General features: G+C 38.2%; 6 protein-coding genes and 2 long non-coding RNA genes across 20 annotated transcripts; 3 read left to right on the forward strand and 5 right to left on the reverse strand.

Annotated features, from left to right (window-relative positions):
- Positions 1-7,135: 7,135 nt before the first annotated feature.
- hnf1ba (HNF1 homeobox Ba) lies at positions 7,136-22,141 on the forward strand. Of its 2 annotated transcripts, XM_065281469.2 has the most exons (10): positions 7,136-7,610; positions 9,576-9,775; positions 10,462-10,732; positions 11,560-11,795; positions 15,342-15,502; positions 16,223-16,349; positions 16,427-16,606; positions 16,703-16,818; positions 17,097-17,141; positions 20,352-22,140. In XM_065281469.2, the coding sequence occupies exons 1-10, from the start codon at positions 7,240-7,242 to the stop codon at positions 20,370-20,372; spliced, it is 1,728 nt and encodes a 575-aa protein (XP_065137541.1). In that variant the 5' UTR covers positions 7,136-7,239; the 3' UTR covers positions 20,373-22,140. The 2 variants fall into 2 exon arrangements, with proteins under 2 accessions (XP_065137541.1, XP_065137542.1); XM_065281470.2 differs by lacking the exon at positions 17,097-17,141 and having other exon boundaries at positions 20,352-22,141.
- A 7,885-nt stretch (positions 22,142-30,026) lies between these two features.
- synrg (synergin, gamma) lies at positions 30,027-81,461 on the forward strand. Of its 10 annotated transcripts, none has more exons than XM_065281471.2 (25): positions 30,027-30,095; positions 36,249-36,289; positions 36,485-36,615; positions 37,064-37,191; positions 37,269-37,374; positions 39,749-39,860; positions 40,369-40,665; positions 43,287-43,562; positions 44,788-44,862; positions 44,943-45,139; positions 46,805-47,044; positions 47,147-47,289; positions 50,994-51,112; positions 52,036-52,098; positions 52,364-52,393; positions 52,812-53,771; positions 64,543-65,079; positions 65,917-66,080; positions 66,248-66,301; positions 68,469-68,565; positions 70,883-71,031; positions 71,375-71,485; positions 76,369-76,407; positions 77,572-77,604; positions 80,970-81,461. In XM_065281471.2, the coding sequence occupies exons 1-25, from the start codon at positions 30,061-30,063 to the stop codon at positions 81,099-81,101; spliced, it is 4,269 nt and encodes a 1,422-aa protein (XP_065137543.1). In that variant the 5' UTR covers positions 30,027-30,060; the 3' UTR covers positions 81,102-81,461. The 10 variants fall into 10 exon arrangements, with proteins under 10 accessions (XP_065137543.1, XP_065137544.1, XP_065137546.1 ...); XM_065281472.2 differs by having other exon boundaries at positions 77,572-77,598; XM_065281474.2 differs by lacking the exon at positions 52,364-52,393.
- Positions 81,462-84,071: 2,610 nt separating this feature from the next.
- dusp14 (dual specificity phosphatase 14) lies at positions 84,072-112,474 on the reverse strand. 3 transcript variants are annotated; one of them, XM_065281486.2, is made up of 3 exons: positions 112,241-112,474; positions 106,834-107,002; positions 84,072-86,467 (listed from the first exon to the last, which is right to left on the reverse strand). In XM_065281486.2, the coding sequence occupies exon 3, from the start codon at positions 86,350-86,352 to the stop codon at positions 85,708-85,710; it is 645 nt and encodes a 214-aa protein (XP_065137558.1). In that variant the 5' UTR covers positions 86,353-86,467; positions 106,834-107,002; positions 112,241-112,474; the 3' UTR covers positions 84,072-85,707. The 3 variants fall into 3 exon arrangements, with proteins under 3 accessions (XP_065137558.1, XP_065137560.1, XP_065137559.1); XM_065281488.2 differs by lacking the exon at positions 106,834-107,002; XM_065281487.2 differs by lacking the exons at positions 106,834-107,002; positions 112,241-112,474 and adding an exon at positions 102,746-102,992.
- Positions 93,988-97,623, reverse strand: LOC135771285 (uncharacterized). Its single transcript, XM_065281485.2, has 2 exons — positions 94,219-97,623; positions 93,988-94,107 (listed from the first exon to the last, which is right to left on the reverse strand). The coding sequence occupies exon 1, from the start codon at positions 97,598-97,600 to the stop codon at positions 94,757-94,759; it is 2,844 nt and encodes a 947-aa protein (XP_065137557.1). The 5' UTR covers positions 97,601-97,623; the 3' UTR covers positions 93,988-94,107; positions 94,219-94,756.
- On the reverse strand, positions 97,671-102,178 carry LOC135771284 (uncharacterized). Its single transcript, XM_065281483.2, has 2 exons — positions 101,824-102,178; positions 97,671-101,712 (listed from the first exon to the last, which is right to left on the reverse strand). Exon 2 carries the CDS (start codon positions 101,040-101,042, stop codon positions 97,671-97,673), a length of 3,372 nt encoding a protein of 1,123 aa, XP_065137555.1. The 5' UTR covers positions 101,043-101,712; positions 101,824-102,178.
- Positions 112,475-114,843: 2,369 nt separating the features above from the next.
- tada2a (transcriptional adaptor 2A) lies at positions 114,844-130,695 on the reverse strand. The gene is made up of 15 exons (XM_065281489.1): positions 130,439-130,695; positions 129,836-129,942; positions 129,676-129,735; positions 129,427-129,518; positions 128,640-128,797; positions 126,946-127,034; positions 126,779-126,851; positions 126,310-126,373; positions 124,497-124,540; positions 119,035-119,145; positions 118,720-118,791; positions 118,420-118,552; positions 117,595-117,638; positions 115,951-116,024; positions 114,844-115,844 (listed from the first exon to the last, which is right to left on the reverse strand). Exons 1-15 carry the CDS (start codon positions 130,461-130,463, stop codon positions 115,659-115,661), a joined length of 1,332 nt encoding a protein of 443 aa, XP_065137561.1. The 5' UTR covers positions 130,464-130,695; the 3' UTR covers positions 114,844-115,658.
- A 307-nt stretch (positions 130,696-131,002) lies between these two features.
- LOC135771288 (uncharacterized) lies at positions 131,003-145,345 on the reverse strand. The gene is made up of 5 exons (XR_010542879.2): positions 145,154-145,345; positions 141,536-141,568; positions 141,299-141,414; positions 134,109-134,181; positions 131,003-131,372 (listed from the first exon to the last, which is right to left on the reverse strand). It is a non-coding gene; the product is annotated as an uncharacterized lncRNA (long non-coding RNA).
- Positions 145,346-193,163: 47,818 nt separating this feature from the next.
- On the forward strand, positions 193,164-194,859 carry LOC135770475 (uncharacterized). Its single transcript, XR_010542639.1, has 2 exons — positions 193,164-194,140; positions 194,643-194,859. It is a non-coding gene; the product is annotated as an uncharacterized lncRNA (long non-coding RNA).
- Positions 194,860-268,482: the final 73,623 nt, after the last annotated feature.

Genomic DNA, 268,482 nt, shown 5'->3' on the forward strand with positions numbered 1-268,482 from the left:
TTGTTTCCCAGAATGTTTAGCTTGATGCTGTTTGTTTAGTTTTACTCTGTAAAGACAAAGACTTGTAAATGTTAAATGTTCATTCAACTTTGAACAAAATTTTGCAAGTAAATAACATAAATTTAAATCTACGGTAAATTACCGGCAACCCAGCTGCAATTTCTACAGATTTTTTTTACAGTGTAGATTAGTCCATTTGTAGTGGATTATTTCTCATTAAATTGGTACATTTATGGGATGTTAGTAGAAAACGGGTCAGGTTAGGACCGGATAACGTTAGCAAACCACAAACAGCCTTTTAATGGTCAATTTTGTTTTCTTAATGCAGATTCATTCATTAGAGATACAGGCTATTAAACGCAATGGCGGCACAAATTGCATATTTATGCATAAAACGTATGGGTGGAGTGTTTTGGCACTGTAATTCTGATGGTTTATTCAATTAAATATAATAAATTAATATATTAATTACTTGTATTAATAAAAAGCATATATTAATACGTTCAGGGATTAATAATAATTGAAAGTGATGGAGGTGGCATCTCCCATCAGATGTTCACATTAACAACAAAAAGAAAATGACACTGAGCAAAATTAACAATGAATCAAACAGGCACAAGATATTTATATTTATATTTATATTTATATTTATATTTATATTTATATTTATATTTATATTTATATTTATATTTATATTTATATTTATATTTATATTTATATTTATATTTATATTTATATTTATATTAGGGCTGTCAAAAGATTAATCGCGATTAATCGCTTACAAAATAAAAGTTAGTTTTCGCATAATATATGCGTGTGCACTGTGTGTAATTATTTTGTATATATAAATACACACACACATGCATGTATTTAAAAAAAAAGTATGTATTTATATATTTTTGTTTAGATCTTGATTTATTTTATTAAATAAAAATTTACATAAATGTATATATGTATGTGTGTATTTATATGGACATAATAATTAGACATAATACACAAACAAATATATTATGCAAAAACAAACTTTTATTTTGTATGCGATAAATCGTGATTAATCTTTTGACAGCCCTAATAAATAAATAAATAAATATATATACATACATATATATACATTTACATACATGCATACATACACAGCAGACAGTCAACTGTACATTATACCATTGTGCGGTAAGCTTTTAACACATTATGTGTAATTTTAACACATTATGTGTCATTTTGTGTTGATTTTGTGTTAAATATAACACATGTTGTGTTAAAGGTAACATAAAATCTAACTCTAACTCAATGTATTTCCATGGCTCACTTTGACCTTCCATGTGACTGAAGTCTCCATGAATCACATGACGGAAAGCTTATTAGACTTCTGTTGTCAGAACTCTCTTGCTAAATGGCTCTGGTTGAAGACCCCTGCTGTATACATTATAGTCCATTTATGAACATGTTTAAAACTTAAGAGCCAAACTTTTGATTGATAAAAATGGCTATATACTGTCAAATAATGACCTTATTTTGGGGCAGTACCCTTTGAAAAGGTCCTAATATACCATTTAGTTACAGATTTGTATACACTTGGTACAAATATGTACCTCTGAGGTTCTAACTCCTTGTGTGCATAGGTGTACGCCCCAGTGACAGCTAGGGATTATTTTGTGACCATTTTATATTTTTAGGTAATTTTTATGAGATTAAGATTCATGTGCATTATGCATTAGATCAGAGGTCTTCAACCTTTTTTAGGCCAATGACCCCTTAATGGATCGAGAAAAGGAGCAGGGACCCCCAGTACATGTATTAAATTAGCAATGGATTACTTACTGTGTTATGGTTACATTACCAAGATATTAAAATTATCCTTTTTTGGTATATACTGTATAATCACATGCTGTTAACATAACATTAACATTTTACTGAATAGATTTTAAACTAAGAACTGCTCTTCATTTTAATCAAGTTTTTATTTTAAATATTAGCTTTGTAATGCATTTTTGTTTGATGCTTGATAATCCCCCCCCCCAAAATAATATATATTTTGAATTCAAACAATATTTCGAGGACCCCCGGTAGACCCCCAAGGGGCCCCCGGACCCCTGTTGAAGACCCATGCATTAGATGGTTAGCCAAATAAGACCTCTTTCATATGTATTAGTAAAATCTGCTTTCACCCCGGTGTTGTCGGAGTTAGACATGGGGTTTCATTCAAGCTTTTTTAGATAAGTGTAAATTTTTGTACAAAATCATTCAGAATCGCCACCATGTAAAATAGGTACGTTTTCCTGTGAGATCAGATCTGTAAACAGGCATGTGCCTCTAAGATACGTGTACCTTAGAGATATGTACATTTTAGCTACAAAAGTGTACTTTTTTAAAAGGTACCGCCCCAGTGACAACTTTTGTACCCTCATGAACTTTTTTCCGAGTGTGTTTAGACTGCGCTTTTTTAAATGCACTACATTACATGCTGGTTTGAGTAAGTAAGGCCTTGTGAATTGTGCTCATACACTGATGTAATGATTCAGATTTGCAGCACAACAGTACTTTTCAGACAAAAAGGAAGGGGAGGTGTATGTATGGGGTCATGGAGCCCTGATGAGGAGCTAAAGACTCTGAGGACACCTTGACCCTGAGCAGAGAGAAGGTTCCGCTGCAGAACCCTCCCGTACCTTTTATATTCATTTATCTTGAGAGTATCCTCTCCTTATTGTCTTCGAGATAGGTAAGCTTTCATCCGTTTGAAAGGATTTAACTGAAACCTAACAGCTGTTGTAGTTGCTGTAGGCAGCAAGTAAGAAATCAACTTAATCAGAAACTGGCAAGCACAGATTTTTGGATGAGTTTGGATGGAATTATTAAAGGAGGAAGATAGGAAATGGGTAGCATGCGTTGTGCCATAATTCACCGAGCTGATGAAGAAAATTGAATCACAGGTCCTTGTACACACAAGAATCATGTCTTGGATGTTTTTTTAAGTAATGTGTACACACAGCCACACTTACTCCCTTGTGTTTGTTGACTGAGCCAACAAGGTCTAACATACAAAAATTATCGCAGGTTCTGTAGGGATGGCAACCTGGATTCAGGAAACTGAATTATATTCTATTGGGCTTCCTTCTTAAATTATTTTTAGGGGAAAACACAGACTGTCATTCTCTTCCTGTAACAACCATTCTCACTTTGATTTAATGTCAAGCGTTACAAATGAGATCTCTTAAATAGACTCAACCTCTTATTGGTTAATTTAGACACCAACGCTGTCTGAAAGAAATGGTCAATAAATGGTCCCAAAAGCTGGGGCGGTATCCCTTAAAAAGATTTATGTATACATTTTGTACCAATATGTAGTTTGTGGTACTAATATGAACCCTTTAGGTGCAAAAGTGTACTTTTTGAAAGCGTACCACCCAAGTGACAGCTAGGGATGATTTTTTTGACCATATTTTCTGACAGTGAATAAGAAAAAAACATCCTGATCTCAATGGAAATCTGTACTTATTTTACAAGTTCGTAATTCGTATTAATTCATACAAAGTGAATCAAAAGTGTACGATTGTTAAAAACTAGACAATAATGATACCCTAACCCTGCCCCTATAGGTCAACGTCAACTCAACATCAATGGGCGAAAGCAAATTGTACAAAATATTACACATGTATTGGTGCGAATTCCTACAAATTAGCCACTTTTTAAAATATGTACAAATTGCCATGAGATTGTGTTGGAATAAATGGATAGGTTTGTCAAAATGTCTTATACTTCAGCTGTTTCATAGAGCGAAAAAGTAAAAAATTTGCCTGACATTTGCTGAAATAAAGGCCACGATTTCAATATGAGGACCAAATGAGCTACTCAGCAAATCTCTAAACTCATATCAACACAACTCATTTTAATTTTTAAAGGGGCGGTTTCTCGGACAAGCTTATAGTCCCAGACTCCCAGACTAAAATGCATGTTTGAGCTGGCTCAATTTAAAAACATCTTGGACTGACATGTTTTGTCCCAATCAGTTACATCAGTAAGTTTTTTCTAAGGTATGTTTGTAAAAACTAAAATAACTTAGGCCCTTTCTGAGAAACTGCCCTGTAGAGTATATTTATTTCTCCTATAAATACATTTTAAGATTGTAACAATGAAGCATAAATGAGAACTTTTAAGCCATAAAACCTTTAAAACGGCAATAAAATGTTTTCTATTGAGCAGATCAAAGCTTCATTTGCTTTCAGTGGAAAGTGATCCAATCAGATCATCTAGGTTTTTAATCAGTGTTACTCACAGTAAGAGGATCTCCATCAACAATTCTTCCTAGGTATCAAATCATCTGATGATTTTTATGTTTGCCACACCCACATACACTTTAGGATTATCATAAATAAACATCACTCTGTCCCTTTAAAAGTATTATGATGTATACATTATATCATAAAAATAACATTTTTTTGTAGTCAAACATCTGACAAAACTGTAAAGCCAGAAAACAAATAGAGTGAATTCAGATATATTGCACCACATTTTGACATTATGATGATGAACAAAAAATGAATTCATTTACCTAACCCCCCCCCCCAAAGTTTCTAAAAATAGCTCTATTTACCACTGTAACTTACAACAGCACCTATTAGACAACACAAGGCGGTAGATGTTTTAAAGAAAAAAACAAGTTGTTAAGCAGGGGTGTGGAACGGTCAGAGGGTGCATGCTGGGGGTAAGGTCCGGATTACTGTGTGGAACAAGACATGATCAGCGACCGCTGAATCTCACACACACACCATAACTTCTCTGCCCTTTTCGCCCAAAAAGTTTCCAAGCGTTCCGCTCTGTGCCCCAGTCAGTGATGGAGGGAGGTTGAGGGTGGGAAGGAGGGGTGGAAGGAGGTCAGAGATCCAAATGGCTGCCAAGCACAGTTTGGGTCAACTAGCTATGCTCGTAGTTAACCTAAAACCTATTGCTTCACTACATTCACACTGAAACCAGCAGAAACTGACTTCAGCTGGAATGCACTTGATTTTAATATTAGCAATGTCTTAGAAATGTAAATTCAAAAATTGCGTCCACTTTCTTTATTGACATATTTTGACCAAAGGGACTTACAATAGTGATGTATAACTGAGAGTGCCAAACCTGTGACAATGGTTGGACTAAAAGCCAAATCTACACTTTTAGAAAAAGACTCTGTCACTGGGACAGAGTACATTTTTAAAAAGGGTCCCAATACCATCTTGATACAGATATGGACCTTTGAGGTACCAGTATGCACTGTGTAGATAAAAAAAGTGTATTTTTTGAAATGGTACCATCCCAGTGACCACTTTTGTACCTTCTTGCACCATATGCACCAAGTCAGAGAACCGTAAAGACAGTAAGCATCACGTCATTTTACATGTTAGCCAAACAAAAAACTTTTAAGTTCCAGTGATGTCACAGAAAATTTTTTAAGGCTTTTATTCCATTTATATTGGTGCTTAAGCCTTTCCTTCTGTTAACATCTGAATCTATGAAGACCAACCTAAAACTAACAAACAAAAATGTATCATAAATGTAATGTTGACTTATTGTGAAGCTCCACAATGCACTTTTGGTCATAATGTGTGCTGATACAGTCAGAAACCAGAACTTAATGTTGGAGACAACAACCTGCATGATGCAACCTATCCATCATTGTGCATTCGCAACATGCTTTTCATACAAAAATGATAAATCTATAATTAAAGATTATTTTTTAAGGAATTTAACCGAAATTTGTATTAAAAGTTTGCTTTTTGACCAATGGCCCCTGTTGTTTTTTTCATCTGAACCAAATGTATGATTATTCTATTATTAAATTACTTCAGATTAGTATGTTTCTGTCGGATATCGAGTTAGGCTACTGTTTTTTCGTAAATCTCATTTTTACATTGAGGCAAATAGTTTACAAATGCATAATGTTTCTGTCATAATCTTTCTTTATTCGTTTTGCGTAATTTTTTTGAGTCTGTGACGCACCTGTGAAAAAGTCTTATGGACTCGTGTGATAGTGTGGCGCATCTCTTTGGTGAGACTTGCTTTTCGATTCGCTCTACTACACAAACTGCTTTCACAACAGTGCTGAGAAACAGCGTACTGGAAAAATAGTTTTTGCTGTTTGTTATTTTTGTTGTTAATGGTTAAAAAAGCCATTTACAGGGTCCAATAATGTGTATTTCAGCTTATGAATTTGGCGATATACGATTTTACAACTGCAAATATGTGTATTTTGCAAGTATTGTATTGTACATTTTTATTATAATAATTTATATAAGAAAAACATTATGCCGCCTGCATGAAAAAAGACAAAGAAAATTGTGTAATTGTATAGACGAGGTTCGTTGTAAATCTAAACCTTAAATTGACTCTTAAAATCAACATTTTCTTTAAATTCACCACTGATCAAAAAGAAATCCCTGGATCAACTTCTTTTTTTTTTGATTTGCTGTCAATAGAATTGTTATTACTTTTTATCTTATCACATTCCTCTAAACATTTTATATGTCTTTTGATAAGTATTGGACGTGTGGTGTATATTCATATATTTAATTCAATCTCTATATTTGGTTTGCATACATTTTCTTAATGAAAAAATGTACCAAGTTTTAATGGTAGCTTGAAGGATCGTGTTACAGCATTATATTTTTGTGATAGGCCTACCAGTGACATCTATGACTTAAATGTTTCTACAGCTGAATTAATCATATTTACACTTGTTTGATTAAAATCGTTTTAAAAAATCAACAGAAAAAAATCACCGTGTCTAATGCGTCTTGTTCAAATAATTAGTTTTTAGTTTTTCACTAATAATAATAATAATAATAGGCTACATCGTTGTTGTTATTATTTATTTAGCCTATTTATTTATTTATTACAACCCACTTCGACTACAAAAGCCGAAAAGTCCCCAGAGTCCAAAGTTCTTGAAAGTTGTGCTGATAACAGTCAAATAAAAACAGCGCAGCTCCAGTGTGTAAACACGCTGTACCTGCGCGTCAGTCAGTTTGGCCCAGGACTGACTGCTGATTTGCATAAAGGCATTCAGCAGCCGCCCACTCATTAACATATTTTTTATTGCCTGCCCTCTGGAAGCATCATGGCAAGTTATATCATTCTGTCGGTCAGGGAAGTGGCCTAACTTCTCGAAGCAGGTGGCTTTAGAAGAGCTCTTTGGATGCTTGAGGAGGGGGGATTTGACATACTGAATTTTCCTCGTTTCCTCATTGCGTGCAAAACTTTTAGATGTTTGAAAAAATGGTTTCCAAGTTAACATCTTTGCAACAAGAGCTTTTGAGCGCTTTATTAGACTCAGGAGTTACCAAAAATGTGCTTCTTCAAGCTTTGGATGACCTGGATCCAAGCACGAGCGGTTTTGGAATTAAGCTGGATAGTCTTCAGATGTCACCCTCCAGTTCCAAAATGAATGGGAGTGATACGGATACAAAGCCGATTTTTCACACGCTGACAAATGGACACAGCAAAGGGAAGTTATCAGGGGACGAGGGCTCGGAAGACGGTGATGATTACGATACACCGGCAATATTGAAAGAGCTGCAGTCTCAAAACACAGAAGAGGCCGCAGAACAGAGGGCAGAAATTGAGCGAATGTTGGCGTAAGTTTTTTGGTTTCTACAAATACCATCTGGTTTGTATAAAAATTAAATGTCATAGGAAACGAAACTATACGAAAGAAAAAGAGGAACAGCTGAACTGATATTACACTGCTGTGAAATAAGGGCCTGCATGCACCTGAAAAACGAATACAGCATTTTAAGACAAATAACAGTAATAAATTAATTGCATGAAAATCTACATAAACGTGTAAAAATGTACTAATGCAAATGCCATTTAATAAATCACTAACACCAATGTATTTATTTATTCAACTTAAACCGTTATACCCGAAATAGTGGAAAGGAAATGTAGTCATAATTTCTTTCAAAACAGATAAATACCAATGTTTACAAATTTAAAACCACGCGCCAATGTTTCCTCTTTTCACATTCTAGTTACTAATTATCTACGTGGGTTATTTCTTTAACTTAGAGATATATCAACTAAAGAAGATCTATTTATTATTAACCACCTCTGCCCTCCCGAATGAAACTAAAACGCGCAAAGTTTTCTGGCGTCAATATTCTTTGACGTAGTCCGTAAAATAAATTATAGTCTATTTTAAATCGACAAAAAATAAAGTATGTAATAATAACATAGCTTCATTATTATTATTATTATTATTATATTATCATTATTATTATTATTACAAAGACATCAACATAAATGCAGCCTAAAAATTTAGCAGTTTAATTTATTTTTATAATTCTCCCAGAAAAATCTGCGTCACAAAATAAAGTTCAAAATCAAAACTAAACCACGTGGAGTTGAGTTATTAATTTTATCCTATAAATCATCAACTGAAAGATACACAGTGACGAATGATTAGCGTGAATGGAGATCTAGTTATTCATTGTCGAACGTTATAAACTAAGTTCGCGCACAGCCATATGTGTTGTCAGTCTCTAAATCAAACAGTCTGGACAGATTTCAGCAATTAGTTTGTAAGACTGTGAGTTTGATCTGAAATGACCACGGTAAGAAACTTTTAAATGCATTTGAAAACACGCAAACTCTGGCAGCTGGCAACTAGAATCTGCGTTTCTATAATTTTCTGGCGATATTATTTTTCTACTTCTATTTTAACATTGTTATAATTTTAAACAAAATTTTATTGAATTAAATATTGTTTTATTTTACATGCTATGTACGTCGTTGGATTTACAACAAACGTTTTACTTTACGCTCCAGTCCAATTAAACATAGCTATTACTATACTATTCTGTTATTTCTCTCATTTTTATGTTTACGTAAATCTACTCAAACAAGAATTTGTTTTCGCAATGTGCAAATAAAGATTTTATTTTATTTCAAAAACATAAAATATATGTAAGTTTATGTCGAACGGTGGTCGGCGGATCTTTAGGTTTACTAAAGCTTAACCTGTTGATTCTAATGTAGGCCAATAACTACAGACTGTAACGTAAAGAAAAAAAATATTATTATTATTTTGAAATAAAAATTAAATATTCTGTCTTATAGGTCTATATGCATTGTAGCCTAGACTCGTATTATTTTTATCCCATATTTTCCTTCAAACCTGAACAATGTTTAAATACACTGAAACCTTTAAAGTGTGTTTAGTGGAACTATTTTTAAGTTGCATTTACTTTTACAATGTCCTGAACAACATTCAGTTGTCATGATCGACTCTCAGTTGTCCTTAACTTGTCCTTTTGTAATTAAATCACAGTAATTGAACTGCTCACGCAATGAAGTCTTTAACCTTTGGAAGTATTTACAACCCATTGAATACGCTGATTAACGATTGTTTATTAGCGTTGCAAACAATTGAACACCACTTGAAACTTTGAAAAACACTACAGGTGCAGGAAAGGGGAAAACTTGTTATAAGACACTAATACACATTTATAAGAGGAGAATGTTTTATGTACTTTGACGGTTATGTATAAAGTTGAGTGAGTGAGTTGTTTAGTTATGTTTCATGTTTGCTTGTTGTACAGCGAGGACCCTTGGCGCGCGGCCCGTATGATTAAAGGTTACATGCAGCAGCACAATATTCCGCAGCGCGAGGTGGTGGACGTCACGGGACTCAACCAGTCGCACCTGTCGCAACACCTCAATAAAGGCACACCTATGAAAACGCAGAAGCGCGCGGCACTCTACACCTGGTACGTCAGGAAACAGCGCGAGATTTTGCGACGTAAGTTAATATTTGTGTTTCCTCCTGCATGATTTATTTAACTTATTAAGTAGGAGACATGCTTCTGTTTCACCCACATGAAATTAATATTGTAGTATTTGGTAAACAAGTTGAATGGCTAGATAGCCTACTATAGTGTTTATTAAACATAACATAGTGCATATTAAAGTTTAGTAAAATATTCACAAAAGTGTATAATTCAGTATAATTTAGTATACATTAACAAATTGCTATGATATACTACAGTATACTATAATTTACTACTGTTTACTGTAGTGAGTACCAAAGTAGGCCTATACTACATAATTGTTGTATATGTGTTGGATAATAGCAATGTTTTGGTTGTTTCCTTGCATCATTGTTTTTCACAGTTTTCTGGATAGCTGGAAAAAATAACAATATTATTTATTTATAAAAAGTAGTTTTAATGTTATAGCAATCGATTCATTTATTATTATAATCGATTTCCTATCCATTTGAATGTATGTGTTCATAAATCAAATAAGCAATGGCAAATTTATGGGTCAATAATTCTGACAGAATGGGTCAAGGATAATCGCCAGTGGTAGTTTGGAGTGACATTACACCCTGAATTAGTTAAAAATGAATTTAAACCACACTGTTGTTTAACATATTTATTGTAACAAGTAAAATGAAAATTCTGTAATCTTTTTCTTATGTTTCAGAATTCAACCAGACCTCGCAAGGATCTGGCAACAACATGTCAGACAAAAGCAATCAGGATCAAGTGCTACTCTTCTTCTCTGAGTTTGGTCAGTCTGGGCAGGGTATGGGCCAACCAGCAGAAGATGCTGCCATTGAACCCGCTTGCAAAAAGCTCAGACGCAATCGCTTCAAATGGGGGCCTGCATCCCAACAGATCCTCTACCAGGCTTACGAAAGGCAGAAGAACCCCAGCAAAGAGGAGAGAGAGGCACTGGTGGAAGAATGCAACCGGTAAGGAGAATACAGAAAAATGCTTGATTGTATTGCGTTTGTGTTTCTGTAAGAACTCATATAAAATGTATTATACATTTAAAGGGGATAGTTCACCCAAAAATTACAAATTTTCTCATCCTCATGTTGTTGTAAACCTGTGTGAATTTCTATTTCTGATGAACACAAATGAAGATATTTTAATAAATGATGGTAAGCAAACAGCTGATTGTAACTATTGACTTCCATAGTAGGAAAACAAATATTATGGAAGTATTGTGATAAATGATGAAGAATATTCATAAATAATAGTAAGCACACAGTTGATGGCACCCATTGAATTTCATCGTATTTGTTTTCCTACTATGGAAGTCAATAATTACAATCAGCTGTGTGCTAACAATCATTTATCAAAATATCTTCTTTTGTGTTCATCAGAAAAAAGAAATTCATACAGGTTTAGAACAACAAGAGGATGAGGAAATTATTCATTTTTGGGTGAACAATCCCTTTAAGTATGCAAATGTATCTGTTAGATGTATTGCATATAAACATTACGTAAGGAGTAAATGACGACAGGCCATTGAATTATAAGAAAATAATGCACACCCAAGGTGGTTATCGCGTCTTGCCATTACACCGCGTGTGTGCATTAGGACCGGAGTCAATTATTCCGCTTATACCACAGTTACAACAAACATTGCTCTGATGCCTATTTTTAAGACAATTGAAAAGTTAGGTGTGCGGTTATCGAAAAATAATGCATACTCATGGAATTTTTCTCAACCAATCAGAATACAGCATTCAACAGACCAAATACAACTTAAAAATTTCTTGACCACATTCAGGGCTGAGTGCATCCAGAGAGGAGTATCACCATCCAAAGCTCATGGTCTTGGCTCCAATCTGGTCACAGAGGTGCGAGTTTACAACTGGTTTGCCAACAGGAGAAAAGAAGAAGCATTTAGACAGAAGTTGGCTATGGACGCCTACACAGGGCCAACACACAGCCTCAACTCCCTCCTCTCTCACAGTTCTCCTCATCACCCACAGGCCAGCAGCTCCCCACCAAGCAAGATGCAAGGTACTTACATTTATTATAAACTACGGCATGTTATCTTACATTGTTTTAGCTTTTAAACATGGTCTAGGATCAGAACGCACAATCAACTTATCTCCAACTGGCGTGTTACATCTTCAGAAGTATGGCCTGGAAATGACAATTAGCCCAAACTTTATCATCACAAAAAGAAATAGATGAAATAGTTGATGAGATCAGGGAGAGAGTCGAGAGCGAAGGGTAGTGATCAATGAGAGTGACAGAGTGAGCTGAGCAAATGGCATTGTTATTCCCAGCTTTTGAGAACAATCTGCATTGTACCTGCAATCTCAGCTTCACTGAAGTCAGCAGGCAAGACTGAGGCACAAAGACCAGCCACCCTCGGACAGGACTTAGGGTCAGTCCCGGGTCAGGCGAGCACAAGGCCAACTCGCTCTTGAGACCTACTTGTACCTGTAGGGTCACGGCAGTTTACTGCAGGCCCACTCCTCTGTTATCTCATGAATTGTATTTCCAGGAGGATTTTATTGACTTAGTTTGATATGGCAAGACTTGGGCACTAAAAGCGACGCACTCTTTGACTCCACCTTATTACCTATTGTTGCTCTTTCATGTTTTAGCACCAGAGTGCTTTTGCCGTGGGCGTGTTACAAATACGGCAATTAGTGCCTTGTGTGTTTGCGTGTGGTGGTTCCTTCTGCACACCTGACCAGTCAATGACCTAAGGTTGTGTGTGTGGAGGTTTGATAGGATGGGAAGAGAGAGGACGGGGGTCTCTTCCACGCTTCAAGTCAAGAGGCTTACAAGGTGTCCTGCCAGTGCCCCGCCAGCAGCATCAGCTGTTTTTGGTGTCAGAAGCTGGCCTGACAAGAAAAGCACAGCAGGCCCCCTCATGGCGTTGCCAGGGCACAGCCTGTATTATGCATGCTTAATTGACAATTAAAATCCTTGGCTACTACATCTCCCAAGCCTTTGATAAGGGACTCCCCTCTTCCCTGCTCTCTTTACCCTCCCTCGGCAGGGAACCCTTTTGTCTCTGGCATATTAGAAGACTGTAGTGACTGTAACCGAGGTTCATTTATCTCTGCTGGTCCAGGGGGATGGGCACAGCAAAGCCCTTCTCACCTTTATGGGTTGGGGTAAAGAGGCTAAGGCCGAGCTCTGAGCAAAACAGCAGGAGCTGTCCGCCGGGGCATTGGCTCTTTTCGGGCCAGACAGGACTGATGAGCTTTTTCTGCTCAAAGTATGGAGGGTCCAACCCCACCTCTCGGAAGCAACGTGGATGTCAGGTTTTGCTAAAGGGGTCGTTACCAGGTCAGATCGTAGAAGGACCCGAGTTTTTATTGATTCTGGTTTGGGCCGTTGATAACACGCAGGCCTGCCACTGCTGGAAGGTCAGCTGATATGTGCTTTTGGGGGCTGTCTGTGATCTTTTTTTCTGTTTGTATTGTGGTGTCATTGGGAAAGCAAAGCCCTTTCAAAATGTTCTTTGATCCCGTTTATGCTAAGACAATAGCTGTTAGATAATATTGCATACATCTTCCCAGTAAATAATGCACACTTTAACAACTATACCTTAATGCATAATAGCTACTTTGTAAAAACATCCCCCTTCCCAACATTAATAGTAGAGGACATAAGAATTCAACTGCTCTTGCTTGGTCTTTTGGAGATCACAGAAGGTTTGAAAGGCCGTGTACGTCCTGCTAAGACCCAGGAGGCCTCTCATATGCGGCAATGCTATAATGGGCACTGCCTGGGGATGAGAAGAGGGGCTTTGATATTACATGTGTCCCAGGGAGAGCTGAACCCTTTAAACCTGCTGAAATCTACTGCTGCCACTCCCCTTAAAAACTTCCCACCACTTTCTGCCTCTTGAGCTAAGACGTTTTGTAGGCAACTTTTTACTTTTTCAGACATTAATACATTATAATGTACATTAATGCAGTTTCAAGATACTATCAGACCATTACACTCAAATTACTATCAAACAAGCCCATGTGTCAACATTTATCATAAACATGTAAAAGTAGCTGTCTGTTGGATCGCATATTGATGTAATATATTTTCCGAATGCATGGTAACTTCATTTAAAGCGTATTCAAGCTTTGACAAATGCATGTAATGTAATTGTTCATTCCAGGCTTTGTTAATTCAAGCATTAATGTGAAATAATTTTCCTGCATAGTTCACTTATCCGTTTATTCGATAGTAAGAAACGCTTCCCTACCATTTCCCATGGCTTTTATACCACATTCTCGAAGGTTGTATTTCGGTTCCGGTTCCCTGAGAAACGCTGCCCTCCTGCTGGTCAGCATGGCCCAGACAGCGCAGACCTGAATGATTGAACGTGAGAGGAGATCCCTGCAGCCGGAGTAAATGCACGACTCGGTCAGACAATGGCCCGTTCTCTCACTGACACTTTTAGTGGGTGCACGGCTGTAAAGACTGTTTATGGTCGCTGGCCCATTGTGCGGTGAGCAGGTCGTAGGCTGGATGCAGTGCTTTATTGTGCTTTCCTGGCGTTTACAAGACGCCTCGGAGAGTTGGCAATGCTGCGGTGTGTAGAGGGGGGCAAAGATATGTCTGCAGAGTTCTCCTGTGCAATGAAACATGGCAGAGAGATTGCAGTAATAATATTACTAAAGCAGGACTACCAATGTGGTGTCAACACACTGTCAAAAAAATTTCTATAAATGGTCTCTAGATGTCACTGGGGCGGTAACCTTTTTAAAAGTACACCTTTGTACCCAAACAGTTTATATTAGTACCTTAGAGGTACTTGCTGGTACAAAATGGTACCCTTTTAAAGGGTGCTGCCCCAGTGACCATTTTGTTTGACCGTGTACGGTGTGTCACCATGATTTTGTTGATCTTTTTGTCTGGTGTTGCATTTGGTTCATTGCAGCGAAGCTCTCGATGGTTAAACTTGAAGATGGGGCAATTATAATAGGGTGTATTTCATTTAACAGTGTCGTCATCTTGTTCGGCACAAAAAGAATGCTCTGTATCTGACTGGAGGAGTGAACCATTTTGGAAACCGTGCCTGACATTAACGTTAATTGAGTAATGTTTACCTTGTTCATATCAGAGAAGGTTAGAATTGGCAAACATCCATTGGATAGTAGACGTGTTGGATTCATGCAGCTGTGATGTGTTAAAAGTACAGACAAACAACCCATAAGAAAGCAAAATTACAGATTATTTATAGGCTAAATATTTATAGGCTATATCAATTATTTCTCCTCATTGATGTAAAGATTAAACAGAGACCAAAGTGTCTTGTGACTCCTAGAAATCTTACAAATGTCTCCATTAGAGTTTCAGAAATTCAGAGCGTCTTTTATGCCGTGTAGTTTTTAGAGCTGTGAGCCGACTTCATGTACACATTAAGATGGCCTTGACTGTGCTGGGGTCAGTATCACAGGTGCACAGATCCCTGTTTATTTGTTTTACCTTAACCTTCCTGCGGCCAGCAGATACAGACTGGACCTGGTTTGAATGCCAGTCAAACTCGACAGTATCAAACATTATTGAACAATATTCTCTCTCTCTCTCTCCCACCGACAGGTGTCAGGTACAGCCAGCAGGGTCCCGGTGAAGTCAGTTCTTCCACGACCATCAATCACCACGCCAGCAACGCCATGGCAACCAGCCAGTCAGTGTTACAGCAAGTCTCTCCGGGGGCCATGGACCCCAGCCACAGCCTCCTGTCACCTGACGCCAAGATGGTGAGCACACATTGGCACTCCTGGGTCTAGATAAGATAACACAGTGACACAGAAACACAAAGCGAAGCCTATAGATACTACCTTTACCCAGCAAGTGGGCTGACAAACAGTGCATTGTACTTTTCGGCATTAAAACCAGAGGCAGACGGCAGGCCTTGGCCCGAGGCGCACCGTGGGGCCGATGTTAGCAAATGTTAGCTGCTGGTAGTGAGAATAGGGGCACGGCCACGGCTATGCCAACAAACCTGACAAAGAAACATTATGTTTGTATTGATTAAATGCCTCATTGAGGAAGGAGGACGGGTGGAGTTGTGCTTGTTTAATGTCAGTTGAGTAACAACGGCGTTCGATGAAGTTAAATGGGTTTTTTCGCTTCCCCCTGCCCTGTCTAAATATGGATGTTTGAGTTGGGCAAGATCTTCATGTACCTTTTTGTTTCATGACAATTTTCTTTCAATCGACATAGGAAGTTTGCGCTTTAAGTTGAATTTATCACAGGTTTAGATTGGAAGTCGGCACAAGAGGAAGGCTTATCTGAGCCGTCAGACGGTTGTCTGAGCAAGGACTCCCTCGACTCAACTTATTCAAATAAACCCTCTTTGCGTGTCTGTCAGGGCTCCGATGCCTTTTAAGATAAGAGTACAGTTAAAACAATTGAGACGGAGGAATTCTAGACATTTTATTGGTCACAAAGACTCATGACGCACATTCTCCTCACAGATATCGGTATCGGGTGGAGGTCTTCCTCCAGTCAGCACCCTGACCAACATCCATGCATCCCACCATGCACACCAACAGACCCCCAACCTTATAATGCCTCTCTCTGGAGTCATGGCCATCGCACAGAGTAAGTGACAGCATCCCCAACTTTTGTTTATTCTTTAAGTGCTGTATCTCCATTTGACACCTCATCATCTTCGCCAGGTTTAAACACATCGCAGGCGCAGACGGTTCCCGTCATCAACAGCGTCGCAGGCAGTCTGGCAGCGCTGCAGCCCGTGCAGTTCTCGCAGCAGCTAAACAGCCCACATCAACAGCTCATGCAACAGTCGCCAAGCCACATGAGCCAGCAACCCTTCATGGCATCCGTCTCGCACTCGCACAGTCAGTACAACTACTTTTTACTTTCATGAGAACCTGTTGCACACAGCTCAAATGCAAATAACAGATGTGTGATCTGTTTGTGTGTTATCTTTACAGTGTACTCGCACAAGCAGGAGCCACCCCAGTATTCTCACCCGTCTCGATTTCCCCCAATGGTGGTGACGGACGCCAACAGCCTCAGTACGCTGAGCTCAATGTCCTCCAGCAAACAGGTCGGTCACCCACCACACCAAAAAATAAATGTACCTTGACGAAAAGACCGGAGTGGACATTTTCTGTGTGTGCATGTTCTGCATTCTTCAATATGAGAAACTGACACGCATTAAACTAAATTAAGCCATGGAGGCAAGTGGAGGCACACTCTTGGCAGCCATCTACTGCAGTAATTTATTTGCCCAAATAAATGCTTACACATTACACTGACTAACCAGAACGTATAGGGCAACTAGTTGTTACTGTGTTTTGATTTGTTTAATTCCTGTCACATTAGGATGCTCCTGTAAACAGGATGGTGCAACTGGGGGGTCTCTCTTGGGTAAATACTGTTTATAGACACTTTATATCTACACTGGCTATGTATAGCAACAGACCCATGCTACAAACTGTTTTATATAGGGTGATTTTATGCAGAAAGATTTTATGTAGTAAATCACAAAAAAATTACTTTTCACAGGCTGGGTCACATTTTTAGTCTTTTATTTTGTACAGACTTTTATTGTGCATTTGTATATTTGATACACTTAGTCTCAATCTTAAACATATTTTAAAAAATGTAATTAATTTAGAATTGATCACTAGTTTTCATTTAGATGTTTGTATAGCAAAGAATCCGTGTGCAAACCGGCTTCAGTGTCTTTTGTGTAGCTGAGCTTGTTGAACATCAGAATCAGTGAAGCAAGCCAACATGTGGATACTCCTCAGAATTCCTATTTCCTTTGAAGAGCCTGACCAATCAGTCACCCGTGATCCCAGCTTGATTGATGAAACATTTTCTTTCTTTCTTTCTTTCTTTCTTTCTTTCTTTCTTTCTTTCTTTCTTTCTTTCTTTCTTTCTTTCTTTCTTTCCTTCCTTCCTTCCTTCTTTCTTTCCTTCTTTCTGATATTTTCTTTTTCCTAAAATTCCTCAGTAAAATCCTCCAAGAACAAAAATCAGTTTCCCACATACATTTTCTTTCTTTCTTTCTTTCTTTCTTTCTTTCTTTCTTTTTTTCGTTATTTTTTTTTCTAAAATTCCTCAGTAAAATCCTCCAAGAAAAATCCTCTGCACATACATTTTTTTTTCATTCTTTCGTTCTGATTTTTTGGGGGGAAGAATTTTCCTTGGAATTTTAGAAAAAAGGAAAATCAAAATTTATTTTGTGATTTTCCTTTTTTCTACAATTCTCAGGAAAATTCTCCCAACAAAAAATCAGTTCTGCACATAAACTTTCTTTCTTTCTTTCTTTTTTTCTTTCTTTTTTTCTTTGTGATATTTTCTTTTTTCTAAAATTCCTTAGTAAAATCCTCCAAGAAAAAAATCTGTTCCGCACATACATTTTCTTTCTTTCTTTCTTTCTTTCTTTCTTTCTTTCTTTCTTTCTTTCTTTCTTTCTTTCTTTCTTTCTTTCGTGATATTTCCTTTTTTCTAAAATTCCCCAACACAACTCTCCAAGAAAAAAATGAGTTCCGCACATATTTTTTTTTCTTTCATTCTTTTTTCTTTCTTTCTTTCTTTCAGATTTTTTGGGGGAAGAATTTTCCTGAGAATTTTAGAACAAAGGAAAATCTAAATTTCTTTTGTGATCTTCCTTTTTTTTATTCTCCCCCCCCCAAACAATCAGTTACCCACATAATTTTTTTTCTTTCTACCTTTCTTTCTTTCTTTCCTTCTTTCGTGATATTTCCTTTTTTCTAAAATTCCTTAGTTAAATCCTCCAAGAAAAAAATCTGTTCCGCACATTTTCTTTCTTTCTTTCTTTCTTTCTTTCTTTCTTTCTTTCTTTCTTTCTTTCTTTCTTTCTTTTGTAATATTTTCTTTTTTCTTAAGTTCCTCAGAAAAAACCTCCAAGAAAAATAAATCAGTTCTGCACATACATTTTTTTCTTAGTTTCTTTCTTTCTTTCTTTCTTTCTTTCTTTCTTTCTTTCTTTCTTTCTTTCTTTCTTTTGTGAAATTTCCTTTCTTCTAAAAATTTCTCAGGAAAATCCTGTTCTGCAAATACATTTTTCGTTCTTTCATTTTTTTCATTCTTTCATTCTTTCTTTTGTTCTTACGTTCTTTCTTTGTTTCAATCCTTTCTTCTAAAATTTCTCAGAAAAATCCTCCAAGAAAAATTAATCAGTTCTGCACATTCATAAGAATTAGCAAGCAGACTACACTGCAAAAAATGACTTTCTTACTTAGTATTTTTGTCTTGTTTTCAATAGAAATATCTAAAAATTCTTAAATTAAGATGTTTTTTCTTGATGAGTAAAACGACCTAAGTAAATAAGTCTAGTTTTAAGACAAATAATATACAATTTAAGCAAAATTATCTGCCAATGGGGTGAGAAAAAAAATTGTGAAATAAGATTTCTTTTTTCTTAAACACTTAATTCAAGTAAAATTTTCTCACCCCATTGGCAAATATTTTTGCTTGTTTTAAGCATAAATTCACTTAAATTGTATATTTTTTTGTCTAAAAACTAGTATTATTTTCTTAGGTCATTTTGCTCATCAAGAAAATACATCTTGATTTAAGAATTTTTAGATATTTCTACTGAAAACAAGACAAAAATACTAAGTAAGAAAGTCATTTTGTGCAGTGTAAGTATAAGTCTCCAATTGCTCTCCATTTATTCTCATTCCTGTCTAAGAGAAACAACGAGATCTCATTTGTGATCTCATTTGAGAGTAACTCAAGTCAGGAAATGATCGTCACTGTTAATCAAAGCTTTCATGGCCTTTCGGCTACCCCGTTGGGGACGGGAGTGTGTCCAGTAATTACACCTCTTCCTCTTTCCCCTGCGCCCTGTGACCACTCTAGCCTGAAATGCAGTGTGCAGTCACCGCTTTCACACGCCCAATTTCCCACGCTGCCACATCACTGAGAGCAGCAGACCTAATGGTGCAAACTTCCTCTCGGTGTGTGATCCTTCATTTGACTATTTTGAATAAACTTGCTATCCAGAATTCAAGAAGATTTAACAGTTTTTAACCCAACTATTTAAGTTTAGTTGAATGCATTTAGATATCTCAGGTATGTGCTTCCTCAACCCCCTGTCCTAAAAGCGCAATTTTAAGCTCTTATCAGCGCACTGTATTTGGACTGGGCGGTGCAGTCGCGGGCGACGGGCGCTCTGGTGGACATTACAAACTACGCTGTGGCTTTATAGCCCTGCTGTTTGCCGAGCTATCCAACCCACCCCGACAACAAAAAGTCACCTCCACTCAGAGACCCACATCTAATGAGTGTAGTCTGAACAGCTGCTCGGCACCTTTATCAGGTGAGGCTGTTTGTCGGCCAGCGGGTCACGACGGGGTCACCTGCCTCTTTCTCTCCAAAAAAAAAAAGGGAAAAGGTTTAAACAATACGCTTTGTATAGAAAGTAAAGCACAGGGATTATGGGAAGGAATTATATTTGGTCAGGTGTGGCAAAGGTCTAGAGCTGATAATTCCTTTTTTCACATATTGTTCATGTTTTTTCTTTTTGCTGGGACAGAATGTGCAAACATGTCGTTTGGTGTCGTGCTTATTTTGATCATTTCCGTTTCTTTATTTTTGCAGTGTCCACTGCAGGCTTGGTAAGCATGCGCACCTGATATCTTCTACGCCTGGCAACAGGAGCACGTCCTACCCATTCCCCCTCATCACGCCTGTATCAGTGGCAACTGTAATGGCGCAATGGACGATGAGTTAGTCAATAAACAGAGGACTGAAGTGCGACTGATCTATGCATGTGAAAACACCACAGACAATGTCAGGTCCCTTTGTTCCATCATAAAGTGTGAAGAAGACTTCGGTCCTATGAACTATACAAGGGTGAAACCATTTTAAGCGCAAACATCAGTGGCACAGACAAATCATATCAGTTAACGTCTCTGAAGAACAAATGGATGGAAATGAGATGGTCTAATAAAGCTACAGATGCAAAGGCGCGCCGGAAACTCAATGGACAACCACCTGGATGGATGGCACGATTTCTTTTCTTTGACATTTACTGGAAAATGAGCACAAGTACACGTCCATGTATTTCTGAACGTGCTCGATGAAGACCTCGATACAATGACAATCAAAAGATGTTAACCTACGGTATAAGCAACTGTGAGGTTTTATGTAATGATACAAAGAAGTCTTCCAATGCATAGACAATGTGTACAGCTGTATGTAAATAGAAGCAATTATTATATCATTATTATTTCATCGGTCTGAAGGATGTAAATATTTAATAGTCCACATGGTTTGTTGTTTTATGTGATTCAGTGACAATCTTTATAAGTGTAGGACTATGCAATGTGTCAGAGATCGCAGTTTTATTTCACGATTGTGAAGTGACATTTCAAGTAATGCAGATCTATTTTTGACTTGGTAACTGAGATACTAAACAGGATAAAACACTGGATCTATTGGTCCCTCCCTATCTTTTTAAAATAGATACTGAGTATTGGCATAAGTGTCGTCAGATAGATAAGAATGGCTTTTCAGTGCCAACATTTAGGTGGTAAAATTCCAAATCCTTATCCGTAGAATACTGGATTAACTAGGAGAGATGGGTCGATGGGAGAAACAGATAACCCGTCCGCAAAACCTTTGATAACAGCAGTGAATAATGATGTGCCTTTCTAATCTAAATATTAACCTACAGTCAAGCCTTCATTGTCAGTAGGATATGAAAAAAAAACTCCTGTTGAAATGATGTCATGTGATGTAATCAGGAAGATGTCAGGCTTGTTAGCCGCAAGAACCGACAGCCGGCTGATGTCAAAGTTCTGCGAGAACGATTTAAAAGCAGACTTGCTCTCGCGGTACATTGACGTCATCCGGCTGTCGAATCTTGCGGCGCCGCATGAAGTCGAACAAGCCTATTGTCTCAATCCTATGCCATTTGAAACAGTATTACCTGCTTACAAAACTCTGAGATACCAGGAAACATTGTGAATGTTGGCCTTGTGCTTTTTTGACACTTGAAACCATTTTTTTAAACTTTGTGACTACTGAATTTTGAAATGTCATTTTGATTAACTGAAGATGCACATCTCTTGTCCCATTTGAGAGTTGAATAGTTTTCAAAAGGTCACATCTGTGTTTTATTGTTGTAATGTTGACTATGAACCCACTGCCAGTCAACATTTAGTTACAGTGCTGTTTTGTCCTGGATTTTCTCCGCATTGTATTATTTTTGTATAAAATGAAATCAATCTTTTAAAATCATTATTTATGCCTTACAGAAAAAGTTAATGTTGAAGTAAAGTTTTTTTTCTCAAGATTGAAAATAATGGTGTGTTTGTTTTCTCTGATTTATCCCATGAGTGCTTTCACATCTAAAATTGCTAACCTGGGTCACTTACATTCTCACCCTCAAACCATCCTAGTTTACTTTCTACCAAACACAGTAAGAGATATATTTAATAACATCCTGGTTCTTCTCAACCTTATAATTAGGGCTGGGCCGATACCACTTTTTCTTGTCTGATACCGATATCGATACCACAACCTTTATATCTGTTGATACCGACCCCGATCCAATACCATCTCTATAGCCCTTTTAATCAATTATGCTTCAAATAACACATTTGTTAGCCATAAATGTGTGAAGTAAATCATAACTTAAGTATGATAAACATAATAAAGTACCTCTGGACAGGTCTCATCTATTGCTTATGCTTAGCTACATTTTCTCCCGCGATTTATGTCACGCTTTTATGGTATGTTGCTTAGTAAGTCGCATTTACGACAAGTTGCCATGACAGTTAAGGTCCCTGTTGGTTTCGGATCGGATTGGTCTCCCAGACTTCTACAATATTCCATCCGGCCATTTTCGCCAATATCGGACTAATACCGATACAGAATATCGGATCGGCCCACCCCTACTTATAATGGCATTGGATAGTGCCCCATTTTTTAAATTCCAAATACTGCATACATCTTTCAAACACTTATCCATACAATTCGTAAATATCTTCTGAGGTGAAGTTATGGGTTTTTGTATGCATTTCAACTTTGGATCAACATTAAATGTTATATTGTTTTGAGATTAAAGTGACATTTTAAGTTGAAAAAATTGCAACTTTTCACTTTTTACAGTGGATTTATGAGGGGGCTAAATCGTATAACTTTGTGCAACCACAGTCGTACTTTTTGTATGATTTGCTTTTTCCCCTGTGACTTTGGGGTTGTGGTGGTTTCGACTGCCCTCAACTGATTCACGATTTTTTTCATTTCCTTTAGTGTGTAAGTGTGTATTAGTTCATGTAAACAATATGCAAAAGGTACAAACCCCAAAGATGACGCGAGTTATTGTCTCCAATGTAAATCTCTTTTCTTGGAATACAACAAACACACGGATTGTAGACAACAGTTTACTTCCTGGGATTGGTGATGTAGACAAGATTGACATTATCATAATTCCTCCCGCTTTGACCCACATCCTGTAAGTTAACTCCTGTTAGCTTTGCATAAGACCAAATCTTTCAAACATGGTAAGGATGTTTCCAGCTGACATCAGAGGTATTCAGACCAATCACCACGTACAGATTAGCTGACCAATCAGAGACACTGAGCTTTTCAAATCCATGAGCTTTGTACAAAATCAGAGCGTTTGAGGAGGGCAGGATATCTGGAGCTACAAAAATGTGCAGTATGTGGAAAATAATGTGTTTTTAACCATAAACTACAAGAATGTATTGTATTATACCAGAATAACGTTGTTTTTAAGCAATGAAATAGGTGCGCTTTAAAATAAAAATGTATAGGATTAAGTGTGTGAAAGGTGGTGCATGTGTTGCAGATATGAGTATGAATTCAAGATGGATTTAGATCATATATAGATCATATATTTTTTAGCAGTTTTTAGCAGCTAATTTTATATGTATTAGGTTTCTCTATGTTAATTATTATGTAGAGTTTCCCAGTTCCCAAAGTTTAGCAATGTTACTGTAATTTAACTCTTTTTTTATGACAAGGATTTAAGGAATGTGTTTCATTGCTTTACCAACCTCTCCTTCATCTGACACACACTATTTGTATAAGTTATCTGATTGACTGAAACCTCTTGCAGGAAGTACATTGTGTTTCATTTTGTGTGTGTGAGTTTGTGTTTGGTAATGAGTTTTTGACATTGTTTGACATTAATCATCTAAACATTTGGAACATATGAGCTTCTGTAGTCATCAGACTTTGTCGAAACTTTTTAAAGAATTTAAAGTAGCTTTTTAATTTGATAGGCTACTTTAACTTCAGAGATTTCGATTACTGGAATTTTAAATGGCGGTAGCCCTTTAAATGAAAATTTTATGTGTTGGCTTATTCGTATTCGTACGACTACATGCATTTTTGTATGATTTGCTTTTGCCACTGTGAAGTTGGGGTTAGGGGCAGGGTAAGGGAAAGTGATCACAATGATATCGTTCCTTTATATCTTTATTTGACCAAGCATTAGGTCAAAAAGGGACGAACCCAACCCATTAGGTTTTTTCATATTAACATTTTCTGGGTTACTTTAAATCAATGGCTGGGTTTACTTTTTCGACCCATTGCTTGGTCACAAAAAATGTATACAGCTTTCGAAAAACATTTTTACCTGAACTGTACCTTTTATGTCTGGATTTGCTTCCAGCATAGAATTTTTGTACTCTCCAAAAATGCTGGATAATTAAAATATGTTACAGCGGTGTGAGAGATGATGGGGGTGCATGTCTGGATGAAAACCTCCCTGTAGCTTTTTGTTTTCCTCCTACAGGCCTGAAACAACAATTTTCAAAATTCTCCTTAGAAGCTGAGGATGCGCAACATGTTTTTGATAGACACAAAACTATGTGGTCAATGCCATGTCAGAATAACCACATTGTTTAGGTAGGGTCGAAAAGTGCAACGAAAACACTGCTCCCTGAAGATGAATGTAATTATATGATGACCTCCAATTGTCCTCAATAGATATTATAAGCTATATAAGCCTATTCATTCCACATGGACCTCTTTGAATAATATCAACATTGTTATTGAAAGTTACATATATATACATAAATGTATTAATTTATACATATTGTATGTCTTTATGAACAGGAGTAAGTTTATTTCCCTTTCATTTGTTTTCAAAGACACATGGATATCATGCAGTTAGCCGAAGCTGAGGACAGATGACATCTCTATTGGATATAATTGCTTGAATTATTATCAATTGGTTGATATTTAATAATAATCAATGTTTATTATATGAATTTATATTAGGGTATAAGAGCAGGCATAATATCATATTTTAAGATCTGTCAGCGAATCGGATCAGTTATTGCATGATAACCAGTGACTTACACATCACAGCTGTGGCCATGTTACACTTATTGTGATGTGACTTTAACACTTTGTTCTGGGTTTTTTGTCTTCATTTGAATGTGCCTTAAAGACACTCATACAGTTATGAAAGAAAGCGCCCTGCTGGGTATACACTTGTAACCCAATGATGTCGCCCTGTTTGGTTATCAATGAGGCCTTTGATTTTGCTCCCAGGGTGCCACTAAAGATCTTACTGCATGGTCTCTTTTACTGCGCTCCACTGAAAAGAGAGAGAGGGAGGGAAAGAGAGAGAGAAAAGGAGAGATGGAAGAGAGAGAGAGAGAGAGAGAGAGAGAGAGAGAGAGAGAGAGAGAGAGAGAGAGAGAGAGCAATGCTAATTAGCATTCTTTGGAGGTGCTGTGTTAACAATGTAGCCAACAACAATGATTACGACCATTGTTGTAGTTCAATTCAAAGAAAACTCAGACAGGGCTGTAAATGTTGGCCTGTAATTCTTGTTTTTTAACAAACCTAATTGTAAACACACAATAAGGTGTTAATATTGGGTAAATGACTTGAGAATAAGGATGTTTAGGTCATTTATTTTGTGGCAGGGAAACAAACGCTGATGGTTCGTATTTCATCAGATTTTGATGTAAGTGTGCATTTTTTAAAACAAAAATAGAAACAAAAATAGTTCATGAATTTCTGCTTTCCTAAAGAGTACACTCAATAAAATGCTTGGTTATTTTCAACCCACCAAGGGACCAACCTAAACGTAGGGTTATAATTTAACCTATGCAGGGTTGTGTTTCAATTCAATTCAGTTCAATTGAAATTGATTTGTATGGTGCCTTTACATTTCAAAGCTGCTTTACAAAAATTTATATTATGTGATGGGTGGTAATCAAGTGTGTTAGTTATATATGCAATATTTGATATATGCAATATTTGATATTCTATGAAAATCCAGTGCAACCCAAAATGCTGGGCCAAATTTATTTTATCCAAGGGTTGGGTTTGTCCAAGCTCATCGGTGCAGGATTGAAAAGAAACCGGCATTTATTTAAACTGGAAAACTATTGCAAAACTTATGAATACTTAAGTGATCCTGGACCACAAATAGGGGTCATAGGGTCAATTTAAGATTTATATTTCAAAGGAAATCTAAACAAATAAACTTTACATTGATGTATGGTTTGTTAGGAAAATATTTGGCAGAGATGTTACAAATAGTGCAAAAAATCTAAAAAGTTGCCTTTAAAGTTGTCCAAATGAAGTCCTTAGCAACACATATTATAATGATAAATACATTTTTTATATATTTACGGTATTTACTAAATATTAACTTAATATTCTAATGATTTTTGGAATTAAATAATCTTTAACTTTACCCCATACAATGTATTTTTGGTTATTAAATATACCTGTGCAACTTAGACTTATAAATGTAGACCAGTTTACTATAAAAAAATCAAACAAAAACAAAGTATTTTATGAAATAGATGGTCTGTGAAGTTCATGCTAAAGTCCCAAATTATGGAATTTTTATAATTTCGATGACTAATTTCATTAACTGATTTCAATTTTTGACATGACCTTACTCAGTCAATATTAAAGATATCAAGTTTATATTTGTACAGAATGTTCTTTACATTGTGTGTAAGATTATACTATGTGCTGTTGAATGCTTTATTCTAATTGGCTGAGAAATGTTCCACAGGTGTTGATTATTTTTTCTGTAAAACACACACCTGACCTGTCAAATGTCTTAAAATAACCAAATGACTCCGGTCCTCTGAATTATTTGAAAATAATGCACAATCCGCTTTGGGCCGTGCCGCATTACCACCTTGGGTGTGCATCATTTTGGAATAATTCAACGGCCCGTTGTCAATTATTCCTTATAATAATTTTATGTGTAAATCACAAAATGACTTTTGTTTTTACAGGCAGAGTCACATTTCTGTATGTAAGCTTTATTTGCTACTGACATTATTTGATAGTTTGTTGTAAGATATTTGTAAGATGCAACAGACGCGTTAAGGAATGACTGGACCTTTACTTCCATACACGAGGCAGAGGTCAACACGAGAGCAAGGTGGACACACAGAGAACAGAGAGAAGAGACAAAGAGACAGAAAATGGAAGTTACAAACTGAATGTAGCCGTGTGTTTAGTGGTCAGAAGAGAATGGGCACTACATCAACTCCAGCTGGGTCCCAAAGGGTTTTAATAGGCAAAAGATCCCAGCGGGGGTCAGAGGTCAGGAGGCCAAACTCTACCAGGCCTAATTGGTAACAATGTTTCAAACAGAGATCAAAATTAGCCTTTGAAGTTTAACAGTTTATTTTATTTTGATGTTAACATTTAAAGAAATTGATTTTCTTTGTTTAAATCTAAACATTTCCAGGGGTAATTTAACCCAACAGCTGGGTTTGTCCCGTTTTGACCCATCACTGGGTTGAAAATAACTCGATCAACACCTTGAGTTACCAATGACTTAGTAAAAGTGAATTCACGTAGTCCATAAATTTTGGAGACAATATCCAAACCACACCATTAGCCGAACAAGCCATAAACAGCTTAATTGCTTGACAGACTGACAGCAGCTGGTTGGCTGGAAATCAGGGGGCAGCAAGGAGGAATAAAAATGTCATTATTAATCAATCATTGTTCCTCATCTATCAGCACATGTTCTGCAGGTACTCCGATCATTATCACAAATGAGAAATGCTGTACTGTACACAAACAGACATTTTCATGACCCCGTGATCTCTGTAAAGGAATTTATCAATTCTGCTTTCGTGATCCTTCAGTAGTTCATTGATCTACACGGACCCACAGAGTGGAGGGCAGAATGTGAATAGATCCATTCGGGCTTTGTGGCTTTTTTTCACTAATCGTACTGTAAAAGGGAATCCTGACAGATAGCAGTCTCGGGGATGACGCTGTCGTGGAGGCTGGTGAGCTGTGTGGTGATTTATGGTGATTGGTGAGATGCTCAGAGTCAGATGTGGGTTAATGTTCAGCCGACTCTCAGAGCCACTGCTGAAACCGGTCTGTATTCACATCAGTTGGCCTCAAGCTAAACCCATCGCTCTCAGTGGGGAAACAGCGTCCCTCATGGCTCCTGAATGGATCCTAATGGTTATGTAAGGTGGCCATTCAGAGATCTGAATAGGCTTGGGTAGGAAAGAAATATCAATCTTGTCCAGTATAATAACACCCAAACTCATGACGCCACCCCTTTTCATGGAAATCTTTTTAAATATTCTCAATAAAACTCCAGTCTTTAATTATTTTATTATTTTAGTTGTGGCTTCTAGATTGTGTAATGATCTTTACCTCTCTGTGTGTTTTTTGACTACAGGTCAGTTGTTTCTTTAGTTTAATAAGTTGTGCATTGTGTTAGCAGCACAAAAGGTAAAGGGAATTGTCATACTGATAAAATGTATATCTTTAATGCATTATAAAATCCTTTTGGTCAAAAGTGCCTAATGCATAAATGTTAATGAACATGAATGTAATTTAAATAACATCTTAAGGCCTACGTGTACTCACAGGGATGTGGTATGTAATTTAGCATGCATTTATACATTTATTAATTTTATGTTCTTTTTAATTATATAAATTATATGTCTTCTATTTTGTATTGCTTATGAATTTAATTAATTGTGTTTATATCTTTGTACAACATTTTTGCATGCTTTAACCTAGGGGTCTCCAAACTTTTTGTGAGCAAGGGCTACCTCAATGGATAAACAATTTAGAGGGCTGCTTTTTTGATGTGGTCTACTCAAAACTTTTATTGTTTTACTTATTGATTTTACTTATTGATATGTTTTATTATTGTTTAAAATGTTAACATACATAAAAGAAGCCAAGCTAATATAAAAAACCTAATATAAAAAATATGTGCTTTGGTGGGCAACACAGGGACTCCTTGCAGGCAACCTGGTGCCCGCGGGTACCATGTTGGATACCACTGTTTTAACAGTTTTTAAAGTGTTCTATAAATGAATTATTGGTTGCTTGATTTGATTTTATATTGCACTTATGAACGTCATTGCTTTAAAACATTTTAATGGCCAGTTGTATTTCCTCCCAAAAAACTGTGGTTCTCAAACTAGGGATGGTTCCAGGAGGAATCATAAATTCTGTGTAATCAAACTTAAGAAAAATATGACTACCAGACAGCAGAATTAGATTGTATAATTTATAATGTCTTTGTTTAAGTTATTATTCTAAGTTTGAGATTGTTTTACCTCAAGAAGTTTTTTTTTTGAGGACCACTAGAGATGGACCCTATACAAGGGGGGTCCATGTTAAAAAGTTTAAGAACCACTGGACTACACTGTAGTTTCAACCCAATGTAGTTTGCAACTTAATGCAATTTAATAAAAAGTGAACAGTCAATGGCAGGTTTTTAAAAACTTGTACGTTTTTAAAAGTTTGCATTTTTAGGAGCCCAAAACAAACAGCCTGAAGGTTCTTGAATAAGGGGATGGTGCAAACACCTGTCGTTTAACAGTTGATGTGAACAGATTTATGTTTTTATTTAGTAGTTAATTTAACAAGAAATAAACCCCAAAATCCTATTCAAATGTGCAAGACTGTGGTGAGCAGCAGCTTCCAGAACTTTATGCCCAGAAAGGTTAACTCCCCCAGAAAATCATTACAATGGCGCCATCTCCTGTTGAGTTTGCGGAAGCTTTAATGAGTGCAGACAGTGGTAAACACAAAATCAACAAAAACTGTATTTTAATAGAAAACCTTTAAAAAAAAATGAAATATATAACGTCATCATTGATAAATAAGGGGAAAATGTTAATTTTTTCATATAACTAGTGTAATGTGCGGTCGTTTGTCCCTTTCTTGTTTTGTTTTTAGTTTAAATTGTGACACACAATGACGTCATCGTCGACGTAACGCATCTGACGCGCGTGACCCGGAAGTGGCGCGTATCTGTTCTTTATGATGACGTCACGAGACTGAGCTGTTTAAGATGGCGCTGCAGCCCGGATCGGGGGGAGGTGGCAGGTACAGAATATTTCAATTAAACGCTTTGTCATCTGTTTTCATTCGCGTGTGTTCGGCCGCTGAAGCGAATATACGTTCATTCACGAGCCCGTTGGAAAATGTTGCCGTTTATCGCGCACAATTGAACTTTATCACGCAGTGTCAATGGCTGATGCTGGTCAGCTGGTGATGGTGATGTGACGTTCGTAACACTGATCTCACCTACGGAGATGATGTTAGACTTTACATCGATAATCGGACACCTTCATTTTAGCTTCTGCCTTTTTGAGCGTCTGTCTTCTTACGTGTGGATATATTACGACATGGATGCTGACAATATTACCAAGATTAGCCGTTCGACTTGACACATAGAGATTTATTTCATTTTCTTGTTGACTATTTCAATTGACAACATTTTAGGTGTCATATCTATGTTCAGATGTCTAATCAATTCAATTGAATTTCCTAAAAATCAGTTAAAACGTCTATTTGATGCCCTAAATTGCTGTCAGTGTTGGCATGAACAGCCATTGTCTGTGAATCATCTAACTTGACCCAGCATTTTTCAGTTTATTTACATTCATATATTGTGTGTCCAGATCTTAAGCAATATCAAAGAGTTGATTATTGTTTTCTAGCTAAGTAAATATTTCGGATCCTGTTTTTCGGCTTATTTCAAGGTTGCAGGGTCCAGAGTCACCTTAAGATCACCCTAATGGGTGTTTGTATTTAAGCAACGGATGAGGGTCAAGTGGGCTGAAAATAGTTGTATACTATTTTATAATTGGTGTACATCATTTACAGTCATACAAGGTTTTGGTGATGCACATATTATGCATTATTCTGATCCAAGAAAATACTGTATGTATCCTGCTTTGTATTTTCTGCCTTCATGTTAACTGGATCAGCACAGTATCACAATCATAGATGTCACAAAGATTAAATATCTTAATATTGGGACAGAAAGGCATTTTGAGCAAGCTATAGTTTTCGTAAAGTAGGCTTCATATTCTTCAGAAAGGATTAAAAGTCTATTTTCATGTTTTATTTATCTGAAAGTCTCTGCTTAACCGCTTAAATTATACATGGCTGGTTTCAAACAGCACATCACCAGGCAGGTAAAGCTGATACCTGCCGTGAAACCAAATAACCACATGGTTCTTACATAGAGTCACTCAATTTGGTAATTTAACAATGGGTTTATTAACCCTTACTGAGTATTAAAGCAACATGTACATATGTGTAAATATCCTTGTTGTGGTTTTGTGCACTTCTTTAGATTATGATGAATTAGGCATTGCTATAAGAAGCAAAAAAGCAAAAACCAAACAAGTAAATTATGTTTAGAATAAAATTAAAATGTAAAATTTATTTAGATCTGATAGGACTTAGCACTTATAGCAGAAACGGCTACAAAAATGGGCATCTTCATATGGTTGAGGGTCTGTTGTTTACACAACATTTTTAACCAAAACCGAGAATGTTTTTTTATGTTGTTTGGCTGTTTGTTTTGGGATCCTAAAAATGCAAACTTTAAAGACGTCCAACTTTTTAAAAACGACGCTTTATTGTCTCAGTGTAAATTATGAAAACGCAAGTCTGTGATAATGGTGATGTCATGCGCATCTGTTCGTACACTGTATTTTTATAAAGTTTTTCCCTCCTTTGTTAGAAAATATCTGTGTCAACACGAACTGACAAACACACAAAAACCCAGTATGAAGCGCGGTCAATAGCATGCCAAACCAACAAATAGCGATATATCCCTAACCGTAAAAGCCATGTTGGCCAATCAGAAGCCATGCAGAGTTCCCCTTAACACATCACAGGTAAAAAAAAACTTCAGCTTCACTGCAAACGTAGTCTAAAAAACTTTCAATTTTGTAAATGAAGTAATGTAAATGAAAACAGACTTTATTTCAGCCTAAAAGTGCTTGGAAACTTTTTAGATTACATCGCCCTGTAAACTGGCAACAAACATACTGTTATGAGCCTTAGGGGCTGTTTACACTTGGTTTTAAGATGTGTTTTCATCGATCGGATCACAAGTGGACGAGAGAGACACATTACGTTTACACCTGGTATTTAAATCCGTCTCTTTTGTCCACTTTCGACCGCTTCAGTCCTGAATACTGTGAGGGGGTGGTCTGTGAGACGGTGGGCGAGTCTCTCTGCTGTCATTCAAACGCGAGCGGGAGTAATTATGAGTTTATATGGACGCAAACGTATATTATGTCGGAGTCCGCTGCTTGTTTAATAAGTATACATGCTGCACAGTGTTTTGTACGTTTATATGTTGGAGTTTTCTCTGAATTTTCAGCGCAATTGATGAAATAGGATTGCGCAACTTTCACACTTTCAAAACGAAACTACGGAGAACACCCGCAGTAGTTTTATCAATGAAAGGCTAAAAATAGCGCTGTTCACCGTATGTTCACGCCAGAAGTCAAAAAAGACGTAAAATTTGTGTTTAATACCTCATATTAGATAAATGGGCGGAGAGAAGGCGGTCGCGTGTGGCTGTTCGAACACATTCAACCACGTTTGCGTTCCACAACTCCAAAGCGATCCGATCGAAAGTGGTTTCGACTACCTCTGCATGTGGTTGAGAGTGGTCGCAAAGTGGACGCGTTCAAAACGTTTTGAACACCGTTTACACCTGGCATTAACATCGTCCACTTGTGATCCGATCGACGAAAACGCATGTTAATGCCAAGTGTAAACAGTCTCTAAGTAATTACTCCCGCTCGCGTTTGAATGACAGCAGAGAGACTCGCCCACCGTCTCACAGACCACCCCCTCACAGTATTCAGGACAGATGCGGTCGAAAGTGGACAAAAGAGACGGATTTAAATACCAGGTGTAAACGTAATGTGTCTCTCTCGTCCACTTGTGATCCGATCGATGAAAACACATCTTAAAACCAAGTGTAAACAGCCCCTTAGAGACAAGCATGGTCAAATTAATAACTAGTTGAGACGTCTTTACTGTCATTTACAATGTTTATATTTGATATCTGATTATATTTATATTTTATTTTGCCTTAGCTCATTTGAAACTCATAAAACATTTAGCAAATACATAAGGAAAGTCTGTGATAATGGTGATGTCAAAGTACTTTGCATTTGGACAGATGTGAGAGCGCATGCATGTTCAAGGAATGCTGCAGATACTGCGTTCATTAACACATCTCCAACAAAGTTTACTAAATTTGGCTCTTTAAAGTCCAGGGTAGTAATAGACCTTCCTCATTGTACATCTAAACAAAACTATTAGATGCATAACATCACCATCTACTGGCCTAGCATGCATAATACTATGAGAAGTTTTCGCGAATTTATTAAAATTTGATTTCTTTTTGACAGCGTTGTGGTTTGTACTTGAAATTTTTCAGAATTTCAAAGAAAAACGTATCCATTTTTGTTTTACTTTGTTATCATAAACATAGCCTGAATCTATGAAATGTAATGAAGGGCAAAGGGAGTTTATTGGAACAGGTGTAACTGCTGCATCAGTTGAAAAAAAACAGTAGACGCAGTGACATTTTAGAAAAGCAATCTGTTATTCTGTTTGACGCTTGCTAAATAAATCAAACTGCCCACCCTCATAGACCTAACACAAAGGTGTTTAAAGGGGACAGAGAATGAAAAATCATTTTTACCTTGTCTTTGTTGAATAATGGTAGTCTATACCCGCATTCACGAACATACAAAAAGTGCTAGACATGCTAAACATCTCAGTCTCTTAGAAATTCCTCTTTTAGAAATGTCAGCCAGAAAACGGCCCAATCTGAAAAACTGATGCTTATGACATCACAGGCATCTCACTGCCCCTCCACTTTAAAATAATTGGCTACATTTTTTTGAGTTGCAGCAAAGTCAGCCAATCAGTAATGAGATTGCAAGTTAAGCCAGTAGGGGGAGCCAAATAGATGCAAAACCACTTGTTTAAAATCCCCCACCCTAATAGAGCTATCTGAGAGAGGTTTTTAGGAAGCTTCTAAGGCATTACAGACCCCCCCAAAAAAATTTGTCTACATGTCACATGACAGAACAAGGATAAATATCTCGTTCAATCATTCTATGTCACCTTTAAAGCATTTTACCAGTCACAAATACTTTTGTATTTTGCTCTTTTAGCTTGTTTCTATTTCAAAAAGTGGGGTTTGGTCAAAAAAAGGTATTGAAACTATTGAGTTAAAATATATAATACTTTACTGTTTTCTGATCAATCACTTCATTTCTTAATTTGAAAAATGTAAAAGTTTGCAATTCAAACAACTGTATAAGTTAAGTATTCCAGTATACACTCTTAGAACGAATGTGTTAAAAACAACAAACTAAATGCGTTTCCCAGAATCCACCCATCTCTGTTATTATTATTTAAACAACACATTTTGTGTTACTTTAAACACAACTTTTTATATTATTTTAACACAAAATGACACATCCTTTTTAAGAGTGTCACTAAAGGTCATAAGGCCTGGCTGCACAACCATTTTAGCCATAACTACGTTCATAATATAACATGGTTTTGAGGGCCTTACTGCCATCCATCCATTCTCCAAACACAGCATCCTGGGCCACATGCAGGTAACACCCTGCATAGATGGTTCCTTGAAATGTATTTAGATTTTCATTTTCTAAAAAAAATTAAACACCATTATAATACTGTAGATAGATAGACAGTGATTTGCTCTGTCTTATAATATTTCCTATAATAATGTACCTGAACAAATGGCACGTCGGGGTCACATGTCATCGTGTTTAGTTTTTGAGCAGGCAAAATTAGAGATCAAATCTTCATTATGATCAACGCTGTGCTAATATGAGTTTTAATTGTTATGATGAGATTGAATATTTTGGTGAAAGTCTAGTAGCACCTCTTCAAATTGGTTGGGTGCTGGCAGACTAATGTACAAGCAATCATGTCTAATAAATTGATAAATATTTCATAATAGTTAAAATACTTTACAGCACATAAAGTATGATTTTTATTTGGTCTCATTAAGACATTAAATGTGTTGTTTCATACTAACAGTTGGGCGGCCTTTAAAATGTTAGTTGTGGTGGATATAACTGTGTGGAAATGGATTCATGTTGACAGTAACAGTTTAAGATGGTGGATATATGCGATCTCTCTGCCCTGATGGCACAACAGATTTCTCTTTGAATGTTAATCTGATTAAATCCAGTGTTTTTCCCCTTTGTTGGATCACAGCTCCTGTAAGAGCTCAGTGAAGCTGTAGGCCTGCGGGTGAACAGATGCGTCACAGACAAATAGATTTGCTCTTTGCCAGAGACCGATTCCCAAATAAAACTAGACTAACTCTAAATAAAACCATCTTATGTGTCTCTATATTTAAAACATTATGTACCTTGTTATATATTGTTTACAGTGGGAAATATAAAAATATGTATAGCTTAAAGGAAAAAGAAAATTCTGTCATCATTTACTCACCTAGGGACGAGCACGTACGATGGCCTTACGTAAACACATCATCAGAGTGATTGACAACTGGGATGACCAATAGGCTTGATGATCCACCCAGAAAAAGAAAATCTTCCGCTATACCTTTAATATAGTAATCACAGCTAGATTTTATGTTTAATAAATGCGAGTTGTACTTGCCGTTGCAGTAATATGGTATTGTAAGTGCTTACTAGGGCATTCCTATACGGTCACAGGGCTGTTTTAGTGGTCTGTGTGGTTGCATTGGTAAACTGACAAAAGGCAGAACACCTAAAAACGTAGTGATGTTCTGGTTCCTAAATGTGACATAGGCCCCCTTCTGTAGCACAAATGCATAACATACAGGGCCATCCACACTCTGCATGTGGCTGTTATGTGCTATTATATTATGCCTTTATTTCCTACATTTTTTTTTTTTCCTTTTCATTTATTTTTTGTTTATGTTTTCTAGTGGTAACTCGTCTTGGAATGATTTTTGGTTTGTGCCATGACAAAATAACCCAAAAATAACTTGAGGCGTAAAATGTCAATAGATTTTTCTGTAAGATTGATTGCTTGTGGTTAAATGTACAGTTTTTGTCCATGAATGTAGAAACAACAGTGCAGACGCAGTATTATGTTGACATAAACATGAGCTTTAGGGGTTTGGTTTGTCCGCTCGCTAAGTAACTACAATGAATATTCTTGTTTGTTCTTTTTCAGTTTTATGTACCCTGTTGGAGGGGGCATTGGACCACCACAAGGTACGAGGCTGACATTTAGTATGCATTTTGCCACTTTCTCATTATACATTCACTGTTTCTTTAATTGTTTTTCCAATATAACATCCTAGTGTAATTTCTGAGAATAAACTCCGCTACGGTTTATGATGATGATGATGATGATGATGATAATGTTACAGCAATTGTTAGTTGTTTCATCTTGTTCTTGAATTGCAGGAATGATGCCCATGCAACAGCAACAACAGCAGCAGCAGGGATTCCCTCTTGTTCAGGTCATGCAGCCCAACATGCAAGGCATGATGGGAATGAACTTCGGAGCACAGATGCCTGGTGCCATGCCTATACAGGTCATCTTCTTTTATTATTGTGAAATGCTAAACATTTAATATTAAAAATGAGTAGGTATCCAATCCTCTGATTGTTTTATTAATTTTAATTTTTATTGTTTTGTTTTTTTGTTTTTTTGACGACAATTATACATTTTCTTTTGCATAATGCAGTGCAGTATTACCATATTAGATTTAGAGGACAACATCAACATTTAATGGCTACCACTTTTTGCAATTATTCCTAAACAATTGCCAATCGATCTCTGCAGTCTTGCAATAGCTTTTTAAATGGACATTTTTATCATTGGATGTTTTATTATTACACTTCCTTATAAGAACAAAAAGGTTTCTTTGAATTTAATCAAATTAGTTTGCTGGAAAAACTAGATTTGCCCTAAATGTCTGTTTTTTTATCAGTGGAAATGGATCACTAAAGGCTCTAATGTTTTATTGAATGTGTTTCTAGGGTGGGATGGCTATGGGCATGCAGACCCCTGGGATGCAGTTCATGGGTCAACCTCAGTTCATGGGTATGAGAGCTCCAGGACCTCAGTTCCAAGCAGATCTGCAAAAACAAATGGCAGAGGAACATCAGTAAGGCTTTGCGTATTCACAATGTGTAAAAATAGCAAGTGCAGACGAGCTGGCATCTGATCAGTGTGTTTCTGTAGAAAACGTCTGGAGCAGCAGCAGAAGATGCTGGAGGAGGACAGGAAGAGGAGACAGTTCGAGGAGCAGAAACAGAAATTACGTCTGCTGAGCAGCGTCAAACCAAAAGTGAGTGAGCCTGCAGTTCACGTGAAATTAAAACGATCCCTTTGTAGGTTTTTTTATGCATTTTTTTCATTTGTCAGTGTATGTTAATTTATTTTAAGTAAAATGTTTGTCTTTGTGAAGATTTGTCAAGATGTAAAACTTGCTGCGTGTCTTACACAACAAATTTCAGATGGTTGCTGATGTAACTTAAAGGTGCATTGTGCTTCTTTAAGAGGATCTATTGATAGAAATGCAATATAATATACATAACTATGTTTTTGGTGGTGTATAAAGATGTTAGATGATGAACCGTTATGTTTTTATTACCTTAGAATGAGCTGTTTTTATCTACATACACCAAGGGTCTCCTTACATCATGAAAGTTGCCATTTGCACAACCCTAAACAGACAAACTGCTTCAAAAAGCGAGTTTCGTGTTCAAAATAGCTTCCTATAATCTTAAATAATGCACTATTTGAGGGGACAGCCATTTTGAAGTGGTGTCCAAAACTATAGTGGACATTATCGAGTGCGCTTATTCAGGGTGTACTCGCACTATCCAAACCAAACCCCGCTCGGGCACGTTTGACACCCAAAGCCTGGTTCGTTTGACTAGTGTGATTGCTCTGTACCGCGCAGAGTTAATCGCGCCCGGGCGTGGATTGGTTAAACTAGCCCCGGCTGGGTTGCAGAGGTGGGCTGTAGCCCGGTTCACTTAGGCTCAGGCGCGGAAGGCTATGGTGTGAGCACAATCGAGCCTGAACGTGATTCAAGAGGTAAAGACGTCAATTGCGCAACCACTCACCTTCATCTGCCTATGTAAAAACCTTTTGATACGCGCAGCAGGGTTACGTGAATGTCCGAGCTTCAACTAAGCAATATGATGTCATGTGAGAAGGCTCTCTGTAATCGCGCACTTAGATTACAGACATCATTTCAATGGGTTCCAGTGTTAAGAGAGCGCTTAACTTCCTGCTTATATCAAAACAATCCCATCTTAATGACGAAACCGCCCCCGGGCTCGGATCGGTAAAAGTACAGTGTGAGTGCGTGCATCTGTGGGAGTAGGGAGGGGTGACAATCCTGCTGGGTCATGGTTTGGATAATGTTAGTGTGCCCTCAATCCCATATTCACTAGGGCTGGGGATTAATTGTTTTTTTTACGTGGTCGATTCAGAATCGATTCTCAAAGAACAGAATCTATTTTTTTCCCATATTTTTTCTGCAAACATTGAACGTAAGATTAACGTTAATCAAATTACTAGTCTTCTTCACTAGATGTCACACTCTTTTTTTGCCTTGCGCGATGTTACCAAGGAACCTGTCATTCTTTCATTCAGTTCTTAAAATGGTGGTTTTAGGTGCTTCATCGACGTTGATGCCACCTTCACATAAAAAGTAAGCGGTATGGAAGCATTTTAGATTTTGCAAATAAGACGATAACGATAGTGTTGTGGCTTTTAATATCTTTTAATTAATTTCCCACTTGTAAACTTCTGTTCACTGTTCTTTTTATTAATATAGTATTTGTATTAAATCTATTTTCATTGAGTTGAATCGAGAATCGAGTATAAAATCCGACCCGAGAACCCGAATCGAAAATTGAATCGAGAATCGAATCGATTTGATAGCTTGTGAATCGAAATTGAATCGATCTGGAACATCTGAATCGATACCCAGCCCTAATATTCACCACAATTACAATGGTGTGTCACAGTGGATTCGAACCCGGGTCTCTCACACCAAAGGGGAGTGTCTTATCCCCTGCGCCATCACTACCTGAATTCACTTTTTTATTTTTATTAACTCATTCAAGTGGAGTATATAAGTGAACTAATGTGGGGAATAGTGAATGAGTGAGTAGGGGGCTATTTCGTACTTCACCTCTTACTTCACTACTCGTACCTTGTACTAACTAGCATGCAAAGAAGCTAGCTAAAGTCAGCGAATAAAACACAATGAACAAGTAACAATAATGTTGTTTTACTGAATAAGTAAGTAATTATAATTTCTTAGATGATGTTTGTAAAGAAACCTCAGTGCTTGACTGACTCCGCAGTCACAGACGACGGCATCTTTGTCCTGTGTCGGCCACCGTAGCTTCTCTGTGCGCTTTGAAAAAAAAGGGCTAAGCCATTGGTTGTAGTTCGCAACCTGACAGCTAGATGCCACTAAAATATCCACATAATTAAAAATGCCATTTTCATGATCAAATAAATTGCAGGTGGATAAAATTCAGTCCCACTTTATATTTATGGCAGCCCAAAATTAAAATGACCCTGTTTAATGTCCTTGGTCTTATTTTGGATGAATGAACAGTGTACTTTATTTTAAATACGCATAAAAAATGTTAAAGCATACTTAACTGTGCAAAAACTCTACTATTTTTGGACAGACCGGGGAGAAAAGTCGTGATGATGCCCTAGAGGCCATCAAAGGAAACCTGGATGGCTTTAGCAGAGACGCCAAGATGCATCCAACACCATCATCACAGTCTAAGAAACCAGGTACATTCAGTGACACGTGAAACTTTCCAATTGCATTCTTACTGTATGCTTTCCAGCATCAAGACATGCTCATGACATCATGGATCTCATCAGTGGTCCAGTTAGCTTTTTGACAAGGCCAATGTGATTGAGCTCCGTATGCACGACGTCACACACAGAGCAGCTGTTTTTTCTCATTCGGCCACCAGGAGGCTCTCCAGATGTTTTTTAGGAGTGTTGCCATTTTCTCCTCATTATAATCCACCTTCACACCCATACAGTTTCACAGGTGTTAGCTTCACATTAATATCACCTACTGCATTTCTATATGACAGCTTTTCATTTGTCTTTAATTTCTGTTTTTCCTGAAAGGTTGCATTTATTTTTGTAAAAATCAACACGGAAGCAAATAAAGTTCGGTTCCCTTTTGTTGTCCTCTGTAAATAAGTTGTTTCTCATTTCCATCTGTGTGGTCATAACTCGTGATCCATGTTGTTGTGTGTTTCACTTTCTTCTTTGGTTTTTGCAGACTCATCGCCATCTCATTCCTCTCTCACCTCTCACTCCCATTCCCCCGCTTTTCCCGAGGACGACGATGAGTTTAGTGACTTTATGCAGGGCCCTGCCGATTCATCCTCTTCCTCCTCATTCCCCTCTTCCTCCCTCCCTCCATCTTCACCTTCACTGAGAGCCCAGCCGTTAGAGACGGGGTCCGTCCCACACCCCTCCTCTTCTCCCGTCCCCCCCTCACTCCCTCCATCTCTCCAAGTCCCTCATGCCATCCAACACTCTTCTGTCATCTCCAGCTCCCAAACTGCATTCCAAGGTAACTCCTCTATCGCTCACTTTTTCTATCATACCATCACTTGTTAGTAGCTGTAACCAGAGGTAGTCTTTTGGCTGGTTAGTTTTGAGTTAGTCCCTAATGATGGAAGCTGTAACAACGTCATAATGTGGACCAAAAAAGCCATTTATTTTTTTAGATTTACATTTTGGCAGACACTTTACTCCAAAGTGACTTATGGGTGATTCTCATGAAATCCAGATTTAGAAAGTGTACAGCATCAGAATTTTTAAAAAGCCCTTTAAGACACTTTTTTGCACATATAAGATTTATTCTTATGAACTTACTATAACCATTATTTTTAGAGGATTAAAAAATATTTCCTATAGAATTATTTAGATTTTTTAGATGTATCATTATCAAAAATTATCATTACTGCAACATGAAATTACATTAAATATATGCATGTACAAACTCATGTTTCGGTAATGAGAACTAAAAAGTTGTCTAGGTACTATGACAAACAAAATTTTTACTTTTATCTGGAGAGAAAAAAATAAGAACTGCTTACCTGGTAGCCATCTTGAGTGTCCCAGTCAATTATGTCCCTTCCAACATTTTTTTTGAACATGTTAGTTCCTTAAGGGCTTATACAATGATTGAAAATTGTTGCAGAGGATGAGAAAATTGGTCTTGGACACATTTATATTCCTTATTATTGTCTCTACATTTACAAATGATCACCAAACACCACATGTTTCTTTACTGTTAATGTTTAAAGTATAACATCCACTGAAGCTTTTCATTTTTTAGATTTTTTAATTATAAATATTTCCATGTCAAAGAACCCAAATCCAGTCATGGACACGTTGCGGTAATGAACATTTTCCCCTTAAATGTGGAAAAAACATAAAAATTGGTTTGATGTCATTTGAAATCATGTGCAAAATAGTACATGAAGAGATGTTTATAACTGTATGCTGCTTATTTTGATAGCATTTACTTTTATTATCAAAATGTTTCATGACGCCTCGCAAGTCTAATTTCGCGAGAATCACCCATGTATGTGAGTTCGAACCCATGACCTATGATAACACAGTGCTCTACCACTGAGCTACACAGGAACGCAGAAGCCACATCATGTAAAGCACATGCATGTTGTTGTATTATAATAGATTATACTGTAGATTAAATCCCACATTTACTTTTATAAACTCTTTGCGTACACACTACAGTCTCCAATTTATAACAGATGAATCATTGTCTAATTATTGGGATTTCGGTATTGAGATTAAGGTTATGATTGTGATGTTTTGCACCTCGGAAGTAGTTGTGTGTGACATCAGAGTTTCCCAGACAGGGCTTATCCTACTCTCAGACTAAAATGGATGTTTTAGCTGCCTTAATTTAAAAACATCTTGCACTGACATCATTATGTCCTGACTTTTACCTATCCACAAAAAGTGAAGTATACTCAGGCCTTAAAAGTTTATGACATGTGCTCATGAACCGAAGTTTGCAGCATCCAGGTCACATACCTCTGGGCCTGCATGCACCAGCCGAGCAACTGCCGTTGAGTAAAATGAAAATGCTAATGAATGGTTCTCTCCGGATCTATTATACCCCCCGACCCTTATCCAGAATCGAACGCTAACCCCCTAGCTTTCCATATTTTTGACGTAGAGTCTATAGAGAGTTCTGACTCAGCTATGATGGTCACCATCTGTGAAAATGCGATGCTGTGATTCTGACTCAGCCGTCACCCTCCACCTCCCTTCGGTTTTGTGAGGTTGCAGATGGCGTCCCATATGCTGTTATGAGTTATCCAGGAGTTAATGAATAAAGCCTGAAGAAACATCACGATTTAAACTAGTGCCCACAGGCTTTGCCAATTGTGTGATGGCCCGATAAAAAGCTCAGAGTTTGACAGGCATGGGCATGTGCGATGGCGCCTGTGTTCGAAGGAATGTTTTGAATTCGATACAGGTTACGGTCTATTGACAACATTTGTGGCATGATGTCAATTAGCACAAAAAACAGTTTCGACTCGTTTCATGCTCCAGAATGTTGCTTTAGGAATGAGAATAATAAACCAGCAGTCTCTATGTTGTCATAGTAAGTTGGTCCTCTTAGATGTTTCACCTTAAAGGGGACATATCATAAAAATCAGATTTTTTCATGTTGAAGTGCTATAATTGGATCCCCAGTGCTTCTATAACCTAGAAAATGTGAAAAAGATCAACCCAGTTACTTAGTTTTGGAAACCCATTCTCTGCAAGCATGTGGAAAAAAATAGGTCATTGAAATTTGGCTCCCCTTGTGATGTCAGAAGGGGATCTTAATATAATAATACCGCCCCTTAATCTGCACTATCCAACCACCGCACTGCCATTTAGTACAGAGATCAGCTCATTTGCATTTAAAAGGACACACCCAAACATGGCACATTTTTGCTCACATCTACAAAGTGGCAATTTTAACATGCTATAATAAATTATCTATATGGTATTTTGAGCTAAAACTTCACATACGTACTCTGGAGACACCAAAGATTTATTTATTAAGAACTATAATCCTCGTCATCGTATTTGATGCAAACGGGTACATTGAGGAAAACTACTGCAGGTATTTAAAGACATAACATTTGTCCCTGACTGATTCAGGCCCATCTCTGGAGGAAAAGATGTTCTCGTCATGTGACTTGATGGCTGATAAGAAGGCCCAGGTTAGTTTTAAGCCACGGCAAGTTCTCTCTGAGCTGAGTCCCAAAACTCACGCGACGGCCCAGTTTCACAGCAGCTCCAAAGCCAGAAATTGGGCTCAAATTCAGGATAACTTCAGTTCTGCCTTCATCGTAGAGACGACACCTGAGCCTCGACCTGCAGTTCAAACGCCCCCTGTGCCAGAAACGGGGTCTGTTCAACCCAATAGCTCTAGCGGTGAGAAGACAACGTCTGTAATTTTTGCCTCTCGCAGAACTAACACCTTGCAGCCTGAAACTTCCTACCCGTCCCTTGCTAATCTTGAGATGTCTTGACAAATGATCTTGTTTTTCCTAAAATCTTTGCCGGCTGAATGTGATGTGATTATACCCAACACTTCTAAATGATTAACCATAGATCTTTCAGCACCAAACTGTCTGAAGCGACACAAAGCATTTAACAGGAAAAGATGCATGGACATCTTTACATATGAAGACATGCTTGATGAGCGAAAAACAGATTGAAATGAAGAAAAATAAGTCACACATACTTCTGACTAGTACATTCTTTCCTGGCCAACCAACTGTGATCTTAACCTTGTGCATGTTTGAGTTGTAAGATGTATGTGCTGTGATTGATTTGTTAAAGGAAAACACCACCGTTTTTCAATATTTTACTATGTTCTTACATTAACTTAGACGAATTAATACATACCTATCTTTTTTCAATGTGTGCGCTTCATCTTTGTACAGCGCGTCGTGAATGTGTTAGCATTTAGCCTAGCCCCATTCATTCCTTAGGACCCAAACTGGGATGAAGCCACCAAACACTTCAATGTTTTCCCTATTTAAAGACTGTAACATGAGTTGTTACACAAGTAAGTATGGTGGCACAAAATAAAACTTCTGTTTGGAGCCATAGGAATGAATGGGGCTAGGCTAAATGCTTACACATTCAACAAGCGCTGTACAAAGATTAAAAGTGCACGCATTGAAAAAAGATAGGTATGTATTATTTCATCAAGTTGAGGTAAAAACATAATAAAATATTGAAAAACGGTGGTGTTTTTCTTTAACATGGGTGCTAATTAAAGTCTTTCATATCTGTTATTTACTCTCTGCACTGTTGCGTGTTTTTCCATTTTTCTATTTTTTTTTTCTTTTTGGTGGGGTTCATGGTGGAAATGTTGCATGATTCGGCCCTCTATTAAATCCGTAAAGGCTGTAGTCTCATTTAAACTGCTTTTTTCACTTGACAGTCAATGCTAATGCAAATGTTCCTCTCTGTGTGTGCTATCAGTCTGTTTGTCCTGCAATATTTGTGCGGGGTTTTGACGACTGCAGGTGTAAGGGATGTCCGATTGTGCAGTATGCACATGGGTGATATGATATGCTTGATCAAGCACTCGTATCTTAAAAGTCCATGAGCAGAATCTTACTGTCTTGATGTGTATCATAAACAGGTGTTGCTGTCTATCCCCAACAAGAGATGCAACCAATGGTGCCAGCCTGGTTGTACAACGACACCCTTGTCCCAGGTATGTGTCGATACAACAAATGGGCTCTCGAGAGAAAGTTTATATGCCATTATTTAATGTTAAATTGTTGCCTTCCCCAGAATTGTTCAAGAAGGTCCTTGAGTACACCATGACACCCACAGGCATCGACACGGCCAAACTCTACCCCATTCTGATCTCATCGGGTCTGCCGAGGGAAGCCCTCGGACAGTTCTGGGCCATGGCCAATCGTACGACACCTGGAAAGCTTACCAAGGAAGAGCTGTATACTGTACTGGCCCTGATTGGTGTCGCCCAGGTAATGACTCAGCAGATGTCCAAAATTTGCAAATAGCACTATTGCGTCGCTATTTACCTGAAACATTATCCAAAACTTCTCCAAGACATGCATTACATAGCTTAACCCCTCCAGACAATGTGTCCACTGAAATGGGCATCACATGTTTGTGAAAATGCGTATCAACCAATCATAATAAGGCACACGGATTAAACACCTGAAAAATCAAGTCTGAAGGGTTAAAGGTCCTTTTATATGGCTATTTGCTTACAAGAAAACAGCATTTTGGGGTCTTGAAAACGCAAACTTTTGAAGGCGGGTTTTAAAGTGCAACTTTTTAAAAATGATGTCTTGTCGGCCGTGTAAATGTGAATCTGTGATAACCTTGATGTCTTGCACATGATAATTCAGTCTATAGTCATGTGCAAGTATAACCAAAACAACAATGGCGAGCTTGCATGACTGCTCAAAATACCGAGTTTATTAACGCTTCTCCAAACAATTTTACAAAATGTTGCCACTTTATAGTTCTGGGTCACTTGTATTAATAAACCTACCTCATCGTCCATCTAAACAAAACTGCTTGATTTTTTTCCCCGTTTATGATTGTTGCTCTGTAAAAGTATGCTCGTAATTTTCTCGTATTTGTATTTATCGCTCTGTTTCTTTACAAAGTGACATCGCCATCTACTGGCCTGGCACACATAATGCAGCATTTTTAGTTGTGTTCATGGATGGTAAGCACAGATCTTTTTGACAGTGTTGTCGTGTACACGTTTCTAATACGCAAAGGAATTTCGATTTTACTACATTGTTGTCGTGCGAACGTAGTATTGGTGCCTTACCTCAGGACAATATGGGTAACGTTGGTGATAGTGAACTCATCACCTCTTGCAGAATTTGATCATTTGCCAACCCAAATAATATCAATCTATGCCAACCTTAAATGCTGTACAGCATTTAAAGTCATTCTAGCAAAATCAGGCCTGTTTTTAAACGCTGGGGTGAATGGCCAGGTGAGAAACTCTGGTGAAGAGGAATCTCATCTCCCCTTGCTTGACCTTGAAGCTGCATTCCCACATGGAGGTACATTTTACAGCAACTCATGGGACCTTTCCAGTATTAACACTTTTCTTATGCAAATTTAGGAGCTCGGTGAGCAGTCAGTCTTCCAGTGCTGCATTTTTGTTGAGCAATAAAGAAAGGAAAGGTTGCCAGCAACGGCATTGGAAATGGAAGTTGACTTTAATGAATATTTTAGGCAAACAAATCAGGCAAAGGGAGAATAGACAGCTGGATGAGGAAGGAGGTCTATTGTCTGACAGCTCTGTTTTTTCATTTTGGCTCCCCGATGAAAGACGGGTCGTAAATTCAAAGATCGAGGCGAGTGGAAGCGCTCTTGTCTAATAGCTTGCTAAATCACTTCTGTGTATAGAGAGCATATCTCCTTTAATTGAGTGTCTTATGTTTATCGGTATGCCTCATACCTCCAGCTTAATGAAAGAACAGAGCTACCTGTTATCATGACAGTGCTTAACATGGGTGACGTGGCTTAAAAGTTAAGCATTCTGGGCTGGTAACCAAAAATGTGTATATCTTCAGGCATTGGTTCCCATCGTACTTAACACCAAGCTTACTAAGTTTATTCTCTAGATCTGATTTATATATGATGGTTGTATTTTCTAGGGTGGTCTTACAGTTATGAGTTTGGACATCCTCAGTCAATTTCCCTCTCCGCCTGTACCCAATCTGCCTGCCATTGCTATGGCCATTCCTGCTGTCTTGCCTCAGCACCAGCAGTCCATCATGACCCAGCCACCAGTTTCCATGGCGATGCCTGCTGCCACGCCACCTGTCATGGGAATGACCCCGAACCCGCCGGCACAACAACCCCCCAGCTTCGTCACCAACTTCCCTCCAGTTCAGGTAAACTTTAGACACTTTATTATATAATAATCATACAATATGTTGCCTTTATTACTACTATCATAAGTGCATTGATGTATTTGTTTCGTGGGTTTATATCAGACTGCCAAGGCAGATGACGATGATTTCCAGGACTTCCAAGAAGCTCCAAAAGCAGGAACTGGAGATGACTCGTTTGCAGATTTCCAGGGAGAAACAGCGGGAGCATTCCCGAGCATGGCTTCATCATCATCCTCCCAGAGCGGGTACACATTTTAATCAAAATATATTGTCCCACATGCCTGGAAAAGCTACATTTGTGCGATGCCAAACTGTTTGGAGATGATGCGTCGTAAAATAATATCCTGTCATCTCTCATTAGTAGTTTATGATATTGTGTTTATGCTTTGTTAATTCCTCCTGACTCGGTTCGCTCATCTAAAGCAGAGAATAGTTTTCGGATTTGTAATGGGTTGTAATAACCCGCCCCGCGCAACAATTAAACTCCCGCCATCTTTTCTAATGAACCCATTTCAATGGACAGCTGATACGCTCGTCCCATTTTATTTCTATGCACATCTGCACTGAAAGATTTTATGCTCCTAGGGAAAAGACGATGAAAGGCAATTATGTAAAACAGGGGTTGAGATGGGGGACTATGTTTTTCGAACAGCCAATCAGCTTCTCTGAGCACAAAGGCTCTTTTATTTTAGAGGAATGCTTGGGTTTTTGATCGCTTGCCAATTAAAGCACAGAATATGAGATTAATACTGGAATGAGGATGCAAGAGGAGTTCAGAGGTGAACCAAACTCAATCAACAGCAGACTGAACACATATTTGTGTTGCATACTTCTACTTTTAAAATACTTTATTCACTTCAAAGGAGAAGAAAAAGAACTTTGTAGTACACACAGCACTTCATACTGTTACAGATCGCATCTAATCATCAGCATGTTGGTAAATTTATGACCTTCACACCGCACACGCTAGCATGTTTTTTTTCACCGCCTATGTTAACAAGTTAAAGCATGCTCATCGCACGTGTCAGTAGCGTGTATTCACCATAGACTGTACCCATAGGTTTGTGAAGAGCTTTTTTGAAGCCAATATTTAATTTTGTCACCGTTCATCACTCACGGATAATCGAAAATGGGTAAAGAGGCGGGGCGTGGGAGAAGCTGAGGTGGCTGGTTGCTGAAACCACGCCCGCCTAGCTCGATTGTAATGCAGCAGTGGCAGTTCACCCATCATTCAAGTGGCCACGCCCTTAATTATGCAGAACTTTAACCCCGGATTTCCACCGACTGCGGAGCGGCTGCAGCTCAGCTCCGCTGCGTTACGTCTCCGCACTCTGCCGTCCGTCAATACCCACCAGTTCCGCTTTTGTTGCAGAGCGGCTGCGTGCTGAAGTGACGAGGACCCATGAGGTCTCGCAAATTCACGTGATGATTGCGCGATACCTAGTTCTGTCTCTGCCCATTATGTCGTTGAATTATGACGTTTTTACAAACCAGCCCAGATCACAACACGAGATCTCGCGTAGACAGAGCAGTACATCAAATCCATCCAAAATTCAAAAAATAAGAACGCGCTGCTAAAACATTTACTTATGCTCTATCTTTAATGTATTTATTAGAAAATCCCCCTGGCTCTGTTCCTGTCTATTATTTGTTGTTTCAGTATTTATGACTTTATTTGTGTGTGTTTGTAATGTTTGTATTGCAAAGATTTAATAAAAAAAAAAACACGAGTTCTCGTGAATTCAGGTATGATCACGCGATAAAGTCATGGCTCCGCCCTGCGGAGCTGTCCGGCATCCGTCAAAAATAGAAGCTCTGCGTATTTGTGCCGGAGGGCTGCGGATGGCAGGAGCTGTGACGGATTCGGAGCGCAGTCAGTGGAAATACACACATTGACTTGAATGGAAACCGATTGACTCCGCCGCCGTTCCGCAACGGATCCGCAGCCGTTCCGCAGTCGGTGGAAATCCGGGGTGAGGCTTAATATAATTTAAACAGAAAAAAAATGTACCACCTCACAGTTGCCATGAAGGGCAAAATTAAATATAGACAAGAATCTCTTTTTGAAGCACGTTGTATTATTTTGTGCGTAAAGTTGGACATTTTAACAGGGGGGTCTAAGGGAATTGAGTCCGTTTTGAAGCCAGCCTCTAGTGGCCAATCAATGAATTGCAGTTTAAGCGGGCGTACACACCAAAGCTTTTACGCTGACGGCATATGTTTCCAATCGTTTCCAATGAAAGCACTGCGTTTTTCAATAAAGCCAGAAGCTTGTGTTGTTGTTTTTTTTTTGCACTGAAAGCTGCCGCTCTGTGCTTTTTCTGGCTCAGAGAGTTGAAAGATATTAAACTTTGGGTATAAAGCTCAGCTCATCAATGTCAGTTCTCACACGGCCATCCAATCACAGTGGAGGAGGGGCGGGACAAATATCAAAACATCCAACCGGCACATCGTACAACGACTGACAAACAAAGCAGAATAATCACAGCAACCAAATTTAGCGTTCACCTGGAGTTTTCAGCTACTTTTTAAAAGCTTTGGTGTGCATGCCTCCTAAGTCACTTCCGTATTGGTTTCATCAGAAAGATCGGAAGGTTGCCCCTCGGTATTCGCGTAGCAGGAGTGGCACTGATAGTTCATCCATGTAAAAAATCCATGCCGATAGTTGTTCAGAATTGTATCCTTTGCTTCATATCATTATAAAGTCATTAATTTGCTGACTATATGCTGCATTAGCAGAGAAACAACAGCAGAAACCTTTGTTTGTCATCAAGGGTGACAGGACGCTAATAACAGTAGTACCTCAAACATTTACACAAAAATGCGTACAGATAAATCCAACCCAAATGTCATGATTATTACCAACTATTTGCATTAGTTTATATCCATCTAGTTTATCCATGATTTAGTTGGCTAAGCTGCATATTTTAAGGAAATAATGAGAGAAAGTGAACTCTATGCACCTGTCGGCTACATTAACTCTTTCACCGCCAGCGTTTTTTTAAAAAGTTGCCAGCCAGCGCCAGCGTTTTTCATGATTTTCACCAAAGTTTAATGCCTTCCAGAAAATGTTCTTCTTTAAATATATAAACATATATAAACCGTTTCATCCTACCTTCAGTGATTCTTTTGTAATCAGCTTTTGAATATGGGTAGGTTTCTGCAAAAACACCACATTTTGATCAAAAAGCAGAGATAATTCCATTTTTGTGACGGACTTTACATAGAGATCCCATTCAGAGCGATCTTTAAAACAGACACGGACATGCAGCCGCTTGCCATAGGGCAATACTTCCGGGTTTAAAAAGTTGCACCTGGTGGATAATAGCGGTATTGCGGAAAGACGGAAAATCTCATCATTGGCAGGGAAGGGTTTTCTCTTAATTGACGAGATATCTCGTCAATGGCGGTGAAAGAGTTAACATATTCAACAAAGAAAAATCTGATTTCTGTTCACTGCAATACATCTTGTTATTTTGATTAGATAATCATTAGGTGTTAAAACAGAAGCACATAAAGTACAAGACTACACACATATTATACATTTATGTAATTTAATAGGTTACCAGTAGGAGTATTTCATAGAAGTATTTACTTCAATTCTTATTAATAAAATTTATACATTTTTATTTATTTCATTTAGCATAGGAGACAGTTTTGTACAGACTTTATGTTCCTGCCCAATAAATAATTTTTGGACTTCTGCCAACAAAGCAGTATTTCTGAACGGCCTGAGGTCAGGATTAAGCGGATGTGAAGCAATAGTATTTGATGAACGTATAAACATGGCAAAATAATTTGGTTAATAACATTATCTAGTTTTTGATGGAGGGGCTGTGTAGTGGGTTTTGCATCTGAGCTCTTCATATAGAAACATTACAACAAACAATGTATTTAGCACTTTGAGCTCCTTGGATTGAGATGGGTGTTTGTTGTGTCTGACCCACAGTCTTCCTGCCATGCTGACTCCTGTGTCTGGATCTTCATCCAACTCCTCCTCTGATAAATATGCAGCATTTAAGCAGCTGTCAGTGGAGCCGCCTGCAGAGCCCACACCGTCCGTCACAGGTACAACACACACACACACACACACACACACACACACACACACACATAAACCGTCTCCAACTCTCACCCTCATTAAGGTCATTTGAAGACGCCAGATTTCTCAAAAGACTTCCGTCATATCAGTTTAACATTAAAGACAGATTCTCTTGTCTCAATGCTTTTGAGATAAGACAAAGATTAATTGTGCGACTTACAGACATGTTTCACATAAATCCATACTCCTTTAAATCACCATCTGTCTTATGGTTGTTAGAGTACAGGTAATAGTTTCATAGTTCAAATAGGAAATTTTTCAACCTTCATGCCATCCCAGATGTGTATGACTTTCCTATTTCAGTTTATTACACGGCTCATTGGAATGCTTGATTCTGATTGGCCAGTCATTTGCAAGTTTGTTATTCCCAGATAACAACCGCTCAAAATGAATAACACATAGTAACCCAGATTCTGCCAAGCATTTTGACAGGTACAATAAGATATTACACAAAAATGAAATATAAATATTTCTTTTTATAACATATATGACATTATGTTTACAAATTATTAAACAAAATAATGTTGTCTTGTCTTAAATCCGAAAATAAACATGTTTCCTTCCTGTCAGTGTGATACAATACCCTCCACTTCGGTTCCTGATCACACTTGTCTGGGCTTATTGCTGCGATTATACATTATATCTTAATGAACACAAACAAATAATTAAATTTTTAATTGTCATCATGTTACCTTCATATATCTGGCTTAACATGGCGAAGATCCGTAAAGCACATCCATCCATCATTCAAGTTCTTAAAATGACTCCAATGTGTTACTGTATGTCCTCTGAAGCCAAATGATTCAACAATTACCAAATATACTTTGCTTCATCTACACACAAGTGTTGTAGGATTACTTTGTGAGCCCTGTTTGTTCTTTTGATCCAGATTCTGGGGACAAGTACAGTGTTTTCCGAGAGCTTGAGCAACCTTCAGATAGAAAAACAGTTGGTAAGCATATTAACATCTTACATTGCAAGACACGACCAAGCAAACGTGCCAGATCTGCAGTTTATATACACTGATTCTTCAAAATTACATTAATTGCAGTTTTACAAGCCTTTATTGTGTTGCACGTTTCGTACAAGTGATAGGCCAATGTAGCGCTAAGGCATTTTGAGATTATAGGTATTAAATAATGCTATCGGTTCCTGATTAACCAGTAGTTGATATACTGATGTAGGCATGTGTACATGTCCCTGTCTCACTAGAGCAGAATCCAGTGGGAACAGCTGTCATGACGCCAGTAAGTTAATGGTTGCAGTGATATTCTTTTTTTCAAACCTCCCACAGTTCAGCTGAAGAGAAACTCATTTCCTTTTTTATTTGATTAATATACACTGATAATAAAATGAGTGGTTTGCATCTGAGTGTGTGTGTGTTTATGATGTGTATATTGGTTCATTAAAGGGACATTCCACTTTTTTGAAAATATGCTCATTTTCCAGCTCCCCTCGAGTTAAACATTTGATTTTTTAGTGTGCTTTCTTGTTAAATTTTATTTTCGGCAATTGTTTGCAGCTTGTGTTAAGCGTTGCCAATTCGAGCTGAGGAACTCAAATGCCTTCTCTGTTTTCTGCCGTGTTGTTGCTGTGCCCCAAGTTGTTTCTGCGTGAAATGCTGTTTGTCACGTCCTAAATTATTCTGTTTTTGTTTTTCCACAGGCGAGGGATTTGCTGATTTCAAGTCTGTCAGTGCCGACGATGGCTTTTCAGACTTCAAAACGGCCGACACCGTCTCTCCACTAGACCCACCAGACCAGGCCAAGTTCCAGTCAACTTTTCCTCCTCCTTTCGTTTCCTCTCAATCTCTACCATTGTCTCATTCCCAGCCAACTTCTTTGGCTCAACCTAGAAATCCTCTCAATATGGCAGACCTGGACCTGTTCGCCACAATAGCTCCTCCTGCTCCCACCTCCACTGCTGACTCCAAACTCAGCTTGTTCCCATCGGCTCCCTCCTCTTTGGTTCTGCCCCCTGCGGTCCCTAAACCTCCCAGCGCTGGTGGAGACGACTTTGGTGATTTCGCTCTTTTCGGCTCCTCCGAAGTCACTTCCGCCACCTCTGTAGCAGGAGGAGGATCCGGGTCTGCGGTTCAAGATGACTTTGCTGACTTTATGGCTTTCGGGAGCTCGAAAGATCATAGAAACGAGGCAGTTTCCACAGATGCCAGTGGTGGCGACGGCCAGGGTGAGGCGGCTCAGAAGCTGCAGCAAATCGGTGCCGACAAGTACGATGTTTTCAAGCAACTTTCCCTGGAGGGTGGCCTGGGCTACGACGATAACAAAGAAAGCGGTGGAGGCTCTTTCTCGTCGCTCAAGAGCGACACGGACGACTTTGCGGACTTCCAGTCCTCCAAGTTCTGCACGGCGCTGGGGGCGTCCGACAAAAGCCTGGTGGACAAAGTGGTCGCCTTCAAGCAGGCCAAGGAAGACTCGGCCTCTGTGAAGTCCCTGGACCTCCCGTCAATCGGGGGCAGCAGCGTGGGAAAAGAGGACTCGGAAGACGCCCTCTCGGTTCAGCTAGACATGAAGTTGTCGGACATGGGGGGAGACCTGAAGCATGTGATGTCTGATAGCTCCCTAGATCTGCCTGGTTTGTCATCTCATCAACCCCCAGCCGCAGGTGAGGAATTAGTACGCTTGCTATGGTGAAGTCTGGCCCAAATGCCACTTTCTCTCTCTTTCACACGCGTTCAGTCAACTACTCAGGCCTATCAAAGGCTCGACAACTGCGCTATCAGATGCCCATATCGAACACTGTGTGTGTGTGTGTTCTGGATGGCCAAGTTATAGTTACATATCAAAAACGTCATATTATATTCCCTTCAGTCAAATTCTATATATTTTTAGTTTCATTTAAAGAGGTGTACGCTAATGTATTTATTGTTGTTTATAATTATTTATTTAATTTAGTTTATGTATTATTTATTTTTACCAGTCTAGATGTGCTTGTGAATTTAAATCTCATGAGTATTATCGCTAACAGCACAATAACTGGTATTATAAACTCTCAGTGTTATCAGGTGATTCGGTACGAAAGCACATTTAGATGCAGTATTTCATTCTCGTTTTTAACACGTGACTTGGTTTTTCTCGCCTGTACGTGTCCATACTGTCATGTTTCATTGTCGTTCATTTTAGTTTTCCCCGCTTCGATTGTACCATCAGTATAACCTTAACAAAATCCAAAGCATGTCATATTGGTACAGTAGGATGATCAGTGGCTTTGTTCAAACTGCAACCAAGTTTATTTGAGCTGAAGTTCAGGATTATGTTAAGCTATATTTGTGTGTTAAGTGAATAGCTGTTATATTTACTTTATTTATAAATATCAGCACAATAGCAAGATACTTAAATAGTAGCTGCTGAAAGCTTGAAATTTTGCCTGTTATCAAATAAGGCTCATGAGACACTATAACTTACAGATGCGTTAATACATTCGTGCTTAGGTCTGTCTAGTTGATAACGTATTATTTATTACTTTGTGTGAATAATTTGCTATATAGGGCATGGATCTTTAACAGGGGGTCCACCTTGGGGGTCTGTGGTGATATTACCCGGGGTCCTTCAAATATTATTTGAATGCAACATATTTTATTTAAAAAAAATAAATAAATTGGGAATCAAACAAAAATGCATTCATAGGTTAATAATAAAAAATAAAAATAAAATAAAAATATAGAGCATTCTGTTCCCAGGCTAAAATCTATTATATTACATTAGAATGTTACGTTGTATCACAAAAAAATTTATTTTATTATCTTTGTAACCACACATGACTAAGTATGTGTTATAAGTAAAGATTAATTGACGACCGACGCACAGTTGAATTATTCAAAAATAATGCACACCCATGTGGCAACACGTTACACTAGTTGAAACATTTTCAACCAATCAGATTAAAGCATTGAAAACAAATCTGTGGTATGAATAATAAGAATACAGTTCTAATTGGATACATGAACTGGGGTCCCTGCTCCTCATCTTTATCCATTAAGGGGGCCTTGGCTTAAGATTGAAGACCTCTCATATAGGGATTATACTTGAGTGAATTTGGACAAAGCTGAAGATACTACAGCGGTAACAGTGCATTACGCATAGCGTTATGCAGTGTTGGGGGTAACGCATTACAAGTAACATGCATTACGTAATAATATTACTTTTCTGAAGTAACTAGTAAAGTAACGCATTACTTTATAAATGTACACATTAATATTTCAGTTACTTTTTTAATAAAGTAATGCAAATTACTTTCTTAGTTTAATGAATTAGATTTAAAAAAAATAATGTACTGAATTAAACTAAATGTAGTCACATTATACTCTATGCGTACACGCCTGTGTTGGAACAGTTTGAGTCAGAAACTGAAATGGCTCGACATTTTTGTTATGAAATATGCAATTTCTGAATGCAAAACTTTTCAGTCATAAAAACACCTGCAAGGCCTAAAAAATGCAAAAGTAACTAAAAAGTAACGTAAGCATTACTTTCCATGAAAGTAACTAAGTAATGCAATTACGGTAGTTACTTTTTTTGGTATTAACTTAATATCGTAATACATTACTTATAAGTGTAACTTTCCCCAACACTGGCATTATGAGTCATTGCATCCTGTTTTATAAAAAGAAAGCTATTGACTTCTGTTTAGGTTAAGACAAAACAAAAGCTGTTTCAAAATTAAATACAAACCACATTCAAGTGTGGTCTTAATCAGATTTTACATTTTTTTTTTTGCTGGTCCAATAGCATCCCAGTTTTATACAGCAAAGATGTTACAGTGTTGCCCGAACAAAGCCCAAACTGACTTAAATCACCAACACATCTGTTTTTACATTTCGTTAGATTCATTTTATGTTAAAATTACAGATGGTATATGTAAACAGATCGTTTAACAAGATGCTGTAGTATAGTTTGTAATTTTCCTGATGTCTTAGCATTCAAATAGTTTGACAAATCTGCCTTTATAAAACCACATATCCATCTTAATTCATATCAGGTCCACTCTTGTTACAACGAGTGTTATAGTTAAAGTCCTGCTACAGTTTGCATGCGATCGTTCATCCGTCCATGTGATGGTTATCCATGTTTGCATGTGCATGGAGGGTCCTCAGTGGGGCATACAAAAGCAAAAGATGCACAGAACTATCTTACTTAACCCGTATTATGTCATTCATGAGTATATCATTCAGCATGAGCTCGACACCTGACACCTGTCAGTGCAAAGAAATCAGAGAGCACATGGGACGCCAAGTTGACTCTACCCTAAAGGTGTACTGTAGATACAGTAATTTGATTGACTGTAGCCTTTTAATACAGTAGATAGGCCTGCTCATATCAACTGTTCTGTCTTCTATCATCATCACTCATCATTTAGTTACGCTTGGCATTCTCTGCTTTCCGTGTTATCTGTTCTTACATGTAAGACATCATGTCAAATCATTAATTTTCTCATGTATCAGTGTAAGAACATCGTCACAGTATTTCATTCAGTGAGATTCGGCTCTCGTGTCCACAGGTTGGTGTTCGGGAAGCACAGTAGGAAGAGTTCCATACATTCATGTGGTCTCACCAGAGCTCAAATTATTATAAGTTCTGTTACTATTATCAGAATTATCGCCATTACATGTTTTCAAATAGTAGTTACAAGTTTGACAAAGGTTTTTAAAATTTGGTTGCAACGTCATGTTAAAATAATCAAACTATAAGTAAAGTTAGCTGACATACTTCATTTAAAGGGATAGTTCACCAAAAAATGAAATTCTGTCATCATTTAGTCACCCTCATGTTGTTACAAACCTGTTTTCCATTTTTTGTTTTGATGAACACAAAGGTAATTTTACGAAATATTTGTAACCAAAGCATTCGTGGACCCCATTTTCTTCCATAGTATTCTTTTTTACTACTATGGAAGTGAATGGGGTCCACGAATGGAACATTTCTCAAAATATATTCCTTTGTGTTCATCAGAACAAAGAAATTTATGTGGGTCTGTAACAACATGAGAGTGAGGAAATGATGACAGAATTTTCATTTTTGGGTGAACTATCCCTTTAAGGAACTCCGGCTACATTTATACAACAATGATGGAATACGTTCTTTGTTTCTTTGCATTTTTTTTATTTTATTTCACAAACAATCCACTTTACATGGATAAGCTAAATACCTGTACACTGCAAACAATGACTTCTAGTAGAAATATCTAAAAATTCTTAAATCAAGATCTATTTTCTTGGTGAGCAAATGACCTAAGAAAACAATTCTACTTTTTAGACATAAAACATATCACATTTAAGCGAATTTGTGCTTAAAACAAGCAAAAAAAAATCTGCCAATGGAATAAGACATTTTTTGCTGAATATTCTTGTATTACGTAATTTCAAGAAAAAAAATATTATCCCATTGGCAGATTTTTTTTGCTTGTTTAAGCACAAATTCGCTTAAATGTGATATGTTTTGGTCTAAAAACTAGAGTTGTTTTCTAAGGTCATTTGCTCATTTAAGAGATATATCTTGATTTAAGAATTTTTAGATATTTCTACTGAAAACAAAACAAAAATACTAAGGAAGAAAGTCATTTTTTTTGCAGTGTAGACTGAACACTTATTCCGCATGCACATGACATAACCGTTTTCACAGATTTGCATTTTGGTTGTTTACACTTAAACAATACTGCAGTCTTTTAAAAAACTTGAACTTTGAAACACGTTTTTTAAGACCCCAAAACGCCAAATAGAACAGCCAAAACACATTAAAGGGAGGTTTTATAGACTGGGTTTATCCTAAAATGTTTGAACTGCCTTTATTTAAAAACATCTTGCACTTGATGTATCTTAAAATATATCAGTACCATTGTTTTGTCGCAAGATGCACACAAGTATTATTTTTTGTAAAGTATTGTACCTATATCTCCTGATATAACTAACGCCTAGTCCTAGATTAATCTAAACCCTGTCTGGGAAACTGCCCCTTTAAAGTGTCCAGTTTTGTTTGAAACGTTGAGTGTAAATGACCCCTTAACGTCCCCATGAACAGAAAGTCACGATTGACTTTACTTCCATAACGTATTTGTTAAATATATAATAAATAATGTGTTAAATAAATATGTGACGTATTTCAGAGTAAAACAGAATATCACACAAGGAAATTAGTGGGCGTGGCTTGTGTTTTTGATTTTGAATTGATTGATTGGATATACAAAATAGGCAAAAATGGAACTCACAGACTGTGGCTGCGTCCGAAACCGCCTACTTCCATACTAAATAGTAGGCAAAAAGCAGTAGGAGAGGCAAGTAGTTTGTCCAAATTTATAGTATTCCAGACCTGCAGTAGGCGAACAGTACCCAGATAACCTACTACTTCCGGCAAGATCCCGAAGTGTTCATTCAATGGACACTTTGCTATCACGTGAGCCCATGGGGAAAGAAATTATCCAACGAAGAAGGTGACGGAGGGGCATTGTTTTATTCATAAACGCCCAAAAGCAATAACGCAGCTCTATTCAAATGCAGATTCATTAAACAGCCGTCCTATGTGGTGAAATTGCGCTAGTTTAACGTCATTCCACTTAACGACTAACTTGTTGTTATGACGATGTATGTCACGTGATGTTTCACCAGGTTGAAACATCCAAATTCATTCATACTATATAGTTTTAACGGTCGATGAGTAGGTACTTCATCTAATACATTATCTACTGTCACGGTATGCGATTTCGGAGAGACAACCTGTGACGGTTGGAGGGGTGGACAGATACTCCGCCCAAGTCATTAAACTGATGAATCGCCACAAGAGGGCGGATGTACATTTTCAGGTTTTTATTAAAGTTTATGAGGGCACAAGAAATTAAAATAATAATAATAATAACCCACTACATTAAACACTACAGTATTCCTTTAAAAAATAAGAATTCTAAGTTTTGATTTCATGGGGACTTTAAGATCCTAGAACTCGACTTCAATTTTCTAACCTATTTTTTTCAGATTTTTAATTTTCTCTGGAAAGTTTATAGATTTTCAGTGCTACACAGTTAAGTGTACACAAACATGAAATTAGTTTGGGCCGTGCTTTCTCCCTTTTCCTTTGTGTCAAATTAAATTGGCGCCCATCCCTGTTTACTTTTTCTATGTAAATTCTGACTTTTCCAAAAAAAAAAAGGAATCTTTCTGATAGAACATCAATTCAGTCACATGAAACATTGTTCATTATTGTTGCTTCTCATACAATTGCCACTAGTTTGGTTATTGGACACCTGTAGAGTCCATGTATAAATATATAGTAGCAGGTTAAAAGTGTTGGGTTTTCAAACGATTGCACTACGCCACTGGATGTGTAGCTAACCTCTCTAGAGTATCTCTTTTCCAGGTCATCCTCTTCTCACGATTATATACGTGTCTTACGAGTTTATTTTTAGGTGTGTTCGCTCTTATAGACCACACTGAAAGGTGGAACTCCTTCCAACTTTGCTTTTCTTTACTCCAATATGTGCCAACCTCAATTTGTGAAATTGACAAGAACTTGCACGCAGTTAATTTATCAGTAGGAGTCACATACTCGCAACAAAAATAGGTTGTTTTTACCAAGTATGGAAATGTATACATGCAAATTTAATAGTGTATTTTTATGACAGGAAAATAAACTCTTGTATTTATTTTGAATCTAGATAGACTCAATTATTCCTCCTGATTGTGTTGAAGTATTTATGCCAGACAGCGTATTATTTGTATTTAAGAATAGAAAACTGCTTTGCGTGATATATGACCTTTTTGATTTGTGGTATGAAAAAGCTCCTACTGAAATCTACAGGATGGCGAGAGAAAAGGGGTCTTGTCTCTTTTTGTCTGTTGTTTACCTGTCACTCTCAATTTAACTGATTTCTTTTAACCCTTTGAGCACCCAACAGAGTGACTGTTTGACATAAAACCTTAACTGACTTTGATTTACAAGATTGACCTTCAATTTGAAGTGTCAGTGAATTTGGATTGTTAAGTTATACAAAAAGTTTTTCTTTAAAAGCTCTCGGGTTCTCAAAGGGTTTGACTAAAATGCATAGAACCAATATATTAGCATCACCTTGATCTTTGCTTAAATGTTCTGTATCACCTTTTTTCCTGGTTGCTTTGTCCTTTAAAGTCCAACTACAATGTGTCTTTGACCAATGAAAAGTAATCGAATCTGTAAATGTGCCTTCTCAATACTGGGCTCTGCATCTGGTTTTGGGATAATCCTGTTTTTATTTTCTTCTCACTTCTGCTTTTTCTGACTTTGCATGCCCTTGTATTCTTATAATGCTACAAAAGGAAAAAAAAAAAACATTTTTAATTGTTAGTTTGGCAAGACTATTGTAACAACAGATCTTTCATGGAATTTTGTGACTTCTCTCTCTTTCTCTCTCTGCCAGTGTTGTCGTAATAAATATGAATAATGGTACAGCAGACATGCGTGCCGTCTTGATTTCTCTCTCCATCCTTCAATCTTGCCTATCAGATGTATCTGTCAGAATTAGCACACTGCACCAGCTCCTTGTCAATTTCACAAATTGCTGTATTATAAGAAACAAAGTTGTTTACATGCATATACGTTTGTCATTTTGTAGGGCTGTCAATCAATTAAATGCATTTAATTTATATGCAGATTAGCATATTTTAATATTTGTCAAAAAAAGTTGAAATTACGTAACATTATTGTAGCAGCCATTATGCGATATAGACTTGAAGGCCATTTACGTGGGTGTTTATGACTGCATAATTCCTTGTTGCACTTAAATTTTTAAGTTGAATTAACTTGAATTCACATTTCATTTCAACTTTCTTAACTAGTGAGGAGTTGCTACAAATTATAATTTAATTAAATTCGCTTTAGTTATTTCAACTTGATTTTTATACTTTAGATACTCCTCACTAGTCAAGAAAGTTGAAATGAATTGTAAATTCAAGTTTTATTAAACTTTAAAAAAAAAAGTGCAACAAGGAATTTTTACACTGTGTGAACATGTTGAAACTTGCAACTACAGAAAAATCTGCTTAAATTTCAGGCTTGCATTTAAAAACGTCATATTGTGAAATTTACGAATAATCCTACGGGCATGATTAAATTAAAAAGCATCTGCTACTGTTAATGCCAAAATGTGTTAATTTTTGGTCACATTTGTAAAATGATCACACTAAAGTACAGCCTTACATTGACAGCCCTAGTTTTTATATCATGAATAAGATCCTATTAGTTCACACATACCGTAATTAATCAACATTACTAATACAGTGGTATTTTATCAGTTTTTTGTAGACTCAGTGAAACATTGCTTGTAGCCAGCCTATAATTCTGTATTTGAAATAATAAGATCACGCCGAAGCTTTAAAGAGTCCAGCACAATACAGCGCCACAGCTTTCTTATCAGTCTGTCAGCATGAATGATTGTATGGAAGTGGGCAGAATTGCATGTCGAAACCCAGTTAAAGGCATAAAGGCAACCCTGGAAGGCAGAAAATTGCATCTCTTGGTCTGAGTCACACACCTGTTGTAATTTCCAGTTAAAACAGGCATTCATTTTAGGGAAAAAATTCTATTTATACAATTGCGTATGGATATTATTCTCTCTTTACCATAAAACACAAAGTTATACATCACTTATCTGCAGTACCAAATCTGCACACTCATTAGAGTTCAGCCCAGTCGAGTTAAAGGATTAGTCCATTTTCTTAAAAAAATCCAGATAATTTACTCACCACCATGTCATCCAAAATGTTGATGTCTTTCTTTGTTCAGTCAAGAAGAAATTATGTTTTTTGAGGAAAACATTCCAGGATTTTTCTCATTTGAATGGACTTTAATGGACCCCAACACTTAATACTTAACTCAACACTTAACAGTTTTTTTCAACAGAGTTTCAAAGGACTCTAAACGATCCCAAACGAGGCATAAGGGTCTTATCTAGCAAAACGATTGTCATTTTTGACAATAAAAATAACAAATATGCACTTTTAAACCACAACTTCTTGTCTAGGTCCGGTCCTGTGTTGCGCCAGCGCGACCTCACACAATACGTCATCACGTCAAGAGGTCACAGAGGCATACGCGGAACTCTGCCCCAGTGTTTACAAGTGTGGAGAAAGAGGACCGTTCCTACGTTGTGTGTCAATTTATTGTTTACAATGGTCCGCAAATGTGCGTTTAGACATTTAATAGACGAGTAGTTGTGGTTTAAAAGTGTATATTTTTTATTTTTCTTGTCAAAAATGACAATAGTTTCACTAGATAAGACCCTTATGCCTAGTTTGGGATCGTTTATAGTCCTTTAAAACTCTGTTGAAAAAAACTGTTAAGTGTTGAGTTAAGTGTTAAGTGTTGGGCTCTATTAAAGTCCAATAAAATGAGAAAAATCCTGGAATGTTTTCCTCAAAAAACATAATTTCTTCTCGACTGAACAAAGAAAAACATCAACATTTTGGATGACATGGTAATGAGTAAGTTATCTGGATTTTTTTTTATTAGAAATTGGACTAATCCTTTAAGACTAAAAATGTTTATGTCTGGACATCTCAAGATAGATAGGACGTCAAGAATCACACAAGTAGTTGTGTGTTTTATCAGAAATGATTCATCATTGATGCATTGCAATGTGCAAATCCTCCTTACGCTGCGCTTACGGAATAGGAAAGCTCATGAATCATTTAAAACTTTTATATATTCTAATTTTACAAAAAACAACAGATAATTAATGTATTAGGTTTCATATTGATGCTTTGTAAAACAAATAAGGTTGGATTCAAAATAGGTGACATTTGGGTGAACTTTGCTAACAATATGCATATTTTTAGTAACAATTAAATAATTAAAATAAATCTTAATGGGGCGGTTTCCCTCACAGGGCTTATCCTAGTCCCTGACTTAAATGCTTGTTTGAGCTGTATTAATTTAGGGTGTACTCGCACTATTGCAAAATGATGGCATGTGAGAGGGCTGTGTGTCATCTCGACTCAGAATAAAAAACACAGACTTAACATTACGATGGGTTCCAGTGTTAAGAGAACACTTTACGTCCTGCTTTTTTCAAAACAATCGCATCTTAATTACGAAAGCGTGCCTGGGCTCCGATCGATAAAAGTACAGTGTGAGACTGTGAGTGCGTGCATCAGGGGGAGTAGGGAGGGGGTACAATCGCGCTGGGGATTGGTTTGGTTTGGATAATATGAATGCGCCCTTAAAAACAACTTGAACTGACATATCTTAACATATATCAGTGCCTCTGTTTTGTTTCAAGATGCACAACAGTATTGTTTTTGTAAGGTATGTTTGTACTTAAATATCCTAATATAACTAAGGCATAGTCCTGAATTAAATTAAACCAGTGTTTCTCAACCAGGGGAGCCTCAACAGATTTCCCAGGGGGCCTTAAGTTATTTAAATTCAACTAAAATTATTCAAATATGATAAATCAACCAAAAAGTAATATATTTCTATAGGTTTTGTTATGAATATACATTTGTCTAGTCATGCCAAGCTCTAATACATTCTACTGGGTAGAAATGGAGTGAGTGGGGGGCCTTCAAAAATTGTTTTGGCCAGTGGAGGGCCTTAAAATGAAAAGGTTGAGAACCACTGATATAAACCCTATCCAGGAAACCACCCCAAAATGTGACTGACTTGAAACTAGTTTAGATCTAGATAAGTAATGGGTTGGGCTCCTTTGCTCAGTTTTCCTGTTAAGTCTTTGGGGATCAATACAAGGTAAGCATTGTATTTACAGTTTGGCAAATTTTCGGTTCTTTTCATCATGTAAAGTTTTTTGCATGATACCAGAAAAAGACTTCAAATAGGGTAAAATCCCACTACACATAACCAAAAGGGTTTGGAGGAATAGGGAAGGTTTACAGCTCAAATAACCTAAATTGTTGGGGGGGCTGACATTGCGACTTTGTTTTCTGTGATGTATACAGCGATATGAGAAATACTGGATGACTTTACCACATTACTTAACTGTTTGAGAGATATTAACTTCTGCCTTTCATTTTTTTGTAAAGCTCTAGAGAATATCTGTTTTGTTTTTGCCTTATAAAACCTTTCTCATAAGTACAGTAAAACTGGCAAATGCATCCAAAATAGTTTTCCTTTTGAAACAAAAAGACTTTTCCTTTCTGCAAGTCTGTCTATTGCAGATGCGCATATAAAAATTGGACATTATATATATTTTAAGTAAAAAAATATATTGCAATTTATCATTGATTTATCAAGAGCTCAGACCACTAAGTGTATCTGGCATGATGAAACTCTTACATCTGACACTCTAAATACAGATGTCCCTTAAATGCAGCGTTAGTCACTTTGGATAAAAGCGCCTGGAAAATGGCCTTGACCACCCTTAATATACAATTCTGAGTTATCCCATGTTGTCATTACAGAAGCTGATGATTTGAAATTTGACCCTTTTGGCACATCCGCTGTAAGCAGTCTGGGCAGCTACGACTGGTCAGACAAAGAAGATTTTTCATCTGGTCAGGGTAAAAAGCTCCACGGAGGATCTCTGGGCGGACTTCCATCGTCAGTGGTGGTCCACAAGAAGGAGACGTCTTTTGGGAGCTCCGAAAATATCACCCATACCACGGTTGCCAAGGTGACCACCTTCCCGATCGAAGATGGTGTCCCAGTTACAGAGAGCCGGTTCGAAGCGTTTGCCGACTTTGGCTCCGTTGAACAGGCTGGTCAAGATGACGATGACTTTGGTGACTTTGCCAGCACGGTTTCAGAGAAATCCGACTCCCCTCCCGGTACGGCTGAAACTGGCTCGGAGGGCACGTCCGACGAGTTTGGTGCCTTCCATGGAGACAAACCCAAATTTGGCAAATCGGATTTTTTGAAGGCCAGTGCACAGACCAAGGTGAAATCCAGTGAAGAGATGATCAAAAACGAGCTTGCCACGTTTGACTTGTCTGTGCAGGGTAAGTTTCATAGAAGTATTTTTGTAGGCAATTCTTTAAAAATAACTTACAGTTGTACTTAGCAACCCAAATGGTAAGGCATTGTATTAGCAATGCAAAGATCATGGGTTCAATCCCCAGGAAGGGCGCACACTGGCATTATGTATAGCTTGAATGCACTGTACAGTAAGTTGCTTCTGCCAAATTGCGTAAACGTAAATATACGCAGAATAAAAGCATTGTGCAGCTCACAGTTTAATTTTCTGTAAAAGTCAACAGATGGCAGTGTGAGACGTCAGTAAAAGTCACACTGCCATCCAAACTACTTTTCACAAGCAACTTTCTCCCCGTCACCACATGCATATTGTATTAGCACTTATTTAATAACATAAAATCTTATTTGTCTTCTATTGGACCCCACCCACATCTGCTGTACAAACAAAAAAGGTTTTTTCCTCCTATCAGGCAGTTAATCTAAAGACTGGAGTTTATATAGTAATATATTAGCACAGTTTGAACCCAGCGCCACGCAGACACTGATGTGTTTCCCAGCAGGAAATGCGATTCCCCATTGCTCCTGTCTGTGTCCCGGTGGAACGCCACCTCTGCTGCGCTTATGTGTGTGCGTGGCAAGAGTTTCGTGCCAGCTTGCTTGTTTGATGCGTGATGAATAATGCATGCCTATATTATCATGCTGCTGTTTTGCACATAATAATTATTTGTTGCAAATGAGGTAATATTGGTTGATGATGTGGCTCCGCCTGGATTAGCAACAACAGTTTGAGTTCTTCGGAAAGTTTGGCTGATTAAATATTCATCACTTCTACTGAATTAGATCTCATCTCCTGTCCTCTCCAGGCTCCCATAAACGTAGCCACAGTCTGGGCGAGAAAGAAATCGGGCGCTCTATACCGTCTCCTGCACCCGAGCAGCCCTTCAGAGACCGCTCCAACACCTTGAATGAAAAGCCGGCGCTACCCGTCATCCGCGACAAGTATAAGGATCTCACCGGAGAGGTGGAGGTCAGTCGGTTTTATTCCTCTGCTCTTTGCCATCCCTGTCTAGTACACTTGTTATTCTTGAGATACAAGAAGCGAGCACACACGTTCTCTTCCAAGGTTTTGAATGAACAAAGCTCTTATTCTGTTTTATTCTGTCCTACTGGCTCTTACCCAAACACTCTTGACAGGAAAGCGAGCGGTATGCGTATGAATGGCAGAGATGTTTGGAGAGCGCTCTACAGGTAACACATACCTCCAGACTCACATTCATAAAGCATTCATTTTATATACATTTTTAAAGAAATAGTTCACCTAATATGAACATTTCCTCATAATTTACTCTTGTAAAAAGTGGAGTGGGCTGTTCAAATTCACGAACCTTTCGGGTTGTTCGTGTACAAAAAGCCCACCAAATTAAACGGCTGTAAAAATTTATCAAATTAATATTTGTCCTAATTTTTTTCATAAACCTGTTAATCAATCTCAGTATTGATCAAAACGTACAAATATTAACAACATATCCATGATTTTAACTCTTTAATTGCCAAGTTCATAAGTAGTGTCACTGATTTGGGGGATAAAAACACAAATCGACAGATTTTTTATATAAAAAGTTATTGTGGACTGGATTTTTTTTACCTTTTTCACAGTCTTGGGCATGCCAACGATTGGTAAAATCATTAGCTTTGATGCATTTTAAGTTTTTGTGCAGGATCAGTTTTAATTTTTTTTGTCCCTCATTTATTGTTTTTGCCCCATTGACTTCCATTATAATGAAATGTTTTGATTGCAAAGCCATGACACCATATAATCATGCATTCTTAATTGTCGGCTGTTTTTCCTTTTGCTAAGAGTTAAAATTAGTCATTTATACTCTTGATCACCATGTGGCACAATTAACCCTTAAGTGGGCTGTGCAAAAAACAGCTTAATTTCAAGCTTGTACATTGAGTTATATGGAGTATAAAAGCAGATACTCCATTATTATAGCTATTATACAGATTTTATTCAGCACGTTTGTGCGACCCGGTGGCAACTTGTCCACGACCGGGTACTGGGTTGCGACCCGGTGTTTGGGGACTTCTGACTTAGAGGGTTTTACATCTGAGCTCCTCAAATCTCTTATGAAGAATAAACAATACATAAGTGAGAGAAAGTGATTAATATTTTGAAATTATTTAGCGATCGATACGTCACATATCCATGGAAACATGCAGATCAGTGCGTTAAAGGAATATTCCATTTTCTTAAAAGAAAAATCCAGATAATTTACTCACCACAATGTCATCCAAAATGTTGATGTCTTTCTTTGTTCAGTCGAGATGAAATTATGTTTTTTGAGGAAAACATTGCAGGATTTTTCTCATTTTAATGGACTTTAATGGACCCCAACACTTAACACTTAACTCAACACTTAACAGTTTTTTTCAACGGAGTTTCAAAGGACTCTAAACGATCCCAAACGAGGCATAAGGGTCTTATTTAGCGAAACGATTGTCATTTTTGACAAGAAAATAAAAAAGCACTTTTAAACCACAACTTCTCGTCTATCTCCGGTTCGAAAAGCGCCAGCGTAGTGACATAGAAAGACCACGTGTTACATATATGAAACATTTGTGGACCATTTTAAACAATAAACTGACACAAAGACATTAATTAGTATCAGTTGACATACAACAACATAGGAACGGTCCTCTTTCAACACACTTTTAAACACTGGGGCGGAGTTTCGCGTTCGTCCTCTGTGACCACTTGACGTGATGACGTATTGCGTCGGGTCACGCTAGCGCATGACGACCAGATCTAAACGAGAAGTTGTGTTTTTAAAGTGTATATTTGTTTATTTTTATTTTAATCTTTGCTAGATAAGACCCTTATCCCTCGTTTGGGATCGTTTAGAATCCTTTGAAACTCCGTTGAAAAAACTGTTAAGTGTTGAGTTGAGTGTTAAGTGGTGGTGTCCATTAAAGTCCATTAAAATGAGAAAAATCCTGCAATGTTTTCCTCAAAAAACATAATTTCTTCTCGACTGATCAAAGAAAGACATCAACATTTTGGATGACATGGTGGTGAGTAAATTATCTGGATTTTTCTTTTAAGAAAATGGAATATTCCTTTAAGTTCAATATGGCGACACGTCAGTAACATCGAATCTTGCATTTCTCGTGACTACTTGTCGTATGCTTGTTTCATCACGATACACGCGAGAACCAATGATATTCGATGTTAATGACATGCCACCATATTTGAATTTACAAGGCTGATCTATTTAAGAATGTTTATATTTGGGTGCACTATTCCTTTAACATGGTTATATTGCTTAAATCTAAGCCCTGGTAACATCATTGGTTGGTACACTGTTAGAAGTTAAAGATAGAAGGTAGACTTTGTCTTTCTTTGCCTCTTCAGGTTATCAGCACTGCCAATAATAGCCTTAATGGCATCAGCAGTTCAACAGTGTGCACAGAGGTCATCCAGTCAGCACAGGGCTTGGAGTACCTGCTGGGTAAGATTAAAATAACCTGCATATTAACTGATCCAAGAGCAGCTTTCCTATCTTTCTACTTAACATTCAAACAGTATCATTAAAACTGATCGACATTTAAGTGCAACCCGATTCTCCTTTATACACCTTCATGCCTGCTCCTCGTGTGCCCCAGCGGTCTTCTGTCAAACAGAGAGGCCAGGTGTTCTGCTTTATCTGTTCACATACACACACACAGAGAGACACACAAACACACACAGACACATTGTTGTAGGTCTGATGTAATGAGCAGTCTGTGCTTCTGCATGGAGAGTAACACGTAGCGCCGCTGTTAAAGCTTGTTAAACCTCTTTGACTCGGCTGTAGTGAAAAGGGTTGCCAGAAATATGCATCATGTTGAACATGTCTGTGTTTGACCTAGGCTTCATCATGCTGCTTTTTAGCTCAGATTACTGTAGCTCAGGCATTGTGATATGAAGCGTAACCAAAATGACAGCTGAAATGTGTTTTCGTTTTTACGTGCTTGTTTATTTGAAGTCTTTCAAACTTAAAGGTACATTATCACTAACTAAAAAATACATTTTAACACAGAGCTTGCACTTTTTAACACAAATACCATATTAACATGAAGCTAGCACATTTAGCAAAAGGTTAACATGTTTTACCACACTAGCATATTGGTAGCATGTTTTAGTATGGCGTTAATACTAACATGTCAAGGCAAACAAATATTTATTATAAAAATGATAATTGTTAATGTTATACATTTTTCGCTTGCACTAAAAAAATGCTGGGTTATTTTCAACTCAGCGTTGGGTCGAAAGGGTTGACCCCAGCCATTGGGTTAAAACAACACTAGCATTTTGTGTTGAAACAACCCAGCATATGTTATATTACAACCCAACATGCTGGGTTCGTCCCTTTTTGACCCTACACAGGGTTAAAAATAACCAAGCATTTTTATAGTGCAAGTAAAACATTTATAACATACATTTGTTTTTGGCTTGACATGTTAGCATTATGTTTTTAAAAAATGTAAATGTCATACTAAAACATGCTAACAATGTGCTAGTTGCATGGTAACACATGTTAGCTTCTTGCTAAATGTGCTAGCTTCATGTTAATATGGTATTTGTGTTAAAAAATGCAAGCCTTGTGTTAAAATGGGCTAGCATTATAATATCAAGTGTTATCTTTGTTTAAACACGTTACCGTCAGCATGTTGTTGTATGTTTAAACGTTATTTTGTTGTTAAAACATGCTAACATCATACTAGACCATGTTATAACATTTTAAAGGAAAACCCCACCGTTTTTCAATATTTTACTATGTGACATTTAGCCTAACCCCTTTCATCCCTGTTTGGGTCCTAAGGAATGAATGGGGCTAGGCTAAATGCTAACATATTCATGATGCACTGCACAAAGATTAAGTGTACGCATTCAAAAAAGATAGCTATGTATTAATTTGTCTAAGTAAAGGTAAGAACATAGTAAAATATTGAAAAACGGTGGTGTTTTCCTTTAACAACATGCTAAAATATTTTATAAAATAGCATTCAATACTATTTCAAACAGGCCAGGCTTTGTCAAGCCAACATAAAATCAGTCTTAACTATCTAGTTACTTTTATGTTATGTAGATTGGTTGGGCCTGTGTCTCTTCATTATACATTTTAAATGATGCAATGAATTTTTATGTTTTGGCACAATGGCAAAACATAAGCAAAATCAACTTTCACACATGTCATGACTTTTAGAGGTAGAAATTAATGGCAAGTTATTGGCTTTGAATTATTAAAGATGTTGACAGCTCTAGGTGTTATTTCAACAGTTGCCCGAAATTGTTTATTTATTGCCTGTGGCGTCATCTTTTAATCCATACTGAGCCACCAGTATCATGCCAAAGCCAAAATTTTGGTATCGATCCAACCCAAATGGAGCCTGAGCAGTGTATTGTGGGTATGACCAGCGGAGGCTTGTGTTTCAGAGTACAGTAATTATTCTGAGCCTCTAATACTTTCAAGTTAAAATGACATTCAGTACTGGGAATTCAAAGAACATCACCGCTATCTATTGTTTCCACACACACAACACCCTCCCTGTTCTTTTGTTTTCATGTGTAAAAAAGAAACATCTTTTCATTTTACCATTCTGAGGTGTATAGCTTGATGAATAGCCTTCGGTGATAATTTGTCATGCCGTGTTCAAAAGCATTGTTATCATTGTATATTTTTATTAACACTTGTGGTTTTGATTGACATGATGGTGTGTGTGTGTGTTCTCTGTGTCCGTAAAAAATTTATTCATGGCAGGTCTTAATTTTTCTGGCTGTAACAGGTGTGGTGGAAGTGTATCGTGTGACCAAGCGCGTGGAGCTGGGTATCAAAGCCACGGCCGTTTGCTCTGAGAAACTACAGGAGCTGCTTAAAGACATCAGCCGCATGTGGAACAACCTGATGGGCTTCATGTCACTAGCGAACCTCACTGTGAGTTCACCCTAAAATACCCAGAAACGTTTTTTGGCTTTAGTATGAATAAAATGGTTATGAACCGAGCCCATCCCCTGTCTGCCTTATTGGTGGGACATCCATCACCAGAGCAGCCATTTTGAGCATTGCATTGTTGCCGCATCTTGTTATTTCCAATATCTTTGTCAGAGAGTAGATGTTTTTTCTTGGCTTTGTGTTTGCTTTTGTAGCTGATGTATTGATCTTCAGGTGTCAATCAAAGGCTGTGAAGTTGAAATAGGTTGAAGGACCCCTGTGATCTGACAGCTGTTGTGTTATTGAGAGATGTGTTTGTGATGCATGTGTCTGTGTTCTTTTTTAGCCTGATGAGAGCTCTCTGGACTTCTCCTCTTGTATACTGAGGCATGGTATTAAAAATGCAAAGGAGCTGGCGTGTGGAGTTTGTCTACTCAACGTGGACTCTCGCAGCAAGGTCTGTATCTGCATAACACTGGTATCAAGCGTAAGACAGGTGTCTTTATTAATGTTGTTATTCAATAGTGTGCAGTTAATATAGGATTGTGTATTAAAGAATTGAAATGTTGACCTCTACTCATTCTTATATTGTTCCAAATCTGTATGCTGTTGTTTTTTCTGTGAAGCACAAACAAATCTTTCAAGAATTGTGATGCAATCTTTGTAGTACATTAACAGTCCCAAAGTGACACATGTCATGCCCAAACATAGTGACCAAACTTTAAATTTACTTTGTTCTTTCATAAGAAAATGTTGTTTATGTCTTTCTTTTTTCCGTCGAAATATATATATATTTTTTTAAAGGGAAACCAATCCAGGATTTTTCTCCATATAGTGGACTTCGATAGAACCCAATGTTTTCTAATTGTAGTTCCAATGCAGCTTCAAATGCTCTAAACGATCCAGACGGATGCATACCGGTCTTATCTAGCGAAATGAAAAGCCTCTTATATTGGACTAGCCCTGAGATGCTCGTGCACGATTTTACGTATTACGTAATCCCGTTGAAATATCACGCATGACTTATTCAAAACTACCGATGTGTTTAAGTGTGGAGAAGGAGGACCGTTGAGATGTTGTTGTATGTCAATGACAGTAGTTAATGTCTTTTTGTAAGTTTATTGCTTAAAGTGCACCTATTTCATTGCTAAAAAAAAAAACGTTTTTTGTGTATTACAATGTGTTGGCATGGTTTATGGGTCAAAAAACACATTATTTTTCACATACTGTAAATTTTTGTAGCAGATATTCTGCTCTGATTTTGTACAAAGCTCACCAAACTGAAATGTTCTGTGTCCCTGATTGGCCAGCTAATCTGCACGTTGTGATTGGCCTGTATACCTCTGACATCAGTCGGAAATGTGACGCTCTTTACCTTGTTTGAAAGATTCGCTAACAATGCAGTGCTATCAGGAGTTAACTTAAGGCGGGCGTACACGGTGTGATTTTTGTTGTCGTAGGAGCTCGCATGCGATTTTTTTTCTCGGGAGCAAATCGTTCATGCTCGTATGGTCGCGGCTCGCACCGTGTGAGAGGAATTACGAGCGGAGCCGAGCAGGTTACGAGCACCTTACGACCTCCCGATAATTTTTAAACATGTCAAAAAAGTTCGGGAGCTGTCGGTATAAATTCGTAGTGTTGGTGCGGGTGAACGAGATGATCTGGCAAAGCACTTGAAGTTGACCAATCAGAATGTACAAAACACACAAGAAGAAAGACAAATGTGGCACTGCTACCTCAAATCTGGACGACAAATCTATAGCTGGATATGTTTCGCGCACACACACACTCCGGTGACCGGACATCATGACAAATAGGTCCTTTCAGTGACGACCTCTTGATCAGCTTCTTTGCCTGAAAAACCTGTCATACGTGTTTTTGTGATGTCCGGTCACAGCTTTGGATGTGTGCGGAAACAGGAGAGAATGTAGATTAGGCTATAAGGGCTACCGCAATGCATAAAACGAGGGCTACTCTTAAAACATTTTTATTTTACTTTGTAATACTGTTGATTTTTCTTTACTTGTTAATATGTTTTATCATTATTTACAATCTAAACATAAAATAAGCAAACTAAAATATGTAATAAATAAATATAAAAATTATTAGACTCCGTGCAGAGACCACTGGTTTAAACAGTACAGGATGGACAAAGAATGTCGCAATTTTTGTGTAATCCAAGCTGTGCCAAGTCGCTGTAGTACAGTTTCATAAATGAATGGATATTAAAAGGGCTGTCGCGACAGAGAATAGAAAGCAACGGAATGTCCATGTTTAATAGGCTATAAGATATGCATTTATTGTTTTACACTTTATACACATATAATAAATGCAAAATAAATTGTCAACGAACAAGGGAGTACATTAAACATGATGATCATACGGGGAGACGACGTTTTCCACATTATTATGGAGCTTCTGCTTTAATAAGTGAGCAACATATTTTCGACCAAAGGAACACATAATATATAGCCCAATGTACGTTGTTATGGTAGCCTTAGCTTGTTCTGAAATGATGAGAATATTTAAATGACTAAAAATGTAGGCTATCTCTGAGACTTTATTTAAATAATGATTAATTTGTTTTCATACTATATTTGTATTGCTATGTATTAATTTACATAGGCCTACTGTGAAAATGCCCTATATTAACTAATTATATTGTTTTGTGCAGTTACAGGAGCACAAATGCTGCGTGCTCACTTTTACTTCAAGACATCGCATTGACAGAGGCTCCGTGTACATTTGCACTATACAATGCAAACAAGCCTAGACAATGTGCTTTATATTAAATTAAATGATTTTCGTTTTACAAATTAATATTTGCTGTAGATGTATTGTCTTAATAATTTAATCATAAAGTGAAAGATGTGTTACGTTAGTTTACCTTGCGTTTTTACCTCATTGCTCCTCATTCTGCATTTACAAATAAATAAATAGGCCCACTGAATTTGTTTTTTTTAAACGGTCATATTTATAAAAAAGCAACAATATATGTAACATTAATAATAGCAATATAGATATTTACTTGGCACTACAATCATGATATAGACGGTAAAACCGCATAGGCGCTAGCAAGAACAACCACTGCCAGAGAAATTCCTTCACCGCCACAGCACTAGACCTATATTGCAATTTCGGAATGCATAAACAGAAAAACAAAATAACAGAAATTCCTGGCTGTTTTCTGCACTCAAGCCAATATCTTTGCCGTATTCTTCTTGTTTTATTTTTTTGTACATTCTGCCACTCACAGGTGCGAAAATGCTTACGTCAGAATTCCTCAAGTCGTACAGTAAAATCTTGTCGTGTGTGACTGCGTACGAATTATTTCCACATAAACTCACTCGTGTCGTGTGCGAGACCTCACGACGTTCCGACAGTCAGAATTCGCACCGTGTACGCCCAGCTTTACAGGCTGTGAGTTCGAAGCGGGATGAATTATGATAATGTCGGTCTTTACTACGTAGCCAATCCCAGGAAGAAAACTGTTGCCTAAAATCCCTGTGTTTGTTGTAGTCCAAAAAAAAGAGATTTACGTTGGAGACAAGCGTGCCGCACAAGCCCTGAAAAGTGAAGCCAAAACATCTCGATCTCCCCCCAGTGACTGGTCCCAGTATAGGTCATAAACATAAACCCCGCCTCCCCCATGTTATTCAATGGGACTTGAGACCAACTAAACAATTTAATAACACTTCAATTATCTTTTTTCCGAAGCTTGTTTCTGTCGTTTACTGTAGTTTTTATCACGCTGATGTAAATTCAAGTGTTTGTTTTTAAAATATGTTTGTTTTTAGTTAGTTATTTAATGCTATAAAAACGGTGGTGTGACGTCATGATTGACAGCTGTGATATTTGCATTCTGCGAGGGAGGGGCCTTGATTTCTCGGGTTTACTTCCTGCTTACTACTGCGCATGACTGGTCCCAAAATCGCTACTGCGCAGACTCAAGACCAAGATGTCAGCACCGTATCGGGACACTGGCGGCTTCACTTTTCACCAATTGAAGAGAGCGAACGGGCCTCGTGCATCTTTTTTTAGTCTATGCTTGAATACGATAACTCTCGTCATCATCGTTTACTTTGGGTTTTGTACCTTTTGCATATCGTTAACATGAACTTATACACACTTACACACCAAAGGAAATTTAAAATCATGAATCGAACGATAGTTGCTCTTTAAAATGGTCCATACTTGTGCATTTCGCATACATCATGCACAACCTTTTGATGGGATGATGTAATACGTAAGGCCATTTTTGTTTCGCTAGATAAGACCAAGCGTGCCGCACAAGCCCTGAAAAGTGAAGCCAAAACGTCTCGATCGCCCCCCAGTGACTGGTCCCAGTATAGGTCATAAACCCCACCTCCCCATGTTATTCAATGGGACTTGAGACCAACTAAAAAAAATTATTACACTTCAATTATCTTTTTTCCGAAGCTGGTTTCTGTCATTTATTGTAGTTTTTATCACACTGATGTGCATTCAAATGTTTGTTTTTAAAGTAAGTTTGTTTTTAGTAAGTTATTTAATGATATAAAAACGGTGGTGTCACGTCATGATTGACAGCTGTGATATCGTGTGATATGCGCATTCTGCGAGAGCGAGGGCGGGGTCTTGATTTCGCAGCTTCACTTCCTGCTCACTACTGCGCATGACTGGTCCCGAAATTGCTACTGCGTAAACTCAAGACCCAAGTCTGTCAGCGCCATATCGGGACATTGGCAGCTTCACTTTTCACCAATGGAAGGGAGCGAACAGGCGTCGTCCATCTTTTTTTACAGTCTATGAATAAGACCCTTATGCCTCAGTTGGGATTGTAAAGCATTTTAAGCTGCATTTGGAACCTTCAAAACTTTGGGTTCCATTGAAGTCCACTATATGTAGAAAATCCTGAAAGGTTTTCCTAAAAAAAAAAATATTTCTTTTCGACTGAAGACAGAAAGACATAAACATCTTGGATGACATGGGGGTGAGTAAATTATTGGGAATTTTCTTATGAAAGTAGAGTAATCCTTTAAACCAAAGGAAATTGCTTTAAACTGCTTTCTTTGTTTTCATTGGTTTTGTTTTCAACCACCGTTCACAATGAACTGAGATGATAAACTGTAACAAAAGCTGAATAACAATTCAGAATGTCCCATTGAAAACAGAAAAATGAAAGATACATAAATTAATAGAAAAAATAACAGCATACCGGTTTTGAATGACACGACGGTGAAAACAGCAGAATGTTCAATTTTAAGTGAAAGCCTTTCAATGAGTAAATTCATCTCCCTTTTAACCTCCCCCATCCCAAAATCCCTCCTGACCATCTCTTTCATTTTCACCATTTTACAGAAGAAAGACGTGAACACATTTGGACGCCTCTTTAAAAGAGTAGGATTCTTTGAACTGCCTCAAAACTCAAATTTGCAGCTTGTTAAAAGGGTCAGCTGGGCAAACTCTCCCCTGATGTGTTGCCAAAATGATCAAAACTCACCTCTCGTTTCATTAAGTCTGCCAAAAACAGTCTGTCAGTAATGCTCACATGGCGCTGTGACTCGTACATCAAAATCCACTCTCTTTATATATATATATTTCAGTGATTATTTCCGCTCTTAGCTCGTGTTTTGTCATGTTATTTCATGTTGAGCTTGTCTTGCAGAGACAAGTACACTGTCTAGTTTACATTGCCGTGCTGTCAGGTACTCTTGTCCAAAATAGTGTGACGAATAGGTGAAGGTCTTTCATTTTGGCACCACTGTGGGGTGGCAGAGAACAAATCTACTGTAAAAATGGCATGGGACAAAAAAATCCAGATTAAAGGGATAGTTCACCCAAAAATGAAAATATTCCTTTCATCATTTACTCAAAATTCTTCCCTGAACATTTTGGTTCTGTACAGCACATAAATCAGTCCTTTTTTGGGTAAACTGTTGCTTTAACTCCACGGTTTAAATGCAGACATCTGATCACCATAACCTTAAGATTTTTCCTTTCACTTCCCCTCCTGAATCTCTCCCAGTATTAATGCGACGGTCAAGGTTTGCTGATGTAATAGTGGGGTAAACAGTGCTCATAGTGATTCAGATAGAATCAGGAAAGGAGGGGCTCTGAGGCACAAAAAAATCACGGGATGGATGTTTGAGGAGCAGATGTAGCTCAGCCATCAGTCATGGCAACAAAAAACACATGTGCTATCAGATCTGGCTTGCTGCAAATTAATAGTCGTCTCCATTTGCTCCTGACATTCGATTAATATCCTGCTTTTTAATTATGTTTTGGGGGACTGGGGAGAGCATCACTGTTGGGGGTTTTAAGGTGGAGTCTCTGAGATGAGATGGTTTTAAAGCTTGGGATGTTTGGGGCTGTCGGTGGCTGGGGTGTTTGCGTTGGGTTACAGGTAGAGATTTTCACTGGGATGCTATGGTCTGCCTCCTCTAAATGGACGACAGCACTTTTTCCACTGTTGGGGTTTCTGGTGCTGGTACTTCTTTGCTCACTTGAAAAAAACCCTCTTGCATCTTACACTAATGCTGACACTGTTTATGCTACTTACAGGCACTGACAAAAGACAATCGCTCCAAAGTAAGGGTAAATATTTTACTGTGTCTTTCTATAAAGTTAACTTAGTTTTCAGTGTCCCCCCACAGGCCTTTAAACACTGTCCCAACAAGTGTTGTCATTTTTGCAGGTAGGATGCACACTATGTTTGCAATCAGACAGTAATTAACCTTTCCATCAGCTAAACAAGGTCGGTTGAATTATTCTGACCTTTACAACGACCGTGAAGCATCTGTTCTGACTGAATGAAAAATTCAGAGCTGCTTCTACTGCAGCCTCCTGTGCATCATACAAACAAGCACACCACAGATCATCATACAGTATAATAATTACTGTATTTATTATAATGTACTTGAATTTTTTTATATGATATTGAAAATGTGCGTATGGATGTTTTCACAAACAAATCGTGATTTAACGAAACTTTCATATAGAAATGTACGCAAAAATTCAAGAAAACCTAAAACCACTCGAACGCAATAATCACGTACGCTATAATCAAATACAAGGCTATAATAATAATGTTGATATATACAATGTACATGATTATATTTTATATCATAATATTGTCTGTATTATATAGTATTATACATATTATATGATACATTATTATATCCTACTTATTTTTCAACACATATAAAGAAAATGCACGTACTGACAAATTTTCACGCTTTCCTTCCTCACTTTTTAAATCTCTATATGAAAGCGTCTGCTTAATGCCTAATGTAAACGTCATGGTAATGTATTGAGAAGTCCAAATGTCAATCACTTGTCTGTTTTATTTTAGATACAGAGTCTCTGTCATATTAATTAAGTTAACGCATCCAAAACTTCTTTAATGTTACTCCAGTGAACACAAAGCGCTGGAGGAAGCCAGTGACAGCAAAACCTCACAAATAAAAAATGCAAATCAAAACATAACTTTACTGATAATAAATATGGTCATGGATTTCTTTTCGAGCTCTTTGGCTTCTATGACAAATTTTTCTAACACAAATTTTCTGTGGATAAGCGCTGGGCTGCGGAAAGCTTTTATATGGAGCTGGTTTGGGCGTGTTTAATGTAAATTAGCAACTTTGTGCACACGGCCGCTCATGTAGAGCACTCCAAATTCACTAACGTAAGAACAAATTCATGTGCGTAAGGACGTGTTGTGAATTGGGCGAAAAGTTTTCGTGAGAAGTTCAAGTGTGCGTATAAATAAGAAAAACGTACGCAATTGTTAGTGAATGAGACCCATTGTCTCTTTGCCATATAGGTGTTTATGCGCTTCCTGTGTCGTGCTGTTGGTTGTTTATTTGATAGTGGCATTTAAATTATAATCCTGAAAATAGTTTGAAAGTGTAACAACTTTACTATAAATAATTGTAGAACTATACATTTAAGAACAATAATTTGTATGAAATATATAATTATAGACAACCTTAGCTTGCATTTATGGAACCTAAAATTATTAGCAAAATGATTAGCTTATTAAAATGATTTAGCTTAATGTTTTTCATTTCTAAGGGACATTTTATAGCAGTTGAGTTTCTGGTTGCACCACTTGACCTCTGCAATGAATTGACATTTAATAGACTTCTTCTTGGATGCAGTTATAAACTTTTGCCTGTGGTATCATCAAATCCATAAATATACTTTTGAAGTGCAATTAAAATGTGTTCGATAAAATAGCATTTTTTATTTCTAGTTTTACATTGGTTGTACCACCTGACCGAGAATGTATACCAAATTGTTGGACAAAAGTTTTTCAATTATTCTAACATCCCAATTATTCGTGAAATGTGTTTATAGGAAAGGTTTTGCACATGAAATAATGCCAAAGTATCTTATTTTGAATCTTTAATAATTTGTACACCATTTTAACACTTGTCTTAAACTGCCAATTTGTTCAGACGGTTGTCCATATTTAAACTAGTTAGAATAAAGTGACACATGTCCACATGTCATAAATGTATCAAGTTATTTTTATAGTAAATAATGCCCCGGTCACAAAAATATGCATGTTATTTTATTGACCCATATTTAATTATTAAAAAATTCTGATATACTGTAGCTACTTTCAATGGATAGTTTAATTTTAATATCTGGTTGGATTGGCCTAATATGCACATTTATTTGATCACTGATTCTATAATACTGCCACAGGCTGTTGCTTTTCAACCACAAACAGCCTCTACAGTAAAGTTATTAAGCTATTGCTGATTGGCAAAAAAAATTAACTGCAAGTATAACTTTTGTGGTTTGATAATAGCTTATCTAACACTTCTTATACACTGTAAAAAGTTAAAGTTGGATTAACTTAAAAAAAAAAATTACTTCAGCTGGTAACACCTAAAAACTGATTGTTTTAAGGTATTACCAATTTAAGTAATTTGTTTTATTTTTCACCTTTTTTTCAGTTAAAACCTAATTTGTTAGGTGTTACCAAATGAAAGTGATTTTTTTTTAAGTAGATCCAATTTTCACTTTATGGTGAAATATTGTGAAATAAATAATTGCAATGGATAACCATGTCAGCGCAGTCAAACCTTGAATGTTCATGTTTTGTTTGAACAGTCTTCAGGAGAGCTGAGATTGTTTGTCAAACGCCTATAAAATATTGTTGTGTCCATGCCCTTATGCATGAGTGTTCATACAGTAGTATCATGGTGGGAGTGTGTGATTCATCACATGACTCATTCTCCTTCCAGCATCAGCTCCCTATTTTTCAATAGGAAATGCTTCATTCCACTTAACATAGATATCATCTTTGCCTGATCACAGCTGTAAGACTACAGTGAAGTGAAGTTCACTGGGTTCTTGTTTAGCCTTTCTATCTATAGACTGTATGTGGGACGATAGCACACTTCTTTTTTTCTCTATTGATCCTAGAAATTATTTTAGTGCTGTATTGAGCTGATGTCTCATTTATTGATGGTGGTATGCCACCATGCAGTCGGATGTGACTAGTTAAGTTCCTCTCTAACTTGTTATAAGACTAAACTTGTTTTTATTCTTAACCTGAACAATTTGATCACTAATGTTACTTCATGCTTTGTTTGAGTTTAAAAATGAGCTGAACTCTTGTTGCGTTAGCTTTGGGAGTTTGTGAAACGTTTACACTAAATCACTTTCATCGAAAGTTTATAAGGCATTTAAAGGGTAAAACTGCATAGTATTTGTGTACATTTAAACTTAAAATTGTGTATACTGTATCTTTTGTGGCAGGTGATGCTGTTAATAAGCAGTACATTTCTGCAAAATGTTACTGCAATTAGTTATTCTTTTAGACACCCATTTTGGTGTCCTTATAGTTCTTAAAATCCATCGTGCCCCCCTCCTGCAGTACCACTGGTCAAGTTAGATTTCATCTTGCATGAATTGTTTATCCGTCTTGTATTATTCCTTGACAGGCCTTCAACTCAGAGACGGACAATTTCAAGCTCACGTATGGAGGTCACCAGTATCACGCCAGCTGTGCTAATTTCTGGATTAACTGTGTGGAACCCAAACCGCCGGGCTTAATTTTGCCTGACCTGCTGTAGAATGTAGCTGCTATTGGAGAGCAACAAAACCGGACCCAGTAGTGAACCTTGTGGCACAGTCTGAAAGATCATGGGAGTCATTCATAATTCTGTCACTTTAACTGTTTATCGCTGTTTAACTTCAAAGCGGTACAGCCCTTGCCACTTGAATTTGGGACATCTAAATCTGCCATTTTCTGTAGGAAGGTCAGATATACTGTATACTGCTGAATAATAATTTAAACACTGTACATGGAGTAAAATATGCCTTTTGTCTGTATCTTTTTGTCTTTTTGATCTGCAATTCTGTCATTTTTGAATGTGCCTGGTTGGATTTGATTCTGTGTTGTTGATCATTCTAGTAAATATTTCTGAATTGTGTACGTGTTGTTAATTTCAGACTTGTTTTCTATCTAACATAAACCCTAACCAAAAAACTTCAAATGAATGCATATCAAAAACTAGAAAAAATTACCTAAATGCAAAGTGAGAGAGTGATGTTTCGTCAATTATGGTAACCCAATATTTGAAACGTGACCTCTGCATTTAACCCATCACAGTGAGTAATGTACACAGAGCAGTGGGCAGATATCACTACAGCACCCGAGGAGCAATTGGGGTAAAGGTGCCTTGCTTAATGGCACCACAGTTGCAGTCTACCGGGCAGTGAGACTCGCCAGGCTCTCTAACCACTTGAAATAATACCATACTGTATTAGTCATTATCAGAAGCGCATGCCAGTATCCTCTGAGAAACATTTAGACCTTTGTATTATCTTTTATGCCTTACTAACGTTATTGTGCTGGAACAATAATAAACGTTTATTTTCCAAGCAGAATCTTTTATAAAACCTAGCAGCTAGAAGCAGTGTTATGTGGGAATGAAGTCTTAGTTCATCATTGCTTTTAAAGGAATCTTTTGTAATTCATGTAAACATACAGCAACGTGAAAGTATCCATAAATCTCTAGGTTATAAAGCCCTCAATACAAGTTAATTTCTTGTCAGCCTTTATAATAAGATATTAACTGTTTAATATGACAGATCGAATAGAAATGAAATGCTTTGCACGAAAGTCTTTGTGATTGCATTACTGATGTAAAGGATAAGTTCCCCCAAAAATTTTAATTCTGTTATTTAGACAAAGTCACCACTTGTGGAGCATCAGTTTTGAAGACCGTTCATGCTGCTCATTGAGAATAGACAGTGGATGGATTTACATATAGTGCAATGGATAGCATTGTGTGAGAAACAGACCAAAATTTTGAGTCATTGGACGTTGATGGATCATAAAGGATCATGAAGCTTGAGGGATTAATGCTTTCCTGGGTGTTAATGTATAATTTTCCATCACAATTATTTCCTATAATGATCTCAGTGATTACCCTGCACTATTGTAAAGCCAACCTGTGGTGGTGTTGTTTGGTCCGTATAATAGGACAGCACTCACCTCACACTGACTCAGCGCTAATAGCTGCTCATCATAGCAACATTACCTTGGAGATGGTTACCAAGGATACAGGAGTTTGAAAGTGTAAAATACAGCAGACGTCAAGCTTCAGTCTCTGTCTGTAATGAATTCTTTACAGTCAAATGTCAGGTATCCCTTTAAAGACATTCTTTTAGCCTGTAGATTTAACATTTCATGTGATTCATTTGTTTCAAGTATTTCTTTAAACAGCACAGTTGGTAGAGTATAAAATGACCGTCCTGGCCTTGTGTTAATACGGATGTGGCTAATAATCTTTAGCTTGTCATCAATCGATATTAGGGATTTGATTTATAGCATTTGTCTTACAAGTTTTACAAGAATAAGATGGCTTAATATACAATCCAATGTAAGGCACACAGCTTGCACAGTTTTTATTGAAACCCTTTTCACAATATGCTATCCATTAAAGATAATACACACTATTTTCATTCAAGTTCAACTTTATGGCTATTAAAATCTGGAAACATTTCATAAATGACCGTGGACTACAAAAACCCGTAAAAAGGGTATTTTTTATTGAGATTTATATATTATCTAAAAGCTGAACTAAAATAAGCTTTGCATTGATGTGTGGCTTATTAGGATAGGACAATATTTGGCCGAGAAACAACTATTTGAACATCTGGAATCTGAGGGTGCAAAAAAATCAAAATATTGAGAAAATCACCTAAAGTTGTCCAAATGAAGTCCTGCAACACACATTACTAATGATAAATATATTTTCTGTCATCATTTACTCACTCTCATATTGTTACAAACCTGAATAAATTGCGTTGTTTTGATGAACACCAAGGAAGATATTTTAAGAAATGTTTGTAACCAAATGGTTTGTGGAACCTATTTACTTCCATAGTATAATTTTTTCCTACTATGGAAGTGAATGGGGTCCACGAACAGTTTGGTTACAAACATTTCTCAAAATATCTTCCTTTGTGTTCAATAGAACAAAGAAATATATGCAGGTTTGTACCAACATGAGAGTGAGTAAAGGATGACAGAATTTTCATTTTTGGGTGAACTATCCCTTTAAAATAGGCTATTTTAAGTCATACAATGTATTATTGGCTATTGGTAATATACCCATGAGACTCACTTATGACTTGGCTTTGTGGTCCAGGTTCACAAAAGCATTTAAAAGCCTCAGTCAAACTTAAACATTAAAAAAAGCAAGGACTACAATATAAAATATGTCATTCTTTATTAATTTTTTGACACACTAATTAATCTGGACAGTTTATGTTAATTTATTTAACATGATTTAATAAAAGCCTAATAAGAGTCTTGTGTGCTTGTGACAGAGCTGTTCTCTGGTTATAAATGCTATGCTGCATAAAATATTTGAAAGATCTAATCTTAATCAAAATAATGCTTAAAAAAAACAAGTGAAAATATAAATCATTGAAAATATGATGACAGTGACTGCCATTTAAAAAAAGTTTTTAAAAGAAATATTCAATAACTTTCAGAATTCAGAAATGTCATTTTATGAAGCACTCAACACTGTTCTTTATACAGTCAGTTTCTCCTGTTATTCAATAAAATTCTTTTAATATACACAATTAGTTTACACATCTGATAAACTGGTTACACTTTATAATACGGATTAAGACCTAAATAAATGTTTACTCTATGTACTTAATGACTATTCATTAGTTATGACCCAGTAACTCTTTCCCCACCATTGAGGAGTTATCTCGTCAATTAAAAGAGAAAAAAACTTTTGCATAATTTTTTTATTAATTTATCCCATATGAAAAAACTGAAGCCAAAACGTTATTTTCTCATTTTAAACTCTGTGTATGTTTTGATAATCATTCTGAATCTAATCTCTAACAAAATCCTTCACAAAAATGCAATTATTTTAGCTTTGTGCTTAAAAAATATTTTAAAGAAATATACCCATATTTAAGAGTTTATAAGCAGAGAAAAAATATATAGATAGGATGAAACAGGTTTTTCCCATTTTGTTTGTTTGTTTGTTTATTGTTTGTTTGAAAGCAGAGGGTCTGTTTTTCATCTGATATATTTGTGTTTATATATTTTTAGAAGAACATTTTTCTGGAAGGCTTTTTGTAAAACTTTTGTGAAAATGGCTGGTGAGGAAAGAGTTAATACATAGCTTAACTCATCATTAGTTCCTATTTGAGTGAGAATTAATTTAGGTCTTAGTTCATTGTGTTTCACTGACCCTTATTATAAAGTTTTACTGTTAAAATCACAATGTTGCAGTGTTACAGTTTGTGTTACTCATTTTAAAACTATTATATAAGTGATGCACCAAGAATGAAAATTTTTGGCCGAAATTGACATTTCTTTTGCAGCTGGCCATAAATCAAAAATGAAATAGTTTTTGTATATTTGTATTATAATTAGACTTTTTCATTTCAATTATTTTATAAACCTGCATTGGATAAACTACAAAACAATAAAATAATCACACTTTTTCGAAAGTAATACACCAAAATTGGACGAAAATAAAGCAATACTAAATACTCTTCATTTAGTTATATGAAACAGAATCAAATTGAACAAATTTTTTATCTAAATAGTCTAAAGTTCAATTAGAAAACAGTAGTAAAATAATCCAGCAACTTAGCCGCCTTGTTAATACTACATTTATTTAAGATGATATATTTTCAATAGATATATTTTAGGCCCCTTTTCTTTTTGTTAAAACTTATAACACCATTTTTGGCCGATAATTTTCTGCGTCTAAAATTTTGGTGCATCCGTATATTAGTAAATTTGTCATTTCTGCACAGTTTAAATACACATTGCAATACAATAATGTATTTTGTTCAAATGCTACCAATAATCAGGAGCAGACTGTTGTCTCTCAACAAAGACGACAGCAAAACTGAAACAACATCAAACGTCCTCAGCACCATGTTTGGTTCCCAAAGTGCTCCTGAAGCCATTATCAACTCCAGGATAGATTTCCATAAATGACCTACAGTATGACCTTTAACTCTGGAGCTCATAAAAGTTTAGACGTCTTCCCGGACACAAACACTCACCATCACACTTGATTCTCTTGCTGAAGAGACATGCAATTGTATCAATAGAGGCCGGAAGACGAAGGGAGTCCTTCACTGGACCTGCTCAGACCTCTGATAAGCTTAAACCAAATCCATACTTCACAAGCCCCAATAAGGTGGCAGATTTCTGCGGTCTCTCTCATACACATCGGGAATGACCCCGTATGGTGTCTGGATCATTTTCACAGAGTTCCTGCCAAACAGTTTCCTCTCGTACTCGATGAGCTGTCGCCAGAATCCTCCATTAGGACGAATAACCGGCCGACGGGCTTTGACCCAGGCGTGAGCCTCAGCCAGAGAAACCCTGTGGTACTTCATGAGGTATGCCAAGCAGAGCGATGCGGAGCGGCTCACGCCAGCCGCGCAATGCACCAGAACGGCTCCGCGTTTGCGGCCCACGCTGTGAATCTTATCGGCCACGCTGTCGAAATAAAGCGAGATCGGAGAGTGAGGCATATCGGCCAACGGTACCTTCACGTACTCCATGTGTGGCCAGTTGAAGTTGGGCAGTTCGATGGTGGCGTTCACCACACAGGTTATTCCTTTGGACAGGAGGAGACTACGGTTTGATGCCACATTCCCACGGCCTAGGAACAAGGATGGGGTGATCTGGGCAATGCCGCCTAACAGGCTGCTGGTTTCTGCCACCAGTCGGGGAACAGCCGCGGGTAGCACTGAACTGCGATGATGGTGGTGATGATGGTGATTTGGGTGATGGAAAAACCCCTGACTTCTGGAACCCATAGAGGAGCGGAGGCAGGAGACAGAGAAATAGAAACCTTGAGGTGGAGCCAGGATGCCTTTCAATTCTCTTCGGTCATCTTAAAGTGATTAATACCACACAGACCATTGGATGTATCTGAAACAAATCAAGAGCAAAAAGTTGATTCAATAGACTGTACATTATACCAGCATCTTGGGGGTGTCTGTTCATATTTCTCCTGTTCCTTTAGGTACAGCATTGCATAAGGGAACACACATACTGATAAAACAAATGTATAGCTTGAATGCACTGTAAATCAAGTGTCTGCCAAATGTGTCAATGGAAATGTCCTTAAGGATCCAATGGTGATACATTTAATAAGCATGAACCAGCAACCTTCTGGTTACAAGTCTACATCTTTATCCACTTCACCACACTACACCAATGTGTCCATTAAAATCTAAAGTCTAGTGAGGCGCTATACAAAAGCTGATAACTAAAGGTTCCTTATTGACAGTAAAAAAAACAACATTAGCATGGGTGAATGGTGGTTTAATGAAGTTAATTACTGTATGTACCCAGCAGATGTTGCCTGCTGTCAGCTTCATGTCCCGCGAGTTGTGCATGCGGATGTGAGGGCCATGTGGAGCAAGTGTTCACAGGAGCCTGGGGTTTTATTAATAAAAGCAGGAATGAGGATTATAAACCCGTGTTAAGTAAACAACCGTGTGACTGAAGCATGACATTACAACAAAAAAGAAGGGGAGCTTAAGTGCCTCCAGGTTTTCATGAATTTATTTTTTAATTTTCTATTTAATTCTTGAATTTGTAATGAGAATGGGTTAGAAATGATTTTCTGCTTCTGCTTTTTGCACGTATTTGTTGTCATTAGGTCATGTATTTAAATTATGAGGTTTTAAAGATAGGCCGTACTTCAGCACTTTTAAAGTGTTTATTAAACACTTATTAAAAGCCAAATAGACCTTAGACGTCAAAGTTACGTCACTTCAAGCTGCGCGCGCAATGTGGTGGCAGAAAAACAGTGTAAATCAATTACACACAAGTGAAACAAGCAAGATAACTCACTAGAAAATGTCTTGTTGTGCTGTTGAGTGTCAAAATAGGAATACCAAAAAAAGATGGCTTTAATTTTTATAGAATACCATCGTCGAAGACACCATTTGAAGATAAACGTAGGTGTTTATGGTTGCAATAAGCCCTCACACGGACAGACTGGAGCGATGAAATCATCAGAAAATCTTTTAATAATTAGAATAGAAAATAAGTAGAGAAGATGTCCGGGGTTCTGTCAAATACTGTTCCCTCTATGTGTTTCTTATAGCGTTTTTATCACATTACGTTTATAATTTATTTAGAAAGATTAAAGATTTGAATGGGTTATACTAAAAAAGCAATAATAACACAATTTAATAAATATTTCATAATTTTTCAGTTTTCTATTATTTCTTTTTACCTTATATCTTAGTCTATGTCTTCCTGTTTGTTCTAAAATTGTTATGTTTACATACTTATTGAATATATAAATATAACACACACACACATGATGTAAAGTGTTATTAATATATAAACAGGCCTATCCATATTAATTTGTATGTTAACATAATAGTTTTATAATAACAAAGTTTTAGTTTAGAACAAACATGTAGGCTATTTATATAAGGAAGAAATAATATAAAACGGGAAAATAATGAAATATTTAATAAAATACATTATTGTATTGCTTTTATATGTACTTTAGAGATTCATATGATACTATAAAAATATTTTTTTATTTACCAATAAAGAACAATACAAATACATTACATACATGCACACATATCAGTAGCCAAGCCATTTAAACTTTTAATTTATCTAAAAAAAAAAAAAAACAACGTAATGTGATATAAACACTTTAAGAAACATTACACTAAAGGAAAGTATAGGGAAAACAGACCTCGACAGAATACCGGATTCATAACAATCACAGTTTAAAACACTTCACACTGCTACTGCAGAGCTGCCACTTTCTGCCGCAAGTGGGCTCCGCCCACAAAAAACATCATCTCTGTTTGCAAACACGCAAAATGGTCTATAAGAATATGAAAATTTGTACACTTGTACAGTAAATTTGTACTCAATTTTGGACGTATATGACTTCATTTCTTCATTTAAACACAAATGATGATGAAATACTGATAAAATTATAATTTTATATTAAAATGTCACCATGTTATTTTATAAGGCCCAACATGATGAAGCTCCAAAAAGCACTTACCTCCATCAAAGGTGATGTGTAATGATATTTCATGCATTCTGTCTAATTAACACTGATAGGCGAGTTGGATTTTCATGCTAAACATGTGCAAAGTTTAAAAACTAGGACGTATGACTGTGTTTCTTTGCTGAATACACTCCGTCGAGATTCAGATAAGGTTTGGAAAGTTATTTGGAGTAAGGCCCTGTACAAAGTCATAAAGGGTGGAAGCCCTTGTATGGGCACATCTCTGGGTACTCAAGATTAATGTGAGTTTGGCAGAAACTGTGTGAGAGCTTAATATCTAAATAAGCTCAAAATATTAAACTTTATTTTGCTTCAGAAGATAACATGGTGACATTTTCATACAAAAATCATTTGTGTTCAGAAGAAAAAATAATACACTACTGGTCAAATATTTTGAAACACTTGACTGAAATTTTAATTATGATCTTTTAATCTAAAGGTGCATGGTTAAATGCTTGGTTAAATTACTTGCATTGACAAAAATATATCTTTGACAAACTGATTAATTTCTGTTATTACAAGACTAAAATGTATTTTACTTTTTTTGAAATAGATGACTTAACATTATAGCGATAACTATATTTATAACTATATAGCTTTTTATATTAAAAAGAATAGCGAAGTTCACAACAATACTATATCAATAAATATACAATAAACGCTATCGTTGGGATCACTTGAACGTTTTTTCTTCCCAACAGATGAGCGATAAACCATTAACAGCCAATCAAATACTGGAAATTCAAGTGCACGCGCATTTAATATGACAGATGACATAGTGGAGAGAAGCTCATTGCTGAGGTCTATAACATAAAATGACCTCATGTATCAAGCGGTGATGCAGTTCCTGTGAAATTACTACAGTATGTAATGCTTTTATTCTACTGCACTGACTACGCCAAAAGGTAAGACATAAGATTGCATAAACTACTAAATTCACTGTTTAGAGATGTGTTGGGGACATCTGCTGGTTTTACCCGCTGTGTAAACGCAACAAAGAACAGCATATTTATAACATGTGAACAATTTTTTATTCAAGAAAATGTGCAATATTATAGTTAATGCCACTGATGGTAAATGGTGCAAGCGAATTAGCATAAAGTTATCGTTATTTTTTGGCGGTGTGGAAGTTGAACTAACTTGTAAATCTGAGTTGATTCAACAAAAAATGTAAGGATTTTTTACACTGCATGTTTGGGTGAAATATTAAGCATATGAAAATTACACCATAAAATGCTGGGTTCATTTCAACAATGGGTTAAAAAAATTGTTGTGTGTTAAATCAACCCAGGATTATATTACATTACACATTAAATACAAATCAAAACGGGCTGAGTTTGTCCCCCAAAGCATTAAAGTGCTGAAACTTTTAAATGTGCTGCTAAAATACCTTCTGTGACTAGGGAGTAAACAAACTAACAAACGGTTTAATATGTGTGGAGTAAATTGTAAAGCTTTATAGCTGAAAAAACACTTTGTGCTGTAATGTTGTGACTAAAGCACACAAGGGTTTGCTCTGGGCCCAATGACTGTATGTTGCCAGGTACAAATACTCATTCAGCTCTATGTCCTGGCCAACAACTGTACATAGAGCATCTGGTTTTGCGTCTTTCATACCTCACTATCTTTTATTAAAGGCCAGTCGGGGTACATATGTAGTGTTTTTTACATCATGCCCAAGGGCTCTCATCCAATCTTCTCACTGCAATCCAGGAGACTCGACCGTTATTAGCACGACACCAGTATCAAACCAAATGTGTTAAATATGAATTTCATATGTCTGTGTAAACAGCAGGCTGTAATTCTCTGGCAGTACATTCACACCTTCTGCATATCTACAGCTGCCCGGATGCTCTATAGCAACATGTGGCTGCCTCCTCTGTCCTTTCTTTCCATCTCTAGCTACATCTTGTACACTCAAAGGAAATAAATATATTCATAATATTTAAAAAAAGAAAAATGAAGCAACAACCTCTCTGTCTTGCCAATCAGTGCTATTTGCAACAACTTACTATTTGACTATACAATTTTGAAGTATTAAAACCATTCAGTTCATTGAATTCATTGCAAACCGCGATATGTGCATTGCAACATTATGTATCAATATCTTCTATGTCTTGCTGCCCTATTCCCAGACAACATTCAAAATAATCACATCGTAGTTTAGCAGAACAAAAAAAAAATACTTTTCAGACTTGTCTGCAGTATGCATCAGACATTCAGTGATCAGACTGTGGGCGGTCCACAGGCGTTGCTGTCTGAAGCAGAGACTACTCCATCTCTATATCTCTGTCAAAGCATACACCCTCTCACAAATGTTTATATACCGGCAGAACAATATGATCATTCATGTAATATACAGTTTAAAGACCTGCTGCTTTTTAAAGTTTGCAAGAGGACCATCAATTTAAAACAGTGTCTTTGTATTCAGTAGTCTTTATTTGCATTATTAAAACCCATCTGCCCCAGTTCGTGCCGGCTGTTTCCCCGAACCTTCCTCTACATGAATGAATATAAACCTGCCTGCCATTCTCATGGGATCTCTGATCGCAATAACATATACAGCCTCTAACATTCTCTCTATCAGGGCCACAGTGTCTCTCTCAATACAGCCGGTCACTCATTTTTCACACTAAAACTGTATTACTGCATGCATTGTGTGGTTCTCCACAGACTTTGTTTTACAGCTTTTGTGCTTTGACATAAAAAAATTGGGATATCTACATTTCTCACATGTCATTATTTACACACCCTCTTGTTGGTCTTAACCTTCAAATATTATTTCCATGAAACACAAAGGCTCTGAACTGCCTTATAGAAAACAGCTACACTGTATGTATTGATCCTTTAAACGTATGACAACTCTATTGTCTATGGAAATCATAAAAGCAAACGGACGAATATGTTACAGTGCGGACAAACTGTTTCTTTCACTTACATTAAAAAGCCCATTTAGGGATATTAAAGTCCTAAATCTCCAGTGGTGCCGTGACCCGGTGGCAAGATCAGAGTTTTGAAATACCAGGCAGATATATAACAGAGATGCACCTCAGCAACCCAAAGTGCTGATTGAGTCGAAGGCTTCACTGCTGACTATCACTTTATATATAGAGTTATTTATACAGATGGTGAGTGGAGGAGTGAGACGAAAAGAGAGAAAGGGTGTGAAAGAGTAATACACACACACACACACACACACACACACACACACACACACACACACACACACACACACACACACACACAGAGAGAGAAAAAATATTTGCTGGTTTAATTTTTTTCAGATTTACAAGTAATTTCAACTCACTATACCTTATCTTGACTAGAGATGAGTTATAATAACTTATAAAATGTAGTTGAAATATGTTACTTCATTTTATAAGTTATAACAACTCAAGATATATAAAAAGTTGAATAACCAAAAAACGTAAAGCAGCAAAGAGTTGATAAAAAAACATAAATGTGTCATATGGTGTGACATAGAAAAGAATTAATAAAAGTGAAGAAAAAAACTCTTATTTGTAACTAATACTAAGATAAATATATCTCAAGCTATTTGTATATTATGAGGGTTTTTACTTAATTATTTCAATGTAACACCAAGTATTCGTACTCTACACTGTAAAAAAAAATCCGTAGAAATTGCAGCTGGGTTGCCGGTAATTTACCGTAGATTTAAATTTATGTTATTTACTGGCAACATTTTGTTCAAAGTTAAATGAACATTAAACATTTACAAGTCTTTGTCTTTACAGAGTAAAACTAAAAAAACAGCATCAAGCAAAACATTCTGGGAAACAAAATCTGAAGCAAAAAACAGAAAAAGGTTGATGATGATTTCTGGTTCCCAGAATGCTTTGCATGAGGCTTTTATTGTATAGTTTTATTCTTTAAAGATAAAGACTTGTTAATATTTAAAATTTATTTAACTTTGAACAAACTCTTGCCAGTAAATAACATAAATGTAAATCTACGGTAAATTACCGGCAACCCAGCTGCAATAACATTGTAATTTCTACGGACTTTTTTTACAGTGTATAATACTTTGGCCAATCATATGAAAGAGATAGTTCAAAATGAAATTATTTTTTTCGGAACCCTTGTTCCTCACAAAACATAAATACAAATTGTTTGATAAATTCCTCTCATTTCTCAGTGATGCCTAAACTATTTCATGCATTTTTAGAGTTACGGCCACATAAACATTGCTGTTCTCAAATAAGAAACTTTAAAAACAGTATAATAACAATAACCAGCATTATTTTTTACTAGATATTGGTTTGAAATGAGTGGGTAAACTATATCCTCTAAGCCACATTACATGTTTGCATTTTTTGAGAATACACTCGGTGTTAATGAAAAGATGAAGGCAAAGCGACATGTCCTGCTGATTACAAGCAAATTGGAAGCAATTCATCAATCCTAAATGAATACCTTCTCCACTGGGAACTGAGCTATTTATTTTGCTAGAGACAGTAATTCCGTTTCTCCACCTGCGGACACATGTATTCCTGGCATGACAGTAATGGGCTGCTGTGTCAACCTCACACACAGACTCGTAATTTAACTGGTGTCTTTAGATTTGTCAACACCAGCACACATCACAGATTCTGTACTGCAGGTCTCAAATGCAGACTCTCTCTCTCGTGTGTGGAAAATCTTTCGGAGTGATTCCACCTCCGCAAGCATTAATGGGAATGAGAGACACCTGCTGAGAAACTCGAGCCTTAAAATGGCAGCCCTTCCACACCAAATGTGGAAAACAGGAAATTGAATCGGAGCTGTGTTTACACTACTAGTAATAATGTTAATGAAACAATCCATGCTGAATCAACAAGTGGCTTCAACTGGAAGTATTACATTAGGAGATTTAAATAAACAAATAAACATGGAAAAGATTGTATAAAAAGGCATAGCCTAATATGACTTTTAGTCTTCTTTCCTCCTAATAAAAAGAAAACAAACATTTTTATTGTAAACTGTATGATTAACTTTTTCATTATATAAAATTTACTGAAAGGAAACTGAATTTTTTCTTATAGATGATACCAATACTTATATCCAGTAGCAATATAATACTGATATACAATTTAATGATGCCAAATGAGATGTGTTTATTTAAAAAAAATTGAAATAATATTTATACATTTTATCAAATATCTCAACTTCGTAGATAATTTTGTTTATAGTGTTTACATTTTTCATTGAAAGCTTAAGAAAACTTTCATTTTTTTATTTATATAAGTAGGCAGCCTATTTAATACAATGTATATATATATATATATATCAAAATACATTAAGTACACTTAGCCTACAGGAAATATTATTAAAGAAAACACGGAAAACTTGAGTTTTTATGACTGAGATGAAAATGAACTTGATGTCAGTGACTGAAATCTATTTATGCCGCCCTTAGTCACATTGCGAAGGCTGAGGTTCTTTTTCACAGATGTTTAATGCATTCATCGACATAGACACCAATACAGACATCAACTTCAACACCAACACCGTAGAACTGAATAAAAAAGACGAAATACACAACATATCACCAGTTACACATTCAGTTACATGGAAAACAAACAAATCACATTAAACTCTTAAATAAACAGAAAATATATCCACATACCACTTTTGCCTGCTTGTGAGCTAAGAGAGGGGGTTATATCTTGAATTTTCTTGGTTGGATGGCATATGATATAGATAGAAACACTCTTAAGTTAGCAATGCTTACATTGCTCCATCTCTTCATGTGGTTAACAAAACAGGAAGTGACAAACCAGGAAGTGACATATAAAGGCATGATGGGAGTAAAATAAAATAACCAATAATCTCTTAGAAAAAATAAATCTTGCTCAAATAAACATCAATTCAGTATAGAAACACAATAAACATTAGAAAATAATCAAAATATCAAAATACACAAAATTAAATTAACCAAAAGTTACTTGTGTAAATGAGTGCTAAGGTACATAAATGCCATCTAGTGGAAAATAAACATTAAACATAAAAAACTTTGTGACAGCAAATACACTCCCACCATCACACAATGTGTGATTCTTAATCAAAGTTCTGAATGTTCAAGTAAATCAGCAGGAACTTACACACACCAAGGGGAAACATCGTATACACATTAGCATACATGTATTCTTATCAAACTTAACCCTTTAATCAGCTTCAAGAAGTAACACTGTTTTGTGTATAGGTCTTTCTAGGTAGACTGGCTTACTTGTGCGTGCACCCTTACTATCTAGTGTTGAATCGCTAACAAGAAGTTTAAGTCTTCTCACCCTACCATCAGTTCCTGGGAAGACTTCTACTACTTTTGCTAGCTTCCATTGATTTCGTGGGGCCAAGTCATCTTGAAGTAGAACAATGTCATTTATCTTGGTGTTTCTCCTGCTCTTATTCCACTTACATCTTTGCTGCAAACTTAATAGATATTCCTTTCTCCACCTGGACCAAAACTCATTAGCCAAAAATTGAACTCTTTTCCATCTCTTCTGAAGATAGAGATCTTCCCTTACAAACTCTCCAGGAGGTGGTGCAATGATGGTAGGCTTCATTGTAAGTATATGGTTTGGCGTCAATGGTTCTGGTCCCACAGGATCATTGATATGTTCTAAGGTCAATGGTCGACTATTTACAATTGCCATTACTTCATACATGAATGTTCTTAAGGAAGAACTGTCCAGTCTCGCTGCAGACTGGTCTAGAATGGACGTCAGTACACTCCTTACAGTACGGATCTGTCTCTCCCAGACACCACCCATGTGACTGGAAGCGGGTGGGTTCATGACAAAGGTACAGCCTAACTCCTTCACACGTTTTTGGTCCATTTGCTTCATCAACTCTAGGAACTCTCTCTTTGCACCAATAAAGTTGGTACCTTGATCACTATGCAGCTGACTTACATTGCCACGTATAGAAATAAAGCAACGCAGTGCATTAAGAAAGGCATCAGTGCTAAGATCATCCAGCACCTCAAGATGAACAGCACGAGAACACATGCAGGTGAACAAGAGTCCGTATCTCTTCAACTCTCTCCTTCCCTCTTTAACATAAAATGGTCCGAAGCAGTCCATGCCACTGTAAGTAAACGGAGGTGTAGCTTCCATCCTTTCCGGTGGCAGGTCAGCCATCTTTTGCTCCTGATTGCATTTCCTTAGCTTCCTACACTTAATGCATTTGTAGATGAAAGATGATACTTCACTACTGCATCCCAGGATCCAAACACCATTGGACCGGATTTCATTGATGGTCATGCCACGATCTTGATGTTGTACCTTCTCATGGAAGTGTTTGATGAGTAAATGAGATACATGATGCTTTTTAGGAAGAATGGCTGGATGCTTGATATGAGGGTGAAGTTCTGCCTTTGTCAATCTGCCTCCAACCCGTAAGATATCATGATCATCGATAAATGGACTTAACTTGTAAAGCTTGTTATTTGAATGAACTTCTTTCCCTTGTCTTAGTGACTTGATTTCGTCACTGAACACTTCTTCTTGGACCATATGAATTATGAATTGTTCAGCATTCATTCTTTCTTCAAGTGTTGTGGATTTGTTTGATCTTTCTTCCAAACCTTTTACACCGCTTACATAACGTTTGAGTCTTGCTATAGCTTTCACTGCTCTCTTCCAATCTGAAAACCCTCGTAGGCGATCTGAAAGAGACCATTCTTCATTTGCCTTTACCATAAGAACCTGTGCCCTTTTGATCTCTGGGTCTCCATCATCAATTTCTCCCACCATAATGTCTCCCTTAGGCAGTTCTTTTTGCCATAGAAAACTTGGACCAGTAAACCAATTCGAGCCCATAAGTTCCTTTACGGTGAGTCCACGAGAGGCATGATCCGCTGGGTTTTGATCTGAAGCAACATATCCCCATTGGCAAGGCTTAGTGCTTGTCCTGATCTGCTGAATTCGATTGGAGACAAATACATGGAACCGTCGTGCATCATTGTTAATATAACCAAGGACAACCTTGGAGTCGGTCCAGTAGTATTCACCAATGACATCCAATTCTAGTTCTCTTTTGAGCAGATCACCAATCCTTGTGGCGACCACTGCAGCTGAGAGCTCCAACCTGGGGATTGTCGTTACCTTTGTTGGGGCAACCCTAGCTTTACCCATAACAAGAGTGCAGTAGACTTCTCCAGACTTGTTTACAGATCTAAGATATGAACCTACTCCATAGCCTGACACACTGGCGTCTGAAAAATGATGTAGCTCATATTGCTGGACATCCTTGAATGATGATGGCACATAACAACGTGCAATCTTTACCAAAGACAGGTTATGAAGGTCTCGCAGCCAAGCTTCCCAATGCAGCTTGAGGTCATCAGGAAGTGGTTCGTCCCAGCCCGTCTTGTCTTGACACATCCTTTGTAAGATTCTTTTCCCAACTAGAATGAAGGGAGCGATGAATCCAAGAGGATCAAAAATGGAAGCAACTGTAGACAAGACTCCTCTTCTAGTAAAAGGTTTTTCCTTTACTTGCACTCTGAAATGAAACTTGTCTGAAGTTATGCACCACTGAATTCCGAGCACTCTTTCTACTTTAGGTTGTTCTCCTAGGGCCAAGTCAAAGTCAGTCGCACCTTCAGTACATTCCCCCTTTGGAATTGTGGCAGTCACTTTCTTGCTGTTGGTGATGAATTTATGCAAGCGGAGCTTACCAGTATTGCAGAGATCCCTAGCTTCCTTTACAAGCTGGATTGCCTCTGCTTCAGTGTCCACACTTGCTAAGCCATCGTCCACATAAAAATTACGCTGTATAAACTTTACTGTGGCTTGACTAAACTTGCCTTCACCTTGCGCAGCAAGATACTTGAGCCCAAAATTTGCACATCCAGGTGAGGAGGCAGCTCCAAACAAGTGGACTCTCATCCGAAAAACTGTTGGTGGGGTTTCCATGTTGCCTTCCTCCCACCATAAGAACCTGAGATAATCCCGATCCTTAGGAGCAACATAAAACTGGTGGAACATACGCTCAACATCGCACATAATGGCTAATTGCCCCTTTCGGAAACGACACAAGACCCCAACAAGAGTATTTCTACTTTAGGTTGTTCTCCTATGGCCAAGTCAAAGTCAGTCGCACAGTCAGTAGATGTTCATTCAGAGAAGTATTCTGAAATCTTGCAGAGCAATCAAAGACAATGCGAATCTTGCCTGGCTTCTGCGGGTTGTAAACCCCATGATGAGGTATATACCATACTGGCTGATTGTTTAACTGCATCTCTGGAACCTTTTCAGCATCGCCTCTTGCTATTATGTCTTTCATGAAAGCCAAGTAGTCCTTGTGGTATTGCTCATCCCTCTTTAAACGCTTCTCTAAGGATTTGAGTCTATGCTCTGCACACGCTTTGTTGTTTGGCAATTCTGGTCTCTCGCCCTTAAATGGCAATGGCATCTGATAGTGTCCATCTTGCGTTTGCTTAATGCCTTTGTTTAACTTTGCCAAAAACCTTAAGTCTTCTTGTGATGTAGAGACTTCCTCATTCTTCCTTTCAATGAAGTCAGACTCAAAAACTTTCAGTACCTCTGCTGGAGTGATCATTTCCTTAACCTTGTTCCTGTGTATAAAACAGACTTCAGACTTGAGCTTGTGAGATCTTTCACCAGCTGGTAGAACTTGCTTTAAGATAATCCTGTGACTCACACCAACTTCATCTTCATAGTTCTGCCTGTCATAATGGTTGTATCCAATGATACTCCAACCCAACACAGATCTTTGTGCAAACGGCTGATCTTCGTTACCGCTGAGAACATCTCTGGGGAGTAAGGCTTGAGGACAGTTATAGCCTATTAGCAAACCTACTTCACAGTCAAGTGCAGGAGCCATTTCATCTGCCAGATGTTCTAGATGAGGCCAATTCTTGGCGGTTTCACATGTTGGTATATGAGATCTATTGACAGGTATGTAGTCTCTAGTGTAGGTTGTTGGAAGTTTAATTTTCACTTCAGATTGAATTCCTCTTACTTGTAGTCCATTCAATTTGTGACTAGACACAACCTTTGTTTTGGACGTTATTGTAGAAATCTTGAGTTTGACTGGTTCTTTCTTTATACCAAGTGTCTCAGCTGTATTCTTTAGAATGAAAGTAGTGTCACTCTGTGTATCGAGCAAGGCGTACACTAAAATCTCCTTCCTTGGTTCAGCTGTTGTTGAGACATATACTGGAATGATCGATGAAGTATGAGTGTTGTTCCTTTCTTGAACTACTCTATTTGAAATCACAGGCTTTGACTCTTGTACCTTCTGTGATTCAACTGTTCTGTCTGCAGATCCGTGATTGACCTTTGATTGATCTTGAATGATTCTAGATCCTTGTCCTAGGTATTTATTTACACGATCCTGATGTAGGCATGTTGGGTGACATTTCTCACATTTATCACACACACTCCTAGCAGGGCAGACCTTTGAGTTATGACCAGTCTTAAGACAGCCAAAGCACAACTTTTCCGCCTGTACAAACTTCAATCTTTCTTCAACTGGTCTTTCCATAATCTTGCGACACTTATGAAGAGTGTGACCATATCTCTTACAAAAGACACATATAATACTAGTCTTTTCACTGGAACTAGTGGTGAATGTCTTGGCAGTTGAGTTGCGATTCCGTTGGAACTTATACTTATCTTGATCAGTGTACTTGGTTCTTTCTTGTTCTACTGGCTTTATTGCTTGCAGTGAGGTGATAGGATTGCATGCAATTCTAGCTTCTTTGTTGAGAAATTCAACAAAGTACTTGAAATCAGGGAATCTTCCACATTCATCTTGAAACTTGGTTGCTGCTCTATTCCAACGAGAACTTAACCATTCTGGCAATTTGGATGATATCCTTTGATTTTCAACACAGTCATTTAGAGCCTGTAAACCTTGAACATAAGGCATGGCGGATTCAACACTGCTCAGGAAATCTACAAATTCACGGAGGTCTTTGGTTTCTTTGGTAGCAATCTTGTGCCATGACTGTATTTTGTCACGATATGACTTGCCGACTACAAACGGATTGCCAAACCTGTCATTGAGTATGTTCCAAGCAGCGGTGTAAGCGGTCTCTGTTCCAACCAGGAAGTGTCCTTCAATAGCTCTTTTGACTGGACCACTCACATACTTGCGTAGAAAGAAGAGCTTTTCTTGGACTGGCAAGTTCTTGCGATCAATTAACGTTTGAAAGGACAGTTTCCAGTCATTATAAGTAAGAGGATCTCCAGAGAAAACAACTGGTTCTGGAATCGGAATCCTATTGGCTGTAATCGCTTCAGCAAGTGCCTTCACAAGATCATTAGAGGCTTCATTTGGATCAACAAATTTAGTTGACTGGGAGATATGAGCTGTTGTGATTGGAACCCTTTGAGGAGAACAAGAGGGTTGGTATAAAGGAGCAGTGACTTGAGCGAGCCTTTGCGGCTGAGGAAGAGAAATAGGAATGTTTGGATAAGAAGTACAATCTTCTTGTCTTTGAAGAGGAACAGAACACTGTTCAAGCTCATCACCTTTGATGCTTTCAACATAAACTTGCAGCCTTGCTTGTGCTGCATTATGCCTTTTTAGTTCCTCCAATCTTTCCACTTCCTTTTTCTTCTCCTCCAGCTTTATTTTTCTCATAGTACTTTCTGAGATAAATTGAGCCCTTTTTCTAGCATTTTCCGCTTCCATCTCCCTTTCTTGAGCTTCTCTTTCGGCTGTTAACCTTTCATCCTCTGCTTCAAGTTTCCTAATTTCCCCTTCATATTGATGTTGTGTCTTCATTATTTTAATCACCTCTTGTGTAGCCGCTACTTCAGCTGCTGCTTCTTGTCTTTTCTGCAAAGAATTATAGGAAGATTGACTGGACATCTTGGAAACAGACTTTGACTTACCGGAGGTTGCTGAGATGATAGTGGACACAGTAGTTTCAAAGACTGAATTTGAATCAGGCCAGGGTATGTCCTCAGGATCTTCATTTAGAAACCGTTGCGCTTTCTCATTAGCAATGCTAGTAATTGAGAGGCATGTGTCATTTTTCCTCCTTATTTCTGTGTCAGGGCTTGTGATGCTTCTTATCTTCTCATAGAGATGATCAACCTCTGACTGTGTGCTATTAATAATGCTCACAACTTCAAGAATCAATTCAGCATCATCATTTTTCTTGATGGCTCTCTTCAGACCATTGATGTGATATTTCCATCTTCTGTACTTCTGCTCAAAGCTTCTCTTCAATTCATTTAATTTAGCATCTTGGAGTGATTTACCCTTTTCAGTAAGTGTGCGTGCACGCTGACTTTTTCTAATATCTGTGACTTGTGTTTGTTGCACTTGTTCAGCAACTTCAATTTGGCCAGCTACATCAGCATGCTGTGGTGGGATAACCTGCTCTACATTGTCTAACTCTTGTGTAATGGGAGTTGCATAGCTAACTTCTCTAGTGGACAGCACTGTATTTTCACTTGTATCAGCCATGTCAAACTGTATTGCTTTACAATGTGGTACTCAAAGACAATAAAATGTTAGTGTTAATGTAGGATATACTTATGTGACACAACCATACACATCATAATATGGAAATATCTAGTAGCAGAACAATGAATACAGCTTGTAAAATGTGAAATTCTGCACACTTAAAATTGTTTATCATGTACAAAACACTTGAATATAACAAGAAAATTCACTTTAGACACTTTAGATTTCTTCAATAATAAAACACAACTGCTTATCTGTTCAATCCTTTTTAGCTTAGTAAGCCAACCAACAATAGAAAGATATTTAACCTTTTCTTAGAATGAAGGTGATGGAATACCAATGCAATTGAAACTTTAGCACAGTTCACAAGACCTTATGCTGCTTCCAAGTCACTAACTTAAAAGTGCTTGCTTGTTCAGCCTTTACTTGATCACCGGCTTCTTCAATCAATCAATTGCAGTCTTTAAAAGGTGTACTTCCCTTGCCAATACGTAGTGCCTCTTGTAGCTTTAGCATCTGATGCTCTTGGCCTTCACCAATGCAGTGAAGTGTTCTACTATGCCGCCCTTAGTCACATTGCGAAGGCTGAGGTTCTTTTTCACAGATGTTTAATGCATTCATCGACATAGACACCAATACAGACATCAACTTCAACACCAACACCGTAGAACTGAATAAAAAAGACGAAATACACAACATATCACCAGTTACACATTCAGTTACATGGAAAACAAACAAATCACATTAAACTCTTAAATAAACAGAAAATATATCCACATACCACTTTTGCCTGCTTGTGAGCTAAGAGAGGGGGTTATATCTTGAATTTTCTTGGTTGGATGGCATATGATATAGATAGAAACACTCTTAAGTTAGCAATTACATTGCTCCATCTCTTCATGTGGTTAACAAAACAGGAAGTGACAAACCAGGAAGTGACATATAAAGGCATGATGGGAGTAAAATAAAATAACCAATAATCTCTTAGAAAAAATTAATCTTGCTCAAATAAACAACAATTCAGTATAGAAACACAATAAACACTAGAAAATAATCAAAATATCAAAATACACAAAATTAAATTAACCAAAAGTAACTTGTGTAAATGAGTGCTAAGGTACACAAATGCCATCTAGTGGAAAATAAGCATTAAACACAGAAAACTTTGTGACAGCAAATACACTATTCGTGAAGGCTATTTGTTGCATGGCAGCTCATGCTGGATTCAGTCACGCGCGTCAATCTGTTCCATAGAGGCTGCCTATATGGCATTCATGTGATGAGTAAAAATCGTATCAAAATGAAATAACTCGATCTACTACTTAACATGACTTGACGTTAAACCTGTTGGGTGCAATATTTGCAACAAAACAACTATTTACTTTAAACTCAAGTGGCCTAAAATTAAGAAACATTGAACGTGACCGAAAAACATCGCGGAACATTACAACTATTCGGTGTTGCACGAAACGTTTGTATTCACTTTAATTTATTCATTTTTTATTTATTAATTTCTCTAATCTGCACACGCATAGCTGGGACACTTGCAGATGCGCTTAACGTCCAAAAAATAGATAAAGACATCATGAAAGCTCCATTCACTTTCTGTCATTACAGTACATCATGTACGTCAATTGCGTGCACTTCTGTTTTAATAAGATTACTCGCGTTGTTACGCGCTTCAAAAACCAGACTTAACTTACCCGACGACTTCAGAAAACTGAAGACGAATGTCCAAAATTGGTAGCACAGCGCCCGAAAGCTGATATTTCAGGAATATTCCGTAAAATCTGACAACTTCACGCGCTTCCCTGTGAGCGTGCGCTCGTATCTATGGTGCGCGGCGCGTGACAACAGGAAATCTTCTGTTATGGAAAACACACGCTGAAGAGCAAAGCGCCTCCCCCCGTGCAACACCAGCAGACACGAATCCACACTCATCTACAAATATACAAGACATTTTATACGACAGACATCACGGGCAAATAAACACACCCCGCTCAGCATGTTTGTAAGGGCGGTGCAATTGTGTTGGTCATCACAGTACACTCCTAAAAATGAAGGTGCTTTAAAGAGAACTTAACCAGACCGATTTTGGTTCCCAAAGAACCTTACAGTCAAAGGTTCTACAAAGTAAAAAAAAAAAAGTATTACCTTTTAATAGTCTGTGGAACTCATGGAAAAATACTGTGATGTACTTAAGTGTTTACTATAGTACTATTCTGTTTGATGGAAGCATACAGCCAGACAAATAACATTTTAGCAACCTCTATAGGGCGTATTGTTATCCCATCTGTGTACATTGTAATAAAGAGAACCTTAATGAGATTAAAATCTCTTTTACAGGAGTGTCCTGGCCAAGACTATTTAGGTCAGTTTTTGAAAATGTAGCTCTTAATTTATACTGAGGGCTTAGGGGTCCTAATAAAATCGAAAATCGGTCAGTCTTTTAAAGGGATGTTTTAAGTCCGATAAAAGTTAAAGGGATAGTTCACCCAAAAGTCACTTCACTTTTATGCTGTTACAAACCTGTATAAATTTCTTTGTTCTAATAAACACAAAGGAAGATATTTTGAGGAATGTTTGAAACCAAGCCATTTATAAGCCCCATTCCCCATTCACTTTTTTAACAATATTATTTTATCCTACTATGGAAGTGAATGGTGCTCATGATCAGTTTGGTTACAAACATTCCTTAAAAAAATCTTCCTTTGTGTTCATCAGAACAAAGAAATTTATACAGGTTTGTAACAACATAAGAGTGAGTAAATAATACAATTTTTGGGTGAACTATCCCTTTAAGTTTAAATGTTAACAGTTTGTCAGACCAGGTTTAGATTAATTACAACAAACATACGGATTGTAGGCAACAGTTTACTCACTGGGCCAGTTGACATGGATAATGAGGATATTCATCATAATTCCTCCCACTTCGGACTCAACCTGTAAGTGAACTCCTGTTAGCATTGCATTTTGAGCTAAAATATGGTAAGGAGCGTCACACTTCCGGCTGACATCAGACTTATTTAGGCCAAAGATTAGCTGGCTAATCAGGGACACAGCGCTTATCAGATCGATGAGTTTCATACAAAATCGGTGCGTTTTGGGAAGACAAGGATATCTGGAGCTACAAAAATGTACAGTATTATATAATAAAAATTACACATTGTTTTATACCAAATGCACAAAATAACGTTTTTTTAGCAATGAAATAGGTGCTCTTTAAGTAGTTTTTACAAACATACCTTTAAAAAAACAATACTGGTGTGCATCTTGAAACAAAACAATGGCACCAATATATTTTTCACTAGTTCGCCTGCGCATTCAGGGCTTGATGATTAATGATTAATGGTAAACGCACTTGGCTTGCTGTCCTCGAAGGGAGCTCTGTAGCTCAGAACCTTCAGAGAGAGCAAATCTAAGGCTGGGGCTCGAGCCCCAAGTTCAAGAGAGTGAGAGAGTGAAGGGAAATGGGAAGGGGATGCCGGAAAAAATTGCAGCTGGACGCGGAGGCCTGAAGGCTGCCTTATTATACAGTATACACCCATGATGATGATTGACAGGCCTGAATGTTTAGGCTCCTCCATTTAGAACTACATTGAGAAATGTTAGTGCAAGATGTTTTTAAATGAGGACAGTTCAAACATGCATTTTAGGGTGTTTTCAAACCTAGTTCGTTTGAGCTCAAAGTGATCTCAGACCCCCTTAAAATGACCCAAAAGTAAACCGAACTCAGACCACGTCTGGAGGTGGGGTCTGAGTACAGTTCGCTTTTGGGTTCTTTTGTGGTTTGATTTATTTTTGAGATTTGAAATCAATGAGGTCTCGTCTGGCTCGCGTGTCATTTGGACATTGTATCAAAATAAACTGCTGCACAGAAAGCTGAGGTCTGAATTCTTATGAAGTTGTTATGTGAACAAAAAAGGGTCTGAGATCACTTCAGTTCGGAAGAGGACCAAAAAAAGAACTGGGTCCTCTTTTGAGTTCACTATATTGTAAACACCAGAAGGACTGAGGTCACATTCGGCTAGTTCTTTTTCTGGTTCACTTTAAGTGAACTGGATTTGGTTCTTTAAAAATGAACTATATGTGAAAACACTCTTAGTCTGGAACTAGGATTAGGCCTGTCTGGTAAACTGCTCCGTAAGGTTTGAGTCTTGAGTCTTCTTAATACTATTTTAATTTGTTAAACAAACTTAGGAACAAAGGGAAATGAATGTGTCTGATACATAACAGCTTGGTTTAAAGTGAACTTCAAACATTTCCTTATGAGTTTACATGTCGAACCAGTTTTATCAAAAATTATTCAAATAGGAAACTGCTTGCTGTCTTAGGAGCTCATTTATAAGATTTAAATCAAGCTCTAAACTAATTCTCTGGACTATATAAATGAATACATTTAATCTACTGTCTATAGGGAAGAGGTATGCTGGAACATTGTTGTAAGAGAAAATCTTGCCATCTATTGGCAATTCGTACATATTTTATGAGGTGCCAATTCATTTTAATGCGCGCGACCGCATTTCTATGTTTTTGTATGATTTGCCCTACTCCATGACATTGGGGTAAGGGGCTCTCCTGATTTTGCCAAGTGGTTGATGTCCTCAAGGGCAACATAATGTTGACCCTGGAACAACATTTCAATCAACCAATCAGATTTCAGAAATAAGTTTACAGTTTGTTTTAAGTTTAAGCTTACAACCAGGATTAGCTGTTTCTAGACCATTGTTTTACACTTATCATGTCCCTCTGATTTTAAGGTTTGGTCATGGTAAGGGTTGGGGTTTGGGGTGGGTTTAGAATTTATTTAGAAAAATGTTGTCCTTGGGTCAACATAATATGTTGCCCTGAGGATATCAACCACTTGGCAAAATCAGTTCAAGCGGGGTTAGGGGTGGGGTTTCACTGTTATTATTTTTATATCATAATCGTTTGTTTTATATATTTCCATGTGTACGAATTAATACCATTTGGCAGACTCGTATATACATAAATACATACAGATTTCCATAAGACCAGGCTAAAAAGATGGCTGCTTCCTCCTTTGAAGAATGATTAATAGTGTCCATATAATCAGCCTCTGTCCACCTCTGTTTAATACTTTATGTCAATCTGTTGAGACCATGTGGGTGGTTTATAAAATTTAATTATAAGGGCTCCAATTGTAAACATCAGGGCAAGAATGAAGCTACATTGTTTACTACACTTGTTATCTACATCCAAATTAAAGGGGACATTTTATGAAGACGTCATATTTGGTGTCCCCAGAGTGCGTATGTGAAGTTCCAGGTAAAAATATCAGATAATTTATTATGACATGTCAAAATGTGCCATTTTGGGGTGTTTCCTTTTAAATGCAAATGAGTTAATCTCTGCACCAAATGGGAGTGCCGTGGTTGGATAGTGCAGATTAAGGGGCGGGTTTATCCCCTTCTGACATCACAGGGGAGCCAAATTTCAATGACCTATATTTTCACATGCTTGCAGAGAATGGTTTACCAAAACCAAGTTACTGGGTTATTCTTTTTCACATTTTCTAGATTAATAGAAGCAATGGGGACCCAATTATACATTTTCTTGATATGTCCCTTTTAAACCAAAATCTAATGTGCAAATGAAGGTGATAAAACATAAGTTAGTGACTTACAAGTCACTAATATGTAAGTAAGTACATCTCCTCATGATTCAGTTGTCCTATTACCAAACTGCTTCAACAATCCCACACCGTAAATACAAGTGTCTTATTGGAGGTCAAGGCACCGGAAAAAATACTGGGTAATATAATACTGACCTCCAGACTCTCACATTCCTCATAGTCTTTCCAGTCACAGTGGTGCCAGCACCTGAGGTACAGAGCAGATCTTTTCATGTGAGATATTTTACCTCACAGAGGCAAACACAAAGCAGTACTGTTTGAATCTCCAGAATAATTGTAGAGTGGCATCAGAGACAGGAACAGTCTGAAAAGAGAGAGGACAAAGACTAGAAGAGTCTGGAGCACACCTGATACTCATTGCTGGAGAGAGAGCTCAAAAAACCCAAGGGAAGGTCCATGGGTTCACTGTTTTGCATCTGCTCTGAACAACGAAGTAGGGGAAACTTATCAAAATAGTCCTTGATGTGAAAAAGATGATGCAGCTAGGAGACCTATAACAACTTCTGTTTGCTTTTAAAGACCTCATGGACTGAAATTAATTCAGTTAAATTATAGCTTTGGGGACTTTAGTAGGAGAGTGAGCTCCTAAAAGGTAACATTTAGCAAATCCTACAGGCATTTACTACAGTCTTCCTCTTTAAAAGAAAAGACATAAAAACGAGAGAGAGAGAGAGAGAAAGAGAGCTGAAAGCTGGATTCAAATGAGACTGAAATGTCAGCTGATTCACAGTCATTCCAGAGAGACAGAATTATAGTGACACTGTTAGGGGAAACAAGCAATAATCAGATCTAAATGGAGCTTAAGCGGTGGAAAATGGGCAACTGATACGTATATTGAAAATCAGGGGGTGCGTGACACATAACGCTACATATACTGTACATGACATACAGTAGTTCAGATGCCACCGTGTTGCCGAGGCGACGCCAACTCATCACTTCTGTATTGAGGCCAATATCTAATTAAATCATTGGAGAAGAATTTCGAACATGGCAGCTAACCCATTTCATTGCTCCTGTGTGAGAACTGGGACACAAATAGATGTGACGTGCCAGGCTCGCTGGCAGAGGTCTAGTGTATCCCAGCACTCCAGAGACACATCCTGCCATCTTCCAAAATCTCCTTTCAGTCGGACATTATGAAATTGGGAAGAATTTGCTTATATTAGAAACATCTAGCCCATGCACACAGGTCCAGTGTCTACTATAGGGTTCAAATATAGTGCCAAGTAAAATAATTTGTCTCGCCCCTTAAAACCACACCCTTTACGATCAGCGTTCAATCAAAATGCATACAAATTCAACAAGTGTGTGTTAAGGACACTTGCTGTGTCTTTTATTTTCAAATGACATCACCAACAAATGGGTCCTGGTGAGCTTGAACACCATTGCCTTTTTTGGCCAGTTCGGTGTTTGAATGAGAGTCGATCATTCTGATTGGCTGTTCAGCATAGCCAACCAGTGCACAAGAAGAAAAACGAAGCAAACAAACAACAAAGTCAAGAGGGAATGCAAAGAATGCTCATCTCATTATTTTTTTGATTAGGTGACTATTTTTAAAATATATTTTTATATGACATTACAGATACATCAGGAATCCATTTGGATCAGGGGGTGTTGGTTTGGTATGCCCCTACCCCAAGACTGAGAGACCCATTGAATTATGCCATTCCCAATGCATTATGGGAGCGAGCAGTCGCTGTATTCTTCAGTTGTTTGGATCTTTCCCTGCAGGATCACGAGTTGTGTTTGTCAAAATAAAAAACATCATATTTACAGATAATGCAAACCTTACCATCTTATTTAAGAGAATTGCATTCTCATCAAAATAAATGAGTTTGTATGCCAAGCAATACGGACTTTGTACTGACAGCATGAAATAAATAGAAATGACAGCCGGTTAAACAAACGCAGACTCTGTGTACAAGTGGATTGAAGAGCGCTGTTAAGCACTAAGAGCAACAAGTGCGTCACTGTTGTCTCATTTTGATAAGCACACGCAGTGAGAAATAACAACATCAGAACAAGAGCAGTCTGAATGAGACGGGGATTAAACTGTTTGTTCTCAGTGTAAGAGACCGACTTGGCAGTTGAAAACGCATTGTGCTGTAGGTTTATAAAGAGAGAGAGAGAGAGAGAGAGAAAGAAAGAGAGAGAGTTAGAATAAAGATGGAGCTTTACTGTTGAGCTCTGCCTCCTTAAGCAACAGGGTGAAATGAGTGCGTTTGTGTGTGTCCACTCTTGTGTCGGTCCATCCTCCCCTGAGCCGATCCACTTTCAGCCTGCTGAATACCAGAGAGATGGTTGCCAAGGAAACATTTTGTGTTGACAATGGAAGATGAGTTTACATTCTTGCTAATCACTGGCTTGCTATACTGGCGAGCTGGTTGCCAATAGCACTGTCGCTCCCTTAAAAGTCGACATAAATCAAGCCTATTTACTTGTCTTAATACATATTAATACATTCTTTTATAAAGAGATATGTGTAGGGGGGTTTATGCCTTTATATTTGAAAGGACAACACAGTATGAGAGGAAGTGCAAGGTGGAGAATGGAGACCAGCAGCCAAGAATCAAAGCACCCTACTGAAAAGACCAGCTAAAACTGGACTCCCGGCCTGATTTTAGCTGGTTGTTAGGATAGTGAAGCAGGCTGGCTACTTTATTTAAAAATAAATAAGGACAACAGTTTTAGGACAAAATGTTTAGGACAAAAAATGGTTATCCATTACGATACTATTGAGGAATAGTTCTCCCCAAAATTAAAATTCTGTCATCATTTACTCACCCTCATGTTGTTCCAAACATGTACAAATTTGTTTTAGTTTTGGACACTTTTAGCTGGTCAGGCAGGAGTACCAGCTGACCCACCAGCTCAAACCAGCTTCACTATGCTAGAAACTTGGCCAACTTGGCTAAGCTGGCTGGCTGGTCTTAGCTGGAAGAAGCTGCTTTAAAGGGACACTCCACTTTTTTTGAAAATATGCTCATTTTCCAGCTCCCCTAGAGTTAAACATGGCTGCAGCAGGCAGTGCCTCAAAATAGTCCCCTGCTATTGAAAGTTACCAAGGGGACTATTTTCGGGCAGTGCGTAATATCATTGCGCCTGCTGCAACCATGTTACAGCAGCAAAGTCCTTGATTATTATGCTGCGTTTACACCAAGTGTAATTTCAATGTTAAGTCAATGTGAAGACGCGCTAACGCGCATCTGGAGGTCTCGCGACGCAGATGAGGCGTTTGGCGCGGCGCGGTAGATGCAATTCCTTCTCATTTGCACATCTAGTTCGCGCAAATGGCGCGGAACACGCAAATGGTGCTTTTTGTGAATTTTGCGTTTGACGCGAATTTGCAGCTGACGCCAGAGTTGAAAAATTTGGACTTTGGCGGAAAGAAACAGGAGCCTGCTTGCTGCTGTGGCCGCAGCCCCGATCGGAGTCACTCATTCAGCATGAAGGCTTGAAACGACGGAGCTATACGACCTGTGTTGGGGAAAGTTACTTTTAAAATAGTTACTTTTTACAATATTAAGTTACTCCCCAAAAAAGTAACTAATTGCGTTACTTAGTTTCTTTTCATGGAAATTAATGCTTACGTTACTTTTGCGTTACTTTTCTTACTTGGTTGAAGCTTGATCTCTTTCAGGCCTTGCAGGTGTTTTTAATGAACGCAAAAATGTCAAGCTAGGGCCTACCATCTCAGTTTCTGACTCAAACTGTTCCCAAGTGCGTAATCTTACGTTGATATGTTCAGTTTAATTAAGTACATTATTTTATTTTTAAATTGAATTAATTAAACTGAAAATTAACTTGCATTACTTTTTAAAAAAAGTAACTCAAATATTAATGTATACATTTATAAAGTAATGCATTACTTTACTCGTTACTTCAGAAAAGTAATATTATTACGTAATGCACGTTACTTGTAATGCGTTACCCCCAACACTGTATACGACACAAGTTCTTATTTCTATAGAGACAGGAATAAAAAGGACCTCGCTTGGAAAAGTATCAGTGAGGACATTGGGCAACCTGGTAAGTTGTAATACACATTTCACTTTTGAGTCATGTGACGTTCATCGACCCGCGCCGTTTATTTCCCCCCTATAGTGAGGTGACTAAAATAACTTACTAGGTAAGTCTCAATAAATGCACAATCTACATCAGCCATCCTGTAAACAGACAACAGCATAGCACTTGCCCCCCCCACAAGAAGCAGATTTTGCCTCTGAAGCGCATCAAAAGCTTGCTTTTTCCGCGTCTACTTCGCTCTAGCGCGCGAATGCATTCAAACTGTTCAAGCGGCAAACTAGGAGTGGTAGACACGATTTTGACGCCTGAAGCGCGGTTGGTGTAAACGCAGCATTACACCAGAATGAGAGTATAGTTCCTAGCCATGTCGGTCTAGAAAATCACAACTTTTAATCTTCCATCGGTCTTATTACACAATGTAACTACAGAAGAGTCAAGTATTAAAAAGGAAAAATATAAAAACTATTTGGTTATTTTTTAGGCGCAATGCTAATGGTCTAATCAGATTCAATGGATTATGCTTAGCTATGCTAAAAGTGCCACCGCCAGACCCAGAAATCGACTGAATGGATTCAAAAACTGTAAAAATAAAATGTTTAACACTAGGGGAGCTGAAAGATGAGCAAATGTGGAGTGTCCTTTAAGCTGGTCCTCCCAGCCTGGCAAAGCTGGTCTTCTAGTCTGGTCAAGCTGGTGGGTCAGCAGGTCTCCCATCCTTGACCTGCTAAAAAGTGGGCAAACCCCCTCTTAAACCAACCTGTTAAACCCCAGGCTGGGAAACCAACTAAAACAAGCCAACCAGCTTAGGCTGGTTTTAGCTGGTCTTTTCAGAAGGGAAGGGTCACCAGATGCGCAGTTGCACCATATGTTGTAATACTACCTACGAGGCCATCGACTACAATGTTATATCGATAATGTCTTAATAATTAAAAAATTTATTGGAAAACCAGCTAATACCATCTTATATGGGTAGCTGGTTTAAGCTGGTCATTAGCTGGTCAAAGCTAATCATCAAAGCTGTTTTTTCTTAAATAAAATCAAGTACTGCCCGACAATAGGTTTATTTCAGGGAAACTATAGTAAACTTTTTCACAGTCATCTTAATTTCAAAAGTGCAATTTACCTGAATTCATTACGTTTTCTCTAAAATATCATGTCACACTATAGATTGTTGACTTTATAATAATACAACATTTAAAAATAATTAGTTAAACTGTCAGAAAAAATTATAATAAAATTGTCTCTAGCTGTCATTGGGGCCTTACCCTTGTAAAAAGTACACCTTTGCACATAAAGAGTGAATATTAGATACATATTGCAACCAAATATAAACATACCTGTACCTAAATGGTACATATTAGGACATTTTTAAAGTCCTAACAAATGAAACAAATTTGTCTGGCAGTGTACCTTCACAACAAAAAACCAGACCACATCTGGCCACACCTGTCAGGTCCCAGAAAAGACTTGTTTAGTTTCTGACGTGGAGGGCTGTTAAGAATAAAGTTTTACTTACCATCTCAAAGCAACAGAGAAAGGTGTTTCTGGAGCAAATCTCCTCCGAGGACTGTTATTTCCATACAAATGAGACGATTAGGAACTGACGGGAAAGAACATTACAATAAAACAAACAGAACTCTATTGTGAGAAAAGCACAACAAACATGTGGTTAATGTCACTATCTGTAAACGACACATGAATCCAGGTCATTTTCACTGAAATAAACCATATCAGCTGTACGAGCTAAAATAAACATCTGATAAAGAGTACACACTGAATGTTCATCTGGTCAAAGTTGGCCGAACAGCTGGACTACCAGCTGGTTGAGGCAATGTCAACCTGGTTAGAGCAACTACAGCAGACTACAATGGAGACTCAGACGTGCCATAACATAGCCTAATTGTTTTTCCACCCAGACCACCTGTGGAGGCTGATATGACCTTATTCCAGCACATTGCCCAAACAACACGCCATTAGTTTCAAAAAGCAAAGCAGGTGGTATAATTTTTACATTAAAGTCATCCAACAACAATCAATCATTTAAACACCCAAATCTAGGCAGGTTTTACTTTTCCATGACGAATGCTGATTTTTACAAGCTGAAAAATACTGCCAACACAGAATCATCTGGTGTTACATTAAAATGAAAAACAGGGTCATGAGGTTACGGCACATCCCATGGTGCACAAACATCAGTTTAAAACCATGGAGACGAATGGAGTGCAACGCTCCAAGACAGATCTCATTTAAAGGCATTATTTTATCTGCCTGTATGCCACTTCCACTCCATGATCAAGTGGCAGTTTTCTGCTGTTAGTTTCCCTTTTCTAACGTTCCCCAATGTCATTCTGACTGAACCAAGAAGATCTAGAGCAGTGGTCTCCAACATGTTGCCCGCGAGCACAAGGTTTCCCGCACAGAGTGTGTGAGGTGCCAGCCAAAGCACATTCTATTAATAGTCTCAAATTTAATATTTATTAATTGCAAATTTTTATATTAACTTGGCTTCTTTTATGAATGTAAATGAAAATAAAATCAACAAGAAAAACAAAAACGTTTTGAGTAGATCATATCAAAAAGTAGCCCTCCAGATTGTTTTATGCATCGTGGTAGCCCTAGCTCACAAAAAGGTTGGAGACATGGATATGTGCTGTCCTGGCTATGAGATTTCACCTATCATTCTCTGAGCCCTAAAATCTTGTGACCAAATCTGCCACAGAAAGCGTATTTAAAGAGGACATTTCTTAAAACTTTTTAAGATGTCAAATAAAACTTTGGTGTCCCCAGAATAAGTTTTTGCTCAAAGTACCATATATAGATAATTTAGTTTAGCATGTTAAAATTGACACTTTGTAGGTGTGAGCAAAAATGTACAATTGGGTGTGTCCTGTTAAATGCAAATGAGCTGATCTCTGCCCTAAATGGCAGTGCTGTGGTTGGATAGTGCAGATTAGGGGGCGGTATTACCCCCTTCTGACATCACAAGGGGAGCAAAATTTCAACGACCTGTTTCTTCACATGCTTGCAGAGAACGGTTTACCAAAACTAAGATACTGGGTTGCTCTTTATCACATTTTCTAGCACTGGGGACTCAATTATAACACTTTTTTTCTTGATATGTCCTCTTTAAAGGGACACTTCCCCCATTGGCATTAAGCTTTGTACCCCAGTCATGTTTTTGAATGGTCATGCATCATTTCCTCAGTTGCCGCTGAGACAGGAGAAATACAGATTTCAGTGATGCACTTCCTTCTTTCAATGATGTAAAAATCATCATTTTGCATCATTGAAAGAAGGAAGTCCAATATCTTTGTTGGGGGGTGAGACTACAAACACCTCTTTTCCTGGTCAAATAGGCACCAAATTCTAAATGTATGTTACATTTCGACAACAAATATGACACACTTTCAATAAAGATTAATGTTTCTACGGGAGAAATGCTCCTTTAAGGGATTCTCCAGCCAAATATCAAAATTACCCCATGATTTACTCACCCTCAGGCAATCCGAGAAACATATGTCCATCATCTTTCAGTCTTTAATAAATGTCCTTGCTTTCCATGCTTATATATCTTGGATTGCTTGAGGGTGAATAAATTATGTGGTGCTTTTAATATTTGGCTGGAGTATCATTTTAAGGTAGGAAAAACTAAAGGCTTTCTAACTCTGAGCCACACAGAAAACCAAAATAACATGAGACCTGCATGCTTCACTGACACATCACCTACAGCAATAAGGATGCAAACAAAAACATTATTCCAAACCCAATGGCTTTCAGACTTCAAACAGACCTTAATTTCTCAGTGCTTAGTTGGGCAGTGCTTATCATCAAAGGTGGAATCTGATGCGTTAATCGGGTGGCTAAGGCGCAATGACTCGGGTCTATGCTGTTGAGATAAGCTTGTTAAATCTCAATTGGCTGCTAGTGTGACATCAGAGCATGACTGTCGTTCATTTGTGATGACAGTCAAAAATAAATTTATACAGAACAACTTGAGGGTACATAATGCAAGAATTTTTCTTTTTGGGTGAATGGTCACTTTAAGCACATTTCCTACCCCCCAACTCTCATTACTGAAACAAAACTATTCTGTAATTCTCAGAGATGATGCCCATTACATTCTCATTAGTGCAATTTTTTTATTAAAGTCATCAATAATACATCCAATTAATACTATGATAAATACATTTATGGCATATATTTCTTGTTTTGCAATAGTGATTGCTTTTGGGAAAGGGGGACGTGAAACATAAATGGGATATGTTCACAAAAAGGCTTTGCGATATTCATCCAACAATTCTAGAGTACATACATGTTACGCAAATATAACTGTAGCACAGTTTGTGCTGAATACAGTGATGTGTGATATTAGCCACTAATATGTTTAAAGGCGGGGTGCACGACTTTTTATAAAAAGGGAGTCAAGCCGAGTAGCAAAACACACTTGTAGGCAATCAGCAATAAGCGGCGTGTCTACTAACCGACATCGTTGCCTGGGTTGCATATGTGTGGGGCGGGTCTATCAAAAGAAGGTCCAGATTCTATTGGGGTAGGGGCGTGTTTGTTTAAGTGATTTCAAATGTCAACACTGGCTTTCAGAGATCATGCACCCACCTTTAAAGCAACTGAAAAATGACCAAATTTAAGAGGCACATCAAAACCTCTAACAGTGTCCTAAAAAGGGGGTTAAAAATTTGATGACATAATGATGTCACGGTTTTAATGTTTTACGTTCACAAATCACAATTATCCTCAACACAAAATGATTTAGTCTTTGTACACGGTCAAGTTTAATAACAGACAGGTGCAACTCTACATACGTATGAATTACTCAGAACAGAATGACACATAACTATTACACTTGTAATCTATTCATCCACCGTTGCTCTTTTACATTTCTACCTTCACATGTCCTTGTAGCAGTTCGACTGAAGTTAAGCTTTATTGATGTAGCCCTCTTTGATAAGGAAATCATAGATTTTGCGTGTTTTGTTGACATCTATCTTGATAAGCGATCGGGCCTGTGCCAGTCGTAGACCCCCCTGTCGTCGGCATTCGTTCAGCAGGGCCTGTTTGTACTCCAGATACGCTCCAGGCACCAGACGAACCACCTGACATAACTGAGGGAGATGATGAGAGAATCATTTAAGATTCATTATATCACATCAATAAGGCAGATGTCTTCAAGATGAGCTCAGGCTGGAGATAAAATCATGTTTGCCAAACCTCTTTCTCTCTCTCGTTAAGCTTTTCCGTGCCAGGCAGCCCTGTCAAGTTAAGGGGAGGTGCACTTCGTCTGCCTGTGGGTAAGAAGAACCAGAAACCATCATGTATATAAACTGTTGCCAAGCAATGTAGCAACTGGGGGCACATTAATAAAAATGCAAATGACTTACAGTCACAGGTGTGCATGTTTTACAAAAGCTTTAAATGTTTCTCATAAGATAAGAACCAAAACCGTCTTATAATTGTAAACATGCATATGTACAAAGTGTAAATAAATGAAGGTATTCACATTTTATATGCACAACTGATGTTAACAAAATACATTCAACATAATGTCTATATGAAACAGACTGAAATCTTAATCAATGTTATGTTAGATCATTTGTTTTGATAATTGAAGAGCTCAGATGCAAAACCCTCTAAGTGCGTCTGATATGTTATCTTGTAAATGAGCATTTTATATGCAAACAACCATAACCTTATGTTAAAGTTCAGTAATTAACATTAATGGGAATGAATAGGTTATTATTCAAATGTCTTATTTTCACAAATGTCACTTCTTTAGTACCGGTATTTAACTAACTGATTCTGCCAACAAACCGGTATTTCTGAAAGGCCCGAGGCCGGGATTAAAGGGACATTCCACTTTTTTGGAAAATCTGCTCATTTTTCCAGCTCCCCTAGAGTTAAACATTTGATTCTTACCGTTTCGGAATCTATTAATCTGATCTCCAGGTCTGGCGCTAGCACTTTTGGCATAGCTTAGCATAATCCATTGAATCTGATTAGACCATTAGCATCGTGCTAAAAATAACCAAAGAGTTTTATTTTTTTTAGTGTAGTGATATTTTGCACTGCCCAAAAATAGTCCCCTGCCATTGAAAGTAACCAAGGGGACTATTTTCGGGCAGTGCGTAATATCACTACGCCTGCTCCAGCCATGTTACAGCAGCAAAGTCCTTGATTATTAAGACTGAATGAGAGTATAGTTCCTAGACATATCTGCCTAGAAAATCGCAACTTTAAATTTTCCGTTGGTCTTAGTAGAAGTTTTAAATCGATGCTAATGGTCTAACCAAATTCAATGGATTATGCTAAGCTATGCTAAAAGTGCTAGTGCCAGACCCATAGATCAGCTGAATGGATTCAAAAACGGTAAAAATCAAATGTTTAACTCAAGGGGAGCTGGAAAATGAGCATATTTAAAAAAAAAAAAAGGAATTTCCCTTTAAGCGGTTTGAAGCAAAAAGTGTTATATGAGCGAACGTATTACACATGCAGAGGATTTAGTTAATATCATTGTGGCAAAGATGGCGTTTAGTGGCTTTTGCATCTGAGATCTTCAAATGTATCCATATAAATAGGCAAGTCATATTATCATAAGCATCAAAACAAGCCTATGTATGCAGTGAAGTATAACCAGTGGCAAAATAAAAGGTAAATTGTTAAACTACTGTATATATGAGAAACAAAAGACCCAAGAGGGATGTATATATACAGCGGCTCATCGCAGAGAAAAACTATTTATCGTGTCTAAGCCTGCGGCTACATGGCTGAAAACAACATCACGGAGATTGAAAACACAGGCTGAGCGGAGGACAGGAAACTGAATGTGAAAAACAGCGGAGATGAGCAGCACTGTACCTGAGGTAGTGATGGTGGTCACCATAGGGGTGATTCCAGCGTCGCTGTCAGAGAGAAACACAACAGGACATTATCACACAAATGCTTTTCAAACATCTCTAAAATACTGTCTGGGACACTGAGCTTTTAGTTTGCATTGAATAGCTGCAGTAAATAGTTTAAAGCAAATACTCAGCTCCAAAAACACAATCATTTTGACAATGAAAACACCCACAAGCTGTCTGAATGAGAATTCATTGTGGACCAATAGATCTTGATAAAACAAGCACATGAAGGTATAATATATTTATATTTCTTAATGATACTCCTTGCAGGAAAATTGCATTAATGTTTCAAGAAAAACAACGATTAAAATACTAATGCAGAGCGTTGTGGGATTGCCATCTTCACAAAGGACACATAAAATACTCCAAAAGGGAGTCTCTTTATAGACCGTTTCACCGGATGCACGTGATACACGTCTGGATCCGAACCTTACTTCCGGTTTCGTTTTTTTAATGGTCTGACTAGTTGATAAACTGATCTCTTGAACAAATGCCTCGTCGAAAATAACAAATGTTTTGGTTTCCTAGGTAATCTATGTGTTGTTTTTTGCTTGTTATATAAATAAACTATGTTTAAAGAACTGTGTTGTTATGTATTCTTAGCGGAGTTTACCGGAAGTTACGTGCGGACCGCGACAGCCGCTTGTTTATGTTGTTACTGCTGAAACCGTCTATAAGGAACAGTGCTACAATGCTAGTTAGGCAGCTCTCTACTGTAGGTATTGGAGGAGAACTAGTATTCCTGACTTAAACTAACAAGAAAAGTAAAGGAAGAGCTTACATAGCAGCTTGTTTGTGCAGCCACTGCTGGCATGCACGGGAATCATGAATGTACTGCAGGACGTCACACAGCATGTTTCTCTTTCGGCGCTCATCCTCCCGTATGCGTTTCACTCGCTCGTATACCTTTGCACCTGCGGAACAAGTGACAGGTGAATAACTTTAAATCTGACACATCATTAACAATAACACAAAGTAGACTATAATAGAAACCATTCGGTCAAATCTTTAATAAAAAATGTGATTCGGAGTTCCTTAACCTCGTTTTGATTTGGGTTAGTTCCCATGATGGTGGTCTTACCGCAGAAGGACTGAATTCCCTCTCTCCTGTATTCCTGCAGTCTCTGGATCTCTCTCCTCAGCTCAAACTCCACTGTGAACGAGCGTGCGAGGAAACATTGAAAAGCGTGAAAAAGAGCAGATGTTAACTTTTCAGCCTGGCTTATCTAAACTTTTAAGCCGATGGACAGAACTGGTGTATGACAAGCTGAACAGGCCTGACTGATCCTGGGTCAGATCCAGTCTAGAGATTATCCAACAATTGGCATGGCGGACCAAAATCATGACATTTTATTTATAGTTTGTTGACTTAAGCTGGTTGACATGCATGACTCACAGGCATGACTCTCTATAAACTTGTCGTGCTCTATGGGTCCCACCACCCTGGCAAAGCGTCGCATGACATCATAAAGGTCCTGGACTTCCTTTGGATATCGCCTTTCCAGCACTGTCAACACAAAAGACGCAAACAAACAATTGAATGAACAAATGAAAAAAATGTAATGTTGCAAAGCCTATAGGTTTTTATTCTAGTTCACTCTATAAAACACTGTGTTGTTGTTTGTAATATAGAAGAACCCAATCATTGGTTTAAATAAACCCAGGAAATGTTCTTCCTCAGTCAAAACTACCAAGCAGAAGTTCATTTAAATTCAATGGTTGGGTTTGACCATATATTACACAATCTTATTGGGCGTACACACCAAACGCGAATTCAACTATTTGCGCAAGTAGATTACATACAAAGTCAATACAAAGACGTGAATAGATGTGAACACGCACGGGGCAATACGAATAACGCAAATTGGACGGCGTGATTGCGGCAAAAACATACGCTATTTACCTCAAACGCATCTTCGCGCAAATGAAAAATATTTAACTCTTTAATTTAATTCAAATTAAATCCCGATAGTAATCAAGAGCGAGGAACGCAATGCTTTGCTTTGGTTTATATGTAGCATTAGATCTTGTTTACACCTGGTATGAAGATGTGTTTTGGTTGATTGTATCATAAGTGGATACATTACACAATCATGGGTGGAAACAAACCATCAGAGGGATTTTTATGCGTTGTACGTTAAAAAAATATATAACTATTTGAGGTGCATGTACATTCATCACAAATTTCAACAGCATATGCGATCACAGAATGCACTTTTTATAATTTAGAAGTGTATTAGCACAGCATGTTAACAGAATTTATTACACGGCTCTCTGGAATACTTGATTCTGATTGGTTAGTTGAGACATTTGCAGGTTCATTCTTTTGAAATAATAACCGATCCAAAGTAATAACGCAAAGCTGGTACTACTTGTACGATTAAAATTGCTCCGCGCCAATAAAGATTACTGTTTGGCGCCATCTTGTGACAAACACTGGACAACCACAACATTTTGAGATTAATTTTAACATTAAAAACAAAACATTTAAACAGTGGATAGAAGAACGAACAACGACAAGACACAGAGAGCTTACTGAGACTGAACTTGACAAAATAGAGCATGACAGCTACGAAGCCAACACACAAATAAATACAGAATGGGCATTAAAACTTCTCAAAGACTGGCTAAAAGAGAAAAAATGGAGACAGACAAGTATGAAGCAGAGGATCTTAATAAGGTATTACGATCATTTTATGCATCTGTGCAAAGTTTCGCGGTAGGATAAAAATGTTAATTTAAAACAAATATGCCAATAAAATGTTTCAAATTCATATTCATGTCCAGTTTTTTTTCTTATGTGGCAAGTAGCCGTGTAATAAGCGGGATAATGTAGAGGCAGCCGGTAGTTATCGGGAAATAAGCCCCTTCAGTGTGATACAAGACTTATTTCCCGATAACTACCGGCTGCCTCTACATTATCCCTTACTTAACCAAGACTTTGCATGGGTATCTAAACCACCAAATATTGACATCTGAGATATCAGAATGGCTAAAAACTTTGAGTAAAAACTAAAATTTTCACCAAGGCTGACATTTGCATGGAATTGCCCATAGGTAGAAAATAAACAAAATAGCACTCGTCGCCTGTGTACAGTAGACGTGACAACCTCTATAATAAGTGTAATAATTAGATAATCAGACTTTTAAAAATGCTATTCGAAGAGAAGTACATGCAAAAATCTTCACCATCCCTTGTGAATAAAAGTAAAAGGCTAAAAAACTATATCCTAACATATTCAGTAAACAGGGTTAAAGGTCAACCATTTCTACTTCCATGCACTTAGAGGAATCTTATTGGGCTTACACACCAAACGCAAATTCAACTATTTGCGCAAGTAGATTACATACAAAGTCAATACAAAGACACAAATAGATTTGAAGTCACGCGGGTCAATGCAAATTACGCAAATTGGGCGGCGCGATTGTGGCAAAAACCCACGCTATTTACCTCAAACGCATTTTCGCCCAACTTAAAAATATCTAACTATTTAATTTAATTCAAATCAAATCCCGCTAGTAATCTAGAGCGGGGAACGCAATGCTTTGCTTTGGTTTGTATGCAGCATTAGATGTTGTTTACACCTGGTATAAAGATGTGTTTTGGGTGATTGGATTACAAGTAGACGATCCTAAATAAACGGGCTGTAAAACGTTTGGAGCTCTTCCACTGATCACATTTAAAGGCAGTCGAGAATGCATTTCACCGGATTGCTTTTGTGGTGTAGACGCGCATATGACCGAATGTGTTTGAACACCAACAAAACTCTCCGCCTATTGATCTAATGTGTGATCTACGAGGAAAATGTTTTTACATCGGTCCTGACTTCTAGCACAAACACAGTTATGGGGCTGTCTTTAGGCTCCTATTGATAAAATTAAAGCAGCTGATGTCAGCCGCTTTTATTATTTTTTTCAATTTGGATCCGATCGACCAAAATGCATCTTAATATAAATTTTAACAGACCCTTAGAAGCCAATTAAGCAGTATTTCTGAATGACCTGAGGCTGGGATTAAGCAGATTTGAAATGAAAGTATTTGATAAACGTATAACAGAGAGCATTTGTTCAATACCCTTATTAAATTTTTGACAGAGGTGGTGTTTAGCAGCTTTTGCATCTGAGCCCTTAAATTAAATATGTTAAATATGGTCCAGCTGGGTCTCAGTAAAAATCTCTGTGATGGTTCTTTACCCACCACCGAAGTTCAGACCCCTTTGAAAAGTTCAATGACCCAGAGCTACCAGCGACCAGCACCACCATCACTGAGCGAGACAGATAGGAACAGAAAGCTGCTATGTGGGTGAGCGTTAGGTGTGATTTTCTGCCTGCACCAGCTTTCAACGATGTTGCCAAAAAATGCACACACACCTCTCCCCGTCACTCTGACACATCCACACTTTATTCTTAAGAGAGATGCATACACATCGCTCGGGCTGTATCGAGCTGAAACGTCTGTGCGTTCCACACAGCAGTAGCCGATGGGATGCGAGACAGGTCAAGCTGTCTCGCTCTCTTGAATTGAGGATAAACCAACACCGCTGCGAGCCATCAGGTCTTGGCCGCCGCTTCCATTATCGCTCTCGCACACACTTTCCTGCTGTCTCCATGACAACAAGGCTCCGGTTCCACGGTAACTATCGCCTCTCTTTTGTCTTGAGAGTGCGGGGAGATGAGGAGGGCGGCTGGGAGCCGACAGATAAATAAAAATGACTTAAAGCCTTCGCACATCACAAACACTAGATGCGACTCAGGAAAACGTGCAAACCCGATTGAATGTCATGAGCAAATAGGAAATAATTGGATAAGCATATTCCCATCGGAAGAGAACTGTCCAGAGGGAAATAGCCAAAAATGGGGTTGTGTTTACTGACAGAAGCCACACTGCTGAGAGGGCACAGATCAATAAAAACTCATAAAGAAGCAATCTTCATTGTCATCAGAGATGAAATGCTCATTTTATGCCAAACTATTCATAGGGGGGCAATCACAGTCACTGAAAACTGCTCTGGAATCAGTGTTGATCTGGGATTGCTGTAATCCAGACATTCATGTAAACATTTGCTACACAGATGGCTTGTGTTTTTGGAGGTTGAGAAGGTTCATCATGTACACATCATGACTTCTGGTCTGGGAGTGTGTAAAATATGGGAATAGTACCTAACATATTGCTCATATCCACACATAGTATGTAAGATGCCTAAAATGTCATGCATTAGCTATTCTTGTGGAATTTAACTTATGTTCTGTGTCCAAAATCGCATTCTGTGACAGTATGTACTGAATTAGATGATGTACTTACTTATCGACCATTAAAACACTACGTTGTGTATTGTATGAATATGGGTAATGTGAATGAAACACGGACATACCACAACAGCCATGTTGAAACAGCATGTGAAATACGTCATCATAAAAACAAATGAGCCATTAACTTGGGTAACGTTAAAAAAAGCGCAATTTAACCACAAGGAACATCTGCTTTCCTTATGTATTTACATTTGAATAAAGCTGCGTTACCGCTTTCACACATTTTTGAAAATGACGATGCCTCTCCTTTTTCTCACTGTATATTTAAGTGTCCATCAAATGCACACTTTGAAATCTTGGCGAAGTAGTAGGTTATACGAGTACTTTTTTGCTGCTGTTTTTCGAACACTATGAATTCGGGCATACTGTACTACTCGCCTCGCAATACGTAAATGCAATACGGAAGCGACTTAAACTGCAATTCAACGACTGGCCGCTAGGAGCTGGCTCCAAAAGGGAGTCAATTCCCATAGACCCCCATGTTAAAATGCCCAACTTCAGAGCAAATAATGTTTACAGTCTGGTACAAAAAGTGTTTTTGATCTATATAGTTAATTTTGCCCTTCATGACAACTGAGTGGGGTGAATTATATTAAGCCTTAAATTATTTTAAAGGATTGTTTTCTGAAAAAAATCCAGATATTTACTCAAAATGTTGATGTCTTTGTTCAGTCAAGAAGAACTTATGTTTTTTGAGGAAAACATGCAGGATTTTTCTCACTTTAATGGACTTAAATGGACCCCAACACTTTAAATTGCAGTTTCAAAGGACTCTAAACGATCCCAAACAGGCAATAAGGGTCTTATCTAGCAAAACGATTGCCCTTTTTGGCTAGACAAATAAAAAATATGCACTTTTAAAACGCAACTTTTCTTCCTCCAGCTGTGTGACTCGCCAGCGCAATCCTCACGTAATTGCGTAATGTTGTGGTTTAAAAATGACAATCGTTTCGTTAGATAAGACTCTTATGCCTCGTTCGGGATAGTTTAGAGTCCTTTGAAACTGCAATTTTAAACTGCATTAAAACTGTTAAGTGTTGGGGTCCATTACAGTCCATTAAAATGAGAAAAATCCTGGAATGTTTTCCTCAAAAAACATAATTTCTTCTCGACTGAACAAAGAAAGACATCAACATTTTGGATGACATGGTGGTGAGTAAATTATCTGGATTTTGTTTTAAGAAAATAGACTTATCCTTTAAGCCTTAATAATTAAGGGCAAGGCCCCTTGACTCACGTGTGAAAGGCCACTGGTTTCACTAGAGTCAAGCTAGGAGGATATGGTTTTAGCAACCACCCAACTCAGCTTCATCCATGTCCGGCCTCTTTACCCATTTTTGGTTATCCGCGAGTGGTGCACAATGATGCGTTGCCAAAATGGCGCAGACAGGCACCGTCTACTATTGACTTCAAAAAAGCTTTTCACAAACCTATGGGTGACGTAACAGACACTACGTCCATATTTTTTACAGTCTATGATTTTCGCCTACTATATATCATGAAGTAGGCGATTTCAGATGCAGTGCATGTTTCAAAAATAGTTCTTACTCTGAAACTTGCGTAGGTTGAGCAGTCCGTGGTCCCGAATGATCCTAAAAGGCAATAATTTACACCACATTTTAAACAAATAAGCCAAAAATTAAACTAGCAAACAATCAAGCACACAAGTTAAGTAACTAAAGTAAGGTAACAAAGTAAATTAATCCTAAATAGATTTTAAGACAACTTTAGCTTTAAAATCTGATTGGATGAGCCAAATTAACAGCACATAACTTAAAGTTATGCTAATTTACAACAATTGTTCTTGGAAGATTGTTCTTGACTATAATGGAATATTATAATGCTGGTAACACTTTACAATAAGGTTGTATTAGTAAACCTTAGTAAATGCATTAACTAATATGAACAAACAATGATTACACGTTAATGTAATTCTTGTTAATGTTAGTTTATGTCAATACAGTTGTTTATGTTAGTTCAAGGTGCATTAATTAATGTTAACAGTAATTTTGATTTTATAAACGTATAAGTGAATGCTAAAATTAACATGAACTAAGATTAAACACATAGTTAGCGGTCTTATAGCATGCCAATAAATTATTTTTATTAATAATCTTTAATTAAAATATAACAACTGATTTGTCTGTTGAAATGACTTCCCATTTTTGAGTGATGTCAGCAAGCCTTTAATTTTAACACCCTGCACCTTCAATAATCTCTAATATAGAGACCACTTTGTATGATCCAATCAGTTTCAGAGGGATACAAGTTGAATGATTAATTAATGTTAAGAGTAAACTTAAACCTAAATCCAATGACCCTCAAGGTTTTTAGGAGTTTATTACAGCTCCACATCTTGCATAACGACACCCTTTAACTATGGTAAAATCAGTGTAAAAAAAACCCTCCTGTGTCACATACCCAAATGTAACCACACTTATCGGCTGGAATTATCAGCTTATTGTTGTGTTTTATTAAAAGCATCTCATTACATTGTTTGGGGAGACCGGAGTGTGTTGAGGTCAGGAGGTCTCAGACAACAGCTGTTTCTCCATTTCAGGACAGAACAGAGGTCAAGCTCATACACACATACCACAAACCCTTTAGAGGGCAGACAGGGCTTGATAATACTGATTTACACAAATAACTGTTATTACTGGAACTGTCTGTATATTTGTGTTTGAAGATCAGGCATGCTCATCTGTTGCTATACATAAGGTTACATTTGCATTTGGTCACGTCAGCAAAACACTTTACTCTCTTATGTGTATGTGTACTTTCTTAATTTAAAGTAAGCTGTATTGTGGTATTGGTATTTTCTAAACTTAAATGTAACCCTGGACCACAAAACCAGTCATAGAATTTTTTGAAATTGAATAGAAAAGCTGAATAAATAAGCTTTCCATTGATGTATGGTTTGTTAGGATAGGACAATATATGGTCAAGATACAACTATTTGGGGGGGGGGGACTAAATATTGACAAAATCCCATTTATAATTGTCCAAATGAACTCCTTAGCAACACATTAATAATGATAAATAATTTTTTAATATATTTATGGTAGAAAATTTACAAAATATGTTCAATGAACATGAGCTCTACTTAATATCCTAATGATTTTTAAATAAAAAAAGATACATACAATTTTTACACACATTTTGACACATACAATTATTGTTCAATAAATTGTTGGCTATTGCAACAAATATCCCCAGTGATCCTTATGACTGATTTTGTGGCCTGGGGTCACAAATGCTTAAATGGAAATTAAAATAACTTTATCTAGCTTTTTTAAAATGTAAAAGTCAAGTGCTGCCCCCTATTGGTTATCTATGACAAGAGACATCATTTTCAACTTACTTTTTCCTTCTTTGCCTCTCCTTCAGTCTGGAGTGATAAATATCCACTACTGCAACTTTAAGAGCTGTAACAGTGAAATAAACGTGAGTGTAAAAACACTGCAATCGCTGTACTGGTTTCATTCAAATGTACAAAGCGATTGTGATGCCCTATACAATTCACTCAATGTAACAAAACATTGTTACTTCATAACAGAATCCATATTGCTTATGCTTTCTTACAAAAGTATTAAAACAAGATAATGTTTAATATTTTTCACAGAGCGATTGCATCATGTCCAGTTCTGATGGGTGAGATACACTACAGCTGAAGTCACAATTAGGCAAAAGGCACCACTAACAAGAAATTTTGTGTTCAAACCAATCCCAGAGAATCATATGGCAATTCAGTAAAATGAGAGAAATGGTTAAGGATCTGAATACTTTTGCAAAGTATGTTTGCTGTCATATTTTATTATTGTGGAACTTACAATGTAGAATATCAGAGTCATCATCCACAAAATCTATGTCTTTCAAATCCCATTCGGCATAATTATCAAACTCCTAATTTTCAAGAGAGAAAAAGAGAAATTACACCAAACAAAAACTCTGAAAAGTAATATACAAACACACAATACAGTGACTGTACGAAACTGACCTCCATGAAGTCTGCTCGAGCTGGCATATATCCAGCCATATCTCTGGATAGCTGAGAGTCAAATGTTGGTCTTGGAGGATCATCCGTTGCTAAAAGAGACAAAACTCACAACCTTTAACTACTATTACATTAGACAAGATTATATACATTCACCTAAAGGATTATTAGGAACACCATACTAATACTGTGTTTGACCCCCTTTCGCATTCAGAACTGCCTTAATTTTATTGATTCAACAAGGTGCTGAAAGCATTCTTTAGAAATGTTGGTCCATATTGATAGGATAGCATCTTGCAGTTGATGGAGATTTGTGGGATGCACATCCAGGGCACGAAACTCCCGTTCCACCACATCCCAAAGATGCTCTATTGGGTTGAGATCTGGTGACTGTGGGGGCCATTTTAGTACAGTGAACTCATTGTCATGTTCAAGAAACCAATTTGAAATTATTCGAGCTTTGTGACATGGTGCATTATCCTGCTGGAAGTAGCTATCAGAGGATGGGTACATGGTGGTCATAAAGGGATAGACATGGTCAGAAACAATGCTCAGGTAGGCTGTGGCATTTAAATGATGCCCAATTGGCACAAAGGGGCCTAAAGTGTGCCAAGAAAACATCCCCCATGATGTTCCATGTTCTCATTCTGTTTAAGCCAAATTCTGACTCTACCATCTGAATGTCTCAACAGAAATCGAGACTCATCAGACCAGGCAACATTTTTCCAGTTTTCAACTGTCCAATTTTGGTGAGCTCGTGCAAATTGTAGCCTCTTTTTCCTATTTGTAGTGGAGATGAGAGGTACCCGGTGGGCTGTTGTAGCCCATCCGGCTCAAGGTTGTGCGTGTTGTGGCTTCACAAATGCTTTGCTGCATACCTCGGTTGTAATGAGTGGTTATTTCAGTCAAAGTTCTCTATCAGCTTGAATCAGTCGCCCATTCTCCTCTGACATTTAGCATCAACAAGGCATTTTCGCCCACAGGACTTCCGCATACTGGATATTTTTGCCCTTTTCACACCATTCTTTGTAAACCCTAGAAATGGTTGTGTGTGAAAATCCCAGTAACTGAGCAGATCGTGAAATACTTAGACCGGCCCGTCTGGCACCAACAACCATGCCCCGCTCAAAACTGCTTAAATCACCTTTCTTTCCCATTCTGACATTCAGTTTGGAGTTCAGGAGATTGTCTTGACCAGGACCACACCCCTGAATGCATTGAAGCAACTGCCATGTGATTGGTTGATTAGATAATTGCATTAATGAGAAATTGAACAGGGGTTTCTAATAATCCTTTAGGGTTATCAAAACAAAAAAAGGAATTGTTTACTTACCTTTATGTAATTCCAACTATGTATATTGACCTATACATCTTTATATTTATATATATTTATTACATAAATATTTAAAAAATAAAAAAGTAAAACAGTGAGTGAAATCAAACTTTTGACGCTCCTAATCTAATTTTTAGATTATGAGATTTAATCCTAGATTTCACAGACAGGGTCACATTTGTGTTTTTGGTACTTCACCAGCAATGATTACTGTATGATTTCATTGTATATGTTTTTTTTATAGTCATAGAAGTATCAATCTGTTCAATTCTTGTTTGTGTGTATATACTTAATGACAGATCTACATATCAGTAGCTTGTTCTCTCACATAAAACCGTTTGAATGTTAGCAGGTGCTTCCTTACGCTTAAAGGGAATGGCTGTGTCTGCTGTTCGATGCTCTTCCATCTGTCTGAGATTGAGCAAAGTGGAGGAGAAGAGAGGATTGTTGATGAAGTTCTTCATGTAGTGGCCTTCGCATTCCTCTTTAGTCTTGGTACGCATCTGATAGGCCACGTCCTGCCTAAAAAACAAGACAGATCTCAATGACATTGACATCTCCAATGTGTCTCGTTATCACATATAGTAATATAATGTATTATATCTTCAACAGACAGTACAGTATAATATAAAACTATCTGGTCCCACTTCCTATTAGGTGTCTATAAAAGGGATAGTTCAACCAAAAATGAAAATTCTGTCATCATTTCCTCACCCTCATGTTTTTCTAAACCCGTACCTGTCAAAGTTGATGATACCCATTTGCATCTATAGTATGTTTTCCTAGTATGAAAGCCAATAAGACTGTTAATTGTATGGTTACAATCATGTATTACAATATTTTTATACTTTGTTATGTTCAACAGAATTAGGAAACTCATACAGGTGAATATTAGTGTGAGTAAAGAATGATAGAATTTTCATTTTTAGGTGAACGATCCATTTTAGGATAAGCTCAGTGTAATTACATGCAAATACTTCAAATGTAAGTACAACATGTATGTATACAAGCGTTACACTGTATCACTATACACTTTTTTGCTTATATGAGTACACAGAAGTAAAAGACATCTTTTGTAATATAAAGCGTGACCATCTATCTTAATTGATCCACAATACATAATTGGTGTTGAGTTGAGAAACTACACTGACCAGTTGCCAAAACCACAATCCATGACAGCTTCTAAAAGCGCCATCTCTTCTTGAGCAGTCCAGCCAGACTCTAATACTGGAAAATCTGATGTCTGAAAGAAATTAGATCGAAGTAAACATGTAACTTCTGTTTGCAGGATTGTACAAGACGCAAGACGGTACAATAGATTTATAATGTAAACTGATCAATATAATCAGACTTACCTAAATATGCAACCTAACTACTGTAACTAGTTTTATTATTCTTACCATGATTTCATACTTGTGGTCACTCTGATGCTTTTTATATTCATATCCTCTGGTAAAACACTGTAGCAGAGAGATAAATATACAATATATTGAAATGAACAATGGAAGTAGATAACTTGTACACAAAGTAAATGGACACTGAAGCAATCTGGTGACCCACCTGCAGACACAGGAGGAAATGTGAAGGTCCACATTCAGCACACTTTATGTAGGGCTCCACAAGATAAGATGAACAGCCACGACAGGGAGGCTTATCGAAAGGATCATCTGCAAAAATTAAGACATAAAGACACCCTCAGAATAGGGTTTCAAATGTTTTACAGGCACATCATTCAACATATCTTAATGTATTACACACACCAGTAGATTACAAATGTACTACTTTCAATTACTACAACTAAACTTTAGTTAAATAACTTGGTACAGAATACTATATTTAAAAAGATCCTAACAAAAACTTATAAATGTGCAATGTTTATAGTAACTGTACAGTAAGACACGTGCACTGTGGCAGTACTATAGTACACTGACGGCATCATTCAGAATACCATGGTACTTAATAATAATGAAATGGGTACCATATTCATTCAAAAAATGTCCAGAAACATGTTAACTTACAGTCATAGTGGTACGTGTTGTCAGTGTATTTTTACCATGATACATATTTGTACGTGATGTTGCGCGGATTTGGTTTTTCTAGCTGTTCTTATGCATTAAAATAGCACATTTGTGATTTTCTGACATACAGATGAGAAATACTTACTTCCAAAAGACGCCAGTCGATCCATGCTTCAGATGACGTCTGATTTTTGTTGAAACTGGTAGCAGATGTCAAATATTCCTCTCAGTAGTTATGAGCTCAGCTAATATTTTAACGGCTCTCTTTTGATTAATTAAATTCAACGACTGTTAAATCCATTTTTACCAGGAAAGATGAAAACAAACATTTTCTAGAGAATTCAACACATCACTGCGTTTGTAAACACACTCAAGCGTTCAAAGAAAATCCCACGAGGAAGAGAAACAGACTGAATCTGTTTGCGTATAGCGACCTCAAGCGGCGCCTGAGTGCTAAGTTACAGTTCGCAGACCGATCGGCATATGACATCAACATACCGCGAGAGCGATTCGATAGCACTGCCATTAAACAACTCTCGCGGTACTTTGAAGCCGAATGACCTGCACAGTGCCCCATTAAATCAAATAAAACTAATTAATATTAATATGATACATATAATTAATAATACGAATAATAGTAATCAATTTAAATTCTTATATATTTTTTCTGTGTTTTGATGTATGCTTGAGTTTAATGTGTGTGTTAATGCATTGCTTTGATGTCTTGTATAAACTGGTTTTGGTTAATCTCTGTAAAAGTGCTGTATGCTATAAACACTTCTTAAAGATGCAAAAGATTTTAATAATGTGCATGTGATAATGCATTTGCACACAAAATACAACAAAGTAGGCTACAACAAATGTATTTATTAGCTTTATTGTTAAACCAAAGAATGTCATAGAATGACATTATGGGATTTCATCTTTAGAGGGTTTTTTATTTCTTCTCTTCCTCATGAGGACCATCTCTCTTTAAGGGCTAAGACCTGTTCCATCCTCAGCCATAATTGGGTCCAAATGAGTTGTCCAATTCCGGAAAACATTCAATCTCCTCAAAGCATTTCACTGCCAAGGAGATTCTGTATTGGAACAAACCATATAAGTATTAAATGGAAAAAAACAAGTAAACAGGTGAAAACAGATGCACTAAAAATTAACCCTGAAATGACTAGAGCAAATACTCAAATCATGAGTAATAGACTAGACATAGATGCTTTCATCGGATGCTGTTGTCTGAAATAAATTTTGGTTTCAGTTTGTTTCATGGCCTGACTGGTGGCTACACTCTAAAAAATATTGGGTTGTTTTTTAATCCAGGGGTGGGTAACTATTGGACAGAACACATTTCTGGGTTAAAATGACCCAAATAATGGGCTGTTTTTACCCAACTACTGGGTTATTGATCAACCGTGTTGAAACAACGCAGCAGTTGGGTTAAAACAACCCATTATTTGGGTCATATCTGACAGAAATATTTCTGTCCAATAGTTACCCAGCCCTGGTAAAACAACCCAATATTTTTTAGAGTGTAAACTTGTATACATTTATTTTACACAGTACGTTAGGTCAATGTAGTTTTTGATACGCTTTTGCTATGATTTAAACTTAATCTGATTTTTTTATGATAAATAATAATAAAATCTATAATACATTTTTATAAATAACGATGCAACATAGTTAATCTGTTTTTTATTTGGCTAGTAAAAATTCTGAATGGACGGTAAGGATCAGTTTTTAATAATGGATGAATGCAATTTTTAAGCTCTGCACTATCCAATGTCACTACGAAGCTGAAAAGAATTAGATTATTCAATAAAACTTAAATTGTGTTCGGCTAAAATAAGAAAGTCTTTTTGAGCTAGAGTGGCTTGAGGATGAGTAAAATATGAGCTCATTTTCATTTTGATCTAATTATCTTAAATCTGCCATAGAGACAGAGCGCCGCGCGTCATAACCTGAAAACCACGCCCACCGGGGGGATAACAATCCAACCGTCTCCATTGACTTTGTATTGCGAGAGGCTGCCTCCTTGTCATTTCTGGCTTATAACAAAAAACAGAATAATGCCTAAAAACTGCTGTGTGACAGTATGTACAGCTAACAAGCCAAAGAACCCAGAAATAAGTTTTTATAAGCTGTCGAGCCGTAAAACCCTGTCTTTAAGGAGAATAAAGTGGATCGCCGACTACGTTTCCCCCTATTGGACGCAGTTCTACTAATAGTATTACTATGAAAAGTTGCCTGTTTCCATTTTTGTGTCTTTAAACGCTCGTTTTTGGGGTCGACAGCTTATAAAAACTTTTTTACAGATTAAAATTAAAAACAGAATAATACATAAAAGCTGCTGTGTGACAAGGTGTACAGCTAAAAAGCCAAAAAACCCAGAAATAAGTTTTTTTTAAGCTGTCGACCTCATAAAACGAGCGTTTAAAGAAACAAAAGTGGAAACAGGCAACTTTTCATAGTACTTCTATTAGTAGAACTGCGTCCACTAGGGGGAAATGTAGTCGGCGATCCACTTTATTCTCCTTAAAAGCTGGGTTTTACGGCTCGACAGCTTATAAAAACTTATTTCTGGGTTCTTTGGCTTGTTAGCTGTACATATTGTCACACAGCAGCTTTTAGGCATTATTCTGTTTTTTGTTATAAGCCAGAAATGACAAGGAGGCAGCCTCTCGCAATACAAAGTCAATGGAGACGGTTGGATTGTTTTCCCCCCCGGTGGGCGTGGTTTTCAAATTTGCATATCGGCGCTCTGTCTCTATGCTTGTCAAAGAAGGCGGAGTTACTAACCAATCAAACGAAGCAACCAAATCTGACTAATCGACCCTCAAAAGGCGGGAGTTCAGTTGACACGACCGAGAACTCCAGCGCGAAGCTTGCTGCAGTTTTAACGACAAAAGAGTGCGATGTAAGTAGCTAAACATTTATTTTGACATTACATAACATTTGACAACTGTTTTACCATAGAAATGTTAGATGACCGGCGGTAATAAATACCGTAAAGCAAACTACAAAACGCTTTTTTGAAAAAAAAAAAAAATTACGTGATTTGACGTTAATTGCTGTATTTAATAATTCATTAGTGTGCGAGACAAAAAATATATCAACGGATACATTTTCAGGGTTTCTTTAGGGATACGACTAAAAATTAATGTGAGAATATTGCAAACCAATTTAATGAACTTATTTACTCGCTTTCCTTGTAGTTTTACACTACATCACATTTAAAATCTAAGAATGACGAAACGCATAGGAGTTTAATTAGTCCTGAAAGACACATGAAATCAACTAACTAGCTTTGTTGCTGGACCTTAATATTTCTAAAGTCATGCATAATATGGCCCTGCTAACAGGCCAAAACAATTAGAGGTTTAATTTAAAGTATTAGGCTAAATATTTCTCACTTTTTTTATATAAATGAGCAAGAACTTCACTGATTTCAAATCTCCGTTTTCCCATATAATTTTGCTTAAAGATATTATTAGTGTGGTAAGTAGAGACAGACTGCATTTACAATCTCTATCATTACGCTGAATAGGCTTTATGCCCAGCTGCACTACTTCCTGAACTTCAGCTAGCTCCTTGTTTCCTGTCTTCCATTATTGGACAAACTGATTAATCCAGGTGTGCCTGACCTTAGTAGTCACAAACAAACTGATTAATCCAGGTGTGCCTGACCTCAGTAGTCACAACAACAATAATCAGACACACCTGGATTAATCAGTTTGTCCAATAATGGCAGACAGGAAACAAGGAGCTGGCCGAAGTTCAGGAAATGGTGCAGCTGGGCATATAGCCTAGTAAAGTATTACCTTGAGATGTGTATGTGGTATATATCAGGATATTTTCCCATTCACTACCACACGGATCATCTTGACACTGGACCTTTACAACACAGAAAAACAGCATTAGAATAAACCCTCAGAACATCTGACACTGCTATTACATGTAATACATTATTGTTTTCTTCATTTAGAATTAATTTTTTTTAATTTTTTTTTGGAGCAAAAATGGCATTGGCAGAGCTAAACTTTTTATCCTGAGTAAAAAGATCAGTTTTTAAATAAATTGTCTAATGTGCATGCAATCCATGTCCTATTTGAAAATGAGATTTATGTTATCAGTAATTTTCATAAATGTTAGATTTATCTAGTAGTAAACTGTTGCATTTACAATCATCAAAAAGTAATCAAAGTAGTAAATAACACTCCAAGCAATAAATAAACAACATGACTAACCTTCTTTAGTAAAAAAAAGGGATTTAAAAAACAGAAAACAAACAAACTGCACAGGCCACACTCCTTATTATCAGCAACATAGCCCAAGCATGCTCTATGTTGGTGTAACGAATGGCTGCTTACACAAAGCGAGAGAGAGCGAGAGAATCCAAATGCAAGGAGGTTTTATTCCACGTAGGCAGGCAAACACATCCAGAAAGTGTAATCCACAATCATAATCCAAAATACAGGCAGAGGTCAGAATCCAAAATATGAAACAAGACAATGGCATGAACGCTTAGTGAGTCAGGTTTCTCTGACAATACTTAGCAATAGACCCTTTTACTGTTTGTACACAATGATTACGTGGCAGCGTATGCGCGCGCATTTAGGCAACGGAAGTATGGTAAGAATCAACAGTGAAGCAACCCAGACAGAGTAATTTTTTTGAAAAGTTGACTTAATCAACATTTTCAACACAGCTACCAGAACCGTGTACTATAGTGGCGTGGATAGAAGACGTTAGCAGATGGCCAAAATTAAAGTTGCCTGATACATACGTATATTAGTATATTATATTAGTGTAACAACCAGACATTTTGATGCTGGGAAACCGTTTTAATAAAATTCAGAGTTGCTAACACGTTAGAACCAATGGGAAATAACACCACTTCTGTTGCCCAAATGCACGCGCAGGCTATTTGATCACGTGAGCTGTAAAAGGGTCTATGTGATGTAGAGATTGAACTGGGGCACGTTCAATCTCACACCGGTGCGCAACGTTTTGCTACGGTTTCCGGGTTGAACGACATGTTTCCTTGAAACGGTGTGCAACGGAATGCAACAGGTTTTAGATGCGTTTTCTCTTGTTTGGTGGGTGTGTCAAAAATGTCAGCGGCAAGATGTATAAAACCACGCGATAGTAAAGAGACAGCTCGCTCAATGGGTTCAAGTTGGAATGTTGTCTTTCATTCTGGACGGCAAGGTCAGTGATTGTAACATCGAGGGTATTTTACAGTATTAAACACACATTTATAACGATTTCATCAGGCTTCAGAAACATTAAAAAAACCCACAAAGAATGGCCTCTCAGCTACCATAGTTGCAACTCTTGCGTCATCACAACAGGGCGTTCAACACATCGCTGTTTCTGTTTAATAAACATCAACGTTGTGCAACGTTTTGTCGGGGCTGAACGCAGCCCAGGTTTTATAGTGACAAACAGGAAGTGGAATGTGGAGCATGAAATGACACGATTTTCAAAATAAAAGACTTGAAACAAGACCATGATATCAGAATAAAAGACCTTAACAATAAACTACTCAAGATAAAACCATTACAGTTGGATACTGGAAGGTTAAAAGACTATCTATGTAGTTTTATAGTGTCCAAAAAGTGTTGCAAACTCTTCATTCCGACTTTACATATTCTCATATTAAAAAAACCCTCATTAGCAAAAATGAGAGAAATGTTACCTTAACTTGATGGTCCCTTGAAGCAGACATTTTGTAACTATTTCGGAGCACTTGCGTCATGTTTGACAAAACTTTTTTTTTAATAACCAGTCTTACATAAGAAATATGATCCAGAATCGGATACTTAGTCAGTAATGGATGAACAGGAACAATAGCAGCAACGACTACAGCAGGACGTCTCTATCAGGTAAACTGAGCCTTGTTTGTAAAAGCAGTCCTCTCCGAAATACAGCCAGGGAACCAGTATGTTGGTGTATGTTTACGTTAAATGTGCCTCTGTGAGTTACCTCAGTGATTCCCGGCTACTGTACTTCTCCCCCACATCCTTCAATATTGCAGACAGACTTGTTAAGACAGCTTGCCGTAAGAAAAATAATAAAGAAAAGGAATTTCTTGGTGGCGACCCATCTAAAAAGTAATTGACAGTGGTATAAGTCCCCTGGCTTTTTTGAGTAACAGTTTGCATCTTCATATTTCCAAGCACGTTTTAACTTAAACATACCTCTGAACATTTGATGGGTAGCTTTGTGGTTATTTAAGACAAATGCTATCGGGCCGGAGACTCGATGACTGCTGCGCGGGAATTTCACTCAAGCTATGTGTCAAAGTCACTCACGCTTGATGCGGCAAAGTCACATGTTGTACTGTTCAATTCATGATTGGTCACTGATAAAGTACAATATTAAAGGAGACATATCATGCTAAATCCACTTTCTTAGCTCTTAAATGCATTTTGTTGTATATTTGTAGTGTTTAGAAGTACATAAAAGTTGAAATTAGTCTCTTCAGGTGCTTTGTTGATATCTTTATATTCTGTTTTGGTCATATTTTCCAACCTGTTCTGATTTTTCTATTATCTATTACGTTTTTTGAACAATTACATCACAGTATTTGCAGCGGAACTGCCAAATAAGGACATCGACTCCCAGCCCAACACTACGAGCAATCCGCCATTTTCTATTTCTCGCTGCGATATTGTAGTCCAAGCTCAAAGATGCACAAGTAATGAGAGAGTAAATCAAAATGTTCGGTTGTTGAACCTGTGCCTGGTTGAGTTTTATTTTTCACGGAAATGTCATTTTTTTGTGCTGCAGCCTGCGGATATCGCATGTGGTCATCAACACGGGATTAAGTTATAGCATATTACAACAATTAACGATTAACTAAGAATAATAGTCAACTTTATAATTGTTAATATTCTGAAATAAGACAGCCTTGATGACATGCAGCCTAGAAATGCGACCTCTGGAGGCTGCAGCCTTCGGATTGACAACACACCATTGCGATACCTCCATATGAAGACGTTGTTCTGCAGGTTCGTCGTCTTCATTTTCATCTCGCTCCATTTCCGACTCTGGCGCGAACATATAAGGCTGGATGGACAAGTTTTCCATTGTTGACATTTTGTGAATAACGAGTGAATAAAAAGTTTCTGTGCAGCTAGATAATCGTATCTCTGCTATAAAACTACAAAATGGTCGAACGGGGTGGAGTTTAACCGAGTGTCACCTCTGCAACCTGGAGAGGGGGCAGGGTATGACGTGCATTTAAAAAGACAGTACCAAAACGAGTTGCTCTCAGATGCACATCAGAAAAGGGGTAGAAAGGGGGCCTGTGGGGCTATAATAATGAGGAATTCAGACCAAAGCATTGCAGTTTCGCTTTATATAGACCACAAATAGATGATTTATATGTAAAAAGGACAGATTTAAAAGCATGATATGTCTGCTTTAAAGAAAACGATAACAATGACCTTGAACCGGTTCAGAGCCCTGCAGGGAACAACAAACTCATTCGCAATTACATTGCTGTCCGGGGAAAAACGAACTGCATCCACTGTTGTCTTACGACAGGGAAAGCTAAATAAGGTTTTCTTCTCCTTACATCCAAAAACACACTTCTTTTGTCGAACTATCTTGCTATAACAAAGTTGTTGCGTGCTATGCAGTGATACCGGTGACTTCTACTCGACGGAGCAATGCTAATGCGCGTTCTCGCTCTCACTTGACGTGCAGGGCCAGCATGCTTTTCTGGGGGAAAAGGCCCATAAAAGGAATATGGGGTCAATCAGTCATAACGGATACCCCCGTTTGAAAAAAACTTTCCGAAACTTGTAGGAAAAAGGAGGCGTGAGTTTGGCTCAGAAATACTGTTACAAGCTCAACTGCTTTTTTGACACTTTGCTTATGTTTAGCATGAGGACTACAACTCTTAAACTGTGTTATTATGGAATTACTTTTTCCATGTTTAAGTGCTATGATTGGGTCCCCAGTGCTTCTATCAACCTAGAAAATTTTAAAAACATCAACCCAGTAACTTAGTTTTGGTAAACCATTCTCTACAAGCACATGAAAAAATAGGTCATTGAAATTTGGCTCTCCTTATGATGTCATAAGGAGCTCTTATTATAATAATACCACCCCTTAATCTGCACTATCCAACCACAACACTGCCATTTAGTGCAGAGAAAAGCACAATTGAGTTTTAATTACAACAAACCACCATCATTGTGATCAGTGTTTGAATTTCATCAGCTCATTTTGCATTTTAAAGGACACACCCAAAACGGCACATTTTTGAACACACCTATAAAGTGTCAATTTTAACATGCTATAATAAATTATTTATATGTTATTTTGAGCTAAAACTTCACATATGTGCTCTGGGGACACCAAAGATTTATTTGACATCTTAAAAAAGTCTTGTGCCATGGCCCCTTTAAGTCAGAATGCATGAAATAGCATAAAACCTCCCCTTTAAGCCTGATTTTCAAAGTCAGTTGTAGTTTTTGTGTTTCTCTTTTCTTTAGTGATTCAGCTCATTATCGTCAGGTGTCTTTAATAATTAAATAATTCTCCCTGAATAAATCACTAAATTATCCATATAATAACTCTTCAATGTTACTTTAACACCATCTTGATGGTTTCCATATGAACTGGTGATGGATCTGACAGAACATATGATCTGACTGGTGGTTAAGTGAAAACTGAGTATGTTACCCCTGAAATGATGGAAACTCTGAGACAGAGGGTTAAGTTAAGCCTGTTTCAGAAGGAGAGGTAACTTATACTCAGAGTCTGTTTCCGGGGTTAGGCCTGGCAAACTCGATTCCTTTTAAGGATCCGGGTTATTGTGAGTCACTCACTAAAGTGATCCGGGTTGTGTGAGTCACTTGAGTCAGTATTGCTAAATCGCCAAGGAAACTCAGTACAGACCCACTTGTAACCTGATCCACGCGACTCGAGATTCTCAGAGCCGGAAACATTGCAGACTCGAAGACCATGGGACTAATGAGACTTCACTCGCTCTACAGATCCACTAATCAGCCGGAGCCGGTTAGTGGATCTATAGAGTGACTGAAGTCTCCTCAAAAGCAAATCCACAACAAAAGCCTTTCACTTCTGAAATAACATGCTTATAGGTTTTAGGTTTGGTGTGTATGGTCGACCATTTAAAAAATAGGCCTTATAATAATAACATAATAATATAGAGAAAATATAGAAAAAAACTGTGTCCTGATTATGTAGCTCCCCGAGCCGGAGAGTCTCGAGTCTGCAATGTTTTCGGCAGATCTGCGAATCTGCAGTGTTTTCGGCTCTGATTCGAGAGACAGTTTGCGCGGATCAGCCGGTTACGAGTTGAGAGATTCTCGAGTCAGAGCAGATTCACATGTCTCTCAAGCCTGCATTGTTTCCGGCTCCGAGTGAGAATCTCAGGTCAGTTCGCGGCTCGTGCGGATCAACAGGTCTTTTGAGTTTACAATGTTTCCGGCTCTTGAGTGAGAATCTCTTGTCAGTTCTCGCGCAGATCAGCAGGTTACGAGTGGATCTGTAGAGCGAGTGAAGTCACATTAATAATGTTGAAAGAGGTTTGTGTGTGTGGTGGCGCTGTTTATGGTTTTACATTGAATTGTAGTAGGACTCGACTGATCCGGGTTAATGATACCAGAGACTCGCGACTCATGAGTTAATTTAAAGATCCGGGGGAAAGATCCAAGTGAGTCAAACAGGTCTATCCGGGGTAATTAACTCTCTGAACCTAACCTGGTCAGGACAGAGCAGGTATTATCCTGTAAACTCAGAGTTTCTTGTGGTCTCCTCCATATTTTTAAATAAATAGCAGTGCTTGTTAGTTGCTTTAGTATTGTGCACATACACAACAGTTGCCTTTACATTTCTTATGTATCCACTCATCATTATCGCTGGCTTAGCGGGTAGTGCTGTGCGTAGTGGTCAAGGTAGACGTACTGTCGGCGATCTGAGTTCGGTAGGCGCTGCACGTTGCAGCGTGAAACGCGTGAGTTGAAAAACTTAGTCGGATTTCTGCGTCGCATTAACCAATCAGGACCTTGCTGTAGTAATGACGTGATTGCAGGAAGCAAGCGGAGTCTCAGCAGAGCCGCAGAAGCCCCTCCCATGACTCCCATGACTAACAACGCAATCTACTAACAGCAGCGCAAATTACTTCAGGATCGCAAATAAGCAGAGCAGATCTGGATTTCAGCATCACGGACATTACAGCGGAAAATTCAGGGTGTGTAATCATCATGTGTCTGTCCATACACAAAACTGCTCACTTTAGCGCCTTTTTGTTGTTAAATAGTTTAAAATCACTTGAGTGTTAACATTTGCAAGCCTTTGAAACATAAGCAAATGATAAACTTTCCCTATTTAAATTAGCGTATTAATCCGTAATGACGTGTGCTGAACCGTGGGTCGTGATCCGTACAGATCATGGATCAACTTCGATTCGGCACCCCACTAATTTAGACAATTCAAACTCTTTTCCTTTCAAATAAAATACACTTCTATTCCAACCTCGAATGCCTGGTATGGCTCTCCATTATGGTAAAATGTTGCCTTGAGGCAACGTGCAGTTTTTTGTAATCTCCTATGATACATTTGATGATATACAAGGTAATGTTGTTTTAAAAACTTTTTTACGTATTGAAGGTGACTTTTAAAGGCAATTACCTAGAAGAAAATTTGTGGAAAAAATGCCCTTTTCATTGGCGAAAATATGGTGCCATGCATGCACATGTACTGAAAGAACAATATAGACCCTTGTGTGTCATGTGACCACTTGTAGTATTTCTCCAACCTTGAGTTAAGATTGACCAACTTAATAGGCATCTCAATGTATTAAAATAGAAAAACTAAAATATTCTATGTCGCATGTTGATTCTCCTCAGGAACTATAATCCTAAAATAATTTTTTTGGGGAAAATAGTGTGATTATTTGTATTAATACAAAAATGTAAAGGCTGACATTTTCAATAATACCAAATACAATTAGTAATATCTGGCTTACCTGTAATTTTCTGACCAATTCACAAATGGAGTGCACCTCCTTAAGGGGTAAGACTTATCGTCAAAGACCACAATGCCATTAAAACCGAATGAGTCATCCTGACAGGGAGTAGAAATCTACAAGAAGTTTTGACACTGTTTGACAATCTTTAGCAGCTTGAGCACTTTAACATGCAGTAGTAACTTCATTTGTCATGCAATATATTAGGTTTTTATTGTAATATACAAACTTATGTACTTTGTCAGTGTCATCTTTGCATTGAACTGGGACCTGTAAAAAGTAAAATAAGAGTAAGAAACACCTGAAAAATATATTGTACAGTACTTTATAAAATCCCTTGGTTTAAAGGGACTAGGGATGCACCGAATATTCGGCCACCAAAATATTTTAGAGGCCGAAAGACTTTTATCACCGAAACAATACGGACGAAATGTTGTGATGACGCAAACAGAAACCGCGACCTGCACGTGCTTGTCTGAAGCAACATGTATGCGGCGTGAATGTATTTAACCGCAAAAAGGCGCTAAAGTACGCACAGAGGCACATGCGGTTGTGTCCGGTTCAGACGTGATCATCACAGTGAGTACGCCCTTCAAAGATCAGAACTCTTGATGTGTAAACTTTAGAGAGAGTCGCGCAAATGTGTCTCATACTGTATAGTCCATTAAAGGAATAGTCTACTCATTTTCAATATTAAACTGTTATTACCTTAACTAAGAAGAGTTGATACATCCCTCTATCATCTGTGTGCGTGCATGTAAGCGCTGGAGCACGCTGCGACACTTCGATAGCATTTAGCTTAGCCCCATTCATTCAATGGTATCAAACAGAGATAAAGTTAGAAATGACCAAACACATCAACGTTTTTCCTATTTAAGACGAGTAGTTATACGAGCAAGTTTGGTGGTACAAAATAAAACGTAGCGCTTTTCTACGCGGATTTAAAAGAGGAACTATATTGTATGGCGTAATAGCACTTTTGGGAGTACTTCGACTCGCCTGAAAAGTCCGCTCCCCTTCTCCCTCTCATAATGGGACAGGGAGGGTGTTACTATGCCGAGTCGAAGTACTCCCATAAGGGCTAAGCTAAATGCTATCGAAGTGTCGCAGCGCGCTCCAGCGCTTATGTGCACGCACACAGATGACAGAGGGATGTATCAACAATTCTTAGTTAAGGTAATAACATAGTTTAATATTGAAAATGAGTAGACTATTCCTTTAACATACATGTGCCGAATAAAGCAATGAAAAACAACAAAACATTTTTATGAAACAGTTTGGGATTCGCCTTCGTTCTCTGTGTGTGCGCGCGTTTAAGTGCCCTCAATAGTGCACACACGAGTGAGACGCAAACAAGCGAACGTAAAATCTTTCTGTTATTGACAGGGCACATACAAACAAAATTATCAAAAGTATTATTTTTCTAATAAAAACATTTGTTTATGTCTTAAGTGTATGTATAGATTACAGTCAGAAACCAGTCTCTGCTTATTTAAAGAGACAGTAACCTCAATTAACCTACTTAAGTCTAACAAAGAGACAAATAGCTCTAAAAATAATAATATATTTAATTTATACAATAAAGACAGTGTTATGACTCATTTAATTCGATTTCTGTACCTAATGCTAATGTTAGCCCTTATTAATGTGCAGCTTTGTTCTTTTTTATAAATGTTTGTAATTTCTTTATTTGTTATTAGATTTTCCCACCTCCTTTTTGCTGATCTGAAAAATAATCTGATCCATGCCTCAAAAACTGTAATGTGATCTGAACCGTGAGTTTTGTGATCTGTCACACACCCCTAGTAAAGTTAGTACACAGTGATAGCCATAAATGCATTTGTACTAATAATTGGCATAATAATTTATTTCGGTGTTTCGGTTTTTCGGCCTTGTTTTCCTCATTTTCGGTTTTCGGTGCATCCCTAAAAGGGACCCTTTCCCCTTCTTCAAGTTGTAAAGCAAGTCTCTGGTGTCCCTAAAGTGTGTATGTGAAGTTTTAGCCACTGTATATCTATATATCCTCAATTATATCATGTTAAATTTTAGTTTTAAGTTGGTATATCGCAACAAAACAGTTCAATATTTTTAGTAGCAAATCAGTTTTGAATGCAATATATACTGTAAGTAATATAATTTTAAACATAAATGTTTATGTATTCGCATCATGCGAATTTTATGTTTGAGTTAAATATTTTCAACTTACATGAAAGATGTGTTTGAGGCAAATATATAGTGTATACATACAGTAAAAAATATATTAATGAAAGAACAGACAAAATAGGCTTAAAAAAGAAAGCAAATAGGCTCACCCAAGAAATTATATATTATTTGTTAGTAGCCTAATGGTAAATGATGCAGGTGTGGAAATCTACATAAAACAGATATTTACTTTGATGTCAGGGCTAGATTACAGCATGAAAACTGTTGTGCATTTTAATAAATTAAATTGCTTAATTGTTGGCACTGGCACTTACAGTATAAACACTAAATGGGTAAAAACTACAACACATAGGCTTGGTTTTGGAGACAAATGTTGGAGTTGGAATCACTACATCTGTTTTTTTTTTTTTAAAGAAATAAAAGCCAAGTGCTTAATCATTTTACAGCCACATCATTGTTTTTATGCATCATTTGTTTTGGTTGTTTAAAAACACACAAAATAATTATCTGATTAATCGATCGATTAAGTTGTAGATTAATCGATTACAAAAAGAATCAATAGCTGCAGCCCTATTTCAAACAAACAAAACAGGAAAAAACATTTAATCTTATCTTCGCTTGTTCTCCTTTTAAAAGCTCTTAAATATGGGTAGGTTTTCAATAATACCAAATTTTGAGCAAAAACTGAATTCAGGAGCATCTTGGACTTGGAATTCTAAAATTAAACATATTCAGCTCAATATGGTGTGTTCAATTTTCAATATCTTATGAGTATTAAAGAATCTTGTAATAACATTAATAAATATGACTTTGTAAAGGGTCTAAAAGCAAATTAACACAACTCTCATAACTGACTTAAAATGTTAAACAGTATTCAAACCAATATCATTAACATTCAGTCATCTTTGTTAGAAAACAAAACGAGTTTCGAAACCGGAAGAACATTGCACAAGCAACGTTTTATTCTCATTCATTTGCTGCCACCGACGAACAATAAAGAAAACTACTTATCAATTGTCATCAATAAACATTACGCAGAGACTAAACATTACAGTATATTATCAGCAGCATGGCAAACAAACACATTCTATGGAAGATGCATGCTTCCGACATGTTGGATGCTGAAAAACCATTATGCGTTTCAAAAACGTTTTGAGATACTCTTCATTTTGACTTCATTCATGTTCATACTTAAATACACACTGGCCCGCATTGGAGATATATGAAAATGTTACCGTATAGTTTTTTTCATCAAACTCCATCTTTAGGTTCAGTTTGCTATACTATGCTAGAAACACTTCCGTATGTATGACGTCTGGTTGTGCGTCACTTTTATGCAAATTAAACTTTTAGCTTTTTACCTTCACTGTAAAAAATTTGCTGTAATTATGCAGCTGGTTGCCAGTAACTTACTGTAGTAGATAAAGACTGAAAATGTTTCATGTTCATTTAACTTTGAACAAACTGTTGCAAGTAAATAACATAAATGTAAAATATACAGTAAGCTAGTTGCCAGTAATACCCAGTAATACTGTAATTTCTACAGATTTTTTTTACAGTGTTGTTTGAAATCATTAAATAATTTTTATAATACCAAAGTGGTTATTATTCCGGTTGTTGTTATTTTTATAAGTTTTAGCAAATTACAATTAAATATGAAATACAATTATATGTTTGTAGTAGTGCTCGTACCTCTGTCGTAAAGCTGCATATCTTGTAAAAAATGTTGTCGTTGGCTCTGAGCAGCTTTTCATTCTTGCTGTAGTTGTTTGTCTTACATCTTTACATAACAGATCTGAAATCTCTTAAAAAGTTATCTTAAAGTCCGTCCGTGTTCGCTTCATACTGGTCTTTAATGTGTACGTCTTCTAGCTGTTGGGAAATGTTGACACATCTTTTCAATGTAGTCATTCTTGACCCATCCCATAGTTAACTCTTTGTATTCAATAAAAAATGGAGGAGTTCAGATGCAAAAAACCTCTACTGTAAGTGCATTTGACATGTTTTCTTGTAAATAAGCACTTTTTTATCAGCCTTTTGTGTTTAGTTTTAGTTATTTCACTTTAATGGCAATGAAGAAGTTATTAGTCAGTAATTGAAACAAACAAACTGTGTTTTATGTAGAAATAGGGCTGGCCAATAGGGGCAAAAAAATTACCATGAATTTTTTTTGCCGTATCAGTCGATATCGATAATTATCATTAGGGGTGGGCGATATGACCAAAATCTTCTATCACGATAGGATTAATTTTATATCATGATAACGATATGTATCACGGTAGAGTTTTTTATGTTTTAATAAGGTTTAAATCTTTAATACCATAGAAATGTTCATAATTCTCACAAAAAACATATACAAGCATAGAAAGAAGATAAAAACAAACAAAACTCAAGCTCTCTGAAGATACACAGTCAATAAGAATGATAATAAATAATTATGCATGTATGTATAGGCCTATATATATTTTTATTTAAGGTAGAAAAGTGATTTAATCAGGAGCAGTGAGAGATTTTTTTCTCAATGCTGTTTGATTAACACGAGTGACAGACAGGAGCAAAATTAGGTAACTTCCCCTTTAAGACCAAAGTCCGGATCCAATACACTGTTACACATGCGCTTTCTCTTTTAGCTGTTTACTTTCTCTTAAGACCTTACTGGTCGTGTTTATGATGATGCTTGCAAAGACGGGAATTTTGACGCATATGTGTATTTAAGGCCAATAAAGCGGGAAAAATGCTCACGAGCTTAATAAGCAGAGGTCGCGCGACTTGCGCGCTCCTCACAGACAGAAAGAGCAGCGGTTGCGCGACTTGTCCGCTCCTGACACACAGAAAGAACGCACGCATACAGATCTGTTGTCTGTGTTTCAATGGCTTAAAATAACTTGTTTTAAAACTGCAGTGCTTAAATACGTGTACAAACGTTACGTTTTCGCGACCACACGCACAGGAGCGTGACGTGGGCACGTAACCTCGATAGAAACGATAGTCCAAAATCTCTACCGGTTGACAAATTTCTACCGGTTAATTTTGTCTACCGGTTTATCGCCCACCCCTAATTATCATGATAAATGACAAATATTTATTCCTCTCAAATTTAAAGGCAGATTTTTGCTCCTGAATAAAAGTTGTAAAAACCAGATAGTTAATTATGGTTTTAAACTACTTTTTATTCAGAACATGACACATTCTTTCCAAACAAGTGTTCAAAGACTATACTCATCTTGTTTTACTTTTCAGGCATCTATATTAAAAATAAATATATTAGTTATGAAATTGTCTGTAAACTACCTATGATTTAACATTAGCAATAAATACAAATAAAACACTTTACAGTCCTGACTGTATGAATTAAATGTACAGCTGCAAAAGTTGTTCAGTTAAGAATAGTGAGTGATTTTCATTTTTGAGGTGTAATGAACATTTCTGACACAGAAAGCAGCAGGCTACTGTCACTTTAAGACCCAAGACAGACTGCTTTAAGTTTTAATATACTGAGTAACATCCAGCTCAGTAACAACTGCAGTGGTGGATCTGCTGTTTTTCCTCAGCTTTCCTAAATTTGTGAATGTCCTGTAAATATACTTATAAAGCTGTGTGGGTGTGTGCGCATGCAAGGCAGATGCTGGAAGAAAGTACAGTACCTCTTTTGTCTGCTGTGTTCCAGGCTTTGACGAAACCTGCATGCGCGTCCAACATTACATAAAAGAAAATTGTTTTCACTTATTTGAAATCCGTGATTCCGTCCTTGTTTTGTGGAAATCATAGGACCCTATAAATGAATAACTTACATCATCTTACTCCACTCCTACAAGTCTAACTGACACTGTGATTGTAATACATGGCCATAGTTTTTGCTGTGATATTTGCCCTCCTGTCTCGTCTCCAGACCCCACCCTTGTCTCCTTCATAATTTGCTTTGTTATTAAGTCATGCCCCACACCTGTTGCCCTCATTATTTGCTCCCTTATTTAATGCAAATATGTTTGCTGTCTTGGGGCCCGCTCTTTATATGTGGATTAATCAGTTTGTAAGATTTGATTGTTAACGATTTAGCTTGATTTTTTTTTTTTTTGGTGTTCTTTGAAGCTCATCCGAGAGTGAGCTGAATACATAGGCTATTTTTATCTTTTGTACATTCTCCTCATCTTTCCCCTTTTCATAACCTGGGCACCTGATGTGTTTTCCTCATCCATAGTTTAATGTGTTACATCCTGCTCGCACTCCAATGGAAGCTGTGACTTTAACTCTCTGGGGTCCGACCATTTTGGGACACTGGCAGAGGTGAGTAACTTGTGTACATGATTTACACCTGGAGATAAAGACCCTACCCCCTAATGCAGGGGTGTCCAAACTTTTTTTAAAGGGGCCAGATTCCAAGTTGTCAATACACATGGGTGCTAGATACTTACGTTTTTATGCTCCCTGCGTTCATTAAGTTGTAGGGCTAATGCTAATCATGGTCATGTAACTCTTAATAAAATGTAACTCTTAATTAAGAATCATTATTTTTAGATCAAAGTTAAAACTTTGTGTTAAAGCACAAATTATATTAACATCAGGGTTTTAAACAATTACCTAAATTGAATTAATATAAAAATATGAATGAAAGTGTATGGTTGAAAAGTATAGCTCAAACGAAGTGTGACACTATACCAGTAAACAGGTTGCAACATTTTAAACGTCACTTGCAACCACTACAGCTCATTGATGGGATAATACAAACTTCAGGGTTTAATCAGTTACAAACTGATTAAATATAAAAATATGGATGAAATGTATTAAGGAAACTTATTGTCACGGTTAGTCCGTGCCATGTTTTGTGTCTGTTCCGATTATTATCACCTGATTACTCAATGATTACTTGCCCTGTTTCACCTGATGTCCATTAGTATATGTATTTATACCTCTGTCTCTGCCATACTTACTGCCGGATCATTGTCGTTACTCTCATGTCTGTTCCCCCTGATGCCCCTTGGAGTTGATCGAGAGGGAATGCTCGGAACTCCAGGACGGGCTCAAGCTAGCAGTTGCCACACCGATTCATTCCCCGGGGTGGTCGCCGCGACACACGGCCTGTTCCTGTGAGTATCGAATTGGTTCAGTTGGTTCCCCTGCTGGTCGAGTCGTCTGATCTGGTTCCTGGGTGGTCCACCGTCGTGCTCGATTCAGGTCTTGGAACGGATGCCACGGCCGATTATTTCCCTGGAGTTGTCGCTACCGTGTGTGAGCCCGTTTCCCCAAGATGGTGGGAGTCGAGTTGTCTGCTTCAGTTCCTGAGATGGCGGCTCCGGTTTTTCCGGCTTCTTGCCCTGCCGGTTTTGCCCCGGCTCCCAGCCCTGCTGGCTTCGCCCCGGCTTCCACCGGCTTCACCGTGGTCTACAAGCCCTCTGTCCCTCCCCCCAGACTCACCCTCCCGGACTTTTATGTTTGGGTTGTAGTGTCTGGAAGCCACTCTTTGGGGGGGTACTGTCACGGTTAGTCCGTGTCATGTTTTTGGGTCTGTTCTGATTATTATCACCTGGACATTTACTCACTGATTACTTGACCTGTTTCACCTGAAGTCCATTAGTATGTGTATTTATACCTCTGTCTCTGCCATACAGTCAAATATTGACTATGAGAACTTCACAAATTTCCGTCCCATATGGAATCTCCCTTTCTTTGCTAAACTCATGGAACGAGTGGTTTCTTCTCAGTTGATTTCTCATTTAACTTAGAACAATCTCTTTGAGCCTTTGCAATCAGGTTTTCGAAAATCACATAGTACAGAAACAGCTCTGGTTAGGGTCACCAATGACTTGTTAAATGCCTCAGATTCTGGCTGTCTTTCAGTTTTGATCCTACTTGATCTCAGTGCCGACTTTGACACTGTCGATCACTCAATTTTAATTACTCGTCTTGAAACCGTTTTTTGGTGTTTCAAACACCAATCTTAATTGGTTTAAGTCTTGCCATTTTTATCCGAAGCAGTTTGTTTCCATGGGTGGATTTAGATCTGAGTTTAATGTTGTGCTGTCTGGTGTCCCCCAGGGGTCAATTTTGGGCCCTCTTCTTTTTAATATTTATGTTTATCCTTTTGGCCAAAATTTGAGATCACTTGGTCTAAAATTTCACTTCTATGCAGTTGATACACAGATCTACATTCATTTTAGACCTAATGAAATTGTGCCAGTCAATTTTCTTTCTGAGTGTATTTCTAAGATAAAAGAATGGATGACTGAAAATTGTATTTGTCTTAAGAGTGAAAAGACTGAGATTATGCTTGTTGGTTCACCCCACCAACTATGCAAAGTAGAGCCAGGTACTCTCTAACTCTTGATTAGGGATGGGCACTCGTACTCGATTGCTCAAGTACTCGAACTTGGCATCGATGATCGATCACGAAAACGATGATCATCTGGGTTTTATTTATTTATTGTGGATCTGGCGGCATTTGGATGTCTGGTGAGCATTACAAGCGCACGTGGTAGTAAAGACTAGGTCTGGAGATGCGTGTTTGAGGCGTGTCGAGATACGCTGACCTGGGTATGACATCAGTAACATTACCATGCATGATTCAAAAACAAACAGATAATTCTGCACCAACCCGCAGATCCGCGCAATGCACGGCAGCCCGCCGATCCCGTGAAGCCGGCCACACATCACTGAGGCACTGTGGTTTAAAAGGACGACGTGACTTTCAGAAATACAGTCAGTCAGGTGCAAAATGTACATCGCCGTCAAAAGTTCAATGGATTATCATCTTATATTTAAACATCAAAAAGATACCAGAGAGCCATACGAGCATTGGCATTGCATCTTGACTGAAAACAGGTAAGGGGACGACACGACACAGCTAAAATGATAGCAAAAGACTTAAAGCTGGTTAATGTTATGAAGCTTGTGCTTTGACTGGACGTGTTTAAAAGTGCAATGTTTATGATGCACATCCACAAAGGGAGTTAAACTTTCTGTACATAACTTAGTTAAAAACTTAGTTGAAGTCTTGAATTTTATGCAGATAGATGCACGTTGTACATTTATGTTGTATAAAGGCTTAATATTATGCAGAGTGCGTCATATAGAAAGTGCTTCGGTTTGTGTTTATTAACCCTTTAGTTTCACTTCATCACTCAGCTATTCATGTAAGAGGTTTCTGTTTAAAACATTTAATTCATTAATAATCTAGTATGTGTTCATTGTTCTGTCATAGTTTCTTAAAAAGTAAGTTTTATTTGAGTGTTTTTAATGAGTATTTTTCTGCACGTATAAATGTTTCCAAAACACGTTGCATATGGCATTGCGTCCATGTGCGCGAGTACTCGCGTCTCCTCACACGTAAACAATGGCGTCGCGTGTGTATAGAATCATATTACTCTCATATTATAGACTTATATACTGCAGTGCAGCATTACTGAAAGTTTAAGGATACCTGATAATGACTTACTGTGTCTGAACTGCACGGGATGTAGAGAAGGATATGTCATTACGTGAGCACACACGTCCTCGTTTGTAAACAATGGGCGTTTCTCAACCGAAGCTGTTAAAATTGCATATGTGACCCGTCACGGAAACCAGTGACACAAGTCGGCAGCACAAGTTTCGAGAAAATGAGAGAGTTTTTTTTCAAAATTTGTGATTTTCGTTTAATTGCAGAATCTGTTAGTTGAGATCACGAAGAAGCCTCTGCATGTTTGAGATATCAGTTTTTGTATATTTAAAAGCATACATTTTGCGGTTAAAATAGGCTTTTGTCTGTGTGTATATTTACATACTGTATAAGCTTGTGTTTTCGTCTCCGCCCCCAAAGAGAACAGCGTGACTGCTAAATAAGCATAGTTCGCCCAAAACTGAAAATAATGTCATTAAGTTAGAGCTTATAAATATAAAACAAAACATATTTAGGATCTTCAGGTCTCTTTTAGGATTCAAGCAAAAATTGCAAGGTGACAGAGAATAACTATAGAGTAACGTTTCTGCTACAACAAAAATTTAAGAGCGTCATGAACCCTGTCTGCTATTAAAACAGCCTGATGTAAAGTATTCTCATTTTCAGACCTAGATATATTGGGAAAATTGGGAAAAATCCTTTGTGAAGAGTCTAAATGCCAATTAACACAACTCTCACAACTAACTTTCATTTTGTTCGTTAGTAAACAGAATGGGTGTCGGGGGACTGACGCAACAATACCAGAACTGCCAACTTCTGAGTTCAGCTTGGAGTGAGATTTTATTTTTTTGGGCGGGGGTTGTGGTAATAATTTTTTATATAAGTCCTAACCATTTGCCAATTGATAATAGTGTGGATTTTAGCTATTTCTGTAGTTGGAAAAGACTGCCTTAAAATGGTTCACAATACAAATTTAATCATATTTTAGAAATTAAATTGAAATAAAAGCTTTTACTGAGGTTAAATGCCTGAGATTAGAGTCTTTACTATTATTTTAAACACTTCTATTATGCTTTCCTTCTGATAAAAGTGCCAAAAAAGTTCTTAAAATCTAATGAATACTGGTCTCTGTAAAATGTATAACTGCAGATAACAGCAGCTTTGATTCAGTTTATCCACTGAGAAAGAGAAGCATAAAGTGATGATTTGTGATTGGTGATAGAGGGACTGTCACAATCAAATAAACCAAATGAGTACTTTATATTAAACTAAAGCAGCGTTTCTCAAAGTGTGGGGCGGGCCCCACTGGTGGGGAATAGGAACATTACAAGTGGGGCGTGACAAATGGGAGGAAATTTGGTCATTTTTGTGCCCATCTCTATTAATTCTTTAAATCATTGACCATACACTCAAAATGATACATTTAAATATAAGCCTTACTTAAAACAACATCAGACTGTGAAGAAAATGTCACGCGGAACCATAGTCTACAAGAATGAATTAATGTCAGAATTGAATTGGAACAAAAATTTTAACGTGGAGAGGCGTTATAGGCAGTAGCGGGTATAAAAGTTAACAATGGATACGTTTGTGACAAGGAATGAAAACTGGAGATTCTGTTCTAGCAGAGAAAACCAAGACAGACAGTCGACCCAATCAACCAAAACGCCAGGTGAAAAGAAAGTATGATGACTTTTGTGAGAGACAAAATGCAAACACAGTTGCATTATTATTATTTACTTTTAAACAAAGTTTTTTTTTCACATTTGCACATTTGTTTTTTTTTCCGCGTTTCTCTATTGAAAGCAGGGGCGTCACTAGGCCCTTTTTAGGGGGGCTGAAGCCCCCCTAAAATTCTGCCCAGCCCCCCTAAAAAATTATTTGATTCATTAATTTGTGATCGCTTCAGTCCCCTATAAAAACTCTATAGAAAAGGCGGCATGCTGCGTCAAGTTTCGGCTCCTCCCCTGATCTGAGTCAGCATGGATTTAGCGCGTTTTTCAATCCGCAGGGGGGCCGAGCACAGCGAACATCAGTAGTACAAGGTGTGTGCAGGGCGGACTGGCCATTTTGGCCAGGCCGCTGTTCTGATCCGCCGTGCAGTCAGCTCAGGTTGATATGTGAAATAATATGATATGAATGAATGACGGACCTCCTAAAATCTACGAGCCAGTCAATCGTGGTGCGAAAATGTCACCACATGACCTAACGGCGGCAACCCACTGCCTTTTTGCCTTTATCTAACAAATATGCAGCGCAAAGGAGAAGCAGAGAGAGACAAACGCAGCGAGATGCTGCAAAATCACAGAAATATTCGCCAAGAAGGGAGCAGGTCAGTCAAGTTACCATGAAAAGCACACATCTATATTGCGGATTAACGTATAGGTTTTAAAGTCAGGTGCTGGCGTGATGCATTGCTTTATGTACAGTTGTTGTTCTGAACGCATCAGGCAGATAGTTTCATGCAGCGAAAAACCGGGTGATTGTGATGTTTATGCTTTTATATAACTTGTTTTTTGTGGAAAAACTGGATCAAAAGTGAAAATCAAGCTTTTTATGGTCATTTCACCTTATATTTGCAGTTCTTTAAAATAACTTTTTTTAAATCTAATAATATAAGTAAAGTATTATTAAATATGTTTGTTTCATTTAAAATATTAATATTTCAACATTTGAACTCCTTTCTTTTAAAAAGTGTATATGCCACCTGTGTATTTGTCTGTGGTATGGTAGTATACATTATGTATTCCTAGTAAGTTTTTGAGGGTTCACCTACTACAGTATAGACATAGAGGCTGTTTCCCAGACAGGGCTTAAGTCTAGTTCAAGACTAAAATGCCTGTTTGAGTTTTAGTTCTTAACTAAAAGTAGCTTGCCTTGCACTAACATAAATACATCAGTCACATTGTTTTGTCTCAAGATGCACACCTGTACTATTTTTGTAAGGTATGCTTGTAAAAACTACATAAGCATTCTAATATAACTAAGGCCTTGTCCTGGATTAATCTAAACCCTGTCCTGAAAACCACATCAAACTGCATCTTGATAACTCAGTATTAGATCACTTGTTGGTCAGTCCCCTTTTCTATATTTTAGATCTGTATAAATTTGTTCCCAGATTAAAACAGTGGCTATCAACTAATAATATTAATCTATAAGATACATGACAATAAAACAGTAAAAACAGTAAAATGATGTGTTTGTACTGGAAACGTGTGTCGTGTATTTCGTGAATAATCAATCAGGAAGTATTCATTGTAAAAAAATCTGCATTCCCAACTGAAAATTTTCTAGTCCCATATATGAAACACAGGGAATACAATGGAATAGTGGATTGCAATAAGGTTAGTAGTATACAACCCTACCCTAATAGTCAAATAATATTTTTTTAATCATAACCTTACTGGGGGCTGAGCCCCCCTAAAATGAAAATCCTAGAATCGCCCCTGATTGAAAGTTTTTTAATGCTGTTATTTTTTTAAATATGATTGGATTAAACAAATTTTAACAGTTAAAATTAAAACCTACTTGAATCCTTTTGTCGGGGAAAATAGGGACAGGTGGGGCTCGGAACCCTTCCCTACCTCCAAAGTGAGGAATGGCAGAAAAAGTTTGAGAAACACTGAACTAAAGCAACAGATAATGTGTTTGTTAAGACCATATAATTATATTTCGTCAAATATCAATTTACTTTTTTCTCTTTTATTAAAAACTGTCACAGCAAACATCACGCAGGCTTGTACTGCTTGCAAACATGCACACGCAAGTGATTGTTGATTAAAATTGCTGTTTTCTGAGGGTATCTGTGTGCGTGGAATCCGGGCAAGTCTCTGTTTTTCATCCAGACCTTGACGCTTTGTGTGTTCGACTGGTGCGGAGCTGACTGGTCAGCATATGACATCAGAGTCACGCGAGAGCAAAGGTAAAGGCGGACTCTTTTTGTAACATTTCGAATTGCTCTCGCGGTACTCTGATGTCCTCCCTGCCGAACTTCCTGCGCAGCGCCACATAAAGTGAAATGCTCTTTGACTCTTTGCAGCAAAGTACCAGCAACATGAGAAGTGGTGGGACGCAAAAGACAGTGAAGGTACGCTTAAATATAAAAGTGTCAGTACTGCGAGCACTGGTTTAGCTACTTACATCGTGCGTTGCTCTTTCACCATCGCGCAGCCGCGCACTCGCTCTTTGTAGTTTGTAGCTGGCGCTTCGGCATCTGTGAACAATAACTCCACCTTCTTTGATTTGATTGGCCTTCGCATAATTTTGACTTTGACGAGCGCTTTATGCTGTTTGAGGCACGCCAGATAGAGATAGGCGTTTTACAGTATTTACAATAGGTATATTAGGCAATTATTTAATGTCTTTTAATAAACTCAATGGGAATCTCAATGGTGGGCACGAGCCTGCGTGAGAAAATGGATGTGTGGCGTGAGAGTGTGAGAATAGGGTCAATTGCGTGAGTCTCACGGTGAATGCGTGAGAGTTGGCAGCTATGCAATACATAAAACTAAAAAACAATCATGTGTGATAGTCATCACAAAAAAATGCGCCGAGACTAAACACTACAGTATATTATCAGCAGCATGACAAACAAACAAGTTCTGTGGAAGAAAATTTGCAAGCACACATGTTGTTACAGTAAATGCTAACAGATGCTAACTGTCGTGTTAGATGCTACAATAAGATAACAAGTAAAAGACCATGTATTTATTTTTTGCATTCCAGGAAAGTTTTAAGATAACCTTTATTCTAATATAATTTATTCTCCTACTTAATAAAAAACATACGCCTCCATGAGAGTTACACTGTAATAATACCATATTACCATGTTGTTTCTGCATGTCACCGCCATTTTAGATGTTATCTTCTAGAAGCACCAACTACGTACTACATATAAGGTCAAGTTGTGTGCCCCTTCTAGTTATCCAAACCAGACTTTCAGTTGTTTTTCTCTTCATTAATATTATCATTTTAAAAGAGATTATTAATATAAAGGAGATCTAAGGTATTTCTTACATTTGAATTTTATTAAATTACAATGAATCCCATTGTAAAGATTTATAAAGCTCTAAACATTTAACGGAATGTTGTTTTAGTCCACTTCCTGCAAATATAGGAAATACATTTTTTCACACTTTTCCAAAAATGAAATTGATTATTTTAAGTTGTTACTAATGATCACATCTACGAAAAATTTGGCATTAAATTAGTTAAGTACAGTTATATGATTGTAGCAGTATTCCTACCAAAAAGTTTTTGTTGTTGGCTCTGAGCAGCTTTTCATTCCTACTGTAGTTGTTTATCTTACATCTCTTCAAAACTGATATCTCTTATGAACTTTTAGAAAGTTCACTTAAAATGTATTACAGCAGGGGACTCAAACTCAAATTGGCTTGGGGCCATTTCTGAGATTGACATTTAATCGGAGGGCCGCAGAGCTATTTTAAGGTTAAAAAAAGTACAATATTTCTGTAAATTGACTGTTAAAATTCTATTATTTAATGTATAATATAATAGTGTTAATTTTGTCACCTATTTTTAATTTAGTCTTAGTCTTGTGCATATCATTTTTTGTTAGTCAAGTTTTAGTCGACTAAAAGTCTCATCATTTTAGTCTAGTTTTAGTCAAAAGACAACTCAAGGTATCTTAGTCAAGTTTTAGTCGACTAAAAGTCTCGTCATTTTAGTCTAGTTTTAGTCAACTAAAAGTCTTGTTATTTTAGTCTACCGTAAAACTTTAAATAATAGCCGAGTCCCAAATAGACGCCTGTCTCTTTTAGACGCCTGGTGTGATGACAGGTTTGGGTAAATAAACGCCTGTCTCAAATAAAGGCCTGGTCTGTTTTTTAGTTTCGGGCTGTATTTAATCTTCTAAAACCCGTCAGATCGTCTGTTTAAGCCAGTTCTATGGTGCAGATTGCACACGCTAAAGTTTTGCTTACCGGTAGATGTCACGTTACAGACGCAGTTATTCTGTTACTCATCACTATGAAAACACAACAAGGTTCGTCGTCAGGTTTGAAGTGATGATGACAGTAGCGAAGTGGCAATCGGGAGAGTCTGGACTTTTCCGCCACACTTTGTATTTCTCACGCGGAAACACTATTTATCATATTTAATATGCTGCAGCGCCCAAAATGTATCTGACCGCACTGCTCTCTCTATCAAGCCGTCTCCCCTGGAGTTCTATGAGCGAACCCATCCAAAAAAAAAAGAAAGAGGCTACACAATAGCCAATCAGAAAATAGCACTGTTGTATCTGGGTAAGATTTCACGCAACAACCAATAAAAAAGCATATCCTCATTTGCTTTATTTATGCTGCCAATAATTTAAGACTGTTATACTTACACAAACTAATTTGTTAAACACATTCAAATTATAAATAAAACGTAATATGTGGTAACCTCCTGCTGTCATGCTGGAACAATTAAATTAAAAGCCTGTCTCTTATAGACGCCTGTCTCTTTTAGACGCCTGGTGTGACGATAGGTTTGGGAAAATAAAAGCCCGGGCTATTTGAAGTTTTACGGTAATTTTAGTCAAAAGAAGACTTAATATATCTTAGTCAAGTTTTAGTTAAAACATTTTTGTCTTTTTAAAAAGAAATTATTTCTGAGATTATTTCTGATAACCATTTTAGTCAAATAGGGTTACACACATCTCAAATATTGGTTACACTTGTTGAATGATTTTTGTTGAATGCAACTTTGTTAATGGCGGTGACGTATCTCTATTGCGTGTAAATTGCGTCACCATTCATTCAGTGATGGGCGATAGGAAAGCACCCAGACAGCGATCAGTTACTAATAATAAGCTTTTGTCCTCACAATATACTGTACATTCAGAATACTTGAATAATATAAGGTATAGATTATCAACAATGTTGGTAAATAGCGAATGTGGATCAGAAAGACAAGCCGTCTAAGTTACTGAAGACAACAGGTACACGAGAATACGACACAAAAACATCAACACAATGCTGAAAAAATGCTAAACTTTTTAGCTGTTTGTGAAATATTAATCATAATGTGTGGGCTCATTTTACACACGAGACTCTTACTGACCTGATCGCGTATGCCTTTTCCATAGTAGAATCGCGCTGCGTGTGCGTGCAATTGTTGAAAAACCATATGAAAATTACAAAAATCCGATAGAAACATATCAATATTTCTCATATGTAATACGTTTGTAGACTAACTGCTAATGGATGTTACATTGTGAACACTTAGCATGGAGATTTCAGCAGCGCGAGCTTGTCTGGAGTTATGACAGACGCGCGCAGTTTCATAATAAGAGCACGCAGTCTTTTTATGAATGAATTCACATTTAAATATGACCTCATTGCATAAAATGTAGTAGAGACGATTGAAGACGAAAATGAAGAGAGATTTTATCTTAGTTTTTATTTTATCCAAAACATTTTAGTCTCGTCTTTTTTCGTCAACAAAAATGCATGTTAATTTAGTCTTAGTCAGCGTTTTTCAATATGTGTGTAGTCTCGTCATCGTTTCGTCTTAGTCATGGAAAAAAAGGTCGTTGACGAACATATTTCGTCTCGTCTCGTCTGACGAAATTAACACTATAATATAAGCAGTGTTTTTTATCTTTTAAATATACATTATTTTATATAAGTAAATCATTTCTTAACCTTCTCTTTAATAACTAAGGCCTATTAAAACCTTGCACTGAACTAACAAATAAAATTTCTGTATACATTTATAAACTATTATAAAAAACTACCATCAGTAAGTGTTTGTGTTTTGATTTATTTTTGATTGTTTACAGTCATAGTATTTACTTTATTATGTTCCATTTTTGTTATTCCACAGTTTTAATGAATTTGCATTTATATGTGGAAAAATATGAATAAGTGAAAGTGATCCTAAAAACTTCTGAATGGGTAGTCAATGTTACATAAGCTAGTTTTAACAGAAAAAATATATAATACTGCTAGGTATAATTGCATAGCAATTAATATATTATACTTCATTAATATAAAGCAGTATACATACTTTTATCTTCTGTATGTTTCTCCTCATCTTTCCTCTTTTAACCTGGGCACTTTGATGGCAATTTTTCTTATCTGTAGTTTATGTGTTGCATTACATCTACAGCTCTGCCTCATATTATGCGGTGTCTCCATTAGAAGCTGTGATTTTTTGTTGATGTGAGCCCCACCGCAGCTCTTCTCTGAGTAACAGCTGATATTCACCCGGAAGTAACAAATCTTCTATGGACAAACACTACAAAGTCTTGACAAGATGAATTGATCGCATGGTGACAATGAAATGATTGACGCGAGGTTCAGATGAGGAATTAAAGTCCAATCACGCATTCCGTTATCCTCGCAATCACGGAGCGCGGGCGGCTTATGGCTGCGTAGCAACGGGTGACGCGACCCACGCCACGGAACGCAACTTCCGCTCCTGAGCACTTTAGAAAGTTTAAACTTAAACTTAAATGTTTAAATTTAAAATGAAATGAATATGAAACAAAGTGAATAAAAATCTTTCGGTGGGCCAGATTATGTTATATTGTTGAAAGATGCCAAAGGTGGCCACTCAGATCGATCAATTTTGAGCCCAAATTATATTTCAACTGTATTTCATTTTATATATATAATTATATATATATATATATATATATATATATATATATATATATATATATATATATATATATATATGTGCGTGCGTGCGTGCATATGTGTGTCGCCACGTCATGGTAGGTGTGACGTATATTTTCCTGCTTTTTTGCCCTTTGCCAATCACACATATGATTTTAGACCTGGCTCATCACACACATTTTCCCAGAAAGTTTCTCATTACTTTCTTAAATCACCAGTTTAAATTAACCACTCTGCAAATCAACTCATTCGTATGTTCCTCAAGGGAGTTTTGCGGATTTTGTAGATCTGGCCCTGGTGTTGGGCGGATTTCCCCAAACTATATATAAGGTAGAGGAGGATGTCTCGCCTAAACAATTTTATGGGGGGGGAGTAAGTATCAGGCTTCACATACCGGAGAGGCAGACCAATCAGGGAAGCTTGCCTGTCCTACGCTGATGGTGGCGAGCCTGAGGAACCTGTTCCCAAGATGGCTGCCATGCCTGAACCTGTTCCCAAGATGGCCTCCATGCCTGAACCTGTTTCCAATATGGCCGCCATGCCTGAATCTGTTTCCAAGATGGGCGCTATGCCTGAGCCAATTCACAAGATGGCCGTCAGCTCAGAGTCAGTTTCTAATATGGCTGCTCCACCAGCCTCAACAGACAAGATGGCTGCCTTGTCAGTGCCAGCAGACAAAATGAGGGTTTCTAGACACAGCAGTCTGATGTCTAGTTTGGCAGATTCTCCATTTCCTGTTTCCTGTGGGTCAGTCAGTGTTGTCGCTTTCGAACTCTGCCATATCCAAGATGTCTGAATACAAAACTTCTGAACACTGCCATGTCCAAGATAGCTGACCACAAATTTTCCAGACTCTCCCCCTTGGCCAAGATGGCTGCCCCAGAGTTCTCTGAATTGCCTGTATTTTCCTGGGTTTCTAACCTGGCAGTGAGGCCTTCTTTGCATTCTGTTTCTCTGTCTTTGCCCAGGTTCCTGACACCACTAATGCCACTGTGGTTTCCAGTTCCTCCCTGGTCTCTGGTTCCGCCCTGGCATCCCATTGTCTCCATTCTAACACTTTCACCCTCTTAATTGATTGTATTTATTGCTTTGTGAAGAATGCATGTGTGCAGGCGTGTAGTGTTACCAAGGCCGCCTTAATGCACGGGCTTACCTGGGCTGAAGCCCAGGGGCCTCCCAAGTTCAAGGGCCTCCCAAGTTTGCGTTCATGATGAGCTGAAAAGGTCATATTGTTTTGTAACTTGTCAGGTTTTCTGTCAATCACTCTAATTGAACGTTACATGGCTGCTGATTGGTCCGTTGTAACTTTGTCGTGGATTTTTTCAGGAGAATCAGAGACGGTTGAGATGTAAAATTCTCTTCAAAGTATTTTATTAAAGAATTGTGTCAGACAGCTTGAAACACAATACTGGTCATAGGGTGTATACACCTGCATTGGTAAAATGATGATCACAATGACTATGACAATGACCCCGTTCTGAGTTTTTCAGTGATTTAAATAGTGCCCCCGTTTAAGGAAGCCCTCCCATTCGAACAATCTGTTTGTACTGTGCCTGTATCTTTGCAACCTTTAAGTTGCTACACAAAAAGACAGCCATTGCTGGTAAAACACATTGCCTTTGTTTTCTAATGCGTCATAAAGCTATATTGCTACTCTTACCAAGGTCACATGTCCCCCATCCAGGCCTAGCTGTGGAAAAACACTGTCATGGCAAGCAACAGAGAGACAACTTAATTCATTTAGACCTCAACAATATAACACATTAAAAGTGTGCTTTATATAAAACATTTATACTAAGCTTAAGATAAAACACTCAAAATTTCTCTACCATATCTCCCCCCTTCGGAAACTAAATGTTTTCGATAACCACCCTGCAAATACGACTGATGATACCAGAGAAGCCGGGCTAGGTACTTTAAAGAAAGAATCAAAGAATAAAATACCCCTGACAGTTCGGGCCAGACCCTCAGTCACTTTTCTAGTTTCAACAGTCATTTCACACCGGCTATCCTTTAAATGATCATTAACAACCTGTAAAAAAAGTAATGATTAACAACATATAAAAAAATAACATAACATTCAATTTAAAATCTAAAGCAAGCATATCATGTTTTCAAAAAATTATTTACACTTTCTGGTAAGCCGTGCTAGGGGGATGTTTTACCTCCACCCCCAGGAGATTCCTGGACCATCAGTCACTTACCAGGCTTGTTACACTGTCATCACACCGTGGACAGTGATGCTTAAAACCATCCCTTTCCCTATTTTACACACACTTCAGGTTTGCAACTTGCATTACTAATGAAAGATTATAACTTGTAATAAAAATAATAAATGCAAAAGATTTAATTTAATTTAATCTGTTAATAAATGATAACAAATGCAAAAAATTATAAATGTTAATAAAAAAGAATAAATGCATTAGTATAGGTGACACCCTATGTCCAGTTTAACATGAACAGTAACATAATGATTCCCACATGAGAGTGTTTTGCTCTGGTGGGCAGTCCACACAGAGTCTTTCTAAGAAACATAAATTCTATATGTATACGTGTAGGGTGCATCTTCCAGCTTTCGACGGTCTTCAACCCATGCGCTTTGCACGCGTAGAGGGCCGTGTGAGGGAGGAGGGTACTAGAGCCTCGTTGTTTTCCCATCACACATGGATGTTGTCCTCAAATTTATCTCCCTCGTCGTCCTCATTAATTTGTACCCGTTGGTACATTATCTTACCCATTCCTTTGTCGATAGTTTTCTCAATCAAACCCCTGATACATGGTATGCAACAACAACCACACAATGCAAGGATAGCAACAGCTACAGCAGTTGACATCAGTAAAGAAGTTATCAGTGTACTCCACTTCCCAAACCACTTTTCCATCATTTTTGTAAATGGGTCATCTATTCCAGCGTTCTCAGCCAATTCATTTGACAAGGCGGTCAAACCTTCTAATGCCCTTATAATGCTCTCATCAGGGGCAGTATTATCAAAAATACATTTTCAGCATCCATCATCTATAATTTTTTAAACACCCCCCTTTTCAGCCAACCACATATCTAATGCCAGCCTGTTTTGTTGTGCCATCAGTGACTTAGTCCCATTTGTTCTGTTATCCCCTTAACGTAATACAATTAATTAATCCAATCCACATTTTTATTGAGGGTTGACCACCAGAAAAGAATTGACTCAAAACTTGCAACAATCTGATTTCTCACTTTGTATTCATCTGGCACCCCCCTTGGAACCCCTATGGCATCAACTGTACACTCTATTTACACATATTATCATAAGATCCACCAGGCAGATTTCTTTTCTGTCTGTTAATACTCTTAACACTTATTTTATCATGTAGGCTCCCAAAATCAGGTAATGAAAACATTTGAAATGGCATTATTTAATTGTACAAGGGTACAGGTTCCCTTCCAATTTACTCTTAAACTTGGCCTTAAATTCATGTCAACACACATTCACCATACGTCTGCCCTTTCTGTGGTCTGGCCTACAAACCAGTTTGCCTTGTATCCCTCTTTATCATTTGTAACATCAATTTCTTTTTGGCACCACCCATCTGTAAAATGGTTATCTTAAAACATTTATAATTACCCTTATAGGCCTGTATATTTGGTGGGAGAAACATTTTCATTATTATAAACAAATAAACAACATTCATGCAATCGTCATCCTCCATATCCTTAAATGCTTTGATCATACATTACCCATTCATTGTGATCTCCAAATCCAGTTTCTATGGTTCATCACATCACTATCTAAAAAATAAGGTTACAGTATTTATTTATCATATGGTTATTTCAACATAATGACATGGAGACAGTCGCCGGGGGTCGTCTTCTCTGGTACCTGGAAGCAATGAGTATTATAATACCACAATTTGGAACATTTTACCTTAACAGCTGTTGGGCTAGCTTCTGTGACCTCATACGAGCCTTCTCGTCTGGGTTCATCACACTTACGCTAGTAAACTTTGATCTACACCCAGGTTTCTACAGGAAAAGGTTTTGCAGTTTCTTCATCACCAGGTGTCTCTCTGGGCCTGCTTTCAATCTGTAAAATAGCTTTATGGTTTCTCATTAGTTCAGCAATATATTCATTAATTTCATTTTTTAGATCCTCCTCATGCTCCAATTTCAATTCATTTTGGTTAGCTTTGAACATTGGTCTCCCAGTTACCATTTCATGAGGGGATAAACGCGTTTCCCTGTTAGTACTAGATCTTATGGCCATGAGCGCTATTGGTAAGGCCTGAACCCAATTTAGTTTAGTCTGTGCACAGATTTTGGCTATTTTTGATTTTAAGTATGCCATTACACCTCTCAACCGCCCCTTGAGACTGTGGATGATACACTGATCCAAATTTTTGGGTTATTCCTACCCTAGCAAGTGCTTTTCTCAACAGGTTGGCCTGAAATCCTGGTCCATTATCTGCCTGCAATACCTTGGGAAGCCCAAATCTTGGGACCACTTCCCTCTTAAGTGCTCCAGCCACTGCTTGCGCACTCTGCATTCACACTGGATAAGCTTCTGTCCATCTCGAAAAAACACATTTTCTCCTTAATTGGGTGGATCATATCTACAAAATCCATCACTAAATGCACAAATGGTCCTTCCACACTTGGAAACAGACACATTGGATGTACTGCTGGTTTGACATTTCTTTTCATATATATGTCACACTCTGACAAAAATTCACTAATTTTGTTTTGCATATTGATAAACCAGAAACCCTGTTGTCTCAAAATCTTATCTATCATCTCCCCCCTCGCGCAATGTTCACTACCATGCGCGTTCATCATTACCATTTTCTCCATTCTAGATGGAATTACTAATTGTTGATGGTCTGTTCTCCACAAACCTTTTACATTGACAACACCTCTGCTTTGCCATTCCATCTTTTCAATTTGTTACGCTGCATTTTGCATGTCTCTGATTTCATCTACAGTTACGTCTGCGGAAATGCTCACCTGTTCACTTTCAGTGTTTTTACCTGACCTTGTCACTACCATGGACATGGTTCCAGCTCGCTCTGGTTTTGCTGCTCCTAATTTTGCTTCCTCATCCGCTTTTTCATTTCCTTTGTCAATAAATGAATCTCCTTTTGTTTGTGCAGCACACTTAATTACAATTACTTTAGCTGGTTTTTGTATTGCCTCAAGTAGTTGTGTAATCTCTGTAAGATGTTTAATTGGGTGGCCATTACTTCTCTTAAACCCATTTTCACCATATATCAGTATTTACATTGATTTCCATACAGTACCTTATCCAATTTCACATGCTTCAATTAAAGCCATTAACTCTGCACACTGGGCAGACATTTGCCCATGCCTCATCCTCTTACACCTCAAAACTTTAAATCTGTCAGTCACTGGATCTCCCAGGATCACACTGTATCACATGCAACTCTGACCTATCTCATTTTTATAGCATGAACCATCAACAAACTTGTAACCAGGATCCCCTTCGTAACCCAAATCTGCTCTCAGTTTCATCTCTTCAATGCCTTCTGTCATACAAACCTGCGGTGTGTCTTCTCTACAATATAACAACATCTGTCAGATTTTTTCCCATGTCCTTACATTTTAATTCCCTAAATTACTTGACCCTACTGGCATATTCTGGTAATAACTCTGGTATGAACTACAACACCCTGTGGCTCCCATTAATGCCATCATTTGCTTCACTGTGTTTTGACATGGATAGTCAAGCATGGTTCTGTGGTGTTTGTCACAAATTTAATTTTGCCCTTCAAAGATTACTCTTTTTAGGTATTGTACACTGGTTTTAGCCAATATCAGCTTTTATTTTGATACTTTTTATCCACTGTTCAAAACTGTCTGTTAATTTATCAAACCCCTCTCTGTTGTTGTGTGCTGTCAAAATATCATCTACATATTTCAACCATACTCCCTCTCATCTCTCAGGATAACTAGCTTATCTTTTAGCAATTGGTTAAACAATACAATTACCTGCTCCTTTGTGCTGCTGTCCTGTAAAATTATTTGCTTCTGCTGTATACCTGTCTAAGTCATTTCTAAAGGAATTAGATACCAACCTAGCTCCCTGTTCTCCATCCAGCCTTTCTCTCCTTCTTCCCATTCAATGGAATATGGCTTTTTCACATAAGGTTCTAGGTCCCTAGCCCTATGATTTCCCCACACCCACACTGTCACATTGGGGTGGCTTCCTTCCACAGCAAAATTATCTAGCTTACAACTGCTGATCCTCACTGCTACTCCAGCCTCACAAACCAACACTCCTTCACTTCTCAACTCAATTTCTTCTCCTAATTTGAATCTTTGTTCATACTTTAAATCCTCTCCTTTGAGGCAATATTTCAGTTAGGGATGTCCCGATCCGATCACGTGATCGGAAATCGGCCCCGATCACGTGGTTTCAGACTCGATCGGAATCGGACGTTACCTCCCGATCAGGACTCGGATACATATGCAGGGTTTAAAATCCATTAAGTTCTCGCTCTGCTCCGCGCCAGTGTACGCGCTGCGCTGGTGCGTGTGAACTGAAGAGAATAGGCTTGTTCGACTTCATCCGGCTGCTGGTTCTTGTGGTGCTGCATGCATGACGTCAAAGTTCCGCGAGAACGATTTAAAAGCAAACTCCTCCGTATGATTTCGCGGATCACTCTCGCGGTAGTTTGAAGTCACCCGGCTGTCGATTGTTGCGGCGCCGCATGAAGTCGAACAAGCCTATTGACGTGCTTTCATTCATAGGCTTCACACTCGTGCGTGCAAGGAACCCACAACAAAACCGCGTTTTTACCGCTCATTTAAACGACGCGTTGATCGTTATTGTCAACATTTGCTCAGACGCAGTTCCGCGTCTCACTCAGAACCTCAAGAATGCGCATTCGCGCAGGATCATTTGACATTACTGTAGAGATGAGCGAGAGCGAGAGAGAGAGAGAGAGAGAGAGAGAGAGAGAGAGAGAGAGAGAGAGAGAGAGAGAGAGAGAGAAAGAGAGGTAAGAATGGTGCCCATGTCGAAAAAACCTAATAGAAGTCTAGAAACAAAGTATTAAAGTATGTATAGCCATGTCACTCATCTCATTTCAAAATGTTAACTAGATAACTGGATACAACTGATTGTATAGTTTAATAAAATAATGTATTTTGATTATACAAATGAATCACGACCTAACTATAGGTATTTTATAACTAACTGCTGACCAGCTTAGGGAATCTCTATGGCTAATTTATAAGATATATTGCTGAATCAGTATGTTGTTTTTCTTGTTAATTGAGTCTTTTTGGGTAGCCTATCTTATGCCTAGAATGAGTCAAGGAGGTTGAGTCTTATAACTTCATTCAAAGTTTGATCAATTGTGCATAATGACATGTGCACCAAATGCATATAGGGTGTCAGACTCATAGATTTGCATAATTTAAAGTTCAGGTTTTAAAGTTTGGGTCAACATGTGGCACAGCTTTAAAACTGAAACTTATAAAATATTATCAGAGATACAAAATGTCATTGAAGCACACCCAGTGGCTTTGCTGTCATCAGGATTAAACATGTTACCCCTCGAACCCTCCCTCCCAACAGAGCCTCCCCACAAAACAAACCCCAATTTAACCCCTGAACATATATACTATATATTCATTATTTTTTAACACATCTGTAGTTATGCGCTGGCACAGAGTTAGACTCTTTTGACTCCACACAGAAACAGCAATGCGTGCGGCATGACATAAGGAACATCCTGGTTCTGTTTTTTCGCTCTTCTTTATTCTTTTTTTTATGTATTATAGAAGTATCGGATCGGGACTCGGTATCGGCAGATACTCAAAATCAAATGACTCGGACTCAGACTCGAGGGCAAAAAAACCTGATCGGGACATCCCTAATTTCAGTGTACAGTGACCCTCAAACTTGGCTTTCGTCCCTGAAAATCTTTAGTTTTTTCTCTGGCAGCCGCCATCATTTTTTTTTCTAATTTCCCAATCCAATATACTTCTGGTCTAATTAAAGGGGTTAATTTCTGTTTAGTTATTTTGGTTAGACACTGCAATGTTAATCCCTGTGGTGCGGTTTTGATGGTATCATCTAATTTACACAAAATGTCCCTTCCAATTAATGTGATCGGAACCTGAGGTGCCATCAGAAATTGATTTACAACAGTTTTTCCTTTTTCCAGAGAATCCCATTGTTCTAACAGATGATTGTGATGCAACAACCCCAGGTACCAATTTTGGATCAATTGAGCTGCATGTAGCCCCGGTGTCAATTAAACATTCAATTTTCACTCCATTAATTATGCATGTTAATTTTAGGTTCTTCCCAATCATTTTTGGATAATGCTACCTGTTGGTTAATTGGACCCTCCGAACACCCCTATTGCTTTCATGGGTTTTTTGGACAGTCACGCCTAGCATGAGTATTTTCCCCACATCCCCAGCAAACATTGTTTTGCCCGAAATATGGACCCAGATCAGTGGATGCCCTGTTCTGAAAATATCCCCTTCCTCTGCCCCTTGGCCATCTTCAAAAATTAATTCCTCTACTCTGTCAACTAGGTGCCATTACATTCACAACTACTGGTAGAGATGGGGCTGCGCCCTGGGGGTGCTGCCATGGGTTCTGATTTTGGGTTTGATCCGCAGCTTGTTTTGGCAGATCAGCTACCTGTTCAGATTTGTTAGGAGGGTGTGTTGCAACCATTTCGCCCTGAGAGTGGCTCGCTGACTCATATGACCCTGCCCATCCCACCACATAGGTTCCCCTGGGGGCCTTACTAATGTCTTTGTGTCTTTTCTTTTCTTCCAGGCTAACTTGAGCCAGCTTTCGTTCAGTCTCTTTAGCTTGTTGCTCTAAGTCTCTTTCGTGTTTCTGGTGTTTGGAGGCATGGTGTTTTAGGGTCTCCACCCACTGGCTGTGTGGCATTGCATCTAGCCCTGGGGTGTCACTCAGTTTGTTTTGCACAGACACTGGCAGTGCGTCCAGCAGTTCCTTTCTGAACAGTCTGGTTTCAAAGTCTCTTGGGTCAGTGGGATCTTTTCTCAGCCCCTGCCCTCTCCAAGTTTGCATGTTTTTAGCAATCCACAGTGCACAGTCCTCCTGACCCAGTGCAGTGGGGGTCAGTTTGGTGCTGTCAAACTTGATGGGGGGAACTCAGTTCTCAAGGCACCCCAAAGTCTGCCTCTGTAACAGTCAAGAGCCTGGCCGTCAAAATCAGACGAAACCACACTCTGTCCCATACCTGCTGACCACAACACATCCTCCATTTCCCTCAAACTAGTGATTTTTGCCAGTAAGGCTTTTATGTCACCCACCGCCAATCTTGTACCTTGCGTCTCTTTCTCCAACGCACCGATCCAGGGACCAGCACCATCTCTTAAACTTGGCAACAGATTTATTATAGTCTCTAAATCTCTATGAGCCCATGGGACATACACAGCTGTTTTCCCTTCAATACGCAACGGAAATACACTCACACCTTGTTCATTTATTTTACCTCTAGGGGTGCTTTTCAATAATGGGGATCTTTCCTCTATTGGGTCAAAGTCTAAAGCTAATGTGTCCCTATACTCTAAATCTCTGTTTCTCTCCTCTACCAACATCTTAGCTCTGTAAGTTCTTAATCCATCAGGTCCTGACATTTTTGTCATATCTATACCACCTTTAGAGGCTGGGTACTCTTGTGTCATTTTCATATTTAGCCAGTCATCAGTTTCTCGCTTTCTCTGTTCCATAGCCTGCAATGCCCTGACCTTTTGTTGCTTAAGCACTCTTTCTTTTGCTATCTCTCTATCCTGCCTTTCTTGCTCCAAAATCATCCTTTCTTCCTCTTGTAATCTTTTACCAAGCTCTCTGTCCTGCGATAGCCCTGCTAAACCCAAAGACTTCACCTCTTTAGTTAATTCTGTTATTTCCTTTGCTCTCTGTTCAATTAGTTGGTCCAGATGTTCTAACTGAGTCCTGGTATACTGACTAGCTCCTCCTGCTGCCTGACTTTGTTCACGGAATGATCCTTCTTTGCCTCTATGCATCTCATCATACAGTTCCACATTTCCCTCAACTTCTACTTCCCCTTTAAGCTGCATAGTTCCTTTAATAACTGGATACAGTGTGCTAGCATTTGGTGAAGCAACAGGGGTGGTTGGGGCTGGTGTGTGAGCAGTGAAGGGAGGGCGACTTTCAGAAAGAGTGGGAAAGGGAGGGTGACTCTCAGAGAGAGTGGGAAAGGGAGGGCAGTTTGTGTGTGTGGTGAATGGGGGACATGGATTGAGGGAGGCAGAGGGCAGTGCATAGGGCGGTGGCTTAACTGTTTTAGTTACCACAGGTAATTGGTTTGCAGTGTCTACTGGCTGTTCTAGCAATCTTGTCTTTTCTGTTCTTTCGTTGTGCTTTGCCAGCTCTTGAACTCTGATGTCTTCTCTATCAGCCATCACTCTTTCAGCTTCCTTACTCCAGCAACCTCTAGCTTTTTCCCACAATTCCATTCCATCTAACAAAGCTTTTCTCTTTTTCTTCTTTCCATCTTTCTTGGTTTTCAAATCCTGATTAGCTATACAATTAGTCATCCAAATTTTCATACTCTTAATTTTTTCTTTATTCCACGTTCCCTGTTCTGGCCAGTGAAAGGGAGGCTGCTCTCCTTTCTTATATTTGTTACTTCTGGTATACCATTTTAGATCATTACACCACTTAGCCAATGCTTTACCATCAAAGCCTTTGTCTTGTAAGTTACACCATTCTACCGGGGCCACAGTGATAGCACGCTCTAATTCTTTGGTTGCTGCTTCCATGTTACACTGAATGGTTGTTTGCTTTATTTATTTAACAATAAATCAATGCACTTCTCTGCACTATAAAATGTTCCAGTCAGGCAACTGGAATAAATCACAAAGGGTCCCACAAATATGTAAATGATCTCCTTTTCACCAGTCACTTTATCTGTCACACAACCACTTTTAAGATTTGATTCAAACTTAAACTTAGCACTTACAATCCTCAGTTCTCTATATCCCACAATTGTCTTTGACACATTAATCTTACAACTGGAAAAACTTCTTATCTCAGGCCAACTAAAACTAACACAAAAGATCTCTCTGATTAATTGGGCTATTTTAAATGCAGACGTAACTGTATTGATCTCAGAGTCTTCTGTTTTAATTGTTAAACTTCCTTCTGTTAACCTTTCTTTTGTCAAATCAAATACACTCAATAATGACTTTTCAATATCAGATAGAGATTTCAGGTTACACCAAAATTCAATGTTTTCAGTAACAACTGACATTCAATCATGGACAATATTTTTCACACAGGATAACTCTTACCCCTAACTTTCAAAATCAAAATTCTCATATGGGTTTAATAAAATGCAGAAATCCCCTTGGGTTGTTCTAAAACAATTAACTTATGGTAAATCCTTACCATGCAACAATTAATAAACACTTTTTTAACTTTAAGTTGGACCGAAGCTTTTTCCCTTGTCTCTCCCGTGTTTATTTGATAGAGTAATTTATAGTATCATAGTTCATCGATAAATTACCCTTAAACACTGTGTTCGTCTCAAAGAATACTTTATAGTATCACAGTTCATCGATAAAGCACCCTTGAACACTGTGTCCATATCAGTGAGCTCTCTATAGTATCATAGTTCATCGATAGAGGCACTCATAAACACTCACTCAAGCAACCCACTGGTTTTTCCCTCACTCCAGACTCTCTCGCTCACCCTCGTTTGCACGTTCTAAGCTCCTTGGAACATAAACTATGCAAACTCTTCGTATTTGTTTCACAGAGCAATTTATAGTATCAAAGTTCATCGATAAATTACTCTCAAATACTCATTTAAGCAACCCACTGGTTCTCCCTCAACAAAAATCTTCTCTCTTATCTCACTTTGTTTCGTAACTTAACCAGTTACACCAAGAAACTGCTCACAATCAACCCACTGGTTTTTCTTTCCTTTAAAGCTCCACTGTGTAAGATCTACTCCCATCTAGCGGTGAAAGTCTATATGACAAGCAACTGAATATTACTTTCAAGCCCTCCCCATTCGGAACGCGTTTTAACTCGTACGGTGGCCCGGCCGTGTCATGCCAAGGTTAACATGGCTTCCAGTTGCTACAAAGCAAAAGCAATGAGAAAAAATGAACAATTTGCAATGTCCTTTGCCTGTGATCCATCAAAGCACACAGATTTATGTTTAACATGAAAAAAGTCTGATTGTCATGATATGTCCGCTTAAAATCACATACAAAAAGCAACCATGACGGGTTTAAATGGACGCAAACTAATATTATGTCAAAGTACAATGCTTATGTTTTAAGTAAACGTTACATGTCCGTGTATATGTAAGAGCTTTCTCTCAGATTGGTGAAAAAAGATCGCGCAACTTTCACTTTATCAGAGTATTATGTCAGACATTATGTCAGAGTACAATGCTTATGTTTTAAGTAAACATGTTACATGTCCGTGTATATGTAAGAGCTTTCTCTCATATTGGTGAAAAAAGATCGCGCAACATTCACACGCTTGTAAAATGAAACGAAAGACGCGCAGATCAGACGCTTTTATCAATGAAAGGCTAAAAATAGCGCTGTCACCGTGTGTTTGTGGTAGAGCTCAGAAAAGATGAAAACATTTATCTCAGTACCTCAGATTACATAAATGGGCGGAGAGACGGCGTGTGTCTGTTCGGACACATTAAACCACATGCATGTTTACACTAACAAGCGTTATGCATAATCATGCTAAAGTTAGCCAAGGAACTATACAACTTCAAGTTTACAACATGGACTGTATAGATGTAAACGAATATGCTGAATTACCTGTGGAGAATATAGAAAGTGCAACTTCAGTGTCCCTTGAGCCCATCTTGGAAAACTAACTCCAATAGTGACTTTGGTCTTGATGTTTTTCCTGTCACGTTGTCGTTTAAAATCCCCGTTTCGCATCCTTGGCGATTTGTTTTAATGTCCTCGAGAATATGTCTTCAACAGGCTTTCAAATCAAAGCATTAGATCGCAGGTTCATCACGGTGTGCGGTTGTTGTAAAATCCGAAGGATTCAAGCTACGCAGGTAACTGAGCATTACATTCGCAAGTCATACGCATATTACATCAATTTACAATTAACTAAGAATAATTGTCAGCTTTATAATTGTTAATATTCTGAAATAAGACTGTCTTGATGACGTATACCGCCTACACATGCAACCTCTGGAGGCTTCAGCTATCGGGCAGCGTGAGTGTAGAGTGAAAGCGCGAAAGGCGGAGCTTGAATTTCAGGAATGTCCCTCGTCGGCGAATGTATTTCAAAGATGGAGGCACAACATGGATTCAGCCAGAGAGCACTTCGATGGTATGCATTTTATATAGCAGATTCTACACTTACGAGAATATTTTGATTAGTGGGTGGGAAGTAATTACACATGAATGAGCACATACTTTTGAAAGAAAACATGGGTTTTTGTTAAGAATTAACTCAATAAAGTACACAGTAGAGCTTTAAAAAGATATATCCGTACTCATCTCAGATACTCTTATTTAAATCAGCCCACTGGCTTTACAAAATTTAGTTTCAAAATTAATGTTTTAGTTTGAGTCCATAAAATCAACAAAATTTAGTATAATTAAATGCCCTCTTGGCTATTAACAGTCAACGCCCTCTTGGCTATGTTAATATTATTTTCCATCAACTGTTTCACAGCTGGGTCCTCTTGACCCTCAGATAAGAGTACACTTTACTCGGAAGACCAGGTTTCCCTATTAGAGATACTTTATCTTGTAATATCATCCACAAGTCCCTTCTCATTAATCGCAATTCTAGTTCGTTTATGAGTTACAGAGAGAATTAAGGAATTCAAATGAAAACGCCGGGCTGTCTGTGTTTTCCAAACAGAGTCAAAAATCCCATCAATGCAGGTGAAAAAATGCCATAATGCTTTGCTTACCTTAATTTAAGAAGCAAGCGGCTGGCCAGCCTTAGCAGTTTAACACCCACAAAGAAGAAACAATCGACTCAGGATGGAGAACATCTCCCCCCGACCGTGAACGGCCTCTGAACGATCCCACTCGGTTGTCCAATGTTCTCTCTTGTAACCCTGCTCCGCAGCGCCAAAATGTCGTGGATTTTTTCAGGAGAATCAGAGACGGTTGAGATGTAAAATTCTCTTCAAAGTATTTTATTAAAGAATTGTGTCAGACAGCTTGAAACACAATACTGGTCATAGGGTGTATACACCTGCATTGGTAAAATGATGATCACAATGACTATGACAATGACCCCGTTCTGAGTTTTTCAGTGATTTAAATAGTGCCCCCGTTTAAGGAAGCCCTCCCATTCGAACAATCTGTTTGTACTGTGCCTGTATCTTTGCAACCTTTAAGTTGCTACACAAAAAGACAGCCATTGCTGGTAAAACACATTGCCTTTGTTTTCTAATGCGTCATAAAGCTATATTGCTACTCTTACCAAGGTCACATGTCCCCCATCCAGGCCTAGCTGTGGAAAAACACTGTCATGGCAAGCAACAGAGAGACAACTTAATTCATTTAGACCTCAACAATATAACACATTAAAAGTGTGCTTTATATAAAACATTTATACTAAGCTTAAGATAAAACACTCAAAATTTCTCTACCATAACTTAACGTGAAATAAAATGTCAGACGTAACATATTTTTTATTCCGCGTAATGTAATTAAGTGCGCGTTGTCAACTTGACATTCCTGCACGTTAGACTGAGTATGACAGAGAAACAGGAAATAATCCACCAACAAATGAAAGAGTAATTTCTGAAATTTCATAATAAGCACTAGTGAGGTGCAGGTCTCTCTCTTTTTCGTGCGCGCGCTCGCTCGTTCGCTCTCTCTGTGCTCGTGCAGCTGTCTGAGTCTCTGGCATGCAGAAGTCTCTCCAAAAGTGCACAAGAAACTGTGCCGCTAAATTAAGAAAGGAGTTCCCGCACATAATGCTGTTAGTTGTTATAAAGTTTAAGTTTACTCGCGTTTATATCAGTGACGCGTGCGCAGCTGGAGCGATGTTTGACGCGACGTTAGCTCACAGTACATACATCTGTTGGTTTAGAAAGACGAGAAAGAGACGCAACGGTAAAGGTGCAAGTCTAAGAAAGTAAAGAGCAACAAGACCATCTCAAATGATCATCCCCTGATAGCACCATTATAATCTCATTATCTAAAGATCTTATGTACAGGTATGTTCCCTGTCTGTCTTGTGCATATTCATACTTGGTCGTTTTACATGCTTATGTATGCATAAATACTAAATACAATGCATACTATATCTTCAATAGCCTACAAAATAAATAACTGATTAAAAACCAAGATTCTGTCTATAAAGACTTATCTTTTGTTATCATTAATGCATTTAACAAGATTCTGTCTATAAAGACTTATCTTTTGTTATTGTCAGGAAATGAATTCAGGAGTCAAGTGCAAGTTAATGATTTATTTAGAAAAGGGTATATATAGAGAACTGGAGAGCAAAGTCACTGGTAGATCCACACACGGCACACACCCGTTGACTCACTCTGGTGAAATCACTACTGTGGGGATGAAGCACTCCCACAGTAGGAGAGAGTGAGTCGGTGTTACACAATAGTCCAGTACAGATCCGAAGAGAGAGAGAGAGCCACCCACGCACTCCGTCGAGAACGCCAGCACAGTCACCACACGCAACGGAGGGATGATACACGCCGCCCTGAAGGTGGATGACAGGCGGAGATGGAAGATGGAAATCCAAGTTCTCAGACGGGTAATCCACTGTGAAATCTTGATGTAGTAGAGCCACCCGGAAACCACTGGTCACCGCCTAAAAACGAAGCGAACCAGCGGTTCCGAGAAACAACAGTCGTTAAAGTCAATATAATCCACAATGGTAATGAGGTGTACTCCACTCACGGGTGATGATGCAAACCGGAGAGAAAAGGAGACAGCTGGTATACCGCCTTGAAACGAAGCGAACCAGCTGTAGCGAGAGACAAACAAAGTCAATAAATCCAGTACTCCACAAGCGAGCGGTCCGGGTGAAGACGAGTCCCCGAACGCCGAAACCAAACCTGGGGTAATCAGAGGAGAAGACAGAGAGCGACTGACAAGACAAGGCAGGGCAGCAGGACTGTGATAAAACAATGAGCGCGCAACGAAGGACAGGACTACGTGTAATATAAAGGGAAAGGTAAACGAGACACCACCGGTGAACAATTACCGAAACAAGGGGGAGGAGTTAGTGAATACACGAGGAACCGGCACCACAGGTAAACAACACACACACACACAGATCACACAGCCATCGATCACCCAGCAGTCATGACAGTAGCCCCCCCCACGACCGGCACCAGACGGACCGGGAGACTCACCCTGTCGCCGACGGAGGTCCTCGATCAGCCCAGGATCCAGCAAATCCCGACCCGGAACCCAGCTCCTCTCATCAGGACCGTATCCTTCCCAATCCACTAAATACTGAAATCCTCTGCCCCTGCGGCGGGAGTCTAGTAACCTCTTAACAGTATAGACAGGGGCACCATCCACTAGACGAGGGGCGGGGGGATTAGGGGCAGAGACAGGAGGATTATAGCGAGCAAACATCACAGGTTTAACCTTGGATACATGAAAAACAGGGTGAACCCGACCAAGAGAAAGAGGTAACTTAAGCTTTATCGTCACCGGATTAATGACCTTAGAAATACTGTATGGCCCAATGAATCTCGGAGTCAGCTTACGAGAAGGCTCACGGAGAGACAGATCCTTGGTAGAAAGCCATACCTTTTGACCACAAACGTAACGGGGTGGAGGTCGCCGATGACGATCAGCTGCAGCTTTGGTTCGTCTGGAATTAGATAATAACAGGGTCTTAGCTCTCCTCCAGGTGCGTCTGCACCTGCGTACGAAAGCTAACGCAGACGGAACCGCTGCCTCGGGCTCCTGTGATGGAAACAGGGGGGGTTGATAACCGATGGAAAGTTCAAACGGGGACAAATTGGTAGACGTAACTGGAAGAGAATTATGAGAATACTCAACCCACGGGAGCTGATCGCACCAGGAATTCGGATATTGTGACGACAGACAGCGGAGCGTTCTACCGAGATCCTGATTAGCCCGTTCGCATTGCCCATTGGTCTGCGGGTGATAACCAGAAGACAGACTGGCCGTGGCGCCAATTTGTCTACAAAACTCCTGCCAAAAACGAGAGATGAACTGAGGACCCCTATCTGACACTACGTCAGTCGGAATACCATGTAACCGAAAAACGTGATTAATCAAAACCTGAGCCATCTCTTTTGCAGAAGGTAGCTTGGGCAGGGGAATGAAATGAACTGCCTTCGAAAAACGATCCACCACAGTTAGAACAACAGTGTTACCATTAGATGCGGGTAAGCCGGTGACAAAATCAAGGGCTATATGAGACCAGGGGCGGGAGGGCACGGGCAAAGATTTAAGCAGACCAGCGGGTGGTAAACTAGATGCTTTATTACGAGCACAAACCGAACAGGCTAGTACAAACTGTCTGACGTCAATGGACATAGAAGGCCACCAAAAACGCTGACGGACGGCAGCCAACGTTCTCCGAATACCTGGGTGGCCGACAAATTTGGATTCGTGACCCCACCGGATGACATCGGAACGTAACCGCTCAGGAACCCATAGGCGACCCGCTGGACACCCCTCCGGAACTTCCCCCTCTCGGCCGGCCTCTCTCACCCGCTGTTCGATTCCCCATACGAGGGCGCCGACCACCCTCCCCTCCGGGAGAATGGTCTCCGTCCTCTCCGAATCGGACTTTTCGAACAGACGGGAGAGAGCATCAGGTTTGGTATTTTTCGAGCCAGGCCGGTACGAGAGGGTGAAGTTGAAACGATCAAAGAAGAGTGCCCAACGAGCCTGCCTAGATGTTAGTCTTCTGGCCGAACGGATATATTCAAGATTCTTATGATCCGTCCAGACCAGAAAGGGCTCCGAGGTTCCCTCCAACCAGTGACGCCATTCACCCAAAGCGAGTCTAACCGCCAACAGCTCCCGATTCCCTATGTCGTAATTACGTTCTGCTGGGTTTAACCGGTGAGAGAAAAAAGCACACGGATGTACTTTCCCATCAATAGACGATCGCTGTGATAAAACGGCGCCTACCCCGACATCAGATGCATCCACCTCCACTATAAATTGTTTAGCCGGATCGGGAATAGAGAGGACAGGTGCAGAGATGAACCGGGATTTTAACACATCAAAGGCCTCCTGAGCCTCTCTACTCCAACGGAAACATACATTAGGTGAAGTGAGAGCGGTGAGAGGCTTAGCGATCTGACCAAAATTTCTGATGAAACGCCGATAAAAATTGGCGAACCCCAGAAATCGCTGAAGCTCCTTCCGAGTGTCGGGTACTGGCCAATCGGCAACCGTCTTAACCTTAGCGGGATCGGGACGAATTTCTCCCTCGGCAATGACAAAACCCAGAAACGAAACCGACTTCTTGTGGAACTCGCACTTCTCCGCCTTAACGAATAGCTGATTCTCTAATAGCCGTTGTAAAACCATGCGAACGTGCTGAGTGTGTATCTGCATGGAGGGAGAAAAGATGAGAATGTCATCGAGATACACAAAGACAAATCTGTTAATCATGTCACCCAGCACTTCATTGACCATGGTCTGGAAGACAGCTGGAGCGTTACAAAGACCGAACGGCAGAACGGAATATTCCCAGTGTCCAGAAGGTGTATTAAAGGCTGTCTTCCACTCATCGCCCTCTCTAATACGTACCAAGTGATAAGCGTTGCGCAGATCTAACTTGGTAAATACGCGCGCTCCCTGTAATAACTCGAATGCTGATGACATTAATGGCAAGGGGTACTTATTCTTAACAGTAATGTCATTCAGCCCTCGATAGTCAATGCACGGACGAAGAGACCCGTCTTTCTTTTTTACAAAGAAAAATCCAGCACCAGCTGGAGACGAGGAGCGGCGAATGAGACCGGCTTTAAGAGCGTCATTAATGTATTTATCCATAGCCTCTCTTTCTGGTTTAGCTAGGGAAAATATACGACCCTTAGGCGGAGAAGTGTTGGGAAGTAGTTTGATCTCGCAATCATACGACCGATGAGGAGGCAGAGAAGTAGCCCGGGACTTACTGAAAACCTGATACAGATCCGAGTATTCCGCCGGGACCCCTGAGAGATCGATAGCCGGAACCTGCGAGACAGAACAAGAGACAAGAGAGGGAGCAGGACCAAGACATGAAACATAACACGAAGACTTCCAAGATAACACAACATTGTTCTGCCAATCAACGTGAGGATTATGTTTGGATAGCCAGTCATGACCTAAAATGACTGGCGATTGTGAATCCTCTAAGATGTAAAATTCAATCTCCTCACGATGATTGCCAGAAACAAACAAACTCACAGGGGGTGTGCGGTGCGTGATCACAGCCATATGCTGGCCCTTCAATGTCCAGGCAGACAAAGGAGAGGAGAGAGTGATGAATGGAATACCCCAGGACTTGGCCAACCCAGCATCCAAAAGACACGCCTCCGCACCGGAATCCAGCAACGCCTGTGACGAGAAAGAGTTAATAATGACAGGTAGTGTGGTGCTGCTTACGGGAGATTAAAATGACGATGCGCCCACCTAGATTCCCAGGTTCATCGGCGGGCGTGAGCTTTTACCGGACAGGTGGCCGCCAGATGCCCCGGCTTGCCACAATATAAACAGAGGCCATTAGACAGCCGACGACTTCTCTCTCCAGCAGAAATTCGGAACTTGCCCAGCTGCATAGGCTCCTCGGAGGGCGTCTCTGAAGCGATCTCCCCTGGTTCTGACATCAGCTGGCGAAATGAGCGACGCAGATCTCTCTGCCGATGGCGAGACTCGACCCTCAGAGCCAGATCGATGGCAGCTTCCAGTGACGTGGGTGGCTCCCTCAGTGCAATCTCGTCTTGAATACCTGGCGCGAGACCCTCGAGGAATTGTGCTCTTAATGCCGCGTCGTTCCAGTTGCAGCAAATAGCGAGCGTCTTAAAACGTATAGCAAAATCAGTAACAGAGTCATTACGTTGCCGTAATCTCACCAACTCAGCCGCTGCCATGTCTCCCTTGAGTGAGCGGTCAAACAACTTTAGCATCTCTTCCTCCAGAGCCTCGAACGAAAATGTAAAAGGAGCTTTAGCCCCCCAGGCGGCCATACCCCAGTCTCTCGCCCTTCCAGTGAGTAACGTCAGGACATAGGCCACTCTGGAAGTGGATGAAGAAAATCGACGGGGTTGGAGAGCAAAGACGAGAGAGCACTGCTGTAGAAAAGATCTGCAGGTGTTAGGATCGCCATCGTAGGTGGAGGGTGTTGCCGTGTGTGGCTCCCGTTCAAATGAAGCGGCTTCTCCGGATGAGGTTGGGGCTTCATGGTGAGGAGTCACTTTATCCAAACGGTTGCTGAGCTCTTTCAATTGCTCAGACAGGATGCTGAAGTCTCTGGCAGCAGCAGACAATAACGACGAATGTTGGTCGATGGCCGCCCCCTGCTGGTGAAGGGCGGTCTGCACCTCCAGGCTTTCAAAACTTGCTGACTCCATTTTTGGCGCGCTCATCTGTCAGGAAATGAACTCGGGAGTCAAGTGCAAGTTAATGATTTATTTAGAAAAGGGTATATATAGAGAACTGGAGAGCAAAGTCACTGGTAGATCCACACACGGCACACACCCGTTGACTCACTCTGGTGAAATCACTACTGTGGGGATGAAGCACTCCCACAGTAGGAGAGAGTGAGTCAGTGTTACACAATAGTCCAGTACAGATCCGAAGAGAGAGAGAGAGCCACCCACGCACTCCGTCGAGAACGCCAGCACAGTCACCACACGCAACAGAGGGATGATACACGCCGCCCTGAAGGTGGATGACAGGCGGAGATGGAAGATGGAAATCCAAGTTCTCAGACAGGTAATCCACTGTGAAATCCTGATGTAGTAGAGCCACCCGGAAACCACTGGTCACCGCCTAAAAACGAAGCGAACCAGCGATTCCGGGAAACAACAGTCGTTAAAGTCAATATAATCCACAATAGTAATGAGGTGTACTCCACTCACGGGTGATGATGCAAACCAGAGAGAAAAGGAGACTGCTGGTATACCGCCTTGAAACGAAGCGAACCAGCTGTAGCGAGAGACAAACAAAGTCAATAAATCCAGTACTCCACAAGCGAGCGGTCCGGGTGAAGACGAGTCCCCGAACGCCGAAACCAAACCTGGGGTAATCAGAGGAGAAGACAGAGAGCGACTGACAAGACAAGGCAGGGCAGCAGGACTGTGATAAAACAATGAGCGCGCAACGAAGGACAGGACTACGTGTAATATAAAGGGAAAGGTAAACGAGACACCACCGGTGAACAATTACCGAAACAAGGGGGAGGAGTTAGTGAATACACGAGGAACCGGCACCACAGGTAAACAACACACACAGATCACACAGCCATCGATCACCCAGCAGTCATGACAGTTATCATTAATGCATTTTTACTTTAAAACTAACTTTAACTTATTATATTTTTAAAACTGTGGTGAGCATTTAAGTATGAGTGGCAATTTTCTGCAAATTTGTATATTCCAAAAATTATATAAATATAAAGCTTATAAACATACCCACGTAGAAGGTGACGTTCTCGCGACCTTTCGCAACGTTCCCTTAAAGTTCTCTAAAGGGGGTGAAAAGACCTGAACCTTTAGAGAACATTAGTTACATTCCTAAAACATCCTTTGTTGGTTATAAAAGTCTTGCAGTTCAAGGTTCCTTATGTGACTTTAGGGGGACGCCTGAGACATTAACAGAACATTCCCATATGGTACTATTTTAGTCTGATAACAACGTTCCCGATATGACTGTAGGAAGACGATCCTTACTGGTTATCCTGTGGTCACATAAGAACGTTACAGAGAGGACATTTGGAACATTAACAGAACATTCCCACATGGTACTATTTTGGTCATATCATAACGTTCCCAATATGACTGTAGCTGGACGTTCCATATTGGTTATGCTGTGGTCACATAAGAACATTTCAGAAAGGACATTTGGAACATTAACAGAACATTCCCACATGGTATTACTTTGGTCATATCATAACGTTCCTAATGTGACTGTAGCGGGACGTTCCATGTTGGTTATCCTGTGGTCACATAAGAACGTTACAGAGAGGACACCTGAGACATTAACAGAACATTCCCACATGGTACTATTTTGGTTATATCATAACGTTCCTGATATGACTGTAGCGGGACATTCCATATTGGTTATGCTGTGGTCACATAAGAACGTTTTAGAAAGGACATTTGGAACATTAACAGAACATTCCCACATGGTACTATTTTGATCAGATAAAAACGTTCCCGATATGACTGTAGGAAGACATTCCATATTGGTTATCCTGTGGTCACATAAGAACGTTACAGAGAGGACACCTGAAACATTTACAGAACATTCCCACATGGTACTATGTTCGTCAGATAAAAACGTTCCCGAAATGACTGTAGGAAGACGTCCCATATTGGTTATCCTGTGGTCACATAAGAACGTTACAGAGAGGACATTTGGAACATTTACAGAACCATCCTACATGGTCCTCTGTTGGTCATATAATAATGTTCCTGATATGACTTTAGGGGGACGTCCCATATTGGTTATTCTGTGGTCACATGGCAACGTTACAAAGAGGACATTTGGAACATTAATAGAATGTTCTCACATGGTCCTCTGTTGGTCATTTAATAATGTTCCTGATATCACTAGGAGGACAAAATATGAAATTACAGTTAGAGCATTTTATTTTTATAGGCAGTTAAAGCAACACTATGTAGTTTTTTTACCTTTAAATAATGTCTCTAAAATTTTTTCAGTGATAGAACAACTTTTAACTGGACAAATTATACTGTTGCTGCAACCTGAGCAGCCTCCTAGCTGCTACAAGCACACTCTGAAAGTGGCGGTGGAGGGTAGGAAACACAGCCCCGCCCCTCCCCCTGCCTGCAGAAGAGTGTCTGATACCAGGCACTGTTGCGCTCTTCAACCACATGGGGGAGCTGTAAGTCATTTTTACATGGAAACTACATAGTGTTGCTTTAATACAAAGGATGTGTCAATGTGCAGTGGACCATACAAACAAAGTAATAAATAAATGATTTCAGAATGAAGAAAAATAAATGAGTGATTCAGTCTGCACTATCCTACATCAGACAAAGACAAATAGTAATTAAATAAGACTTTACATTAAATTGTGTTAACAAGCACAAAAATACTAGTAAGTAATACTATACTAATATGTATTATGTTGTACTCTCTGAAAATGATGATGTAGATTGCAATGCATCTTGGAAACTATTTAGTCAGTTAACAGCAACAGCGTTCAATCCGCTTTATGAAAAGGACTACCTTTCCCATAATGCTACAGCTTACAAGAGGACCCGGAAGTCGCATGAAATTCAAACTGCCACACTTGACGACGCGTGATCTTTGTTTTGTCTTTATATAATACTGTAAGGTAAGTTAAGATACTTTTCTTTTTAAACCTACATAGATTTCACTCGTTGTTCTACAGCGAGTTACATGAATGTTTTTCCTGTTTATTTGCTATTCTTTTCTGTGATGTTTTTTATTTCTATGTTAGGCTATATATTCTTATTTGCCATTTAAAGTATAACGATAAACATGCAGGCTTACAGTGAGCTAAACAATTTTCATAAAGAGGATGTTAAAAAAATCTTTAAGATGTTAGATCTTTACAAAATTAATTAATGCTCAGCCCACAAAGAAGCCAACCGAAGATCAAATGTTTTGTGTACAAAACAAAAAAATCGACACTTTTTGGAAATACTTTTGTAAAGGAATTTAATACCTAAGAATCATAAATTAGTGTTTGTCTTACTTTTTTATTTTACTTTTTTTTTTAACAAAAAAATGTAATGATTATTGTGCTTTGTTTGCAGAAGTCATGTACCACACATTGTCAAACCTAAAGAAGTGTATCTTCCTGCAATCTGGGTAAAGAAGGTGTAACTTTAATACACTATTTAAAAACATAACAGTCATGTTCATTATTATTCTGCAGGCTCCAGACCTGGAGATTGAAGTTCCTAAAGGTTGATGCTTATCAAGCTTGTGACCTTATTGCATGGTGTTATTTTTTTACATTTATATATCTAATACACATTTGAACATCTGTAAACATAAATTTAATATTTTGTGGGTTATTTTTTTATTTTATTTAACCAGTTGTTGTATATTAGAATCTGTTATTACATGTTATGCACTCCAACTGTAAATGTTTTGTTTTAATTGCATCTTTATTGTTTTAAACAATTTAATTAATGTGGGTTTTTGTTAGCTTTTATGTTATTCTTGTATTTTTTGGCTATTTATTTGTTTTTTATTATCCTTCTGTTAATTTGCCAGATTTTGACCTTCTATTTGTTTTTCCTGTAATCTCACTTCAATTATTTTCTGTGTTTTTCAATGATACATTTTTGTCACAGTCCCAATTTGTTCCTGCTTGTTTCTCCATGTTTCCCCGTTCATCATCCATTTGGACTTCATTTCCCATAATCCTTTTCACTCTCTCACCTGAACTGTGTTTGTTATTATCCTCACCTGACAGTCATCCCCCTCATCACTCCATTGTCTAAATACCCCACTTTTCCGTTTGTCTAGGTCAGTTCTTGTTTATAGTGATGTGTTGTGTGTTTTGCTGTACCAGTTTCCAGTTTCCATGTTCCTTGTTTTATATTAATTAAAGATTATCATTTTGGATTCATCATGATCTCCATCTCCTCCTTTATCTTCCACCACACCAACCGTATCAATTTCACAGTATAATTATATATTGTTTGAGTTGTGGCTATTTTCTATGTCTAGGCAATGTCCTTAACACCAGCGGGGTCGTTCCGGGAACATAAAATTTCTACATAAAATATGGTTCCCTTAACATTTTCTGAACGTCATAAATGTTCCGTGAAGGTCTGCCAAATAACGTCCTTCACCCTTTTAAAGAACTCCACAATACGTCCGTCTCATAACGTTCTGGGAACTTTACTGGGAAACGTCCTTAACACCAGTGGGGTTGTTCTAAGAACATTATGGGAACGTAAAGTGTACATAAAATTTGGTCCCCTTAACATTTCCAGAACGTCCTGAATGTTCCGTGGAGGTCTGCCAAATAACGTCCTCCAGCCCTTTAGGGAACTCCACAACACGTCCGCCTCATAACGTTCTGGGAACTTAAATGGGCAACGTCCTTAACACCAGTGGGGTCGTTCTAAGAACATTATGGGAACGTTAAGTGTACATAAAATATGGTCCCCTTAACATTTCCTGAATGTCCTGAATGTTCTGTGGAGGTCTGCCAAATAACGTCCTCCAGCCCTTTAGGGAACTCCACAACACGTCCGTCTCATAACGTTCTGGGAACTATACTGGGCAACGTCCTTAACACCAGCGGGGTTGTTTTAAGAACGTTATGGGAACGTAAAGTGTACTTAAAATATGGTGCCCTTAACATTTCCAGAGCGTCCTGAATGTTCCGTGGAGGTCTGCCAAATAACGTCCTCCAACCCTTAAGGGAACTCCACAACACGTCCGTCTCATAACGTTCTGGGAACTTTACTGGGCAACGTCCTTAACACCAGTGGGGTCGTTCTGAGAACGTTATAGGAACATACAATTTCTAGGGGGGTATATACTTTCACACATTTTGGTTTTATTATCACCACATGTTGCTGTGTGTGGTTGTTAATAAAGTGTCTTGTGTTTATGCTCAAGTGGGCTCAGTGATATGTTAATAACAATATTATGGTGTTTTCTGGCTCAAAGAGGGAAAACTCACAGTTGTATGTCTCGAAAGAAACTAATGCGTTTTGTGATGTAGATTACCTAGATATTACACTTAAAAAAAAAAAATTAGACTATAAATCGAAGGGAAGGGGGGCCTACAAAACCTCTTAGCCCCGGGGCCTCACATTAGCTTAAGGCGGCCCTGAGTGTTACTTAGGTAATATTGAAAATGCAGATCTTTTTGATAGCATTGTCGTATGTAGGCTTGTGCCAGTGTTCGGTAATACGGTAAACCACGGTTGTAAAACTGCACGGTAGTGTTATTGCGGGGTCTTCTAATTACCGCGAAAAGACGTGCATTATTTTTTGTCCTTTGACCGGTTCAAATTACACTCCACGGATGCTGCGTAGGTGTCACTCATACGCAGGTGCACACGTTACCAGACTGTAATACCGTCTACCGTAATAAAACCTTCATAAATCACCGCAACATGAAAATTTAACACCGGCACAAGCCTAGTCGTATGTAAGTGACATTTTTCAAAAACAAAAAAGTTTTCTGCATTTTACTACGGTGTTGTATAAACATAGCTGAAGACTCTTACTTAAAGGCAGGATAGGCAGGAATTGTCTAAAAAACATTTTTCCAAATTTGTTTAAACTGTCTTTATATACCAATACATAAGTAAAATGTAAGTACTCTGAAAAAGAAAGTATAAAACTCGAGTGTCTGTAGACCTTTCACGACTGTTTTAAACACAGCTAATTATTTCCCTTAGGGACAAAATAAATGATTGGCTTGTACGACTATCACTCTCTCTCGCGACCATGGCACCACCCCTGTTGCTACAGGAACGCCCACACATGCGCACACCTGATTGATTTGAGGAGAGTGCATGAGGCACTCTAGGAATAGCAAAAGTACGGCAGAGAAAGAGCATTCAGAACTCACAGTACCTGCATATGCAGTCAGCGAAGGCAAAAAAGGAATAAATGAAGAAATCAAACGAGAGTAAATATCGCGTGGGTTTTCCCCGAGGCGAGGATGCAGTAGCGGTATTGTCTCCAGTGTGTAGTCCTCTTCAGAGTCAACAATGCTTTCATCACAGAAACTCTTACATGCAAAACACCGTATATGTTGTGAATCTTCCACGAAATTCACCTTCATCAAAGTGTAACTGATGGTAATGAAAAAACTTGAATCAATGCAACCTGTTTTTAGCTTTGTCTTATAAATATAACTAGCTTGTTTGTTACCGAATAAAACAAAATATAGTTTAAACTTTACCAGTATCGATATGCTAGCTTAATAGTGAGTACTAAAAGCAATCCTATTTGTTTATATTCATAGTGATAAAGTTAGGTGTATTATTACATGTGATTCTGACATGATGTTACTGCATGCACCAGGCTCCTTCCTCTCCGCTCGTCTCAGGTAAATGCTTCTCCCAGCACAGAGCGGTCGGAGTGTTCATGTGTTTTGGGGGCGTGGCTTTAGAAGAAACCCAGAAGAGAGGGGGTGGAGTGAATGGAAATAATTAGCTGTGTTTAAAACAGTTATGAGAGGTCTACAGACACTCGATTTTTATATTTTCTTTTACAGAGTACTTACATTTTACTTATGTATTTTTTAACGTTTAAACTATTTTGGAAAAAGTGTTTTAGACTTTTTAGAATTAAACCTGCATACTCTGCCTTTAAATTGTTTTAAGTTTGTGTTTGTATAGGGGGCTGATACATATAAAAAAAAAGAGTACTGAAAGATCTAATGATTAATTCAATTCAATTCAATTCAATTTTATTTATATAGCGCTTTTCACAAAAGTCAATTGTTTCAAAGCAGCTTTACATAAATAGAAGCAGTGAAAAGCACAGAAAACGACAGATAGCACAACAAAATACATGAAAGCATGAGCAGTTAAATTTGCTGCGGCTATGACTCAATATTATAATTGCACGTATTACTAAAGCAACGTATAGAAGAGGAAGCTAGGTAAAGCCCAAAAAGGCTGCCTCCCCGGGGTGAAAAACCCCCTAGGAGAAAAAAAACCCCGTGCTTTTATCCGAGGAAAAATAAGTCCTAGGAGGGAAAAACCCTTGGGAGAACGGAAATGGAGATTTAGCGGAGATTAAGCGGTTCTGCCGGTGATCGCAGGTATCAGCTGGGCATAACGTTGAAGGACAGCCAGTAGATCAGAGGTGTGCCGACTTTCACATCTACCGGGACTGGGTCTGTTTGTCTCGTCCTCAGGTCGAGGACGAGACAGGGAGAGAAAAACAAAATCGTATTAGCGTAGCGGCCGTTCATATGTATTGAAGTGTCACACAGTGATGTGGTTTAACTCAGCTTAGTTCCAGACAGACTAAATATTGCGGCATAATTATGTTATCCACAGTTGAGGATTTAGCAAATTGGGGGCCCAATGCGAGGGTATATATGGTAAATAAGGGTCACCTTCCGATCTTTAAGAGAAAATGAAACCTGACGACCCGTTTGACTAAGGCCTAAAGCCCCACTGTCGTCGTTAATACAGGTTCAGTGGCAAACGGGTCTATATTGTATACCATTTACAGGACCAGGAGAAAACGCCAAAAACATCGCAACCCGACCATACGTGTTAACCCGTTTGACTAAGGCCGGAAGCCCCACTGTCGTCGTTAATGCAGGTTCAGTGGCAAACGGGTCTGTATGGCATACTATTCATAAGACTTACGATAGCGCCAAAATCGCAACCCGACCATACGTGCCAACCCGTTTGACTAAGGCTGGAGGCCCCACTGTCGTCGTTAATGCAGGTTCAGTGGCAAACGGGTATGTATGGCATACTATTCACAAGACACACGAAAGCGCGAAAAACGCAACCCGACCATACATACCAACCCGTTTGACTAAGGCTGGAGGCCCCACTGTCGTCGTTAATGCAGGTTCAGTGGCAAACGGGTCTGTATGGCATACTATTCATAAGACTTACGATAGCGCCAAAATCGCAACCCGACCATACGTGCCAACCCGTTTGACTAAGGCTGGAGGCCCCACTGTCGTCGATTATTCTATGCCATCTTCATTATTGTGCATCTGCCATGTTTTCTTGTAAATTAGCATTTTTTTATCAGACTATCAGACAATTGTGCCAATTAACCGGTATTTCTGAATGGCCTAAAGCTGCAAAGGCTGCGTTTACATTTTGCATTAACATGCGATCTCGGTGATCCGTTCACGCAGATCCGATCATCCGTATATCAGGACACGGCGCGTTTACATTTGTCACATAAATGTGGCTTCTGTATCTGGATGTGTGATCGGATCCCGTGCGGGGAGACGCGCGCTGGGTGGATAGCTGTCAATCAAAATGGGTACAGCTGTCTTTAGCCACATGATTTAGGGTTTTCGCGCTAATCGCAATCCCGTATTGTACAGTGCTACTGAACAGCAGAGAATAACTAGCAACCCCAACAACCGTGATGTCCACATTTTAAGCGTTATATTTTTTAGCTTTAAAAGCCTTATCTTTAAAAGCCTTATAGCGTCCGCACCGCGGATGAATGTCCTGTTTAACTTTACCTGAACTTGACTTTCACCCGCATGCTTTAAATCAACAACAAAATCCGTGTGAAACATGACCGACTCCACTGTTTTATTCTGCCCTAATAACGGGCTTTTGCCTCTGCCTAAACTTATATGTATATTTATATTTTAACCATAAACTGTTTTTAGTTATGTTTCCTGGTAATTTTAATATGATTTATTTAAAAGAGCTAACAATTTCCTAAATTTCCTGTTCATAGTGCGTAAGAAGTAATGCAATTTACAAACACATATAAGTAACCTTGCATAAAACCAACACTGAATAAATGTATTTGGCTAATGTTATTATGGTTTGTACGTGTTTTAAAGTAACTTAAAATGTGTTAAATGAGACAGAAACAGCCGATTGACCAGAAACAAGCGCAACATTCACGTTGATATGTCGCCATGGAAACTCAAACATTATAACGAACCTGAATTCTGCTATTAAATATTAAATCTCTCTATGAATAGGAACATATAACATATGCCTGAATAACTTAAATACAGTCAGCAGTGTTAAAATGCTTTTGAATATCGATTTATTAAGATACTTTTAAGCGTAGCTTTCATTGCTCCACAAATATGAACGTATGCGTCTCTCACCTGCGCTCCATGACCTAACGTCCTTTATTTTTGACAGTTGTCAGTGAGAGGAGATGATAGTGGGTGGGGTTTTTTGTGACTTTGACCTGTAAATGCAGATACGATGGCTGGATTGCGTTTACATTACACTGAGATCCGATCACAAAGCGTCCTCGACTACCTCTGCATCAGGACACACAGATCGGATAACATTCCGATCACAGACGCGTTTACACTTGTCTTTTCAATGTGTATGTGGACAACATCCGGATACAGGTCGCATGTTAATGCCAAGTGTAAACGCAGCCAAAGACACCTTTCCATTGTACACAACATTCGGATATGATTGTCAGAGTTCGCCCCTTACTTGCAGTTTTCATGAAATTTCAGTTTAATCGTAAATCTGTGCCAACATGAGAGAGAAGCTCAGCACAAGAGCCTTCAATCTACCAATATTCACTATAGTGGAATTAATAAATGAATACAAATAAATGAAACAATAAACAGCTATGCATATATGACAAAGAGCGCCAATATTTGTGGAAAGAACATATTGAGACTTGAGATTAAAAATAACAATGTGTAAATATTAAAGAAATAATTTATTACTTATCAGTAATCCATCGTTTTTAAAGAATAATTTTAAACTCGCACACAGTTTTTGATTTGAATACACTGAAATACACCCCTTCCGTCCGGCGTATCCCATGCAGTGTGTTCGCACAAGTAAAAAAAAAAATTACTGTTCCAATGTTTAATTCGGATACAAAATTACACATCCGCAGATGGATTTATATATATAATTGTAGGGTTATTGCACTTGACATGTGTTACGTTCACTTAATTCCAATCTTATTTTTCTATTTTATTTAATCACTTTATGCAGTGCCATTTGATTTTTGTTTCAGTTAAGGTATTCAATCTTATCCAGCACACAAAAATTTAATTGTTACTTGTGTGAGTAATGAAAGCTAATTTGAGTATGTGCAATGGTTTATGGGAAATGTAGTTCAGAATGTTTTTAAATTTCAATCATTTAAATTGAAATTGAATTGAATTGAATTGAATTGAAATTGGAATTGGAATTGAATTTTAATTTAATTGAGATAGAGAGAGAGAGAGTGCCCTCTGGTGGAATATGAGGCCACCTGACGGATGTTACAGAAACACGTAATACTGTGTGCAGGGCAGGCGTCCTGACCTAAATCCTGTACTGCATCATTTGGTATTTGTACACTGTAAAACAAAATTAACTGCCCTAAAAAGTTTACTCAGCTTAGCTTTCCAACTTACTATGTCATACTATATAACAAAGTTGAAGCTTGATGACATTATGAAGGAGAGTGGAACAATGATATGTTGTTATCAACAACCTGAGATTCATGGAATTTGCTAATCATGTTCATATTTCTGATTTGGGGTAGTGAATTAATGTTTTATTACATGTATATTTGATTTCACTATTTTATGTCATTGTCATGAATTAGCTTCGAGGCACAACAGCTCTGTGCTAGAGGCTATATAACCACCCCTTCCGCACTTGTTCCCACGTGTTGCTATAGTTTTTTTGTTACTTTTAATTACAACCCCAAATCAGAAAAAGTTGGGACACTGTAGAAATTGTGATTAAAAAAGGAATGGAATAATTTACAAATCTCATAAACTTATATTTTATTCACAATAGAATATAGATAACAGCAGCCATATCACCCTGTAGCCCAAGACAGCTTGCCCACTGAAGCTAAGTCAGTACTTGGATGGGAGACCACTTGGGAAAAACCAGGTTGCTGCTGGTAGTGGTGTTAGTGAGACCAGCAGGGGGTGCTCACCCTGTGGTCTGTGTGGGTCCTAACACCCCAGTATAGTGATGGGGACACTATACTGTCAAAAAAAGCACCGTCCTTCGGATGAGACGTTAAACCGAGGTCCTGACTCGCCGTGGTCATTAAAAATCCCAGGATGTCCTTCGAAAAAGAGTAGGGGTGTGCCCTGGCATCCTGGCCAAACTTGCCCATTGGCCTACTAATCATCCCTCATACTAATTGGCTATATCACTCGGTCTCCTCTCCACTAATAAGCTGGTGTGTGGTGAGCGTTCTGGCGCAATTCGGCTGCCGTCGCATCATCCAGGTGGATGCTGCACATTGGTGGTGGTTGAGGAGATTCCCCCGTTCATATGTAAAGCGCTTTGAGTACTGAGAAAAGCGCTATATAAATGTAACTAATACTTATTAATTAATTATTATATCAAGTGTAGAAAGTGAGACATTTTGAAATGTCATGCCAAACATTGGCTCATTTTGGATTTCATGAGAGCTACACATTCCAAAAAAAGTTGGGACAGGTAGCAATAAGAGGCCGGAAAAGTTAAATGTATTGACAATAATACCCTTCCCTGAATTGACAAGTCCCTTTGCATCCAAATATTAAATCTCTTACTAATTTTATCAATAATTGGGTTAAAATTTAAATTATTCCATAAATGTTTACATCTTTCCACATCTTTACAAATCACCACTCCAAGATACACTACTTGATTTTCAATTGGAATATTACATATTTGGTTTACCAAACATTCTTTAAAGGAAACAAAACTGATTTATTCACATTCATTCTTAGCCCAGATACAGTGGGGAATTCTTTTATACAATTCACTGCCTTAAAGATTTAATTTCTGTCTTTTAAAAACAAAGCGGTGTCATCTGCAAACTCTGGCCAGGTCACGTGGTTTTAGCAAACGAGGCTTCATTACATCATAACTGTTTCGAAACGTTTAAAAAATCCGATAGTTCACCACTAGAGGAAGTTTTTCCACAAATGACCAGTGTTTATTATTGGTTAGGTGAACTCTGGTCAGTTTTATTATGTAAGTTCATAAAACATTTATCCTTCTGACTCAGGGGTGGGCATTCCTGGTCCTGGAGGGCCACTGTCCTGCAAAGTTTAGCTCCAACCCTGATCAAACCCACCTGAATGTCATTTCCAAGTTATCCTGCAGCCTTTGATTAGGATTTTCAGGTGTGTTTGATTAGGGGTGGAGCTAAACTTTGCAGGACAATGGCCCTCAAAATACCATTTTGTTTACTTTTTGTTTATAGACAGATTTAATGACAAAAATGTGCATAATTAAAAACAGAGTTAGTTTTAATGATTTGTTTGCCCTAAATAAAACTAAAAAAACATTATACACTTTTACTTATGTCTTAATTAAGTTAAGTAATTTTTTTTAACATATTATTATTATTATTACAATCTTTTTTTGTTGTAAAAAAGTGTCAAATGTTTGGACAGATCTGCATTTACACTATTTTGATCAGCAGGTGTCGCCAGTATGTGTGGTGTTTTGATCTGCTTCGAAAAACTGAATAAATTTTCAAAGCAATTGGTTCAATTGATTCTCCCATCACTAAAACAATCGCTTCCTATTTGTTTGCTTTTGCTGCCACCTGCTGGTAACAACCAGAGCTGTTTCCAAACTTAAAATAAGCCATTAAATCATGTGTTGAGAGCTCAAAAAAGATTTTTTTAGGTGGTTAATAACAGGAAAAACAACATAAATAATAATGTTTGTCACAAACAGCAACTTTTTATGTAACTTTAAAGGGTTTTCTTCAACATTATATAAAGATATTGCATTTATTCCACTCTATGTGCTTATGGGGGCCCTTCAAAAACATTTTTGATTGAATACAAAAGGCTATTATTCCTCCATTGTTATACACTATCAAATTCAAACTTTACACTGTAAAAAATCCAATTAATGAAATGTTGGAAGGGCAAAAATATATAAGTTGAACCAATTTTCTTGTTTGGGCTTAGTTGAGTAGACATATTATTTTAAGTCTAGATAAATCTGTGTTTAAAACATTAAGTGAATGGTTATTTCCAAATTCAGTCAACATTCAGAATGGCTATGTTGACTGAACTAATTAAGACAAATCTGGTCAATATGTGGACTTATGACAGCTATGTTTCCTGACAACAAAATGCTCATAATATTACTGTTATTTGGTAACAAAATGTAATTTTAAGAGTTGTTCAGGCGTGAATGTATGTGCTTTAAGTTTAAATATGCGGTCGGTTAATATAGATAGCGTCTATTTAAAAATGTGCTCGGACACTTTCGGACGGAGAAGAGCTCCAGATGAGCTCCAGAAAATCACAGACACTTAAGCGCTCACACCCCGCCCAGCGCAGCCTCGCCTCGGCAAGCCCATCAGAAATCGACTGCTGGCTCTGATATCTCTGTGGCGTTTAAACATGCGATTTAATTCATTTTAATTTCTTATACTTAATAATAAAAGGTTTACCGGTATGTTTTAAATCATATTTTAGGATTGCACTTAAATGATATCGCTGTTGAATGATATTTCATATCTTTCACATTTGTTATAACTGGGCTGCGTACTGCCTGCGAATTTGAACTTCAGAGCTGAAGGTGCGAGTGGAGAAATAGTCCCAATATCATAACAATCTTAAAACTTCTAAATATACCCGTGTGTGTACCCGTGTGCGTGCGTGTGTGCGCGCGCGCGTGCTCGCGCGTGTACATGTATGTATGTATGTATGCGCGTGCGTCTGTGTATTTTGAATTTAAAATGTTTTAACTCGGAAGGATCTGGATCACAGGTCATTTCATCTGAGATCAATCCGCACGCAACAGCTGGAATCACTTACTGATTCACACAAGGAAGGACACAAGTCAGCCGTTTCCTCAAGTTCACGTCAGGTAAGTGTTTGTAATTAAAATGTTAATTTTAGAATATATTAATTGACAAAGACGCAAATACTCGACGTTTTTGTAATTATATTTTTGTAAAGATATATTAGAAGTGTGTTATGTTATGTGACCGAAGTAAAGTGGAGCTATTTTAGTTAAGATAAAAAGCCTGGATAACGTTATAGGGTTGGTTTACCGGACAGAGTTTAGAACTCGGTCTTTATTATAATTGGGACATTTTTACAAACAAACCTAATACAATACTGGCGTGCATTTTGAGATAAAACAATAGCACTCATATGTTAAGAGATGTCAGTAAGTTATTTTAGTCAGTGAAAAGCCCTGTCCGAGAAAACCGCCCAATAGTGTTTATGTGTGATGTCTGAGGGAAATTTGGCCTAACATTAACGTTATTTAGGGAATAAAGTCTTTCACCGTCAAACTTTATTATATTAAACATGTTATTTATGTATGTGTGTGTGTGTTTATATTCCTCTGTTTATCAAACCAGAGCGGAGATGATGTGAGAGGCAGACCCGAGACATAGCGAGACAGTCTCCGCTTGGACTGGCTGAGGAAAGTCTCCTAAATGGCCCTGGAGATGTTCTGACTGACTTTGGAGGCTTTTTGGACTGTTTTATGCCCTCTATTTAAAGAAGACTTAATTCTGTATGTTCAGTCTGTATGATAAGTGAATAAGTGAATAAAAAGCTTTTGTTTTTATGTGACTGAAGTTAATTATTTTGTTTACAACACCAGCATAAATTATTTGATAAATAATTTAAAAATGTTATTAAAAAAATCCCAAATAATAAATATTAATTGAAGTAACACATAAAACATTGAGTGTATACTTAAAATTTAATTGACAGAGTCTTTGCTGTAAGTTTTTAAAGATTCAACTGATTAAAACATTTTAGTTGAATGAACTATAAAGCTAATTGAGCCAACATACTTTTTTATATTTGAGCCAAATTTGGGCCAACTAAAAAACATCAATCCAGGTAACACTTTGGTGACAGAAATTGAGTGAACGTAAAATTTCTGTGGAACTAGTTACTAAAAAATTATTCATTGAGCTAACAATTTATTTTTTACAGTGTAGAAAAAAATAAATTCAAAAGCGACTAATTATTTTTTTTGTTTATTAGAGAACTGACAACACATACAACCAAGTTTAGCACTTTTAATTTTTGTAATTTTGTAGTACGGATATTTCATTGTAGTTTTAATGTAGTGTGCATTGCAAGTTCGTGCTCGTGTTTATCACCGCATCCGCAGTGATTGACCGAACACCCAGTTATCCGACATCAGCAGCAATTTTAACCGTTTGACAAAGACCCCGACTCGGTCACACCGCAAATCGCGCAGTAAAATAGAAACTTTGAACGGTCTTCTGACCGATCTTAAACACAAATAAGCACGGAGCCATTTAAAAACTAGTCAAATTTTGGTCTTGGATGTTAGACCCCCATTTTACTCTTGTCTATTGAGTCCCGACCTGCATCTACAACGCAAATGACACGTGAATAGCCAGGGGCGCAATGAACAGTTTCAAGGGGGGTATGCAAGATAGAATTTTGGGCCCCTTTCTTTAGATGATTGTTTGATTTTCAAACCATTATGTGTAGCTATATAAAATTACTCAGTTGAGTGCGTTTATGTAATTTTACAGGTCGCATTTACAACTAAAAATAAATGCATGAAGCAAAAAAAACAGATTTATTCGAAAAACGAATAGCCTATCATTTTAATCTAGAAAGGCAGAAAACATTCACATGATTTTAAATAGATCACTAAAAGAAGAATAATGCATGAAGATGCATTTGTGAATCTATGGAAATCTCTGGTAGGAGCTTTGAAAGTCGTGGCAGTCGAGTGTTCTGCGCGGTTTAAGAAGCGAAATGTGTACAGTTATGTTCAGCCTATAATAGTTCATTCTTCAGAGTTCATATTGATGATCTTATTGTCCATTTAAAAATGTTCTTACAAACTGACTGTATTCGTCAGAAAAACACTAAATAACTTCTATTCTCTTTATGTTGCTGTTCTCTACGTGTGGTATGTGTTCCGTCCTCCGCTCATGACAAAAAGGGTGGCCGGCAAAATTAAAATTAATATTACGTTGATCTTTAAGAGTGTGCGCTTCGCCCGCGCACGCCCTTCGCCAGTGACACTGGAATTGCAAAAAGCAACTATATCATTAAAAAAGATAATACTGCATGTTTTGTCATTTGGTAGTATATTGCAGTAGTTTATATTTGTTACGTAATGAGATGCACGGTGTTCTTTTTAATGTTCTTTTTCTTTAATATTCACAACACCTATCAACAAAACATTGATTAAAACTAAGAGACAAATTATATTAAACGAAATTCATTTGAAGCAGACATTTGAAGCAAACAAAACTTAATTTAAACTCGAAAATTATGTCACTCCATTTGTACCGTCATATTAGCCTTCAATCCATTACAACAACCAATATATGGCGTTTAAAATTAGAGTCTTAATATTCGGATTAAATTGAAACAAAACATTACAACAATTTTTAAACAATACTCAAACATAAATATAAAATAGACATTCTCTATTAGGATATGTTAAAAACAATCTAATATAGCGTTTATAATAGCTGCACTAAGTTTACTATTTTGGGCAAAACCTCCGTTGCAAACCTGAATAAAAATGAATCACTTTCATTTTGAAAATGATGCGCTGTCACATTAAAACCAGCTCTTAGTCATTTAAAATTTAACTCAATTATGGCTTATACAATTCTCCTATTTCATGTTTATTTAGAAAATAATATTTTTAACTACGCCTATTAAGTTATTGTCCGTCTTAGAATGCAATAGTTGTCAGCAGTCGCTATATTTCCCTAAATAAAGCTCTTGCTGTCCTTTTGTATTAACACAAATATTTTTTTTTCATGAAACATACAGTTTACGGATCAGCATGAATGCTTTTTAGTGGCATGTGAGATTTTACCTTGAAATGCCAAACAGTAGGGCTGTCGACTATTTGTCGTAACTTTGCATAGGAAACCCACCAAACTGTTGGCGACCCACCCATATCCATACCCGCACAATCAAATTAAAAACCACCGGAACCGCCAAATATGTAATTACATCTACTAGGTCATGCTTGCACGCTGTTTTTTAAAAGTGTCTCAATTTTACTTAACACAAAGTCATTCACCGTAGTTTTATATTAATTTACTTTACATTTTACTACAGTGTTAATAATTAAACGTGTACAATAAAAAAATAAAAAGGGAAAAGTGATGACGGTGGGGCCCCCTAGCGTACTCATGGGCCCATATGCCTGGCATACTCTGAACCCCCCCTAACGGCGCCCCTGTGAATAGCCTATTATTACACCCGTTACATCAAATATATGCAGATGAAACAGTCTTACCTTCTGCATCAAGTTTTTATTACCAACGTCCTTCTCTTCCCACGGGAATAATGTAAGTTTCCTTAAACAGATTCGACTATTAATGGCTTGCAGTCGCATATGAGTTCAGTATTTAGCCTTTTGTTTTTGGACAAATATTTAAGCATTTAATGTGAAACTTATGTGACTGCGCTGTGTCGGTGTTTTAGATATGCGCCGGTGAACAGCATACGCGTGATGACCTTGTACCTTCAATTACCCTAAATTTATAGTCATAAAGATAAAAGAAAAACAACATTCGAAATGGTGTAATGATGTATTTTTATTTGTGTAAACTCACAATAAGGAGAAAACCTTGTGCTTATTTAAAATCATTAAAAACATGACGTGCCTTCTGCTGCTGTGGTTTTAGAGGGCGTCACAAAAAAGAACAGAAACTCAAATACTTTTTTATTCGTTTTGTCAATCTGATAATTATTTAAGTGTAGCATATTTTGTGTAGGCTTATTTATTTTATTATTATTTCTGAAAACAGAGACGTAGCCTAATCATCATCTGTTGATTTAAATCTATTTGTGCATGAAACTAAACCCATGGAGGAAATTATGATATTTTAGGATATTTATTTATAAATGAGTGAACAACGCGAATCCAGAAAGGAATTTGTTTATTAAAGACAGTAACATCCAGCAGACATTTCGGTAGCTTTTGCGAGCTGCCGCCGTGGGTTTTGTCTAGAAGGGATACAGCAAATGCCGAAAAGTTTAGGATTAGATTTGGAGGTAGGATTATTAGGATGAAAACAGCGGCTCTGGCTAAATGAGATACAAATACATCCTACAATCGTGTGAAATTTTGAAGGATTAGGATAAAACAGTGCTCATCCAGCGAGATTTCGTTTGCTGTATCCCTTCTATCCACAACCGCAGGCGTGGCGGGGATGTTATAGGCGTGGCGGGCCGCCACGGTAGAATGTATATAGCGGAAACACAAAATGGAGTGTTTTTTATATTATAAATTGGCTGGATGTCATTAATGGTCAATGTGTTATTTTCTTCCTCTTCTTTTAGCTTTTTTCTTGCCCTTTGGATGCACATGCTTCTCTTTGTTGCACCATCCATCTGTATCCATCATCTCAGGCCTGTTTCTTCTGCTACCAGGTGTCATAAGTCCTGATGATAAACCTGCATTAAGGTAGGACAGAACATTTTTGAGAGTGAATCTTGATACAAACAACAGCAATATACAGTGTTTTATGCTGCAGTTTGGTAACAGCTGGTAGTTTCTTACCATCTCCCATAGTTTGGTTGACATCAGTGTTTGTTGAGACTACTGCGGGTACATTGAAGTTTTCATTCACAGTAAGTGAATCCAGCACTTGACCAGCTGCTGATGAAACAAAACAAAAAATAAATATAAATGTTAAAAGTTAAAAATGCAAATGTGCTATTAAAAATATTAACTTAAAATCTCAGGAGGTACTTCAAATAATTTAGGTCAACAGACCCAACAGACCCATCTCTTTAACTTTAATTACAAAAAAATCTGTTGAATCAACTTAGAAAAGTATTTGTATTAGGTTGCCTAATTATTATGAGTTTACTCAACTAAGGATATAAGTTCACCCAACTCATAAAAAATAACTAGTTCTTTTTAAACGTTGTTATCTCGTTATATACATACTCTACTCAGGAGCAAAGGCCAAAACATTGGTCAAATAACTGCTCAGACAGTTTGTGTTTAATGCATTTTTACTAGGATCAAACTCCCATCATGCACTTGGACCCCAACACTGAACACACAAACCCCAATCATGATGACAAACATCCTTTATTAAAAACAACTCAACAGATAACTAACAGAGACAACAACAACAGCATACATAAAGAGTTATTCTTTTAAAAATATGGGCCACATCATTTTAGTCAAATAAAATAATCTTTGTAATATGTTGAAGACTCAAAAAATGTCTTATCAGTTGAATGTATTTTAATTACGTGGCAAATTCCCACATAATATTATGACATTATTATAGGTGTATCTTATCAGGTTTGTTGGGTGCAACTAAACTCTTTTTACATTGACCTAATGTAATCATTTAGGCGGAAATTTGCCACATAATTAAAATACATTCAATTGATGAGGCATTTGTTTACACAAACTAATAAGGGAACTCAACTAACTATAACTAAAAAATATGTTTTTAATTATGATTGTTGGGAAACATTTTGAAGTTTGACACTTTTAGTGTAAATGAGGGTGGTCTGAGTTAGGTTTCATCATTATTTGTCACAAATTTGTTCAAAAAATTGGATAAATTAGGCATGTGCGCGCGCGCGCACACACACACACACACACACACACACACACACACACACACACACACACACACACATTCTGGTTTCCATGTTTTGTGGGGACATTCCATAGACGTAATGCATTTTATACTGTACAAACTGTATATTCTATTCCCCTTACCTGCCCCGTTCCCTAACCCCAACCATCACAGAAACCCTTCTTGTACCTAAGATTTTCAATAAACATCATCTTGTTTCATTTATAAGCTTGTTTCCTCATGGGGACATCAAAATGTCCCCACAAGGTCACAAAAACACTGGTATTCCTATCTTTGTGGGGACAATTGGTCCCCACAACGTGATAATTACCAGGTACACACACACACACACACACACACACACACACACACACACACACACACACACACACACACAGACACATACTTAAACTAAAGCACTTTTCGCAGCCTTGTATCTAATATTATCAGCAGGTTAAAACTTGTGATCTTGGTGGAGACATTGTGTCATGTTAGAGACATTAAAGAGTTATTACAGTTAATTAAAGAAATAGACAAACATGTTCTTTTCTCATGGATGTATCATGAGTAATAATACTTATAATGTGTATTAGCGCAGTAAACATATTCATGTATTATATTGACTGAACATATTCACAAAATATTCACAACTCACCATTGTCCTGATTCTATTCAGGAACTGCAGTCCTACAGTCAGTTTTGAGGGAAACAAAAAGTCAGTTAAAATACTAAAACTTTGATTACAAAACGTGTAACCTCCAAATCAGTTTTAAAGGTTGACCTGTGATCTACTGACCCATTCACATATGGTGTGCACCTCCTTATGGGGTAAGACTGATCGCCAATGACCATCTCACCGTTAAACCCGAATGGGTCATCTTGACACTGTACTGAAATCTGCAGTCCTGCAGTCCTACAGTCAGTATTGAGGGATACAAAAAGTCAGTTAAAATACTATAACTTTGATTACAAAACGTGTAACCTCCAAATCAGATTAGTTTTTCAAAGGTTGACCTGTGATCTACTGACCCATTCACATATGGTGTGCACCTCCTTATGGGATAAGATTGATCCCCAATGACCATCTCACCGTTAAACCCGAATGTGTCATCTTGACACTGTACTGAAATCTGCAAGGAGTCACACAATGTTTAGCTGCTTGTGCTTAAATACATAAATAACTTTATTATGTGTCGCAAGATATTATGGGTGGGTTGCACCAACAAGGATTCAATTAGCAGAGTTTCGAGCTAATCTAGAGTTCAAGAGTTCACACTTACAAATAAGTCAGATAGAATTAATGATATGCGTATTTGGCGTGCTGTCCGAGGAGAGGGCTCTGAGCTCGGCATTTGGCCCGAGCCCGGAGCATTTCTAAACAAAGAGAGGGCTCCGGGGTCTGTAGTAGGCCCGAACCCAGAACCATGCATTGAACAAGTGAGCCATGCATTAAAAAGTAGGTTTTATAATTACTTAAACTACTAAGAAATATATTATAAACACAGCCTGGGATTTTCTCTTTTCTATGAGACACATTTACAATTATAAAGTTACGATCATGACTGTTGATTATCAAAACTATGAGCTAACTGCAGATATTGAGTAAACGTTAGCCCACACATTATCAAAGTCTGATGCAAACAATAGAAAGACATCAACTTCCTCGAAACTAAAAAAACATTTTAATTTAAAGCTTATGAATGTAAAACAAAACACTTTTAGGATCTTCAGATCTCTTTTAGGATTCAAGCAAAAATTGCAAGGTGACAGAGACTAACTATAGAGTAACTTTTCTACCCCAACAAAATTTTAATTTAAGGGCGTCATGAACCCTGTCTGCTATCGAAATAGCCTGATTTGGTTGTCGAAACGATACATAAAACTAAAAAACAATCATATGTGATAGTCATCACTAAAAATGCGCAGTGACTAAAAACTACAGTATATTATCAGCAGCATGACAAACAAACAAGTTATGTGGAAGAAGATTTGCAAGTACACATGTTATTCCAATAGATGCTAACCGCCATGTTAGTTGTTACAATGAGTTAACAAGTAAAAGACCATGCATTTATTTTTTGCATTACAGTAAAGTTTTAAGATAACCTTCATTCTAACATAATTAATTTTCCTACTTAATAAAAAACATACGCCTCTATGAGAGTTATACTGTATTCAAAATACCACATTACCGTGTTTTTGCGTATCGCCGCCATTTTAGATGTCTTCGTCTTCTAAAAGAATCAACTACGTACTTACTACATGTAACGTCAAGTTGTGTGCCCCTTCTATTTTTCCAAACCAGACTTTGAGTTGTTTTTCTCTTTATTAATATTATCATTATCATTTTAAAAGAGATGATTAATATAAAAGAGATCTTAAATTGAATTTTATTAAACTACAATGAACAATAGTGACTGTAAAGAAAGCTTACATTTATAAAGCTATAAACATGTAACTGAATGTTGTTTTAGTCCACTTCTTGCAAATATAGAAAAAAAATTCACACTTTTTCAAAAATGAAATTGATTATTTTAAGTGGTTACTAATGATCACATCTCTGAAAAACTTGGCATTAAACGAATTAAGTACAGTTAGATGTTTGTAGCAGTGTTCTTACCTCTGTTTTAAAGCTGTATATCTGTAAGTTTTTGTCGTTGGCTCTGGGCAGCTTTTCATTCCTACTGTAGTTGTTTATCTTTCATCTCTACAGAAAAGATATCTCTTATGAACTTTAAGCAAGTTCACTTAAAATGTATTACATGTAATACACAAGATGTTTGCTCCGTGCTGGTCATCCTCTGGTTTTCCCTCAGTTCTTGTAAAATGTAATCCTTACAGATGGAAGCTTGAACCATTGAATTACCATATTGAATTAACATTTAACTCTCTTTATCTATGTAATAAAACAATGAAAATGATACACAGTACTCTTCCAAGCACTATCATATACTGAGTCCTACATACCAGAAAACAACATGATTATCTAAAAAAGCTGTACGGTTGTGACTGGAAAGTTCCTTTTTTGGTAAACCTTATGTTCCTTTTTAATGTTCCTTATTTAAAATGTTACACCAGCTTACTAGAAGTTGCTGAATGCATCACATTAGCATTTCCCTTTTTTGGTAGACCAATGACAATGAAACTCGATGTAAAAATTTTCTATGCATATAAGAAATAGGCCATGCTGATCTTTTTGAATATGAGGTCAACTGTCACAAGTTACAAAGACATGGCTATTAGCTAGTAAACTTGTCTTTTTGCTTACTAGTTAGGGACTGACATTGATGGATACCATAGAGCAGTCATTTTCATACTGTTTCCAGGGGACCCACTGCTCTGAACATTTTGCATGTCTTCTTTATCTAACACACTTGATTCAGATCATTAGCTCAATAAGAGAGGGAACCATGAAAATAAATGGGTGTGTCAGTTAAGGGAGACATTCAAAATATGCAGAGCAGTGGATCCCCTGGGATAAGATTGAAAATCACTGCCATAAAGTATGTCAATTGTGATTCTAGTTTTTTCCTCACTGAAAAAATGTTGTTCTGGTATTCTTAAAATATGATTATATACACCATTTTTGAATAATACTTTATTAGTAAATTTGTCTTTTGAATGATTTAAAATAACAAGAAAACCTGTATTTAAACAGATAAGTTTGGTTGACCTTTACAGTACAACTAAATTGGGAAACTTTGTATCAGTTTTGGTTGGTCATTTATAATACGACAACAGCATTTTCAGGTCCTAAAACCAAAAAACAAGCAAAACAACAATGGGGGCCTACAGTACTGTGTTTATGCTATACAAGATAGTGATTTTATTAACGATTTATAGTCCAGAGTCATTTAGAAAATAAATCTATCTCATTGTCCATCTAAACAAACTCAATGCCTTCTGTTACGTTGGTTAAAAGCAAGGCAGTGGATCCAAGTGCAGTATGAAGGTTTAACTGTAAAAATCCCAAAAGTTACAAAAACAAGGAACAGAAACAGAACAGAACAGGAAACACATAACATAAAACAGATCAATGGCCATGAGACTCTTAATGCTCCACCAGGGCTCCCTCAAGGGAGTTTTGCGGATTTTGTAGATCTGGCCCTGGTGTTGGGCGGATTCCCCTTCACTATGGGTGAGGTAGAGGAGGATGTCTTGCCTAAAAAATTTTTTTAGGGGGGGGGTAAGCATCAGGCTCAGTGTCCAATCATGGAAGCCTACCTGTTCTAAGCTGATGGTGGCAAGCCCGAGGAACCTGTTCCCAAGATGGCTGCGATGCCTGAACCTGTTTCCAATATGGGGCCATGCCTGAATCTGTTCCCAAGATGGACGCTATGCCTGAGCCAGTTCACAATATGGCTGACACGCCTGAGCCACTTCACAAGATGGCTGCCACGCCTGAGCCAGTTCACAAGATGGCCGTCACATCAGAGTCAGTTTCTAAGATGGCCGCTCCCCCAGCCTCAACAGACAAGATGACTGCCTTATCAGTGTCAGCAGACAAAATGGGGGTTACTAGACATAGCAGTCTGATGTCTAATTTGGCAGATACTCCATTGGTGTCTGTATGGATGGCTGGTGGCCCAAGTCCAGCGGTTTCAAGTCCAGTGGTTTTTGTGGCTTCTGAGGTATGTTCTTTTCCAGTGTACTTCTTGTCATGCCTATGGCTTAGTGTTGTGTGTGTGGTCTATGCTCTGTTCTTCAGTCTTCACAGAAGATGAACCTGAGTCTCCTATGTTCCTGTCACGGCCAAGGGGTCTGAACCTGAGTTGCCTGAAGTTTAAAGTACAACTGTAGAGGATTGACATAAGTTAGCAGAGTTTTCAGTTGCGACCAAGTTGGCTGAAACAGTATTACAGGATATCCCTGTCATGACCATGTTGGTTGAATCTTTGTCTCCAGAGTCTCCTGTCTTAGCCAAAATGGTCAATTCTAATTTCCCTGTTTCCTGTGGGTCAGCCAGTATTGTCGCTTTCGAACTCTCTGCCATATCCAAGATAGCTGATCACAAAACTTCTAAACACTCCTATGTCCAAGATGGGTACCACAAACTTTCCAGACTCTCTGCCCTGGCCAAGATGGCTGCCCCCAGAGTTCTCTGAATTGCCTGTATTCTCCTGGGATTCTAACCTGGCAGTGAGGCCTTCTTTGCGTTCTGTTTCTCTGTCTTTGCCCAGGTTCCTGACACCACTAATGCCACCGTGGTTTTCAGTTCCACCCTGGTCTCTGGTTCCCCCAGCACCTTCCTGGCTTCCTGCTCTGCCGGCGCCACCTTGCCTTCCTGCTTTTCCGGCGCCGCCCTGGCTTTCCTGCTCTGCCGGCTCCGTCCTGCCTTCCTGCTCTTCCGGTTCCTCCCTGGCTCCAACCTCTGCCAGGTCCGCCTTTGCCACTGCACAGTCCTGGCCCTCCATCCCTCCCACTGGTCCACCTCCACTTCGCCTCCCACCAGAACTTTTGGTTTAAGAATGCTGGAAGCAACTCTGGGGGTGATCTGTCATGACTCGTTTCTGAGTTTATTTTGAAGTTCTTGTTTTGTTCCATTGTTTTTGTGTTGTTCTCATGTTCTCCCTACCGTTTTCTGTTCATTCATTGGTTCCCATAGACATTAATGCTCACTCCACCCACTGCCCATCTGTTGCCATAGTTATTAATTAGTTCTGTTTTGTCATTGGTTGTTCTTGTATATATTTATCTGCCTGTTCAGTTCTTGTTTGTCAATCGATGTTGTAATGTTACGTGTTTCCTCTTCTGGTCTGTTCTGTTCTTGTTCCTTGTTTTTGTACCTTTCTAAATGTTTACATTGAAACCTTTATGCTGCACTTGGATCTGCTGCCTTTGCTTGCATCCCATTGTTTCCATTATAACACTTTCACTGTCTTGATTGTATTTATTGCTTTGTGAAGGATGCATATGTGTGCAGGCGTGTAGTGTTACCTTACAAGGTAATATTGAAAATGGGGATCTTTTTGATAGCATTGTTGTGTTATATTTAAAGAGCACCTATTATGGGATACACGTTTTTAAACATCATTTTGTGTGTAAGTGTGTATTAGTACATGTTAACGATATTCAAAAAGTACATACCTCAAAGAAAACGATGACGCGAGTTATCGTCTCTAACGTTCGAGGACTACAAAAAACACTCGGATTGTAGGCAACAGTTTACTTCCTGGGATTAGTGACGTAGATAAGACCAACATTATCATAGTTCAGCCCTCTCTGCTTTGCTTGGGTACGCCCTCAAAGACGAGGGTGGGGAGCGCCGAGTCAGAAGAGAGCTAAAATGGCGGAGGTTGGGAGTCTGTTTGCAAACTCTTGTTTCATCGTTTAAGCGATTAAATCTCTCGAGTAGACGCTGTCTCTTTAGATGCGAGGGCAAAATAGCACTTTATGGACTTACACAGAGGACATCATGTTTAATACGGTTCCGGAAAAATCCAGTCAGAAGTTGTTCACAGAGTTTTCACAATAACTGCTTCTCATGAACCGAAGCTGGACGTCTCCTCCTGAAAGTTGGATTACTGTGCACTTCTGGATCACAGGCTGTAAGTATTCACGTTTATTATTTGCCTTTTACTGTACATTACGTAACCGGTAACCGGAGATTAACATAATGTGCGTGTAGAGCTAAGCTTGCAAGCGAACTGTTTTGTGTTGTAATACTGTATTTCATAAACAACGTACCATATTTACACACGTGTACGTTGAATTATGCAGACTATCGTTTTTTTTTATCGATGTTGGTTTAGACATGTTTACAAACTTGCTAAGTTACCAGCTAAACTGTTACCGGTAAAATTTGTTCTCATGATCAAACTCAAGAAACTCTAAGTACAGATGATTTGTTTAAAGTTATATGTATTTTACTGTTGTATTTACTTGAAGCTTTCTTAGATTTTGAAACGAAGTAAACACGTAATGTGTGTTGCTAATGTTGGGCCATGTAATATGTAATACATTAACGTTTTAATGAATAGTCTAACAATTTATAGTCATGGTACTCTATTGTTATAATATGTCTTTTTGACTGAATACATGTTTGTTTTATTTGTCTATATCTTAGATTCGCAGCTGGACACATCCTTCTACACTGTATGCAAACATGCAACATCATAACACACAGTACAAGGAGTCAGACTGGCATATCCGGCAGGAGCAAAGGTGTGTAACACAAATGATGTATTTAGCTAGTGAAACCACTACCAGTCTTAGATGTAGAACTGATGATGACAAAGTTTTTTTTCTCTGCATAATCATAGGAACCCACGCAGTAGCATCGTTTCACAATGTTTCCATCACCATCATCAGTGGATGCCTTTGCCATCCGTAGCCTGAGATTTCAGATTTGCAGCAAAAAAATTTGATTTTCTCATTTATTGGAATGCTGTGCAGGTATTTAAGTATTTTAGTAACTGTGTTAAATAAAGTAGTATTTACTTTTACAATAAATTTATGCTTGCTTATATTTTTACAGGTTGTACCTTGCAGCCATCCATTACAATGTCACCAAGCCGTAACAAAAGCAGGAGAGGGAAAGTACAAGGCTATGTTCACAAAACACAAATGACATACCGTAAGCAGTAATGTTTTATTTCAAATACATTCATAATTAAAAACTTAATGTATGAAGCAGGGAAATAAATGATCAAAACAAAAGATTTATTGACTGCAATATTTCTACAGTTATGTGGAGGATGTGATCAGGCTTGTGTTTGATGAGGTATTTGAAGATAAGCTGAAGGAAACCCTGATTCCAATGGACCTGGCATCACAGTTTGAGAGACCTTCAAAGGAGGACGTGATTGCATGCCATCTTCAGTGCAGGGGTCGTCGGAAGCCAACATTCCGATCAGGAAGCTCCAAGCATATCTGGAGAACAACACACGACAGGATGATAACCTTATAGTGTCGTCTTAAATAGCACCAGCTGACAAAGCTTTGATATGCCATTTATCTGAATAGATAGCTGTAAGAAATGAATTGAACAATTTTTGAAACAAGAGCACAATATGGTTACTAAAGTATGTTTATTTGTATATTGTTTAACATTTAAATATATATTTGTAAAAAATAAAAAAAACTTTTGACTGACTATTATATTTTCTTTAAAGTTACATCTTTTGTTCTTTTGGGTACTTTGTTACTATAATAATACTTTAGTGTTATTGGTTTAAAAATGTAATAAAACTTACTCTAGTCCTGCACCTCAAAGGCTTATAGTCGGTACAATAAATGTTCTGTGTGTAGGGATTTAGACAATTTGTGCAAAACCTGGATGATGAATCACGCAGGTAAGAGGCCCTGGAACCTGTTGCATTCTCCTTAAAACCTAATAAGTAAAAAGAGCACTTTTAAGTAAGCAGTCTTTCATAATAAACTTTACCATAGTAAAATAATGTAGAACTAACATTCGTTTCAATTAATACTTTCTTTGTGCTACATTTGGTGTTTCCATATAGTTTGCACAATGATATAGTATGTAAGCAGTCTTTCATAATACACTTTACTATAGTAAAATAATGTTAACAAATGAAATAGTTTTATAATCATTTCAACAAATACTTTCTATGTGCTACATTTGGTGTTTCCATATAGTTTGCACAGTAATATAGTATGTAAGCAGTATTTTATAATAAAGTTTACTATAGTAAAATAATGTTAACAAGTGAAATAGTTTTATAATCATTTCAAAAAATACTTTCTATGTGCTACATTTGGTGTTTCCATATAGTTTGCAAAGTAATGTAGTACATTATAATTACCTTTTGGATGTCTTTGCAACACATTTTCGTCTTCGTTTAGCATTCTGGCAGAACTAAGGACACCTAAAAAAGTTAAATCCATTCGCGTTCATTGATGGAGATCGTTTATATCGTAACGGCCGTCTGAACTCTCTGGATCGTGCTTGAAGTGGTAAGGCAGTACAGACACCATCGTTTATAGAGAAATATAACGCTTGTTTACGTTGCCTGTGACTCTCAGTCAGAACCGGAAAACCCACGCCTAGTCAGGGGCGTAACCCTTCAAACACATGCTGAACCAAGTTGACCAATAACAGTTGAGTAGTCATCTGACCAATCCGAATACACTAGACATTTTGGGAGGCGGAGACAGGAACTAAACCGAGCGTTTCCCAGACAGGCAGAAATCGGTGAGGTATGTAAGCAATTTATAAGACTCACAATGCATTAATTAAAGTTTTAATAACATGTATGTACTATGGGATATTACAATAACGTGCTAACGTGCTAAATTATTAGCATAATTGGTGCTCTTTAAGTGACATTTTTCAAAAACAAAAAAGAAAAAGTGTTCTGTATTTTACTACGGTGTTGTATAAACAAAGCTGTAGTACTTAAATTGTTTAAACTTTGTGTTTGTATAGGGCACTGATACATATTTTAAAAGAGTACTAAAAGATCTAATGATTAATTATATTTCAGTCATTGAATGGATGCACAGCAAACTGCATTTTTAATGAGCATCATCATTATTGTGCATCTGACATTTTCTTGTAAATTAGCATTTTTTATTAGACTATCAGACAATTGTGCCAACAATCCGGTATTTCTGAATGGCCTTAAGTCGAGAGTAAAGCCACCTTTCCATTGTACTGTACACGGCATTCGGACATGATTGTCAGAGTTCGCCCCTTACTTGCAGTTGTCATGAAATTTCAGTTTAATCGTAAATCTGTGCCAACATGGGAGAGAAGCTCATTCCAGCACAAGAGCCTTCAATCTACCAATATTCACTATAGTGAAATAAATAAATGAATACAAATGAATGAAACAATAAACAGCTATTCATGCATGACAAAGAGCGCCAATATTTTTGGAAAGAACATATTGAGACGAGATTAAAAATAACAATGTGTAAATATTAAATACATAATTTATTACTTATCAGTAATCAATTGTTTTTAAAGGATTCAAGTGTTACTGATAAACTTAAACAAAAAGGATGAATAATTTTCACCTCACACACAGTCTTTTATTGGAATACACTGAAATACACCCCTTCCGGCCCGCGTATCCCATGCAGTATATTCCGACAAGTAAAAAAAAATTAACAGAGCCAATGTAAGGTTTTGCACTTAAAATTTGTTACGTTTACTTATTTCCACTCTAAATTTAATTCAGATTTTTCTATTTAATTTAATCACTTTACGCAGTGCCCTTTGATTTTTGTTTCAGTTAATATATCCAATCTTATCTAACACACAAAAAATAAACTCTTACGGGTGTAAGTAATGAAAGCTCATTTGAGTCTGTGCAATGTTTTATGGGAAATGTAGTGCAGAATTGTCTTGAATGTCCGAGAGTGAGAGAGAGCCCTCTGGTGGAGCATGAGGCCACTCCACCTGACGGATGTTACAGAAACACGTAATACTGTGTGCATGCGTCCTGACCTAAACCCTGTTCTGCATCATTTGGCATTTGTACACTGTAAATAAATAAATTGTCCTAAAATTTTAAGTTTACTCAGCTTAGCTTTTCAACTTACTGTCATTTCAGTTCAATTGTCATTCTTACTGTTTTAAATATTGACTAATGACTTTACTATATAACAAAGTTGAAGCTTAATGACATTATGAAGAAGAGTGGAACAATGGGATATGTTGTTTTCAACATCCAGAATGCATGGAATTCGCTAATCATGTTCATATATAAGGTAATGAATTAATGTTTTATTACATGTATATTTGATTACACTATTTTATGTCATTGTCATGAACTAGCTGCGTGCTAGATGCTGTATAACCACCACTTCCGCACTTGCTCCCACGTGTTGCTATAGTTTTTTTATTTGCAATTAAACAAAAGTATACAATTATTATCACACAATCAACAAGCCAGAGTAATAATAATTTAATTAAATAAACCAAAAAATAGTAAAGGTTGTCATGTAACTAGCAATGTCATATTTGCTTGTAATCTTGTAAGTTATATAAAAAATTTTACTTTTACAATTCTTTAGCATTTATTCTTTAACCTACTGTTTACAGTAGGTTAGCATTAGGAAAGGCTAAAATTAGCGTTATAGGCATTTGTTAAAGCTTATAGAAATACATTACTGAAACTACAGAAAACAAATGGAGTGTTTTTTTAATTTATATACTGGCTTGATCTCATTAATGGTCAATGTGTTATTTTCTTCCTCTTCTTTTAGCTTTTTTCTTTTTGCCCTTTGGATGCACATGCTTCTCTTTGTTGCACCATCCGTCTGTATCCATCATCTCAGGCCTGTTTTTTCTTCTGCTACCAGGTGTCATAAGTCCTGATGATACACCTGCATTAAGGTAGGACAGAACATTTTTGAGAGTGAATCTTGATACAAACAACAGCAATATACAGTGTTTTATGCTGCAGTTTGGGAACAGCTGGTAGTTTCTTACCATCTCCCATAGTTTGGTTGACATCAGTGTTTGTTGAGACTACTGTGGGCACATTGATGTTTTCATTCCCAGTAAGTGAATCCAGCACTTCACCAGCTGCTGATGAAACAAAACATAATTAAATATAAATGTTTTTTTAAGTTAAAAATGCAAACGTGCTATTAAAAATATTAACTTAAAATCTCAGGAGGTACTTCAAATAATTTAGGTCAATTTACCCAACAGACCCATCTCTTTAACTTTAATTACAAAAAAATCTGTTGAATCAACTTAGAAAAGTATTTGTATTAGGTTGCCTAATTATTATGAGTTTACTCAACTAAGGATATAAGTTCACCAACTCATAAAAAATAACTAGTTCTTTTTAAACTTTGTTATCTCGTTATATACATGCTCTACACGGGGAAAACTGCTTAGACAGTTTGTGTTTAATGCATTTTTACTAGGATCAAACTCCCATCATGCACTTGGACCCCAACACTGAACACACAAACCTCAATCATGATGTCAAACATCATTCATTAAAAACAACTTAACAGATAACTAACAGAGACCACAACAACAGCATACAGTACAGTACATAAAGTCAGCAAACATTAAAAGAGTTTTTCTTTATTATTCTTTATAAAAAATATGGGCCACATCATTTTAATCAAATAAAATAATCTTTGTAATATGTTGAAGACTCAAAAAAATGTCTCATCAGTTGAATGTATTTTAATTAAGTGGCAAATTCCCACATAATATTATTACATTATTATAGGTGTATCTTATCAGGTTTGTTGCATGCAACTAAACTCTTTTTACATTGAGCTAATGTAATCATTTAGGTGGAAATTTGCCACATAATTAAAATACATTCAATTGCTGAGGCATTTGTTTACACAAACTAATAAGTGAACTTAACTAACTATAACAAAAAAATATTTTTTTAATTATAATTGTTGGGAAACATTTTGAAGTTTGACACTTTTAGTGTAAATGAGGGTGGTCTGAGTTAGGTTTCATCACTATTTGTCACAAATTTGTCCAAAAAATAGGATTAAGTAGGCACGTCACGTGCACATGTGCAGACACATGTGCACACACACAGACACATACTCAAACTAAAGCTCTTTTCGCAGCCTTGTATCTTTTTTTATCAACAGGTTAAAACTTATGATCTTGGTGGCATCAGTCAGGAAGCAAAGTCATGTTAGAGATATTGTGAGTTACTTTTCTCGTGGATGTATCATGAGTAATAAGACCTGTAATGTGCATTAGCACAATAAACATCTTGATTTATTGTTGACTGAACATATTCACAAAATATATTCACAACTCACCATTGTCCCGATTCTCTTCAGGAACTGCAGTCCTACAGTCAGTATTGAGGGAAACAAAAATTCTGTTAAAATACTAAAACTTTGATTACAAACCGTGTATCAGATTAGTTTTTAAAAAGGTTGACCTGTGATCTACTGACCCATTCACATATGGTGTGCACCTCCTTATGGGATAAGACTGATCACCAATGACTATCTCACAGTTAAACCCGAATGGGTCATCTTGACACTGTACTGAAATCTGCAAGGAGTCACACAATGTTTAGCTGCTTTGCTTACATACATTAATAACTTCATTATGTGTCACAAGATATTTTGTTCTTTATTGTAATATACAAACTCATGTACTTTATCAGCATCTTCACATTGAACTGGGACCTGTAAAAAAATAAAGATACTCATGAGTCATGAGTCATGCATTAAAACTTGACAATAACTAAAGCTACAAATACATCAAATGTAACATCAGCCAATTATTTAATATGATATTTGCTAACCCATGTCGATCTGACAGGGATTTTCTCTTTCATACGGCCACGCTGTCACTTATACATCCTGCCTTAAGCGTGGAAGACAAAATCATCAAAACTGAACAAACGGATATTGATCAAACTTTGACCACATATTGTTAAAGTATGATACAAAATAATAGAATGACATCAACTTCCTTAAAACTGAAATAAACATTGAGCTACGCCCTGAGGCAGATACACATGGGAATTCTAACATGCTATCCAAACTATTAATAAATACAACCAGCCCACCAAAAGTACTATAAGTAATTTAGCATTTAACGTTTTGTAGGGCAAAGCTTTCTGTTTGCACGTAATTTGCATGATATAAAAAATACCCTTTCTCTTCCAGCATGTGCACATGTCATTGTCGCACTAATAACACGGAAGTACGTCGCCCCAATGACTCAAACTACGCTGCATCCGGGATAGTTCTACGCCTAAAACATGTTTTTGATCTTGTGCTGACTCAAAACAATCAACATATTTTTTAGAGCGTGGTTTCATTTCCTTGTGCTTTATTAAGTACAAAGACTGTATGTGTGATGTCACACATAGACTGTCATACAAATATTTACATTGAAACTGATAGTGTGACTGTAATTGGACAGTGCAACACATTGTGAAACTGTGTTCTTCAAAAAGCACATGTATTATGAAAGAAACACATGACTAGTATTATTATTGTGTATTTCTGCATACAACAAAACTTGCAGAAGATACCAGAGATCTTTGGTAAAAAAACAACACAGATGGTTTTCAGAAACTTTTTAAAAATTTACATCTGACCACAAGGTGATGATCTTGCACTATGAAAAAATACAAAGCAGGATCACAACAATAATTCATCCTCTTTATATTTTATGATAGACATGCTAAAAAACATACACAGAAGGAATGATATTGTTTTGTTTTTTAAGTATAAAATAGTCTGTAATCTCATTATGATATGTTTCCTGTTACTGTTGAGAAAACCTAACAAAAGCAATACAAGAACATGGCTAATTACATATTCCCTCCTCGAGGGGGCGATACAGAAGAGCAACTCAAAAAGTGCACACCAGACAGCACACATGGGATGCTTGAGGACCTCAGGGAGATCTTTCATAGTTGTACCAGCTGTCACCAAATATAATCTTTGAGTTTTACTATTAATTTTTGATTTTCATTAACTCATGTATATTTCTGTTTGCGTTGTGACACTGCTTTAAAAAGTCTAGTGAGTTCAACTATTGCTACTTATTTATAAGTCTATCATGTCTAACTAAGACACTGACATCATCAGTTGAGGTCGATTCCTTGAAAACCAGTGGTTCATGTTTTAAAACAGAAGTTGTTTCACAATTTACCCATTATTTCTACTTCACTTTATTTAAATATGTTTTTCACAGACAGAAGCAGAGGATAATATATCGTTATGAAATGCATAAAACACAAACTTTGGTTCGTAAATATAATACAAACTACATCTATATAGTACAAACCACTTTGCATAAAGAAGCGTTTAACCAATATGTGCTCTGATGGGCTGTACAAGTAAAATCTGTGGTGAAATTGAAACGATATTGTTTGTTACACTTAACACATGCTAGCATTACATCATATTAAATCTCGACTTTGAATAGAGGCTACACCCATTATACACGGGGGAGTCGCTAACAAAAGCAATGATGCAAATCATATGCAGTGAGACACGTGGAGACCCATACGGCAGAGCGGCGGGGCTTTTGTGCTTCAGAGCTGTGACTTAGACAGTTTGTGGGCTGATCTCTGCCTGTAAAGTGGGGCTCGGGGGCCTTTTGTATGGATCCAAGACATGGAGAGACTGGGGGTCGTGCCATGCAAGAAGTGTGCCACATTTTGCATCAGCAAAATATATCCTACCCCCACAACCCCTTCACCACAATTCATACACCCCCTCCTTTTCTTTTCTTCTTTTCTCACTTGTTCTCCCTTCAAAATCTGACACCCTCCAGGTGCTAAGGGCTGAATATGGGGCCCCAAAGATGAAAAAAAGAGCATCTGGTGTATATCTCTGTGGGGGCTCTTACAAAAAAGAGGCTATGTTTTAAATGCTACTAAATACTGCATGAAAAAATACTGTGTCCAATATTTATTAAAAAATTGTATGATAAGTTAAACATTTTATGCAAATGCAAAACAATACTTTTATTGCTGTCACACGACCTCATGACATTACACCTTTACTACAGCAAGTGTCGTCCATTTATTTGCGTAAGAATTGCCAAGGCTGTCCAATTAAACGATCTGTCAAAAAAGTGATGTCATTAACCAGTTCATTATGAAAACCATGTCTTTCTGAAACATCAAATTGCAATTTACTTATTTTCCAGCCCAAGCCATGGCAATTCTTAACTATTTTATGAGGTGGCTCATTTGAATGAACTTGTACAACCTCATCCGAAGGCTACATTTTAGTACGATCTGCTTTTGCCTTGGTGACTTTGGTTTCAGGGGTGGGTTTAGGGGTGGAGCTTCATTATTGTTTGAATCTGATAATCATATAGTTTTGTATGATTCACATGGTATGAATTCGTACAAAATCATCAGTTTAATAAAATAGTTATGTTGTTACATGAGATCAGGTTGCCTTTTTTTGCATCAGATAACTTCAAATTAACATTTCCCGCAAAATTGTACCCAACAAATCAATATATATGCTTGTAATAATAATTTATCCCTGCTACCAACATGGATGTAAGGTTAATTAGTATTTTCGCAATGCGCGACGCAAGTGTTTTTTGCTTGTTTCAACCCGGCGCAATTATCATTTTCACGTTTAGCACCACGTTGTTTAAAAAGCAAATGCATTTGCCCCCATGGGTGTTCTGGTCTGAAAACGAGGTGTGTTCAGGCGCATTGTTGGTGCGTTGCTATTTTGAGGCAACTAAAATAGACTACGCCATTGACCAACCTGGTCTAAAGTCAATGGCGGAATTTTTTTGGTTATTTAAAGAGCGCATTAGTAATATGCGCCTATAAACGGGACGACAACGCGGGTTTGCTTATCACATACATGGATGCGCAGCAACACAAAAAGGCTTTTAAATATGAAAAATTAAAGGATTAAAATGTAAAAGATTTTTATTGAGTCTCTTGGACATAAATGAGGACCGATTATGAGACGTTAGAAGGCGTAAAGAGCTGCTACACATGTAGCCTGGTAAATGCGTCTATTTTTAAATGTTTTTGAAATACTACCCCATGGATTTATTGTATATGATGAATCTGTAACTGTGGATATGGTGAGATGAGAAACATTTTTAAGAAATTATTTTATGAAATTACAATGATTATGTAGGATATCAATACATTTACAGCAATTAAAAGCCTGCTATTTTTACTTCATTTACTTTATTTCAGCTTTAATGTTGAGTGAATTGTATTATGGGATACAATATTCATTGCAATAGTTCTGTTCTTGCGTCTCATTGGTTTCCCGTAGCAGCAGCACTGGCACTCACCAATGATGTGTAATACCACTATGACATCATTAATGCATTTGGCTGATTGCCCACAATGTCTTTAGGCTATGCTGATGAATGAGGTCACTGTCAAATATAAAGGAACATATTCTGTTACTGGGATGGCGCCCTTTAACCCTATTAGACCGGATGTGTTGTCGCTGACACATTTTACCAAGCTCTATTCATTTGAACTTAACTCTTCAACCAATTGCGCCATTTAAAAAAAATGCGCTTTTTGGCAAAATATGGTTTATGATGGTAATTTCTTGCTTTCCTGCTGCCAATTGCTGCTGTTTTCACCAGTAACACTAAAATTACTTGTATGTATTGGCGCTTTTCCATTGCATAGTACCCCACGGTTTGGTTTAGTTTGGGTCGGGTCAGCTTTCTTTTGGGAGCTTTTCCATTGGGTGCAGTACGTAGTACCCGATACTTTTTTTCATACCACCTCGGTTGGGGTTCCAAGCGACCCGAGCTGATACCAAACGTGACGCGAAAACATTGGTCTGAGAGAAGCGTCATCGCTTTAATGTAAATATTAGCTTTAGCTTACTGCTAGCTTGCGCTGTCTCAAGCAAACATGTTGTTTTCTGGGTTCTGCTATAAGTTTCCAAACACCCTTTTAGCGATGAAAAATATCCACAGGTTGAGAATCCGGGACACCATAACAGTTTTTTTCAAACTTGCAGTTTGTGGCGGCACATTCGCGACCTGCACGTCCGCATTATATTTGCTTAAATGAAACTTGAATGAGGCTCAGCGGAGCGTGTTGACCGACACCACGGGTCGGGTGTTTGAACAAAAAACGCAATGTGCAAACATCTATTTGTGGTGGCCAATTTTAATTTTGTGGCAGACTGAGAAATAAATGAATGTATGGGAATGTACAACGACGCTCTCACTTGTTTAGTGATACTAAACTCGATGGAAAAGCTAACCACCCCAAAGTGAGAGATGAGCTGACCCGACCCAAACTAAACTAAACCGTGGGGTACTATGCAATGGAAAAGCGCCATATGTATGTACTACAGTATACTTTTTATGTCTAAAGTGTTAGATTTTTTTTAATTCTAAATAAAAACATTTAAATTTATTTCAGTTTTTTGTGTCTATTTAAAGTCTATTTACAAAGTCCCAACACACAGTAATGACTATTGATTGTAATTTATTGAAAGTCCTTGCGATATAAAATAAACCTTGCAACTGATGATAGCCCATTGTGTTGACAGTCAAAAAAACAAAATGTGTGCAAACAACCTCAGTTGTTTGACAGTGTTTAAAATGTCCTTCTGTAAGTGAAGTATCAATATGCACTCTTTAGATACAAAGGTGTACTTACAGTGTATATATATTTTGGCATGTTATTAAAAATGCACACTGTAATTCAAAAAAATAAAAGGATGAAGTCAGCCAAGCAATGTAAATCACAACTTTCCTTTCCTTAGTGCCTAAGAGACACTCATTGCAATCCGGCAGTCTTGCATCATTAGGCACATCAGACACAGCCTAATTTGAAATGACTGATTCAAAGGCTGTTTGGTATGTACATGCATTGCATTTAGTGTGAAAGATCACAGTATTGAATAAGAAGATATGGTTGATCATATATCATTCCTGATTGTGATCTCATTCCCTTCAATTCTGTTCTTGCGTCTCATTGGTTCAATAGAACAGCAGCACTGGCACTCGCCAATGATGCGTAATACCACTATGACATCACTAATTCATTCGGCTGATTGCCCGCACTGTCTTTAGGCTATGCTGATGAACGAGGTCAGTTTTAGACATCAGGGCCCACTGCCAAACTTTCCTTTTTTTAACTTATGCACACGTTTGGCCTGGAGGTTTTCCTGGTGCATTTTGAGATTTATCTGTTTTGGCAAATGGTTATTAAAAACTGCTGTATTTGTGTGCAAAATAATGAAATAAGATGGGCCTGTCACTCAAATGAAATGTTGGTGATGCAAATACATTCACAGAGGATAACAGAAAAAGGCTGTCAGGTTCGTGATGGCTTTAACAACAATTCTAATATGTATTGAGATTACATAAGGTTTTCTCATAAACCAGCATGTCTGTTAAAGGGATAGTTCACCCAAACATGAAAATTCGATTGTTGTTTGATCACCTTAATGTTTTTATGACTAAGCATATACTAAAAAAATATTAACCAGGGGCCTGATATATGACTTCTTTTTTATATTTTGTGGGTGTACTGTTCCTTTAAATGTTTATCGTCATTGCTTCATCCACGGTCACTTTGAAATTTATGATTAAGTGATTATGTCAGCTATAACTACATAAGCACAAGCACAGATGCATCTCACATAAAAATCTGTGATTAAAGTCCAGATGTTGGTTAATGCACAGCATGTGTAGTGGTAGAATAGGGTTATGTATATAAAACAAGCTTTTTCTATTGATTTAAAACAAATCTGAAAAAGTTACTCTGCCAGAAATGACCTCAGGTACACGCCTCCGTCTGATGCTGTTACTATTTGATTCACTATTTAATTCATCACTGCCTCTTACATAACAACGCCTCCCTAGCTTTTGCTCTTACAGAGGCTTTAGAAAGTTGATCAATTTGCCAAGGACTAAATGAGCTATTGACACTATTTGCTGGTACATAATGATATAAATCTATATAATGGCACAGAGAGGAAAAATATGAGTGTCTTTGCCAATTGTTCATTTCAAGCTATCACTGTGCATCATCATCTAGACTCATTCAAAGTCCATCTGCCAGCTTTTAATGGCCAAACGTATGACAATATTGAGAATTGTAATGCATGCAATACTACTGATGGTTACATTAACTTTATAATAACTAAATGTTATTTGTATTATTTTCAATAAACGTGTTTGCATGCTGGATGAAGTCGAATTATTTGTACAGATCTAACGATTCAAGTGAGATTTTACATGCCAAGTAAAATAAAAGTTATACATTTAAAGGAACAGTATGTAGGATTGTGGCCAAAACTGGTATTGCAATCACAAAACTTGTGGCTAAAACTGGTACTGCAATCACATAACTGGTGGCCAATACACAAAACGACAACATAAACATCAGTTGAGGGCTGCAACTCCACTTTTTAAAGACAATATCCTGGCCAGACCACTGTTGTCAGTGATATAAGTATTTGAAATGAAAATTATTTCTTAATGTCTAGTGACATATCAGACCCATTTTATGATTAATTGATATACATTTCTTACATACTGTTCCTTTAAAGTCAGTATAATCTGACTCATAGACCCTTAAAGGTGCACTATTTATCTTTGACTTCGGTGACCTCCCCGTAATGAGCTACTGTAGCAACCACAATGCCCATACCACATAACTACATCCTTGGCCATATCATCCTAACATTGTGGCACCGGCAAGCATCACTTACATTTTGTTCCGTAAATGAATTTTACTATGTTCCTTCTGTTGAAATGATAGTAATAATGGTAATTATGGTGATTTAAGACTTAAAAGCTTGTTGAACAGTTCATGGAATGTGCAGAGTTATTCTAGGAATGAGGTTGTTTCTTTATAAAAGTTGGCTAGTGACATTAACTTGATGCTGTGGGACTTTAGAAACTAGCATTTTGTGGCTTGATCATATTTGCCATTTTTTTCCTGCTGGTGGGTGCGCAACATCACGCATTGCTTAGGTTGCTTAGCAACGGCAGACGCTACGGGGGTGTCCAAGTGCTTGTGAAAGAACAAGGAAAGCACCGCTGTCACATTTTCCATTTTAGTAAGGTTTTTTTAATTGTTACTTTACTCAATTTTAACATTTCGCCCTATATACAATATAGCAATGTTCGGCAAGTAACAAGTTCGCCACACTCTAAAAATTGCTGGGTTATTTTTGATCCATAATGGGTAAATATTGGACAGAACACAAGCTGGGTTAAAAATGACCAAATTAATTTACCCATTATAGGTAAAAAATAACCCAGCCATTTTTAGAGTGCACTACATGGTGGGCCAGAACATAGTTAAAGGATAATATAACAAAATTGGTAAACAAAATAAATACATAAAAAATTACATAATTGTTTGGTTTGCAGCTTATTGCATGGATCAAAAAAGACAATTGTTTAACATTAATTACCAGCTCCAACATAGGCCTATTTGTCATATTAAACTTGGGTTGGGTATCGATTCAGATGTTCCAGATCGATTTGATTTCGATTCACAAGCTATCAAACCGATTCGATTTCGGTTCTCGGTTAAATTTTCGATTCCGGTTCTCGGGTAGGTTTTTATACTCGATTCTCGATTCAACTCAATGAATATAGATTTAATACAAATACTATATTAATAAAAAAGAACCGTGAACAGCAGTTTACAAGTGGGTAATTATTGCTTGCGAAATCTAAAATGCTTCCATTCCCCCGTTCAATGTTTGCGGAAATAAATATGGAAAAAAAAACGATTCTGCTCTTTGAGAATCGATTTTTAATCGACCACGTTTTAAAAAACGATTAATTGAAAAATCAATTTTTTTGCCCAGTCCTATATTAAACCATATCTTCTCTACCTAGATTGACTGGACACGGATTGTGGAACATTCTTTTCACTGATTAAATCTAACAACTAATGACAGGTGTGAAGACACCAGTCATTGTCCTGCCCCAAAGTCTCAAAAGTTATCTTGATCAAGTGAGCGTGTGTTGTCCAGCTGAACGAGCATAGAGAGAGTCGAGCGAGCGCACATCCCAGCATCTTGGTTGAATCATTAGTAAATGTAATCTCATATACTGTACGTTTTTAATTATGCATGTTTATATTGAATTTATTTGTATTAAAGTGCCCCTGTCAATATGACTCGGAGTACATGATGAGGCTGTGTTGTTAGGTTCATGCAGTTATGTGGGAATAACCAACCAATCTGAATCAAGCATTCCAGAACGGTTTATTAAAAGCTAAATTTATACATTTCAATAAATGTTTAATAGACAGTATACACACAAACATAAAAATAAAGAGTAAATATGGGATTTTTCTTGATGTGCATTTCTATATTAACTTATAGTACAGTACCCCAGCACATCTGCAATTCATTATCAAAGTCATTTAAACATACAACTTATAAATTAATTTTAGATTTTCAAAAAAAAAACATTTACTGCCATGTTCCACATGTTGCATGCATAATCCTAATGTGTCTTTTTATGATACAAAGATCATTTCCTTTGATGCACTTTCAGCTCTTTCCTTCACAGAATGTGCTTTTTTAAACTAAACAAAAATGATTTTATGAAATTCTTTCTTGCGCATGTCTGGCACAATCTCAAGCTGTGCATATCGAGTTCCACTCAGAACATATGGGTAGTTTCACTTGTGTCCTCATTTGTGTCTTCAGCACATAAATACGTCTATGTGTCTCTGTCTATTTATGTGTATGTGTATGTTAGAGCGTCAGCTGAGCAGGTCAGACTTCCTCTTTGGCTGGAAGCAGTGCTGAGACATCAGTGTATGTGGTAATAGTTCATACAGGTCAACAGCAGGTTGAGGAATGCATGTTTCCCACACTGAGCCCAGCACTTTCTCATGCATGTGAACACATGTAGGCTATCGTACTTCAAAACAGAGAGCGGAAATACGGCGGGGTCGCTGCATGGGCCCCTGACTATGGGGCAGCTTTACGCTGATGAGGACAAAACGAGTGGGTGTAATTTTTGGGTAAATGTAACATTAATAAAGCTACAAAAAAATTCACCAAATTGGTTTATGTAATTCATATAAAAACATGTTTATTACTGTTTTCGTTTAATAAGCTTAATTCTAACCAGCAAATGAATCAAGCTTTAAATTGGTAGAAAACAGGGATCAGGGAACAACTTCTGACTTTAAACCCCCTAAAATTGCATTCATTCTCCACAAATCACGGCTCCAAGGGGTTAATAAAGTTCCAGCTCTATTAAATTATTTCATTGAACTTGGTTGCAGATTCATGACAAGTTTTTTTCTGATACTGGAGAAGCTGGACATTCTGCTTTTGAATACTACACATACTATAGCGTTATATAAACAAGGTTCATTTTAGGTGGATTAAGGATTAATCTCTATAATCTAACCAGCTAACAGGTAATACCAAAATAAAACTGTAAACACCACTTTCAGTTATCATTAACAATTAAGGTGCTCAGACGCAAAAGCTGCTAAACGCCACCTGAGATAATGATATGAACCGAATGCTTTCGGCATGTATTATGTTTATCAAATACTTGCTTTTAATCTTCTTAATCCCAGCCTGGGGTGATTCTGAAATACTGGTTTGTTGGCAGAATCCATTAAGAGTCTGATAAAAATGCTCATTTACAGTACAAGAAAACATGGTAGACAGAGGGGTTTTGCGTCTGAGCTCTTTAATTATTTACAGTCTTCATAAGCCCTGAATAAGCTTGCCTGAGCGTATATTATTAAATATACAGATGCAAGTGCCTATGGCCACAACATATGTACAGACAGGACCTCATTCAAAACATGATTTTTTTCTGTCGGCTGCAGAATATTTGCTGATGAGAGCAGATTTTCAGACAGAGATGTTGTCTGTCGGAAGAGCCCGTATAGCAGCAGCTATGACAAAAACGTTCACAAAGTGCATAAAGACCCCCGCTTTTGAAGCTCAATGTGTTTGCTCATGGCAGAACTCTTCTGCCAAAACACTGTCAAGGCGTATCAGCGGCCACGTCTGTGATCGTTCACACATACCCACATTCCCGCACACACAATATCACACACATTCTGGGGAGCCGGGACCAGACAATCTGAGTTGTTGTATTTGGCCAGACATTAGTCTCATTGAGCTCCAGGGTGTCTCATCACTCAATGCGGCATACAGTGATAAGATACCATCCATGCCCTCATCAGGAGAAAGCTTAATGGTGTACAATGATGTCTTTGTGAGAGGTTTCTTACCCTGAAACTTTATAAACTCTAAGACATTTGAAGTTAAGGATCTCAGGATTCTGTGAGTAACTTGTCTAGACTAGTAAGCAGTAAAGGGCAAAAATAAATGCTTTTAAAATTTATATTATATCAAGTTTGCAAAGTATGCATGATATTATTCATAAACTTGTGACTGTCGATTAAATAGTAAAGTCTGTCTCTGGCATATTTTGAATTTTCACACTTTTAATATACAAAATTATTGGTAATACTTTACCATAAAGTTGTATCTGTAAGCATTTGTAAATACATTAGCTGACATGATTTAACAATGAACAATATAGCATTTATTATTCTTAGTTCATAGTACAGTAATTTTAGCATTTATTAATACATTTTTAAAATCAAAAGTTATGTTAGCAAGAGTTAATGAACTTACATGGACAATTGCATTGGCATAAACTAATATTTACAAGATTAGTAAATGATTAAAACTACACTCACCTAAAGGATTATTAGGAACACCTGTTCAATTTCTCATTAATGCAATCATCTGTTCAACCAATCACATGGCAGTTGCTTCAATGCATTTAGGGGTGTGGTCCTGGTCAAGACAATCTCCTGAACTCCAAACTGAATGTCAGAATGGGAAAAAAGGTGATTTAAGCAATTTTGAGCATGACATGGTTGTTGTTGCCAGACGGCCGGTCTGAGTATTTCACAATCTGCTCAGTTACTGGGATCTTCACGCACAACCATTTCTAGGGTTTACAAAGAATGGTGTGAAAAGGGAAAAACATCCAGTATGCGGCAGTCCTGTGGGCGGAAATGCCTTGTTGAATCTAGAGGTCAGAGGAGAATGGGCGACTGATTTCAAGCTGATGTGCATCCCACAAATCTCCATCAACTGCTAGATGCTATCCTATCAATATGGGCCAATATTTCTAAAGAATGCTTTGAGCACCTTGTTGAATCAATGCCACGTAGAATTAAGGCAGTTCTGAAAGCAAAAGGGGGTCAAACACAGTATTAGTATGATGTTCCTAATAATCCTTTAGGTGAGTGTATATTTAGTTAAAAAATATTATGCTATTGTCAACAGCACTTATGCATTACTCCTTTGCTTATTCGATTGCATCTATTGTTTTTCTTATATGTAAATAGCTTTGAATAAAAACATCTGCTCATCATCATTAAATATAAATGTATAGTGCTCATTATTAGTTTATGTTAGCTAATGCACTTATTAATGCACAATTCATTATTGTAAAGTGTTACATAAATAATATGTAAATGTTAGTGCAGTTTGCGTTGTTGTGGCACTTATATGTTGCAATTCATTGTTTTGATAATAAAATAAGTAAGATAATAACATTTCATGTCAGTTTTTTTATTAAGTAGTTATGCAGTTAGAGATAATGTACAGTCAGCTATTCCTCCAACAAAGATCTTTAGCAACCCTGTTTATTTAGTTGATAATCTGACCATATAATATATCTTATATAATTTGACTGTTAGGTTACAGTACACATGGGTCACATACAGTAGACAAAACTTTAAGAGCTCAATGACAAATGTAAAAGCCACAGTAGAGCAGAGAACAGCTAAAAGTATTTATGGAGTCCACCTGCTCTTTAAAAATGAATGTGTCAGAGAAAGTACAAAAGATAAGAGAGATGGATCTTGCTGTGGGTCAAAACAGGAATGTTACCACACACACACACATGAAAACACACCGTACACACACGATGTTCAACCGTACCAACTGTGCGCCATGAACCTCATCATTCTTGTTGGTCACCAGCAAGGTCTTGACCCCCTCGATCCTCTCACTTTCTACCACACCACAATGTCTCACGCACCACAATAACAAGCGGTTTCCTCAGTCATGTGTCTTCTTGGGAAAAGGGAGATCAGACCTGAGAGGTGTCCAGTGCAACAAAACAGAAGACTGATGGGTCAGCTGTTTGTGCATGTGACGAGTGAGATGCGTTCAGTTTACAAACTGCTTGTAGTCCAAGCATACAAACACAAAAATCAGTGCCATGTCCCAGAAGATCAGACTGCATGTCAGTGGTTTCTTTCCAAAGGTTATAACCAAATCAGCACATTTCTAAATAAAAAGTAAACTTGCGAAACCTTTTATCTTTAAACTTTATAAAGCCAAGGACCTCTAAATACTGTATGATGAACCTTTTGTGAGAGACCCCCTACCTAAAATATATATAGCAATTTATAAATTTTTGTGTAATGAATATATAATTGGCTACACTTAACCTCTTCAACCCTGAGGACCCTGTCCCGGGTCCAGAATTTCGTATTTTGACTTAATATAAAATATTCTTTTAATCTTTGATGCTCCGTCATGGACCCCAGTAACACATATGAGATACTGTTTGAAAGCTTAGAGTCTCTACTTTCTGCAGATATGCATCACTTTGACACATCTTTCACTGTAAGAAAGTTATTTACGCTTAATTTACACTATCACCCCCCCAATATTTTATTATATCATTTAATATTTACATATTTCATATTTTTCAAAAATGACAAACATGGGCAAGTCTTATATCAAATGAAAGCTCTCACTCTCAGGAATAAGGCTACAGCGTTATTTTTGTTCTAATATCAACACATATCCAACAATCGCTGAATGAATAATAAGGTAAAAAATGGTCTTTTGTAAACATATGGGAAACTTGAGTGTGAACTGCCTCATATAGCCACAAATGATACACCATCTTTTATTTTAGGTCCTACTCTAAACAATGAGTCCATTCACAGCATTTTCTTTGGTTGTGTGCATATATAATCCCTTGCTATTTATTATATGTGCAAAACAAAAAATTAATATTTATATGAAAAATGTATTTTCACACCCTTTAGTAAAATGAGAATAACTTTTGAATGCGACATGCTAAAGAGTTCATTCTTTTTTTGGGTGTTTACTGTCTGCTGCTGGTAACAACCAGAACTGTCTGCAGTCTGCTAGAGCACACAGAACCAGAGTTATACACTATCAAAGACAGTGTTTACAACATAAAAAATAAAATTTGGTGTTTCATCATATGAAAAACAACATAAATAACAATATTTGTCACAAACAGCAGCTTTTTATGTAACTTCAAAGGTTTTTCTTTAAAATGATATAAAGAAATTGCATTTATTCCACTGTATGTGGTTATGGTAGCACTTCAAATGTTTTTTGGCAGAAATTGTACACCATAAGCGTATTATTCCTCCCTTCAGTTGGAGTAAAATAACTTTTGCATATATTATGATAGAGAAAAAATTCCTTTTTCCTCTGTAAGCTGACAATTGCTGGAATCAAACAAAACTGTCTGAAGGGAGCTGAGATACCCAGGGCCAGAGTTATATACTTTCAAATAAAAACTTTAGAAAAAAACATCAAAAAGCGCCTATTTATTTTTGTGTTTATTAGAGGCCTGACATCACATACAACCATGTTGAGCACTTTTAACAGTGTTTTATGTAATTTCAAAGGGTTACCTGTAAAATGATACCAAACTTTTGTATGTAAACTTCTGCATGTGGGTATGGGATGCTTTTGAAATTGGGTAGGCCAAATCCAGGCAAAAATCCCCAAAATAGCTTCAGGGTGTAAGAAGTTTTTAAGGGCCTTTAACACTTGAAATAGTAAACCCTGGGTTTCAAGTTTCACACTGTTCATACTTAAAGGAAAACACCAGTTTTTCAATATTTTACTATGTTCTTACCTCAACTTAGACAAATTAATACATACCTATCTTTTTTCAATGCGTGCACTTTTAATCTTTGTACAGCGTGTTGTGTATGTGTTAGCATTTAGCCTAGCCCCATTCATTCCTTAGGATCCAAACAGGGATGAATTTAGAAGCCACCAAACACTTTCACGTTTTCTATATTTAAAGACTGTTACATGAGTAGTTACGAGTAAAGGCCGTTTCACACGGTACGCGGCAACCGCAAGTGTTTAGTTCTTTTTCAATAGGAGACGTGCGGAAAGCGGCAAAACGGGGGCGGTTACAGAGGTGAAGCGGAGTTGGTCCACACGCCTTGCTCGTGCACCCAAAATCCTATAGCTTCTCCGGACATGGTTCTTCATGACAGGCGCCGTTGAAGATAAACATATTTGCACTAAATGCTGCACAAAGCGCTTCCAATACAAGAGAAAAGCTGAAGCCGCGCGGCGATTTTGCCGCTTACCGCGTACCGTGTGAAACGGCCATTAGTGTGGTGGCACAAAATAAAATATGGCGATTTTATTGAACGGATTCTGATTTTTATCTGCTTAAAAATTTGCCACGTTTTTTTTTTTAAGAGATAACCCTGGGTATTCATAATCCAACATTTCACACTTTGCATTCCCAAACCCTGGGTTAACGTTTCATAAGCATATTTGCAGTGTCAACAGTCCTGATTGGATAAAAAGTGATGTCAAACTGACTGAATTAAAATAGCGCACTGCCGCTTTAAATAACCACTTATTTTGTGCTTCTGCATCCGTGACAGAACAGGTTGAAACGTAAATCTCTCTTGGATGTTTTAAGCCTTCTGGGACGTCTTTTTATTCCAATTTAGGTGTTTTCAAAGTACACAGATGGTGATGTGAGCTGTGTCCCAATTCGAAGGCTGCTACCTTTGAAGGATGTATTCTAAGCAGCGTGACTTAAGGCTAGTATAAGGCTGTGTCAATTAAAAGGCTGCTTAAAATGAAGCCTCAAAATGCGTCCTTATTTCTCTGTGCGGTTAAGGATGGAACGAATGGATCCTTCACAGCCTAGGCCAGGGGTGTCCAGACTTTTTTGTGTGGTGATCTACTTTTAAAATGATAAAGCGGACAAGATCTACCTGCTAAAAAAATATTTTTTTATAACAATTGAAATGCTTGTAGGACTATACTGCATATATCTCTTGAATGTAGGGCTGTCACCATAACTCTATTCTTTTTGAGGAGTTAAAAAAAATCCTTGAGTATATGTTGAGTATTCCTTGAAATAGCGGAGATGCGGTTTAGTGAAATAAACTAGAAAATGACAACAGTATCAGAAGCATACAAATCAGCGCCACGCTGCCTCTCTCTCTCTCTCTCTCTCGTTTTCTCCCTCATGCGCGCACAGACACACACACACACATACACACATGCGCGTGGATCAGCTCCTGCGTGAAGACAAGAATGCGCATATAATGAATTTTGGAAGTTAGACGACTGAGCTGCAGCGGCCTGGCATAAGATTTATAAAAACACATTTGAGAAGAAAGGCGCAGCACCTCAAAAAGACTTGCGTGTTTCATAATTACTCTTATAATGCCAATTTTGCACGTGGAGCAGCAGTTAACTTATGTGCAATCTACCGGCATTGCCTTTGCGATCAACTCGTTGGTCGCGATCGACGTATTGGACACCACTGGCTTAGGCTATCCCAAGATTCATTCCGCGCAGTAACGGCTGAATATAACCGCTGAATATTTTAAAATAAACATTTAAAACCTTTATTAAAAAAAGTGTTTTTAGCAGAAAAAAGTTTCTTGTCATTGTTTTAGTATTAATATTATTCTGTATGTTATGTATATTTCTAAGGTTGATTAATCCTGTTAGTCCTGCTGTAAGTGCCCAACGCGCCTTTGTGAAGCATATTATTGGTCTTCCAAAGCTAGACCATCTCATGTCAGTTCTCTTTGTGGACCTCTTTGTGGAGGCTGCCACCTTCAAAGACCAAGTGCTTACCTTCTAAGTTTGTGTCCTTAGAAGGTCGCATCCTTTGAATTGGGACACAGCTATGATGTAAATGATCTTTAATTTGTGATTGGCTGTCCGTTGCTAAGCATCAAGTCATAACATTCTAACTCCGCTTTGTTTCACACTGCATGTGTTATGCACCGCAATGCAGGGTTAACCCTAATTTCAGGGATAGCCCCACTTCTAAATTAGCACCGTGTGAAGAGCCTTTTGGAGTAATGCTGCATGTATAAACATGAAGAGATACATTTTCATTCAAATGTATTTGTAATGCAGTAAATTTGACAATAAGTCTTGTTTCAAAGCAGCTTTACAAGGAATCCTGCCTTAAGACAAAGGGGACTGTAATAAGAAAAACACCAGAAAGATACAAAGAAAATATAATAATTATGAAATGTAGCAAGAAATGAGAAAAATGTTTGACCTAAGCCAAAAATGTTTCATCATGCCAGGTCAGTTTTGTGACTAATAAAATCATTTAAAGCTGCAGTTCTTCTATAAACTTTACACTTCATTTTGTAAGCCAGACTTTTGGCTGTTGGCCTGGTGTAAGTCTGGCGAATATTACATCAAACTTTTAAACATGAGACTGAACATATTCATTCAAAGCAAAGTCTTACAAAGTGTGTTTATAAACTAAGCCACATTCCTATAGCTCAATTGGTAGAGCATTGTGTTAGCAATGCAAAGATAACAGGTTCAATCCTAGGGAATACAAATACTGATAAAAAGTATTCATGAATATCAGCAGAAGTCACTCACATCTCAAACTTGTCTTCCGCCATTTTGAGTACCTTTTGAACAAAAGAACTAGAAGCTATGCCTTCAATATGTTGTGAGCATCAAAATGGCTATTTTAACAAAACTAAGAAGGCTCAACACAACATCATACTTTGCTCGAAGTATCACCTGTGTCTCTACACGTGAACTCGAGCATTGAGAACATTGTTTGTGTACACAGAGTTTACTAAAAAGAAGGTTTTGAACAACTGACTTTGGTTGTTTTGGCGTCCACTCGCCACCATCTTGCCAGTCAAGATGTATCGATCTCCGGATGCAACGTAAGGAGGGAGGAGAGTAAAGATGGATAGCTCCTAAAACCTAGTTCCATATAAACCCTACTGAAAAATCCAGCTAAGGCCAGTATAAGCTGGTGAGCTGGTTTTAGTTGGTCTCCCAGCTTGGATTTAGTTGGTTTTGCTGGTGTAGCAAGCTGGTCTAGCTGTGTTTTGGTCACTTTTTAAGACCCACCAGCTTGACCAGCTTTGCCAGGCTGGAAGGACCAGCTTAGACCAGCTACTGCTACCTTAAACCAGTTAAAACCAGCTACCAGCTTATGCTAGTCTTTGCTGGATTTTTCAGTAGGGAATGCATGGACAATTCATTGTTTTGTCACAAGTGAAAAACAATATTGACCTTCTAGTTGAAAAGGAGCCTTATATGAGATTCATTCATTCGCATTCGGCAATCGATTCTGTACGCCTGGCAAAGAGGGCAAGCAGACACCATAACAGCCAAAGTCAGTTGTTCAAAACCTTTCTTTCTAGTAAACTCTGTGCACACAAACAATGTTCTCAATGCTCGCGTTCATGTGTAGAGATCCAGGTGATTCTTCGAGCAAAGTCGCGCCTTCTTTGTGTTGTAAAAATAGTGGTAGTTCGGTAACAGGGGACAGCGGCTGGAAGAACGTATCAGGGATCGAGTAGGCATCACACCCTAACCAAGATATTTTTTTAAAGTAGCATTTCTTTTCATGACAGTCGAGGTGTGAAATGTTGTCTTTCGTAGCCATTTCCTGTATCCGTAAAAATCATAGACAGTAAAAGATCAAAAATCCGTAAATCGTAGCAAGCTAGCCAATGCTTGTCAGCATGGGCGTCGGAACCATTATACGTGGGTGGGACAGGACCCACCCACTTTTTAAGACCAATGATAATGGACCCACCCACTTTTTCTTTACTTTAGCGCATTTGTCTGTTCACTTATCAATGCGCTGTTAGTCAAAATCCATTCCACTAAAGCAGGAATCCCCAACCTTTGCTTTTTACACCGCGGACCGTTTCAGCTTTTTAAAAAAAGTCGCGGAGGGAGGTGCTGCTGAGTTGCTGTTCAAACTTAGTGCTGAAAAACCTCCTTTGCGAAATGAATAACGTTTAAAACGGAGGTAAAGGTCAAACATCCATGCATTAGGAAAATTAATAACTGCTTTATTTATAGTATATTTTCTATAGACCTGTAAAACCATATTAAGGCGAATTATTTTACTTTCACTGTTTCACGAGTTTGCCTGCCCATTTAGTCTTAATAATTAATAGTAAACGAACTCTTGCTGTTTTTAAAGGCAGCTCGAACATTAGGTCGACTCGAGCCCCAAGTTCAAGAAACAGAAGAAAAAAAACGAAACGGAGGAGATGAGGAGGAGAGATATGAATTGCGGAGGCACGGAGACGTTAAGGTTTAGCATATGCTTTTATTGATAATAATTGACACAGCACTAAATGTGGTCCCTTTCAAACCGTTAAAAGTATAGGCTACTCGTTAAAATATTATAACTGCAGTAAAATAGTTTATTTTGATTAAAATTATCCAGCGATGACGTGGGGACCCACCCACTTTTCATTTGCTTCCGACGCCCATGCTTGTCAGTAGCCTACTGGTACTCGGTAAGTACTCAAGATGGCGGCAGGCAACTGGAATGACATAAAGGTCCCATGACTGATATTCATGAATAGCTTGAGTTGCTTTGGCTAAAGGTGTCTGACAAATGCATAAATGTGGCATAAGTCTTAATTGTCTGCACTGTAACATAAATACAACTATTCTTCTAAATGGGAACTACAGTGGATTAATGAACAGTAAGCCAAGACTAAATATATTGGTGCTGAATGAAAGTTGAACAGATGCGTTGAGTAGTGATTTTGGCACCTATACACTTCATCTCACACGCTCATCTGTCAGTGCAGTCTATCAATATTGGCAGCCATAATGGATTTACAGTCTCTGTTGCTGCACTGTATGCTGTGGAGTCAGCTGAGAGGTAAATTAGGGTGAGAAAAAGCACCTCATATGACACTTTCTCTGACAGTAATAAGGAGCATGTGGAAGGCACGTCCCATAATACATTACTTTCTGCTCATGTGTTCTCCACCTTATACTGAAGCTAGCAGAATGTGGCAAACACAAAACAGATGTGATACGTATTTAAAAATAACCTTTTTTGCTAGTGTCAGCATTTATATGTAGTATGAATAAGTATAAACCCTCAATGTCAATTTGGCTTTTATTTATAGTTGCTAATGCAAACATCACCATATAGACTGTCAGTTTGTTATTATGCATTGTTGCTTTAAATAGTAAACAGTTAATTGATTCTTTATAAAAAAAATTGCATAAAGAACCTTTAGCAAAAATGCATTAGACGCAATACTTTTAAAATACAAAAAGTCTGATCAGGTCAAACAATATGCCTTCCAATATTCCACTGTTAAAGACACGCTAGTGTGTGAGTTTAGTCTGCACTGTGCACTCAGTTGTTTTAATGTTGATTTAAAATGGACTGCCGCTTTGCTGTGCACTTTCATGGCTGATGCAACACAATGAACACATGGCCCTCATTCCTGTACCCGCAGCCAAAACTCTGTAACATACAGCCTTGGCCCAAAAGGGAAAAAACTCGATATGATTTTTGACAGATTTATGCATAATACTTCGCCAAGAGTGAAACTGTGGACTTTTCTGAAAATAGTCCAAATGTTAGCGCACCACGGCTCCAGCTACCCATAAACAACAAATGAAAAAAGCAATGTGTTTTTTTTTCTCACGCAGTACTGAAAAGAGGCTTTGCATTCAGTACAATTACTCAAATGACTTCACTTAAAGTAATACCTCTAACAACCCACAACATTTACATGATTGTGATTTACGTTTATTGTTATCTGGAAAGTACTTTAGATAATGCCTCCGAGAATTCAGACTTGATTTGGTGTCTGACGCAGAGCTACTGCAATGAGGACTAAACTACAGACACAAAAGCATTAGATTTCTGTGGGGGTGTATAATGTTGAAGGAGGAGTTTGTGGAAGATCCGAATTGAGCTGGCTATTGTAGTGTTGAATGTAATGGGTTTATCAGAGTGCAATTTTATGCAATTCATTCAGCCTGAACAGCTTAACCCACATACACAAACTTTATTAGATAGTTTTGATTTAGGTCATTTATTGAAATCCTAGGACTTTCACCTTACTATAGATTATGGGTGAGCAGATTGACTAAAAACCTGTTTCATGGTACAGTATGAGTAATTAATGATACATACAACAAGTAGAAGATATTTTGATAAATGATGGTAAGCACACAGTTAACGGTACCCATAGTAGGAAATACAAATACTATGGAAGTCAGTGGGTGCGTGCGTCAACTGTGTGCTTACCATCATTTATCAAAATATCTTCTTCTGTGTTAAACATAATGAAGAAGCTTTTAGAGGTTGAAAGAGACATATCATGAAAATTTGAGTTTTTCCATGTTTAAATGCTATAATTGGGTCCCCAGTGTTTCTATCAACCTAAAAATGCGAATAAGATCAACCCAGTAACTTAGTTTTGGTAAACCATTCTCTGCAAGCATGTGAAAAATAGGTCATTGAAATTTGGCTCCCCTTGTGATGTCAGAAGGGGATAATACCGACCCTTAATCTGCACTTAATCCGACCACAGCACTGCATTTAGTGCAGAGATCTATGGAGGCCCACAAGAGTCATGCAAAATGTAATAAAGAACTTCAATATTTAATAACTACCTGGACAATAAAAATAGCAATTAATACATTGGTTTAAAAACTAATCTATAAATAAATAAACAAAGTTACAAAAAAAATCATTATGTAACATTTTATTAGGCAATAAAAAGTGAGATTATAAAAATAATGTAGAAATGAAAAATTAATCCATTAATAAATAGTTCAAATTAATATAACAATTTACAAAAACAACATAAAACACTAGGTTAATGACATCTCTGATATGGTATTTTACGCAAAAAAAAAAAAATGCATTAAAAGCAGTACTACAATACTTAAAGGTGACATAGAATGATTGAACAGGGTATTAATCCTTGTTCTGTGATGTGACATGAAGACAAAATTTTTTTGGTTTGGGTCTGTAATGCCTTAGGGCGCACTCACACTATCCAAACCAAACCGCGCTCGGGCGCGTTTGACCCCCAAAGCCTGGTTTGTTTGACTAGTGTGATCGCTCTGATCCGTGCCCGGGCGCGGATTGTTTAATCGCGCCGCGGCCGGGTTGCAGAGGTGGGCCGGAGCGCGGTTCACTTGGGCTCAGGCGCGGAAGGCTGTGGTGTGAGCGCAATCTCAAAAGGTGAAGACGTCAGTTGCGCGACCACTCACGTTCATCTGCCTCCGTAAAAACCTTTTGCTGCGAGCATCGGGGTAACGTGAATGTCCGAGCTGCACACGTGACAGATCAACTAAGCAATATGATGACATGTGATAGGGCTGTCTGTAATCGCGCACCAAATGACTCAGAATAAAAAACACAGACTTATCATTACGGTGGGTTCCAGTGTTAAGAGAGAGCTTTACTTCCTGCTTATTTCAAAACAATCGCATCTTAATGACGAAAGCGCGCCCGGCCTCGGATCGATAAGAAGTACAGTGTGAGTGCGTGCATCTGGGGGAGTAGGGAGGGGTGACAATCGCGCTGGGGCTTGGTTTGGTTTGGATAATGTGAGTGCGCCCCTAGAAGCTTCCTAAACACCTCTCTCAGATAGCTCTATTAGGGTGGGGGATTTTAAACAAGTGGTTTTGCACCTATTTGGCTCCCCCTACTGGCTTAACTTGCAATCTCATTACTGATTGGCTGACTTTGCTGCCACTCAAAAAATGTAGCCAATTATTTTAAAGTGGAGGGGCAGTTAGATGCCTGTGATGTCATAAGCATCAGTTTTTCAGATTGGGCCGTTTTCTTGCTGACATTTCTAAAAGAGGAATTACTATGAGACTGAGATGTTTAGCATGTCTAGCACTTTTTGTATGTTTGTTAATGTGGGTAGACTACCATTATTCAACAAAGACAAGGTAAAAATGGTTTTTCATTCTGTGTCTCCTTTAAAAAATGCAAAGTCAAATCAGATCAGACAGTATGTCAGTATTTCACTGTGGAAGACAGCAACCAATAGGCAGCTGATTGTTATTGTCTTTGATTATTGTGATGTCTTTGTGTGTAATGAAAATAGAGCATGATGCTCATATACTGTAGGTCAGAAATTGAACAAGTTAATAACACATGCGGTAGAGAGTGTCAACAGATGCAATATGATTGGCCATGATGTCCTTTCCATAGCTTTTATTTACCAAAATAAATATATATAAAGAAGCAGAAAAGGACAAAAGTGTCCAGGAAATGGGTTTTGAAAGAGATTGGAAAATAGGGCACAATGTACCCATGCAAAACGTTCGTCCTTTGTGTTGAAATACTCAGCAGGTTAAAATCACTGCTCCCTGGTGTATCACCTCACATGTCTTGGCCGCATCGTGCAGACAGTCATTGAGTTTGGTACACTGAAGGAAAAACACAAGAGTGAATTTACAGCATTGCTGAAAAGGTTCAACAGGCAACAGGTGTGTCTTTAAACACGATGCCAACGATATTCCATGTCCCTATTCTTGCTGCTTTATTTTATAGGCATGTGGAAGGTAAATAGCCCAGACTGAAGCTGACAGGAGGGTGGAGGTCTCTTCTCACATTAAATCAGTAGGGTTATTTTGGAATATAGTGTATTGCAATGACGCTATGGTAAATTAATAATAATTACAAAAACTGAAATGTGTTCCTTCCTGAAAAATGACCATCCTGTAACATTTTACATACATGTCCCATAAGCCCCCCAGTACAGATTTGTCAAAATGAAAGCTTTCACATTAAAGTGATGTTATACAGCAACCTGTTGAATTTCAAGGATATGATTCACAAAAGCCAAGACCCCATTAGGATTTGAATGTGCAGATGAAGAGTTGTGTTTCAAGCTTTGTGTCAATGAAACATAATCTAGATGGTTTATTAAGCCTGAATGTTTTCACCATGACGCTGAATCCCATACAGAGTAGGGGACAGATATTTTCACACGTCTGCAGCTGTGTGTTCAAATGTGCTTGTACTGTATGTGTGTGCGTGTGTCTGTCCCACTGAGTGGCCAGACATTAAATCTAGTTTGTCTGGGATATAAGTGCTCTTAAATCCTGAGGTCTAAAGGGGATCGCACACCGGCCGCGCCGCTCAGCGCCGCGCAGCGCCGCGCCGTTCTAAATCAACTGAACACATTGTTTTCTATGAGTATACGCACACCGGCGCCGCCAGGTGGCGCCTGTCCGCGCCGCCCAGCTGTGACTCAGGAAGTTGTTCAAATCCCTGTCGCGCCACACAGCGCCACTCACATAGTTTAACATTAAATAACATCATATTTGTCCCAAATCATTAAGGATTAACATTGGCTGCTAACGTATATTTTGCATTTTGAAGTAGACGCTATCTGACGAAGCTCGCGCTATTTAATGTGCACTTCCGGTTTACAATACCTCCGAGTTCTGCTAGGCGCGACGCGTCTGCTAGGCGCTGAGCTGCGCAGCCGGTGTGCGATCCCCTTAACTGGGAACATGATACAAAAAGCAGTAAAGTCTCAGCACTGACATACTCCCATCACTGTTTTTAACACAACTTGTCTTGTCCCTTTCATTAATTTTAACATGAAATAACACGTTAAATGGCATGACACACACAATGTGTAAAAAATTAACACATCATTTTTTACAGTGTAAACTCAATTTAGAAACGAAATAAGAAGCTACGGTAGCTGCCACAGGAAAAACGTTGTCGCCCGAGGCCGTTTCTCAATCATAAGGCTGCAGCCTCTGGAGGTCGCATTTGTTGGCTGATAAGCCTGTAAAGGTCATAAAGGTTGTCTTATTTCAGAATATAAACAATTATAAAGCTGACTATTATTCTTAGTTAATCGTAAATTGTTGCAATTTGTTTATAACTTGCAGATGTAATGCTCAGTTAACTTTAATAAACCAGGCTTGATGACGTATGCAACCTGCATATTCGACCTCCGCAGGCTGCAAACTTACACTTACAGTATGCTTGAGAAGCGGCCTGAGACCACTCAGGTCTGTAGCTAGAAGGGATACAGCTATGGTGAAAATCTCATGAAATCTCATCGGATTAGCGTTGTTTTCCTTCAAATCCTAATCCTAAACCCAACATTTCACAGGATTTATGCAGTAGCTGTATCATTTCTAGCCAGAACCACTGTTTTTCAATCTAATCCTACCCCTAAACCTAACCCTTACTCAACATCTCGCAAGATTTGACCGTAGCTGTATGCCCTTTTACCAGAACCACAATGTAGGGACGAAATGCACTCTGTAGACGAGTTTGTTCATTCACGGCTACTGTAAAAACATGACGGCGACTTCCATGTAAGGAGACTCATACTTTATGTAGATAAAAAGCTCATTCTAATGTAAAAAAAAAAACACCAATACCATTCATTATTTAAGGTCTTTACACAAAAAAAAATCTTTCTAAAAGTTATACATTGCATCTTTAAATGTTTTTTTTTCTGTAATGTCACAGAATCTGTTTTCACAGTGTATTTCCACTGGTGGTATAAAAAAAAAACTTTTTTACTTTGTATATATTTAATAATATTTTGTACATCATTGATTTCTTTCCAGAATGCTCAATTTAACCACATTGTCTTCAAAATGAATCCGAATTAGGCTTTCAAAATAAAAGTCAAAAATGTTGCCTTATTAGACTTAAGTGACAAAATTTGTTGAATTTCTATGAATTGAGTAAATCCCTCTTTACTTTAAAATGTATGGCTACTGTAATTCAACTCAAATTCATACTTAAGTATAAACGGTGTTCCGATTCTTAATGCTCTAGTAAAGGAAAAATCTCAATTGGCATGAGCAAAAACATCGACATCTTCATTCATCATGCCTTTTGCGTGCACTGACACGTGTTGTTTCTTCTGGCACTGACGCAACTGTAGCATGACTGTCTGATTTCTCCAAGTGCTAAACTATAAATATCTCCTCAGCTGTGACATCATTAGCTATGACAGAGCAAAACCAAGCACAGACATCATGGAAAACAGCCTTAAAGCTTTGGTCTGTTTTTGGTAAATCTGTACCCATGGTGCACAGTAAGGACCCCTGTCGTGCAGAAAAATGGCTTTCTGCTAGATTATGACTCCCCTCATTCCCCAGTATAGTTAGGTTTAGGATTAGGTAATAAGAGAAGTCATAATCTGAAATGGAGTCAAAATTCGGCACAGCACTTGAACACTTGAAACACACGGGTCTGGTGCTAGCAGTGGCCTGTGTGCTCCCAGCACCAGAAGCCTGTGAGATTACACACGAAGTGTCGGAGCGACAGCCCGGACCCTCCACACAAATGAATGTGTTTCACAGCATTTAATTGGGGGGAATTCTTACAGGCTTATCTCTCTCTAACAGAGAGCTCATTACCACCACATCACAGTTACCGCCACTCACGTCAGTCCTGTGACAGGCACAGTGCCACCTCCACCCACCAGACCGCCCCTTATGTAAATTAATTAACTCCTAAAGCAATTAATAATGCTTTTGATGGCTCTGCGCGGGTCCGCAGCTCTTCATTGTGTTTTGTGAGGCCTGCTTTCGGCTGACAGAGAATAGTTCATGTCTCTGCTTAAAAGAGCTTTAACTTACGCCCATCATTCAGATCAGGGGCTCTAATGAGCTTGTTAAAGACGTGTCACCTCTGTTATGAGGACAGATCTGTATGAAGTTTCTCAGCCATGCATGATTCATGCCTTCATGTCATTTTTAATACATTTAATCTGTGACCCAAAAATGTCTTTTAAAATATATGTTTTTTTCTGCTACTGGGTGTTTTTCAACTATTGGCACTTTTATATCCCAATGGTTGATTTTTATCAAAACTATTAGACTGTAACTTTTTTCTGGTTTTATTAAGGTGATATCTAATCCTGGAAAAACCGGCTTTAGCATTTTGCTACTTACTAAATGCCTTTAATGAATACATTGCATTGTTTTAACCTTTTTGCAATACATATTAATTATTATATATCATCTTGATTTAATGAGAATACATGTGTATTTTTACGTAAAGTGTGGTACATTTATTTACGCTTTAATACACACTGAAACGTATAATATTGACTTGTTGACAGGACTGATACATTAATTATTTACATATTAACAGCTTTACAGACGTACAAATTTATCATTTAACCAGAATGCACTGCGCGAAACTAAGTCATTAGCTCCATCCACTGCTGATCGATGCAGCACAGGGCTCAAAATTAACTTTTTTATTTGGTAGTACTGGTGCTCCCAACTTTAAAGAGTTAGGAGCACCAGCAAAAATTTAGGCGCACTCATCCAAAAATTATGAAGCACCACAACTACAATGTATAAGTTAATAGATTTATTTTATAAAAAAATAAACACCACAACTGGGCTTTACACATCCTATGGCTAGGATTTGAAATGTGGTCTTTTTTGCTGCATAGATTCCTAAAATAATACCCAAATGCTGTTTAAATAATATAGCAGCAATAATAATTTAACAATCACAGGTAACATAATTATGATTACAATAGAAAATCTAGCAAACACGTAAAACACTGATTAATTGTGACATTACAAAAGTGACCTTAACTCTTTCACCGCCAGCGTTTAAAAAAAAGTTGCCAGCCAGCGCCAGCGTTTTTCAAGATTTTCACCAAAGTTTAATGCCTTCCAGAAAATGTTCTTCTTTAAATATATAAACATACAATATACCAAATGAAAGAACAGACCCTCTGCTTTCAAACAAAAAAAAAACGTTTCATCCTACCTTTAGTGGTTCTTTTACAATCAGCTTTTGAATATGGGTAGTTTTTTGCAAAAACACCATATTTTGAGCAAAAAGCAGAGATAATTCAATTTTTGTGACGAACTTTTCATAGAGATCCGATTCAGAGCGATCTTTAAAACAGACACGGACATGCAGCAGCTTGCCATAGGGCAATACTTCCGGTTTTAAAAAGTTGCGGAAGGTGGTGGATAATACCTGTTGGATAATAGCGGTATTGCGGAAAGACGGAAAATCTCGTCATTGGCGGGGAAGCGTTTTCTCTTAATTGACGAGATATCTCGTCAATGGCGGGGAAAGAGTTAATATAGGCTAGTATATATTGGTATTGATAACTGCATTACCAGGATGCTATTACTACTAAATAGGCAATGTTTTTAAAAACATACCATCAGCATTGTCGTGTTTCACCTCAACATGGATGTTTGTCGGATGTCCCTCAAGCAGGATGCGCACATACATCATCAAACACTATTTGATAGACAGGTCGGTGTCTCCATCAATAATGAACACATTTGTCACGACAATTCTTGTGTTTTTGGCACTTTCGCCATGTTTAAGCAAGGTCTCGCGCTTAAAATGTGTGGATTCCTCCAACAACCTCTGTTTCACAGGATTTACAGTAAACACAGTAACATCGAGTCATTTTCATAGCGGAGCCACTCGTAATCTTTAAGCCTCTCTCCAAAAGGTTTAACTTTAAGCCTTATTTTCCGGTGGTGAAGTTGCATTTAAATCAGGACCGTCGTTATGAATTAATACAGTAGTAACATTGGCTGTAGTCGCCTCGTTCTCTTCATGCTCGTGGTTCGTTTTTTCACATTTGCGCGCTTTGCGTACCAACGTAGCACGGCAACAAGGAATGATTGACATTCATATTAGCCAATCTGCGCTCTTCATTAAACGCATGAACTTGATGGTGAAATTTGATTGGTTATGTAATGTTGGGAGACCACTGTACCTGGAAAAGCACACAGCATACACAATCTAAATCAAGTCACACCACAGCATAATAGGCAGTCGCAAAAATGCTCCCAAATATATTTTAAGGTCGCACAAATTTAATTTCAGTCGCATACTGTATGCGACCAAAACAGTCGCAATTTCGAGCCCTGCAGCCTTCAGGCTTGTTCGACTTCATGCGGCGCCGCAAGAACCGACAGCTGGATGACGTCAAAGTTCTGCAAGAGTGATTTAAAAGCAAACTCCTCCGTATGATTTCCCGAATCGCTCTTGCGGTACTTTGACGTCATCCTGCTGTTACAGAGAAGAAAAACATTACATAATGTACCATTTATTTACAAATAAGATAAAAAGTGAAAAGTACGTTTTTTTTCCTAAATGTTGACTAGGCCAAGAATGGTTATTACGTAAAATGAATTAATTGCATTAAATAGCATGAATAAACTATTAGGTTTGGATTTACCACTGATATTGCAGTAAGAGATAAACATAGATCCTTTTGCACAACACCATTACCATTCAATTCATGTCACTCACTGTGACTTTGTTACTCTGTCCTTTACCCCCATGTGTCATTTAAAAACCCTCTGTCTGTCAGCGCTCCTGAGTTGAAAGTTTAGATTCTTCTTGTGCAATTTTGTGATCTAGAATTACAATTTCCGTCCCTATTCATATCCTGCTAGCGGAGCGGAATGCTGAGAATCTGTCCTCCAAACCTGCCGCAGGTTTACTGGCGCGTCCCTGTCAGCAGCAGGTGCAGCATCCTGAGCAATCACTAGAAGCACCTGTCTCAGCTGATCTACACAAGCGTCTGTGATCTACAGACCACCATGTGCTTGGAAACCTTGCTGATCAGTGGGAGATTTCACTGATTCAGTGTCATCCCCTAACGCCAAAGCCAGTCCATCCAATCTGATCTTCAGAGAAGAGAATGATTGCTTTAGCTTCATCTTACTTAGGCAGTTCTTACTGACATGGGTGATAAAGCTTTAAAAATCGTCCACTCAGCTCTTCTGTCTGTGGTGCGCTAACCCCCCCACCCCGGTTCTTCGGGTCTGTGTTGGAGTGTATATTAAACTCTATCCATGTTAAAGCACACTTCATCAATCACTCGCTTCCTGAACTCGGTTTCCGCATCACCGCAGAACCTCTTGAGGTTTCCGTCATGATACTCGTGATTGCAGGAAGGCACATTAACTTCACTCAGCACGTACAGATGAAATGTGATGATGTTCATATTGTGTCAGATGACACAGTCATGTGACCTGCGGGTCATTATGATGCTTATAGGATTAAAAGGTTATCAAGTTCTCCCTGCATGGACTGGAAGGAGACACACAGATATACAACGTACACACTTACATTGATTCACCTGTCAACTTAAATTAAGGTGCAAAGATTTTCCGCTTGGTAATGAATGAGAAACTCGCAGCGGTCACACAACCCTGAGGGAGACCATAAAGCTGAGGACACGGCTTAAATGTACATCAGTTACAGACACCCTATCATGTGTCTCACCATATGTGGTGTTACAATTTTGTGCTTGAAGTTGGAGGTCCATACAGCGGGGCATGTTGTTACACTATGCAGAATACAAAATAGTTTAATTTGATATGATAGTCTTTTGGCTACATTCTGCTTGCCAACCAGTCATCGATTGCTATCTTTAACTCATTCCCCATCAGCCATTTTGTTTTTAAAAAGTTGCCCTTTTAGAAAATTTTCTTCTAAAACTGTACAAACATACAAATATATCAAATGAAAGAACCGACCCTCTGCAGGGTTCCCACAGGTGCTTGAAATCCTTGAAAGTTTGTGAATCTGGAGGAAATAATTCAAGGAAGAATTTATTTCATTCACATGCTCAAACAACAATAACTAAATCAGCCACCAAACTGGTTATGTTGTCCCTGTATTTCTGGAACAGTTGGGGCCTGGAAACATTGGGTGGTTTATGTAGTAGTCCAGCACCCTGAGACTCTTAAGCAGAAAGAGGGGTTCAGTTTGACCCCTTTGTGCGAGCAGACTATGTGCACTTGCCAGAGCTGCTGGCACGTATCTGCTGAATCCGAGATGAATGTAATGGCCAGACTGAATTTTGGCAGCAAGTAGCGCCTTCTTGAACACGTACCTAATGCTCCTCCAAATGCTCTTGAGGCAGACAACCCAGAGTCAACCAACAGTACAACCTGCTCCACAGATCATCAACAAACAAAACATGTGTGCCACAAACACATAATAACGATGGGCAAAGAGGTTTGAAATGCCACTTGGGCATGTTTTGGGGTATACGATTACTTACATACAATATTTACTAAAGTTAACAAATACAAACTCACTCAAAAAAAATATTTTTGCACCTTGTTTAATTAACTTAAATGAAACAAGTTAATACAACACAATTTTAAAATTTTTTGTCTCAACCTATTTTTATAATGTTCAATCTGCTTAAATTTAAAAAAATTACATGAACTAAATAATTTTATATTGGGACCACATTAATGATTTTTGTTGCTATTACTTACTGGGCCATGAATCTGTATTTCCCAGCATGCTTTGCATGCAACTGCCTTTGGAGAGTAATTTTTTAAATTAAGTGTTATTTTATGCATTTTTAAGTAAAGAGAAATACTTTATAGTGTTTAATGTTGGTTTATCTTATTGATTTAGAAGATTTTGTGTTATATTTTTACGAATTGTTTGGTTACCATCGTGCAGAAGAGTGGCGCTTGTGGTTAAGTTGTGGATGTGCCATACATACTTATTTTAAAAAGCACTAACTGTGTTAATGACTGTTTGAAGATCAGTCTCTTTTCACATGTTCATCCAATGTGTCATTAGCATGCTAACGTGTGCTTATGCTAATTAGTATTATATAGAAACTAACAATTGGTTTAACTAGACTTTTTTGCTTGAATTAACTTGTTTTGTTTTTGTTGAACAGACCAGAAATAATTGCGTGGAAAAGTTTTCCTTAACTGAATTTAGTTTATTGAACAAGATATTTTTATGACCAATATAAATATATTTATTAAGTTGGTGCAACAAAAGATTATTTGTTTAAATTAACTTATTGTATTCTTGTTGTACAAGCCTAATCTAATTTCGTGGAAAAGTTTTCCTTAATTCAATTATGTTGATTGAACAAACAATTTTTTTGAGTGCTTATTGTAAAGTGTTACTAATTTTATACAGTTTTCAAGTGAAACATAATGCATTTACAAAGTTTCACAAAATTGGGTCACAGAGTGGACATTTTATGGTTATCAAATGTTAGTGGTATGTCAATATTTAATGTGATGGACTACATGTGTGGTGTCTCTGCTGGGACACCTGTGTAAACTTGAGGAAAACTTACTTCATAAATCCTCTTTTTTTGTTCACCTTGACACCAGATGGTTAAAATTCATTACAAAATAGTACTAAAAACAGTCTCTGTGATCATTTATTTGCAGTTACCACTTGCTTTTATATTTTGTATTTGTAATGCAATGATAATTGCATTGTCCAAAGCCTTTCGGGCCACTGTAAGCAGTACGCAGTATGTACTAATTTTATCCACTGCGTAGGATACTGTTGATCCTTAATACCATGCGCTTAAATGCACCTTTCATTTGCAAGTGTGACTAATGATCCAGAGACTTCTTTTCACGACTCATTCTGGATGTTGCTTACAGAATCAAACATGCAATTTGATGAGGTCATTGCAACAACAGTGTAGCATACTGTACCATGTCTGTCATTGCATAATGTGTTTTGTTTCACCAAGAATTTTATTGTGCTGGCAATGTATATGTGACAAAAAAATTCCACTCTAGGTTGTATTATCTTTCAATTCAACCCCATCCTCCCACCCAGACTCTCTTACTGCACAAATTCATCAAAATTGTCTCTGGAGCGCAGCCAAGTCTTACACGCAATGCATTGCAAGCTCCGCTACACATCATTTTTTATCTGCATTTTAGTCTTTCTGAAGGAAAAGATGGAAAGAAAAATAATGTGTGGATATGGGAGGATGGGCTTTAGTGTTGAGATTGCAGTTGTTGTGTTTTCAGTAGGCTTTGGGATGTATGGCCGTTATTATTATATATTATTATAGGTTATAAATGATCTAGTTTTGGTGCATTTCTGCTTTATTTAGCAGAAACTGGCCTGAAGCTTAAAACACAACTGCCAAGAACTGAGTGTTTTGGATAATGAAGTGAATGCTTTTGGGAATTCAGTGTTGCTGTAGTTTATTTATGAAGAGGCGTATTGAGAAACAGTTCAAAGCAAAACATTCATCATACTGTATCTCCTACAATTCTCAATTATGGTAATGATATCATTGATTGATTATCGGCACAGTATATTAGATATGTAATGTGTCCGAAAAAAAAAATCTTTCCATTCTTGGTAAATCTTTCCATTTGTGCTTGTGTATACATAATTAATTAAGCACTATTACAGTATATCTTTACATTTATGTATTAAGCAGAGCTAGGGCTGCACGATTTTGACACATGACACTGATTCTTTAAACTTTGGGAAAAACATGTCCCACTAAGAAAAGTGCTATTTCTGTTGGAAATTAAAAACATTTTCATGAAGAAAAGGAATCAATGTTATAATCAGGGGGTCCTTTGCACATATGTAAGGTTCTTTTATAGGTTTATTTTTATTTTTTATTAATTTAATGATTATATGCTGGCCCATTGCCTACAAAATCAGCTGTCCTCGGTTAAGAGATAATCATTTCAACTTGATTAAAGCAACACTATGTAGTTTTTCAACCTTTAAATAATGTCTCTAAAATTATTTCAGTGATAGAACAACTCTTTACTGGACAAATTCTACTGCTGCTGCAACCTGAGCAGCCTCCTAGCTGCTACAAGCACACTCTGAAAGTGGCGGTGGAGGGTAGAGCACACAGCCCCGCCCCTCCCCCTGCCTGCAAAAGAGTGTCTGATACCACGCACTGTTGCGCTTTTCAACCATATGGGGGAGCCGTAAGTCAATTTTACATGGAAACTACATAGTGTTGCTTTAAAAAAGCCAAAAGTAATAATTGAATTGAATAATATATTTACCACATGAAAGAGTACATTGTAATATGTATTAAAAACTACAAACAGTGAGTTTTGAACAATATTTACTAATATTTTGTGATTGCTCAAAATGTGTCCCACATATTCGTCACCACCGTCAGATATTTATAAAAAGCAATAAAGCAGACAACTACAGGGTCAACTGCATTTTCAAACCTTCAGCTCTACTGCATGCTTCAAGATCACTCAAGCTCCTGTATGTTTGCTATTTTCTCTTAAACTTGTTCATATATTTGGACACTGCTACTGTGACAACCATAACATGTCAACACCGTCATATTTGTAAAATAAATATTAGATTAGATTATGAAATAAATGTTTCATTTTTAAGAAGAGGTCTGAAGTAGCTAGCAACAGAGGGGAAACAAGATGGCTAATGTGAACAACTCACCTATTTTTTTTTTTATCTATATTAGGTTTTTGTCACCACCGTCAGATGTCACCACCGTCAGGTTTTCTGTCTTTTCTGTCAGGTTTTATGTATTTTAGGAAGTTATGATTTGATATTTGTTCATCACAGTGCTCAGGATTGTTATTTTTTGGACCAAATATTTACATAAAGTTTAAGCAAGAAGTTATTGACTTGAGTGGTATAATGAGGCCAATGTCACCACCGTCAGACAGAGTTTTATTTGTTTTAAATGAATATGCTTACAATATGTTTCTTCAGTACTGTTAAGTTATTAAATTAATAGTCTAATATATTAATACAAAAATATGTTTATTAAATTAAAAAATCATTACTTTTTCTATTTAGGCTTAAAGTAAATGTTGTATGAGTAATAACTGGAAAAAACGTCTATTTTATGAAAAAAATACGAACAGGGGAGGATGCACCGGTAAATTGCTGAACAGCCAAGACCTTGGTCTATAATGATATACCTTCAGATTTTGTAATTTAACTAACTTTTTTTTCCAAAATTTAAAGCTGTTTTATCCAAATTCCCAAGAATCAGTGGTGAATGCAAATACAAAAAAGTTTATTTTATGCGATTAATCGTTTGACAGCCCTAATTTGAATGTGTGTTTCTGCAGAACTTTGACTTAATGTGTTTATATCAAATTCAGTGTAGCTTTAACTTTGTTTTTTTTTTACACAGTTACAGTTCACACATATTTTCCTAAATATAAAACATAATGTGTGCTACTGCTATCTATTAGCATATTATAAAAACACACACGTACCTGATGACAACTCCAAAATTGTATTTTATAGTTTCATGACCTTTTAAGCAAATGTATCATTTAAAGAAAGCATGCTGAGTTTTAGGAAATTAAGCTGTGATTTGTTGCTGACAGAGCGACACCCCATGACTATGCTAATGAGTTCATGTGTGTGTTCCTCCACAACATTAGACAGCATTTAAGGCTGCTGAGGCCGGGGACGTGCTCCCCCGGGAAAAGTGTCCTTGCTGGGGTTAGGGGTCAGCGGCTGCCAGCTGGACGAAAGGCTTTTCATCGATGAAGCACTTTGTCCATCTGCAGGCTGAAATCAATCTGCCTGCATGCTGTTGACTAGCAGATCAGGTTACCTCACAACCTCCTGCCCCGTGGATCTCCACACCTTCTGCCTATTGTGTAAGCTCGGTGGGTGGTGAGAACTACTGGGACTTGCTTGAATCTGTAATTTTTTGTTTATTTAGACAAACTTTATAGTACTGGTGGAGCAGCACACTTCAGTAGAGGCATTATCCTAAAGGCCTACTGTATATGTAGGAAGGGCCGTGTTTATGTGATAAATTGATAATATGGTCTGAGATCGTTTGCTGGGGTGTGTGTGAATGCAACCACAGATTTCGGATAAATCACTGGCAGTGTGAATGAACCGAAATCAAATGATCCCCAGACTCATTTCCCGTAATCTGTGTGTGAAAAGGGCTTATGTGTGTTGCCTGTGAATGATCTTTGCACTGCTAATCCAATGCCCTATGCATTTACTGTATTGATTTTGCACCAGACTCTTTATAAAAAAAAAAGGATTTTACACTAAATTGTTTTTATACGTTAAGGTACCTAAACTTTTAACCGGTTAACTGGGTTATACTGTAGCATTTTACAGTTTTCACAGACTCTCTTTACCCAAGTGCCAACTCGCTTTAACCAGGCTGAAATTTACACCCACTCAGGGCCATTATAGTCTTATAGGGCGATTTTTCACCGGTCCTTGACATATCACTTATTGAATGCATCAAGTATTTCAGGGATAGGATCAGCTGACATAGATCTCGTAAGCAAAGATGCTGTGCACACTGAACGACAATCAGGCACATTTCTTTTGTTTTGCTTTTTGGTGCATTGAAATCTAATATCAAAAGCATAATTTGTTTAGCTCAGCCATGCTGTGCTGGAATGACATATAAGATTTACTTGTTTTGCTAATGCTTTAGAGGATGCTGGTAACAAAACAATCAGCATTTACTGCAAGTGCTTTTTACTTTCATCACATCCATATCCAATTTGTGTCATTCAATACCAGACTCATTACGGCTATTTTATCTTGATGTTGTTTGTATAACAATGTATTTTATATTGGGTCGAACGTTTTAAAATGTCTCTATTTATTGGATCTGTTAATTTACCCTAATCTAGAAAATGCTTACGGTTAACAAGATCAAGTGCTTGTGTTCATTTATGTTTAAAATATTTATTGAAGCATCATTCTGGTACATCATCCTCCATTAATTTCAATAGCTTTTTATTTCCCAAGTACAAATGCAGTATGCTTTATAGCTCATTTGATGGGTGTTGAGGTCTTTCAATGTATTGCTGCATCCCAAATCACCTTAAGCTATTCACTAAAAGTAAGTACTACTTTTGTTATGGAAAAGTATTTAAATAGTATATAGTTTAAAGAGTATGTTAGTACTGATACATACTAACCCTTTAACAGAAGTAAGTGTGGTCGAAGTATAGTCCATTTTTAACGCGGGGGTCCGCGCACAGTGCGTGTGACAATTTTTATCATCAGAATATTGCGCGTGTACTGTCTGCGCACAGCTGGATTTTTAAAAAAATTCATACATTGTACAGGTAGGATGCTCATGCGCCTACAGGGTACGTAGTATGTAGTCCATGTACTCCAGGTTTTAATCAAACAAAAAATACAAGTGGTCCGTGAGGGTACTGCAGGTGGTCCGTGTAAAGGCAAAATAAAATATAAAAAATATATATTTTTTTCTTAATAAAATATATTCTATTTAGAAGTGCAGATAAATTCAGGACTTTGTGTAGACATATTTTATTATGAGTATTATGAGGTGGTCCGCGAAAATTCCTGATTACAAATAGTGGTCCACACAAACAAAAAGTTTGAAAACCCCTGCACTAAACCACTGAAACTGACACTCAATGTAGTATACTGTAAATACCAGACCAGTACGTGGCACTGTTATTCTGCCACAGAGATTTGGAGCATGCGCATAAACCTTGTTGTCTATAATAATTTGTTGCTCACTATTGTAGCACAAGAACAGAAGATTTTGCTTTAGTAAAGCTAGTTGGCTCACTCCCTTCTGCAAAACAGACACAAGCATGAACTCCACCATTGTTGTTGTTGTTTTTACGTATACAACTAAACGCATCTTCGTGTGGATGGGCTATTAATCTCTTCCTCCAGGGAGCCCTGGCCAAGATGACACTTAATATACATAAATAACAAAAAAGCCATAAACGGCAAATTGTGTTTAGTATTGATTATTTAACTTTCAGTATTTAGTGTCACTGAACTCCTCCCTCTGGCAAAGAGTTGTGGGTAATATCAGCTGTTAGAGTGTGTAAAGGTCTGCTCTTCGAATTTTGTATATTACTTTAAGAATACTCATTTTAACATACAGTACTATGATTTGGGACCTACTCAGTCAACTCCTACTATTAAATACTATTTAGGATTATAAAAGGTACATGAAAAAGGTACAAAAGTTGGGGCAGTACCTTTCCAAAAAAAAAAACATTTTCGTACCAAAAATGTACATATTGCTACCTCTTGCATAGCTGGACTTAAATGCTACATATTAGGACCTTTTTAATACCGTTAGTGGTCGATTTAGCAAGTTGGGGGCCCAAGGCAAAGGTATGTATGGGGTCCCCCATCCGATGCATAAAAGAGAACAATTTTTTTACTCCAAAATTAAGATAGACAGCAGAGAACACAAAGTGTAGCACTACACAAACCAATGGAGAATAGGTCAATGGGGCAAAAACAGCCATGAACAGTAAATGAAGGAGAAAAAATTTAAATCTGATAATGCACAAAGTACTAGCAATGCATCAAAGCCAATGTTGTTACTAATCTTTCACATTCCCAAGACTATGATAAAAGGTAAAAAAATCCAGTCCACAATCACTTTTTATATTAACAATAAGTAATTGTATGTGTTTTCCCCCAAATAAGTCTTGAGTTTTTGAAAAAATCATTGGCAATTAAAGTGTAAAAATCCTGGATTTTTTTATTAAACATTTAGCAGTTTTAATCAGGACTGAGGTTTATTAACAGATTTATGCAACAAAAATTTGCATAAACACATATATACTGTAACTAGGAAAATACACCTGCATTTTAATGTAATCTTGTGAATAACCTTAATGGAAAATGTAAATATAAATTCCTTTGAACATTGAATTTTATTTCCACCTGTATGTAAAAATCTAAACACTGACAAATTTTAAAGCAAGCTGTGGACGCCAGACGTTTATGTTTAATATAGTTGTTCTGCATGCGCAGTGACCCTGTTGATCCTGTTATATTGTTATGAGGGGGTGGGCATTAAATATCAGATAAGAGATCATAAACTCAGGCCTTGGGTAAGATGATCCCAGTATTACTGCACACAGCCGTATCATTTACTGTGGATTTTGTGACCAGCAGCAACATATATCACTCACAAAACAACCCAATTTCTCAACTCAATTTCAGTAAGGTCGATTTAGATTCAAGCCAAACATTAAAACCCAATCCTAAAGATGAAATTTCATCTTGTATCGTTGTGATTAAACAAAATATTTTTCTTCTTAAAGGTGCAAGAGAAGAACATCTTTGTCTATAGTTGAATTTGTAGTTAAAGCTTAGCAATAGCAAAAGATCATGGATTCGATTCCTAGGGAACAGGCTTAAGGATCGAATGTATAGCTTATATGCATTAAAGTGTAGTGTAAGATGCTTTAAATCAAAAGTGCATGCCAAATGCATGCGTAAATGTTATTAAAGAGCACCTATTGTCCGATTCACGATTTCCTTTGGTGTGTAAGTGTGTTAGTACATGTTAACTAGATAGTAAAGTTTGAAGACAAACTTTATGTTGGCTTGAGAAAGCGTAGCCTGAATGTTTAAAACGGTTTGACATAAGTTTAGTTTAGTAGGCTATCTGGCTGTTAGTATGTTTAAGTATGAAGGTAGCATGATTTACCATGAAGCTAGCATGATGTTAGCATGATTAGCATGAAGCTAGCATGATGCTAGCATGATTAGCATGAAGCTAGCTTGTTGCTAGCATGATTAGCATGAAGCTAGCATGATTAGCATGAAGCTAGCATGATGCTAGCATGATTAGCATGAAGTTAGCATGATTAGCATGAAGCTAGCATGATGCTAGCATGATTAGCATGAAGCTAGCATGATGTTAGCATGAAGCTAGCATGATGCTAGCATGATTAGCATGAAGCTAGCTTGATGTTAGCATGATTAGCATGAAGCTAGCATGATTAGCATGAAGCTAGCATGATGCTAGCATGATTAGCATGAAGCTAGCATGATGCTAGCATGATTAGCATGAAGCTAGCATGATGCTAGCATGATTAACATGAAGCTAGCATGATGCTAGCATGATGCTAGCATGATTAGCATGAAGCTAGCATGATGCTAGCATGATTAGCATGAAGCTAGCATGATGTTAGCATGATTAGCATGAAGCTAGCATGAAGTTAGCATGATTAGCATGAAGCTAGCATGATTAGCATGAAGCTAGCATGATGTTAGCATGATTAGCATGAAGCTAGCATGAAGCTAGCATGATTAGCAGGAAGCTAGCATGAAGCTAACATTTATTGCGTTGCTAGGGTACTAAGTTTGGTTGCTAGGGAGAAAATTGGCATCCCATAATGATCACCCTTCAAGCCACAAGTAAAACGGTCCAACCCCCGTGTCTCTACAATGTTCTGATGCGGAGATATAAGGCTTTGTTTATTCCGTTACTAGGGTACTAAGTTTGGTTGCTAGGGAGAAAATTGGCATCCCATAATGATCACACTTCAAGCCACAAGTAAAACGGTCCAACCCCCGTGTCTCTATGATGTTCTGAAGCGGAGATATAAGGCTTTGTTTATTCCGTTGCTAGGGTACTAAGTTTGGTTGCTAGGGAGAAAATTGGCATCCCATAATGATTACACTTCAAGCCACAAGTAAAACGGTCCAACCCCTGTGTCTCTACGATGTTCAGATCCAGAGATATAAGGCTTTGTTTATTATGTTGCTAGGGTCTTCATATTTTGTTGCTAGGGGCGTGGCTTAATACCTCAATAAGAATCCTAAGAGACTGATTGGATGCCTGAGTAAAATGAGCCCACCCCTATGTCTCTATGACACTCTGGTGCAAAGATATCCATCTGGGCTTTTTATAATGGTAGTCTATGGGAGATGTTGCTAGGGTACCCAAAATTGTTGCTAGGGGCGTGGCTTAATAGCTCTGGGGTGATCCTAAGAGACTGATTGGATGCTTGAGTAAAATGAGCCCACCCCCATGTCTCTAAGACACTCTAAAGTGAAGATATTCCATCTGGGACGCTTTTATTCCCTTTTATGGGCATGTTTCCTGCCCCATTATAAGTCAATGGGAAATTTTGGGGGCCTCTTACACCCCAGCAGTACAGCTTACACCCCATTGTGAGGTATGTTCTTACACAGCCTGTCAGCCTCCTTAAATGTGGTAAGCCAAAAGTTTCTACAAGTTTCTCACTCGCAGCTATGACCCGTCAAAGTTTGTCTCAATGTTAAGTCAATGGAAATTTTGGGGTGTTTCAGCACCCCGTTTAGGAATTCGGAAGGTCCCATCAGTTAGAAAAGATATAGCAACTCGAGTCAGATCAGACCGAAGGTCTGTCCAAAGTTTGATGGCTGTAGCTTGAAAGCTCTAGGACGAGTTAGAGTTAGAAATTTTAGTCTCGGAAAAAGAATAATAATAATAAGTTTAAGTGCAACAACAGTATGTTGGCTTTCTCAAGCCAACATAATAATATGCAAAAGGTACAAACCCAAAAGTAAACGATGCCGCAGGTTATCGTATTCAACATAAATTTCTTTTCTTGGACTACAACAATCACACAGATTGAAAGCAACACACCGACATAATCATAATTCTTCCCGCTTCGGACTCACAGCCTGTAAATTAACTCCTGTTAGCATTGCATTGTGACCGAATCTTTCAATCATGGTAAGGAGCGTCACGTTTTTTGGCTGATGTCAGAGGTATTCAGGCCAATCATAACATACAGATTAGCTGGCCAATTAGGGACACAGAGCTTTTCGAATCGTGCATTTCAAGAAGAGAGTGAAAACTGGAGCTACAAAAATGTACGGTATGTGGAAAATAATGTGTTTTTTAACCATAAACCATGCAAACACATTTTGTTTAGCAATGAAATAGGTGCACTTTAACAAATATGACCCTGGATCATGAAATCACTCATAATTCGCATGGGTATATTTGTAGCAATAGCCAAAAATACATTGTATGAGTCAAAATTTTTGATTTTTTATGCCAAAAATAAGGTAAAGATTATGTGTCTATGAATATTTTTTGTAAATATCCTACCATAAATATATCAAAAAATGTATTTATCAGTAGTAATATGTGTTGCTAAGGACTTTGGACAACTTTAAAGACTTTAAATTGCACGCTCAGATTCCAGATTTCTAAATAGTTGTATCTCAGACAAATATTGTCTTATGCTTACAAACCATACATCAATCAATGTAAAGATTTAGCTTTCAGATGATGCATACATCTCGATTTTAAGAAATTCACCCTGATTATGATTGGTTTTGTAGTCCAGGGTCACACATGTCCAACTTATTAAATTGATCTTCCACTATTGTAAATCAGTAATTCCCAAGCAAGGGTATGTTTTAAAATCCTAGTTTGACATTTATTGAAATGTATGCTTTGTTATGATCAAAAAAAAAATCTTCTGCAGTAAGTAGAAGTCTTTCAAGGGCAAGCAAACAGATGATGCAAGACTTATAAGAGATAATAGCTGGAAACAGAATGAGAGATAAAGCCTCTCTCACAGGTGAGTGTCTTTCTTCATTTTCTCAGAATGATTGTTTTTGTCAATGGCAGTAATTGCAGGGGATCAGGCTGGCATGAGCAGGCTGCTGGTATAATTACACGCTCCACGCACCGAGGACGTCCATCACTTTGTCCTCATCATTTGATGTGAGCGCTGTGGCCACCCCTGCCTTCATTAAACCTGGCATCACAGCGCTGTGGCAGCATTCATCATAGTGTTCACCGCGTTAACGCCTACCGTGTCACCTACTATAGGACGAAATCTGCAATGTACCGATAATAACATGAAAGTGGACACCTCTTATTACAGAGAGAGAGAGGTGACAGAGAACAAAAACCCACACACCCTTCATGTCCCTCAACCACCTGCCTGACAGCCAATCTGTCTGTCTGACTATTTGTTAGTCCTCAATGTGATTTATTTTGTCTGAGAAAGTCCCAGTGCTGTGACACTTGGAATTTCAATTATTGCAAAGAATTGTGTTGGTCAATCAAACTTTACTGTCTGCCACCAGTAAACCTTTGCCCTTTCCTGCCATGCAAAATGTTTAGTTTACTCTGTGTTTGCACAGAAAACAATGAAAAGCCCTAAATAACACAGAAAGGGTTGGTGGGGCATTATTGGGCATGGAAATGTGTGTCAGCACAGGGGATAATTTGCTCCATGTGTTGAAACCCGACACTGTGCATTGAGGCACAGCAGAATGGAGAGGCACACTGGTGATAGAGGACTTCCTCTTGTGCCGTCGCTCCCACATACGCACGTAAGATGGAGCTAGAAAGAGTAAAGGGGAACGAAACAGAATGCAGGAGTTTTGAGATGTGTTGCTTGAAGTTTTTTGTAGGTTCAGAGCTGCATAAGAAATGATGCAGTGGACAAAGAAGACATTTCCAGCCGCACTACTTAAAAAAAATATATATATATATATATATATAGTTCACTCTAAGAATGGATGTTTTAATTTTTTACACATCATTTTGTGTGCAAATAAATTAAAAGCACAACACAAGATGTGTTAAAAACAACACAACAGTTTTAAGAGTGTAGTGGCCAAAATTCATAACTTTGGAAAATGGATATCTTCACCCTTTATTTTAATATATTATTAAAGATGTATTAAACATTTTGTATGCATGTTGCGCAGCTGTGCTTAGAGTGTAAACTGAAGCTCAGCTTTGGGAGGAATTTAAGGAGGCTTGACAAACAATTACACACAACACATGCATAAAGCTTATTGAGTCAATGCCCAGGAGAATGGCATTTTTAATAAAAAGTAAGAGGATCAACAAAATATTAATGTCAGAACAAACTGAAATGAATGTATGCCTTATTTTCTGTTAACTTTTTCTATGCATTTTCTACGCTCCAAAGCAACTTTCAGTGTATTTTATCAGTACATATAAAGAGCTCAGATGCAAAAGCCGCTTAATGCCACATCTTTTAAAAATGAGATAAAGAGAATTAATTGAAAGCTTTCGGCACATATTATACGTTCATTTAATACTTTCGCTTCAAATGATACCAGCATCAGGCCGTTCAGAAATACCGGTTTGTTGGCAGAATCCATTAAACGTCAGCAATGTTTTTTCAGCAAAGTCCTCTAAGTGCACATAAGAAGAATTGGATGAACGTGCATGAGTTTATACTTGCTTGAAGGAGGTTTATTGAATATATTAGCATAGTGACCAAATTTTACTTTAATCCAGAAAGAACAGTGAAGAGTGAGACTTTTTTGCTGCAAAAATCTCCACAAAAAGAGTCAAATTTGTTAAATTACAATGAACATTTGCTAAAGTGACATATGTAAAAATAAGGCGTTTCAATTACTGAACCTAAACATCTAGGGCCTCATTTATAAAATGCTTCATAGAAACATCCTACATTGTATCTTACCATCACCTTTCTTTCAAATGTGAAATTTATAAATCGCAAATGATCTTGAACTTGTGCGCAGCTGAGCAGTTTCAGATCTCCACCTTTAAACAATGCTTAATTAATGTCATAGACATATAAAGGAGCGTTTGTCAATATCTAAACCCAATTTCGAGCAGCAAGAATGGCTTATATTTACAAAAACCTGCAGCAATCGGACAAGCAAAAGTGCGGACGTCTGCTCAGACCCTGACGTGGCGCTAAGCACTTTTCCACGTCAAAAAGACAATTTTTATAAATATGGACTTTGCTGTGGATTTTTGCGTACGCACACTTTACGATCAAATCTGTGCATACGCATAAATCTGTGCATAAATGTCTCTTCATATGGCCCCTGGGAATCAATCCCATAATCTTTGCACTGCTAACGCAATGTTTTACCAACTAAGCTAGAGGAACATTATATTGGATGTTATATCTTAAAATTGTACCTTAACCATGTTGTGTTTTCTCCATTTTCGTCATACTTCATATTTTAATCTGAGGAGGTATTAAAACCAAAGGCTGACAAATAACCCCTTCGGACATCGCTTTTAGCCACTACTGTATATAAATACTGCATATACATACTCCAGATTATGTAGCCATCCTTTGACCAATCCGTAGTCTATAACTGGATGTGAATACCACTGTAGGCCAATAATTTAGTCCGAGCCACAGAGCAACTCAGTATAGAATTGTAACATTCCCTTGGTGGCTCGTAAATGGTGTCATCCTGAGAGATGTTTGAAGTTCAGGATGGCTCCACAGTGTAATTTACTCACCCCTTGTGGGTTTTTGCCTCTTTATGTTCGGACTATTTCCTCTCTGCCCCACAGAGCATTCCCTAACTTCCTCGGCTTCGCTGACTCAAAGCAGTGACAAACATGAGCTGTGATGCCGGCACTGTTACTCAGAATAGATTAAAGCTATAAGAAAAACATTCACCGATGTGTCCCAATTCACTGTAAATGTGCAGAATACCTCTTAACTTCTCATATTTTCTTCTTTGCATGGAAATCTCAGTCCAAATTTCCATGACAATGATTACAGTGCCTCTCATAATCACATTATGTCTGTGCAGCAAGGCAAATTAACTGTAATCATAGCTCCCAAAGTAAAAGAGGGCGGTTTTCGGTCTGCCACTCAAGACAATAATGCGGGCCTGGCCGGGTTTGAGATTTCTTGCAGAGCCAACTAATTCTCCAGAAACACGTGGCTGGGTTTTAATTAAAAACATACGGACCGTTTCAGTTGCCAAAACTGATTCAAGATTTGATTTATAAAGCTGTGAACGATTAACAAGCATGTGAACCATTTTTCAAAATCGAATGTGATTCTCAATCCTGATTGGGTTTAATCTTAACTGCAGCCCTTTTAAAAGCGATGTCACATCACCTGAAATGTTCCCATGCTCCCTACAAACCTCACGAGGGCTTTCATATCGCTGAATGAAAACTGCAGGCAGCCCTGCATGTGCGAGCATTATGTGAGGTAAGAAAACAGTCCAAAGGAACGTCTGATGGATAGGCGCTCTGGCGCCTGGCTCCGCTATGTGGCCACAGCTCCAGATGTGCTCTGTATTCGGTGAACTATGGATCCCACCCACAGCAAGAGGCACTGACAATGCTCCCAAAACAGGGGTTTGTCTGCTAATTCAATCCAGAAAACGCCGCCCACCCTTCATGTGACACTTACACGTGAGTTAGCCTCACTTAACCTATTCTGATGACTAAATTACTCCAGAAAATCATCAGGCCCTCAAAGAACAAGCTTTAAACCCTGTTGACCTGCATTAGTAAGACCTTTCCCTATCAGCGCATATGACATCCTGCCTGCAGATTAGATTAATTGAAGGTTTGCCTTTAATAATAACCTTTATTATGCTCCTGGCCCATTTCCACCCTCCATGCATTGTTGTAACTAGTAATGAATTAATGCAATTAAGTCCTATTGTTTTAAATCATTGACCTTATTCGGTTACTCATACCCAGCTGACAGCCTCCCAGTCTGGCAGCTGTGAACAAAGAGTGTGGGTGACATTTGGATACACTGTCACATCATATTCGAACAATATTACTATGTATGTACACATGGCATTATGGTGGTTTACTTAATGGTCAGTCTTGGTTTTTGGATGTTTGAAGATCATGATTTATGTTCGATTTGCTGAATAACTGTGGATGCTTTATCTCATCATGTAATCTGTATTGTCGTTGTCTTTGAGAGCAAGAGTAGCCAGAGGGGCAAAAAACGACAGCCAGACAAACGCCGTCAGTGTTGGTTTACTTTGCTGCGACAACAACGTCTGATATCATCCGTCTGTACTGTGACAGAGAGAAAGCTGTACACTTCAACGTCTATGAGAACTGACAACATGTGGGACTGAAACAAAGGTGAAGAAAGGTTATTGCAAATGTCACTGTGTACTGTCAAAAAAGATTTGTTGTTTCAACCCATAGTTGGCTAAAATATAGACAAACCCAACTGTTACCTTGAATTTTACCTAAATGTCCATAATTGACCCAACCGTGGGTTGAAATGACCCAGCATTTTTATGTGTGTGTGTACTGTATATGGGCGTCAGAAGCAAAAAAAAAATGTGGGTGGGTCTAAAACATTTACTGGAGTTGATGCCAATTTGTTGTATTCTCATTCCTTTTAATGAAACAATAGTTTTTATACAGTAATCTCAAAGCCTTACCTTGTTGTGTGGTGGAGTGCATTTGGCGATAGTAGTAAAAACACGAAATGGAGTTTAATTTATATGGACTCTGAATGACCAACGCTATCTCACAAAAATTCGTACATATTTTAGGAGTTGGCTAATTCGTATTATTTCATACGACCACATTCGTACGTTTTTGTACGATTTGCCTGTTACGTTGGGGTTAGGGGTTGGGTTTCGTTGTTGTTTTTTCATGAGAATCATAAGGTTTTGCACGATTAACTTTGTATGAATTCATATGAATTAGCCAACTCGTAAAATATGTACGAATTCTAGTGAGATGAGGCTGGAATGACTCAAATTAAATGGATTTGAGAATGCAGCAGCGTAAAAGTCAAGGCTGTAGCTAAAACACGGAACAAAGTTTAATTTATTAGGGAATTCCTCTAGTGGAATGGCTTTGACTGACAAGTTAACATACATATGTGGTAAATTAGAGAAAAAGTGAGTGGGTCCAATATCATTGGTCTTAAAAAGTGGGTGGGTCTCCCACATATAATGGTTCCGACACCCGTGTGTGTAAATTTTACCAACATTGGCATGGCAATTCATATGTATTTTACGAGGTGGCTAATTCCGATTAATTTGTATGACCACAGTCATTTTACATTGTAACATGGCTGCAGCAAGTGTAGTGATATTACGCACTGCACAAAATAGTCCCCTTGGTTACTTTCAACAGCAGGGGTCTATTTTCGGGCACTGCGTAATATCACTACGCCTGCTGCAGCCATGTTACGGCAGCAAAGTCCTTGATTATTACGTCAGTTTGCGAGTATAGTTCCTAGTCATATCTGCCTAGAAAATCGCAACTTTTAATTTTCCGTCTGTCTTAGTACACAATGTAACTACAAAAGAGTCAAGTTTTAAATAGGAAAAATATTAAAACTCTTTGGTTATTTTTTAGAGCGATGCTAATAGTCTTATCAGATTGAATGGATTGTGCTTAGCTATGCTAAAAGTGTTAGCGCCAGACCCGGAGATCAGCTGAATGGATTCCAAAACGGTAAGAATCAAATGTTTAACTCTAGGGGAGCTGGAAAATGAGCATATTTTCAAAAAAATTGGAATGTCCCTTTAAGGTTTTTTATGATAATCGTATGTTTTTGTAAGATTCACTTTAAAACAAATTCATACAAATTAGCCAACTCATTAAATACGTGCAAATTCACATGAGTTCAGCTGTAGAGAGTAAACTGACGATGTATAATAAGACCAAATGTGTGATATGACAGTCTGTGAAAACCCAGCTAAAGTAATATTTTCTGTGATTTACCATTTCTATATAAAATCATCCTACATAATGTAAAGATGTGTAACCCTAATATGTTTATTATTGACTAAGATCATGTCAAAGATTGAAATCAATGAGTGAAACGTCTCGGTTACGGATGTAACCCTCGTTCCCTGAAGGAGGGAACGGAGACGTCACGTCGTGACCGACGAATTGGGAACTCGCTTAGAGAGACCAATCTGCTTCGTATACTACTAAAACGCCAATGAACTTGGCATTGAGATATTTGCATAATGCTGGCGCCGCCCCGCCAGGTGCCTTTATAAGCAGCAGGTGCAAATAGGGAAATTAGCTTCTTTTCGCTGAGAAAGCCGGGAAAATGAGACCGGCCGATAAACAGCAGGTGGCAGCACCTGTGGCGACGGGACGTGACGTCTCCGTTCCCTCCTTCAGGGAACGAGGGTTACATCCGTAACCGAGACGTTCCCTTTCAGTCGGTCACTACGACGTCACGTCGTGACCGACGAATTGGGAATCCCTACCAAAACGCCACTAGGGGCTGACCTCTTCCAGTGTCTGCGTAAAGCCCTCCGGTTCCACTTAAGGAGGAGGAGATAGGTTTTAGGGCAGAAGGCCGGGCACTAGATGTTCCTTTAACCCCACAGAAGTGCCAGCGACTGGGAAGCGCCCTACCTGAGCGGGATAGGAACGCTGCGGAAGCCACCACCCGTCTTAAGGGCTAATGGTGGGCGAAAGTCAACCGTAGTTGAGGTAAAAATGACAGCCGTGGCTGTGTAAGCAAAGCAGTGCTCTGCTAAGGGAAACGTGGGCTGGTAGGATTAACCCCACGGAAAATACTCACAAAGGAACCCGGTGGGACACAATGTGGAGCCCGAGCCAGACACGTAGGTTCGCGAGGATACAGCTAGTGAAGGCTGACAGCCAATGCTCCGCAACAAAGGCTGCCAAGGCAGCGGAGGAAGAACAATTCAAACCATTACGCATTTTTGTTCTGAAGGCCTTCCATACTGACACAGTTATGAAGCATCAGTTGGAGGCTGCAAGCCGACCTGCGAGACTGTTCTCCGTGCTCCCCCTGGTGAGGAAAGAACACGAGAGGATACAGGCTCGATACGAACACTGTAAAATCTAGTGAACGTATTAGGTGTCGCCCAACCAGCAGCTCTACAGATGTTCGTTAGCGAGGAACCACGAGCTAAAGCCCAAGATGAGGCAACGCTCCGTGTGGAGTGCGCTCTCAAATTAAAGGGGCAAGGAATACCCTGAAGATTATAAGCCAGGGCGATAGTATCAACTATCCAATGAGACATCCTCTGCTTAGTGACAGCTTTCCCTTTCTGCTGGCCACCATAACAAACAAAAAGCTGGTCTGAGGTCCTGAGGCTTTGCGTGCGATCCACGTAGAGTCGCAGTGCGCGTACGGGGCACAACAAAAGCCATGGTTGGGTCTGCGTCCTCCGGGGGCAGCGCTTGCAAGCTCACCACCTTATCTCTGAAGGGAGTGGTGGGAACTTTGGGCACGTAGCCTGGTCTGGGTCTCAGTGAGACAGCAGGACCAAACTAAAAGCACGAATCGTCAACAGAGAATGCATGTAAATCCCCTACTCTTTTCATGGAGGCCAATGCTATCAGGGTCAGAGTTTTCATTGATAAAAACATCAGACTCGTAGACTGCAAAGGCTAAAAAGGGAGACCTGAAGGCTTCAGCACCATGGACAGGTCTCAGGCGAAAGAGGGAGGGCGCGAGGGGTTTAGCCTGCGAGCGCCTCTTAAAATGTAATAATTAAATCATGCTGGCCAACTGATCTGCCGTTGATAAGTGAGTGATAAGCAGAAATAGCGGCGATATCAACTTTAATGGCGGAGGGACAGCCTACCATCTAACCTATGTTAAAGATATAAAAGCACAATGTTAATGGGCATTCTCTGGGGTCCTCGCGTTGCGAAGAGCACCGGGTGACGAAAAAGGTTTCATTAAGCGCGTAAGCCCGTCTTGTGGACGGTGCTCGAACCGCGTCGATGGTGTTAGATACCGCTTGCGATAAATCACCTAAACCTTGCGCGCGCTCAACGACCATACATGGAATCCCACAGGTCGGGGCGCGGGTGCCATAATGTGCCCCTTCCTTGAGAAAGAAAGTCGTTCCTCAGGGGAAATCGTCAGGGAGGGGCTGTCGCGAGGAGCATTAACTCTGAAAACCAATTCCTGGTAGTCCAGTACGGGCGACTAATAAAAAGGCTCTCCTCGTCCTGCCTGACTTTGCACAGTGTCTGCGCAATAAAGCTCACTGGAAGGAATGCGTATTTACGCACCCCCCGCGGCCAGCTGTGTGCCAACGCATCCACGCCGAGGCTGCCCTCGGTTAGTGAATAAAATAGGCGACAGTGGGTATCGTCCGGCGACGCAAACATATCCATCTACGCACAACCGAACTTCTTCCAAATTAGCTGGACCGTCTGGAGGTGGAGTCGCCATTCGCCGGGGGCGCAGCTCGGGAAGCGCGTCTGCCGCTGCATTAGCGAACCCGGGATGTAAATGGCACGAAGGGACCTCAGATGCTTCTGACTCCAAAGGAGGAGATGACGAGCGAGATGCGACAGGTGACGAGAGCGCAAAACCGCCTTAACGGTAAATAACGCAACAGTCGCAATGTTATTGGTGTCGGCTAATACATCCTTCCCTCGCATCTCCATAGCGGAGCGTACAAGTCCCAGATATACAGCGCACCGCTCGCAGCAGTTGGGGTGCTATGCACACCCCTGAGACTGCAAGCCCGTCATACGTGGCTGATCATCCCGTGCTGAGGGCATTGCAATATACAGAATGCCAGGAGACCCCTCAGGGGCACATCTTCTATCGGAAATGCCGGGTCTACCACGGGGAAAAATTGAGATGACACGCAGGTGTAATGTTTACACGGTGTATGTCGGTGTGCCACGCTCTCCTCGAGACTCGATCGTAAGCCAACGCTGAAGCGGTCTCATATGAAGCAGCTCGGGCGGATGTCACAGCCGCAGCATGCTGTCATATGTCCAGGAGCTTCTGAAATTGTTTCAGAGGGACCGCGTACTTCCCTCGAATTAAACCGAGGCAAGCCAGAACTGACTAGGTTGCGCGCTCTTATAAAACACGCCAATTAGTCGATCGAGTCTTATTTCCATACTGAGAAAAAGGATCCTCTGCACGGGGCAAAGTTGCTCTTTCCCAGTCGACCTGAAGACTTAAACGAGCGAGATGCCGAAGCATTAACTCTCTGTGTTCGCGCACGTCTGCTAAGAACGGGCTATTATAAGTCGACGTACATAAAGCAGAATGCGAACAACGCTCTCTCTCTGATATTTTAATGCCGTGACTAGCACACGGAGACACGGAGAGAGAGAGACAGCTCGAATGGTGTACTCAGTATTAATATGCCCACCCACGACGCAGAGCGAAAAAACGGTCTAAAGCGAGGGGAGATGGACACATAAAGTACACGTCTTACAGGTCTAAGGCTGCAAACCGATCTGAATATTGAAATACGAGCCTCGGCGTTATCATCCAAAAAGAACACCTTCGTAGAGCCGGTGCGTAAATCAAATCGATCGTAACCCGCCGCGTATTTTGGGTACTATGAGATAAAGGCTGGAAAAACCCTATCATCATCATCTCGGTAAGAGGGACCGGCTCGAACATCCTTCGCCAACAGGATATCGACTTTTGCACGCAGTACATGTGCATCGGACGCTTTCACCACAGTGAAACGAAAGCCCGAATTTTGGGGAGTGCCGGATTCGTAACCGAGGCGGATCGTGCGTAAAACCCAACGAAACGGGCTGGGAACTGAAGCCAAGCACCCAGGCACCGTACGAGGAGAAATAACGACACTACCGAAGTACCCGCGGTGGGGCAGCGAAGCGAGACAGGTGAGACTGCCGGTGCGTCTGCTGTGACAGCATAAACATCTACAGTATGTGTGTGTGACACTGACCTGAGCCCGCTGAGGGTAACGGTCATCTGGTCTCCTCTACGGAGAGCGCAGACTCCGATGAGGGTGCTGGTGGTCCGGTCTCCTCAGCGGAGAGCTCGGACTCCTCAGGTCACCCGCTGGCGATAGAGGAGAGGTAGGGGAGCTGGTGTGTACCCGCTCACGGCTCTCTCGATCCTCCGGAGACCTAGAGAGGGAAGAGGAATGCACTCTTATGTGTGGTTAAGTGGGTACCGGCCGAACAGCCGGTGGAACATGTGCAAACCAAGGATTTTCCACCCGACCCTCTATCGGGGGAAGGAGCTCCATCTCCTGAAGAGTGATCCTCTGCCAATCCGGGTCGCCCTTCACTGGCCACTTAAACTCCCGAATTTCACGGGAAGCGGCTAAGCGGGCGGGGCGAGCTGCTGACGACCGGTTCCCCTGCGCTGCCGAGATGGGGTCCGAGGAGGGGAACGGAGGTGGTCGCCGCAGGACGCCGACGGCGAGAGGCAGACTGAGGAGCCGGCGTGGTGGACCAAGGGCAGCTCTCTTCCGCCGGGGCATGACCTAGGAGATCGCCTCAGTCTGCGCAGCGGAGCTGTACGACTCCCCTGGCTCGCCGAAGAGGCCGGTCTGTGAGACAGGAGCATTCAAGTTGTTCTCGTCTGCGTCCGTCATGTCAGCCAGACACAGCCAAAGGTGGCGATCTTGAACCACTGTGGTGGACATCGCACGACTGAAGGTCGCGGGCTCCCTCGTTAATCCTTGTGAGCCTGCAGCAACGTTATTGCGTGCAGGGCCGAAGCCGCCTCTCCGGCATGCTTGATGGGCAGCGTCCGTGACCGGACAACTGTCTACAAACACGGGAGGGAAGGGTTGGGTGGTCCCTCCAGGAACGCATCCCGCTCTACTGAAGGGGTCCCCGCCCTTAGCGGCTCCGTTGGTGAGGGAGGTGAGGGGTGAAGCTGAACGGCCGGACGGCCGCAAATCACGTCAGCTCTTCGTGCCGTCGGGAAAGAAAGGCACAGGAGGAGAGGACCGAGAGGCCCGAGCAGCTCCGAATTACCAATCATGTGGGCGGGACGGTTCGGGCGGAGAGGGGTTAACCTTTCCAACTCTACCGTCTCCGCCGCTCGCGGGCACGGCCGCCATCTCCGGAACGACTCTGCCTCGGAGGAAAAATGGACACCCCTCTGATGCTGCAGAAGTGACGGGACCAGAAGGAGGTCCAATGGATTCGGCAGACATCGTAGAACACGACTCTGCAGTCTCCACCGGAGCCTCAACCGGCTGAGGATGAGAAGGCCGGTAGGTGGAGGACGCATCCTCCGTCCTACTCAGCGTAGTGACGCGAAGGGCGCCCTGCGAGCGCTTGACAGCCGCACCATGGCGGCGTCAGCACTGCAAAGGCGCGGACAGCGTTCCCGTAGAAACGACAGTCGTCTCCGCAATCCAAGAGGTTTATGCTCTCACAGAGAGAACAGAAACTCTCCACGAACGCAGCCCCGGAGTGCTCGATGCCTGAGCACGAAGACAGCGCTCGTGACCGTCACTGGAACCCTTATACTTCTCGCATCCAAGATCGCACGGCGAAAAGCTATCCTGAAAAGGACGCTGATCTCCGCATATACGAGAGAGTGGCTGCCTTTAACAAGGCACAAAGCTCTCTCGTATCACTCTTTTAGGGAAATTCACTCAGATGCTTAGTTGATGAGCGCACAGGAAGGCAACGCACACACTAAACTCAAAACAATAAACAGATGTAGAGCCGTGGAATAAGCGAAGCGTCCGCTGTGATACTGCTAGTTCAACCAACTTCAGCAATCAAATCCCAACAGAGTAAAGTAGCTTCTCAGTAGCAGATAAAGCCGGCTTTCGAAGCGAAAAAGCTAATTTCCCTATTTGCACCTGCTGCTTATAAAGGCACCTGGCGGGGCGGCGCCAGCATTATGCAAATATCTCAATGCCAAGTTCATTGGCGTTTTAGTAGTATACGAAGCAGATTGGTCTCTCTAAGCGAGTTCCCAATTCGTCGGTCACGACGTGACGTCGTAGTGACCGACTGAAAGGGAACTAAACATTGGTGCTTCAATTCTCATTATTAGTTGGAGCCAAAAGTGTAGTGGGCCGTTCTTCGACATATGGTGCAGATGTACTTTCGGTGACCCAAGTTCGATTCCAGGTCTTATTCCCTTATCTCCACCTTGTTGACAGGAAAGGGCCCAAAAACATAACTTTAAAAAAATCTCATTATTAGATTATGACACTTTAGCCTGAATTTTGCAGGGTCACATATTTAACAATTAAACATATATAATTTTTTGGGAAGCATTTCAGTTTTAAAATTCTATTTTCCATTATCCCAATGAGATTTAGATGTGCTTATCGTCTTGAAAATGATGCCACAATGCAAAATTAAATAGTGGTGCTGCTATAAATAGTATTCTTTCATGCAAATATCATCTTATGTTTCTCTTTTTGATTCTGAAGTGAAACAAGCTTTGTCACTGCATGGTAAAACTGCCACATGAGAGCATTTGGCAGGGTTTTCTGTTCCAACTATAGAGCACAATAAAGGTTGTGCGGAGATTAAGACAAATGGCACGCGGAGGGTTGGGGATCAGCCAACAAAGGGCCTTGTAAAACGCATTATTCCTCATCGGCATGACTGTCTAACCACAGCAGCCCAGACGACAACAAGAGTCTGTCAACAAGCAATACAAAGCAGCCAGAAAAGAGGTCATGTGACATCAAACGCTACTAAATCAAAGCAGACTATTATTTCTCAGCTTTATAAACGAGGGAGGGTTTTTCTGTCATGTGGGCTTAGCTCAATAAAATATGTAAATAGAGCCAATATTGCACACTTGTAACTGGAGTACAACGTGGTTTACCATTTACTCTTCTGTTTGAAATGTGCCTTTATATTCAGTGATAACTAAATTTAGATTTGAAAGAGACTTTGTTAATAAATTATCGTATGCTGACGTCAGATATTTCTGTAAATTTTACAGTAGGTCACTGTAGAGCCAGGTCCAAATATGATAATCGAATGAGAAAATTAAACAGAAGACCTTGTCTATTTACATTCTCAGATGATTTAATGCCAGCTTACCCTGGTGACTCAAGATATAAAGCTTGAACACATTTACCTCTTCACATTCTAAAGAGTAAAAGGTTTCAAGCTGTATATAGTTTTTAACAGAATTTAAATTATGGACAATGATTAAAGATTTCGTGATCTTATCCTGAAGCTTTTCATATGATTGGACCTTTGTAGTCACTTTGTATCCCATCTAAAACAAAGTCATTTAGTTAATTAGCTGGAGTCTCAATTGGAGTGAATTGGTGAACACGGGCCAAACCTTTCTGTAATAAATATCAGCTTTGTGTTGGAGCGCCTTAGCCACGGCAACAAAACATTGATTGTTTCCAATTGGCAGGCTTCCCTTTTCTCCAACATAGACTCGGCCAATCAGAATCCGGCTTGATGGAAAAGAGTCTCTTCACCGTGGCAACCACTCCTCTCTACCTTTCTCACAGTCCACATGCACATGCAGACAGTCAGTCATAACAGCTCGTCCTGTGAACTGTGACTCGGCAGGTCTCTCATAAGGAGACGCTGACTGCTCTTTTCTACTTCTCTGATTTTTCTACTTCTCTGTTGCATTGTTACATTAAATGTTTTGTTATTTTTTGCAATTACAGTTTTTATTGCTTTTTTGTATTTAACTTTCTAAACGTAAAGCCTCAATCAGATCAGGGAGTCGGCCATTTTAAGGGCTTTCTCAATCACAAAATCCCAATGCACTGGAACATTTGTTCCCTAAAATTCCCAAAGTGCAACCCAAAAACCAGTGACCATGTTCCATTTAAATGTTTATATCTTCTGTATGCGAATGTTGATTCATACCAAAATGCTTTTTTGCATAGTTGTGTTTGACAAATCGTCTCTGGTTACGTATGAAACTGTTGTTCCCTGAGAAGGGAACGAGACGCTGCGTCTCCCTTGCCATACTTCTTGTGTCCCTGTAACGCCGTCTTTAGCAATATTTCAGATAGCGATATACTTCCTGACTCCCGCGTCACCCTGTCTTTGTCGTTAAGCCTCACCATTGGTTGAATTTGATATACACATTC

The sequence above is a fragment of the Paramisgurnus dabryanus genome, chromosome 8 (genome assembly GCF_030506205.2).
Source record: "Paramisgurnus dabryanus chromosome 8, PD_genome_1.1, whole genome shotgun sequence".
Taxonomy (NCBI): Eukaryota; Metazoa; Chordata; class Actinopteri; order Cypriniformes; family Cobitidae; genus Paramisgurnus; species Paramisgurnus dabryanus.

What these genes read in the sequence shown, in the direction of transcription:
- hnf1ba (XM_065281469.2), top strand. Translation starts at nt 7,240, where the DNA reads ATGTTTGAAAAAATGGTTTCCAAGTTAACATCTTTGCAACAAGAGCTT. An exon ending in GAAATTGAGCGAATGTTGGC is followed by an intron (nt 7,611 to 9,575) that starts GTAAGTTTTTTG and finishes CTTGTTGTACAG; the next exon opens with CGAGGACCCTTGGCGCGCGG. An exon ending in AGTCATGGCCATCGCACAGA is followed by an intron (nt 16,350 to 16,426) that starts GTAAGTGACAGC and finishes CATCTTCGCCAG; the next exon opens with GTTTAAACACATCGCAGGCG.
- synrg (XM_065281471.2), top strand. Translation starts at nt 30,061, where the DNA reads ATGGCGCTGCAGCCCGGATCGGGGGGAGGTGGCAG. An exon ending in CTGGTGCCATGCCTATACAG is followed by an intron (nt 36,616 to 37,063) that starts GTCATCTTCTTT and finishes ATGTGTTTCTAG; the next exon opens with GGTGGGATGGCTATGGGCAT. An exon ending in TTGGACGCCTCTTTAAAAGA is followed by an intron (nt 76,408 to 77,571) that starts GTAGGATTCTTT and finishes TGCTACTTACAG; the next exon opens with GCACTGACAAAAGACAATCG.
- dusp14 (XM_065281488.2), bottom strand. Translation starts at nt 86,352, where the DNA reads ATGGGTTCCAGAAGTCAGGGGTTTTTCCATCACCCAAATCACCATCAT.
- LOC135771285 (XM_065281485.2), bottom strand. Translation starts at nt 97,600, where the DNA reads ATGTGCGATGTTGAGCGTATGTTCCACCAGTTTTATGTTGCTCCTAAG.
- LOC135771284 (XM_065281483.2), bottom strand. Translation starts at nt 101,042, where the DNA reads ATGGCTGATACAAGTGAAAATACAGTGCTGTCCACTAGAGAAGTTAGC.
- tada2a (XM_065281489.1), bottom strand. Translation starts at nt 130,463, where the DNA reads ATGGATCGACTGGCGTCTTTTGGAA. An exon ending in CTCGAGCAGACTTCATGGAG is followed by an intron (nt 126,852 to 126,945) that starts GTCAGTTTCGTA and finishes CTTGAAAATTAG; the next exon opens with GAGTTTGATAATTATGCCGA. An exon ending in GTTTATAGAGAGTCATGCCT is followed by an intron (nt 118,792 to 119,034) that starts GTGAGTCATGCA and finishes GCTCGTTCACAG; the next exon opens with TGGAGTTTGAGCTGAGGAGA.